Source organism: Dendrobates tinctorius, unplaced genomic scaffold, assembly GCF_039654945.1.
Source record: "Dendrobates tinctorius isolate UK_male_01 unplaced genomic scaffold, ASM3965494v1 ptg000030l, whole genome shotgun sequence".
In the NCBI taxonomy this organism is placed as follows: Eukaryota; Metazoa; Chordata; class Amphibia; order Anura; family Dendrobatidae; genus Dendrobates; species Dendrobates tinctorius.
Genome location: NW_027361698.1, coordinates 21,127,804 through 21,416,161, shown reverse-complemented (window position 1 = coordinate 21,416,161; position 288,358 = coordinate 21,127,804). Strand labels below are relative to the sequence as shown.

Sequence of the window (288,358 nt, the reverse complement as noted above, 5' to 3'; positions counted from 1 at the left end):
ACAGACCACATCTCAGTACCAATGCTTTCTGACTGATGTTTTGGTCACTTTTGTATGTTGGTTGTGCATTCACACTCGTGGTAGCATGAGACGGACTCTACAACCCACACAAGTGGCTCAGGTAGTGCAGCTCATCGTAGTGCAGCTCATCCAGGATGGCACATCCACGTGAGCTGGCAAGAAGGTTTGCTGTGTCTGTCAGCGTAGTGTCCAGAGGCTGGAGGCGCTACCAGGAGACAGGCCAGTACACCAGGAGACATGGAGGGGGCCGTAGGAGGGCAACAACCCAGCAGCAGGACCGCTACCTCCATGTTTGTGCACGGAGGAACAGGAGGAGCACTGCCTGAGCCCTGCAAAATGACCTCCAGCAGGCCACAAGTGTGCATGTGAAATTGATTGTCAATCAGTGTTGCCTCCAAAGTGGACAATTTGATTTCACAGAAGTCTGATTTCCTTGGAGTTAAATTCTGTTGTTTAAGTGTTCCCTTTATTTTTTGAGCAGCGTGTATATATATATATATATATATATATATACAAACTCTCAACTCAGCCAAGCATGCATGTGTTCTGAATGGCTCATTTACACAGCAAAGGTTGGACTGCCTTCTTCATTAGTCCCTGCCCTGTATGTCATTAGTGCCTACAACTGACTGGCCGTGCTGTGTGCAGATGTCAGGTGCACCGGCGGCTGAGCACAACTCCTAGACTAGGCGCAAACTCCCCTCATCCAGCTGAGAACACGGTGCCAGCCATTTCCACATCATCCTATAAATCCCAGAAATAACATCGCTGGGCTGCTCTGTGCACACAGGACCTGTGAAGAGGTTACAGGAGGGGAGGAGTCAGGGGTCACATGATCAAGGGCCTCGGTGTATGCAGAACTCTGCTGTGCTGGTTGCCATGGTGCTTAATGAAGGAGAGTTTATGTGTGGGGTCAGGAGGGGTTTACAGGGTGGATGCAGCAGAGCAGTGTGTGTATGAGGTGTACGGAGCGGAGCCATGTGTGTACGATGTGTACGGAGCGGAGCCGTGTGTGTACGAGGTGTACGGAGTAGAGCCGTGTGTGTACGAGGTGTACGGAGCAGAGCCACATGTGTATTGGATGTACGGAACGGAGCAATGTGTGTACAGGGTGTGTGGAGCGGAGCCACGTGTGTACAAGGTGTATGGAGCAGAGCCGTGTGTGTACTTGGTGTATGGAGTGGAGCTGTGTGTGTACGAGGTGTACGGAGCGGAGCCGTGTGTGTACGAGGTGTACCAAGTGGAGCCGTGTGTGTACGAGGTATACCAAGTTGAGCCATGTGTGTACGAAGTGTACAGAGCGGAGCCATTTCTGTACGAAGTGTACGGAGCAGAGCGTGTGTGTACAAGGTGTACAGAGTGGAGCCCTGTGTGCATGAAGTGTTTGGAGCTGTGTGTGAACGGGGTTGTACGGAGTGGAGCCGCGTGTCTACAGGGTGTATGAAACAGAGCCACATGTGTACAAGGTGTACGGAGTGGAGCCGTGTGTGTACAAGGTGTACAGAGCAGAGCCGTGTGTGTACTTGGTGTATGTAGCAGAGCCATGTGTGTACTTGGTGTACGGAGCGGAGCCATGTGTGTACGATGTGTACGGAATGGAGCCCTGTGTGTATGAAGTGAACGGAGCCATGTGTGTACGGGGTGTATGGAGCGGAGCCGCGTGTGTAGGGGGTGTGCGAAACAGAAACCTGTGTGTACGAAGTGTATGGAGCTGAGACATGTTTGTACAGAGTGGAGCAGAGCCATGTGTGTATGAGGTTTAAGGAGTAGAGCCATGTGTGTACTGAGTGGAGCCGTGTGTGTGGGAGGAGTACGGAGCGGAGCCATGTGTGTACGAGGCATACAAAGCGGAACTGTGTGTATGAGGTATACGGAGCCATGTACAAGGTGTATGGTGGGGAGCATTCATACTTCCCAACCATCCCACATCCTGGGGGACAGTCCCGAATTTGAGAGTCTGCCCCGCTGTCCCGGCCGGGAGCTTACTTTTTCCATGGACACAGGAGTACACGGCGGAGCCCTGAGGAGCACTTTAAAACTTGCACTTGACGTTCCACCGGAAGTGATGTGCTGGAAGCTGACCGAAAATGAGGTAATTTCGGGAGGAGATTGGGACGGAACCACGGAGTCACTTCAGGGAATGCTTCAGATCCATCCCCGTGTCCTCCTCCAACAGCGCGGACAGCGGGATCACCTTGGAATCAGGGATGCTGGCCATGTGAGCGTATTATGATATGTCCAGCACTGGGAGGCTCAGGTGGGCACTACAATGGGAGCCGGGCTGCTATAGTATCTTTATAGAATCTTTCTTTCTTTGTTTCTTTCTCTCTCTGTTCTTTCTTTCCCTCTCTAATCTTTCTCTCTCTGTTCTTTCTTTCCCTCTTTAATCGTTCTTTCTCTGTTCTTTCTTTCTCTCTCTCTGTTCTTTCTCTCCCTCTCCAATCTTTCTTTATTTCTATCTCTCTGTTCTTTCTTTCACTCTATAATCTTTCTTTCTTTCTTTCTCTGCTTCTTTCTTTCTCTGTTCTTTCTTTCTCTCTCTAATCTTTCTTTTTTTTCCTTCTCTCTGTTCTTTCTTTCTCTCTGTTCTTTCTTTCTCTCTGTTCTTTCTTTCTCTCTCTCTGTTCTTTCTTTCTATCTATCTGTTATTTCTGTTTCTCTCTGTTCTTTCTTTCCCTTCTTTCTCTCTCTGTTCTCTTTCCTTCCCCTCTTTCTGTCCCTTCTTTCTTTCTCTCTGTTCTTTCTTTACCCTCTTTCTTTCTCTCTCTCTCTGTTCTTTCTTTCTTTCTTTCCCTTTTCTTTCACTCTCTTTGTTCTTCTTTTCTCTCTCTCTAATCTTTATTTATTTATTTCTCTCTCTGTTCTTTCTTTCTCTGTGTTCTTTCTTTCTCTCTCTCTGTTCTTTCTTTCCCCTCTTTCTTTTTCTCTCTCTGTTCTTCATTTCTCTCTCTGCTCTTTCTTTCTTTCTTTCTCTAATCTTTCTTTCTCTCTCTGTTCTTCTTTCTTACTTTCTCTCTCTGTTCTTTCTTTCTCTCTCTGTTCTTTCTTTTCCCTCTTTCTTTCTCTTTCTGTTCTTTCTTTCCCCTCTTTCTTTCTTTCTTTCTTTCTCTATCTCTGTTATTTCTTTCTCTCTCTCTGTGTTCTTTCTTTCTCTCTTTCTTTCTTTCTGTGTTCTTTCTTTCTCTCTCTGTTCTTTCTTTCTTTCTTTCTCTCTCCTTTCTTTCTTTCTTTCTTTCTTTAGCTCTCTGTTTTCTTTTTTCTCTCTCTCTGTTCTTTCTTTTTTTTTCTTTCTTTTGCCCACAGTACCAGCCACTGTGCCCATAATTCCAGCCACTGTGCCCTTAGTACCAGTATGTGTGATCACCAGTGCTAAATGGGTGCGGTTGGGCGTGGACATTAGTGTGACTAGTTGTAAAATGGGTGTGGTTGGGGTGGAGCCTAGAATTTGCCACAGTGCGCCTCAGCCTTTGTCCCTCTTTCCCTTCTTCAAAAGTTGGGAGGTATGATGGTGGGTCCCATGAATGATTTTTCTCTGGTGGGCCCAAGGTACTCCAGTCCGACGCTGTACACAACCATGTTTTCAGTCCGAGTGCTGTGCATGAAAAAAAAACATACTACATTCGGACCAATGTTATTCAATGGGGCATTGAAGATGGGCAATTTTTTTCCCCAAATTTGTGTGTGAAAAAGTCTCAGCATGCACTAGTTTCTTCCGTTTGTCAGATTAGACTCGCTCATTCAAGTCTTTCAGTGCCTTCCCAAATATTGGATACCATTTGGAGCCACAGTATAGCATTTGATTTTTATGGGTACACTAGCTGAAGAGCCTGGCTCTGCCCGGGCATAGTAACTAACTGTGGTTAGTTATAGCAAATTATAATTATCCTCCACCCCATAGTCCCGTGCCCATATACCCATCATACATATCCACGATCCCACAGGCCCGTGCCCATATACCCATCATACATATCCTCCATCCCATAGTCGAGTGCCCATATACCCATCACACATCCTCCATCCCATAGTCCCATGCCCATATACCCATCACACATCCTCCATCCCATAGTCCCATGCCCATATACCCATCATACATATTCGCCATCTCATAGTCGAGTGCCCATATACCCATCACACATCCTTCATCTCATAGTCCCATGCCCATATACCCATCACACATCCTCCATCACATAGTCGCATGCCCATATACCCATCACACATCCTCCATCCCATAGTCCCATGCGCATATACCCATCATACATATTCGCCATCTCATAGTCGAGTGCCCATATACCCATCACACATCCTTCATCTCATAGTCCCATGCCCATATACCCGTCATACATATCCTCCATCCCATAGTCCAGTGCCCATATACCCATCACACATTCTCCATCCCATAGTCCCGTGCCCATATACCCATCACACATATCCACCATCCCATAGTCAACCATTATGACATCATAATGAGCGGCGGGGCTTGATGACATCAGCGTCGCCATGGTAACCATTGTGACATCATAATGAGGGGCGGGGCTTGATACGCACACACTGTTTCCCCATTATGTAGATGAGGGAAATTATGACATCATAATGAGGGGCGGGGCTTGATGCGCACACACTTTTTCCCCAGTATGTAGATAGGGGCAAAATTGTTTGGTGAATTGGAACGCGCGGGGTTAAAATTTCGCCTCACAACATAGCTTAGGACGCTCTCGGGGTCCAGATGTGTGACTGTGCCAAATTTTTTGGCTGTAGCTGCGACGGTGCGGATGCCTATCCCGGACATACACACACACACACGTGTACACACACACACATACACAAATACATACATACACACTTTGAGCTTTATATATTAGATTGCAGTTCAGTAACATAGGAAACTGTAAATGGTCTTGTTAATTAATAGCTTCTGCTGTAAAAATGGATTGCATACTGATGAAAAGTAAGAAAAAAATCATCTGAGTTTTATGAATATAAATCTGATAAATATGAATATAAATCTGACTTTTTATATGCTCGTGTGAACCTGGTCTAAGGGTACCGTCACACTTGGCGACGCACCAGCGATCCCGACAATGATGCGACCTGGTAGGGATCACTGGTGCGTCGCTATGAGGTCACTGGTGAGATGTCAAACAGTCAGCTCTCAACAGCAATGCAGCAATGATACAGAACGATACGACGGATGTTGGACCCTGTCTCTCAGACCAGTAGTATTGTGGTCGTTTGTCGTTGTCCCTGTCAAACACAGCGATGCATGCTGGCCAGCGCGACACCAGCGATCAAAAAATGGCCCAGGACATTCGAGCACAATCAGCGACTTTGTAGCAGGGGCCTGATCGCCGCTGTGTCACAGGTAGCAAGATCGCAGGCGAGATTGCTGTTGCGTCACAAAATCGGTGATGCAATAGCGATCTCACTAGCGATCTCGCTATGTGAGACGGGGGCTTAATAGTGTGAGAAGGTGTAAGACACTGCCCGATACCTATCAGGGGAAAATAAAATGATTAGTGGTGCTGAATGGAGATAGTATGAACACCTCCATACACATTAGATCGGTGTCCAATTTTGCAGACTCTGTATTGTCACCTTTACTGAACAAGTGATTTCTAAAATAAAAAAATTAAAAAAAACTAATACTATTGTTCTTACTGTTTTTATTATGTGAACATTTCTGTGGATACAAAATAAGTTTATTGTCTGTAATTTTAATATAGGGATATTTTGTTAAGATGGAAGAGTAACAAATTCTTGTCCATATTGGATCAGATGCCAGATAAATAACATGTGGTGTTAAATTATATGTGCTAGATGTCTAAGCGGCAGTTACTGTACTGGTTAGGAGCCATGGTTTTCAGTCCTTTTGCTATCTCCCTCTCATCTTCTTGACCATGTCCAAAAACGTAAAGGAGCTGAGAATTGCTGTAATCAGTGACAAATCCACACCATAAAACAAAACATGGTGAACAAACAGAGAAAAAATGGGGGAAGTACAATACAGGAAACCAAGAAACATATCCAAATGGGAAAGTACAATATAACCATGCACAACTGTATATGATTTCAAGTACTTTTGGTTCAGCTGATGCAGTTGTCCATTTGCTTTGCTAGCTGTAAGTTGTCCTACCAGCTCAGCAGTGCGGCCTCGGCTCTGTATTGACAATAAGCTTAGCGCTTACATTGGAAATAGATTTGTATTTTTTCATATTGCCTAGAAGGTCTGCAAGGAAACCCACCATGTTTGTTATGATGCAATGGCAAGGGTCAGTCCCTTTTAAATTAAAATTCAAATATATCTGGGAGACTGCTGTATTCTATCAGGCATACATCTTCTGTGCTGTATTTTGTGCGTCACTCTCAAATAACATAGTTCATGACCCAGGCTTAAGAAAAAACATATAATAGTAGAATACCAGATGACTAGGATCTCTGCTCAGCAAATGACTATATGCAATAAATGCGCATACTACTATTTATCAACCGTAGTTAAACTCTGGTTGTTCCTAGCCTTCATTGCTATCAACCTTATTATAGAGCAATTTGCAAACAGCTATAAAGTATTACAGGAATCCAGAACTGGCGTCATAAAAGGTTAAAGCAAATTACCTCCCAGCCATTAGATGGCCCAGAATTAGCCCAGATGCATAAATCTAATTTTTTTTTCCCATACACAAAAGACATACTGATCTTCAGAAGTATTCTGGATTAGAGATGAGCGAATTTGTTCTGATTTTGTCCCCGAATCTGATTTTGACATATTCGTGCCATATTTGAACACTATTCGGAAATTTCTACTCCCATTGACTCTAATGACGTTCGGCCGTGTTCGTCAAGTATTGCAAAAACAAAATTCGATTCCGATCATATTCAGAACCAAATCCGAACAAATTCGCTCATCTCTATTCTGGATCTAATTTTCATCTGTTTTTTGGCCATTTGTCCGTTTTTACTATCAGTGTGTCATCTGTTTTTGTTATATGCAAAAAAAATTGGAGGATTTTCAAGTTTCTCCTAGAAATCAGCTAGTGAAGAACAGACTGGACCTTCAAATTCGATGGCATCTTCATGTTGTTCACTTTTTTGCAGACCCATCGGCTTAGGCAAGTTTGGTCCATATTTTGGGCCAAAGTGGGACAAGTCTCTGCTTTTTCATGTGGATCATCACTAACCAAAATTAAACTTTCATGTGAATAGCCTAATAGGATACGATGTATCAGTTTGCTATTAATGAACAGCACTGACTGCAGGCACACAACAAAAATGGATGTAAAAATGAAGCCTTACCTGAAAGTAAGCAATCCCCGTGACACCATTTTTGTTTGATCCCCTTCCATATTTCACTTAAAATATTCCCAACTATGTAGTTCACCAACAATGAATAACCCAACCCCCCCAAAAAAGTCCATGGACTACCCACTGTGTCCCAGAAACAGGTTACCCCCTACAACTGAGTAACAGGCACATATGCAGTGTAGGCAAACCACCCAGACGAATAAGACAATAATAATAATGTAATAATTAATGCACGTACTGTACCAAGACTTTTCATGCTAAATGCAATCCAGAGATGGAAGGTGATCCAACACTTCAGTGGCTTTTATTTGAAACGTTACAACATATCTGACAGGGCAAGATCATGGACATGGAAACACGAGGAGCAATGGAATGAAACTGAAAGGGAGAGGATACAGATTAGATATTAGAAAAATCTTTTTGACCGTGAGGGTGAGCAATGAGTGGAACAGGCTGCCACGAGAGGTGGTGAGTAGTGATGATCGAGTATACTGGTTAATCGAGATTTCCCGAGCATGCTCGGGTGATCTCCGAGTATTTGGATGTGCTCGGAGATTTAGTTTCTATCGCCGTAGCTGCATGATTTGTGGCTGCTAGCCAGCCTGAATACATGTGGGGATTTCCTAACAAGTAGGCAATCCTGACATGTATTCAGGCTGGCTAGCTGCCACAAATCATGCAGCTACAGCAACAGAAACTTAATCTCCGAGCACATCCAAATACTCAGAGATCACCTGAGCATGCTCCTTCAATGGAAGTCTTCAAACAGAGGCTGGACAGACTTCTGTCTGAGATGGTTTTGTGAATCCTACATTGAGCATGGGGTTAGACACAATGACCCTGGAGGTCCCTTCCAACTTTAAAAAAAAAAAAAGATCAGAGACAGAGGAAAAATGCCCCACAGTTATGACTAAGAAGTATTACTTTGAAACGCATCAACCAAAACAGTCTTTTGTGGAACGTTTTTCCTCTGTTTCTGATCTTGCCATGTCAGATATGTTTTAACATTGCAAATAAAAGTTGGTTTTTGATGTCGGTCCTTCGTAGCCGAAGATTACCATGGCTTCAGGGTTAGAAGAGGATTAATAGTTATGGGTCCGGATTTGGCTGATGAGGCCAAACCGGGCCCTGAAGGTTCACCCACATATTTCACATAAGGAAGTAGATGTGGTCTGTACACCAGATTCTGCTTGTGCCTTGAGAAAGCATGCTTTCTTTTTGCGTCCAAGATTTTCCTATCTTCAGCTGCACGTGCTCCTGAGGTGATCCTGCCCCGCCAGCCTGGATGATCCAGGGCAAGATCTTCCCATTCATTTATGTTGACTTACAGGTTTTTGAGAGACGCCTTAAGGCAGTCTTTATAGCGCTTTTTCTGCCCCCCAACTGCTCGCTTCCTTGGCACAGTTATCCGTACAGCAGTTGTTTCGGTAGTCGGCTGTCAGGCATTCTGACCTCATGTCCAGCCCACCTGGCTTGGACTTTCAGCAGGAGAGTGTAAGCGCTGCAGTGCCCAGTTTGATCAAGAATTGCCTTGTCCGGGACATTGTCTTGCCACCTGATGTGGAGGAATCTGCGGAGGTAACTCATGCAAAAATGATTAAGCTGTTTAGCACGGGCTGTAGACTGTCCAGGTCTCACTAGCATAGAGAAGTGTGGTGAGGACCACAGCGCAATTAACCTTCAGCTTGGTGGTAAGGATGAGTCTCCTCGCAGACATTTTTACGCAGTCTCCCAAAGGCGGCACTGGCTTTGGAATTCTGTTATTAACCTCAGCGTCTATGGTTATTTCACGAGAAAGTGTGCTGACTCAGTAGGTGAAGTTATCGACTGCTTTGATTTTTTGCTCCTTCACCGTGATACGTGGCTCCTTGTATAGTTTCCCTGGAACAGATTGATACATGACTTTGGTTTTTCTAGTGTTGATCTCGAGACCAAAATTGTTGCAATCTTGAGAAAAAACAGTCCATTTCATGCTGCATCTGCTGTTCCGTGCCAGCGTTAAGTGCACAGTCATCAGCAAATAATAATTCATGGATAACAGTCTCCCGTACCTTCGTAACCGCCTTCAGGCGTTTTGGGTTGAATAGCTTGCCATCAGTCCTGTACCTAACCTGGATTCCATCTTCACAGTTGTTAAAGGCATCAATTAACATTGCAGATAATAGCATACTGAACAGGGTTGGAGCAAGCACACAGCCTTGTTTAACGCCATTTGTTACTGGGAAAGCCTGAGATTCGCCTCTGTCATTCAGAGCCTTCACCATCATGCCATCATGGAACTGCCGGATGATTGAGATGAACTTGCTCGGGCAGCCGAATTTTGCCATGATCTTCCACAGGCCCTCTCTACTGTCTGTGTCGAAAGCCTTGGTCAAATCAAAAAAAGTCACATAAAGGTCACTGTATTGCTCCTGGCACTTTTCCTGGAGTTGACGTGGTGCAAAGACCATATCTACTGTTCCACGTTTAGCAGGGAAACCACACTGGCTTTCGGGTAATAGGCCTTGCTCAAGGTGATGTAGAAGGCGGTTGAGCAAGAGACGAGCCAATATCTTTCCTGCAGTGGACAGAAGAGAAATGCCGCGATGAGTTCTTGTAAAACATCCCATGTCTGCTTGACGTTTGCAGTGAAACTTCAGCCATTTAGATAGAGTATTGATTTTCTTCCTCAATCATCAGTTCACTGGGCTCCTAAACAGAGCAAATATTATGTTAATCACATTATTAATTGTAAGATAATCAGAGTCCAAAAATGTCTTACAAAGTGATCCTCTATCCATGTACAGTGTCATACACCACACAAGGCATGTGCTGAGGGTTGTAACAGTAAATCTCTCTGAGTTTGCATCACAGCTGCTTGAAGTTTCTGTATTTACCTTGCAATCTAATCCATGACGTCCACTGCACAAGACCTACCACGTCTGCGTGCTTTACGTTCCTTTTAAAACAGCTGTAATCTAAATAAACAAGTAGAATTTAATGAAAGCAAAGAAGAAAGAGACTGCATAAAACTCGCAGTACATCTGCCTGTGAGCCTTTCATGACTCCATTAACTCAAAGTTGTTTGGCAGAGAATGCAATATTGTGCCAACTTCTTTATATGTTATCATATTCTAATTTTTGGGGGAAATATTAGCATGTTGGCGGGTCCGAACTTATGAGTGGCTCTTTGACTGCTGAGGAAGCTTCAGTCAGAAGCAATATCTATGGTCATTATGTAGTAGTATGCCCTCCCCCAGCTCTTTTCCCGCTTTTGTCAGCACTCAGATTGCACTAGATAAAAACGAGATCTTGCATGAAAAATCTATTTAGTAATTACACAGTAGTAAGTAACCCAATGTTTAAGTTAATGTCAGAACTGAGGCATTAAGTCTCACTACCTCTTAATTTGCTCTACACTGCCCATTGTCAGGAGAAGTCCATCTGTAGGAGAAATAACACCAAGACAGACTGCAGGAAGCGTATGTAGTACTTCCAGAAGCTCTGGCGCTGTTTGAGCTCATGGCTCTTGCACTCTGTCAAATTCTATAGTACAATAACTGACAGGAGGGTTTTTCCCGTTCCCTACAACAGCACCATAGAAGCGAGAAGCGAGGCTGGAGCAGTGCATGACTGAGAGTCGGCAGCAAATGACGTCAGATAGCGTCCAACGTCACTTCTGGTGGTGCAGTGCATCCCTGGGAGCTGGTAGATGGGCATTCCGTTCTGCGGGCACGCCTGGCATGGCACAGTATGTCTCCGGAATTAGGTCGGGCATCTTCAGGGGGCACAAAAGCAAGGAGGGGGGTCCACTCCTGACCCTATCTAGGAGTGGACCGAGAAAATGGTAGAGGATAAAATCCTCCCTCTACCTCAAGACCATGCTGCAAGAAAGCGTTCCAGATGGAGGACAACAGCCAGCCTGGAGAGCCTATATTTCTACATCCTAGGCTGAGAGGGCTGAGGCATCTCTAGAACAAATCTGTAGGGCAGCCACTTGATCTTCATCCTCCACTTTCTTCAAGCACTATAGTTTGAATTTGGGTGTTGGTGATCTCACTTTGGGAGGAAAGTCTTACAAGCTGTGGTCCCTCCTTAGGGATTGATGCTGTGGCCAGTCACGATGACATAGCTATGTTCAAGACCAGGGCCGGACTGGGACTAAAATTCAGCCCTGGCATTTGAAGTTACACAGGCCCACTAGTCACATGGTGACTATATAATATCTTTGTACAGTTGTAGTTTACAAGAAGTGAGAGGAGATTAACACGACTATATAACATGTAGTCACAGCTGTGCCCAGTATTTCAGCTCAGTCCTATTTATTGCTTTTAGGTACAGTACTCCTCCCAAATCTCTGTCCCCTTTTGTATGCATGATTACAGAATTCCTGGCAGAACTGCTCTCTATTGGACAACCAGACCCCCTGGTCATAGCCGCCCCTATCATACCTCCCAACTTTTGAAGAAGGGAAAGACGCAAATTTTGGCCACGCCCAACCACACCCATTTCACAACTAGTCACACCCATGTCCACACCTAATCGCACCCATTTAGCACTGCTGATCACACTGACTGGTACTGAGGGCACAGTGGCTGGCATTATGGGCACACTGACTGGCACTAAGGAAGAGAGAAAACAGAGAGAGAGAGAAAAAAGAAAACAGAGAGAGCGAGAAAGAAAGGGGAAAGAAAGAAAGAACAGTGAGAGACAAAGAAAGAACAGTGAGAGACAGAGAAAGAACAGAGAGAGAAAGAAAGAGGGGAAAGAAAGAAAGAACAGAGAGAGACAGAGAAAGAACAGAGAGAGAAAGAAAGAAGTAAAGAAAAGAAAGAAAGAACAGAGAGAAAGAGAGGAAAGAAAAAGAAAGAAAGAGGGGAAGAAAGAACAGAGAGAGAAAAAAGAAAGATTAGAGAGAGAAAGAAAGAACAGAGAGAGAATGAAAGAACAGAGAAAGAAAGAAAAAGAGAGAAAGAAATAAAGAAAGATTCTACAAAGATACTATAGCAGCCCGGCTCCCATTGTAGTGCCCACCTGAGCCTCCCGATGCAGGACCTATCATGATCCGCTCACATGGCCAGCATCCCCGATTCCAAGGCGATCCTGCTGTCTGCGCTGTCGGAGGAGGACACGGTGATGGATCTGAAGCATTCCTGGTTCCGTCACAATCTCCTCAAGAAATTATCTCATTTCCGGTCAGCTTCCAGCACATCACTTCAGGTGGAACGTCATGTGTGTGTTTTAAAATGCTCCTCTGGGCTCCGCCGTGTACTCCTGTGTCCGTGGGAAAAGCCCGCTTTGTATGCTTTGTACACACTTGGCTTCGCTCCGTACATCCCGTACACATATGGTTCCACTCCATACACACACGGTTCCACTCCGTCCACCTTGTACACGCATGGCTCCTCTCCGTACACCTCGTACACGCGCGGCTCCTCTCCGTACACCTCGTACACGCGCGGCTCCGCTCCGTCCACCTCGTACACACGGCTCCTCTCCGTACACCTCATACACACGCGGCTCCACCTCGTACACACACACGGCTCCGCTCCGTACACACACACGGCTCCGCTCCGTACACCTCGTACACACGCGGCTCCTCTCCGTACACCTCGTACACACACGGCTCCGCTCCGTACACCTCGTGCACACACGGCTCCGCTCCGTACACCTCGTACACACGGCTCCTCGTGCACACACGGCTCCGCTCCGTACACCTCGTACACACGGCTCCGCTCCGTACACCTCGTACACACGGTTCCGCTCCGTACACCTCGTACACGCGCGGCTCCGCTCCGTACACCTCGTACACGCGCGGCTCCTCTCCGTACACCTCGTACACGCGCGGCTCCTCTCCGTACACCTCGTACATGCGCGGCTCCTCTCCGTACACCTCGTACACGCGTGGCTCCTCTCCGTACACCTCGTACACACACGGCTCTGCTCCGTACACCTCGTACACGCGTGGCTCCGCTCCATACACCTCGTACACACACGGCTCCTCTCCGTACACCTCGTGCACACGGCTCCGCTCCGTACACCTCGTACACACACGGCTCCTCTCCGTACACACGGCTCCGCTCCGTACACCTCGTACACACGGCTCCGCTCCGTACACCTCGTACACACGGCTCCGCTCCGTACACGCATGGCTCCACTCCGTACACCTCATACACACGGCTCCGCTCCGTACACACACGGCTCCTCTCCGTACACCTCACACGGCTCCGCTCCGTACACCTCGTACACACACGGCTCCTCTCCGTACACCTCGTACACACGGCTCCGCTCCGTACACCTCGTACACACGCGGCTCCTCTCCGTACACCTCGTACACGCGCGGCTCCTCTCCGTACACCTCGTACACACACGGCTCCGCTCCGTACACCTCGTACACACGGCTCCGCTCCGTACACCTCGCACACACGGCTCCGCTCCGTACACCTCGTACACACGGCTCCGCTCCGTACACCTCGTACACACGGCTCCACTCCATACACCTCGTACACACGGCTCCGCTCCGTACACCTCGTACACACGGCTCCGCTCCGTACACCTCGTACACACACGGCTCCGCTCCGTACACCTCGTATACACACGGCTCCGCTCCGTACACCTCGTACACACACGGCTCCGCTCCGTACACTTCGTACACACGGCTCTGCTCCGTACATCTCATACACACACAGCTCTGCTACATCCACACTGTAAATCCTGACCCCACACTTACTTACCTCAACCAGCACCATGACAACAGCAAAGCAGAGTCTTGCAGACGGTAGAGGCAAGGCTGAGCGCACAGGACCTGTGATGAGGTCACAGGAGGGGCGGAGTCAGGGGTGATATGATCGGGGGTCTGGACAAAGGCTCCTGATCATGTGACCCCCTGACTCCTCCCCTCCTGTGACCTCATCACAGGTCCTGCGAACAGAGCGAGCAGGCAAGCGAGTGCGACGCTGTGAGTGGCTGCGGGGGTGAGGGGGTCTCATGCTACGGCGAGGATGGGGTGCGTGGGGGGGCGTGGCGGCTTATCTCCCTGCAGTGCGGGAGGAACTTGAATCTATCACCGCCGTGCTGCAGAGGGCCGGCGGCAGGAGCAACAGTGGCCGCAGCAGCTGGCAAGCGGCCCAGCGGGAAAATGCCCGGTTGGTTATATTGCCAATCCGGGCCTGTTCAAGACTAAAGTTGAGCGAAACGGGTCGGTCATATTCAAAAGTCGCCGACTTTCACTGAAGTCGGGTTTCGTGAAACGAAACCCGACCATAGCGTGAAGTCGGCCACGAGGTCGGCGACCAGATCACCAAAGTAGCGTTTCAAAAGATGCTTCCAGCGCCCTTTTTCAGCCACTGATGGAGGACGCACACTGTGGGCAACGTGATGACATAGGCATCGGTCACCACCATCTTTGAGAAGGGCATGTGGGTCGCCTAAAGGTCTTTGTGCACTTCTTACAGATAACTTTTGCCTGATCATTAGGATTTTGTTCAAAAAAGTGCCACACTGCACTCTTCCAACTATGGAAGACATTTTGAGACCTTGCACGCTGTGCTAATTTGACCGTCTGGCCAAGCTGTCCTGCAACTCTTTTGGTTTTAGTAATGTGGCGCCCCTGAGGGTTCAGTCGCCACAGAGGTACTGCACCTCCTCCTGAGGTGTGGTACCCCACCATCCAGGTAAGGTGGGGACACCTGACCACACTCCAACACCTGCATCCCACACAACACAGTAGTGTAGCAAAGCACCCTTTGGTGGCTCCCTGCTTGGAACATGAAGCGTGCTGGGAGGCGGGTGGAGTTTAGTTTGCATCAAAAGAGCGGGAAGAGTTTAGGATTTAGTCAGTCTGACAGAGTCAGAGGAGGAGTGATGATCCCCTGAGTGGGATGGATGAAGGAAGTGCTGCAGCCGACCTCAGTGACCTGGGTCCGCTGGCACAGGAGAGGAACATTGATAGAAAGCCTGACTCTCCATAAGAAGGAAAGGATTAGTACGGAACGTGAGGAGAAGAAGAGAACTAAGGATTAGGGTTAGAGGAGAACCCTTCCCAAGTTCTAAGCGCAAGGCCGGGGTCCGGTCCCTGAGGTTGTATGGATGCTAATGGTCCTGCAGCAGACACCGGAGGAATAGAAATTGTCACCACTTTATTCCCACACCAGCATCGTGAGTGAGCCGGGACTAGGTAGTAAGGAGTCCCCGAAGCAGGCTACAGCTGTCTGCCGTACAAGTAGATTACATAGGAATATCTGACAGGAGGAACTCCAGTGTAACTCAATACTGTGAGTACTTCACTAAAGGCGCTAAGAGGGAGACGTTCAGAAAGGGCAAAACTTGGATGGTGAATGACAAGGTGGAGGGTGTCTATAGGATTGGTGAGAATTTGAATCTCACTATAGATTTGAGGACGCAGAACTATTGTCTCTGGCCCAGTAGAGATTACACCTCAATGTAACAGGCTGAAATTGGATGGTGAATGACAAGGTGGAGAGTGTCTATAGGATTGGTGAGAATTTGGATCTCACTAGAGATTTGAGGACGCTGACAATGATGCTCTCAGTCCAAGTATGGATGCAGGCAGCCTAATAAGCAGGACTGCTGCACCGTGCACACACAAAAGTTTGGAAAAATGAATGCTTGGTAACTGTGCAGAAAAGAGGAAGAAAACTATTTTTGCTTTTAAAAAAGCAGTTTGCACAGCAGTGTGCAAACAGCAATGCAGCTATCAGGGAGCCTTATAAGGCAGCCTAATAACCAACAGAGCTGATGCGCAAAAATAGAGCCTTCCCTGTCACTGCACACAAAGTGTTGTGTTGTAAGTGGAAATCGCTAACAGCAGAAGCAGTTTTTTTGGTTCTTCTTCCCTGCCTAACGCTCTCCCTACAGAATCAGCAGCAGCAGCAGCTCTCCCTATGCTAAGATCGGCATAAGTAAGATGGCGATCGGCATTCACGCCCTTTTATAGCCCCTGTGATGCCGCACAAAGCCAGCCAATCACTTGCATGTGTGGCGCCCCTGAGGCTTCTGTCGCCACAGAGGTACTGCACCTTCTCCTCCTGCACACGGCTGGTAAGCGCAGACGATGCCATCATAAGCATGAGCATCCCACTTATGCGTCTGCTCATGCAAACTTTGACGCACATTAAGGAGCAGGCGTCTGCAGCTGAGGAGGAAGAGGAGGAGGGAAGCCTTGATGACAGTCAGCCATTGTCTGCTCAGGGAAGTCTCTTGGACGAGGTGGAGGAAGAAGAGGAAGAGGAGGAGGATGATGGGGATGATTATTTTGGGGAGGAGGATGCTTCTCAGGGGGCAAGAAAAAATGTTGGCGTGGCAAGGTCAGGTACAGGGTTTGTGCGTGACTGGAGGGATGTGGATTTGCCAGAAAGTGCTCCTCCACCCAGGACTCACAGTGCATCATTGACACCTGGAGCATTGGCCCACATGTCTGATTATGCCTTGCAGATCCTAAAAAGTGACCCCCCGCATTGACAAAATGATGAACGATGACGACTACTGGTTGGCCAGCATCCTGGATCCACACTAGAAAGGCAAATTCCAAAACATCATGCCACAGGAGAACCTAGAGCTAATATTGGCTAACAAACAAGGAACTCTGGTAAACCGTTTGTTTGAGGCATTACCAACACACAGCGGCGGTGATGTTTTTCAAACGAGCCGTAGGGGGCAACATGGAAGAGGTGTTTGTGGTGCACACAGCTGAAGTGGAGTTGGACACAGGGGTTTCATGACCATGTTGAGTACTGATTTCTCAAGTACCGCTCACACGACTGGTAATACTGGATTGATCGAAAGTGACAGGAGACAGCAGTTGTCAACTATGGAAACAAACTACTTCTCCTCCTATATCGATGTTCTCCCTCATCGGTCATTCCCCTTCGACTATTGGGCCAGTAAACTTGACACCTGGCCTGAATTGGCACAATATGCCTTACAGGAGCTCGCTTGCCCTGCTGCTAGTGTGTTATCTGAACGAGTCTTCAGTGCTGCTGGATCAATCCTGACAGAAAAAAGGATCCGTCTGTCGACCCAAAATGTTGATAATCTAACCTTCATTAAAATGAACCATGCATGGGTTTCAAAGGATTTTGTCCCACCCTCCCCTGCTGACACATAGGTTGCCAGAAAAATGGCTTGCTTTTGTCCTCCTCTTCCGCGGACTTCTCCAATTACTCCATTTGCAGCTGCTGAATGCCAAACATCAATGTATGCCAATTTTTCCACCTCCCTAACTGGGCTGCCTCCCCCCACAGGGCCGGGGTCACCACCTGGCGCACGCACCCATGCGAGTGCCGTTGCCCTGGACAGGTGGGTGGGCACACTCTTTGGCAACGGCACTGGCACAAGGTCCCTCATAGTAGAATCAAGTGTCTCTGACGGTGGGGGTGCACACCCACCATCAGACACACCGGCGTACTATGAGGGGCCCTGTGCCAATGCCGTCGCCAATGAGTGGGCCCCCCCTGCTTGCTCAGGATCACAGCACTTGCAAAGTTGAAATACTTACCTCTCCCTGCTCCACCGCCGTGACGTCTTCCGCGCTTCCTGACAGTGACATTTTGGTCAGAGAGCGCGATGACATCACGTCTGTACGCCCTCTGCCTAAACAGTCCAAGTGCAGTGAGATGGAAGATGGGGACAACAAGGAGTCCAGACTAGTACAGGGATTCCCTAGCGAGGAGACTTATTTAATTGTTTTCAATGTTGGGACAGCTATTTTTGGGGAGCACTATACTCTGGAGAATGATATATGAGGCCCACCATACACTGGAGCATTCCAAAGGTGGACATCAAACACTGGAGCAGCATTTACAGGGCCCATTATGCACTGGAGCATTAGAAATGGGGCCCATTATATATGGAGCATTATTTGGGCCCATAACACAGTGGAGCTTCATCCATGGGGACCAACATAAACTGTAGCATTATGTGGAGCTCATCATATACTGTTTCAAACATTATATGGGACCAATGATTCTGTATGGAGAAATATATGGGCCTCATTACTCTATAGCGCACTATGCGGTGGCCATAATACTGTATGGAGTAATATACTGTCCGTTTTTGGAGCTATTGGAGAATTTAAAATGGATATCAGTCATGAGATGTAAGAAGTGAAGTATTTTTCATTGTACTATACCGCTATTTCTCTGCCGTATCAGAGGATCATGAATCGTGGCATGTGTTAAAGGAGCCCATTGACACTCTTTGGCCCAGGGCCCACGAAAATCTGGAGCCAGCCCTACCCCCCACAACTTTAGCCAAATAACCCCCAGTTTTTAATGCCTAACTATTATTATAAAGTAAATTAAGGTTGACAAGCTTAAGTAATAAGAATTGATGTTTTGGGCATTAAAATGGGCACTGTAGGTGTGTTTCCTGTCCTTCACTCCCTGCCGACCTTGGTTCCCCATTGACTTGCATTGGGTTTCGTGTTTCAGTCGGCCTTCGACTTTTCACGATAATCGTCCGATTTCGTTTGACCCGACTTTTGAGAAAGTCGGGTTTCATGAAACCCGACTCGACCCAAAAAAAGGCAAAGTCGCTCATCTCTATTCAAGACTATACCATGTCACTTTAAAACTAATTATTATTTTGACAGCTCACTACTGAGAGTAAGAGGGATAGACCAAATCAATTTAGGTATTCGCAGGGTTAAATGAGCTAGACATTGGCACAACGCGAAACCAGATGGATATGGACCCTACATACATTGCACCCTAAGGATCTCAATGAAAATATTAGCTATGTCCCATTCCTATAAAATTTCACTGTGGTACATTCATGTATGTTTTCCTTCAATTGGTTTTATTAACAGTTTTTATTTTCACTATGGCCTCCACTCTGTTATATGAACAGATGTAATGAATTACCTTACAACAGACGGTGACCATGATGTTAGGAAGATACCATGTGTATTGTGCTGAATTTAGCATGTAATGTTCCATATGGTTATGTGTTTTATTCACATATAGTAAGTTGCTCCCTTGCCCTGGCTATGCAACCTTTGTAATTTTTTTAAATTTTGAATGGACTTAAAATACAGAAAGAACTATTTTACCAGACGCAGGAACAACTTTTTTTCTATGTGTATTATTGTTTTTATGTCTATTGGCCACGCCACTAGTGGTTTAGTCATTAAAGACTATGGTTATTACTTTTAGAGATGAGATTTACCATATCACAGAATCATAGAATCATAGAATCGTAGCGGGGGATGGGACCTCCTGGGCCATCTGGTCCAACCCCCTGCTCAAAGCAGGATTCGCTAAATCATCCCAGACAGATGTCTGTCCAGCCTCTGTTTGAAGACTTCTATTGAAGGAGAACTCATCACCTCTCATGGCAGCCTGTTCCACTCATTGATCACTCTGTCAAAAAGTTTTTTCTAATATCTAATCTGTGTCTCCTCCCATTCAGTTTCATCCCATTGCTTCTAGTCTTTCCTTGTGCAAATGAGAATAAAGATGATCCTTCTACAATGTGACAGCCCTTGAGATATTTGTAGACAGCTATTAAGTCTCCTCTCAGTCTTCTCTTCTGCAAGCTAAACATTCCCAAATCCTGCAACCTTTCCTCATAAGACATGGTTTGCAGACCGGTCACCATTATGGTCGCTCTTTTCTGTACTTGCTCCAATTTGATGTCTTTTTTAAAATGTGGCGCCCAAAACTGGACACAGTATTTCAGATGAGGTCTGACTAAAGAGGAGTAGAGGGCAATAATGACTTCACATGATCTAGACTGTATGCTTCTGTTAATACATCCTAGAATTGCATTTGCCTTTTTTGCTGCTGTATCACACTGTTGACTCATATTCAGTCTGTGATCTATTAGTATACCCAAGTCTTTTTCACATGTGCTGTTGCTTAGCCCTATTCCTCCCATTCTGTATATGATTTTTTCATTTTTATTGCCCAGATGTATTACTTTGCATTTTTCCCTGTTAAAAACCATTCTGTTAGTTGCTGCCCACTGCTCCAGTTTATTTATATCTTTTTGAATCCTCTCTCTCTTCTCTAGTATTAGCTATCCCTCCTAGCTTTGTGTCATCAGCAAATTTAATCAGTTTACCCTCAATTCCTTCATCTAAATCGTTGATAAAGATGTTGTACAATACAGGGCCCAGGACAAAACCCTGTGGTACCCCACTTGAGACATTCTTCCAACTGGATGTGCAGCCATTTGCGACCACTCTTTGGGTCCCATCACTAAACCAGTTATGAATCCACCTAACAGTTGCCTTGTCCATTCCATTCCATTTTTTCAATAAGGATTGTGTGAGATACTTTGTCAAATGCTTTGCTGAAGTCAACATATACTATATCTACAGCATTTCCCTGATCCACCCAATCAGTGATTCTGTCATAGAAGGAAATTAAGTTAATCTGACATGACTTATTAGTTACAAACCCATGCTGACTCTGTTTAATCACTTCATTCTTATCCAGGTACTGACATACATGTTGTTTAATAATTTGTTCAAAGATCTTTCCTGGTATAGAAGTCAGACTCACCGGCCTATAGTTGCCTGGGTCCACCTTCTTCCCCTTTTTGAAGATAGGAGCAACATTTGCTCTTCTCCAGTCTTCTGGGACTTCTGTTCTCCAAGAATTTTCAAAGATTATAAAGAGGGGTTCAAAAATTTCTTCTGCTATCTCCTTCAGCACTCTGGAGTGTAATTCATCTGGACCTGGAGACTAGAATTAATTTAGGTTAGCTAAGTGATTCCTCACTATCTTTCTGTTTATAGATATCCTGGATTCTTCTATTCCCTTAATAGGACAGTGAAGAACAGTTGATGTTACATTTCCTTTCTGAGAGAAAACAGATGCAAAATAGGAATTTAAAAGTTAGGCCTTCTCAGCATCCTGTCTTACCATTTCATCATTTTCATTCTGTAAAAATCCTATAGCACCTTTGACTTTTCTTTTACTCTTGACATATCCCCAAAATATGTGACATCGACTATAATTAATGTAATTGTAGGAGGAGGAGTCCCCGTTGTGTAGCCGGGCCATAACCAAGGGGACTGTCACCAAGGTTCCTAGGGGGACTGTTTCCGGGGGATGCAATTAGAGGACAGATCAGAGAGAGTTCTAGAAGGGATGGGGCGGAGCAAGCATAAAAGGGGCTGGGGACACCAGCAGGGGGCACACGACCAAGCAGGAGAGAAGGAGCATTAAGGCTAGAGGGCACCAGAGAGCCAGAGTGAGAGCCAGAGCTAGAAGAAGAGAGCAGCAACTGGAGGGACGGGAGAGAGACCCACCGCAGATAGGAGAGAGACGGCACCGAGCTGTCCAGGAGAGAGACACCGTCCACTCGACCGCACTCCTCGCTGCCACCACCGCCTGACTCCAGCCCGCGGCTGCGGCCTGCCTGCTGCCACCCACAGCCGCCGCTGCTCTACTTCATCCCGCGGTCTGCCCGCTGCCTCCCATGGCCGTCGCAGCTCCACTCCAGCCGGTGGCTGCGGTCTGCCCACTGCCGCCCGCAGCTGCCGCAGCTTCACTCCAGCCCGCGGCAGCAGCCTCCCGCTGCCGCTTGCGGCTGCCACAGCCTGACTCCAGCCCACGGCTGCAGCCTGCCCGCCGCCACCCACGGCCACCGCAGCTCAACTCCAGTCCACGGCTGCGGGTTGTCCGCCTCCACCCGCAGCCGCCGCTGCCCGCCCCCAGCTTGTGGCTGTGGCCTATACACCCCTGTCCCCAGGCAAAGCCGTCCCACCTCTATCGGGAGGCGCAATGCAGAGGAACGCATCAGGGGCCTGCTGTGCCCCGGCTTCGCCTGAGCGTAGGAGCGCCCGAAGTCTAAATCAAATCCTCATCGGCTTGGCCCAGCGGCTGAAACGCCGAAGCAGCACCGATCACCACTCTGCCGGACGTCAGAGAGGATAAGTGACACGTTGTAGTTAATACTCTGGACCCGTAGTCGGCCATACTGCAGCCCTATAGTGACCAGTTTTGACAGGAAAGTCGTGTTCGTGTTACCAGTGTATTCTTGTTTTAATCCCTGCGAGGATAACTGTTGTTAGCTTGTTGGTCACTCAAGATAGCCCCTATAGGTATAAACATATATCTAAAAATTTACATCTTAAGTTCATCCAGTCTCCCGTCTCATCACTGCATCCTGCGTACCTGCAATTACTAAATTTGGCGTAGTCGGCAGGAAGCAGTCTCCGAGCGCGAGCGGAGATGCCACAGACCAAGGAGGGGCCATGGACTTGGGGGGCAACGGTGGCCCCGGGTCCAGTATATCCTTGGGGGTTATGCTGAGGAACCTGCCTAGGTTCACTGGCACCAATACCATGCTGTGGAGCTAGACAGAACGAATGCGAGGGCTGTTTAGAATGCATCCGATGACCCCCGACTTAGAAGCAAAGGTAGCCCTTATGGCATTGGATGGGGAAGCCCGGGATTCCATAATGTTGAGACCCCTTGGACAGCGCAACACCTTTGTCAGGGTCTTACAGATATTGGAGGAGACTCATGGGGACCTGAGGAATCTGGGGGAGTTGAGAACCCGGTTGCTCAGTCGTATGCAAGGGGAAGGGGAGAAGGTCACCCAGTATATGAACGTCCTTCAGGAATTATACACGGCCATTGAGCGGAAGGACGCCCTAGGTGTGGGACCCATCGACATCACCCTACACGACCTTTTAGTGACCTGACTAAGCAGGCATTGCGGGAGCAAGTCCGGGTAAACCCGGGTATGGCTTTCTCTGAGGTGGGGAGTCAGGCACACGTGGGAGCAGGAACAGGGGCTGACAGTCCCAGTGGGGAAGGTCTGAAGCACTGAAGTCTCCATGAATGCCATTGGAGAGCCCCAATGGGTGGAAGAAATGAAACGTGAGCTGAAGAACATCAGGGGCGAACTGGCCGAGGTGAAGAAAAGGGCCAAGGCCACAAGTGAACGGCCTAATGCAGACCCGGGGCCCTGGGGTCCTCGCAATCCCAGGGGCGGTCGGTCTCCTTGGCCTTGAGAATGTTATGAATATGGAGAACCTGGCCACCTCACCCGAGAGTGCCCAGGGCGTGTGAGATACCCACCCCAGCGGCCATTAAACTAGAGGGCTCTGAGCTGGGGGGACGCCGCTCAGAGCCAGAAACCACTACATGGGGTGGTGGAAGTTGGCTGAAATGCCAAAGCAGCACCGATCACCACTCTGCTGGATGTCAGAGAGGATAAGTGACACGTTGTAGTTAATACCCTGGACCCGTAGTCAGCCATACCGCGGCCCTATAGTGACCAGTTTTGACCGGGTAGTCATCTTTGTATTACCAGTGTATTCTTGATTTGATCCATGCGAGGATAGCTTGTTGGTAACTCAAGATAGTCCCTATAGGTATATATATATATATATATATACATATATATACAGTGGGGCAAAAAAGTATTTAGTCAGTCAGCAATAGTGCAAGTTCCACCACTTAAAAAGATGAGAGGCGTCTGTAATTTACATCATAGGTAGACCTCAACTATGGGAGACAAACTGAGAAAAAAAAATCCAGAAAATCACATTGTCTGTTTTTTTTTCATTTTATTTGCATATTATGGTGGAAAATAAGTATTTGGTCAGAAACAAGCAATCAAGATTTCTGGCTCTCACAGACCTGTAACTTCTTCTTTAAGAGTCTCCTCTTTCCTCCACTCATTACCTGTAGTAATGGCACCTGTTTAAACTTGTTAATTGTTATCAGTATAAAAAGACACCTGTGCACACCCTCAAACAGTCTGACTCCAAACTCCACTATGGTGAAGACCAAAGAGCTCTCAAAGGACACCAGAAACAAAATTGTAGCCCTGCACCAGGCTGGGAAGACTGAATCTGCAATAGCCAACCAGCTTGGAGTGAAGAAATCAACTGTGGGAGCAATAATTAGAAAATGGAAGACATACAAGACCACTGATAATCTCCCTCGATCTGGTGCTCCACGCAAAATCCCACCCCGTGGGGTCAGAATGATCACAAGAACGGTGAGCAAAAATCCCAGAACCACGTGGGGGGACCTAGTGAATGAACTGCAGAGAGCTGGGACCAATGTAACAAGGCCTACCATAAGTAACACACTACGCCACCATGGACTCAGATCCTGCAGTGCCAGACGTGTCCCACTGCTTAAGCCTGTACATGTCCGGGCCCGTCTGAAGTTTGCTAGAGAGCATTTGGATGATCCAGAGGAGTTTTGGGAGAATGTCCAATGGTCTGATGAAACCAAACTGGAACTGTTTGGTAGAAACACAACTTGTCGTGTTTGGAGGAAAAAGAATACTGAGTTGCATCCATCAAACACCATTCCTACTGTAAAGCATGGTGGTGTAAACATCATGCTTTGGGGCTGTTTCTCTGCAAAGGGGCCAGGACGACTGATCCGGGTACATGAAAGAATGAATGGGACCATGTATCGTGAGATTTTGAGTGCAAACCTCCTTCCATCAGCAAGGGCATTGAAGATGAAACGTGGCTGGGTCTTTCAACATGACAATGATCCAAAGCACACCGCCAGGGCAACGAAGGAGTGGCTTCGTAAGAAGCATTTCAAGGTCCTGGAGTGGCCTAGCCAGTCGCCAGATCTCAACCCTATAGAAAACCTTTGGAGGGAGTTGAAAGTCCGTGTTGCCAAGCGAAAAGCCAAAAACATCACTGCTCTAGAGAAGATCTGCATGGAGGAATGGGCCAACATACCAACAACAGTGTGTGGCAACCTTGTGAAGACTTACAGAAAACGTTTGACCTCTGTCATTGCCAACAAAGGATATATCACAAAGTATTGAGATGAAATTTTGTTTCTGACCAAATACTTATTTTCCACCATAATATGCAAATAAAATGAAAAAAACCAGACAATGTGATTTTCTGGATTTTTTTTTCTCAGTTTGTCTCCCATAGTTGAGGTCTACCTATGATGTAAATTACAGACGCCTCTCATCTTTTTAAGTGGTGGAACTTGCACTATTGCTGACTGACTAAATACTTTTTTGCCCCACTGTATATATATATAAAAAGTTACATCTTAAGTTCATCCAGTCTCCCGTCTCGTCACTGCATCCTGCGTACCTGCGATTACTACATAATCAGTATTCAGTTCCTCTTTTTCTGGATGACCTCTTTTGAGGTTTTATGCACATGCCCTCTTGCTATATATATATATATATATATATATATATATAGATAGATAGATATATAAAATTTATTGTTGTGTAGTGTATAATTTTACAGTCACATAGGGTATTTACATATAATGTATACCGTATTTTGCGGTTTATAAGACGAACCGGGTTAGAAGACGCATCCAAAATTTTGATGACAAAAATAAAAAAACAACTTTTTTTTAAAATAAAATGGTGGTGCTTCTTACAATCCATGCGTCTTAATGCTTACCGGGGGTGGTGGCTGCGGTGAAGTGGGGTCCCAGGGTCGCTGCTGGCGGAGGCAGGTTTGGGGCAATTCTGCAAACCCCAGATTGGGAGAAAGGGGTGTTCGTTTGTGCGACACTGCAGGTGTTCGGTGATATGCGGGCTCTGCTGACATTTTATGAAAGTCTGGAGCCCCTGTACTTCCATGGTCTACTTTGCGGTGGACTCTGGGAAAATGACCGTTGGGGGTGGTGCATGCGCAGATGGAGATCTTGGCGTTGAGATCTCATCTCCCAAGATCTTGGTGCCGAGATCTCCATTTGTGCATGCGCTGCCCCCAGCAGCCATTTTCCTGGAGTCCACCACGATGTAAACCATGGAAATTCGGGGGTCCCGGCCTTTCGCAAAATGTCAGCGGAGCCCCCTCACCACCAGACACCCGCAGTGTCGCACCTCCAAACACTACCTAATCCCAGCCTGCAGCTTTTGCCTCCTCCAGCAGCGACCCTGGGACCGTGCTCCACCGTGGCCGGTAAGGTATATTTAAATTAAAATATGCACCCCCATTTTCCCCCCAAATTTTGGGGGAAAAAGAGTGCATCTTATAATCTGAAGCATACAGTATATACTTTATCAAATACCTTGAACCATTCTTATACTATCAAGGGGGAATGTGTTTATATTTGTATACATATATATAAAATTCTAATCTCTTTTCCTTGTGATAGTAATTTTGCATCCACACTTGCCAATATGGATATGATATGTGTGATCTCATTTCTACACGGTGTATATGTGAGGGAGTGCCAGAGCTGTAGTCGTGGCTGAGAATAACGCGTCTTGCATGCCCTGATCTCCCGTCTTTGATATTGTACCTCTATGTGAGGTATTCTCATTTCTTTCATCATGACATACACGTAGTAATAGACAAGTAAATTCTCTTATCTGTGAGCGGTGACACTTGGAACGTAAGTGCACCATGATCCTTGTACTTCCGCCATATGCATCACCAATAGTGGAGACCGCACTATGATTGATGGGAGGCACTTTTTTAATCTCTTCACTTCTCCCTACACACTTGAAAAAGGCTTCCTGGCTGAAACGCGCATCGGAGAGGGCGCACTGCCATTCATCCAAGGCCACTTTTGTGTACCAGGTAAATGATTGAACACTTAAAATATAATGTCTAGCTGGACAGGTCTGCGCAATTTTTGCTATTGATTCCGGTAGGCCACATGGGATAGTGCAATAATTATTGAAAATACTTTTAACTTATTTATAGTATTACTAGCTGAAGAGCCCGGCGCTGCCCGGGCATAGTAACTAACTGTGGTTAGTTATAGCAAATTATAATTATCCTCCATCCCATAGTCCCGTGCCCATATACCCATCATACATATCCTCCATCCCATAGTCCCATGCCCATATACCCATCATACATATTCTCCATCCCATAGTCCCATGCCCATATACCCATCATACATATTCTCCATCCCATAGTCCCATGCCCATATACCTGTCACGGGGGCTTAGTTCAACTAAGGCTGAAATACCCGGGGCCCCTGTGGTGTCCCTTTACTAGGGGAAACCCTGTCTGACCCTCAACCCACGGTTTTTGCTGAAGGTGCAAATGCCTGAGCCTCCGACCTTTCCTTATCTCCTGCTCAGCCCTGCACTTAACCCTCCACCCTCCACCCAGTGAGAAGTCACCACCAAAGCTCCCACACAAATAATGACAGACAGGGAGAACTTAAACTGCACTGCGCCGCACACACACAGGAATAAACAGTAATGTGAACAGGGCACAACTAAACACAAATATTGGAAGGAGAAAGGATAACGACGGATCATACGACACCAGATATGAATCTCTCTCTCTTGAACACCTCCACTCCAGACCGGAACCACTTGGTATGAAACACAAGCTATAATCGGCGACGCCCATAGGCCAGCATGACTATTTAAAGACCGTGGGCGTGACTAACCATCCAACCTGGTCTCCAGCAGGATTAACCCCCGAGAGCCTGAAGATCAGGCCGGCGCCACTGAGGCTATAGTGGCTGGAGGTGGAACTACCTCTGCCTGCCGGATGCTGTGGTGTGAACAGCGTCCGACATGACAGTACCCCGTCTTCTACGAGGGACCCCAGGGCCCTCAAGACTCATAGGACCCGGCTTGTCCGGATGACGACGGTGAAAAGAACTGACCAGCCGATCCGCATGTATGTCTGAGGCTGGAACCCAAGACCTCTCCTCTGGACCATACCCTCGCCAGTGTACCAAATACTGAAGAGTACGGCGTACTACTCGAGAGTCCACTACCTTGGCGACCTCGAACTCTAACTCGCCATCCACCATGACTGGAGGTGGCATCGGCGTCGTGTCCACCAAGCCTACCACCTTTTTCAATAAAGCCCTGTGAAACACGTTGTGTATCTTGTACACCGCGGGAAGTTCCAACCGATAAGCTACTGGGTTAATGATGGCAGAAATCCTAAAAGGCCCAATAAACCTTGGACCCAGTTTTAAAGAAGGGATTTTGAGTTTTATGTTCTTCGTAGCTAACCACACCCATTCACCCACACACAGGTCCGGACCTGGCACGCGTCTACTGTCAGCCACCCGTTTGTACCTGGCACTCATGCTCAACAAACGCTGTTTCACCCGCCTCCAGACTGATGACAATTGGGCTCCTAGCTGATCCTCCTCCGGGACACCCCCGGAGTCACCCTGACGTAAGGTACAAAACTGAGGATGTTGACCGTACACACAAAAGAATGGAGACTCTCCTGATGACTCTTGGCGGTGATTATTTAATGCGAATTCGGCCAGAGGAAGGAAAGTAGACCACTCCTCCTGGTTGTCGGACACAAAGCATCGTAAATACTGTTCTAGATTTTGGTTCATGCGCTCAGTTTGTCCATTAGACTGTGGATGAAACGCCGATGAATGTGACAACTTGATCCCCAACCTTGAGCAAAAAGCTTTCCAAAACCTCGCCACAAATTGCATACCCCTATCAGATACTATGTCAGACGGTACTCCGTGGAGTCTGACCACCTCCTTCACAAATACCTGAGCCAACGTCTTAGCATTGGGCAAAGAGGACAACGCCACAAAATGCGCCATCTTTGAAAAACGGTCAACCACCACCAGGATGACCGTGTTCCCTGCTGAGGCTGGCAAGTCAGTGATAAAATCCATGGAGATTTCTGTCCATGGCCTATTGGGTACCCCCAGAGGCTGTAGCGTGCCAGCAGGACGGGTTCGGGGTGACTTAGCCCTAGCGCACGTGATGCAAGCTGCCACGTACGAGACCACGTCCTGCCGGATTTTGGGCCACCAGAAACGACGCGATACCAGCTCTAAGGTGCCCTTCACCCCTGGGTGACCAGCCAGTACCGAATCGTGGTGTTCCTTCAACACCTTAGGCCGAAGATGCAGGGGTACAAATGATTTGTTGGCGGGAAGTCCTGGTGGTACCTCCTCTTGGGCCTCGGCAATCTCCGCCTCTACCTCAGTCGTGAGAGCCGAGACCACTACCCCTTTCTGGAGGATGGGTACCGGCTCTTCCCGAGGTTCTCCCCCCGGAAAACACCTAGACAAAGCATCCGCCTTGGTGTTTTTAGCCCCGGGACGGTACGTCACAAGAAAATTGAAACGAGTAAAAAACAATGCCCAGCGAGCCTGCCTAGGAGACAGACGCTTGGCCGACTCCAGGTAGAGCAGATTCTTATGGTCGGTGATAACTGTAACCTGGTGAGCCGCCCCCTCCAAGAAGTGTCGCCATTCCTCAAAAGCCAGTTTGATGGCCAACAACTCCCTGTTGCCGATATCATAATTCCGTTCGGCCGGCGACAACTTCTTGGAGAAGTAGGCGCATGGATGCATCTCGCTCAAGGACGAGCCTTGAGACAGTACTGCCCCCACTCCCACCTCCGACGCATCAACCTCTACCACAAAAGGTTTAGACACGTCTGGTTGCACCAGAATGGGGGCTGAAGCAAAACTATTCTTCAGACGCTCAAATGCACGTATAGCCACCTCAGGCCAGTTCGCCAGATCGGCACCCTTTTTTGTCATGTCTGTGAGCGGTTTGGCGACAGTCGAAAAGTGTTTTATAAATTTCCTATAATAATTCGCAAACCCAAGGAACCGCTGGAGTGCTTTCAGACTCTCCGGCCTCTCCCATTGCAACACCGCTTGCACCTTAGCGGTGTCCATTTTAAAACCAGCTGCGGACACAATATATCCCAAAAAGGGCAACTCCTGGACAAAAAATAAACATTTTTCAAGCTTAGCATAGAGCTGGTTCTCCCGGAGCAACTGTAACACCTGCCTAACATGCTGCAAATGAGTGTCCCGATCGCTAGAATAAATGAGGATATCATCCAGGTATACAATCACAAATCTCCCCAGGACATGAGCAAAGACATCATTAATAAAATGTTGGAAAACGGCAGGCGCGGTGGTCAACCCAAACGGCATAACCAGACTCTCAAAATGACCCTCAGGAGTGTTAAACGCCGTCTTCCACTCATCCCCCTGACGGACCCTTATGAGGTTATACGCCCCCCTGAGGTCCAGCTTGGAAAACCATTTTGCCCCCGCTAACTGGTTGAACAAATCCGGGATCAACGGCATTGGGTAGGGATCACGGATAGTAATCTGGTTTAACTCTCGGAAATCCAGACACGGGCGTAACCCCCCATCTTTCTTCTTAATGAAGAAAAACCCCGCGGCTACAGGCGAGGACGAAGGCCGGATGTGACCTTTGCTCAGACTCTCCGCGATGTAGTCTTTCAGAGCTTGTCTCTCAGGACCAGAAATATTAAACATCCTGGCCTTAGGTAATTTGGCCCCGGGTTTTAACCTAATAGCACAGTCATAGGCTCTATGTGGAGGCAGTTCTGAGCAACCCTTCTCAGAGAAAACATCCGCGAAATCCTGCAAAGCCTCCGGCAGGCTGGGCGTCACGGCGGACACACATGTGGCCAAGCAATTGTCTTGGCAGAAACCACTCCATTGTACTATGTCCTGAGTTTTCCAATCAATTACCGGGTTGTGCCTGGACAGCCATGGAAAACCCAGGACCATTTGAGCTGGGAGATAACGGAGGACCCTACATTGTAACCGACTCAGAATGTAGGACCCCAATGTGGAGTTTCACCTCTGCCACAAACTCAGTAATCTCCCCTTGAGGGAGGGGAACAGCATTAATGGTCACCACCTGTATGGGGTGAGGAAGTTTTTCAATCTTAAACCCGGCGGTGTGTGCAAACTCCTCATCTATGAGATTGGTGGCGGAACCGCTATCCACAAACACTGATATAGGTAGCTCTCTGCCGGCGACAATAACCTTGGCAGGGAGCATACATTGAGATACCATCATGGAGGATATGCATACGCTCAGTTGGGTCTCCTCCATACCCTCTGAGCTTAACAGTTTTCCGCCGGTGTGACCCTCTTAGGTAGTACCGGGCAAACGTTAACATAATGACCTCCTTTACCACAGTAGAAACATGCTCCGGACTTCCGGACTCCCGGAGCGCGAGGCTGAACCTGTGCCACGCCAGCAATCTGCATAGGTTCAGGGGACTCATCTACTTCAACCACACCTGCACCTCTGTTTTCCCCCAGAGGTAGCGTCTCCTGTGCCCCCTGACGAAAACGGCGATCAATACGTATCACCAAACTCATGGCAGACTCCAATGATGCCGGAGTCTCATACATCAGGAGGGCTTGTTTCACCCTCCCTGATACCCCATGAATAAACTGGCTCCGCAGTGCTGGGTCATTCCACTGTGTGTCTACAGCCCAGCGGCGAAATTCCGAACAATAGTCTTCTGCCAAGCGCTCCCCCTGGCGGAGGGCGCGGATTTTAGATTCCGCTAGAGCCAGTCGGTCAGGGTCATCGTAAATGAGCCCGAGGGCAGAAAAAACATTATCGACCGAATGAAATGTAGCAGAGTCAGGTGGTAAGGAAAATGCCCATGCTTGGGGGTCACCACTCAGTAATGACAACACCAGCCCTACTCGCTGGGCCTCATTACCTGAGGATATTGGCCGCATGCGGAAGTATAATTTGCAGGCCTCCCGAAATACGACAAATTTGCTGCGATCGCCTGAAAATCGTTCTGGCAGCGGAAACTTCGGCTCTGCACCGATACCTGCAGATGCCGTTTGCACCTTTGCTACTACCAGGCCCTGCTGCTGAACTGCCCCATTCAACTCGGAGACCTGTATGGACAGCGCCGCCAACTGGCGGGTTATGGAATCTAATGGATCCATGGACTCCTGAAAAAATGTGGGCCGATTATAATGTCACGGGGGCTTAGTTCAACTAAGGCTGAAATACCCGGGGCCCCTGTGGTGTCCCTTTACTAGGGGAAACCCTGTCTGACCCTCAACCCACGGTTTTTGCTGAAGGTGCAAATGCCTGAGCCTCCGACCTTTCCTTATCTCCTGCTCAGCCCTGCACTTAACCCTCCACCCTCCACCCAGTGAGAAGTCACCACCAAAGCTCCCACACAAATAATGACAGACAGGGAGAACTTAAACTGCACTGCGCCGCACACACAGAGGAATAAACAGTAATGTGAACAGGGCACAACTAAACACAAATATGGGAAGGAGAAAGGATAACGACGGATCATACGACACCAGATATGAATCTCTCTCTCTTGAACACCTCCACTCCAGACCGGAACCACTTGGTATGAAACACAAGCTATAATCGGCGACGCCCATAGGCCAGCATGACTATTTAAAGACCGTGGGCGTGACTAACCATCCAACCTGGTCTCCAGCAGGATTAACCCCCGAGAGCCTGAAGATCAGGCCGGCGCCACTGAGGCTATAGTGGCTGGAGGTGGAACTACCTCTGCCTGCCGGATGCTGTGGTGTGAACAGCGTCCGACATGACAATACCAATCATACATATTCTCCATCCCATAGTCCCATGCCCATATACCCATCATACATATTCACCATCCCATAGTCGAGTGCCCATATACCCATCACACATCCTTCATCTCATAGTCCCATGCCCATATACCCATCATACATATCCTCCATCCAATAGTCCCATGCCCATATACCCATCATACATATCTGCCATCCCATAGTCCCGTGCCCATATACCCATCATACATATCCTCCATCCCATAGTCCAGTGCCCATATACCCATCACACATCCTCCATCCCATAGTCCCATGCCCATATACATATCCGCCATCCCATAGTCCAGTGCCCATATACCCATCACACATCCTCCATCCCATAGTCAACCATTATGACATCATAATGAGCGGCGGGGCTTGCAATCTATGATGACATCAGCGTCGCCATGGCAACCATTATGACATCATAATGAGGGGCGGGGCTTGATACACACACACTGTTTCCCCATTATGCAAATAGGGGCATTATGACATCATAATGAGGGGCGGGGCTTGACACACACACACTTTTTCCCCCAGTATGTAGATAGGGGCAAAATTGTTTGGTGAATTGGAACACGCAGGGTTAAAATTTCACCTCACAACATAGCTTAGGACGCTCTCGGGGTCCAGACGTGTGACTGTGCCAAATTTTGTGGCTGTAGCTGCGACAGTGCGGATGCCTATCCCGGACATACACACATACACACATACATACACACATACATACATACATACACACTTTGAGCTTTATATATATCAGATATCCAGATATATACTTAGATTATTGTGCCAATGCCTCCTATTTTTCTCATATGCATGTTTCATCCTTTCCCACTTGTCTCCTTGTACTTTGGTTATGTTCAATAAAATTTTGTACTTCATTCATATGGGATATTTGATCGTTTTTGTTTGGGTCTTCATTTGTGCTTTTAAAACTGTAGGGTAACCTGTCCTTGGGGAGGATCCCCTCTCTTTTTCTCCTGGAAATCCAATTACCGATAAGTAGAGTTGAACGACTTTGTTCGGATCGGGTTTCATGAAACAAAATTTGTTTCAGATGAAACTGGTCCAACTAGGGCAAAAAAAGTCGGAGTTTCGTCCGAAACCCGACCCCACTGCAAGTCAATGGGGAATAAAAGTCGGCATTGAGTGGATGAATGTCATTTTCAAATTTTTGTTTTCATTTTTTGTGAGAAGGTACACGAGTGTTCTAACTTACTAACTTATGTTCTTACTATTATATGATCCACAAATTATGAATAATTTAGAAATTTACAAACGGTTTTTAAACTGCCACAATTTCACAGTGTTCGGGTGCTTTCACATTTGTCGTTTTCATTGCAGTTCTTGGAACGAAAATTACAGAGAAGCATAATCTTTCCAAGTTAATCCTACTCCTTGTACTGTGCACTCCTTGCTTTGATGCTTAAAACTGCTTAAAATTTTAAAGAGTCATTCCCAAAATCACAATTTATCACCTATCCATAGGATAGGGAATAGCTTGCTGATCGCTGGGGTCTGAACGCTTCCTCCAGAGATCTCAAGATCAGGACTCGTAACCTCTGAGAATGGGGCTCTGTGGTCTCATCTTGAATGGAGCAGAGATGCTCATGCTTAACCTCCATTCCATTCATTATCTGTGAGACTAATGGACAAAGCTACATACCAACAAGTCACTTTGCCTGGGAAGGGTGAGGACAACCCATTGGTCCTTTTGTAACAAGAGAAAGGAAGCCTAACTAGCACTACAGCTCTCCAGTGGAGTAAATCACTACTAGGCTCCCTCTGTATATATATATATATATATATATATATATATATATATAAAGTGTTCCAAAACGTATATATGTTTTTACTGTATACTTTTGCATGGAATAAAGTTGTTTTCCTCAAACTGCAAAAAAATGTGTACAAATGTATTTTGTTGCGAGAGGACAAAAGGATCTTTTCTTGGTTTCCACTTGGTGAATGTAGCACTTTGTATATGATTCGCTTATAAGCAGTACCTTTCTTGTCATATATTGTACAGTGCTCCAACTGTAGGCCCTTAACATACCAGGTTTAAATACATTAGACAGGACTGCTCCGAGAAGGGTATACCGTGATGTGGTGGAGTGGCTTTGTATACATTTTTTGCAAAAAACGTATCAACTAAATACCCTGTTTTTGTTATCATCTTTTACCAGCACTTGCTGCTTATTGTTACATATATTTTACAACAGAGTATTCATGCATGTTTGTCATACTGTGTGTTTTTTCTGTGTCTCAGTCTTTGGGTATTGTGAACATTGTCTTACTGACCTGTTCATTCTTGTGCATGTCCCATGTGTTTTTAATTTATTAATTTCTTGCTCATGCAAGCTTTGGGAGATCCCCGCCTCTCTCTTGTGGGACTTGCACATTAAGAGCCATTTTGCCCAGCGTTCCCATACCGGGCAGCGCCTTTCTGAATCCTGCTCATGTAGGTATTGTTCACATGATCAGGTTTAAATACATTAGATAGGACTGCTCCGAGAAGGGTATACCGTGACGTGGTGGAGTGGCTTCGTATACATTTTTTGCAAAAAACTTATCAACTAAATACCCTGTTTTTGTTATCATCTTTTACCAGCACTTGCTGCTTATTGTTACATATATTTTACAACAGAGTATTCATGCACGTTTGTCATACTGTGTGTTTTTTCTGTGTCTTAACATATCGCATAGAAAAGAAAATCAGAACAAAACTAAGTTTTAGATTGACAGCAGATCCAGCGAAGGCTCATTTAATAGTGGTTCAATATTGAGCACCAGAGATTTCTGTCAGGAAGACATTGTGATGGAAATCTCATATGTTTATGTTAAATCCAACTAACCATAAAAGATAGGGAGAAAAAAGGGGGACAGGTGTCACGCACAATCTAAAGGGCCTGTCACACTAAGCGATATCGCTAGCAATATCGCTATAACTTGTTCCGTTATAGCGATATTGCTAGCGATATCACTATGTGTGATACTTACCTACGACCCGCTCCCCCGCTGGTTATCGCTGATCGCGCGAGAACGTCCAGCACCGTTTCTCGTCGTCAGCTTCCTGCGGCGCTTCCTGTGGTGAGACGAGCGACGAGCGTGGAGCCGGGCGGGAGGACGTCAGGATCGCCTAGTGTGACAGGTAAGTAGCGACCCCCGTCCCCAGCGATGTCGCTGGTGAGATCTGCCTGTGTGGCAGCTCACTAGTGACCACTTAGCGATGCACCAGCGATCCTGGCTGCGTCATATCGCTGGTCGGGATCGCTGGTGCATCGCTAAGTGTGACAGTACCTTTAGTGTAGTAAAAACTGTTTCTAAATTGCACGTTATAATAGTTGCACTCACCAGAAACAGGCGAATTGAGGCATGGATAGGATCCCGCAGGAGGATTGCAGCTCGACCAGCTGGGCTCATGGCATTTGACGCTGAGCCATGCTGACGTCACACAGGTTTTGCCAGCGGAAGCGACATTACCCGACCGCTGTGATCAGCACAACAGGCGTGCTATAAATAGATCTTTTGAAGAGCATTCAGACACGCACAATCCCTTGAGATAAAGCCTTACCGTGAAACACGCGTCAGGGGGCCTCGGCCATCCAGGTACAGTATCTGCCTAGCAGCAGCGGCTCTTCACTCTTTCCTCTCCCTTTATCCTCTTTGGTCCACCTTATACTGGGTATAAGCAGCTCTTGGGCTTGCATGACTGCATTATACCGTTTTCCTTAGCCTTAGTTTGCTTACTATATTACACTTAAGATCGAGCACTTGTATTTATTAGGGATTGAGGACTTACCCCATTGCTGTTTGCCATTATGTATGTAGGCATTTCAAATATAAATTTTTTTTTTTGACACATTTCATTTATCTTTTGATTAGTGTATACATATTGTTGCCACTTTATGATTATGGCTTTTGCGGGCTTTATATGTAAAGAACTTTCGATATAGTCTTTTGTCACCTGCATATTTTGGGAATTATTGTCCTTGGAAGCCCTTTTTTTAAAAAAAGCTCCATATATGGACTATTGGTTTACTATTTATGCATATATTTTCTCATGAAGTTCTTTGTACCTGGTTTATAGGCCATTGTTCTTTTGCATTAACTGCTCCTATAAATATTGCTTTGTACTTCAATGCTTTTTAATCGATTTGTAATAAAACCTCATTGTTTTTATGGCACATGGTTTCCGCTTTTTTCCTTTTGTATGATTTAAAACAACCGTGGTGAAAGCAATCAATACACAACGAAACACCCAAATAGTTGTCGGCGCTTCCGTCACAAGATTCTCGTGGACATCAAATATAATTATTTATTTGGGAGTTACAGGATAAAACAACGCATTTCGACTCCTACATCCCGGAGTCTTCTTCAGGTTCTAAAAAATATAATGTATAAAAAAGTATACCACATTCGCTTTTTATATATCCTGCTTCCCAAGAAACCAATGGAGGAGAATATTGGGGGAGCTTTTATGGAGGATTAGCCTCCTTTTTTGCTATAAAGCTCCCCCAACATTCGGCTCCATGAAGTAAGATATATATAAAGCGAATGTAGTATACATTTTTATACATGATATTTCTTAGAACCTGAAGAAGACTCCGGGATGTTCAAGTCGAAATGTGTTGTTTTATCATGTAACTCCCAAATAAATAATTATATTTGATGTCCACAAGAATCTTGTGACCGAAGCGCCGACAACTATCTGGGTGTTTTGTTATCTATTGATATGTTTATGTTAAACTGCAGCCACTAAGCCACACGTAGGCACCCTTGTGCTGTTCCTTGCAAAAAAAATATGCCAACCTAGACGCAAACCAGCGAAAAAGATGCCAAATGGACACACTTTTCAACTGCTTTGCAGTGTGCATCTTACTGCAATGGACACCTGGGATGTAAAGTCCTGGTCAAAAGTTTGGACACACCTGTTTATGCAATGGTTTTCTTTGTTTTATTGGAATGTGCACACTGTAGATTCAGATTGAAGGCAGCAAAACCACAAAGGTACACATATGGAAGCCATGACCAAAGGGAGATGTGTGATATAAACCAGAATATGTGTTAAACCATAGATTGCTGAAAGTGCACCATTTTTACTCTGATGACAGCATTACACACCCATGACATTTTATCAACCAGCTTCATCAAGTAGTCACCCGGAATGACTTTCCAGCAGTCTAGAAGGAGATCACAGAAATGTAAAGAACATGTTGGCTGCTGTTAGCACAGTGCTGGCGCTCCTGCATTTGTCCCCTTCCTCCTCGCTCCAGGGACACCAGAATATTCACTTAACCATACGTGCTCACTCGACATGCAGGTCTCCTGGAAGTGTAAATATGATGCGCATGCTCCTGGCTTCTTATCATGCCAGCGCACATGCTTCTAAAATGTCCCCAGCCAGTGGCTGGGAGACATCTGATATTTACAGCACCCTCACCTATTGGGAGGTGCCTTAGCAACTTCAGTTATCATTCTATATCCTGTTACCTAGTTGTAAGGTCCCGTACCTGTGATCTCTGTATCTGATCCTGCTATCCTGCTTATCTGATCCTGTCTGCCCTGACTGCACCTGATTCTGCCCGTCCTGCTGCCTATACTTACTAACCACTTACAATTCAAGACTAGAAAAGCTACCACACTAGGTAGGATTCATTCACCATGTCTATATTTGAGTCTGAATAATAAACCTAAAAATACTTGACTCCACACCTCAGGTATTTTTAAGTGTGGCCATAATATTTGCACATGCTGCAAACATATAGTCAATTCTACCCAGTTTACATCTACAAGTACGAATGCAACATATAAAATCAATAATTTTATAAATTCAACCTACACAGTATATCTTCTCTCCTGTCTGATTTGTAACATCCAATATGTCGGCTGCACCACTGGTCCCCTGAAAATAAAATCAGATGACATCTATCAGATATAGTTAATAAATTATTTTTTAAGTATTCAGCAGCATCTAAACATTTACCCTTATGCCATAATATAGTTACTACTGAATGTTGGGTTACAGGTATAGAACAAGAAAATAAGCTGCACAGGGGTGGGGATCACCATAGGAAACTCCTTCGGTCCTGGTGGATCTATTTATTACAGACCAGGATGCCATGAGGCATGAATGTTAAACATGATCTCATTTATCATTACAAATAATGATCCCACATTGTCTTTCTTTGCCTTATCTTTGCCTTAATTTTCATTTTGATTGTCATGTCTCTTATTATTCATTGCATTATTTCAGATATTTTTTATCATGCATTATGTGTTTTTAAACTTTTTGTATATAGTTTACCAGGATTGGTTCGGACACATCATGTGTCTTTGACAGGAAGTAGTTTATAATGCCGACATTATGGTCATTACACGATACAATGACTAAGGACCTTGAGGTCTGAAATGTGTCTGCTAGACAATTTCCCCCCTTCCATGGGGTAGTGAAATTTATTCTATTTATCCTTATGTTTAATATTTTGACAAATAAATTTCAGTCTTTACGGGATCCTTGAAGACGGATCTTTTCCTGCATTTGACTTATACCCGAACCCGTCTGCCTGTGCCTAGTCCTGTTACTGATCCGTCTGAACCGGCTCCTGTGTACCCGCACCTGTGATCCTGTACCTGTGGTCGTCCCGCGTTCCTATACCAGTCCTACTTGTGCCTGATACTGGTTCTGTCAACCAGCTGCATACATCCTACTAACCAGTTCCTGGATAGTCCTGCTTCCCTGTCTGTTTGGGTGTCAGCTGTCGCGGCTCCAAGGTCTGTCGTGAAGTGGCACCAGGCGTCCACCTGGGTTCAAGTTTTACTACACCTTCAGGGGCTTTAGTGAAGAACCAGGTGTTTGCTTAGTTACACCCCTTGAGGCTCTCCCTGGACAGCAGCACAGTGGTTCCACTACTATGTGCGTAACAGTTTGATAAGCCCATGGGATCCACTGTCTCTCATACCCTACAAGTCTCTGACCTATACTATGAGATGACCCGTCTGAGAGATCAGCAAAACAAGATCCTATCTCACCAGACTGTTAATGCCCACCTGGATGCTTTGACGACAGCCGCCGCATCCACTCCGGTTCAATATGCAGCAACTTGGGCAGTGACCATTCAGTCCACAAGTCATACTTCAAGTCCTAGACCCCATCTATCTGCACCACCATGCGATAATCTCAGATCTACAGACCTTTCTGCAGGCGTTCTGCAAGGTATTTGACAAACCACGCCGAGTCACTTCTGTTGCCTCATCCCTATTCAGACTACACCGTTCAGGTTTGTCTGTATGCAATAATACACAGTCTATTTCCGCACCCTGGCTTTTGAACTTGGCTGAACAACGAGGCACTGGTAGCTCCCTTCTGGGAGGGATTGTTCAGAAGCATTAAGGATGAACTAGCAGGCTGATATATTTCTACAACACTTGACGATTTAGATTCCCTGACCATCCAAATCGACTTCCGGTTCAAGGAACGCTCCCAAGAGATGGTGCAAGAAAGAAAACTGCTTAGTCTGGCACTTCCAAAGGCCACTCCCTCTTCAGCCTACCGCGCCCGCAGCATCTATTGAACCTATGCAAGATGACAATGTGGAGCTGACTGAGCAATGTCAGGAGATCCATTAAGCCAAGGGCTTGTGCTTCTATTGTGGAGAAACCAAACCAAACTGAATCTGCAAGGAGCATACAATCTAATTCGAATACGAAGAGGAGATGAATGAAAGATGGCTTTCAATGCCAGGAACGGTCATTATGAATACTGTGTTATGCCGTTCGGGCTCAGCGATGCCCCAGCTGTCTTTCCAGAATTTGTGAATGACATCTTTTGAGACCTCCTCTGTACTTGTGTGATGGTTTACCTGGACAATATCTTCTCTTCAGTTCTGCCCTTTCATAAACGGAATGTTCGCCAAGTCCTGCAGAAACTCAGAGAGAATTGCCTGTACACTAAATTTGAGAAATGTGTGTTTGAAAAATCTTCTCTGCCTAGGTTATATCATCTTGAACGCAGGCCTGGAGATGGATCTAGAGAAGGTGTATTCTATTTTCAAGAGACTGCATCGTGATGGCGTTAAAGCTATCCAGAATTTCCTGAGATTCACCAACTACTACTGGCAATTCATTCTGCATTTTTTGTCTTTAATTGCTCTCATCACTGCCATGATTCATAAGGGAGCCTGTTGTGAATTCTCTTTCTGGGCTCCCTCTGATGGTTACTGAAGGTAGTGGAGCTGGTCAGATTGACAGAGGTGTTGCGAGTTCTCTTTCTGGACTCCCTCTGGTGGTTACTGGAGGTAGAGGAGCTGGTCAGATTGACAGAGGCTTGCCACCTGATAATGATGATGACGATTGGAGATCTGGGGTTTCTGACTGGTGTATTTAAGACAGCTGACTTCCTTCAATCTGTGCTGGTGATTTTCTTCCTGTGCCTTCTGAGGTCTTATGTCTCCTGCTCTGTTCCTGCATGGTTCAGCTAAGTGGTGCATTTGCTAATCTTTTTGCATTTTGATCTAGTTTTGTCTATCTCTGCTTTGTGCGGGTCAGCTTGCTCCTGCTGGGGCTGTGCTGGATCACCGCCCATATGTTACTACTTGTGTCAGTTTGTTCTGTCCCCTGTTATATTGGTCTCTTTTTGCTTTGCTATCAGTATATACTAGAGTGCTGATATAGTGGGGGCGAAATCGTGTGACTTCAGTGTTTTTTGTGCATCAGACGTGTTAGATTTTTCAGGGTTTTTGCGTGATTGCAGACAGTGTCTTTCCTTTCCTGTCCTGTCTAGTCAGTTTGGGCCCCATCATTTGCTCAGTCTATTTTTCTGCCTGCGTTTGTGTTTCATTTTGTCTCACCGACAATATATGTTTGGGAGCTGTCTATTCCTTTGGGGTCTGCTCCGGGGCAGCATAGATTTCACCTTTCTTGCTTTAGGCTGAGTTAGTTCTCCGGCTGTGCCGAGGCGTCTAGGGCATCGTAGGTACGCTCCATGGCTACTGCTAGTTGTGTGGATAGGATCAGGGGTCTGCAATCCGCTTAGTTACCAACCTCTCTGGTTTTCTGGTGGCTTAGCCTATCCTCCTCAGTGACCCATTCATAACAAAATCACCAGCCTTACTGTAGATTCTAGGGTACTCTAAAGATGGAAATAATTTTTAAAAAAAAGTGTCAGAATTTTTTTTTGCATATTTTTTCCTCTTTTTTTTCTGGGGCCATAGGAGGATATTTTTTTGTCAAAATGGAGACTAAGTAATTGTCTGATCATGTTAAGCAGCTCGCTGCTGAAGTGTGGGGAATTTCTGCCTGTCTCGCTCAATCATCTGCTGTTGAACCAAAAATCCCTTCTCCTGATGTGTTTTCTGGGGATCGGTCTAAATTTTTGAATTTTAAGAATAATTGTAAACTATTTTTTGCTTTGAAACCTAACTCATCGGGGAGCTCTGTGCAGCAGGTTAGAATTGTCATCTCCCTGCTGAGCGGTGATCCCCAGGATTGGGCCTTTTCTTTGACACCCGGAGATTCTGTTCTGGCTAATGTGGACACGTTTTTTCAAGCCCTGGGGTTGTTGTATGATGAACCTAATGCTATTGATCAAGCTGAAAAAAACCTTATTGGCATTGAACCAGGGTCAGGATTCTGCAGAGTTATATTGTCAAAGATTCCAAAAGTGGGAGGTCCTTACTAAATGGAATGACGATGCCCTAGCAGCTTTCTTTCGGAAGGGTTTGGCAGAAACCGTAAAAGATGTTATGGTGGGATTTCCTGTCCCCTCTGGTCTTGAGGACTCTATGTCATTGGCCATTCAAATTGATCGGCGTTTACGTGAACGTAAAACTACACGAGAGGCATTGCCGTCTTTCAAACGAACTTCAGAACCCATGCAATGCGATAGGGTTTTGTCTAGAGCTCAACGTCAGGAGTTTAGAAACCGTAATAAGTTGTGTTTTTTCTGTGGGGACGCCTTTCATACTATTTGTCTGCCCTAAACGAGAAAAGCGTTTTGCTCACGCATTTGCATTGGGCAGTATACAGCCTAAGTTCCTTTTGGCGATTACCTTGATGTGCTCCTTGTCTACATTTTCCGCTAAGGCTTTTGTTGATTCAGGAGCAGCTTTCAATCTGATGGATTTGCCAAACGTTGTGGTTTTCCCATGATACCCCTGCGGACTCCTATCCCTTTGAGGGGTATTTGTGCTACTCCTTTGGTGGAGAATAAACCCCAGTTTTGGACCCAGGTGATAATGTGGGTCGCTCCGGACCACGAAGAGAATTGTAAATTTTTGGTGTTGCACAATTTGCATGATACTATTGTGGCGCCCCCAGGAGTATGGCCGCCACAGTGGCTTTGCCTTCCTCCAGGGAGGCTAATGCCAGGCTAGGAGGCAATGAAGGGTCTCTCTCACAGTTAACCCATACATGCAACACAGTTCCACTCCAGGCCAGCAGGGGGGACTCTGAACCGGAATTAAGGGGAGGAGTGCTCTCAGAGGGCCAAGAGGAAGGAGTGGTCAGTTAGTCTGAGGAGGGTGAAGTGTGGGAGAAGCACGAAGATCGAGCAGAGAGGAAAGGATCATCTCCAATGAGAGCGAATGAACTGGAGCCTGGTCTCCACGGTTGTATGGATACTAATGATCCTGCAACAGACACCAGAGGAGTAGGAGGCTGTAAATGCACTACCCCATCTAAGACTCGGAGGCACAACAGCACGGAGTGAGCCAAGAGAGGAATAGCGGCTACAGCTGTCTGTCATACGAGGAGTGAGAGTAGAAGAGAATTGAGAGGAACTTCAGTGTAACTCAGTACTAGGAGTACTTCACTCAAATTAGCGCTAGGAAGGAGACTGCACAGCCCATCTGCTGAGAGAGAATCCCTGAGTTGCTTCCAGGCTAGCCTGCTCCAGTACCATCTGTAATCAGGACCCTGGACTGCATTTATCAAGTAAAGGTACAGAAATTGTACCCCGCTGTGTCTTTGTCTGCTTCCTACCCTTCCGGCACCGCTACATCCCAGTGCCAACCACATCTACACTGCCCTGGGACTACAGCTTCACCTGTGGGGAGCTTTTACATCTTTGCTGCTCCATACCATCAGTCTTAGCGGATCTGCATGCAGCGTCGGCTTAACACCTCCCTTGTCGAACACCACAGGTGGCGTCACAAACTATTCATTTAACCACATTCAAACCATTACATTCTCCCATTACTTGGGAGCCCAGGGCCACAGACCGGGTCCCTGCTGCTGTGACATATCCCGCTGATACCGGCCCGGTACCGAGTACCCCACAGCCCTGGGAGGGTGACCCAATTTGGCGTCTCGAACAGGATTACGGAGCTCGGTATCCCCGGGTCCTGTGTGCCATAGACTGTGTTTGTGTAAAAGACTGTGTGAAATTGGCGCCATTGCCGTCATTATCTCGCTGATTGGCGCGCGCGGGAAGAAAAGGAGCAGGCCTTCATGGGAGGAGCCTGCCGGAGAGTGCAAAGCAGTGAAATCCCGCGCGGGAAGAGGAAAAAGCACACAAGAGGTGGGAGGAGCTGAGGCCTACAGTCCGGAGCATCAGGCCTGCAGAGCGGCCGCCAGTAAGCTCACACAACCCCCGGCCCTGGCTAACGTTAACTAGGGGGGGAGAGAATGTCCACACCACACAGCAATGCAGCGGCAGACGCCGCCGTCAACCCCTCCGCGCCGCAAGGAGTAGCGCCCACCGCAGCGGTCCCCATAATGCCGCTGTCTATGCCCTACCTTCCGGGAGCAGCATGGCTACCACAGTATTCAGGGGAGTCACATACCCTGAGTGAATTCAAAGAGAGACTGTGCAGTTTGTTTGAAGTATACCCCCTGTCTGAAAGCCATTGAAAAGTGGTGCCTGTAGTGTGGTCAATGTAACCTGCGCAGAAAGGATCGAGACAGCCAGAGAGCTCCTCTACAGCCAATAGTAACCAAACAGCCACTCGAGTTGGTAGCCCTGGACCATGTGAAGCTGGTTCCAAGCCGGTCAGACTACATCTATGCTCTTACCATTGTGGACCACTACTCAAGATTCCTAGTAGTTGTGCCTGTAAAAGATCAAACAGCCAGGACAGCAGCCCGAGCATTCCAACAGCACTTTTGCAGACCACATGGTTACCCTGAAAGAGTGCTTACAGATCAAGGTCCAGCTTTCGAAGCAGAAGTGTTCCAGGAATTCTGTAACTTGTATGCTTGCAAGAAGATCCGGACAACCCCTTATCATCCACTGACCAATGGCATGTGTGAGAAGATGAACCAGGTAGTGATTGACCTACTGAAGACATTGCCTTTGGAGGAGAGAAATCTGTGGCCTGAAAAGTTGCCAGATCTGGTAGACCTCTACAACCATATTCCAGTGAACTCCGCCAACTGTACCCCAGCCTACCTAATGAGAGCAAGGCCTGGCAAGTTGCCTATTGATTTGGACATGGGAGTCCTTACGCCTGAAGTAACATCACCAGATGCTGACTGGGATACAGAAAGACAACAATGGTACAGAAGAGTACAAGAGTGTGTGGAGAAGAGTCTAGCTCAGGCAAGACAAAAGCAAGAAAGGCACTACAATCAGCATGCACCTGCAGTTCCCTTGTCACCAGGAGAGCAAGTCTTAAAAAGGAAAAGAAGATTGCATAAATTGGATGACCAATGGGAAGCTGAACCTTACACTATTGTACCCTCAAACTTTGACAATACCAAGGTGTGCCTTATTAGCAAAGATGGAGGAGAAACCTGAGCAGCCGTATCAAGAGATCATTTGAAATTATGCCCTCACCAGTTAAGAGAAAGAATGGAAGAACAAGATAACATCCAACCCCTAGAAGAAGAAAAGGTCAGCACTATACTTGGAGAATTCCCTGCAAGTTGGACTAAAGTAAATGATGCTATAGTGGTGCCAGTGTTGACATTTCCCCAATTGGTAGCACAGGAAGACGTGATTCAAGAAAATCCTGAAGATCAGGAAAATCAGGCAGCAGATGCTACACCAGCAGTGGAGTCAGAGAACCCTCGCCCTGCCAGTAGTGAATCTGACATGCCCACAGTGACTCTAAGATCTAGTAGACGTATGCTACCCAGTTCACACACAACACCAGTAGTTAGAACCAGACAACCAGTCCAGTCCATAACAGCACCAGTGTTATGCAGGTCTACCCGTACTACACAAGGTATACCACCCATTAGATTCCGCATATAAAGTAATATGACTGCTAAAATGTATGTATATATGTAACTGTTCTCAAGTTTTGTGCCTACAGGTAATCTGTAAGAGTTTCCTTTGAATTTTTTTCCAATTTCTTACCTTGTTTCATCGACACTGAACCACAGGACTGTGTGTGGTCAAAAACTTTCTTTGCAAATAGTTTACCATTTGCCCAGGAATGGACCATGGATATTGATGCTGAACTTATCATCTTAGGACTATTTTTGGAGCTCTTGGTTTTTGTACATTTTTCCTTTTTCAAATCCTGTACAATTATAATTGTTCACCTTGTTTAACTGTTTATGTTTTTCATGTCTTGTTCAGCCCAGGAGTGCTGACTTGCACTAGGGGGGAATGTGGCGCCCCCAGAAGTATGGCCGCCACAGTGGCTTTGCCTTCCTCCAGGGAGGGTAATGCCAGGCTAGGAGGCAATGAAGGGTCTCTCTCGCAGTTAACCCATACATGCAACACAGTTCCACTCCAGGCCAGCAGGGGGGACTCTGAACCGGAATTAAGGGGAGGAGTGCTCTCTGAGGGCCAAGAGGAAGGAGTGGTCAGTTAGTCTCAGTAGGGTGAATTGTGCAGACATGTGGGAGAAGCATGGAGATTGAGCAGAGAGGAAAGGCTCATCTCCAGTGTGAGCGCATGACCTGGAGCCTGGTCTCCACAGTTGTATGGATACTAATGACCCTGCAACAGACACCAGAGGAGTTGGAGGCTGTAAATGCACTACCCCCATCTAAGACTCGGAGGCACAACAGCACGGAGTGAGCCAAGAGAGGAATAGCGGCTACAGCTGTCTGTCATACGAGGAGTGAGAGTAGAAGAGAATTGAGAGGAACTTCAGTGTAACTCAGTACTAGGAGTATTTCACTCAAATAAGCGCTAGGAAGGAGACTGCACAGCCCATCTGCTGAAAGAGAATCCCTGAGCTGCTTCCAGGCTAGCCTGCTCCGGTACCATCTGTAATCAGGACCCTGGACTGAATTTATCAAGTAAAGGTACAGAAATTGTACCCCGCTGTGTCTTTGTCTGCTTCCTACCCTTCTGGCATCGCTACATCCCCGTGCCAACCACATCTACACTGCCCTGGGACTACAGCTTCACCTGTGGGGAACTTTTACATCTTTGCTGGACCATAACATCAGTCCCAGCGGATCTGCATGCAGCGTCGGCTTAACACCTCCTTTGTCGAACACAACAGGTGGCGTCACAAACTATTAATTTAACCACATTCAAACCATTACATTCCCCCATTACTTGGGCGCCCAGGGCCATGGACCGGGTCCCCGCTGCTGTGACACATCCCCTGGGAGGGCGACCCACTATTGTTCTGGGTTTTCCTTGGTTGCAAACTCATAATTCTGTTTTGGACTGGAAATCTGTGTCTGTGGTGTGTTGGGGTTGTCAATGTGTTCTTAGTGACACTCCTGTTTTCTCCACCTCTCCCCAGTCTCATGATATTCCTGAGTATTTGGCTGATTTTTCTGATGTATTTAGTGAGAGTAAGTCTGCATCTTTGCCTCCTCATAGAAGTTATGACTTTGCAATTGAGTTAATGCCCGGGTGTAAATTTCCTAAGGGTCGGCTTTTCAACTTATCGGTACCCGAACATGATGCTATGCGATCTTATATCAAGGAGTCGTTGGAGAAGGGTCATATTAGACCATCCTCTTCACCTTTAGGTGCTGGTTTTTTTGTGGCCAAGAAAGATGGTTCATTAAGGCCATGTATTGACTATCGTTCCCTTAACAAAATCACTGTTAAATATCAGTACCCGTTAACCCTGATTTCTGATTTATTTTCCAGAGTTAAAAGTGAATGTTGGTTTACCAAACTTGACCTCAGGGGGGGCGTATAATCTTATTAGCATCAAGCACGGGGATGAATGGAAGACGGCGTTTAATACCCCGGATGGACATTTTGAGTACCTGGTGATGCCTTTTGGGCTCACTAATGCCCCTTCCGTCTTCCAATCTTTTATGAACGATATATTCCGGGACTTTGTGGATAAGTTTTTGATCATTTATCTGGATGATATTTTGATCTTTTCCAGTGATTGGGATTCTCATGTGGAACATGTCCGGACTGTGTTCCGGATTTTGAGGGAAAATTCTTTGTATGTTAAGAGATCGAAGTGTCTCTTTGGTGCACAGAGGATTTCATTTTTGAGATTCATTTTGTCCCCGTCTACTATTGAAATGGACCCGGACAAGGTACAGGCTATTTATGATTGGGTTCAGCCCACTTCTTTGAAGGCTCTCCAGAAGTTTTTGGGTTTTGCTAATTTCTACCGTAAATGTATAAGTAATTTTTCTGTTATTGTTAAACCACTGACTGATTTGACCAAAAAGGGCGCTGATGTGGTGAATTGGTCTCCAGAGGCAGCCTCGGCATTTCAGGAGCTTAAGCGGAGATTCACTTCTGCTCCAGTTCTACGGCAACCTGATGTCTCACTCCCATTTCAGGTGGAGGTAGATGCTTCTGAGATTAGTGCAGGAGCCGTTTTGTCCCAAAGAGATCCGGTGACTTCTAAGATGAATCCCTGTGCCTTCTTTTCTCGAAAATTTTCCCCATCTGAACGTAACTATGACGTGGGGAATCGGGAATTGTTGGCCATGAAATGGGCATTTGAAGAGTGGAGACATTGGTTGGAGGGAGCTAGACATCAAGTTGTGGTCCTCACCGACCACATGAATTTGATTTATCTTGAATCCTAGACAGGCTAGGTGGGCCTTGTTTTTCACGAGTTTAATTTTGTGGTCTCTTTTCTTCCGGGCACTAAGAATGTTAAGGCAGACTCCCTTTCTAGGAGTTTCTTTGCGGATTCTCTTGATGTGACCGAGCCTACTATCATTTTAGTTACCAACCTCTCTGTTTTTCTGGTGGCTTAGCCTGGTCCTGCTATCCTCCTCGGTACCCATTCATAACAGCAGACAATCCGAAGGTATGGACTCCAGAGGCTGAGAATGCTTTTCTTTCCCTGAAACAGGCCTTTTCCTCTGCTCCAGAATTACATCGACTAGAAGTGAATAAACAATTATTTCTGCAGGTAGACGCTTCATCTTCGGGGGCAGGAGCAGTTCTTATCCAGGAGGCCTTTTCTGCTCCAGAGCGCAACTACTCGAATGGTGACTGAGAGTGGTCATCCATCAAGATGGCTATAGAGGAGTGGCGGTAATTTCCCGAGGGATCAGTCCATCCAGTCATCATTTATACTGACCACAAGAACCTAGCCTATCTGCAGTCCGCGCAAAAAATGACGTGCCAGGCAAGGTTGTCATTATTTTTTGTCCAGTTTGATTTTGCTCTGCTTTTCCAGGTAGCTGACAAAAGCATCAAGGCTAATGCACTTTCCTGTTCCTTCCTGCTGTACCTATACCTGAACCAATTATGCCTGTGATCCCTTACCTGTGGTAATCCTATGTTCTTGTACCAGTCTTGGTTGTGCCTGATCCCGCTTCGGTCTACCAGACATCCTGCTAACCAGTTCTTGGCTGGTCCTGCTTCCTTGTCCCCTTGGGGGTCCGCTGCCGCAGCTCAGGGGTCCACCCTTGTGCAGCACTTGGCATCCACCTGGGTTCAAGTCTAACCACAACATTAGGGGCTCTACTGAAGAAAAAGGTGTTTGCTTAGTTACAGCCCTCCAGGCTCTCCCTGGATCGCAGCACAGTGGTTCCACTGCCACATGTGTAACAGCTGCTTTGCTTTCAGTCTCTGGCCCAACTTATTACATTAGATTGATGTTTGGTGATTATTGAGGTCATGTCATCTGGTGCCACACTGCGTCCCTCACATAGACCTTACATAGCCTGTAGGTGTGTACTTTGCCATTTCTCTGTTGTAACATAAATGGTGAAACTAAATGCAAATCAGATGGGGTAGCATGTCACTATTTGAAATGTGTGTGTTATTTATGAGGTCTGTGATCTGAGGTGCTTTCAATACGGATTTTCTATGGCTGGTAACATACCTGATGAACTTATCCTCTGCAGCAGAGGTATTTCTAGGCCTTTCTTTCCTAGAACAGTCCTCATGAGAGCAAGTTGCATCATAGTTATTGATACCAGCATTTGAGGATACCTATAAAGTGCTCACAAATCTCCAGCTTGACTGACCTTCATGTCTGAAAGTAATGATGGACTGTCATTTTTCTTTACTTAGTTTAGTGGTTCATGTCACATTTTGGCTTAGAACAGCTGTGGTATAGGGCTCAGCACTATAATGAACTTTGTACCTATACTGCCTATGCATGACAGTCAAAAATACTGTCTGAAGGCCGGTGATTCCACAAATGCACTTTAGAAGATGCATGCCTGGTCATTGGATGGAAATTCAGGTGATCAAATAAAGCTGCTTGACAGAATTCCAAAGGGTGTGTTAAACTGTCATTCAAGAAAAAGGGGACACTTTATGGTGAAGAATCTGAGATTTAACAAATATTCTTGTTTTTTCAGCTTGTTTCTTTACTGCTAATTTCAATATGTACTCGTTCATGGGTTTGCTGCCTTCAATCTGATTATACAAAAAGCACATTACAATAATAACAAAGAAAACCACTGCATGAACAGGTGTGTCCAAACTTTTAGCTGGGACTTGTACATGATAAACTGTAGCCACTTAGTCACACACAAGTTCCCTTGCACTATTTCATACAGCAAATAAAAGCTTTGATATACACTGGATAAATAGACACACTTTTGAACTCTGTTCTGTAGTGTTGAGGTTTTTCTCAGGGGGACAGTGCAATGGAATCTTCGGATGTATATGTCTAACTGCAACCACCGAGTCACCCATAGGCTTCCTTGTACTATTTCATACAGCAAAAAAAAAGCAAAAACGCCAACCTAGATTTATACCGGATGAATAGAGGCTAAATGAACACTTTTGATGAATTATGGCCTGTGCTTTCTAGCAAACAAATCAGTAAAATACAGTGTGAAAATTGCCTAAATCAATAACATTGATCATTAATTACGATAATTATTAAGTTTGACAGTGCTTTGGTGCATCATTATATGGTATTTTGTATTGTTTTAATTTAGTAGAGATTTAGTTTATGATACAGAAATGTCAAAAATTTCGACTACAGGTGTAATTTGAAATATTTTTATTTAATAGATAAATTTACTGAAGCATTTTCTCTCTAAATTAAAGGGGCAAGTCTATCCATAAACATACTGTACAATACAACAAACACTATTAGCTTCTGTTATCACCTATTTCAAGCCCAGAGAGGTTGATTGTGCTGTTATTCAATTGGATTAGTGCTAGAAAAAATGTCTACCCGCATGACCACTAGTAGGTAATATGAATCCAGTTCTAAGCAACTCTCGGAAAATTTTCCTTGCATATTGTGAATTGAGAACAATATCATGAGCTTAGTAATTTAGGTTAAATATCTTATGATCAATGTAATTTTATATCTATAGTTGTAGACTATGTTAACAGAAGCTCTAGAGATAGTAGAGATGATTTATGGGATTCACCATGGACATGTATATTGCATTTGATACTGTGCCTTAGATCAGCAGTAATAGACAATATGTACATTAATGAAAATATGAACATCTAGTTTCACTAGTACTGTGTCATACATAACCCTTAGTCATGTTTCAGGGGATGTTATCTCTAAGGCCTCATTCACATGTCCGAGTTAAGCACGTACGTGAAAAAAATTATTCCAGTGTCATCAGTGTTTTGCATCAGTGTGTCGTCAGTGTCTGTTTTTACAAAGAAGGTGTGGTCCACGTGTCTGTTTTTATCATCAGTGTGTGGTCCATGTGTCCAACTTTAATGTTTTTCACGGATGGATATAGAAATAAATTATAAAGCTTCTCCTATACTTTGCAATGTACGAGTTTTTCACCGACATATAGACTTGTATTGGTCCGTGTCATCCGAGCTTCCTGAAAATAAACCAGACATGTTTCTGTGTTTTGCATGGACAGACCGTCTGTCAAAAAACACAGGCATGTGAAAATCACTATAGATTATAATGGGTACGTACTTTGCCTGTAAAATAATGGATACAACAAATGCTTGCAACACAGATGTGTGAATGAGGCCTAAAACAAATATGAAAAACTTTTGCCATGTTTATAATTTGCAGGGATAATACATCACAATAATAATCCCCCTGAGGAAGCCCACGCGAAACGTGCGTTGGGGCTGCAGTGCGTTTGGTATACTGGGACTTATATGGGTAAGATCTCCCCCTTTTTGATAGCACTATGGCACTTTATTGATTTGGAGTGATTTACGCTGTTTATATATGGTAAATTTGCCAATGGTGATTTCAGTTTAATGTGATATACTCAACTTATGAATTGCTCCTTATTACAAGTTTCCATAGTTATATTGGGACATTTTTGTGCAATACTTATCTATTTTTGGTTTTCCATTGGGGTTTGAAATACCCAGTTCATATATAAAATTGTGTGTGCTATCCACTTTATACTGTTCGTGTCTTTCAGTTTTGAACAATTTTGGTCCATATCAATTTTAAAATTATGTGTATGATGAATGAATTTAAATTTTGCATGATACTTTAAACAGGCTTTTGTACTCTTTTCTCTGTGGTATGCTATATCACAATAATCCAGGTGGAGGAAATTTTACAAACCAGCACTTTAAGCAATATACAGTCTTCATCCACACATCCCAAATATTCCAAGTGTGATTATCTATACATTATCTTCCAGTTCACAAAAGAATGAAGAAGAGATGATTTTTTTTTCCAATCTGGATTGTGGAATTCTATGTGATTTATTCACAATCACATTTACAAAAAAAATGGATTTTTGTCCAGATTCGGGCAATGAGTACTTCGGACAAGCTCCATAGACCAATAGCATTCATTCTCCAGTTTGTTATCCTCACTGGACCCTGCACAAAAGAAAGAATGCTGATAAGTCAACAGCACGTACATAGAATATTTGCAGAACTCCAGTTATGCAGAAGCATTTTTGCAGGCATTATTAGGGGGATGAAGTGAACATGACATGACAGAATGTGATTATAAGTGATAAGGACATGTCATTAAGTTATGGAAAATAATATATTTCATATTAGGGAAAAAATGTAATACATTCAGTAAAACTGGAATTATGTACTATAAGATTCATTTAGTTCATTCCCTTTTCTTATATGGTAAGGACATATTCTGCAGCACTGTGCAGAGACTGCCACTAATTACTTCAGTACTGTCCGAAATCAGACTCACAATCTACTTTTCCCTATTTTAAACACACGTTAGGGTTAATTTCATAGGAAAACAATTATTCTCTAAAGAACAGGAAGGGAAAAAATGACAATCTGAAGGCGCTGTTTCACAGGATATAGTATAAAATTCTCTTTTTATTAATAAAACTAGATGTTTCTGGAGTGGAGCGCTCTCTTCATTAGTTACAAATAAAGATAAAAACATACATACTGAGTGAATTGCAATCTTATATAGAGCAGGTGTAGGTATTTCGATTCATTAATGATATAACCCTTACCATGTAATTAGGTATAAATATAAACATATACCCCCAGATACTAAACAGAGCGATTAGCAATAGCAAACAGATATCCATGTATCCCTATTCAGCCTGTATGGTCTATACATTCAGTCCTTCAGAAACTAATGTGGACAATTTACAAATCCAGAAACGATCCCTATTCACCTATCTTTCTCTATTATAATAAGTTATAAATTGGCGGGGGGGTTTCACGCACGTAAAAAAAAATGAGTCAACAAACTATGATTCATAATACCATTTTCTATATTAGACCCGTGTTTATTCATCCTGAGATGTATTGGCATGGCGCTCCGTCCCAAGCATTGCACTTTACATTGACACTGCAATACATAAATGACATGCGAACTGTTAAAATTTAAAAAAAAATTTACCAAAAAAATTTCCCATGTAGCAACTGATGTAAATAGCTTTCTACCGGAATGTATCCATTTACAGTTCTTACATTTCTGGTTACCTCATTTGGAAGTTCCACTGGTTTTCAGAATAGTAGGCTCATGTTTTATGTATTGCAGTGTCAATGTAAATTGCAATACGTGGGACGGAGCACTATGCCGATACATCTCATATTTGTATCTGATGAAGAGAGTCCACTCTAGAAACGCGTTGTTTTATTAATAAAAACAGAGTTTTCTACTGTATCCTGCGAGACATCGCCTTCAGATCGTCATTATTTTACTTCCTGTTCTTTGGATTTTTTTTTCCCTACTGGGATTGAATACGAGTGCTGCTGTCTGCCTTTGTCAGATTTGTGCCTGTGATTGTGCAACTCATCCAGGTGAGCCTGTCCATCATTTGGCTCCACTTGGTCAGTCTCAGCATGCTTACACATGGGAACACCCCTGTTTCTTTTCTCGCAAAAATAACCTCTGGTATATTTTTGAAGTGTGGGAGAAAACCAGAGTAGCCGGAGGAAATCACGTAGCCAGAGGAAATCATGCAAATGTTGTCAGATTCTAAATAAGATGCTGCGGGACAAGAATGCAAACCACTCAACCACACCCATGCTGCCCCGCATTGGGGTGTTTTATCTCTAGCAGATTTATAGCATACAGGAGTGACATATAATGAAAGATTTTCTTATAAATTATTTATTTCCTGTAGTTTCTATAGTATCAACATATTCTATATAGAAATAGGAACTAATTACAACAATCTCTGTCCCCGATGGAACTTTTTGTCTCAATCCTTATTTAAGTCTCAATATCGCTCTATGTGATACTTACCTCCGACCGGCTCCCCCGCTGATTATCGCTGGTCGCGCGAGAACATCCTGGACCAATTCTCATCGGGCACTTCCTGCTGAGCTTCCTGTGGCGCCGACGAGCGACGCGTGGACGCGGACGGGAGGATGTCAGGATCGCCGAGTCTGACAGGTAAGTAGCAACCCCCGACCGCTGCTATGTCACTGGTGAGATCTGCCTGTGTGGCAGCTCAGTAGCGACCACTTAGCGATGCACCAGCGATCCATATCGTTGTCGGGATCGCTGGTGCATCGCTAAGTAACCTTACAAATATGCGCTAGAGATAATTTAAAAAAAAAGTCAATTAACTAATTATTATTGCTTGAAGTGAGAAAGGATCATCCACATCAACACAATGAGAACATCAAGCACTCATCATGTAAATGACAATTAAATGGATGCCCAGTAAGTTTAATATAAAGATATTTTTATTTCTTTTTCACTTTTTATTATAATTATTTGAAAAGATTAATGCTTAATTTACATGTAGTGTTATAGATCAATTACCGTATACAATGTCATAAAAAAATAGCCCTCCTCCGGAAAAAAAAAACTCAATTTCAACCAAAGTCTTAGCCTAAGGACAATGTGTTTCACACATTCTCAGAATTAGTAGACTGCTCAAAAAAATAAAGGGAACACTTAAACAACAGAATATAACTCTAAGTAAATCAAACTTCTTTGAAATCAAACTGTCCACTTAGGAAGCAACACTGATTGACAATCAATTTCACATGCTGTTGTGCAAATGGAATAGACAACAGATGGAAATTATTGGCAATTCTCAAGACACCCTCAATAAAGGAGTGGTTCTGCAGGTGGGGACCACAGAGCACATCTCAGTGCCAATGCTTTCTGGCTGATGTTTGCTCACTTTTGAATGTTGGTTGTGCTTTCACACTCGTGGTAGCATAAGATGTACTCTACAACCCACACAAGCGGCTCATGTAGTGCAGCTCATCCAGGATGGCACATCAATGTGAGCTGTGGCAAGAAGGTTTGCTGTGTCTGTCAGCGTAGTGTCCAGAGGCTGGAGGTGCTACCAGGAGACAGGCCAGGTACACAAAAAAACTGAGTGTAAATCCCAAAAAATATGTTTCGATAAAAAATCAATATTTTATTCAAGTGGACTATACATCAGACAAAATTGATATTAATATAAATACAGACACAAAATAAGGTTCAAATCAGGGAAGGAACAAACAAACAAATATGTAACCCGGGCCTTAGAGAAACATCAAGAGGTTTGAAGATGGTTAAAGTAGAATACCTATTGTAGATACAATATCCATACAGCCTAAAGTGCAAGTGCCTCAATGTAAACAATGAATATTGGCCCTACAAATTAGCCATATCATACAAAGGATCTCCCAACAGATCCCTCATATCTGCCTACACCAATCAATGTATTAAAGAACATGTCAACAAAAGTAACAATAGCCACTCTTACCCATAGTCCCTCACTAAGAGTTCCAGAGCACTTTAGGCTGTATGGATGGATATTGTATCTACAATAGATATGTTACTTTAACCACTTTCCTACCTCCTGATGTTTCTCTAAGGCCCGAGTTACATATTTGTTTGCTTGTTCCTTCTCTGATTTGAACCTTATTTTGTGTCTGTATTTATATTAATATCAATTTTGTGTGATGTATTGTCCACTTGAATAAAATATTGATTTTTTATCAAAACATACTTTTTGGGATTTACAATCAGTTTTTTGTGTACTATGTCTGAGCGAGTGCACCAGTTGGGACATTCCCCTGGTCCTTGTATGATTTAAAATTGAGGATCACCTGCTATGTATTTACAATATATTCTGTTCTAATTTGTATATATGCAGGAGACAGGCCAGTACACCAGGAGATATGGAGGGGGCCATAGGAGGGCGACAACTCAGCAGCAAAACCGCTACCTCAGCCTTTGTGCAAGGAGGAACAGGAGGAGCACTGCCAGAGCCCTGCAAAATGACCTCCAGCAGGCCACAAATGTGCATGTGTCTGCACAAACAGTTAGAAACCGACTCCATAAGGATGGTCTGAGTGCCCGACGTCCAGAGATGGGGGTTGTGCTTACAGCCCAACACCGTGCAGGATGCTTGGCATTTGCCACAGAGGACCAGGATTGGCAAATTTGCCACTGGCGCCCTGTGCTCTTTACAGATGAAAGCAGGTTCACACTGAGCACATGTGACAGACGTGACAGAGTCTGGAGACGCCGTGGAGAGCGATCTTCTGCCTGCAACATCCTTCAGCATGACCAGTTTGGCAGTGGGTCAATATTGGTGTGGGGTGGCATTTCTTTGGAGGACCGCACAGCCCTCCATGTGCTCACCAGAGGTAGCACTAGGTACCGAGATGAGATCCTCAGACCCCTTGTGAGACCATATGCTGGTGCGGTTGGCCCTGGGCTCCTCCTAATGCAGGACAATGCCAGACTTCATGTGGCTGGAGTGTGTCAGCAGTTCCTGCAAGATGAAGGCATTGAAGTTATGGATTGGCTCGCCCGTTCCTCAGACATGAATCTGATTGAGCACATCTGGGACATCATGTCTCGCTCCATCCACAAACGTCACGTTGCACCACAGACTGTCCAGGAGTTGTCGGATGCTTTAGTCCAGGTCTGGGAGGAGATCCCTTATGACAACATCCACCGACTCATCAGGAGCATGCCCAGGTGTCATAGGGAGGTCAAACAAGCACATGGAGGCCGCACACACTACTGAGCATGATTTCTTTGTCTTGAGGCATTTCCACTGAAGTTGGATCATCCTGTAATTTGATTTTCCACTTTGATTTTGAGTATCCTTCCAAATCCAGACCTCCATGGGATATTAATTTTGATATACATTGATCATTTTTGTGTTTTCTTGTTCTCAACGCATGCCACTATGTAATGAATAAATATTTGCAGCTGCGATATTTCATTCAGTGATATCTGCGATGTGGTATCTTAGTGTTCCCTTTATTTTTTTGAGCAGTGTATATAGTAAGAATATACTGTACACTGAATAGTCCTAACAATTAAACACTGCGCCTAATATTGAAGAGATGCCGGTTTTGCCACCAAAACAACTCTGACCTGTCGAACTCCAGCAAACCTCTGAAGGTGTCCTAGTTGCCAGACAGGTCAGCATTTATTCTAAGTGTTCATCAATGAGTCTTAGCCATACATGAATGTGTTATTGATTCTCCTTCCGTGGACCATTTTTGGTGGGAAATAACCACTGCAAATTGGTAATACCCCATAAACATCATGTGTTGTTGATTATTTGGCCCTTGTCAAAGTTGCTCAGATTCAGAATACATCAACATCAAGAACTGACTCTTTACTTGTTGCCTCAAATATCGCACCCCTTGACAGGTAACATTGCCACAAGAAAATCAATGTTTTTCACTTCACCTCTTGTGGTGGTTTCAATGTTATGGCTCAACTACTTATAAATATTTTTTTTCTTTTTATGACTTTGTACCATTTTATACTGCCTCAATGTACAAGAGGAAGTGAGCGAAAGACTCGGACTGCAGAAAAGGAACATAACACTTGTGGCAGGGCTAAGGGTCGTGTAATTGATGGGAGATATGTGTCTCATAAATGGCTTATCTCCATAATGTAAGGCAGAAGTAAAGCATACCAGATATTGTTATTGTTTTTGTTTGAAGGACCTGTGGTGAGGTCACAGTCATGTGACCAGTCAGCTGCTGGGAACGTGGGTGTGGCTACAGCCTTATAATGTGACCTGCTCCTGAACCAGGGAGTTGTGTGTGGGGAGGACTAAACCTCCCATGTGTGCTGAGACTCCTGCTCTGAGTCTACAACTACGGACATTTTGTGTTATTTTGCCTGAGCTAAAAGGCTATTTGTTTGGTGTTACGTTGCCTTGTGCGTTTATGCCGTGAATAAACCGCAAGCACTGTGGAAGAACCTGTCTCACATTTGTCTCCCGCTGCACCTAAGCGAGCCACATCCCCACTATTGGTGGTACACGTGCGGGCAGCGGTCCCAGCAGAGACTTGAGACAGTTGCTGCATGTCCTGGGTGAAGTTTGCAGCGGGGCAACAAGCATTGCCTGGAATCATGGAGGACCTCATGAAACACCTGGTCCAGTCCCAGGCACTGCAGCAGGAAACCAACAAGCTGTTGTTACAGCAGATCCAGCAAGGCCAACAGGAGCAGCGGCAGCAGTTCCAGCAGAGCCAGCAGGAACAACGGCAGCAGATGCAGCTTCTGGCAACCGCCATCCAGGAGGGCAGGACGAGCGCCCCAACCCCAGGTCGGGCTGATGCCACCGACGTCGAGAAGGCGGTAAGACGCGCATTACAAAAAATGACCCCTGAGGATGATGTGGAGGCCTTCCTGACGGTGTTTGAGAGGGTGGCTGAGAGGGAAAAACTTCAGCCAGAGCGGTGGGCGGAGGTACTGGCCCCTTACCTAACGGGGGAGCCCCAGAAGGCGTACTTTGACCTGACGGTACAAGATGCCAGAGAGTATCCCAAATTAAAAGCGGAAATTCTCGCCCGCTTGGGGGTAACAATGACTACCAGGGCACAGAGAGTGCATCGTTGGGCCTATCCACCGGGACAAACCCCCGCGCTCCCAAATGTTTGACCTGTTGCACCTGGTCCAGAAATGGCTGCAGCCAGAGTCGGCTTCCCCTGCACAGATGGTAGAGCGAGTTGTGATGGATCGGTTTGTGCATTCTCTGCCGAGACCTCTACAGACTTGGGTTGCCCAGGGTGATCCCCAAAATGCTGATGAACTGGTTGGGCTGGTCGAGAGATACCAGGGGATGGAAGGTTCCTTGGGGAAGCAGCCCATGCCATATTGGGGGTCCCAGCAGGGGGCGGAGTCACAAAAAGGGGTGGTGCGTCCAAGGTCAAAAGGGGCAGGGGAGGCGGTGCCCAAGGTCCCCTCGGGTGTTATTTGCTGGAAGTGTCATGGGCCAGGACATATAGCGGCCCGTTGTCCCCAGACCACCGAGCAGATGGACTGCAGCATGGGACGCCATAGTTCATACTACGCATATCCAGCTTGCAGTGTGAACTCGCTACCTAACAAGGGGCCACAAGCGTGTCCCGTGAAGGTGAACGGTCGAGCAGTAATGGCGCTTCTGGACTCTGGGAGCTTGGTGACCCTTGTGAGGGCCAGTTTTCCTCTAAACATACTCCCGGGTAAAAAGATTGGTGTTCGGTGCATACATGGCGATGCAAAGGACTACCCTATGGCTAGGGTGAAGATTGAAATGGCGCATGGCACCGAGTCGCATGAAGTTGGCGTTGTTCGAGACTTGTTGCATCCCATAATTATTGGCCGGGATTTCTGTCTGTTTTGGGATCTGTGGGGGATGGGTTCTGAGTGTGCTAGCAAGAGCAGGGAACCAATCCACCCCACTGAGGTATCGCCACCACCAGAGGCAGACGAGTTCCCTTTATGTGTCCTTGTTTGGGATGAAGAGGAAGGGTCCCCTGTACCTGACATCCCGGAGTTAGGGGTGGCCGGGGAGAATTTTGGGACTGCCCAACATAGGGACCCCACACTAAGGGAAGCCTTTAACAATGTCACCGTCATTAATGGGGTTGCACAAGAGCCGGGAGCAGACACAAGGTTTCCCCATTTTATGTTGAGTGGGGAATTGTTGTACCGGGTCACGAAAATAAGGGAGGAGGTGGCAGAGCAGTTAATAGTACCAGGCCCCTATAGACGAAAAGTGTTGGACATGGCCCATTCACACATCTTGGGGGGACACCTGGGGGTGGAAAAAACCCAGGAACGGATTGTATAGAGGTTCTATAGGCCTGGGTGTCACCGGGAAATAGTAAACTATTGCAGGTCCTGCCCGACATGTCAGTTAACTGCCCCCACATCTCATTTTCGGAACCCTCTTGTGCCACTGCCCATTATTGAGGTGCCATTTGAGAGAATTGCCATGGACTTGGTCGGTCCCTTAGTTAAATCAGCTCGGGGCCATCAGTATATATTAGTCATCCTGGACTATGCCACACGCTATCCTGAGGCCATTCCCCTGAGAAACTCCTCTGCGAAGAGTACAGCCCGTGAGCTGGTCCATGTGTTTTCCCGGACGGGTTTGCCGAAGGAGATCCTGACCGACCAGGGGACACCTTTTATGAGCAAGGTGATGAGAGAATTGTGCAGAGTCTTGCAAATTTCCCAGCTGAGGACTTCAGTGTACCATCCACAGTCAGATGGCCTTGTTGAGAGGTTTAACAAGACCCTGAAGAGCATGCTGAGAAAAGTCATAGAGGAAGATGGTAGAGACTGGGATTGTCTCTTACCGTATTTACTGTTTTCTATCCGTGAAGTTCCCCAGGCCTCCACGGGGTTCTCCCCCTTCGAGCTTCTGTACGGCCGGTATCCGCGAGGTCTCCTAGATATAGCCAAGGAAACCTGGGAAGCCGAAGTCACGCCCCACAGAAGCGTCATTGAGCATGTGGCACTGATGCAGCAGAGGGTTGCGAAGGTGATGCCCATTGTTAAAGAACATCTCCGCCAGGCACAAGAGGCTCAGGCCAGGGTCTACAACCGGTCAGCCAGAGTGAGGCAGTTCAAACCGGGAGACCGAGTTCTCGTGCTAATCCCGACGGTGGAAAGTAAGTTCTTGGCCAAGTGGCAAGGGCCATATGAGGTGGTGGAGAAACTTGGAGACGTAAACTACAAGATCCACCAACCCGGAAGACGGAAGCCATACCAGGTTTACCATGTTAACCTTATCAAGCCGTGGCAAGATAGAGAGCCAGCGGTAACTCCGTGCTTGCTGGGCAACCTAGAAGGGGAGGTTGGAGCCGTTACCATAGCGGAGACTCTATCGAAGGCCCAGAAGCAGCAGTGCCGGGAGTTACTCCAGAAAAACCGCGACCTGTTCTCAGAGTTGCCGGGGTGCACGAAGGTGGTGGAGCACGAAATTCTGACCGAGCCACATGTGCGGGTGAACGTGAAACCATATCGTATTCCTGAGGCCCGGCGAGAGGTAATCTCCAAGGAGGTGCAGCGTATGTTGAAGCTCGGGGTCATTGAGGAATCCAAGAGCGGCTGGTCGAGCCCGATTGTCCTGGTCCCAAAACCTGATGGTGAATGGAGGTTCTGCAACGATTACCGGAAGCTGAATGAGGTCTCCAAGTTCGACGCTTATCCCATGCCACGCATTGATGAGCTCATCGAGAGACTTGGACCTGCCAGGTACATAACCACTTTGGATCTGACCAAGGGATATTGGCAGATCCCCATGGCACAGGAAGCCAAGGAGAAGACGGCATTCTCCACACCAGACGGGTGCTTCCAGTATGTCCGGATGCCGTTTGGCCTACAGGGAGCTCCAGCAACCTTCCAGAGGGCGATGGATAGAATCCTTGCACCTCATAAGCTATACGCTGCCGCATACCTGGATGATATCGTCATCTTTACCCCGGACTGGGAGACTCACCTGGAAAAGGTCCAAGCAGTGTTTGATGCTCTAAGAGAGGCGGGGTTTACAATAAACCCGAAGAAGTGTGCCTTGGGGAGAGAAGAAGCCAAGTACCTCGGATATGTAGTGGGGCGTGGCGAGATCAAACCCCAAATCAATAAAGTGGAGGCAATTCAAACATGGCCGAGACCTCTGTCAAAGAAGCAAGTTAAAGCCTTCCTGGGGATTGTGGGATATTACAGGAGGTTTATCCCAAACTTCGCCACAATGGCTGCACCTCTAACTGATCTGCTTAAAGGGACAAAGTCAGTGATGGTCAGCTGGTCCGAAGAAGCAGAGTCAGCCTTCCAAGAAATGAAGGGAGCTCTTTGTAAGCAGCCCGTTTTGGTGGCCCCAGACTTTAAGCGTGAATTTGTCCTCCAGACAGATGCCTCAGATGTCGGGGTAGGAGCTGTCCTTTCCCAAGAGATACGTGGGGAGGAGCATCCTGTTCTCTACTTGAGTAGGAAGTTGACTTCTTGTGAGAGAAATTACTCAGTTGTAGAGAAGGAGTGTTTGGCCATAAAATGGGCAGTGGACACATTACGGTACTACCTGGTGGGACGGAAGTTTAGGTTAATATCCGACCATGCCCCACTCAGGTGGATGAGGGAAACCAAGGGCAAGAATGCTAGGGTCACCCGCTGGTTCTTAGCCCTACAAGACTTCAGCTTCCATGTAGAGCATAGGGCCGGGAAGCTACATGGGAATGCCGATGCCCTCTCCAGAATCCCTTGCCTGGTAGGTGAAAGTGCCAAGCCCCACGGCTTTAGGCAGAGGGGGGAGGTATGTGGCAGGGCTAAGGGTCGTGTAATTGATGGGAGATATGTGTCTCATAAATGGCTTATCTCCATAATGTAAGGCAGAAGTAAAGCATACCAGATATTGTTATTGTTTTTGTTTGAAGGACCTGTGGTGAGGTCACAGTCATGTGACCAGTCAGCTGCTGGGAACGTGGGTGTGGCTACAGCCTTATAATGTGACCTGCTCCTGAACCAGAGAGTTGTGTGTGGGGAGGACTAAACCTCCCATGTGTGCTGAGACTCCTGCTCTGAGTCTACAACTACGGACATTTTGTGTTATTTTGCCTGAGCTAAAAGGCTATTTGTTTGGTGTTACGTTGCCTTGTGCGTTTATGCCGTGAATAAACCGCAAGCACTGTGGAAGAACCTGTCTCACATTTGTCTCCCGCTGCACCTAAGCGAGCCACATCCCCACACACTGAAAACTTCAGCTGACACACAGCTCACTAGCATAGCTTTAGAAGCAATAAGAAAACTGACCTGAGATACAAAAAGACATTTCATTGCTCTTACTCAGTAAATGTCACTATGATTCATATGCCTTTTGTGTACAATTTTTATTAATGGTAAGAAAACATACATGCAACAATAAATCCCCAGGAGGAAAATACAAATTATCGAGGTATGGTAAATAAACTTAATATGCAGACCTGCATCCTGGAACAGATATAAGTGGTTACGCAGTGAATATACACTGGTCTACTGTTCTTTGCATCTAGGCCTTATGTTCACCTACCGACATTTATATTCCTGTAACCTACAGCTTATGTGCAGAAATTATTCAGTGATATGTGTGTATATTGTGATGGCTGTGTGACAGCACAGTTATATATAAGTTTGTGTTATTAATATATACATCATGAAATAAATTATATAAGTAAATAGAATAACAATGATATTGCGTGGTGGATTTTTATTAGCTTTGTGTTTGGTCTAAAAAAAAAAGGCTGAAAATTCCATCACTTGTACAAAGCTTCAAATCAAGCAACAGAGATGAGCAAATCAATTCACAGGACCCTGATCCAGTGGCCAGGTCAGAATGTCATGGCCTCTGGACTAGATTCTTGTAAACTGCCTCCTACCTACCAGCATCCTCGGCTTTTCTATTGAGTAGAAGGCCTGGCACATCATCATTGTTGTAACCTGACCTGTGTGCTAGACCAGGGTCTTGCAACTCCATTTGCTTATCTCTAGTACTAAAGTAAGAAGAAGCTGCTCACACTGCTGTCCACCCTATATTTCCTATATTTCTAAATGCTGAGAAACTGTTGTAACATGATGGTGAAAGCTTTTCTTCATATTATTTAATTTGAATTCATACACAGAGATATTGATTACATAACATTGTACTCTTTTTACACTGCTCAAAAAAATAAAGGGAACACTTAAACAACACAATGTCAATCACACCTCTGTGAAATCAACCTGTCCAGTTATGAAGCAACACCAAATCAATTTCTCCTGATATTGTGCAAATGGAACAGAAAGGTAGAAATCATAAGCAATTAGCAAGACCTGTTGTTCTGGTCACTTTGAATTTTGTTATTGATCTCCCCCATAGAGGTACAGTAGCATGAGGCGGTGTCTATGTGGTGCCCCTGAGGGTTCAGTCACCACAGGAGTACTGCATCTCACCCAGAGGTGTGGTACCCCACTCGCAGGTAAGGAGGGAGCACCATCCTGGACTCTAACACCTGCACCCAACACAGAGTGACATGTACATAAATGAGCTGTCTTGCACCACGAGCCCATACTAGGAGGCGCCTGTCTGTATCCTGTCCATTTAGACACTGTTCACATGTTCAGGTTTTGAATACATTAGATAGGGACTGCTCCGTGAAGGGTTACCGTGACGAGGTGGAGCAGCTTGGTGTACATTTTTTGCAAAAAACGTATCGACTAAATACCCTGTATTTGTTATCCAGCACTTGCTGATTACTGTCAAATTTTTACTGCAGAGTATTTTTGCAAATTTGTCATTTTGTGTTTTCTTGTTGTGTTTCAGTCAGTGGGTGGTGTGAACACTGTCTGACAGACTTGTTCACATTTGTGCATGTCACATATGTTTTTAATCCATTTTTTCCTTGCTTAGCATGGTTTGGGAGACCCCACCCCTCTCTTGTGTGACATGCACATAAATGAGTTGTCTTGCACCACGAGCCCATACTAGGCGGTGTCTGTCTGTATCCTGTCCTTTTAGACACTGTTCACATGTTCAGGTTTTGAATACATTAGATAGGGCCTGCTCCGTGAAGGGTTACTGTGACAAGGTGAAGCAGCTTGGTGTACATTTTTTGCAAAAAACCTATCGACTAAATACCCTGTATTTGTTATCCAGCACTTGCTGATTACTGTCAAATTTTTACTGCAGAGTATTTTTGCAAATTTGTCATTTTATGTTTTCTTGTTGTGTTTCAGTCAGTGGGTGGTGTGAACACTGTCTGACAGACTTGTTCACATTTGTGCATGTCACATATGTATTTAATCCATTTTTTCCTTGCTTAGCATGGTTTGGGAGACCCCACCCCTCTCTTGTGTGACATGCATATAAATGAGCTGTCTTGCACCACGAGCCCATACTAGGAGGCGCCTGTCTGTATCCTGTCCATTTAGACACTGTTCACATGTTCAGGTTTTGAATACATTAGATAGGGACTGCTCCGTGAAGGGTTACTGTGACGAGGTGGAGCAGCTTGGTGTACAAACGTGCTGTGAGGCAGCTCCCTGTCAGAAGGAGCTGCAGAGAGAAAGCTGAAAGGGAAAGAACAATTCAGAGAGTGGAAGGAAAGTGGAGAGACGTGTTGTGAAGCAGCTCCCTGTCAGGAGAAGCTGGAGAAAGGAACAGATTGAAGGAAGCTCCAGGAAGGAGAAGGGATCCTTGGGGCAAGGGTAGTGAGAAGTCCACCCGTGAAAGCCAGCACAGTGAGACGGCCAGGAGAGGCATATACAGAAAGGAGTCCTGAAAAGGTGTATCCTGATCTACCTGGGAGTTTGCTGGACACCTCACCTGGAGAACACATCGCCAAGCAGGTATCTGTGTGCACCAGAACTCTGAGTAAAGCTTTGGAAACTGCACCCAGCTGTGTCCTCTAATCATTCCTGTGTCACCTGCCCTGCACCACACTCATCATCAACCTCACCTTTAACATCTACATCCAAGCTGCCCTGGGATACAGCTCTACCTGTGAAGAGCTCAACCATCTCTGCTGCCCTGTCACCATCCCAGAGGAACTGCATAGCAGTGTTGGTCCCCTGACCGAATACCACAGGTGGCATCACGAACATGTTATTATAAACTCTACAAATTTTATTATCCCTTGTAAATATCCCTTTAATTGGACGCCCAGGGCAATGGACAGGGTCACCGTAGTGCTGCTCACCCAGGATGGCACAACAATGCGAGCTGTGGAAAGAAGGGTAGATGTGTCTGTCAGCACAGTGCCCAGAGCATGGAGCAGATACCAGGAGAGAGGTCAGTACACCAGGAGATGTGGAGAGGGCCGTAGGAGAGCAACAAACCAGCAGCAGGACCATTACCTCCTCTTTTGTGCAAGAAGGAACAGGATGACCAGTGACAGACTCCATGAGGGTGATATGAGCACCCAACATCCAAAAGTGGGTGTTGGGCACAAAACCATGCAGGCTGTAATAACAGCAAGAGAACAGAGAACACCAAAATTGGCAGATTTGACACTGGTGCCCTGTGCTCTTCACGAATGAGCAGATTCACATTGAGCACATGTGACAGACGTGACAGAGTTTGGAGATGCCGAGGAGAATGTTCTGCTGCCTGCAATATCCTCCAGCATGACCGGTTTGGCAGTGGGTCAGTAATGGTGAGAGGAAGCATTTCTTTGGGGGGCTGCACAGGCCTCCATGTGCTAGCCAGAGGTACTCATTAGGGTACTGAGATAAGTTCCTCAGACACATTGTGATACCATATGCAGGTGCTGTGGGCCCTGGGTTTCTTCTCCAAACTCATAGGTCTTCAAAGACCTAATGGGGGGCATAGTGTGTGAAATAAAGGAAAAAAATAAATAGAACAAATAAAAATAGAAAACTAAACTAACAAAAAAGAGACCTCACCAGCCTCAATTGCTGTTCTAGAATCAATGAAAAAAAAACATGTCCAATATATAAACAAAATTTAAACGGAAAGAGGAACCCAATTTATTTTTTTCCCTTTGTGGTCATAAAAAAAATAAACAAAGTGAGAACTATACACATATTTTCTATTTTTCTTTACTTTTCCCTCAAATTCAGCAAAATAATATAAAATTGGTAAAAAAAATTAAGCCCTATGTGCTGCAAAAAACAGAGGAGAACGTTTTATGAATGAGAATTTTTTTTTCTACAATTTATTGACAGAGGAATAAAACACTTCAGAGATATGAGAAAACATCTTCAGAATTGTGTCTGCATGGAGAATTCAAGTACTGTATTTACTAAAACCAAAAGACATATCAGGAGAGCAGATAGGTTCTCTTTAAAGAAGTAGCTCCAATTCCTTCTTTTATGATGTGCCAATTGAAGAAGCCAGCCAATGTATGTAAGAGTCAGACCACTAAAATTAGGAGATTTATTAGAAGCCGTATTGGATAACTCCTATTTCCAGCTCTGGCCAAAATTAAGAGACTACTGCAAAATTTTCAGTTTGTCTGATTTTTTTATTTATAGGTATATTTTTTAGTAAAATTTAAATTGCTCTTTTTTTTTCTATAAACTACTGACATGTCTTCGAATTTCCAAGCACTACATTTTGTATTTATTTTCAGGAAATGAGAAATAGTCAAAATAACACAAAAATGCAGAGCTTGCAGACCTCAAATAATGATAAGAAAACAAGTTCACGATCATTTAGAAACAACAATACTAATGTTTTATCTCAGGAAGAGTTCAGAAATCAATATTTGTTGAATAATCACAGCTTTCATGCGTCTTGGCATGCTTTCCACCAGTCTTTCACACTGCTTTTGGGTGACCTTATGCCACTCCTGGTACAAACATTTAAGCAGTTCTTTGTTTGATGGCTTGTGACTATCCATCTTCCTCTTGAATACATTCCAGAGGTTTTCAATGGGGTTCAGGTCTAGAGATTGGGCTAGCCATGACAGGGATTTGATGTGGTGGTCCTTCATCCACACTTTGATTGACATTGCTGGGTGGCATGGCGCATTGTCCTGCTGGAAAAAACAGTCCTCAGAGTTGGGGAACATTGCCTGAGCAGAACGAATCAAATGTTTTTCCAGGATAACCTTGTATGCGGCTTGATTCATACTTCTTTTGCAAAGATTAACCTGCCCAATTTCAGCCTTGCTGAAGCACCCCCAGATCATCACCAATCCTCCACCAAATTTCACAGTGGGTGCAAAATAATGTGGCTTGAACGCCTCTTCAGGTCTCCGTCTAACCATTTGATGACCAGGTGTTGGGCAAAGCATTACCTTACTCCAGTCCTCTATGGTTCAATCCTTATGGTCTTTGGCAACTTCAGCCAGGCTCTCCTTTGCTTCTCATTGATGAAAAGCTTTTTTCTAGCTTTACATGACTTGAGCCCTGCCTCTAGGAGCCTGTTACGAACTGTTCTTGCAGTGCACTTCACCACAGTTACCATTTGCCATTTCTTTTGGAGGTCACTTGATGTCATCCTGTGGTTGCTGAGTGACATTCGAATAAGATGACGGTCACCCCGGTCAGTGGAGAGTCGTTTTCACCCTCTGCCGGTCTGTAGCACTGTTGTCCCCAATGTCTGCTGCTTGACCTTGCTGTAATGGACTGCTGTCTTAGAAATTTTAAGGACGGAGGCAACATGATGCTCACTGTATCCCTCTGCTAGTAAAGCCAGAATTGAGCCCTTCTTTTCCTCACTCAAGACTTTTCAACTCCTTTGGCATGGTTATTTTTTCATTCCTATTACTTTTGGGACATTACTAACACTTGTTTTGCCATCCAGCTTGTCCTATTGTAAGAGGATTGTGAAGACCACAGCAGGGTTTTTTTTATATTTTCCTTCATTAAATAAGATTTGGTTCAGGTGATAACATAATCAGAAGCACATTAAGTAGAATGAGTTGTCCTCTGGTTGGAATTCAACTGACACTGGAATGGAATGGCTGTCAGACATGTAGAGAAGCTGATTTTTATAAAACTGTGCAGTGCTCTCTTAATTTTTGCCAGAGCTGTATATTAACCAATGGCACAAGTTTCAGTATCATCGTTGATGGTCACCAACACCAAACAATTTTATTAATTTTCTCAACATGACTTAACCTGTAGATTACTGTCAACTGAACTTTTTCATGTGTTCTCATCTGTAAACAATTCTAACCCAAAATATATGTAATATATTATCTTCCCAAACATATCCCAAAAGATGGCAAATTAGATCAAGCACAATTAGGAATTTCTCATTTCCTTTGGCATCTTTGCCAGCAGAAGACCAACATTTTATTTATTGGCAGTTTATAATCTACCTCTTAGACAGTTTAGACTTGTAAAAAAAAGTGTGCAAATTACTCTTGTTACTCATGACTTCAAATAATCTATCTATCTACAGTGCTGTGCAAATTAATTGGGACAAAGCATTTTTTTAAGTAAAATTGTAAGTTGGTTACCAGTCAGTGATTCAAACCAGTTTTAACTGCTTTGAACAGGTGTGAGTGCTTGTTCAAAGCAGTTAAAACTGGTTTGAATCACTGACTGGTGACCAACTTACGATTTTACTTAAAAAAATGCTTTGTTCCAATTAATTTGCACAGCACTGTATCTACAGTGAGAAAAATACATTTTTGGTACACTGTTGATTTTGCAAGTTTTCCCACCTACAAAGCATGGAGATGTCTGTAGTTTTTATCATAGGTACACTTCAACTGTGAGAGACAGAATCTTTTTAAAAAAATCCAGAAAATCACATTGAATAAATTTTACATAGTTCATTAGCATTTTATTGCATGAAATAAGTATTTGATACAATAGAAAAACAGAACTTAATATTTGGTACAGAAGCCTTTGTTTGTAATTACAAAGGGCAGACATTTCCTGTAGTTCTTGACCAAGCTTGCACATACTGCAGCAGGGATTTTGGCCCACTCCTCCATACAGATCTTCTCCAGATCATTCAGGTTTCAGGGCTGTCGCTGAACATCATTGAATTTCAGCTCCGTCCAAACATTTTCTATTGGGCTCAGGTCTGGAAACTGACTAGGCCACTCCAGGACCTTGAAATGCTTCTTATGAAGTCCTTAGTTGCCCTGGCTGTGTGTTTTGGGTCATTGTCATGCTGGAAGACTCAGCTATGACCATATTCGATGGTCTTACTGAGGAAAGGAGGTTGTTGGCCAAAATCTTGCAATACATGACTCCATTCATCTTCGCTTCAATAGCACCCCCAAAGTATGATGCTTCACGGTTGAGATGGTGTTCTAGGGGCTGTACTTATCCTTCTTCATCCAAACACGGCGACTCGAGTTGATACCAAAAAGTTCTATTTTGATCTCATTTCACTACATGACCATCTCCCATGTCTCCTCTGGTTCATCCAGATAGTCATTGGTGTACTTTAAATGGGCCTGGACATTTGCTGGCGTGAGCAGGAGGACCTTGCATGCCGTGCAGGATTTTAATCCATGACTGTGTAGTGTGTTACTAATACTAATGTTTGTGAGTGGCCCTGCCTGACTCAACCCGATGATCGGTCGGTCACCAAACAGCAAAAAAACAAGGGAACATCGGGAACACAATTACAACGGTGGGACCTGCTATAGGGAACAGGGAAAGGGACACCTCATGCACTCTCCTAATATAACACCAAGGAAAGATAACAGACAAGGTAAGACAAACAACACTTAGCTTTCTCTGCTGCAATGCACTGAGCAGCAGAGTAAGGCACCAGATCAGCATACAGCAGAAGCACCACTGCTCCAGAAAGCTCCTGTCTTGACCACGGTTGGTATCCAAAAGGAAGTGTATCACCAACACCAGTTGATGCCTCAGGTGACCTTATATAGGAAGGTGGGAGTGGTCACCACCAGCATACTAACTAAACATGTAGTAACATCAGCGGCCACCGGGGGGGTAAAAACTGACATTAACCCCCGATGGCCAGCAATGAAAAAAGTTTAAATGTGAGCAGCCCAAACTGACACAGATCCAAAAATGGATTGTGACAGTTTGAGACTGTGATCCCAGCTCTCTTCAGGTAATTGACCAGGTTCTGCTGTGTAGTTCTTGGTTGATTCCTGACCTTTCTCAGAGTCATCCTTACCCCATGAGGCGAGATTTCACATGGAGCCCAGACCGAGGAAGTTTGACAGTCATCTTCTGGTTTTTCCATTTTATATTAATTTTGCCAACAGTTGTCTTCTCACCAAGCTGCTTGCCTATTATCCTGTAGCCCATCCCAGCCTTGTAACAGGTCTACAATTTTGTTCAAGGTGTCTTTAAAAGCTGCTTGCCTATTATCCTGTAGCCCATCCCAGCCTTGTAACAGGTCTACAATTTTGTTCAAGGTGTCTTTAAACAGCTCTTTGATCTTGACCATGGTGGAGAGGTTGGAGTGTGATTGATTAAGTGTGCAGACAGGTGATTTTTATAGGTAACAAGTTCAAACAGGTGCAATTAATACATGTAATTAGTTCAGAGTAGGAGGGCTTCTTAATGAAAAACTAACAGGTCTGTGAGAGGCAGAATTCTTGATGGTTGGTAGGTGATCAAATACTTATTTCATGCAATAAAATGCAATGTAATTATTTAAAAATCATACAATGTGATTTTCTTTTTTTATTTTTAGATTCTGTCTCTCACAATTGAATTGTATCTATGATACAAATTATAGACGTCTCCATTCTCTGTAGGTGGAAAAACTTGCTAAATCGTAATCTATCTATCTATCTCTCTTCTAGCTAGCCTTCTATCCATGTGTGCACTGGACCACGAGCTGAAGGATCCTGACACACAAGGGTTGCCTCTAATTTGCTGGTGGCTCTTACAGATACGCCATGTCATCACTTTGTCATTTCCCTAATTTAGATTCTTCTCTCCAACTGTTCTCTGCCGGGGCTAACAATAACACTGGCTCATAGCTCCAGTATATCCAGGCAGCTGGGAACTTTGAGGGATAACAATGAAGTAAGATGAACTGAGGTTCAGGGCAAAGCACTGGATGAATCTGGCAGCTACTTAATGTATAGAAGATGTGAATTATTTCATGGATAATCTCAAGTGGATCCCATCTGCCCTTTGATCCTTCCCTGTGACTTATTATTAATAAAGAGTTACAGTACCGTAGGCTGCTTTACTTGCTGCTAATGCTGCTCGACGTGGTGCCTGCCAGTGTTTCTGCTTTGCTTGAGCTGATGCCTTGTAATAAAAACAAAAATAGATGGATGGACAAATCAGACTAGGCATGAAAGCTTTGGAAAAGTTCATTGCTAATAATGCTATACTGCACTGTATGGACTTCATTATCTTACACTTAACCAATCACTTAAAAAACATGGTAGGTAACAACAATATGACCTCTATAGCCTTCAGTATATGGGAAATAAGCTACAGGCTGATCTTTGGAATACAAAGAATGGATTAAAGTAGCTAATGTTGAATTCTTTTAGTCATGATGATACAAATAAGACTGTGCTCACACCACACTAAGAATCTTCCGCTATAGGATCACCCAATATATTACTCCAATACAATACTGCAATATACAGTATACCAATTTATAGCCATGAAATAGTGGAAAGTACATTGTAAAATTAAAAAATTGTATTTTCTTACTGTAACCCTTTATTTGGAATAATGTAGACAGCTCCATTATTTCATCAAAGCATATTGGCTTGGTTTCGCCAAATAGACACTGGGCATAAAAAGGAATAATCCATGCCCATGGAGTGTTCCTGGTGTCATGCTACTGCATTGCAGTATAGCGCAACCTCCACCAGGGGGTGGTGGTGAGGGAAGAGAGGCTGCATACAGCATAGCAACACTGAGCGGTAGCACAAGCGCCACCAGGTGGAAAAAGAGTGGTCAGACGGGCCGAGTCAGAAACAGTCAGGAGCAGAAGTATCAGACTTCACAGCAGTACACGTGGTCAGAAGCAAGCCAGGGGATCAGCAACGGTAGGAAGCGAATAAGACAAAGACAAAAGACAGAAGCAGGTCCGAATGCAAGCCAAGTCAAAACCAGGGAGTCAACAAACTTACAGGGAAACACTGAGTAAGGACAGACAGAGGGGATAAAGAGACACGGGGCAAGTCAGGGATCACAGCAGGACTAATCAGGGTATACCAGAGTCAGATACACACGCTGAAGGCAGAACTATAGCTGACATCGCCTGCAGGATGCAGCAGAGCTAAATAGCAAACCTGAGGCTGAGAAAAGTTAACCCTGAAATGACCAGACCGGGAACATGGAAAGACAGGACTCAAAACCTGGTCTGGATCATGACACCTGGCACAAACATTGAAATGAGAATTGAGTTGGGGTCATAGAGAGCATAGGGTCAAAACGAGATGAGTGAACAGCCCCTTATAGGTACTAGATTGCTGGAGATGGGTAATTTATGAGGGATTTACTATCAACTAACTTCTACATTATTGGAGTTTTTAAGGAAAAAGCAATGAAGATCATCAGTGTGGGTCAGATAAAGCTTCCCAAAGGCAAATATTGTATAAAGTTGATTGTTTTATATATTCTTCTATCATCCCCCTCTCTTTTTAATATGTCGTAACTCTAGGTTATTCAGTTTCTCTACATTGGACCTGATTTCATACACTGTTGGGGAAGATCCCCATTTAAGATGCAGTAAAGAGCAGACAGGAAGAATATGTCTTGCTCTAGAAGAGTATGGCGGTGCATTATAAGAGCAGCCAATGGACTTAATTGAATACTGACTGTGTAATCCTTTACTTTCCCTGAAGGGGCGCTGCAGGACAGCTGAATGCTTTCAGGCTCCACCTTCTGTAACTTTTCTTAGGAGTTTGTTTAAGAACAGGGCGTGTTCAAAGCAGATAACTCTTTCAAGCAAGCCCAATTTTTAGCTTAAAAAATTGGCCTATTTGCAAACTAAGTAAATATATAATGTGTATAAAAATGAATAAGATCATTCGAAGAGCACACAAAATTAGAGGCAATACATTAACGATAAATAAAAGCGCTCCTCTAACACTTTGGGGAATTGGGCATTTGTGTCAACCAATCATAATTTCTTCAGTTCTACATGTATCATTACACCTTTTAGTACCCAAGTAAAAGAGCCACAGAGAAGCATGATCATACTTCACTCAAGCAGCTTTCTGCTACAAAGCAGCATCTAGAAGATCAGTAGTACAGATATAACAGTTTCTTTCTCTCTGCACCACACATGGTTTCCTACATTGTTTCATTTGTTATGTCATCGAATTAACCCACATGTCAGCTATAAGATAGGTTTTCTGATACTGAAATGAGTGAGGATGCAGAGGTCTATATACAACATGTCTGCACAGCTGATAGAGATGTAATGTTTTCCGTAAGAACGCTTTGCAGCAAATACAGTCATCCAACTCAAGATAGTTAAGATAACTCTGACGTGATGATCAAATCAGGAACAGATGGAGGAAGCGAGGGATTATTAAGATGTTATATTGCTGAAATTCAATCAAAACATGCCAGTTCTCTGTAGGAATCTGTATCCATTTGCTATCAATTCGGGCTACTCATTTTTGTAGACTTCAGAGTTAGCATGTTCAAACTACAGGCCAAGATTTAAATATTTAAATGGTCCGATATATGTATCTATATATATATATATATATATATATATATATGTGTGTGTGTGTGTCTGGGACACAGTTATTGACAGCTCAGCCACCCAATTTTGTACAGGGGCAAGCTGAGCTTTCAGTGCTTTGATTGACAGCTTGGCCATCCAATCTGGTACAGGTGCATGCTGAGCTGGCAGTGTATTGAGTGACAGCTCAACTATCCATTCTGAGACTAGAAGGCGCTGGCTATCTCCACCTCTTCATTATTCCAGGTATTTGCCATGCTACATAACTGAGTTGTTTCTGCCAGACCTCTGCCAGATGTACATTCAGCTGAGTGTGGTTTGTTCTCTCTTTGCCTTGCGTTCTGTATGTTCATCTTTTGTTGCCTGACCTTGAACCTCATTCTGGCCATCTGACTGTTTAATCCCTTCTGCTCTGATCTGCTACCTTCCTGGAATTCTGACCTTGGAACATTATCTGACTACGCTTTTGTCTCTTCCTTTTGTTTATGACATACTCTCCTGGTTTCTGACCTCGAACTCCTTTAATACTTTTTTTTCCTTTACTACCCTGACTCACAGCTTGGCTGTGAGAAGTGTCTAGCATATTATAAGTGATTAATTGATTGTATTCTGACATTAATGCAATTTGTTAAATAAATGGGTTGCCCACTTCAGACGATCCCTGTTCCAATAGGGATCCTCAGTGATAACTATCACATGGCTTCCCAGCAATCTGTTATAATCTGTGGCAGAATCTAAAGCCCACCCATGCACAATAGATAGCTGTCAGACATAATATGTTTGGGCTTTTCGCTCCACCAACACCTTCAGTATCTCTAACAATTCCCCATACACAGGAACACTCAGCTTAGTATATAATTTATTGTCATGTCACGTCCTTTAAAGAGAGTAGTACCTATTGTAACACTTTGGTTAATAGATTAGGGTCTTAAATGGGGGACTGCTCTCTATAAACTCAGATTTTTTTATTTATTCATTTATTTTACAACCTTCAACTTGATCTAGAGCCATGGTGACTTGATGGATCAAAGATTTGTGGGAAGATCGATCTAATGCAAGCCTAGATAGGTCCACCAGGATCTTCTCCGCCGTTATCTTGATTGTATCAAGTCATCAGGGTACTGGTCTTCTTCTTCACCTTCTTCCTTCTGTTCTTCCGACCACAATGCCCTTCTATAGTGATTGCTCTCTTCGTATGATGACATAGCTTGGTGATCCTTGCTTTGAGCGACATGTCTGGCTTGATTTTTTCCAAAATTGATGTGTTTGTTCTTTTTGCCATCCATGGTATTGATTACATCTTTTTTTAAAGTGGATATAAAACCGCTCGTAGACTGATATGAATGTTATTGATCTGTTACATGGATCAAAAGCAGATATATCTCCATCATCTATTAACGCACACACAGTCCACAAAAAGCACGGCAATGTGAACAGTACCATAGAACCTACTGGATTTGTGATCAATCTATGAAAAATACATACAGAGCATGTACTCTAGATGGAAAATGGACGCCTGAATGAAGCATTTGTCATGGCAACTATGGGGACCAGCCGTGCAGGGTTCGACCTTGTGTCACAAATGAATGCCGTCGACAGAGGGAATGAGATGTAGACCAGTTTTCTGTTTGACAAGATTCCTCATTTATTAGAGGAAGTTAATACATATGTATTCAGTATCTTTTTGGGTGTAGCAAAGAGATAAGATACAAAAACTTAAGCATCTTATTGTTTTGTAGTAACATCTTACTACTGATTGGTTAAAAATTCAATCCTCTACGTAGTTGAATATTCATTTCTAACGAACGTGTTGTAGGCTACATTTCAAACTTCTAAATAACATAGTGTGGGCTGCCATGGGGGTGTCTCAAACCTTGTCTATGGGAGCTGAATATTACATTCTTTCCAAGTGGAAAGGTCTAAGGCCACAAATAAAAACTTGCATAATGTTCTCTCAAAGATTTGCACAGAAATGTATCTTTTTAGAAATACAACATAGAACCATAGAATGTTAGAGTTGGAAGGGACCTCCAGGGTCATCGTGTTCACTCCCCCCCCCCCCCCGCTCAATGCAGGATTCACTAAATCATCCCAGTCAGATGTCTGTCCAGCCTCTGTTTGAAGACTTCCATTGCAGGAGAACTCACAACCTCTCGTGGTAGCCTGTTTCACTCACATAGAACTATTGTGTGTCCAGAACACCTCACAGAAAAGGGATGCCGGTGCTATTATTCTAAAATGGATGCCACCGTTACACCTTATACGTATCTACAATGGATTTACATACTATTCAGCTAAGCAGAAGCTAAAATCACACTAGTGTATATTACTAGGAATTTTAATGCTGGCGAATGGTACAACCGCTGCACAATATTTCAGCGGATTTAAGTCAGGGTTCACAAAGGGCAGGCATGCCATTCCAGCATATAGAACATGGCATTTGGCACTTCGAATGGACTTCACAGCTAATTTAGCTTAGAAATAGCTTACGGGGGGGGGGGGGTCTGGTGACGAGTTTCCTACAGAATAAGAGTCTTAAAGAACATGTAATGTCATCCAGCTAGAAGGAATACAAAGTGTAGTCACCTGTAGTAGTATACCGCAGCAGAAACAAGTCCCAGAACAAGGAGGAGAACAACCAATGAAACACTAATGGTGACATTGCGGATCTTGGACTGCATGGTATGTCTCTCCCACCACTTCTGGTCATCAGTCTGACATCGCTCTCCAAAATATCCTGCAATACAACTGAAAGATAGGGCACAAATAATTATATATACACACAGATACCCGCCTGGTATGTCTGCAGGACGATATACAGTATGTGGATTTTTGCATCGGTCAAACTACAATTGTGCAATATTCCTTTTGTTTCAGTTTCACATAATTTTTTTTAGAATAATGATAAGAGATTATCAGCAAAGAAATAACATATATATATTTTTATATGGGATCTATGTGAAGTAATTCCTTGTGAAAAAGAACTAATTATAGTAACATATCCAAATCACTAGACTAGCAGCTTCATCAAACTTGGAGTATTTTGCTAAGTAAGCCAAGAGTGACACCTACTGGTCATATTGAGTATTCACAATAAAAAAAAGTTCACAAAATAAAATTTTACAAAAAGTTTTACATTTACAAAAACAAAATTCTAAATAGCTGTAGTGACATAAATGAAAAAAATGAGACTATCACTACAAATCAAGGCAGATTTGTCATTCAAGAATATGATTGGGGGCAGATTGGACACATGAATAAGGGATTTATTGATGTCTTGTATTCAATTTTTGTATTAAAAAAATGATTTTTCAGTTCAGAGAATTTGTATTTAATTTCAGTACGAATCATCATCATCCCCATCAAATATAACCATATACTAGCAATTTGCGGAACTTACACACAGCCATAGTCGTCCAGATCTGGGAAGTATCTGCACGTGCCATGGAAACAGAAGTGATCATGGGAACCAGGACATTCCTGTGTGTGACTCTTTCCAGATGTGTCATTTACTGTAATATTAACAGTGCTGGTAGTTGTAAATGAGTCTGCAAAAATATCCATATACATGTAGGTTATAGAACACAAGAAAACAATGTATTTATGCCCATAGTACAATACTTTCTATTATTTAGCTACATGAAATCATAACATAGTGATGTGTAAAGCTTGCCTTTTTATTGTTTGTGCATCATCATAGCTTGCAGTCCTATGTAACCCCTAGGCTAACATTACACTGTTCCATCAGATATTTTGTACCTTTTCAAATATGTTTCTTTCAGGTTTCAATTTTTTTTCTTGTACTATGACTTAAAATGATTCTCTGGGAATGCTAAAAAATACATTCTAAATAAATTCTTAAATGCCTTTAATTGTCAACTCACACTTGTTTTGTCTTGGGAGGTAATCAAAACAGTAAATTATAATTACAGCCGCCTTGTTACATTGACAGAAACCTGCACTGAAGTATTTAAAATCCCCATCAATCAGGTGTTGTCGGTGCCTGCAATGACTAACGGAGTTGTGTATTTCCGCTCCGCAACTGAGCACCATGCAGATAAAAAGAACCAGAAAAACATAGCATTTAAACTACACAGGAACACAGCCTCAGCAATATATTTGCATTATTTTTTTATGGGTTTAATGGAGAAAAAGAAAAAAACAATTATGCAATTTTTATTACAACATTAATAGATCACCATAAATAATCTGTTCACTGCATTGTTTGGATCTTTATGATTACAGGGATACCAAATATGTATGTGTTATTTGCTGATTAGTGATAGCTATTAAAAATGGAATTATTGTAATTGCTTTTCATTATTTCTGTTTAGTAATTATCTAGGCCAAAAAAAATCTGATTTATACTTTACCTCTATAATACAGACATAAAGAATTGCACTGGTAATATAGATGTACAGTAGCTCTATGTACCAGTACAATGTGCCTGTAATGAAGAATAACAGTCACAATCAAGAAGACATTGCAGCCTGTGGCTCATTGCCACAGCTGCAGACTGACATGCAAGAGGGATAACTACACTTCAAGAAAAGTGAAGAATGAGTTAATTAAATAAATGCAAGTAAGTTCAGAGCTCAGACAGATGCCATGAGTCAGAGGAGCAGGAACTATTAAGCAATGAATTCCTCATTGACACAAGCAGTGATCAGGCAAAGAAAGGAGACATTGCAGAGACAAAGTGAAAGTCAGGACATAGCCCCAAGCTTTCAGGACAACAGGATATCTCCCCCTAATCAGGATTGTCCACTAGATCCAAAATGGTTGAGGGCTACAGCTATACTATGTACTCCTGCTGTCAGTCTATGTCCAGATCACATCACATGCTTAACATCCAGAAAGACAGGATAGACGGCAATGTGTGTAGCTTCTTAATTCTTCTGAACCCCTGGTAACTCCAGTATTAGATCAGAAAGACATGGTGGACAGAAATGTGAGCAGCCTCTTCTTACCTCCTGGTATCTCCAGTATTTGATCAGATAAACAAGGTGGGCAGTTTTGTAAGCGGCCTTCTCTTACCTCAGCACCCCTTGTATCTCCAGTATTAGATCAGACAGGGTGGATACCAGTGTGAATAGCCTCTTATTACCTCATCTGCCTACACGTTAAGGTAGGAGGTTGAAGCTTCCTACTGCACATACTCACAAGCACCTGTCCTATTAACCTTTTATGACATATTTCTGTCAGTGCGAAAAGATGGTGGCCATTTTCATATCCTATAGTGATTATTTATCTAGATAAAATAAGTGTGATTTACCCAGTAAAGGCAGTCTGTGCAATCTAGACCTTGTATAGTCTCAACTTTAGAATAATTTAATCTTTAAAGAGCTATTCCCATCTTCAAGACTCTATCCCAATATGTTGTAGGTGTAATAAAAATAGTATTAGAAAATACCTCTAATTAGAAATGTAGAATAGCTCTCCTGATTAGCTATTTTGAGTATCCAATATGCAGGAATTGCAGTAGCTTAGGTATCCATGGTTATGATCACTCATATAATGACAATTCGTTGCTAGTGGTCATAAAAATGGATACCTAAGCTACTGCACTGCCCTGCACATGGGGTGAGTGACATAGTGAATCAGAAGTACAATACTACATTTCTAATTAGAGGTAATTGCCAACATTATTATTATTATTATTTAAAAGTTTGAGTTTTCACAGATTAATACAGTTCAGTGACATTCAGTTTTACAGACAAAAGCAGGAACCTCATCATCCCTGACAGAATCAAAAAAGGAGAGAAGGCTAAAGCAAGCTACACCGTAAATAGTGCAAACACAATCTTCTTCTTCCTGAAAATGTGTTAGTATTATGCAGCTCAATATACATAAAACATATACATAATTAATACCAATTAGAAAGCACTTAGTAAACACAAGACACAATCCAAGCTGAAGACAGAACTCTAGACAGAGCAGCGATTAGACTAAGTGCATGGAATTATTGAGAGGACATAAATAGAGAAAGCAAAGCCACAAAGTCAGAGAAAATAGTAGTATAATCATAAAACAGTACGAAGACTAATACTACACTTAATCAGAATAAAATAATAGCTGTGTACTAAATTAGATTATTTCTTTTTAAATGGAAGTCATGCATAGACAGACTATGGCAATCCATGTAATGCATGGCAGTCTAGAGCAGCTCTCCCTATTGCAAGTTTCTAATAGTAATGGTCTTTTCAAACGGTCCAAAGCGACTTTTTGGGTCACTAAGATTCCAGGGCCCAGGTGCGATTTCAACCCCTGGCATGTCGACGTTTGGGCACCTCTGGGAAGAATTACTGTTATTGTGCACAGTTAAGCAATTTGAAGATTATATGATCTCGAGAAGACCTAAAGTTAAGATGACACATTTCCTTGGTATTTTAGGCAAATATACACACATATATATATGTGATAAAAATTGTTGGTAGCTCTCGGGTAATGAAAGAAAAACCCACAATGGGGACAGAAGTAACTTGACACTGACAAAAGTAATAATAAATCAAAAATCTATGAAAATTAACAAATTAAACTCAGACACTTCTTTTCAACCATGCTTCCACAGAATTTTAAAATAAATAAAACTCATGAAATAGTCCTGGACAGAAATGATGGTACCCTTAACGTAATACTTTGTTGCACAACCTTTTGAGGCAATCACTGCAAACAAACGATTCCTTTAACTGTCAATGAGACGTCTGCATCTCTCGACAGGTATTTTGGCCCACTCCTCAAGAGCAATCTATCTGCTCCAGTTGTCACGTGTTTGAAGGTTGCCTTTTCCAGACGGCATGTTTCAGCCCTTTCCAAAGATGCTCAATAAGATTTAGGTCGGGGCGCATAGAATGCCACTTCAGAATAGTCCAATGTTTTCCTCTTAGCCATTCTTGGGTGTTTTTAGCTGTGTGTTTTGGGTTATTATCCTGTTGCAAGACCCATGACCTGCGGCTGAGACCAAGCACATTTCTCTCTAGAATCCCTTGATAGACTCTTGAGATTTCATTGTACCCTGCACAGATTCTAGACACCCTGTACCAGATGCAGCAAAGCAGCCCCAGAACATAACAGAGCCTCCTCCATGTTTCACAGTAGGGACAGTATTTTTCCTTGACATGCTTCATTTTTCCATCTGTGAACATAGAGCTGATGTGCCTTGCCAAAAAGTTCCATTTTTGTCTCATCTGTTCATAGGACATTCTCCCAGAAGCTTTGTAGCTTGTCATCAAGTAGTTTGGCAAATTCCAGTCTGGCTTTTTTATGATTTTTCTTTTTCAACAATTTCAACAATGGTGTCCTCCTTGGTCGTCTCCCATGAAGTCCACTTTGGCTCATACAACAATGGATAGTGCGATCTGACAATGATGTTCCTTTGAGCTTGAAGTTCACCTTTAATCTGTTTAGAAGTTTTTCTGGGTTCTTTTGTTACCATTCGTATTATCCATCTCTTTGATTTGTCACCAGTTTTCCTCCTGCGGCCACGTCCAGGGAAGTTGGCTACAGTCCCATGGAGCTTAAATTTCTGAATAATATATGCAACTGTAGTCACAGGAACATCAAGCTGCTTGGAGATGGTCTTATAACTTTTACCTTTAACATGTCTGTCTATAATTTTCTTTATAATCTCCTTAGACAACTCTTTTTTTCGCTTCCTCTGGTCCATGTTGAGTGTGATATACACCATGTCACCAAACAGCACAGTGAGTATCTGTAGCCCTCTACGCAGGCCCACTCACTGATTCTAAGACTATAGACACCTGTGATGCTAATTAGTGAAAAAAGAAGGTATCCAGCTCCGGAGATAAAATCCAAAGTCCTCTACTGAGGACTAAGAGCACTACACGTGTTCGAAACGCGTCCAGTTATCTAGGACATTCCTTCCTCCAGTACATACTGGTTAACAAGCAGCTTATTACCTTTTAATTTGTTTCAATAAAGATTTTGGATTTTATCTCCGGAGCTGGATACCTTCTTTTTTCACAAGTACCTGACGTCAAGCAGAGACGCTTCCTTGCTCGGATAGAACTACTCATGTGCGGTGTGGACATCACTATAAGGGTGAGCTGAATCAACTTTTTTCTATTTAGTTTTATGCTAATTAGTGGACATACCTTGACTTAACATGTCCCTTTTATCACATTATTTTCAGGGGTACCATCATTTCTGTCCTGGCCTATTTCATGAGTTTCATCTTTTTAAAAATTCAGCATGGTTGAAAAGCAATGTCTGACTTTCATTTGTTAATTTTCATAGATTTTTTATTTATTATTACTTTTGTCAGATTCAAGTTATTTCTGTGACCATTGTGGGTTTTTCTGTCATTAAATGAGGGGTGATAGAAAAATTTTGACCACATGTGTGTGTATATATATATATATATACACAGTATATGTATATATATATATAATAATCTATAATATAACGCTGTAAGCGGCACTCTGTCCGAAGCCTTTATAGACTGCACAAGTGCGACGCACCTGCGCAGTCTGGCTCCAGACAGAGTGAGGCAGCCAGCGGTGAGGAGTGTGTGTGGCGTCGGAGATGGCGGTACCGTACACACTGCATACCGCCATCTCCGACGCCATACTTACATACTTACCTGACCAGGAGGAGCGTTGCCGCGGCGCTTCTCTTCGACCGGAGACCGGGGCTGGAGTGCGGCCGGAATCACGCTGCACATGCGCGATCCGGCGCCATTTTACTGAAGACACACTTGCAGTGTGTCTTCAGCAGTATGGCGCTGGGCTGGAATCGCGCACGCGCATAGCGCGATCCGGCGCCATTTTACTGAAGACACACTTGCAGTGTGTCTTCAGCAATATGGCGCCGGACAGTACTATGGGCATACGCGATTCCGGCCGCACTCCTGCCCCGGCCTCCAGCAGAACAGCTCTGGAGCACAGGAAAGAAGGGTGAGTATAAATGTTTTGGTTTTTTTTGTACTTTTAATAGGAGTGAGGGGACCATGCAAACCACGATAGGGGGTGAGGGGGCCATGCATACCAGGACTGGGGGGTGAGGGGGCCATGCATGCCAGGATTGGGGGGGGTGAGGGGTACCATGCATACCAGGATAGGGGGGATGAGAGGACCATGCATACCAGGATTATGGGATGAGAGGGCCATGCATACCAGGATTGGAGGGAGAGAGGGCCATGCATACCAGGATAGGGGGGTGAGAGGACCATGCATACTAGGATTGGGGGATGGTGGGCCATGCATACCAGGATTGGGGGGTGAGGGGGCCATGCATAACAGAATTGGAGGATGAGGGGTACCATGCATACCAGGATAGGGGGGGTGAGGAGACCATGCATACCAGGATTGGAGGGTGAGGGGGCCATGCATACCAGGATTGGAGGGTGAGGGGTACCATGCATACCAAGATAGGGGGGTGAGGAGACCATGCTTACCAGGATAGGGGGGTGAGGGAACCATGCATACCTGGATTAGGGAGTGAGGGGGCCATGCATACCAGGACAGGGGGGTGAGAGGACCATGCAACCATGCATACCAGGTTTGGGGGATGGGGGGGCCATGCATACCAGGATAGGGGGGTGAGGGGACCATGCATACCAGGATTGGAGGGTGAGGGGGTGAGGGGTAGCATGCATAACAGGATAGGGGGTGAGGAGATCATGCATACCAGGATTGGGGGGTGATGGGTACCATGAATACCAGGTTAGCGGGGGTGAGGGGACCATGCATACCAGTATTAGGGGATGAGGGGTACCATGCATACCCGGATTGGGGGATGAGGGAGACCATGCATACCAGGATTGGGGGATGAGGGGTACCATGCATACCAGGATGGGGGGGTGAGAGGACCATGCATACAAGGATTGGGGGATGAGGGGTACCATGCATACCAGGATTGGGGGATGAGGGGTACCATGCATACCAGGATTGGGGGATGCGGGGTACCATGCATACCAGGATGGGGGGGGTGAGGGGACCATGCATCCCAGGATTGGGGGGTGAGAAAACCATGCATACCAGGATTGGGGGATGAGGGGTACCATGCATACCAGGATTGGGGGATGAGTGGTACCATGCATACCAGGATAGGGGGTGAGGGGACCATGCATACCAGGATAGGGATTCGGGAGTACCATGCATACCAGGATAGGGGGTGAGGGGACCATGCATACCAGGATAGGGGGGTGAGAGGACCATGCATACCAGGATTGGGGGATGAGGGGTACCATGCATACCAGGATTGGGGGATGAGGGGTACCATGAATACCAGGATAGGGGGTGAGGGGACCATGCATACCAGGATAGGGATGAGTGAGTACCATGCATACCAGGATTGGGGGTGAGGGGACCATGCATACCAGGATGAAGAATGGGGTGCCATGCATACCAGGATTGGGGGGGAGGGTACCATGCATACCAGGATAGGAATGAGGGGTGCCATGCATACCAGGATAGGAGGGTGGCAGCACATAGCAGGATAGGAGACCATATACCAATAAAAATGCTCACCACCCGGGCGTAGAACGGGTTCATAGCTAGTATATCATATGTCAAAAATACTCGAGTATAAGCCGACCAGAGAATAAGCTGAGGCACCTAATTTTGCCACAAAAAACTGGGAAAACTTATTGACTCGAGTATAAGCTGGGTATGCATTGTCCCCTCATTCTCATCTTGGTATACTTGGCTCCTCATCCCCATCTTTGTATGCATGGCCATCTCCTCCCCATCCTGATATGCATGGCACCTTCATCTCCATCCTTGTATGCACGGCCTCCTCATCAATATCCTGGTATGCATGGTTCCTCATCCCTATCCTTGTATGTATGGCCCCTATCAGAAAAGCATAAAGAAAATAAACCATCCTACTTACCGTCCCTGCTCTCGCTCACAGCATCTTGCTCCGGTGCCAGCAGCTGCTGGGCAATCATGTATCCCGCTACTTAAGAGAATGAATATTCATTGCGCTCCATACCTGCGCAATGAATATTCCTTTCTCTTTAGCAGTGAGCACAGGAGTTAGCCACAGCCATCGACTCCTTCCTCCTGTGACCCGCTGTTCCTCCGCTGCCCCTCCCCCTCCATCTTCTGGGACAATGGATGAGGTCCCATCCATAGTTGTGGATGAGGTTCTTTTGTGGTAGTTGTGGATGGCACTCTAAAAATGAAAATGGTGGAGGCCCAGAAAGAAAGAGAAGGCTATAAGAAGATAGCAAAGCGTTTTCAAGTTGCCCTTTCCTCAATTCGAAATGTAATTAAGAAATTAAAGTTAACAGGAACAGTAGAGGTCAAGATAAGGTGTGGAAGACTAAGTCAAATTTCAGTGAGAGCTGCTCGTAGGATCACTAGAGAGGCTAATCAGATCCACCGCTTGACTGCAAAAGACCTTCAACAAGATTTAGCAAACTCTGGAGTTTTGGTACATTGTTCTATTGTTCAAAGACACCTGCACAAATATGGCCTTCATGGAAGAGTCATCAGAAGATAACCTCTCTGGCATCCTCATAATAAAATTCGGTGTCAGAGGTATGTTAAGAACATCTAAAATAGGCTGATGCATTTTGGAAACAAGTCATGTCGACCAATGAGGTTAAAATAGAACTCTTTGATCAAAGGTATGTGTGGAGAAAAAAAAGGTACAGAATTTCAGGAAAAGAACATCTCACCACTCATTAAGCATAGGGGGCAGATCAATCATGCTTTGGGAATGTGTTGCAGCCAATGACACAGGGAACATTTCATGAGTAGAGGGAAGAATGGATTCAATGAAATTTCAACCAATTCTTCATGCAAACATAACAACATCTGTAAAAAACCTGAAGTTGAAAAGAGGATGGCTTCTACAAATGGATAATGATCCTAAACACATGTCAAAATCCACAGTACACTACCTCAAAAAGCTCAAGCTGAAGGTTGTACAATGGCCCTCACAGTCTCCTGATCTGAGCATCACTGAAAATATGTGACTAGACCTCAATATAGCAGTGCATGCTAGATGGCCCAGGAGTCTCACAGAACTGGAGGAATTTTCCCAGGAAGAATGGATAAAAATCCCTCAAACAATAATTGAAAAACTTTTGTCTGGCTGCAAAAAGCGTTTACAAACTATGTTACTTTCAAAAGGGGGTGCTAATTGGAACTTTTAAAATGTAAAAGATGAAGATGACAATATATTTATTTTACCTAAAATACAAAGGAAATGTGTCAACTTTAACTTTAGGCCTTTTAGAGATAATTTCATCATCGTCTTGCTCAACTGTAATTTTGAGCAGGGGTGCCCAAAATTTTACATGCCACTGTATGGGCATGTTTTATCTTTATTTTGATAGGTACTTTATTTTCATTTTGGAATAAATCTTAATTTTCTCAGATAAAGTCCCTAATAACTAATCCCCCTTGGTTGGATCAAAGTACCACATATCTATATACTTTTTGCAGACAATTCAAACGCAAAAAAAAGATACAGTGGGGAAAAAAAGGATTTTTTGCAATTGTGCAAGTTCTACCACAAAAAAAGATGAGAGAGGCCTGTAATTTACATCATAGGTAGACCACAACTATGAGAGTCAAAATGAGAAAACAAATCCAGAAAATCACCTTGTATGATTTGGCAAGATTTATTTTGCAAATTATGGTGGAAAATAAGTATTTGGTCACCTAAAAACATGCAAGATTTCTGGCTCTCACAGACCTGTAACTTTTTCTTTAAGAGCCTCCTCTGTCCTCCACTCATTACCTGTAGTAATGGCAGCTGTTTGAACTTGTTATCAGTATAAAAGACACCTATCCACAACCTTAAACAGTCACACACCAAACTCCACTATGGTGAAGACCAAAGAACTGTCAGAGGACACCAGAAACAAAATTGTAGCCCTGCACTAGGCTGGGAAGACTGAATCTGCAATAGGCAAGCAGCTTGTTGTGATTAAATCAACTGTGGGAGCAATAATAAGAAAACGGAAGATATACAAGACCACTGATAATCTCCCTCGATCTGGGGCTCCATGCAAGATCTCACCCTGTGGGGTCAAAATGATCACGAGAACGGTGAGCAAAAATCCCATAACCACACGGGGGACCTAGTGAATGGCCTGCATAGAGCTGGGACCACCGTAACAAAGGATACCATCAGTAACACACTACACCACCAGGTACCCAGATCCTGCAGTGCCAGACATGTCCCCCTGCTTAAACCATTACATGTCTGGGCCTGTCTGAAGTTTGCTAGAGAGCATTTGGATTATCCATAAGACTATTGGGAGAATGTCATATGGTCTGATGAAACCAAAGTGGAACTCTTTGGTAGAAACAAAACTCGCCGAGTATGGAGGAGACAGAATGCTGAGTTGCATCCAAAGAACACCACAATTATTGTGAAGCATTGGGGTGGCAACATCGTACTTTGGGGCTGCTTCTCTGCTGAGCGACTGATCCGTGTACATGAAAGAATGAATGGGGCCATGTATCGTGAGATTTTGAGTGCAAACCTCCTTTCATCAGCAAGGGCATGGAAGATTAAACGTGAATGGGTCTTTCAGCATCATAATGATCCCAAACACACTGCCAGGGCAACGAAGGAGTGGATTCGTAAAAAGCATATGAAGGTCTTGGAGTGGCCTAGCCAGTCTCCAGATCTGAACCCCCATAGAAAACCTTTGGAGGGATTTAAAAGTCTGTGTTGCCCAGCGACAGGCCCAAAACATCACTGCTCTAGAGGAGATCTGCATGGAGGAATGGGCCAACATACCATCAACAGTGTGTGCCAACCTAGTGAAGACTTACAAAAAACATTTGACCTCTGTCATTGCCAACAAGGGATATGCAACAAAATATGAGATGAAATTTTGTTAATGACCAAATACTTATTTTCCACCATAATTTGCAAAATAAATCTTGCCAAATCGGAGAAGGTGATTTTCTGGATTTGTTTTCTCATTTTGACTCTCATAGTTGTGGTCTACCTATGATGTCAATTACAGGCCTCTCTCATCTTTTTAAGTGGGAGAACTTGCACAATTGGTATCTGACTAAATGCTTTTTTTCCCACTGTACATGTTAAAAAGCACATTCATTTTTATGTCCTTTGGATCTAGCTGTAAAAATAACGGATAGGTACCACTCGTACTAAAAAAAATTGATGTGTCAAGCTGGTGTTAGACTTTGTAATCTCACACTAATCACTAACATAATCTAATCCCTGAATGTACTTTCTGCACATCTCTGTTAGTGTCTTTATACTGGTCGGTCTGGTGACAGTTCCACTTTAAATTCCCCAGTATGTGATTACACAGATGGAAACTAAGTGGAATATGATGAATGCAGTACGAGACATGTGAAAAGCTGATTAAATATGTAACAATACTTTGGCTCCAGAGTAAGATTTCTTTGGTTAACCAACATCTCTATCTGCACTTAGTGTTCCTCAGCGTCAGGCTTATCTGTAGCATCTCCGCCATTCAGTTAGCTGAAGTTCCTGGAAACACACCATTTTAAGGACAGGTGTGATTCTCTAGTGTGCTTGTGCCCTGAACTGGTGCGTATATTCATGATATCTGCCAGACGGTGACTTGCAGTTTACTCATGTGTCTATGACGGCAGCAGATAAAAAACCTCACGAAGTGGATGTACGGCATAATAAGCAGAGCAATCGTCCAAGCGGTATTATCATCTCTCCTAACCTGTCTGATTTAGAAATATTGTGTTTCGCCTACAAAAACATCTGGCGCATTTTTCCTTTGTTTTGCTCCTCTGTTTCTCCTATTGAAAATGTATGAATACATTAACAACTGGACTTTACCATTCTCCTTGTCAATAGTTTGTTCCTTCCAATCTAAAACTGCCAGTCCTGAATGGACAATATTGTGAGTGTTTAACAACACACTGCCTTTAAGGGATCAAGCGAGCATAAAACACGGCCAAGTATTATCCGGTGTTTTATCAAATAGTACTCGGCCCAATGTTATTCTGAGGGGCAGTGCCAAACAGCGCTTTATTTCTCATGCTGGTTTGGAGCATGCTGTGAGTGCATCCGATAATAATCAGATCACGTGCAACCATACAAGTCTATGGGTGCGTGTAAAACATCGGGCTGCATTTGGCTGTCATCTGAGTGCAGTCTGATTATCACAGACTCAGACAATGGAGAAGATGGAGCAATTAAGTTTTTCACAGTACAGTGACACTCGGACTGTGACAGAGTTTGATCCAACTGACATTAGCATAATTGGCCCGATTCTATCGCATGAACGAATCTCCGACTGTGTGACCCCGGCTTAAAGGTCATAAAGGAAATCTAAGTTATTGATTTATTTATTCATTTCCAGAAGTAATAACAGAGGTACTGAAGAATGCTGAGTTCTTAGTAAAGATCCTGCAGAATTGTCATTCAGGGAGGAATACAATAATATACAGACATGTCATTAGAGCTGACAATTTTTTTTTCAAGTAAGGATTAAAATCTTTTCAAATTTGCTGATTCAGTACAGAAAATACCTGATAAAAGCTTCGTTATGGTATGTGCACATGACTTTTTATAGACACCAGCATACTCGTATTGTTTTTTCCAGAAAAAGACACTTCTGGAAAATTCCTACCGTGCTTTTCCAGAAGCGTCTTTTCGGATGTCTCTTCCAAGCAAAGGCGCCACAAGAACGTACAGGTGACGCCTTTTAACCTCTTCATATCTTTGAAGACCTGAACGGTTAAAAGAAGCTCAGGTGGATGGAACATATGCACTGCAAGTTGTTTTTACATTGCGGTGCATATGTTCATTACATTTAGCATTTTTAAAGCATTTTTTTAAGTGTGTTCAAGGCGGAATAACCCTGAAAAAGACATTGTGTGCACATACTTTTAGGAACATTGCTGGTCTTGATTTATTAAGACATACAGCTGAAATGTGTCATCACGCACTGCCATCATTAGACACTATAATGGATGCTGGCCGCTTAACAGGAGACATTCTTTCAAGGCTTATTGGGATATTTTAGGCAGAAGTTCATGTTTACCCACTCTGCAGATATAGGGTTAATATCCTGTGTAACTGGCTTAATGGAGAAGCAGCTACAAGGGTTAAAGTAAGTTATATGCTGCTACATGTTACAGTCACCACCACACAGTGAGCAGCTGTAATCACTCCCTGGCAGTTTGATTGACATCTTGCTCTGTAGACACGCTGCACACACATGCTGACGTGCTGGCTGTCAATCAATGTTCAATGGAGTGGATACAGTATGCTCACTGTGTAGTGACCAGTGACTCTAGCTGCCCCCTGCCCCGCCACCATGACTGCAAGGGAAAAGCTGCAGGGAGAATATAACTTCATTTTCTTCCTATAGCCACTGCTCCAGTAATTTAAACACTATTTACCTGCAGATTACCACAAACTCTGCAGTTAGTGTTCCTGGACATGACAAGTTTAAGCAGCTATTTTTAAAAGACTGAAAATGCAAAGATTTAGACATCAAGGGACACTTAGGCATCACAGTATAACCTCAAGTCAGTTTAACTCCAGAGGTAAATGTCCAGTTAAGCTGGGTCTACACTTAGTGCATGACATGTATGTAGCAAACAACAAATGAGTGTCTACAGAGAAGTGTCTTCCTAAAAGGCACAGCAGCTTTCCACTTTATCAATATAAATTATTATAAATTAATTGTCAATGGATTGCCTATTGTCACTGGTCACACAGGTGGGCAGTAGGTCACATTAATGTAAGGAGATGGGCATGCTACCCACATTCCCCCTTGAAGAACATGTGTATTGCTGTATTGTATAATGTGAATTGTGATATGCTTTAATAGTGTTGGTGTTGTGCTTTGCTGGACATTAGGGAGCGTTAGACTTAACATTTTGGACTAGCCTAGAGTGAGAGGCGCTAAGGTGAAGGGATTGAGACATCAGATAGGGCCCAGTGTGCATGAGAAGCAGACCTAGGTCTTGACAGTAAGCAGTGCTGAATGACATGGGTGTCCCGAAGTGAGAGGAGACCAAGACAGTGGTTAGCGTAAACTGAAGCGAAGGAGGAAAACTGAAAGACCAGAGTGGTCAACCGGAGACAGATCGTGGGACAGGACGCCCAATAATACTGCCTCGAGTTTATAACTCAGAAAGGTAACGGGTCAGAGGAGGACAGTGAACGTGAGACAAAGAGAGTGCACTGAGCGGACGTGCAAAGGCATCAATAGCAGAGAAACTAAGCACTGATGATATTGGCAAACTAGTTCCCTGGAGGGGAAAGAAGACATGGACCGGCGGGTTGAAATAGAACTCTTGCTAACTAGACTGTAGTGCTTGAGCTGGGTTGTGGTGAAGGAAGGTAAAACAGTGGAGAAAGAGACCAAGTGAGTTGAACTGAGACTGTGTGTGAAAATACTCCATATTGTGAAGGAAAAGTCCATCAAGCTGTGTACCCGCTACCTGTTGTCCAAACTCCCTACCAAGTAATTGTTCAGAGAAAAAAAAAATTTTCACTGGTGGTCTCACTCAATGAAGTGTCCAACATCTGGTCCTGGCCAACCCAAGTCATTGGTAACATGTGGCCTGCAAGGGTGTAGCGCCCCCATAGCACAAGTCCACACACCCAGCCAGGGCCTTCATGTAATATGCTGGAGAATAAGAGACGAGTACCTCAGCCACGGCTACCGTCCAGCGCAATGTTACATTATCAGCTGCCATGATGAAATTAACATAAAGTGGATCCGCCTGTGATTTAAATTTTGCACTTTGCTTTTCAGAGTGACTTGGAATTCAACCCCTGGATGATAATTTTGGTTTGCATTGACTGTTGATTTGACTATTTCTTCTTAACAAATTGCATAATTTATTTTAGTAAAAATTTTCAACTGGAATCTTATTTTCATCAAGATCTGAGTACTCACTTAGGTTTTGGGGGCAGTATATGTATATACTGAATCGATTGTTCATTTTTACAGCTCCTCTATGGTCTGAAGTAATAAGCAGGGGGAGAGTGTCAGCTCTTAGCTATGCCAGAAAACTAAAATTGTGGATCATAACTCCACATATAAGTCTGATGTTAAAAGAATGTGTGTTTATACAGCAATAACACTTATTTATTGGTATGGTAGCTGGTATTATTTTATGCAGCAATTAATATAAAAAGAAGGTGACAAAACAATCTGGATAATACAAAATAAAATATTAGTAACACTATACAATTTTAATTATTGTCTTTTTGTATGTAGTCACTTTTAACTCCAGATTATATATAAAAGTCATATTACAGTTGTGGCCAAAAGTATTGACACCCCTGCAATTTTGTCAGATAATACTCAGTTTCTTCCTGAAAATGATTGCAAACACAAATTCTTTGGTATTATTATCTTCATTTAATTTGTCTTGAATGAAGCAAAAAGCAAAGCATTGATCATGTCACACAAAACTCCAAAAATGGGCCAGACAAAAGTATTGGCACCCTCAGCCTAATACTTGGTTGCACAACCTTTAGCCAAAATAACTGCGACCAACCGCTTCCGGTAACCATCAATGAGTTTCTTACAATGCTCTGCTGGAATTTTAGACCACCTTCTTTGGCAAACTGCTCCAGGTCCCTGATATTAGAAGGGTGCCTTCTACAAACTGCCATTTTTAGATGTCTCCACAGGTGTTCTATGGGATTCAGGTCTGGACTCATTGCTGGCCACCTTAGAAGTCTCCAGTGCTTTCTCTCAAACCATTTTCTAGTGCTTTTTGAAGTGTGTTTTGGGTCATTGTCCTGCTGGAAGACCCATGACCTCTGAGGGAGACCCAGCTTTCTCACACTGGGCCCTACATTATGCTGCAAAATTTGTTGGTAGTCTTCAGACTTCATAATGCCATGCACACGGTCAAGCAGTCCTGTGCCAGAGGCAGCAAAGCAACCCAAAAACATCAGGGAACCTCCGCCATGTTTGACTGTATGGACCGTGTTCTTTTCTTTGAATGCCTCTTTTTTTCTTCTGTAAACTCTATGTTGATGCCTTTGCCCAAAAAGCTCTACTTTTGTCTCATCTGACCAGAGAACATTCTTCCAAAACGTTTTAGGCTTTTTCAGGTAAGTTTTGGCAAACTCCAGCCTGGCATTTTTATGTCTCGGTGTAAGAAGTGGGGTCTTCCTGTGTCTCCTACCATACAGTCCCTTTTCATTCAGACGCCGACGGATATTACGGGTTGACACTGTTGTACCCTCGGACTGCAGGGCAGCTTGAACTTGTTTGGATGTTAAGGTACTGTCACACTTAGCGATGTACCAGCGATCCTGACCAGCGATATGATGCGGTCAGGATCGCTGGTACATCGCTAAGTGTTCGCTAGTGAGCTGCCACACAGGCAGATCTCACTAGCGACATCGCTGGGGACGGGGGTCGCTACTTACCTGTCACACCAGGCGATCCTGACGTCCTCCCGCCCGGCTCCACGCGTCACAGCAGGAAGCGCCGCAGGAAGCTGACGACGAGAAACTGTCCAGGACGTTCTCGCGCGATCAGCGATAACCAGCGGGGGAGCCGGTCGTAGGTAAGTATCAGACACAGCGATATCGCTAGCAATATCGCTATAACGTCACTAGTTATAGCGATATTGCTAGCTATATCTCTTAGTGTGACAGGCCCTTTAGTCGAGGTTCTTTATCCAACATCCGCACAATCTTGTGTTGAAATCTCTTGTCAATTTTTCTTTTCCGTCCACATCTAGGGAGGTTAGCCACAGTGCCATGGGCTTTAAACTTCTTGATGACACTGCACACGGTAGACACAGGAACATTCAGGTCTTTGGAGATGGACTTGTAGCCTTGAGATTGCTCATGCTTCCTCACAATTTGGTTTCTCAAGTCCTCAGACAGTTCTTTGGTCTTCTTTCTTTTCTCCATGCTCAATGCGGTACACACAAGGACACAGGACAGAGGTTGAGTCAACTTTAATCCATGTCAACTGGCTGCAAGTGTGATTTAGTTATTGCCAACACCTGTTAGGTGCCACAGGTAAGTTACAGTTGCTGTTAATTACACAAATTAGAGAAGCATCACATGATTTTTCGAACAGTGCCAATACTTTTGTCCACCCTCTTTTTTATGTTTGGTGTGGAATTATATCCAATTTGACTTTAGGACAATTCTTTTTGTGTTTTTTCATTTAAGACAAATTAAATGAAAATAATAATACCAAAGAATTTTGTGTTTGCAATCATTTTCAGGAAGAAACTGAGTATTATCTGACAAAATTGCAGGGGTGTCAATACTTTTGTCCACAACTGTAGATAAAACAAAAACCTTTTTTCACTTCTGAAGTTCTACATCTGTGTGACATCTTCATGACCCTCATGACTTTTCAACAGAACCAGCTATCTGATGAGTCTAACAACCAGGACACTGTTGATTTGAGCTCTATATTCCTAATAATGATTTCCAATAAATCTATGTACTTGTTCAATTCATGTCCTTTTTTTTGTACAGCTGGCATAGGAAACAGAGCGAAAAGAAGATGTAAGCATTGACGATTTGTGGCTTTAGCCATCGATCTGAGAGCAGGCCTAGCATTTATGATGCCCTAAGAAATGCATCTATTTTGTAAAGGCTGAAGATCCATTCAGACATTCAAATTAACAAACATATAGGGGAACTCAATTATTTAGACATTAGGCAAGGCCAAGGTAGAGTTATACAAATGGACCAATATGAAGATACACAAGTAACTGAACAGTTTTGTAGACCGGTGTTTCCTGCGCTGCTTCCCGTGGCTGCAGAGTGATGGTAAAAAGTTGCCTAGGTTTTGTGTCAGCAGGGATTAATTTAGTTGCTGTGTGTCCTCGCAGATTTTTTCCAATGTAGAAGGAAGGAGAGCCGTGTTTACCCGGATCCAGCCATCTGCTTTTTTTTTCCCCGGCAGTGTGCCAGTCAAGTGATTAAGGGAAAGTGATGTGAGAACGGATCCTATAGTTTGTTAATGACAACTGATGCCATGTTTTCATCAGTTGTGATCGGATGAGATATAAAAAAAACTGATCCGGATGGTAAGGAAATATGGAAACCCAGCTTTAGTCCTGTGTACTAAGAATTTAATACAGAAAGAAGCAAGAACACTCCAAACAACAAAGTAAGAATCACAACATATGCTAATTTTTAGCACAGTTTTACAGTGTGCAGATCTATTAATTTACATAAATACTTAAGTAACTTTGTATATATACTATATCATTTATAATGCATTTATCCTGATTTACAGCCCGTATAATATTCCGGAGCTGCATTCACAATTCTAAAGCCCTTAATGCTGAAGATTTCAGCAATTCTTGGCTTAAGTTGGCATAAAGCCTGCTCAGGTGACTTATATTCTGAAAAGTGTCATTCTCATGACATGTAGTTTACAGTAATGTAGAAAAAGATAATTATGGCATTATAAGAACCTTACTTAGTTCTAAGGCTTGGGCTATAGCTGGACTTCTTTCAAGAGATTTCCAAGAGATTTTCAATTTGCTATATGGAGACAAAAAACAGAACTACAACTTTTTAAAATTGCTTGGAAATTCCAGCAGGCAGCCATAAAAAAATTAACTGATGACTCAACTGACTAGATAATTCTTGAAGTTTGTTCTACTTCCAAACTGCCATATTGATTTCCATCATGTATGATGTAGTTTTTCTGTTTTTGCTTGTTTTATGTATTTTTATTATATTTTATGTTTCACAGACCTACCTAGAAAAATGCCACATACTGGCCGAAACGTTGGGCTTAATGTCTGTAATTCAAGTCTACATATAAAATTTAATTTGCTGCAATTTGGAGTACCGAAGTTTATGTTTTACTACTAATGTGACTACTCGTCATACTTTAGAGCCCTCACCTACACAGTTGAGTGATACCTATCATCTATACTAGATCATTTTTGAAGTTATTTTTAAGCTACTCAATGCAATTCTATGGGATATCTCAGCAGTGAAACCAAAAAGTCAAGATGTAACCCTAGGAATGTGTTTGACAACAAGTTTATTCTTTTCATTTTCACTCACAAGCTGCAGAAATGTGAAGGTAAACCAAGTAAACCAGGGTTATGATATAGAAGGTGACTGCAGAATAAGTAAAGCAACATTGATACACTGCTAGTGATATAGATTTTATATATAAAAGGCAGCACTAGCAAGCAGTATGTGAAAAATGGGTGCCAGACCTTCCAGGCATAGACCGATCCTCAAAATAGTACAAAAAAGATGAAGACAGCACTCTTTCTTAGAAAAAATATAGTGGTTTTATTAGCCCATATGGGTTCCTGCGACCTTTTGTCACAGAAATGGCTCAGAGCTTAGCGGAGGGAAGTACGCCTTATTAAAAAGGATAAAACACAGAAAGCTGTGCCTTCCAGGACTGACAAAATACAAAAACCCAAATTCTGTTTTTTATTAGCTCTCGGGTGTGCCTACATGCCTCCTTTAAGTGAGCTCATATGGGTCTCATAGTGGCTTGTGCTAGGTCTTTTAGAATGTTATGACATTCCCAATTTTCAGGATATCTTTGCTCCTGGAGGATCCGGTAGATATTGCCGTCATGTTTCCTATTACAATTTTACCTTTCTATAGAGATAAAACATGGCATGGATAGCATCGTCTATAAGATGGATATTAAGTTGTAGGGTTCAAATATCCTTACGATGATGTGAGTGAATGCGTTATATTTGTCCCTTTACTACGACGACAAAAATATATCTCCCATAAATATTGGATTGAGCAAAAACGTTCATCACTGACCACTGGTTTCTAATGTGTCTCACAAAGGCCCTTTGAACAGAAGAAGATCTTGCCTAAGAATGTACATTTCTGCATAAACGAATCCCAATGTAGGTGATTGGTTCCCAGATCATATCTTTGCGGTTGTAATTACATAGTCATTGCAAGAGGTCCCTACTTCAAAATATGTTGAACTGTCAGCTCTCTTTCACTTCACCAGGTATAATTAGTTTCTCACTTCCCCTGTTTAATGTGAGAGTGATAGTCCCTTCTCTGGAAATGTCTTTATGTACTTCCTCCATGACATGTTTCACATGTTCAAAGTTCAAAATGTTGCTGTACAATATTGGAAATCAGCAAATTCTATTAAAGCATGTCAACTAGTAGATTTTTGTAGTCACACCAAACCTTGTAAATGACTTGCTACTTACCAGAGCACTCAAGACCATTTCCCAGTAAACCTTCCGTGCATTTGCAGATATATCCACCTTCCATATTAATACATTTTGCTCGGGGTGAATCACAAGCAGCAATTTCTAAAAGGCATTCATCAATATCTGAAGGAAGGACAATAAATATTATTATATAAGCATTAGCATCATGTTCTATACCACCTTTTAAAAGGGACACAGAAAATACAGAATCATTTCCTCTATAATAAGAGCATGTCTTATAATATCTTTCTATAAGCAACTGAATTCAGGATGGGGTGTGGAATGTGATTTCAGCTTTTTCACCCTTTTGTTACTAGTAATTTTAGGGTTTTATGTGGCAGTTGTTTTTATCAGGATGGAATTCAAGAAAGGAGGTGTACTTAAAAATTCGCATTACATCGCAAAGTGCGTGCATGGAAATAACATTACTCATAGTTTACATTCCACACTCACAGTATGTTTTATTAACAGGAGATCCCTGCTGTATTTGAAAAGTAATGTCATGTCTGTATGTGTGATATCAAATTATACAATGTTTCTTGGCTTTCACAATATTTATCATACATTCTTCCCAAAAATGGTGTGACAAACTTTGTAATATGGGCATCCAATGGGAAGCCTCTCTTTTAAACCTTTCCCAACATGGCTATTTTCCTAATTTTTGCCTTTTCATTTTTCCCTCTCCCTCTTCCAAAAGCCATAACTTTTTCTTTTTCTGTTTTTCTGTCAACATTGCCATATGAGAGCTTTTTTTTTGCAGTATGAGTTGAAAGACACCATTAATTTTATAATGTGAAGTGCTGGAAAATAGGGGAAAATCCAAGTGCAGCAAAATTGCAACAATAAGTGGAATTCTGCAGTTGTTTTGGGGGTTTTCTATTAATGGTGCTCACTAGACAGTAAAAATTACTCAGCAACATGATTTGCCAGGTCAGTATGATTATGCAAATACCAAACATGCATAGTGTCATGGTCCAGTCCGGAGTTTATTTTTTGCTGTCTTCACTCCGAACTGGTCATGCGGGAGTTAATCTCCTCAGCCTCGTTCTGGAGCTAGCTGGGCTATTTCAGTCTCTCACAGCCTGCTGACCAGTGTTAGTGATAGCTCAAGCTTCCAGTTTAGAGCCTCTGACACTTGTACCTTGGTGTTCCTCCTGCCTTTGACTGATATTCACGTGTATGACCCGGACTGATTTCTGACCCCGTCTCTTGGTATTCGTCTCTGCTGTTACGTTCCCTCTATGGCATCTGACTCCCCGGCTTGTACCCCGACCACGTATTTCGTCTCACGTTTTGGACCCTGTGCTCATGTTCTGGCTTTCTGACTCTCGGCTTGGTATTTTGACTACGTGTATTGCTGCTCCTTCTGGTACGTCTGCTCCTGCTAGTTTGTGACTCGGTTCGTCTGACTATTCTCTCTCGTTACCTGTGGCACCTGTGCTGTTGCTCAGGGTTGCTGCTCTTAGTGTGTAACCTCTCTTCCCTCACCAGCTCCCCCTTGTGGAGGCTTCACTACACATAGCTTTTTTTTATTTACGCGGTAAAAAAATTTGGGGACATTTTTTGCATATGTCGCTATTTTCCAAGACCCTTAATGTTTTTAGTTTTCAGTCAATTGGGTTGTGTAGGGATTTGTTTTTTGCACTCTGTTTTGTTGATACCATTTTGAGGTAGATACAACATTTCTGATCGCCTTGAGAATGTCAGTTACATTATATACTACAGTACTGTAGTTTGAGGTACAGTATATAGTATAATCAAGAATCAATCACAGATTCAAGTGCTCCAAAAAGACTAAAAAATGTAGTAAACATTTTTAAAAATATATTGTAAAAAAACAGAAACAAATAGAACTAACATAAAGTTAAAATCTCCTCCATATTCCCCATTCAGAAAATGTAAAATAAAAAATAAATGGACATATTTGGTACCATTGTGCCTGTAAATGTTAAATCTCCAAAAATTGAAATTTCAGTATTTAAAAAGTTATGGTTTCCAGAAAGTGGTGACCTCTCTGCCCATTTTTTTCAACCAATTATCCAAGGACAAGGTGGGCTTGAGTTTACTTTATAAACATCCTATTGAATAGATGCCTACTAGTGATGAGCGAGTATACTCGTTACTCAAGATTTCCCAAGCATGCTTGGATGTGCTCGGAGATTTAGTTTGTGTCACCGTAGCTGCATGATTTGCGGCTGCTGGACAGGCTGAAAACATGTGTGGGTTGCCTGTTTGTTATGGAAATCCCCACATGTATTCAGGCTGCCTAGCAGCTGCAAATCATGCAGCTACGGTGACACAAACTAAATCTCCGACCACATCCAAATACTCGGAGATCATCCAAGCATGTTCAGGAACTCTTGAGTAACGAGTATACTCGCTCATCACTAATGCCTACGTTTCCATATTTCTGATGCCCCCACAAATGCTCAATCTTTAATTAAAGAGTTTATTGGTAGGTGTGCCTAGGCTCAGACTGGCCAATAAGAGAACAGGAGAATCCTCCGGTGGGCACCCATGCATTACTTGGAACAATATACTGAATTCAAGATATACAGACAAAGGCAACATCTTATTAATTTAACAATGAACCCAGCTTATTGGTATAGAAATTTGTGAATGAGAGTAAACCCATATTTGCATGTAGCTGAAAAGTGGGGCCCCGGAGTTGATCTTAGTGGTGGGCCCTTGGCATCCCAGTCTGACACTGAGTGTGCTGATAGTAGTAAGACGAGATTAAGATGGTCAGTGGTCATTAAGGTGCATTTATTTACACATGCCTAATTTGTCCATATAAGTGCCACCTGAGAGTGCACAAATTATCTGGCGATTGTTTACTGGCTTGTTTTTACAGGCTGATGAACCATGGAGAGAGAACAATTGTTAATACGAGTGTTCTGTCTCCATGCAGTAACATTCTATTTGAAGCACATCCCCTGTTTACAAGTGGTGATATACTGCCGTTGATAATTATATTTTTGCTGACATACATGGGTCCGATCAGCCATTGCACGTTTGATCGGTAATCTCTAAGAACGTTACTACGAACGCTTGTTCACTGATTATCTACTCTTGTCAATGCACCAATACCCTATATTACATATTTTTTTCCATTGTCATCCTCTATATCCCAGACCCTTTTCTTTTCCTCCTTGTTATCCTCATCACTTGTATGTTTGTTTGATTGTTAGAAAACTGTTTAAGAAATGTTAGATTTTCTTCAAGATAGCTTTTATTTCTAAAGAATGAGATATTATTTTTTATCTGCAAGATAGGAGACAAAGGATGATGTAGAGAATGTTCTACCATCATTATATCAAGTTTAATGTGTTTTACTTGCCGTACCATTTACAAAAATGTGATCACAAAAATACAGCAATCGCTCATTTCGAAAACAGTTTAAGCAAACTTGGCTCACATGAGCAAAAATCTTGAAAAGCTAAAGTTGGCTAAGATAACAAAAAGTATAAAATGTTTGGATGAAAGAAATGTTTTATATATCACATCCGTGTCAGCCTGTTCATTCCCACAGATTTCCAGAGCCGAGACACTTAATAATAATTTGGTGATGCGCCTGCATTTATGGTGGCAAGCTTATAGCTTGGCGCTGACAAAGCGCTCAACATACTTTTATGTCACCTACTATTAAAGAGACGGTCATAAAGAAGGATTTGACAAATGTCATTACCATTACAGGTCCTGCCATTCCCAGTATAGCCTTCCAAGCACTGGCATCTTGGTCCATCTTCTGATGGCACACAGCGTGCATTGATATCGCACTGACTCTGCACGCAGAAACGCTCATCTGTTCAGAGAACAAAGTTTACAGGCTTACAAATCTGCCAAAGAAAGAATTACACAAGGAACAGGTGCACTTACTATGTGACCTTTTAAAATCACTTTTTCAGGTCAATATGGAGTATTCCTAAAATACAATCATGGCAACTAGTTACTAGAGTATATAGCTGTCTATAGTTTCCAACAAGGGAAGATTTGGCTAGATTAACAGTGTGAATCCCTAGCTCAGGTCCACGCCGCAAACAAGATAACACAGATTCGCTACAGTTTCTACATGTGTAAATGAGCAACTCATCATTGTTATTAATAACTAAGAAAAATAAAATACAGGTTCACAAGAGAGTTTGTCAGGGACCGCTATGATCATTTAAAATATATATATATATATATATATATATATACATTGTCATTTAGATATATATATACATTTAAATGGCTGTAGCATATGTATATACATATGCAGTATATATATGCATATACATATATGTACATACATGTATATATATTATATATAAATATATATGTGTGTATGTATATATATATATGTGTGTGTGTATATGCATATATATATATATATAATATATATATATCCGAAGCTACATGAAGATATAAATTGTTTAATTTACATAGATACATTCTAATGTGTATGGATGTGACATATAATTACATTTGTATCTATTTTTCACAGGATAAATGGCGTTTTAATAATAAATAATAATAAAATAAATAAATAATTAAAAGTAATGTTCTCAATTAATCACAAATGTTTGACACTTTTTACAAAATCAGAATTATTACACTGCCAGCAAAGAGTGTAATGAGAACACCTGATTGTAAATGAATGTATTGGCTTATAAATGCGCATGTAACTAGCCACAGGAAAAATATGATGATAAAGTAGAGTTGCAATTAAATTGCTTTATCGTTAGTGTCATTATAACCATAAAATATATTTGGAGGGGCATTATATCCCTGCTGCTTATAAATGATTTCACAGAACGGCATACCAAATTCTCACCAAATAAAAGCAAAATGCCTGAAAATTATACTAAAACCGTGAAATATTAAATGGATAAAGATCCATTCTCATGTAATTAAATGTTTAATTAAATTACCTGAAATTATCAAAATATTGTAAGCCCACAAAACATAAAAGGGGTAATGAAGAAAACGTGTCTTTTGGATGTCTCCCTATTAGAAAAGTCAAACTCTGTATCAGAAGTATGCTGGACATGATACTAATTATGATAATGTATATTTGTAACCCTGGAAAAATGTGGAAATATGTAGATATTCACTTTATCTTTTCTGTATGTTTTAGTAATATAAGTTTTACGTCATGACATCTGCAACCTTCATAACTTCTTTCTTATACATGATCCTGACACAGAAACGTCATAAGTGAATACACAGATAAATAGATATATGGATACAGTATATATAATCTAAATAGATAAATGAAAAATAGATAGATAAATACTAGATACTGTATATAGAGAAAGAAAGAAAAAGAGAAAGAAGGAAAGAAAGAAATAGAGAGGAAAGAAAGAAAGAAAAGAAAGAAAAAGAAAGAAAGAAAGAAAGAAAGAAAGAAAGAAAAGAAAGAAAGAAAGAAAGAAAGAAAGAAAGAAAGAAAGAAAGAAAGAAAGAAAGAAAGAAAGGTTATTGGTCAATTGCACACATAGGGATAGATAGATAGATAGATAGATAGATAGATAGATAGATAGATAGATAGATAGATAGATAGATGTGTTTAAGATTAGAAGCTCTGGATTGAAACTTTATAGAAGAAAACATGATGAGAAGAATGGATTAGTTTCTGAATTGTTGAAAATAATCATAAATCCAATTTGCAACATGATAAGTAGATTGCTGCAGACAATAACATTACTAAATTAAAAAAAAAGTTCCAAAGGAAATCTTGAAAAGTGCAACCACATTCGTAGGAAAACACAGTTAGAAATAGGAGACTAACATGTATATGACTCTTGAGGAGGATAGATCTTACCTGACACCAGTATTTCAGCAACCAGATCATTACTGGAATGAAAATTATCAAGTGTTTCATAAAAGATGGTAGTTAGCGGGCCATGAAGAAAGGACTCGTCGTGCGCTGTCTCATTGCCTACATTGTCTTTTCTAACTTCGGGTATGTTGTCAGTAATGGCTGTAACACAGAAAAGCGTCAAACTTCATCTTAAACTAATTACACCTTCATTATATCACACAGCTTTCTTATTATTACTAGTATTATAAGGGGCATTATGAGTATAATAGGATCAGTAGATAAATATAGACAGCTAGAAGTAGAATTATGTTTTATTATAGCCAGGTGCCTGGTGGACTGTCCCATAATTTGGTGCATGTTTCGTTATAGGCAGAGACTAAACTGAGGGCTGAATAAAAGTGTTACACTTCTAACAAGCTAATGCATTTCACTTTGAACATGAGCCAGGGCTTAAGTCCTAGGCCTTTAAAGAAGATGAACGAGGACACTCCCTCCATCGCAGTGGGTGCCAAGCCAGGATATCTGGACACTTCACAAGTATTCTCAGATTAGATAGTCAGCACACTAAAGCTTCCATTATGCTACATCAAGGCATCTAAAGCAGTTCTCTTCCCCTTTTCCATTCTTTATGCGGCAGCCAGAAATACAATTCAATCCATGAAGGGTATCAAAACAAAGTGGATCGTCTAATTCCATCCTCCTAACACTATAAAAGATTATGACTGCAATGTAGTTATGAGCGTGTAGAAAAACAATGACTCACATGTGCTTTATTGTCTATTTAGGGAGAACGTGAGGAGGACCCACATGGTAATGCCATGATAAGCTCACAAAACAAAACTCCTATAAATGATCTACCTGAGTGCACCCTGTAAATAATCCCATATTTGGGAGGAGATTACCTTAATCCCTGGATACCTGCTGTTGTTTCAGGGCCATTAGCAGTTTTTCCATGGCTCCATTTGATGAAGTCTTTATTAAGCGGATGACGAGCCTGCAGTCTGCTGTCACACTTCAGCATTCTGACACCTTTTTATGAATGGAAAACTGTTCTTTCATAATGAGCTCATCGATGTCAGCTGGAAGGTCATAGTTTTCCAGGTAAATGTGTAAAGAAAACTCAGCACCCTCCAAATATGAATGCAGGTTTATTTAGGACATTTTAGTAATGCAAAAACAAGTTGTAAATGTCCGGTGCCCCCAATGGGATCTGTTAGGAGGATCAACCCTCATAAGTCACCTATATAGGCATGAAAATAAATACCACTGATACACACTCATTACTCATATGAATAGATAAATCTTCATTGAGGATATATAAGTAACTACGGAAACTCCACTATAATATAGATCCTAAAAAAACCATGGAGATACGAACCGCAAATATAGTAAAAAAGTCACTTTATTGTAACAAACGCTTTAGACAAAATGTGCAAAAATACAGACAACAAACAAGTTGCTCAAACAGGGCTCATATATGGTAACCGCTACTAACACCCTATATATAACAGAATGGGTAATATAAAGTGAAGCAAAGAGTCTCAAAGAGAGCCATTAATTTCATAGTGTACAGGCCCTCACTAAGAGAAAACAGAGCTATCACACTCCAAATAGAAAAATTCAAAGTGAATGGATAAATATCCATCCAAATTAGTAACAACACAGTCCAAGGAGTCAAGAAACATACCCATAAGTATCTGCAGGTGAACGCGGCACTAAAAAGAGCGGCCCCGACGCGCGTTTCGCGTGGGCTTCCTCGAAACGCGCGTCGGGGCCGCTCTTTTTAGTGCCACGTTCACCTGCAGATACTTATGGGTATGTTTCTTGACTCCTTGGACTGTGTTGTTACTAATTTGGATGGATATTTATCCATTCACTTTGAATTTTTCTATTTGGAGTGTGATAGCTCTGTTTTCTCTTAGTGAGGGCCTGTACACTATGAAATTAATGGCTCTCTTTGAGACTCTTTGCTTCACTTTATATTACCCATTCTGTTATATATAGGGTGTTAGTAGCGGTTACCATATATGAGCCCTGTTTGAGCAACTTGTTTGTTGTCTGTATTTTTGCACATTTTGTCTAAAGCGTTTGTTACAATAAAGTGACTTTTTTACTATATTTGCGGTTCGTACCTATATAGGCATGTAGGTAATAGAAAGTTGAATAAAATGGTACTTGTGATCCAATATCTTATTCCAGAGAAATCGATAATTATCGTGTAGATCAAGAGAGTAAACTGTCAGTCATTACATGTCTCACACTGATAACGCCCTCTTTCATTTAAAGTAATCTTTTGAGACAGATTAACATGCAGATCAATGTCCAGAACATAGATCTTAACAGCTCATTTGCACATTAAAGGGGAAGAGTCTTGAGGAGATCATTTGCATATTCCCAGTGCCTTCTGGGATAAGTGAAGAGTCTCCGTGAGCTCAACGATCACTGGGTTTTGGCCGTTGCAGCTGAAAAGAGGAAATCGGAAAACCAGGGGAAGAGTCTTGAGGAGATCATTTGCATATTCCCAGTGCCTTCTGGGATAAGTGAAGAGTCTCCGCGAGCTCAACGATCACTGGGTTTTGGCCGTTGCAGCTGAAAAGAGGAAATCGGAAAACCAGGGGAAGAGTCTTGAGGAGATCATTTGCATATTCCCAGTGCCTTCTGGGATAAGTGAAGAGTCTCCGCGAGCTCAACGATCACTGGGTTTTGGCCGTTGCAGCTGAAAAGAGGAAATCGGAAAACCAGGGGAAGAGTCTTGAGGGGATCATTTGCATATTCCCAGTGCCTTCTGGGATAAGTGAAGAGTCTCCGCGAGCTCAACGATCACTGGGTTTTGGCCGTTGCAGCTGAAAAGAGGAAATCGGAAAACCAGGGGAAGAGTCTTGAGGGGATCATTTGCATATTCCCAGTGCCTTCTGGGATAAGTGAAGAGTCTCCGCGAGCTCAACGATCACTGGGTTTTGGCCGTTGCAGCTGAAAAGAGGAAATCGGAAAACCAGGGGAAGAGTCTTGAGGAGATCATTTGCATATTCCCAGTGCCTTCTGGGATAAGTGAAGAATCATAGAATCATAGAATCATAGAATCGTAGAGTTGGAAGGGACCTCCTGGGCCATCTGGTCCAACCCCCTGCTCAAAGCAGGATTCGCTAAATCATCCCAGTCAGATGTCTGTCCAGCCTCTGTTTGAAGGCTTCCATTGAAGGAGAACTCACCACTTCTCGTGGCAGCTTGTTCCACTCATTGATCACTCTAACTGTCAAAAAGTTTTTTCTAATATCTAATCTGTGTCTCTTCCCATTCAGTTTCATCCCATTGCTTCTAGTCTTTCCTTGTGCAAATGAGAATAAAGTTGATCCTTCTACAATGTGACAGCCCTTTAGATATTTGTAGACAGCTATTAAGTCTCCTCTCAGTCTTCTCTTTTGCAAACTAAACATTCCCAAATCCTGCAACCTTTCCTCATAAGACAGGGTTTGCAGACCGGTCACCATTCTGGTCGCTCTTTTCTGAACTTGCTCCAGTTTGTTGATGTCTTTTTTAAAATGTGGTGCCCAAAACTGGACACAATATTCCAGATGAGGTCTGACCAAAGAGGAGTAGAGGGAAATAATGACTTCACGTGATCTAGACTGTATGCTTCTGTTAACACATCCTAGAATTGCATTTGCCTTTTTTGCTGCTGCATCACACTGTTGACTCATATTCAGTCTGTGATCTATTAGTATACCCAAGTCTTTTTCACATGTGCTGTCACTTAGCCCTATTCCTCCCATTCTATATATGCTTTTTTCATTTTTATTGCCCAGATGTAGTACTTTGCATTTCTCCCTGTTAAAAACCATTCTGTTAGTTGCTGCCCACTTCTCCAGTTTATTTAAATCTTTTTGAATCCTCTCTCTCTTCTCTAGTATTAGCTATCCCTCCTAGCTTTGTGTCATCAGCAAATTTAATCAGTTTACCCTCAATTCCTTCATCTAAATCGTTGATAAAGATGTTGAACAATACAGGGCCCAGGACAGAGCCCTGTGGTACCCCACTTGAGACATTCTTCCAACTGGATGTGCAGCCATTTACGACCACTCTTTGGGTCCGATCACTAAGCCAGTTATGAATCCACCTAACAGTTGCCTTGTCCATTCCATACTTAGTCATTTTTTCAATAAGGATTGTATGAGAGACTTTGTCAAATGCTTTGCTGAAGTCAAGATATACTATATCTACAGCATTTCCTTGATCCACCCAATCAGTGATACCGTCATAGAAGGAAATTAAGTTAGTCTGACATGACTTATTAGTTAGAAACCCATGCTGACTCTGTTTAATCACTTCATTCTTATCCAGGTATTGACATACATGTTGTTTAATAATTTGTTCAAAGATCTTTCCTGGTATAGAAGTCAGACTCACCGGCCTATAGTTGCCTGGGTCCACCTTCTTCCCCTTTTTGAAGATAGGAACAACATTTGCTCTTCTCCAGTCTTCTGGCACTTCTCCTGTTCTCCAAGAATTTTCAAAGATTATGGAGAGGGGTTCAAAAATTTCTTCTGCTATCTCCTTCAGTACTCTGGAGTGTAATTCATCTGGACCTGGAGACTTGAATTCATTTAGGTTAGCTAAGTGTTTCCTCACTATCTTTCTGTTTATAGATATCCTGGATTCTTCTATTCCCTTAATAGGACAGTGAATAACAGTTGATGTTGCATTTCCTTTCTGAGAGAAAACAGATGCAAAATAGGAATTTAAAAGTTCAGCCTTCTCAACATCCTGTCTTACCATTTCATCATTTTCATCCTGTAAAAATCCTATAGCATCTTTGACTTTTCTTTTACTTTTCACATATCCCCAAAATCCTTTATTATTGCTTTTGACATCTCTTGCAAGCCTCAGTTCATTTTCAGCTTTAGATAATCTGATTTGTGCCCTGCAGGTTCTGCAGACAGCATTATATTCTTCTTTAGATATGCCTCCCTCTTTCCATTTTATAAACATTTTTTTCTTCCTTTTTAGCATGTGCTTAAGTTCTGTGTTCATCCATCCTGGTTTCCTTAAATGCTTCCTATTCTTCCCTCTTTTCGGAATTGTTAACAACTGTGCTTTGAGAATTTCATTTTTCAAGATTTCCCATCCTTCCTGGACATTTTTGTCTTTAAGGATATCCAGCAAGGGATCCCTCCAATTCTCTTTCTGAATCCCTTAAAATCTGCCTTTCTGAAATCTAACCTTGACGTCTGAGTCTTCACAGGTCTTCCACCTCTAGTAATCCAAAATTCTAAAATAGCATGGTCGCTACCTCCTAGGGTCCCAGCCACTTTTACCTCCTCAACCATTTCCTCCCTGTTTATAAGGATTAGATCCAAGGTAGCAGTTCCCCTTGTTTTCTCCCTTACCTTTTGGAAGATAAAGTTGTCAGCAAGAGAGGATAAGAATTTCCTTGACCTGTTAGTTTTGCCTGAGAGAGATTCCCAACAAATGTCTGGATAGTTGAAATCTCCCATGACAACTATGTCATATTTTTTGGATAACTTGGCCATCTGATGCATAAAGAGTTCATCTATATATTCGGCTTGCACAGGCGGCCTGTAGTAAATGCCTACAATGGTGTCCTTTCCATTGTTCTGTCCTTGTATTCTTACCCAAACAGTTTCCACAGAACTCCCAGTCTCTGAAGCTTCAATCTCTGTGCAGATATACGCGTTTCGAACATACAATGCGACACCCCCTCCTCGTTTATCAAGTCTGTTTCTTGCAAATAAGTTGTATCCTTCTAGTCTTGTATTCCAATCATGTGTATTGTCCCACCAAGTTTCAGTGATTCCAATTACATCATATTTCTGTTCCTGTGTTAGTAGCTCCAATTCTCCTTGTTTTTTGCCCATGCTTTGTGCATTAGTATAGAAACATTTTAGTTTGTGATTGGTTTCTCTTTCTCCAATATTTTTATTAATTAGATTCTTTCGTCTTTGTTCTTCCTTTCCACTTCTAATAGCAGAGTTCTCAATAGCATTTGTCAGGTGTATGGCTTTTTCTGGTCTTTTGCTTCCCTTCCCATGTTGTTCTAGTTTAAAGCTCTCCTTACAAGTGTAGCAAGGCGACTTCCAAATACATGCTTTCCAGTCTTCGTAAGGTGCACCCCATCTCTAGCAAGTAGTCCATCGTATAAGTAGTTCACTCCGTGATCCAGAAATCCAAATCGTTGCTGACGGCACCATCGACGTAGCCAGTTGTTCACCTGCAGAATCTTATTCCACCTCCTTGTTCCATGGCCATCCACTGGGAGGATGGAAGAGAAGACCACCTGCGCTCCCAGTTCTTTCACTTTCTTGCCTAAGTCTTCAAAGTCTCTGCAGATGATTTCCAGGTCGTTTCTTGCGGTGTCATTTGTCCCCACATGTAGTAGCAGGAATGGGTAGTCATCTGTAGGTCTGAAGAGTCCTGATATCCTGTCAGACACATCTTTAATTTTTGCACCTGGAAGACAGCACATTTCTCTTGTAGTTATATCCGGTCTGCAGATAGCGGCCTCTGTTCCTCTCAGCAGGGAATCCCCCATGACCACCACTCTCCGTTTCTTCTTCACAACATTTTTCTTTCTCCATCCAGGAGGACTCTGAAGGCGTACAAGGTTGCTGTTTGTTGGCAAAGTCTTATCCTGATGTATTTCTTCATCGTTTTCCTGCGTGAGAGCCTGGTACTGGTTTCTGAGCAGTATGGGTGCTGACTGCCTCCTGATCCTCCTGCTTCTCTGGGTCACATGTCTCCATTCCTCTGTTTCTTCAGGTGCACTTCGAATTTCTTCTCTTTCTGTAACATGAAGAGATAATTCTGCTCTGTCCAAGAACTCTTCACCTTCCTTAATGATCTTCAACGTAGCTAACCTCTCTTCGAGATTTTGCAACTTTTCCTCCAACAGGGACACAAGCTTACATTTGTGGCATGTGAAGTTTGGCTTTTCCACTGGTAAATCTGTGAACATGTAGCAAGAAATGCAGCTCACCAAATGGCTCCTGGCCTCTTCCATCTTGAGATTTCTTAAAAACGATGAAAGATGAGCCAAATTTCCCAGTGATCGTTGAGCTCGCGGAGACTCTTCACTTATCCCAGAAGGCACTGGGAATATGCAAATGATCTCCTCAAGACTCTTCCCCTGGTTTTCCGATTTCCTCTTTTCAGCTGCAACCGCCAAAACCCAGTGATCGTTGAGCTCGCGGAGACTCTTCACTTATCCCAGAAGGCACTGGGAATATGCAAATGATCTCCTCAAGACTCTTCCCCTGGTTTTCCGATTTCCTCTTTTCAGCTGCAACCGCCAAAACCCAGTGATCGTTGAGCTCGCGGAGACTCTTCACTTATCCCAGAAGGCACTGGGAATATGCAAATGATCTCCTCAAGACTCTTCCCCTGGGTTTCCGATTTCCTCTTTTCAGCTGCAACCGCCAAAACCCAGTGATCGTTGAGCTCGCGGAGACTCTTCACTTATCCCAGAAGGCACTGGGAATATGCAAATGATCTCCTCAAGACTCTTCCCCTGGTTTGAGTCTCATCTTACATAGTTTTTAAGAAATCTCAAGATGGAAGAGGCCAGGAGCCATTTGGTGAGCTGCATTTCTTGCTACATGTTCACAGATTTACCAGTGGAAAAGCCAAACTTCACATGCCACAAATGCAAGCTCGTGTCCCTGTTGGAGGAAAAGTTGCAAAATCTCGAAGAGAGGTTAACTACGTTGAAGATCATTAAGGAAGGTGAAGAGTTCTTGGACAAAGCAGAATTATCTCTTCATGTTACAGAAAGAGAAGAAATTCGAAGTGCACCTGAAGAAACAGAGGAATGGAGACATGTGACCCAGAGAAGCAGGAGGATCAGGAGGCAGTCAGCGCCCATACTGCTCAGAAACCAGTACCAGGCTCTCACGCAGGAAAACGATGAAGATATACATCAGGATAAGACTTTGCCAACAAACAGCAACCTTGTACGCCTTCAGAGTCCTCCTGGATGGAGAAAGAAAAATGTTGTGAAGAAGAAACGGAGAGTGGTGGTCATGGGGGATTCCCTGTTGAGAGGAACAGAGGCCGCTATCTGCAGACCGGATATAACTTCAAGAGAAATGTGCTGTCTTCCAGGTGCAAAAATTAAAGATGTGTCTAACAGGATATCAGGACTCTTCAGACCTACAGATGACTACCCATTCCTGCTACTACATGTGGGGACAAATGACACCGCAAGAAACGACCTGGAAACCATCTGCAGAGACTTTGAAGACTTAGGCAAGAAAGTGAAAGAACTGGGAGCGCAGGTGGTCTTCTCTTCCATCCTCCCAGTGGATGGCCATGGAACAAGGAGGTGGAATAAGATTCTGCAGGTGAACAACTGGCTACATCGATGGTGCCGTCAGCAACGATTTGGATTTCTGGATCACGGAGTGAACTACTTATATGATGGACTACTTGCTAGAGATGGGGTGCACCTTACGAAGACTGGAAAGCATGTATTTGGAAGTCGCCTTGCTACACTTGTAAGGAGAGCTTTAAACTAGAACAACATGGGAAGGGAAGCAAAAGACCAGAAAAAGCCATACACCTGACAAATGCTATTGAGAACTCTGCTATTAGAAGTGGAAAGGAAGAACAAAGACGAAAGAATCTAATTAATAAAAATATTGGAGAAAGAGAAACCAATCACAAACTAAAATGTTTCTATACTAATGCACAAAGCATGGGCAACAAACAAGGAGAATTGGAACTACTAACACAGGAAAAGAAATATGATGTCATTGGAATCACTGAAACTTGGTGGGACAATACACATGATTGGAATACAAGGATAGAAGGATACAACTTATTTGCAAGAAACAGACTTGATAAACGAGGAGGGGGTGTCGCATTGTATGTTAGAAACGCGTATATCTGCACAGAGATTGAAGCTTCAGAGACTGGGAGTTCTGTGGAAACTGTTTGGGTAAGAATACAAGGACAGAACAATGGAAAGGACACCATTGTAGGCATTTACTACAGGCCGCCTGTGCAAGCTGAAGATATGGATGAACTCTTTATGCATCAAATGGCCAAGTTCTCCAAAAAATATGACATAGTTGTCATGGGAGATTTCAACTATCCAGACATTTGTTGGGAATCTCTCTCAGGCAAAACTAACAGGTCAAGGAAATTCTTGTCCTGACTTGCTGACAACTTTATCTTCCAAAAGGTAAGGGAGAAAACAAGGGGAACTGCTACCTTGGATCTAATCCTTATAAACAGGGAGGAAATGGTTGAGGAGGTAAAAGTGGCTGGGACCCTAGGAGGTAGCGACCATGCTATTTTAGAATTTTGGATAACTAGAGGCGGAAGACCTGTGAAGACTCAGACGTCAAGGTTAGATTTCAGAAAGGCAGATTTTAAGGGATTCAGAAAGAGAATTGGAGGGATCCCTTGCTGGATATCCTTAAAGACAAAAATGTCCAGGAAGGATGGGAAATCTTGAAAAATGAAATTCTCAAAGCACAGTTATCAATTCCGAAAAGAGGGAAGAATAGGAAGCATTTAAGGAAACCAGGATGGATGAACACAGAACTTAAGCACATGCTAAAAAGGAAGAAAAAAATGTTTATAAAATGGAAAGAGGGAGGCATATCTAAAGAAGAATATAATGCTGTCTGCAGAACCTGCAGGGCACAAATCAGATTAGCTAAAGCTGAAAACTAATTGAGGCTTGCAAGAGATGTCAAAAGCAATAATAAAGGATTTTGGGGATATGTCAAAAGTAAAAGAAAAGTCAAAGATGCTATAGGATTTTTACAGGATGAAAATGATGAAATGGTAAGACAGGATGTTGAGAAGGCTGAACTTTTAAATTCCTATTTTGCATCTGTTTTCTCTCAGAAAGGAAATGTAACATCAACTGTTATTCACTGTCCTATTAAGGGAATAGAAGAATCCAGGATATCTATAAACAGAAAGATAGTGAGGAAACACTTAGCTAACCTAAATGAATTCAAGTCTCCAGGTCCAGATGAATTACACCCCAGAATACTGAAGGAGATAGCAGAAGAAATTTTTGAACCCCTCTCCATAATCTTTGAAAATTCTTGGAGGACAGGAGAAGTGCCAGAAGACTGGAGAAGAGCAAATGTTGTTCCTATCTTCAAAAAGGGGAAGAAGGTGGACCCAGGCAACTATAGGCCGGTGAGTCTGACTTCTATACCATGGAAGATCTTTGAACAAATTATTAAACAACATGTATGTCAATACCTGGATAAGAATGAAGTGATTAAACAGAGTCAGCATGGGTTTGTAACTAATAAGTCATGTCAGACTAACTTAATTTCCTTCTATGACGGTATCACTGATTGGGTGGATCAAGGAAATGCTGTAGATATAGTATATCTTGACTTCAGCAAAGCATTTGACAAAGTCTCTCATACAATCCTTATTGAAAAAATGACTAAGTATGGAATGGACAAGGCAACTGTTAGGTGGATTCATAACTGGCTTAGTGATCGGACCCAAAGAGTGGTCGTAAATGGCTGCACATCCAGTTGGAAGAATGTCTCAAGTGGGGTACCACAGGGCTCTGTCCTGGGCCCTGTACTGTTCAACATCTTTATCAACGATTTAGATGAAGGAATTGAGGGTAAACTGATTAAATTTGCTGATGACACAAAGCTAGGAGGGATAGCTAATACTAGAGAAGAGAGAGAGAGGATTCAAAACGATTTAAATAAACTGAGGAAGTGGGCAGCAACTAACAGAATGGTTTTTAACAGGGAGAAATGCAAAGTACTACATCTGGGCAATAAAAATGAAAAAAGCAGATATAGAATGGGAGGAATAGGGCTATGTGACAGCACATGTGAAAAAGACTTGGGTATACTAATAGATCACAGACTGAATATGAGTCAACAGTGTGATGCAGCAGCAAAAAAGGCAAATGCAATTCTAGGATGTATTAACAGAAGCATACAGTCTAGATCACGTGAAGTCATTATTTCCCTCTACTCCTCTTTGGTCAGACCTCATCTGGAATATTGTGTCCAGTTTTGGGCACCACATTTTAAAAAAGACATCAACAAACTGGAGCAAGTTCAGAAAAGAGCGACCAGAATGGTGACCGGTCTGCAAACCCTGTCTTATGAGGAAAGGTTGCAGGATTTGGGAATGTTTAGTTTGCAAAAGAGAAGACTGAGAGGAGACTTAATAGCTGTCTACAAATATCTAAAGGGCTGTCACATTGTAGAAGGATCAACTTTATTCTCATTTGCACAAGGAAAGACTAGAAGCAATGGGATGAAACTGAATGGGAGGAGACACAGATTATATATTAGAAAAAACTTTTTGACAGTTAGAGTGATCAATGAGTGGAACAGGCTGCCACGAGAAGTGGTGAGTTCTCCTTCAATGGAAGTCTTCAAACAGAGGCTGGACAGACATCTGACTGGGATGATTTAGCGAATCCTGCTTTGAGCAGGGGGTTGGACCAGATGGCCCAGGAGGTCCCTTCCAACTCTACGATTCTATGATTCTATGATTCTATGATTCTTGTCCGGGCTTTTCACATAATCTCAGTACATATCTGGGCTGCAGAATGCTGACAATAAGTAATTTACCTTCTGTGGCCAGTTTGCAGGATTTCCAAGATATGATCTCTTGCTTCTAAGAAAAACGTCCAGGGGGGTGTGTTCTGGCATTGAAATGAGAACTGGTCGTTTCCTCCTACTCTACTAAAACCTGCCCTCTATAGCAACAACCCCACCCTCCATAGCAACAGGCCCTCCCCGACCACATGAACAAATCCTCCTCACACAGTAACAAATCCTCCCCCTCTAGCAGCCTCAGTGCAGAGAGCAGGACCACCCCGCTGCTCCTCCCCCAGACACACGCTGAACAGTGATCTATGGAAAGTGAAACTAGTGAGGAGGAAGCAACCAGTTCCCATTTCAATGCCAGAACACACCCCCCCGGATACTTTTCTTAGAAGCAAGAGATCATATCTTGGAAACGCTGCAAACTTTTCACAGAAGGTAAATTACTTATTGTCAGCATTCTGCAGCCCAGATATGCACTGAGATTATGTGACAAGCCCAGACAACCCCTCTAAGAAAAATATGGATTACTTTGGAATAAGCTATTGGATCGCAGATATCAAAGTATCATTTTATTCAGCTGTAATGGTTTTTCCCATTCATTAAATTAATGAAAAATTACACCACTCTAGTGGCTTGACCTACTCCGGAAATGTTCTTCAGTCCATCACGAGGGTACATCTCTGTCGGAATCACCTGACACTTGTAAGCTTTGCCTAATTAACTAAAGTGGTTTCCAGGACTTCATGTTGCTTGCTTAAAATATGTCATCAATATCAAATTAGTGGGGTTATCACACCCGGCATCCCCGACAATCAGCTGTTTTGGGTGCAGGACGTGGCTGGAAAAATCAGTTGCAGAGTGGAACTATACAACACCATAAAATGTATAGTGGCAGCGTCCGGGAACTACACATCAGCCCCTATTCCATTGAATTGGGTTAATTCTGCAACATCTTGTTGAGACCAATATACAGTTGGTTGATGGAACTATATAGTTCTGCTCTGCAGCTGATCAAGTCTGGCCGCCTCAAGCACCGAGAACATCTGAAGAGTGGGGGTACCGGGGTACCGGGTGACCACCTGCTTGCTCCATGAAACACTGGATTAGCCCACAGGTCACAAACAGCAGGAGGCAGACCAGAGCAGCAGCAAAAACAGATGAAAATGACAGAAGGTGAGCATCAGAAAAAGGGGCAGGGGACTTTTATTTTCAGCACTACTGCAGAGGTGAAATAAAAAAAATGCTTTGAAAACATTTATTGTCTAAAAACCCTACAGAGATGAAGGTCTTTGTTTCTTTTTCTCCTGTTTTACTGTAATTATGCAAAAAAATAAACAAATGTATTAAGTGTCCAAACCATCCATTAGATATAAGTGAATAAGTTCAGGATCCCTACCGGACAGTTAGTGCCCGGTGCTAAACGCCGAACATGGACTTCTCCCGGAACTCGATTGCAAAAAGAGAATATTTTCAGCCTCAAAAGTCCAGGGCCCCATTGTTATCAATGAGGTTCCGGTTCTGGTTCAAGTTTGGGTACAGTTCTTGTACCCGAATCAATCTTAAGAATAAAGTTTGGTACTGGTACCAGAACTCAAACTTCCACGGGTCCGCTCATCCCTACCCTCCATATATTAAAATTTAAAATAGTATAAAGAATATGTCAACTGGATAGGGGTCAGTGTTAAAACAGATCAGTTTTAGTGCCATTTTTTGGAGTTTTGCTACAAAGAGAATTGCACCTAATAAGAGATCAAGAGCCCTGATAAGCTTTGCTCACACGTTGCGTTCTTGCTGTATTTTTTTCTGGCAAAACCTGTTCTCTTGGCAGTAAAAATAAATCTGCTTATGAAGAGCAGGTTTTGTGTGTTTTTGCTAGTTGTTTAATTTTTTGCTGTGTTTATTAGTGCGGATATTCTATGTGTAAGGGTGGTTTCACAATAGCGCTTTTTAAGCGCACGCACAGCCGGGGGTAGCTCCGCCCCCGAGCCGGCTCTCTGCCCGGCGTGCCCGCCCCTTGCTTGTAGTGCCGCCTCCTAGCGCACAGCGGCGCCTGTGATCGGCGCACCCTATCTTTAGCATAGGGTGCGCAGATCGTGCGCAGGCCGTGCGCTAGTTGCGCTTTGACCTGCGCTGCGCACTTTTGACGGTGTGCCGTGCGCGCCAAAATCCGAAAAGTTTGATTTTGGTGCGCACGGCGCACCGTCAAAAGTGCGCAGCGCAGGTCAAAGCGCAACTAGCGCATGGCCTGCGCACGATCTGCGCACCCTATGCTAAAGATAGGGTGCGCCGATCGCAGGCGCCGCTGTGCGCTAGGAGGCGGCGCTACAAGCAAGGGGCGGGCACGCCGGGCAGAGAGCCGGCTCGGGGGTGGAGCTACCCCCGGCCGTGCGTGCGCTTAAAAAGCGCTAATGTGAAACCACCCTAACTTGTGTACAGTATATGTTTAATTAAGCTATTTTTATTGACCTAAAAAGCAGAAAAAACTCATGGTTGCATTTTTTGCAAACATTTTTGAACTTTCTCCTTGCTCTCCATGGAGAAAAAAGTTGCAAAAATGCTGAAAGAGGGTTACAGAGTATTATTAAATGCCTAGGGTATAGAGTATATATTTAGATCAAGTGCTTTTAACTATTGGCTGCACGGTGTTGGGCTGAGAGCACAGCCCCCATCTGTGGAGTCAGAAACTCAGACCATCCTCATGGAGTCGGTTTCTAACCGTTTGTGCAGACACATGCACATTTGTGGCCTGCTGGAGGTCATTTTGCAGGGCTCTGGCAGTGCTCCTTCTGTTCCTCCTTGCACAAAGGCTGAGGTAGCGGTTCTGCTCCTGGGTTGTTGCCCTCCTATGGCCCCCTCCACGTCTCCTGGTGTACTAGCCTGTCTCCTGGTAGCGCCTCCAGCCTCTGGACACTACGCTGACAGACACAGCAAACCTTCTTGCGACAGCTCGCATTGATGTGCCATCCTGGATGAGTTGCACTACCTGAGCCACTTGTGTGGGTTGTAGAGTCCGTCTCATGCTACCACGAGTGTGAAAGCTCAACCAACATTCAAAAGTGACCAAAACATCAACCAGAGAGCATTGGTACTGAGATGTGGTCTGTGGTCCTCACCTGCAGAACCACTCCTTTATTGAGCGTGTCCTGATAATTGCCAATAATTTCCATTTGTTGTCTATTCCATTCGCACAACAGCATGTGAAATTGGTTGTCAAACGGTGTTGCTTCCTAAGTGGACAGTTTGATTTCACAGAAGTTTGATTTACTTGGAGTTATATTCTGTTGTTTAAGTGCTCCCTTTATTTTTTTGAGCAGTGTGTAGATATATATATATATATATATATATATATATATATATATATATACCTATCATTCTTAAGGTTTACTACTCTTCTATAATATTTTCTAGAAATCCTTACTACACAAGATACTTTTAAGCCTGAACGCTGTGAATCTGATTGTATCATTTGTATAACGCCATCACTATCATTTCTTCACAGCTTGTGATATGCTGATAGAATATGGCTACTTTTCAAATTCAATATTTTGCTTTGGAAAAAAAAAGAAGAAAGCAGAGATATGCCAGCGGCATTGATTGGTCAGGTCATATTTCACAATGGCTCACAATAGCTTTGTACACCGTGCTCTGATACTGACACTATAATATGAAAATAGTCCTGGACCGTTGGGTGTATTTAGTAATACAGTACTCGGGTTTGTCAGTGTTGTCATATTTATGAGTAATGTAGTCCTCCCATTAGCTAACATGACTATTAAAGACAACATGGTGTCATGACATGACCCTCCTGGCATAATTGTGTTGTCATGTGTCATGTTTATGGGGTCAGCGTGTTTTCCAAATAGCCTCAAAAAGTTTGTGGCCAGTGGTAATAATGCCTTCTGTCTTTGTGATCACTCTTGCCTCTAGTTACTACTTAAATAGGGAACATGAATGACATGATGACAATAAGGATTACCGGGGCTTCTGCCATCCCATCCTTCCCCCCAGCTGTTGTGAGAGTCTGCGTGTAATTCCACTGTTAGTAATAGGACAACAGCCTAAAGTTGAGGACAGCAGTCTGGAATGTAGAAACCGGAGACTTCGTCACAGTTTTCTGTCCAGGCTGAGAAATCTACTAAAGAATACTGTCATTTGCTGGATTATTTGCATTCAGAAAGAACGATAATGTTCTCAGCAGGATGTGGTTCTGCAATTTAGCCTCGGGTTCCTTATAATGGATTATCCACTCAGTATACAGTGTCATGTAAAAGTTTGGGCACCCCTGGTAAAAAATTACTGTTGTTGTGAGCAGTTAAACAAGTTGAAGATGAAATGATCTTTAAAAGGGCTGAGGTTAAAGATGACACATTCCCTTTGTATTTAGGCAAAACCTCATTGAAACTATTACAGATTGTAGATTCTTGTTTGAGGGATTTTCATTCATTTATCTTTGGAAAATTCGTCCAGTTTTGTGAGATTCCTGAGTCGTCTTGCATGCATTACTATTTTGAAATCTAGCTGCAGATTTTCAATGATGTTCCGATCAGGGGACTGTGAGGGCTATTGCAAAACCTTCAGCTTGGATCTTTTGAGGCAATCTATTGTGAATTTTGACATGTGTTTAGGATCATTATCCAATTGTAGAAGTCATCCTCTTTTCAACTTCAACTTTTTGACAGATGGTGTTATGTTTGCATCAAGAATTTGTTAACACTTCATTGTATAAATTCTTCCCTCCACCCATGAAATATTCCTTTTGCAACATAACCCCAAAGCATGATTGATACACCACCATGCTTAATGGTTCGTGAGATGTTCTTTTGCTGAAATTCTGTGCCCTTTTTTCTCCACACATACCTTTGATCGTTGTAGCCAAAGTGGTTGATTTTACCTCATTAGTCCACAGGACTTGTTTCCAAAATGCATCAGGTTTGTTTAGATTTTTCTTGCATACTTCTGATGCTAAATCTTTCTGAAGGTCTTTTGAAGTCAAGCAGGGGTTCTGATGTGCTTCTCTAGCAATCCAGAAGCAGCTCTCGCTGAAATTTTGCTTGGTCTTCCAGATTGTATCTTGACCTCTACTGTTCCTGCTAACTGCCATTTCTTAATTACATTTTGAACTGAGGAAATGACAACTTGAAAATGCTTTGCTATCTTCCTATAGCCTTCTTTTGCTTTGTGGGTCTCCACCATTTTCATTTTTAGAGTGCTAGGCAGCTGATTTGAAGAACCCATTGCTCTTTTTTTTTCACAAGGTTAGAGGAGGTCGGATTTTTATAAAGTTGGGAAATTTTCATCACCTGGCCTTTCCTAACCTAGACAGTAACCAAGTCATAACCCTAACAGGCTAATTAAGGTCTGAAATCTTGGTCGAAGTTATCTGTGCACACAAATCTCCAAGGATGCTCAAATTTTTGCATTGGCCAGTTTTCCGTTTTGTAACTTTTAACCCCTCTCTGACAATAGACGTACTATTCCGTCTATGTGCCCTGGGACTTAATTCCCATGGACAGAATAGTATGTCATAGGCGATCAGTCACGCTCACAGGGGGAGCATGGCTGATCGCGGGCGGGTGTCAGCTGATTCTCACAGCTGACGCCTGGTACTAAGTGTCAGGAGCAGTCACGAACTGCTCCCGGCACTTTAACCCACAGAACACTGTGATCAAACATGATCGCAGCGTTCCGGAGCCAGCAGAGGGGCTGACAGTTCTTCGTGGTAATCGACTAGAGTGGGCATTTAATAGTGTCTGGCATGTTGGAGAGGTGTTCTCTTCACTAATGAATGGCAGTTTTCACTGTACAGGGCAGATGGCAGACTGTGTGTATGGTGTTGTGAGAATTTGCGATTCGCTGATGTCAACATTGAGAATCGAGTGGCCCACAGTGGCGGTGGGTTTATGGTATGGGCAGGTGTATAGGCAACTAACACCAGTGCATTTTATTGATGAATTTTGAATGCACAGAGAAACAGTGACGAGATCCTCAGGCCCATTTTTGAGCCATTCATTCACGACCATTACCTCATCTTGCAGCATGATAATGCACTGCCCCATGTTGCAGGGATCTGTACACAATTCCTGGAAGCAGTTCTTGCATGGCCAGCACATTCACCGGATATGTCACCCATCGAGCATGTTTGGGACACTCTGGATCAGCGTATTTGACAGCGTGTTCACGTTCCTGGTAATATCCAACAACTTTGCACAGCCGTTGAAGAGGAATGGACCAACATTACACAGGCCACAATCAATAATTTGATCAACACTATGCGGCGGAGTTGTGTTCCCCTGCATGATTCAAATACCAGATACTGACTGGTTTTCTGACACCCCCCAACCTCCCAATACTGTAAAACTGCACATTTTAGAGTGGCCTTTTATTGTGGACTGCCTATGGCACACCTGTTCAATACTCATGCTGTCTAATCAGCATCTTGACATGCCGCACCTTTGAGGTGGATTATCTCTGCAAAGGAGAAGGGATCAGCAACACAGATTTAGACAAATTTGTGAACAATAAACTGGGAGCAAAAATAAAAGTGTTGTATGTATATTTTTGTTCAATGTAGATAGATCTCAAATTATCTAATTAGTCCTTAGTAAGTTAACTGACATTAAGAATCATTTGTCTACATTTTCCGAACTACTTTGGGAGAACACATTCCAACGGTTTAAGTGTCCCTCGCTAACAAACTCTCGAGATTTGCCCTTTGATTGGCAGAAGAATGATATGCATGAACATATAGGCCCAGATTTTTCCACCGGTTTTGATTAGGGGGCATGGTGAAGACAGGTGCTCTTGATTCACTAAGAGACACACGTCTTTTAAAGAATCATAAGGGTCTAACCAGTAGTGTGCACCTCTGTGCGCCATAGCAGAAATCACCTTTATCACCTAGTCTGTAGATAATTGATAAGTTTTGATTCTGGAAAACCTTCTTTAAAGAAGCACTCCTATCAAAGTTTTTATCTTCTTCATATATTGCAATCATTACATTATATAGCACTGAGTACTTACAATTGCTCATTTTACCTTTCTACCCAGTAAATTCTTCTCTTTTCTCTGCTCTATGTCGAAACAGGAAGTCACTTGTCCCTGCATTTATCATTCACCTCTTCATATCCTAACCCAGCTGCTGCCTCCTTCCTCCTGCCAGGGACTTTTGCAGGGGCTTATGATTCATGCAGGGAAATTGACCTCCTGTTTCTACATAGAGCTTAGAAGGATTCAGCTAGTCTGTTTTTAATCACATGATGTCATAGACCTATTGGAAGATAGAATAATTAGCTGGGTAGAAAGGGAAAATGAGCCATTGTAAATACATACGGTAGTTCTATATAATATGATGATTGCAGTATATAAAGAGGATAAAAATGTTGATGGGAGGGCTTCTGTAAACAAAAGGAAGGTCTGATGTGAGAAAGAAAAAGGCAAAGTCCATATGTGATTCTTTATATTTATTTTTAGTATGCTCCAACATTTTTCAGGTGAATGTTGATTCATTTTGAGACATTAGTCAGTCATTATGTTAACAATGTGGAAATATTTAACCATGATGTCACTTTCTAGTTTCTGTTAAATTCTTCTGTGATAGAATAATCTCATAAATAGTCTGATGTGTCAAGTTGAGACGCTTTTGCAATTTATGTTTTTGGTCTTTTTTCTTTACAAAATGACATTGACAGATAGTGGTATTTATACACCGAATTCTTCTCTAAAATACATTATTAGAAGTGTACTTCTTTAAGTATGGATGGTAAAGGAATCTTAATGAAAGAAACACTTGGAATTCTGTATAGAATGCTGTTTTTCTAATGCTGTTAAATCTAGGAGAGGGCTCGGACCAGAAGCCGTATATCCTCAGAATACACACAGCTCAATTCTTTAGGCACATGCACCCATCAGAGCCATGGAGATTGTATGAAACTGTTATATGTCCTTATGCATGAACCCTTCAAATATGGGTTTAACTATACTTATTCGTTGAAGACCAAGAAACAAATAATGCGGGACCAAAGTATGTACAATTTTTAAAAAAAAAACTTTCATTAGATGTCAGTTAAAAACAACATATATACCGGACATATCAACACGAAGTCAAACTGATGGGAGAGCAAGAAAAAGTTTCTTTATAACGAAAATTCATTAAATTCATTAAACATCAGTCACAACAACTCAAGCGTCTGCTAAATCTTTCTAAAGGTCTTTATCAGTCAAGTTGGGATTCCAATTTGCCTCTCTAGCAATCCTATGAGAAGCTCTCACTGAAATATTGCTTGGTCTTCCAGACTTTATCTTGACCTCCACTGTATGTGTTTACTGCTATTTCTTAATTACATTTTAAATTGAGGAAAGGGCAATGTGAAAAGCTTTGCTATCTTCTTATAGCCTTCTCTTGCTTTGTGGGCCTCCACCATTATCACTTTCACAGTGCTAGGCAGCTGCTTAGAAGAACCCATGACTGCTGTTTTTTGGCACAAGGTTAGAGGCGGTTGTTTTTTTTATAAATCTGGGACATTTGCATCACTTTGCTTTTCCTAACTATGATGGTGAACAAGCCATAACCCTAACAGGCTTATTACGGTGTGAAATCTTGCTCAAAAGTTATCTGAGCGGATACATTTCCAAGGGTGTCCAAACTTTGGAATTGGCCCATTTTCCTTTTTGTAATTTCTAAAATGTAAAAAAAAGACAATATATATTTTGTGGGCCTAAAATACAAAGGAAATGTGTCATCTTTAACTTTAGGCCTTTTAGAGATCATTTCATCTTCAACTTGCTTAATTTCACACTAACAGTAATTTTGACCAGGGGTACCCAAACTTTTACATGCCACTGTATATTGTCTGAAGAGCAGGATGATACATTGTAAACAATTGGAAAGGTATCAATTAACACAGCTTAGAGAAGATCTCAACTGCTTCTGGTACATAAAGTCTATAGAACCCAAACAGTTTTATGTAAAATGGGTCTGAGAGTAAACGATAGCTGTTCTAGATAGGAGAAAGAAGGAGCTCACTTGATCCATATGTTTTGGCATGCCCTCTATTACTTGGACTATGGGAGAGTGCTGTTAGGCTAGTTTCACATTTGCGCTTTTGAGCGCAGCGACGGCCTGCGCACGGCCGCCGCTAAGCCCCGCCCCCTGCCGCGCCTCCGCCGGTAGCTCCGCCTACCGGCGCATGACGCTGCATGCGTCCTGCATCCCCTATTTTTATCACTGGGGCGCAGGCCGTGCGCAGTATGCGTTTGGCGGCGCATGCGTCCTTTTGTTGCAGTTTGGTTGCGCTCGGCGCACCGTGAAAAGGACGCATGCGCCGCCAAACGCATACTGCGCACGGCCTGCGCCCCCAGTGATAAAGATAGGGGACGCAGGACGCATGCAGCGTCATGCGCCGGTAGGCGGAGCTACCGGCTGAGGCGCGGCAGGGGGCGGTGCTTAGCTGCGGCAGTGCGCAGGCCGTCGCTGCGCTCAAAAGTGCAAATGTGAAACTAGCCTTAGATATATATAAATCCCTCTTCGTCTTAAATCTTGTGTTTTGAGTCTGATGGGGGATACCACTCCAGTGCATCTAGCCAGAGCTAAAATACTATACCAGACTAGCAAAAGTATAGGTAAAAATTGGTTGGTGAATATTACTCCCTCTATGGATGAGGATCAGTAGCGTAGCTACCAGGGGGGCTTAGGGTGCGGCTATCCTGGGGCCCATGTTAACTAGATTACCATGCACAGCGCGCCACTATAGTCATGCTCTCTGGTATTGTAGGGACACATGTCCTGCCTGCACTACCACTCTCCAACAGAACTGGCCAAGACACCGGCGCATGCACAGGACGCCAGAGTTCTGGCACGATGACATCATAGCGCCACACCGGGACACATGTTTGGATTGTGGATTATGTGAGTACATGATGTTTTTTATTTTGTTCAAAGCTTGTGTAACTGTGAGAGCATCATAGAATATGGGGCCCCCTTATACTTTGTAGGAACTACTGTGGAGGGTCCTTATGCATTGTGACAGCAATCATTCAGCATGGTAGCTAATGTTAGGACCATTGAACAGAGTGTGAGTAAATATGGGGGCCATTATACAGAGTTCAAACTACTGTGGGGCCATTATACAGTTTGTCAAGTAATGTGCTCATTATACAGTGTTGGAGCAAATTTGGAGCTAATATACAGAGTAGGAGCTAATGTGCTGCCAGTCTACAGAGGGGTAGCTTATATCGGGCCATAATAAAGAGTGGTAGTTAATGTGAGGCCATTATATCATGTGGGAGCTAATGTGGGGGCATTATACAGAGTGGGAGCTAATGTGGGCCGATTTACAAAGTGGAAGCTAATGTGGGGTCATTATACAGCATGGGAGCTAATGTGGGCCATTATGCAGTGTGGGAGTTAATGTGGGACCATTATACAGAGTGGGAACAAATGTGGGGGCATTATAATTATATAGAGTGGGAGCTAATGTGCAGCCATTATGCAGTGTGGGAGCTAATGCTGGAGCCGTGTTATGGGGTTTCCGCAACAGAGAGGAGTCAGAAGACTGCGGCATCTGATTGCTCTTACTCCTGTGCTAAAAAGCACTTGTTTCATTTTAATGGTGTTTACTCTTTTTTGGCAGAACAAGGGTTAATTGGCCATGTTGGAAAACCGTGAGCTCTCAGTTGAGCTCAGTTAACCACTCCTGTTCCCTTTATAATCTGGCTCCTGATTCAATTCACTGTCAGAGCTAGCATTTTCTGCATGGCTTAGGAGAGGAGTTCCTATGAGAAGGAGTTCTGCAGGAGTTATCTGTGACTGTTGTGTGGTTTGTAAGTGTGTTAATTCCCTTACCTCCTCTACTTTGGTTTATTCCCCTTCCTCCACCCCCAGGTGCATTATTCTGTTATATGTGAGTGAATATTTTGTATACGTGGTGCTTTCTGTTAACCCTTATTTGTGTTGCCTTGTTTGTCAGTTTGGTGTATTGCAGTGCACCGTAGTGCCCCTCTTCCCTGGGTGGGGGAAGAGAACATACGGAGGTCTATCTCAGGAGATTAGGCAAAGGTGGTGGCCCCGGCATCTTCACCATCAGAAGTATCCTGGGGAATAGGGCAAGCTAGGGAGATCCCTATTGTCAGGGACAGGGAAGGAGCCCCTAATCCTGGGTCACTCAACAGCTGTGCGGTGACAAGCTGTTTAAAACGTAGGAGCTAATGTGGTACTGTTATACAGTGTGGGAACAAATATGGGGCCATTATAAAGAGTGGGAGCTAATGTGGGGCCATTATACAGTGCAGGAAATAATATGGGGCCATTATGCAGCATGAGAACTAATGTTGGGCTATTATATAGCGTGTGAGCTGATAAGGGGCCATTATACAGTGTGGAAGCTAATGTGGGACAATTAGACAATGTGGGAGCTAATTATACAGTGTGGGGACTACTGTGGTGATCATTATATTGTGTTTTGATGGAGCAGTGAAGACATCATACTGTGTATAGTGGAGCTGTGGGGGCATCCTGTGCACGCTGCTAAAGATAAATGAATATTCACTGCACTGGCAATAAATATTCATTTCTCTTATAGCAGGCACAGTGTGAGCCGCAGCTGCTGGCTTTTAGCAGCTGTAAAACAAACCCCTCCTACTTACCTTCCCTGCATGCCCTCGCAGTAACTCATTCCGGCTTCAAGCAGCTCCTGCAGGTGAGTGATCATGTGTCCCTGCTGAGTGGAGAGAGGTGAACATTCATTACCTTAATGAGTGGTTACACATGATCAGCCATTCACAGGAGCTGCTGGAAGCCGGAACAAGATGCTGGCGCACAGGGAAGGTAAGTAGGAGGTTTTGTTTTTTTTATGCTTTTCTCATGGGGGCCATGCATACAAAGATAGGGATGAGGAGCCATGCATACAAGGATGGTGATAAGGAGCCATGCATACCAGGAGAGGGATGAGGAGCCATGCATACATGGACAGGGATGAGGAGACCATGTATACCAGGATGGGGATGCGGGGACAATGCATACCTGGCTTATACTTGAGTCAATACGTTGTCCCAGCTTTTTGTGGCAAAAATAGGTGCCTTGTCAACTTTTACATGAGTATATACAGTAAATGATTTATTTATAATGCTAGCTTATATACTCCGCCATACTCCACAACGCTACAGATATCATCATTGGGGGCTCACAATCTAAATTACCTCTCAGTCTTTGGAGTGTGAAAGGTAACTAAAGCTCCAGGATGAAACCCACACAAATTACTTGCAGATGTTGTCCTTGGTGAGATTTAAATCCAGGACTCCAGTACTGAACAACATTGCTAACCACTGAGCCAACATTCTGCGTGCTAGAGTATAAGGGGAAGCTGTCACCCGTTTTGCCATGCATTTGTGGTACTAGCAGGTACGCAGGATGCAGTGTCGAGATGCGAGACGGTTTTGTGTTTTTTGGTAACAACTTTTATAGGTTTATAGGTAACTATCCGCAGGGATAGTCTAAGCAACCGACCAAAATAACAGGAATTGTCCTCGCAGGGACTCAATACAAGTCAACACGGAAATCTAAGAACATGACTAAGTCCGGCAAAGCCGGTCACTATAGGGCCCCGGTATGGCCGACTACGGGTCCTTAACTATATAGTGTCACTGAACCGGCTCGACGTCCCTCGGCGTCCCGGACGATGGTTCTTCGGCGTAGCAGCTGCTGGGCCCAGCCGCTGAAGATCTTTCGTAGTCTTCGAGCGTTCCAACGCTCTGGTGAAGCAGGGGCACAACAGGCCCTGGAGGAGTCCTTGGACAGATAAGCTGCAGCCCCCGGATAGGGGCAAGCAGCGGCGATGCTGGCAGGCCACCTGCGCAGCCAGCGACTGCAACGGAGGACCCGCGGAGAGCAACGGCCCGGCCCTTGCCACGGACTGGAGCGGGACAGTGGTAGCCGCCGACTTCACAGAACTAGCCGCGGCCACGGGTAGAAGCGGGGCGGCTGCAGGCGGCGGGAGACAGGTCGCAGCCTCAGGCTGAAGTGAGGCGGCAGCGGCCGCTGGTGTCTGCGGGCAGGCCACAGCCGCTGGTGTCCACGGTCAGGCCGCAGCCACGGGCAGGAGCGAGGCGGCAACGGCCGCAAGTGACCGCGGGCAGGCCGCAGCCACGGGCTGGAGGAAGGCGGCAGCGGCCGCTGGTCGACGCAGGGCAGCGAGCGGTTCTCGGACGGTCGTCTCGGCACCATCCTACTGATGTCCAGGGGGAGCATCTCTCTGTGTCTCTGGCCTCCTTCCTGGCTTCGGTAAGTTGCTCTGGCTCTCAGTCGCTCCCACGGTCTCCTGCTCCTTCTGTCTCGTTCTGCTGACTCACTGTCACTCGCGTTCCCTGCCCCTTTTATATTGGCTCCTCCTCCATCCCACCTGTCAGTCTCCACGGTCCGTCCCTGAACTCTGTCCCCCAGAAACAGTTTCCCCCGGAACCCAGGTGACGGTCCCCTTGGTTCCGACCCGGACACTCGGCGGGGACCCTCTCTCCCACACTTGAACAAATACCACCACCTTCATCACCAGCCTTCAAAATACCTTTTGAATTGCTCCTGGACGGTCTGGTCTGATGGGCGTCATTGCTGCAGGGTCTGGACGGCGATTGACAGCGGAGAAGAGAGACGCTTCCGCAATGATGCCCATTGGACAAGGCTGTCCAAATTTGACTACAGTGGAGGAACAATTCAAAAGGCTTTTTAGGCAGTATACAGGGGAAGGCAGGGGATATATACAACTTTGTGGAATGCAGCACAGGCGCTGATGAAGGTGGTGTTTTTTGTTCAGACACGAAAAAACTGGTGACAGGTTCACTTTAATAAATACATTACATTCATCCTGATCTAACGACTGACCAGAAGATGTGACATTCCATCAGCAATGAAAGGCACATGTGCAAAAGGACTCCATCTAGTAATGTGTGACGTTATCCAATGTTGCAGTCATGTGACACAAACGTCAGAAAGAAGAAAGAAGATGATGTAATCAAAATCCATTGAATGAGCACGAGATTATATGATGATTTCCAAGGTAGTAAACTTAAAGGTACATAGATCATAGACTGGCCAACAAAATGGTGGGGATGAATGAAGGAACAATGATAAGAAAGTATGCAGTATGGACATGCAAGTGAAGCACAAAGGTGAGAGTTCAACAAAGGCACAGAAGAGATGAGATAGTTCAACAAAAGCACGGAAGTGAGGTGGAAAAGTGAACATCAGTTTATCTTTGTGTCTCTTGTTTTTGTATGTTTAAATTAGTTGTTTTTAACTGACAGCCAATAAAAGTGATTTTTAATTTTATACTAGAGATGATAGGAGATATCCACAGCTAATTGAATTCACGTCGAATTTCCTAAAATTTGCTGGTCCCCACAACTGTTTGCTGTTTGATTTGAGTAAATAAAAAAAATGCCCGTTGCATTTCTCACACTGCTGAAGAATGAAAGAGCAGGTTAATGACGGCAGGCAGGGCCGGACTTCCTCATAATGCACTGCAGCTATCATATCACATAGTCTAGATACTACTCTTTCTTCTCCTTCTCCTTACGACTATTCTCGGTCAGCTCGCTTCATCAGCCAGCAACCACTCCATGGACACAACCTAGGGGAAACTTTATAAGTCCAGATCCCTGTATAGTGTGTAAAGGGTAAAGGCTAAGGCTGACCTGGAAATACAAAATAGAATGGTTTGTGTAAAGCCTGCCTGTGGAAGCTTTGTTAAGAGCTGTCAACCTTGACCACATGTTGTGCCATTACACTTGGCAAATCTGTTGATTTGGGGTTTTTTTGTTTGTTCTTTTAAATGTGTGGCAAATTGGAAAAGGAGGAGGATAAACTGAGTACATCCCTTCTTATGGGTGTTATGTTTAGAGTTCTATCATCTGTTAGATAACACATAAATGATTAAACAGGTCAATCCAAGTATCTATACTTACATGTATTTAATTTTTTGAATTTTCTTTTGCTTACAATTTTAGGAATAAATATTTATTTAAACAAGAGAAAATTTTCTTATATATTGATAAAGAGTACCTAGCTTGGCCAAAGGGTGTACGACCACAAGTGCTGAAGGCCTTCTCATATCGCCCTGTACACGTATCCAGATGTTTGCTTTCTTCTTGTTCATTCTAATTATAGACGGCTGCAGCCAATCGGTCAACCATATATGATCTTCAAATACTGCTATACCGAAAGGATGGCCTGTAAAATATCTCTATTTACCATAATGTACAGATAACCTACAATGTACTGTGAACTTACAGAAGTTCAGTGAAATATTAATACAATAAACACAATATCATAACATCTGATATTAAAGGTTTTGTCTTATGATTATTCATTGGAGACCATATTATTGTCCACTAACTATAATGAGAAAACTATACAGATGGTATGACCAGCGTCGGACTGAAGCACCTTGGGCCCACCAGAGAAAATCATTTTTGGGGCCCACTATGTAGCTACATAGAAATAAATGCAAGACACCAATTGTGTGGTAACACACGCTAATTTCAGGGTATAATATAAGGTAGTACATGTCTTAATTATGTAGCAGGAGTTGGGGTAGAATCATAGAGGGGTAGCCCCCTCATAGAATATAATGTAGCCTCCCTCATAAAATATAATGCAGCCCACCTCATAGGGTATAATGCAGCACCCCACAAAATATAATGCAACCCCCTCATAAGGTATAACACAGTTCCCAGGCCACCATAGAATACAATGTAGCACCCTCATAGGGTATAACACAGCACCCCTCATATAGTATGATGTAGCCCGCCCACAATATAATATAGTCTCCGGAGAGAATAATGCAGCCTCACCACAGAATATAATGCAGCCCCCCATAGAGTATACTGTAGCCCCCTAATAGGGCATAATGCTGCCCCCTCATATACTATGATGTAGCCCCCCAGAATAATGCAGTCCCCCAAAGAATATTATATAGCCCCCTCAAAGTATAATGCAGCCCCTCTCCACCCCCATCATTGTCCTCATCACCACCTCCATCATTGCTTTCTTCCCCACCACCCCATCACTGCCCATTCCACCACCTCAATCATTGCCTCCTCCCCCACCACCATCATTGTCCATTTCATCACCTCCATCATTGCCAGTCACCTCCATAATTGCCTCCCCACCACCATCATTGCCTCTCCCCACCACCATCATTGTCCATCACCTCCACCATTGCCCATCACATCCATCATTGCCTCCCCCACCAATCATTGCCCATCACCTCCATCATTGCCCATCACATCCATCATTGCCTCCCCCTCCGCCATCATTACCCATCACATCCATTATTGCCTCCCCCTCCACCATTGCCCATCACCTCCATTATTGCCTCCCCCACCAATATCATTGCCCATCACCTCCATCATTGCCTCCCCCACCGCCATCATTACCCATCACATCCATTATTGCCTCCCCCTCCACCATTGCCCATCACCTCCATCATTGCCTCCCCCACCAATATCATTGCCCATTGCCTCCATCATTGCCCATCACCTCCATCATTACCCATCACCTCCATCATTGCCTCCCCCACCTCCATCATTGGCCATCACATCCTAATATTATTGCCTCCCCCACCACCATCATTGCCCATCACCTCCATCATTGTCTCCCCCACCGCCATCATTGTCCATCACCTCCATCATTGCCCATCACCTCCATCATTACCCAACACCTCCATCATTGCCCATCACCTCCATCATTGTCTCCCCCACCAATATCATTGTCCTTCCCCACCACCCCTCTCACACACACACACACACACACACACAGCACCGGTCCGCATCACTCACTCACAATCACACATCACCGCATCACTCTCACACACACAGCACTGAATCACTCTCACACACAGCACCGTATCACTCTCACACACATACAAACAGCACCGCCTCACTCTCTCACACATACACAGCACCGCATCACTCTCTCACACTCACACACACATCGCACCACATACACACGCAGACACACAGCACATCTCACCTCCCCGCAGCAGCACATCCCGGAAGCCTCTTTCTCTCCGGCAGCTTTCTCTCTGATACAGCACGCTGGATGATGACGTCATCCAGCTGGGCTGTCACAGACAGGAAACGCCCAGAAAGCAGGAAGCCGGGATGTGCTGCGGCTGCGGCAAGGTGAGATGTGCTGTGTGTCTGTGTGTGTATGTGGTGCGGTGTGTGTGAGTGTGAGAGAGTGATGCGGTGCTGTGTGTGTGGTGTGGTGGTGAGGATGGGCTGCCGGCTATTAAAGAGGAATGGTATATTCATTTAGCTTTAGCAACGGGGACAGGATCCTGCCTCCCGCTGCTTCTATGCTGGCACAGGGTGGGCCCCCTTGACTCAGGGGCCCCATAGCCACTGACTTGGGGGCCCCTCGAGCAGTGGGGGCCCTTGGAGCAGTGGGGGCCCTAGGCACCTGCTGGCCAGTATGCCAGCAGTTGTCAGTGCCTGGGCCCACCGTAGAATCCTCCGGTGGGCCATTCCGAGCCTGAGTGTGGCACTTTCCTAGGGAAGCTTCTGTAAAGTACGGGCAGGGCAGTAGTCGTGGCTGAGCTTATCGGGCTTTGCAAGCCCTGACCTCCCTTTACGTAAAAATCACGTTTCACTTTCAGCTTACTTGCCTCTCTGTTCTCTGTGCTGTCAGGGTTCTTCCTTTGCTCCCTAAGGTCACTTTTGGTCATGTGAAATAACAGAGACACAGTCCAGTTGTAACTCAAAATGCAAAACTTTACTCTCTTGTCTTCGCAGCACATCCAGGTTCAATACAGCATCTAACAGCCGGTTCCACATTATACATCACTCCAGCTTTCCCTTCACTTCTCTCCCTGTCACACGGCTCAAGATCGGGTTGTACCATATTGTATGCTTCCTCGGCATCCTCCCTGTTCAAACTCACTGCCACCAGGTGTTCCTTCAGCCGTTTCGCCCCAGATCTGAGGGCATCAGCCCATGCGATGACCTGCCACATGGTAAGCGATCCACCCGCCTGTCCTGCTGTGTCTTCTCCTGTAGCTCACACACTTGTAGCTTCTGCAGCTGTGACTATACTGTAACACATACTCTGGATGTCTGGGCTCTGGCTTGAACACAACGTTACATGGTATCTAAGTTGCCTGGGCTATTAGCCTGCCCGAGTCCTATGGGCATCCTCGCCCTTCTCCCTCTATTCAGGAAGCTCCCTTCCTCTACTTCCAGTGACCCCTCCTACAGTTAACTATTTACACTCTTATCAAGACTACATTATGCTCCCTATCTACATCTAGTGGCCTAACACTAATAGTACACTTTCCCTGAATGATACATATATTACAACACCTTTATACATAAACAATATTTATACTTCAAACTGGGGACATGCTCGGGAGTTTAAGACGGTTACTGTGACCCACTTACACCGCCACCTTTGCTAAAGCGATCAGAAGGTGTCAAACAAATTGTACCATCAGTGATCTGACCTTGATAGATTACCCTTGCTATAGGTCATCATTGCTTGCTCTGAGACAAACCATTTAAAATTCTATAAAGAATAATGCACTGGCGCTTGATTCTAACCGCCCAGCTTCCTAGCTTGTTGGCAACCACCACCTGTTGCCTAGGGATATAGGTTATAAGTTATTTAAAATATTTGAAATGGTGCTGTGGGAGGAAATAAGATGCACAAAGAGAATTACTACCAGACTAGCCTCATTTTATTTTTAGAAAAGCACAAAATATTGGAAATCTTGTATCCCCTACTATACATGGAGCAACACTAAAGAATGGGCTTATAATGTCTTACACGAAAATTAGGGGGTTCACACCACGCAAAAAAATTAAAATGTGTTGCACATTATCCCTCAGGAGAAGAAATTAATTTAAAAATGGAAATTACACATTTATCACCCAGGACTTTATTACTTGCTAGACCAAGGGTGTGATATATTGCATAGAATATCCCTGCAATAAAAAAAATACGTAGGACGCACTAAAAGACCACTCTCCAAAAGAATAGGGGAACGTATCAGACATATTCTAAACAAGTTTGATGGCCATCCTTTGTCCAAACATTATGCAGAAAAGCATGAGGGCATCATTTCAGAAACTCAAATACGGGGCATTCAAACAGTGAAAAAAGATTGGAGGAGCGGGAATTTTGTCAAAAAGATGCCCCATGTAAAGAAATAGAATGGATTTTTGGCCTCATCACTTTACGACCAAATGGCCTGAACAGTGAAGTCAAATTATTTGGATTCCAGAAATAAAATAAAAAAGTGAAAAATAATAAAATAACCAAATAAATAATACAATAATTAATTGGATGCCAATAAATAGCACTACATGCATGAAGTTATAAATGTCATACCAATCAATCCTCATTAGTTATTGAGATGGCCCTATACAACTAGTTGGCTTCTAGTATAAAACCTCGCTAAATTTATATCCATGCAAATGAAATACAATGAGACATTGTTTAAGAATTCAGTTTGCTACTATCTTAAATTATTAAGTGATTTATAAAACTACACTGAGCGCACAATAACCGGCTGGACTGTATCTAAACAGCGTGTGTACTGAAGCTGACAGGTATATAATAAATGGATGCAAATCACGTATCTGATCCTGCCGCTATATAAGCTTAGTTGATGCAGGCTGAGCCATCCTTGATGAAGAAAGCCACAGCTTTTGAAACGCGTTGGATTTTATTCTCTCGACTTGGTCTTTGACTGTAGTGACGTCACTCACCACTCACCATGAACAGCAAATCCCTTGTCGCTGAGGTTAACCGACAGTAATCTCTTCTCAGCACACGCTACCGGCAGGGGCTGCACTGCAGCACCAAGATCAATCTACACGTACTCGACAGCAAATGCACTCAGCCAAGTTACTCATCTCCACTTCTCCTGGAGGAATTCAAGACCTTTCGAAGACCACACAGAACCATGATGTTCATCTTTAGTAGGTAGAGGAACCTCTTTACTCCTGCTGATTACTCTCAGCAATATTTCTCATTTAATTTTGTGCAGTGCAGATTGACCATCTGGTGCATGGATTCCTTCGACAGTTATTGTTCTATTTATTTCCTATTTATTCTATAAAGTGACCTGGTGCCCAGGTTACCGTCCATCACAACTATATCTCTTCCTCTTTCCCCCATGCAGGACAGCAGCACACTCTGACATTAGTGTCAGTGGACATTCTTGCTATGCAATGATGCTTATTTGTCAATTTGATTTAGTTATTTGATCACTGGATTTCAGAAATTTTATCTAATTATATCCCCCTCTTTTGTTCCCTCCTGTTTGTGCACCTTATTTCCTCCACAGCGCCGTTTGAAATATTTTAAATAACATTTTTAAAAAAATTTAAGTAAAAATATTGTCTAACCTTTAGGGAACCTACATATAGGAGAGAATTGCATAAATAGCAATTGTCTAAATTTATAATTGAGCATTGCACAAAATATGGAACTTTGTTGCCATTGGCCTCAACACAGGTTCTCCATATTAAATTAGTTTTAGATTCTGTATCCAACATAAGATTCAGTGTAGATTCTCAAATCCAAATCCATGAGCCTACACTGAATGACCAGATAAAGGCAGAAACTTGCAACAAATATATACTATTAACCATCTGATCTGGAAATGAGGGTAAAGGAAAGTCATAACATTGTATAACGTAAACAATTTGATAATATCTAGAGGTAATTCATATTTATTCAATTTATCCTGTAATGTGGTATAGTGTCCATGTAGATGAATCAAAAGGTAAAGAATTTAATCACACAAAAGAATATTACCCCAAAAACCTCACCTACATCATTCTGGGAAAGGATGAGTCGGTTTGATCCATCCAAATCAGAAGATTCAACAACTGATCTCTTGGTATCGCACCAATACAGCTTATTTGTGAGGGTATCCACAGTAATTCCACTAGGCCATAGTAAATTGGTGTTGATCAAAACCATCTTTTCATGACCATCTAGACTGGAGCTTCCAATATGGGGATTGGGCCCAATATCTGTCCAAAATAATCTCCTTAAAAGAAAGAAATCATAAATCAGTGCAGTCATTTAAAGCAATTTGAGAAATCCCAGCATTAATGCTAAGAGATTACTTAACTCATGTAATAGTAATGAACTATGCAAACTCTATATGAAATCTGGGACATAGTATGGGCCCAAAAATTTCAAAACAGGGATCCATAATACAGCAGTGTGCATGAGCCATACAGTGGCTAAATTAGCCATAAGATGTATAAATACTAAGATAATCCTCCCACCACTGATGAGCACTGGGAAAGACACTTTAATTATTTTCTAATAAAATTTCTAGATTTATTTATTTATCTAGATTTAGGGGTTCAAAGTGTTCACCACACATCTAGATATGCTCCTTGGGGTCTAGTTTCCAAAATGGGGTCACTTGTGGGGGAGCTCCAATGTTTAGGCACACAGGGGCTCTCCAAACACGAAATGGTGTCCGCTAATGATTGGAGCTAATTTTCCTTTCAGAAAGTCAAATGGCACTCCTTCCCTTCCGGGCCCTGCCGTGTGCCGAAACAGTGATTTATGACCACATATGAGGTATCGGTGTACTCAGGAGTAATTGCCCAACAAATTTTAGGATCCATTTTATCCTGTTGCCCATGTGAAAATGAAAAAATTGGTGCTAAAAGAAAATTTTTGTTGGAAAAATTAAAATGTCCATTTTTTCCTTCCACGTTGCTTTAGTTCCTGTGAAGCATCTGAAGGGTTAATAATCTTAATGAATGTAGTTTTGAGTAGCTTGAGGAGTGCAGTTTTTAGAATGGTATCAATTGGGGTATTTTCAGCCATATAGACCCCTCAAAGTGAGGTGGTCCCTAAAAAAGTGGTTTTGTAAATTTTGTTGTAAAAATGAGAAATCACTGGTCAACTTTTAACCCTGATAACTTCCCAACAAAAAAATTTTGTTTCCAAAATTGTGCTGATGTAAAGTAGACATGTGGGAAATGTTATTTATTAACTATTTTGTGTCACATAACTCTCTGGTTTAACAGAATAAAAATTCAAAATTTGAAAATTGCAAAATTTTCAAAATTTTCGCAAAATTCCGTTATTTTTCACAAATAAACACAAAAATTATCGACCTAAATTTACCACTAACATGAAGCCCAATATGTCATGAAAAAACAATCTCAGAATCGCTAGCATGCATTGAAGTGTTCCTGAGTTATTATCTCATAAAGGGACACTGGTCAGAATTGCAAAAAATGGCCAGGTCATTAAGGTCAAAATAGGCTGGGTCATGAAGGGGTTAAACAAAAAAATTACCGATTATACTCTGCCTATATCTTCTACTCCATTCATGCTACTATTCTGTGATATCTCCTATCCACTTACTAGCGCCCTGTGGTTCAGTATTTGGTTAGTCCAGCAAGGGCTAGGCCAGGAGTAAAAATTCTGCTATATTTGGAACTCTTTGTGTACAGCCTGCTTGCACTCTTTCCCATACCCTTGTCCCCCTTTTTCTTTTTCTTTCTTGGCCTACCCCACCCCACTCCTTCACTCTCTTTGCCAAAAGTCTACTCTATCCATCAATTCTTCTTTTGGTTTTACTGGATTGTTTTACTTGTTTTGTTTTATTTGGATTACCGTACATCTCCAGCTGTGTGGTCTCGTGTTTGTTTAGGTTGCAAGACCTAAAAGCCAAAAAGTCTTGAATTTCTATTTGGATGTAATATACATAAGACAGATTAAGCACTAAGACAGAAAATGAACTTCAACTATTGAAATAGAAATTTTGGTTACATTCCCTGCTGCTTAAGCATACCGAGAATGAGAATTTTCTGCCCTCCACCATTACATATTTTTATTATCTGTGCAAATTGTGTAAGGAGGCTATTAACTTTTAAAGATATTTAATATAAAGCTCAGCTCTACAACTTAGTTCTGCTTGTGTCACCAGCTGAATGGGCGTTCATACTTTGCATTGTATTCATTAAACACCCCAAACAAATATGAAAACATGAAAAAAAAATTCTATTAAAGAGGTAATCTCAAGTTCTTTTCTGAGCAGCTCAAAGCCTTATTTTCTGGTGGCTAAGGTGGTGAGTCCTCCTATTTGACAATTCTTATCAGGGGCTCTGTCCTACTACAACATATTAATGTTCTGTCAGTGCTTTTTCTGAGTATTACAGAGATAACAAAGACTTTAACAGGACATTAAGATCCCTGATTAGAAGAACTGCGTGTCATGATCCAGACCGGGGTTCGAGTCCTATTTTTCCTTTTTCCCGGTCTGGACATGCAGGAGTTAACCTTTCTCAGCCTCAGTCTGGGTTCAGGGTTGTTATTTATCACCGTTGCTTCCTGCAGGCAATGTCAGTTATAGTTTTAGCCTAAGGCTGCTGTAGCTGACTCTGATTGCTCTGATTGGTCCTGCTTATGCTTCCGATCTGATCCCGTGTCTCTGTTTTCCCCTGTTCCCGTCCTGACTCAGTGTTTCCCTTTAGTGTGATGACTCCCTGGTTTTGACTTGGCTTGTATCCTGACCTGCTTCTCTCTTTTGTCTCTTGTCTTATCCGCTTCCTACCATTACTGATTCCCTAGCTTGTCTCTGACTGTGAGTTTGCTTATTCCTTTGGTACTGAGCTACAGTCTAGGATTTGACCTGGCTTGTTTGACTATTCTACTGCCACCTGTGGTAGTCTTGCTGCTGCACTGCTGGTCAGCTCTGTTTAGGTGCAGTTCCACTCTACTGCCATCTTGTGGAGCCTGCACTTACCTGCATTGCAGCGGCATGATCCTGCACTTGAAACTGACTATGCTAAGAATGGGGGGGATTGAAATTCTGCAAAACTGTTAAGACAATCTTGTGAGGGGTGTGAGCTGCTAACTGCTGTATAGTGATCATAGGGCTATGGAGAACTAATTAGGATGATTTTTTACTCACATATATATCGCCATTAATTCCACAGCACTTTACAGACATTATCATCACTGTCCCCATTGGGGCTCACAACCTACATTCCCTATGTCTTTGGAGTGTGGGAGGAAACCAGAGTAAAAGGAAACCCGCGCAAACACGGGGAGAATATACAAACTCCTTGCAGATGTTGTCTTTGGTGGGATTTGAACCCAGGACCCAGCGCTGCAAGGCTGCAGTGCTAACCACTGAACCACAGTGTTGCCCATATCAGGAGTTAACTCTTCTTCTCGAATGCAACCACTGCGCACACAAGACCAGATTCTGGTGGACAAGCACCTTTGAAACAAGCAGTATACTACAGTGGCTTGAAAAAGTATTCATCCTCCTTTGCCATTTTTCATGTTTGGTATCTCACCTACCTGGAACCTGGAATTTCACTGTTATTTTTTAGGGTTTGTATTAGTTCATGTAAGGAACATGCCTACAACTGTGAACATTTGGTTTAATTTAATTATTTATTTTACTCATTTATATAGCGCCATTAATTCCACAGCACTTTACAGACATTATTGGCACTGTCCCCGATGGGGCTCACAATCTAAATTCCCTATCAGTATGTTTTTGGAATGTGGCTGGAAACCAGAGTACCCGGAGGAAACCCACGCAAACACGGCGAGATCATACAAACTCATTGCAGATGTTGTCCTTGGTGGGATTTGACCCCAGGACCCCAGCACTTCAAGGCTGCAGTGCTAACCACTGAGCCACCGTGCCGCCAAAATCTTTTTATTGTGAAGAAAACAACAAATAGGACAAAATAACTGAGAACTTTAGTGTGCACAACTATTCACCCCCTAAAGTCAGTACTTTGTAGAGCCTCCTTTTGCAGCAATTACAGCTGCAAGTCGCTTTGGGTAAGTCTCTATGAGCTTTCCACATCTTGCCACTGGGATTTTGGCAAAACTCAAGACAAAACTGCTCCAGCTCCTTCAAGTTAGATGGTTTCCTCTAGTTAACAGCAATTTTCAGTTCTGACCACAAATTCTCAATTGGATTAAGGTCTGGGCTTTGACTAACTCCCTCCAAAATATTTACACGTTTCCCCTTAAACCACTCGAGTGTTGCTTTAGCAATATGCTTTAGGTCATTGTCTTGTTGGAAGGTGAACCTCCATCCCAGTCTCAAATCACTGACAAACTGAAACAGGTTTTGCTCAAGAATATCACTCTATTTTGTACCATCCTTTTCCTCTCAACTGGGACAGTTTTCTCTGTTCCTGCCACCAAAAAAACATCTCCACAGCATGATGCTGCCACCACCATGTTTCACTAAGGGGATGGTGTACTTGGGGTGATGAGTTTTGTTGGTTTGATGCCAGACATAGCATTTACATTGATGGGTAAAAGTCCAATTTTGGTCTCATCTGACCACAGCACCTTCCTTCATACATCACCCACATGTCTTTTGGCAAACTCAAAATGAGCCCTACAATATTTGTGCATAAGTAAAAGCTTTTTCTGCCCACTCTTGTGCTCATAAGGACAGATACTCCAGTCTCTACTTGGGAACTCTGCAGTTCCTTCAGGGTTACCTTTGATCTCTGTACTGCCTCTCTGAATAATATTCTCCTTGCCCAGGCTGAGAATCTTAGTGGGCGGCCTTGTCTTGGCAGGATTGTTTTGGTACCATGTTCTTTCCATTTCATGGTAATGGATTTGATGGTGCTGCGGGGAATTAACAGAGATTGGGATATTTTTTATAACTCAACCCTGACTTGTTTTTCTCAGCAAATTTGTCAATGACTTGTTTGGAGATCTCCTTGGTCTTCATGGTGTTGTTTGGTTAGTGGTGCTTCTTGCTTATTGGTGTTGCAGCCTCTGTAGCCTTTCAGAAAAGGAGTGTACCCACTCTATGGGTATGCTTCCATGGTCCGGATTCCCAGCGCTTTGGACGCAGCGGAAAGCCCGCTTCACCCAAAGCAATGCCCCCCTTTCTACGCGCCGTGGTGATTCCGCAAGTGTTCATTGAACACATGCGGAATCACCGCATCATATCCATAGACTGTATTATTTATCTTGCAGAGACGGAGCATCTCCGCAAGATAAACAGACATGCTGCGTTCTATAAAGACGCGCCACATGTCCAGATTCGTGGGTGTGTCACCCGCGTTTTAGTACGCATAGTGGAGACGGGATTTCTTAAAATCCCCTCCGCTATGTTGTAACATCTGGACGCTGTGGATTAAACGCTGCGGCTGTACGCAGCGTTCAATCCGCAGCTAATCCTGATGTAATCCGGACTGTGGAAACATACCCTAATAGACCATGAGACACTTAGTTTGCACACAGGTAGCCTTACTTTCACTAAGCATGTGACTTATGAATGCAATTGCTTACATCAGAATATTTTAGGGGCTTCATCGCAAAAGGGGTGAACACATATGCACATGACAATTTTTAGTTATTTGATCCCATAAATGTAATGTATGCCTATATTTTTCTCACTTCACTTTCCCAACTTAGACTATTTAATGCTGATGCATCACAGACAATATTTAAATGCAGGTTGTAATGTAGCAAGATAGGTAAAAAGTCAAGAGGGCAAATACTTTCACAAGCCACTGTATGTAAGATAAAAGAATGAAGAGAAATGATAGCAGACAGAAAAAGCAAGTCAATTGCAAACATGTTTATTTTCATGCTGTCTAACTAATTAACACAATTTAATAACATGATAATACCCCTTTAAATTAAAGATGTTTCTATTATTTTTCATTAAGTATAAACAACATTATTAATAAAAGTTTCTTACCCAACAGTTGGATGAACACAAATTCCTATTGGCTGTTGCACAATTTCCTCCACAATTATTTTCCTGTGCCTTCCAGTTAGATCACTGGTTTCTATGCAAGATTTTCTATTTGATAAAGTAAAAAAAAAATGCTAAAAACAAGTCATGAGTATGGAAACAGTCTTTTATAATGTATAGGAAATTACTATTCTTCTAATACAATACCATGGCAAAGGAAAGTTAAAGAGTAACTCCACCAAAAAGGAGATTTATTCCAAAGTTAAAAGAGTCACCAAAGGACAAATCAGGCCTCATTTAGAGGAACAAATTTTGTACATAGTTTCATTTTCTAAGATTCAAAAAAGATAGAAGTCCATCAAGTGCGACCTATGACCGATCATGTTGATCCAGAGGAAGGCAAAAACCCCATGAGGCAGATGCTAATTGCTCTATATTATGAAGAAAATTCCTTCCCGACTCCATACGGGAATCAGACTAGGTCCTTGGATCAATGTCCCATCAGTGAATGTAGTACCTATAACCTGTAATATTATTTTAATCTAGAATGGCGTCTAGGCATCCTTGAACCTGTTTAGTGAATCAGACATTAAAACATTTTATGGCAAAGAGTTCCATAGTCTCACTGCATGCATAATAGAGAATCTCTGTCTGTAATGAGGATTAAACCTTCTTTCCTCTAGATGTAGCAGATGTCCATCATTGCAGGTCATGGAGAAAAAAGATCATTACAATTACCTCTGCACTAACCATTTATATATTTGTGCATTGAGATAATTGCCTCAAAGTCTATGTTTCTCCAAACTGAATAAACCTAAGTTCAGAGCCTGTCTTGGTATTGCAGTCAACTCATTACCTTTATAGCCTTGGTTACTCTTCTCTGTGCCTGCTTCAGTTAAGCTATGTCCTTTATATACACTGGAACCTAAATTACACACAGTATTCTAAGTGTGGTTGCACTAGTGACTTGAATAGAGGCAATACTATACTTTTATCATGAGCATCTATGCCTGTTTTAATGCATCCCATAATTATATTTGCCTTTGGCAGCAGCTGCCTAGCACTGATAGTTTGATGTCCACCAGTGCACTTAAGTTTTTTTCAGTGGCTGTTTTACCCAGTGATTTTCTAGTTAGTACAGTATATAATTGTACATTTTGCTTCCTCAGTCCAATTACATGACCCTACATTTCTTTATGTTAAACTACAATTGCCATTTTTGAACCATGTCTCCAGTTTACCTAAATCCCTCTATAATATTAAATTATCCTCCACTGTGGTGATTACATCAAAGAGCTTAGTATTATTTGCAAATCTGAAATTTTACTGTGTAGGCCTTCTTCAAGGATACTAATAAGGATAGTAAAAAGATGAGGGCCCAATACTGACCCTTATGCTAACCCACTATTAACTGTGACACAATCAATGTGTGTTCCATTGAAGCGGATATCCGTGACTTAAAAATAAAAAGGCATGTAGTTGCTAAGAGAGCCAACGACCTGCCTGTTGTACCCGGTGCCAGTTATTGACCACTCCTGCCAGAGATTCAGCTACTCCCTGTCAAAAGAGCAGTTTATCTACCTATTGACATGGTAAAAGTACTGGTGTCATGCTGATTGACAGCTGGTTCCCCCAATTAGACAGCAGATGCTAGCTTTCAATCAGCATGACACCACTAGCCCCACCCTATCAACAGAAAGGGAAACTGCTGCTCTGTTGATAGGGAGTAGCTGAGTCTCTGTGAGGAGCGGTCAATGACCTGCACAGGATGCAACAGACAGGTAGTTGCCACTGTTAACAACTACATGCATTTTTTTCTAAAGTCCCAGAAATCCTTTTTAATAACTATTCTCTGTTTCCTATCACTGTAATTTATTTTCCTAATTACACACATTTTTCTCTATTTCCATTCTTCTCATTTTATATACCAACCTTTTATGTGGCACCCTATCAAGTGCCTTTGAAAAGTCAATATAGACCACATCCACGGCCTTATAATAGTCCAGTTTGGAAGTCACCTTCTCATAGGAGCTGATAAGATATGTTTAACAGGATCGATCTTTCATAAACCACTGTTGTTGCTGAGTTATGAGGTTATTACAGCATAGCATCTCTTAGAATTGCCTTAATGATTTTTCCATAACAAAACAAACTTATTGACCTATAGTGTCCAGTCTGAGTTTTTTTGAATACTGACACAATGCTTGCTATGTGCCAGTCCTCTGCAATAGATGATATGATCACAGAATCATTAAATATTGGAAATAAATCATCTTTTTATCATAGCACTTAATTCCTACAGGACTCAGGAGAGTATGCCATTCAGACCCAATATGTCTACTTTAGTTTAGATTTGGGGAGGCACCACATTTCTTACGTGGTTAAGGAGGTATCATTTAGTTACATCCTTAGCATATTAAGTATGAGAAAAAAATTGATAGAAGCTTGCCGAGTCTAGTTGCCACGCAACTGCAAGTATGAAAATTACATACATGTAATTATGTGACCACCAACTAGTGGGGAATACAAGGGAATTATTTTCCATGTGCACAACACACATAGAGTGATACAGAGTGACTGCAGACTTTTCATTTCATTCTTGACAACCCATTTAATAGAATACCTTATTGCATGCACCTGTTTGGCCTGCGCTCCTTTTCACCTCTTTAATGGAGAAGATACTCCCCTGGCTTTCAAAGGATATGTGCTGCTGCAGTATTGCTACTCCAGCCCTGATATTCCCCCCATCTGCCAACTTGGGAAACTTTTCACGGTATGACAGGTAAAAATTAGCCTCCCTGTCATTCTTCTTTCTACTTCTCCTTATAACTGTCACCCAGTTAGCTGCCTCTTTGACCTGCTACTCTGTAATTCCGCATCCCCCATGTAACCCAGAGAGTGCCCACTCAGTGATCGGCAAACTCCTTGCATATGTCTATGTTCCATCCATAATTGGAATGGGTAGTATATGGACAGTTCAAGGACCATTGCAAGTCAATGGAGTCGTTCACTTAAGAGTTTCTCCATATGGACCAATGGTCCGCATGTAGAATATTGCAGCGTGCACTAATCTCATCCATTTTTGAGATTATACTTGCACAATCAAAATGGATGAGTACAAAGGCAGATGTCATACGAACACCATCCATATGGCATCCATGTATTATGGATCAATTGCAATTATTAACATAGAAAACAATTTGGCCTTTTATTATTTTTTAAAATGATAGATGTCTAAAACAGGAAATGGAAGATGGAAAAGAAATGGAAACATGATAGTAATACATGTGATAAGGCTAAGCGGTAGGAAAAACCAAGATGATGTAAGCAGAAGAAGACTGGAGGACCATGGCTGGCGATGAAGAACTACATATAGCTAGATCTGGAAAAACAGCTGCACTTTACAGAGAATGATTTTACATACTTGCTACCGTATATTTGAGCTACTTTGGAGCGATGCGACAATTTTTGGGTGAAGGTACTCTTTAAATGATTAATGAATTCAGCTACTGGGGCACACTGTAGAAGAATACTCATGCAATGATAACTGCAATTACTAATCTTGACTGATAAAACATATTTACCCTCTGTCTGTCCAGTAAAGTTTTCTGTTGATGGCATCAATGGCAAGACCCTCGGGTGTGTCCACAGCATCGAAAATCACCAATTCGCGACCAGTGCCGTCCATCTTTGCACTTTCTATGCACTTCAGAGCTGTGTGTGCAAAGTAAATCTAAGAATAAAATTGTGCAGATACATAAGATGTATTCACTACATGCTGGAGATTCACATCTCACTGTATATATGGAATTACTAGAATTTTCCATATTACTATTTTAATATACAGGCATATATAATCATGGTCAAAAGTCTTTAGAATGACACAAATATAGTTTTTTACAAAGTTTGCTGCTTCATATTTTATATTGTCAATCTGCATTAACTCTATGTTGTTGTGAAGAATGATCAGATGATTTATGGAGATGAGTCATTCCTTGACATGAATATTAATGTAATCACAAAAAAAAACATTTTCCACTTATTTTGCTATTGGACAATTGAGGACTAAGGTAAATTGATTTTCTTTAATGAAATCCCCTTCAGACTATTTGGGACATCTGTAAGAATGATTGTCTGAAGAAGAAAAGGTTAGCATTATCAGGAGTCCTGTGTCAGGCCAACAGTAAAGTATCCTGAGTCCATTCATGTGTGGGGGGGTTTCTTTTCATCCAAGGGTGTTGGCTCACTCACAATTTTACAAAAGAACATCCTCCAAGAGCAACTTCTCCCAACAATCCAGAAGCGATTTGGAGATGATAAATTCTTTTTTCTGCATGTTGGAGACCATGTCACAAGGTAAAAGTGATCACTGGTCTAATCTCTAGAATATATCAGCAGATGTTGCAGTCTCCTGCCGATGGCCATACTTGGACAGCAAGGTTAAAATGAGAATCAGATGTGGGACAGATCACAGTAAAACAATGGAAAGAGGTATTGGAGCAGGTTCCCAGATAGTCCCCGTGTGAGTCTCAGTGACTCTCGCAGATATATCTCATACACAGTGTGTATAGAATACTGAGCTTCCTTTTTAAGATAGGGGTTCGTTCAGATGCATACTGTCCTAGACGTGGAGCAGAGGATGCACATTTAATGCACATGTTCTGGGAATGCAGTAAACTAGGCTCATATATGAAAAGCACGTTAGCTCTATGATAAAGGGCGTGTGGAGTACAACTTCAGGCAGATCCAAAGGTGTGTGTGCTGGGATATCTGGGAGAGTCAACGGACTTTGGATCTCCGCTGGCCATTGGGCTATCGTTACATTATACCAGGCTGTCAAACTAATTGATTCACCTTGGTTGGATGTCCATCCTCCATCGGTCAGTGTACTAATTAACAGGATAAATGATAACATTTGGATGGAAAAGGGGGTTTATAGAAAAAGAAAAGCCATAACAAAATTTGAAAATATAAGGGGACCATGGATAAATACGACGGGCCTACTGTCTTGAGCTCTGGTGAGAGATAAGATATGGTGGTTCCAGGGAATAGGGCTACAATATTCCTGGATTTTGGATATAGGGGTAGTGGACATAGTAAATAGAAGCAACTATTGTGTGTCAGTCAAGTTAGGGTATATTGGATGTAATGCACTATGAATATAGTTTGGTCTGGTGTTTTATTGGTGGAGGGAGAGGGGTGTTTGTTTTTGTTTTGATTTATAAATATAATCAATCAAACTGAGTTATGATGGATATATGGAAAGCTGTTGATACATTTAAATGTGTAACAGTAATATAAAGGCTTAATCTGTAATTATAAACAAGTTATTATTCAATGGTATATTGGTAACAATGTTATATATGCTGTCTTCTCAATAAAAATGATCCAATTAAAAAAAAGTGATAACTAACTACCTCGATGAAATATTGAAATGTTGGGTCCATGGCCAGATAATTCTTCAGATCTCAATCCAGTTGACAACTAATGGTCAATTCTTAAAAAGTGAGTGGACAAACAAAAACGCTGAAACTGGTAGAAACTCCAATCATTGATTAGGCAAGAATGGGTTGTCATTGGTCAGGATTTAACCAATAAGCTGATATCCAGCATAGCAAGGCGAATTGCAGAAATCTTAAAAATTGAGGTCAACACTGTAAATAGTGAGTTGTATTTGTCAATAAAAGTTTAAAAACTTCTGAAATGCTGATAACTGTACTTCAGTTACCATACAAACATCTGACAGAAAGATCTAGAATAAAATGAAGTTGCAGATTTTGTGAATACCAAAAACTGTGTTAGTCTTAAAACTTTTTGCCATGACAGTAGATGTATAACATTATATTTAGCACAGATGATACTTGCAACCATAAACAAAAAACTACACAGCACCCATCAAAAATTTGGAGACATTTATTCATGCAATGGTTTTCCTTGTTCTTATTGGAATGTGCACATTGTAGATTAAGCCTGAAGGGAGCAAAACAAGAAAAGAACACATGGAAATAAGGAGTAAAAAAAAATGTGATACAAACCAAAATATGTGTTAAACCTTAGAATCATCAAAGTACCCCTGTTTAACTCTGATTACAGATTTGCACACTGTTGGCATTCTCTCAAGCAGCTTCATCAGGTAGTCACCTGGAATGGTGTCCAATGAACAATCATGCATTGTCAATGAACATTTGCAGAATTTCTAACATTCAGAAACTGTTTGCAACCATCAGATGTGTTTTGCAGAGGAAGTGATGGTACACAGTTCCATATACAGTGCCTTGCGAAAGTATTCGGCCCCCTGGAACTTTTCAACCTTTTCCCACATATCATGCTTCAAACATAAAGATACTAAATGTAAATTTTTGGTGAAGAATCAACAACAAGTGGGACACAATTGTGAAGTTGAACAAAATTTATTGGTTATTTTAAATTTTTGCGGAAATTCAAAAACTGAAAAGTGGGGCGTGCAATATTGTTCTGCCCCTTTACTTTCAGAGGAGGAAACTCACTCCAGAAGTTCATTGTGGATATCTGAATGATCCATTGTTGTCCTAAATGACTAATGATGATATATATAATCCACCTGTATGTAATGAAGTCTCCGTATAAATGCACCTGCTCTGTGATAGTCTCAGGGTTCTGTTTGAAGCACAGAGAGCATCATGAAAACCAAGGAACACGACAGGCAGGTCCGTGATACTGTTGTGGAGAAGTTTAAAGCTGGATTTGGATGCAAAATGATTTCCAAAAATTTAAACATCCCAAGGAGCACTGTGCAAGCGATCATATTGAAATAGAAGGAGTATCCTACCACTGCAAATCTACCAAGACCCGGCCGTCCCTCTAAACTTTCATCTCAAACAAGGAGAAGACTGATCAGAGATGCAGCCAAGGGGCCCATGATCACTCTGGATGAACTGCAGAGATCTACAGCTGAGGTGGGACAGTCTGTCCATAGGACAACAATCAGTCGTACACTGCACAAATCTGGCCTTTATGGAAGAGTGGCAAGAAGAAAGCCTTTTCTCAAAGATATCCATAAAAAGTGTTGTTTAAAGTTTTCAACAAGCCACCTGGGAGACACACCAAACATGTGGAAGAAGATGCTCTGGTCAGATGAAACCAAAATCATACTTTTTGGCAAAAATGCCAATCGATATGTTTGGCGTAAAGTCAACACAGCTCATCACCCTGAACACACCATCCCCTCTGTCAAACATGGTGGTGGCAGCATCATGGTTTGGGCCTGCTTTTCCTCAGCAGGGACAGGGAAGATGGTTAAAATTGAAGGGAAGATGGATGGAGCCAAATACAGGACCATTCTTGAAGAAAACCTGATGGAGTCTGCAAAAGACCTGAGTCTGGGACTGAGATTTGTCTTCAAACAAGACAATGATCCCAAACATAAAGCAAAATCTACATTGGAATGGTTCACAAACAAACATATCCAGGTGTTAGAATGGCCAAGTCAAAGTCCAGACCCGAATCCAATTGAGAATCTATGGAAAGAGCTGAAAATTGCTGTTCACAAACTATCTCCATCAAACCTCACTGAGCTCGAGCTGTTTGTCAAGGAAGAATGGGCAAGAATTTCAGTCTCTCGATGTACAAAACTGATAGAGACATACCCCAAGGGACTTGCAGCTGTAATCACAGCAAAAGGTGGTGCAACAAAGTATTAAGTTAAAGGGGCAGAATAATATTGCATGCCCCACTTTTCAGTTTTTGAATTTCCACAAAACATTAAAATAATCAATAAATTTCGTTCAACTTCACAATTGTGTCCCACTTGTTGTTGATTCTTCACCATCAATCGCTGTGATGAAACTGACTGTCATGAGAACTGCCTCAGGAAAGACCAATAATTACTTTTGCTGCAGATGATAAGTTCTTTAGCGTTATCAGCCTCACAAAGTTCAAAATGACATCACCTCAGATAATAGATGACATAAATGATGCACAGCCTATAAGCAGTAGACACATCTCATCTCAACATCAACTGCCCAGAAAAGACTGTGAGAATCAGGTCTATACTGTAGAATTACTGCAATGAAACCACTACTGTGGAACACAGAGAAGAAGAGATTTGTTTGGCACAAGCAACATAAGATCAGTGTAAATCTGTACTGTGATCTGTTAAGTTTAAATTTGAAATTCTTGGTACCAGACATCATGTTTTTGTGAGATAGTTACAGAAGTTGTTAGTGGAGGGTTTCTACATGTGGATTGTCTACCGAGAAGCATGGAAGTGCTTTGTTGATGGCACTGTTGGTAGTTTATTCTAAACCCAAGGCACACTTACCCAGCATGACTATGACAGCATTCTGCTACTACATGCCATTCCATCTGCTTTGAACTTGGTGGGTCATCATTTGTGTTGCAACAGGACAATGACCCAAAACACACCTCAGGGTACGTAAGGGCTATATGACCAAGAAGGAGAGGGACAGAGTGCTGCATTAAATGACATGGACCCCACAATCACCTATCCCCAAACCAGTTGAGATGATTTAGAATGAGTTGGACTAGAGAGTGAAGGCAAAGCAGCCAACATAGGTCCAACACCACTAGGAACTCCTTCAAGCCATTCCAGGTGATGACCTGATGAAGCTGCTTGAGAGAATGCCAAGGTTAAGTAAGGCTATCAAAAGACTTAAAAGGGGGATACCTTGAGAAATCTAAGATCTAACACAAATTCTTGTGGATTTCACACGTGTTTCTTAACTCCTTGCTTCCAAATGTGTCCCTTTATGGTTTTGCTGCCTTCAGTCTGAATCTACAATAGGCATATTTCAATTAGAACATGGAAAACTATTGCATTAACAAGTGTGTCCAAACTTTTCACCAGTGCTGTATATATATCTTTTTCACAATAAATAAAGCTTATTACATTTATGTGCAGTATACTATGTATAGTTTATGATGTCAGGACTAAAGAAAAAAGATGATGTCAGATGTCGGCACTTCTGCATTTTTAATAGAAATGAAATAAATATAAAACAAAGCAATATGATACATTTTACAATAACTGTATTTCTAACAAAGTCAATGCAAATGTGAAAGGTTTGTCTTTAATCCTGTCTCTTCAGTTAGACCTCAAAATAAAGCAGTTAAAAAAATATTCCATGATAATGTGTGGGACACCATGATTAATTGACCTGTATAAAATATATAAATGTGACTATTACAAGAACTATATTATAAACTTTGTATAGACATCTTTTTCCACTTTTTATATTCCATTTATTATATATGTATATACAAGTGATGCTCACTAAATTAGAATATCATCAAAAAGATAATTTATGTCAGTTCTTCAATACAAAAAGTGAAACTCATATATTATATAGAGAGATATCAAACAGTGATCTATTTCACGTGTTTCTTTCTGTTTATGTTGATGATTGTGGCTTACAGCCAATGAAAACCCAAAAGTCATTATCTCAGTAAACTAGAATACTTAACAAAAAACACCTACAAAGGCTTCCTAAGCATTTAGAAAGATCCCTTAAGGTACTGTCACACTTAGCGATGTACCAGCGATCCCGACCAGCGATATGACGCGGTCAGGATCGCTGGTGCATCGCTAAGTGGTCGCTAGTGAGCTGCCACACAGGCAGATCTCACCAGCGACATCGCTGGGGACGGGGGTCGCTACTTACCTGTCACACCAGGCGATCCTGCGTCCTCCCGCCTGGCTCCACGCGTCGCTCATCGTCACAGCAGGAAGCGCCGCAGGAAGCTGACGACGAGAAACAGTCCTGGACGTTCTCGCGCGATCAGCGATAACCAGCGGGGGAGCGGGTTGTAGGTAAGTATCAGACACAGCGATGTCGCTAGCAATATCGCTATAACGTCACAAGTTATAGTGATATTGCTAGTGATATCGCTTAGTGTGACATGCCCTTAAGTCTGCTTCAGTAGGCTCCACAATCATGGTGAAGACTGCTGACTTGACAGATTCCAGAAGGCATTCATTGACACACTCCACAAGAAGGGTAAGCCACAAAAGGTCAATGCTAAAGAAGCTGGTTGTTCACAGAGTGCTGTGTCCAAGCATAATAGTGGAAAGATGAGTGGAAGGAAAAAGTGTGGTAGAAAAAGGTGCACAAGCAAGCGGGATAACCGCAGCCTTGAAAGGATTGTTAAGAAAAGACCATTCCAAAATGTAAAGAACATTCACATGGAGTGAACTGCTGCTGGAGTCATTGCTTCAAGAGCCAACACACACAGACATATCCAGGACATGGTCTACAAGTGTCTCAATCCTTGTGTCAAGCCACTCTGACCAATAGACAACGCCAGAAGCGTCTTACTTGGACCAAGGAGAAAAAGAACTGGACTGTTGCTCAGTGGTCCAAGGTGTTGTTTTCAGATGAAAGTACATTTTACATGTCATTTGGCAATCAAGGTCCCAGAGTCTGGAGGAAGAGTGGAGAGGCACACAATCCAAGCTGTTCGAGGTCTAGTGTGATGTTTCCACAATCAGTGATGGTTTGGGGAGCCATGTCATCTGCCAGTATAGGTCCACTGTGTTTTATCAAGACCAAAGTCAGTGCAGCCATCTACCAGGAAATTGTAGAGCACTACATGCTTCCCTCTGCCAACAAGCTTTTTGGAGATGGAAAGTTCATTCTGCAGCAGGACTTGGCACCTGTCCACACTGCCAAAAGTACCAATACCTGATTTACAAACAACAGTATCACTGTGCTTGATTGGCCAGCAAATTCGCCTGACCTTAACCGCATAGAGCATCTATGGGGTATTGTAAGAGGAAGATGAGAGACATCAGACCCCACAATGTAGATGAGCTGAAGGCTGCTATCAAAGCAACCTGGGTTTCCATAACACCTCAGCAGTGCTACAGGCTGATGGCCTCCATGCCACGCCGCATTGATGCAGTAATTGACGCCAAAGGAGCCCCGACCAAGTATTGAGTGCATTTACTGAACATACATTTCAGTAGGCCAACATTTCAGATTTTAAAATCATTTTCAAGCTGGTGTTATAAAGTATTCTAATTTACTGAGATAATGACTCTTGGGTTTTCATTGGCTGTAAGCCATAATCAACAACATTATCAGAAATAAACACTTGAAATAGATCACCCTGTTTGTAATGACTCTAAATAATATAGGAGTTTCACTCTTTGTATTGAAGAACTGAAATAAATTATCTTTTTGATGATATTTTAATTTATCATGAAGCACTTGTACATTAAGATATAAAGATTTGCATTATTAAAATGCAGCCTCAGAATGCTTACATACTGTTATAATTCCTTTAATCAAGGCTAAATTTATTTAATGATCTAACAAATAAATAGCTAATAGTTGAAACACTCACCCGACTTGGAATTAATCACTTGACAAATAGGTTAGCGCTTACTGTCCCTACTACGACTTAGACAACCAGATAACAGTGCCACCTTGTGGTGGACTTTCATATTACATACAGATAAACCAGAAAATCAGCTTGTAGATCAGAACATTTATAATTATTACAGTATCCACTGACAAGTCGACAGTTCAATACAGTAATATTAACGCACTGTCTGCATTTCCTGTCAACTTTAAATCTATGATATCTAAGCTCTTTTCATATAATATAATCCAGCGGAGTAAGGTATAAACCCCAATTTTACTGACACAGACCAAAAGGTAACCTTTCAGTTATATGGTGCATCCTCTCACTTTGAAGAATATACTAACTCTAAACCAAACTCTAAATTGCATACAGACAAACTAGATGCTACTGAGGACTTTACCTGTAGATATAGGGGTAATTTGCATGTAAATTCTGTTTGAAACATTATCTTTTTTCAAAATCAGGCCTGTCCAACATTCAGACTCTGGTTCTCATCTTCTTATATTGAAATGTATTTGCATCTTTGACACGTGAATATATTTGAATATATGAGGGCAGGGACAGGAGCAGAGGAGCACTCTTCAACCTTCGCCCTAACCTGCAGCAGTGTGATGAGGTCATTGCGCAGAGGTAGAGAGGACTCGATAGTGAACAATAAGAGATCCATGAAGGAGCTGAAGATTATGTAAGGAGGAAGACCGGGCTGCGGGTACTTGCACGATGCCAGGTCCGGAACTGTCAAGACTGCGCCCAGTGTTGCTGGGGGAAAAGAATGAGGGACTGGACAGGTCCAAGGACCCTGGAGGAAGGGGCGTGGCTAAGCCGGGCAGAGGGCAGGAAGCTTGGGAAAAAGCCCTCAGTTTCCTGCCAACAGCGAGGCCAGAGACAAGAGTGCAGCACGCTCCACAGGGTGAGAGACAGCGTGGGGTTTAGTTGCGGCAGAGCTTTAGTGTACGGGCCCTTCAGCCAGTGATGGAGCAGAGCGCCGAGCGCCCGGCTAAGCAAAGTACTGTGCTCGCCCGGAGGAGCAGGTGCCATGTGCAGGACCCTGAGTTGCGGTCCTCATTGATCACAGACGCACAGCAGCATCCGTGTTGGACAAAGACTCCTGCAGCGATTCCCACTTTAGCTGCACAGATTTATGGACTAGGGGCTCAGCTGGCAGAACCAGTGACCGCCCATTGCCGCCAGAAGTCGGACCGAGACCTGTTGAGACCCACCTAGAAGACTTCATATCGGCCGTGGCTGGTACTACCTCCTCCAGTGGACTGCCAGCGGCTGAGGCACCTACAGATACGATAAGTTTAAAAACTGGACTGTTGTTACATCGCAATTTCTGTTTACAATTTAACTGTTATCTCCCTGCGATGAGTTTCCTTATTGTTATAATTAAATTGTTCCACTGTTAACCCTTGCTTTGCCATCCCTGCGTCACTGCATCCCACAACCTGCTTACAATTACATGTCTTTCAATTACTGTAGATAGGAAAGGAGGGAAGCTGGTATGGGGCAAGTTGTTACTGTAAGGGCACAAGGGAGAAAATTGTGAAAGAGGGCACAGTATAGCAAGAGGTAGTGTGTGGAAGAATATTATGGAGAGAGCAGAGTGGGGGCATATTATGGAGAGGGGTAATGTGAGGGAATATTATGGAGAAGGGCAGTGGTGGGGAATATTATACAGAGAGGCATTGTGGGTGTATGTTATAGAAAGGGGCAGTGTGGGGGGTATTATGGAGAGGAGCAGTGTGGGTGAGATTTTTGATGCATACATCACATAGAGGAGCAATTGGATTTGCCTTTGACCATTCGTTTGACTAGCTTCTTTGTCTTGATCCGCTATCTTCTTGAAATTCTGACCCCAGACTGTGACCTGACTACACCTTTGCCTCACCCCTCTGTTTATGACGTACCCTCCTGGCATTTAAACTCAGACTTTCTGACTTCCCCACTTCATGGCATGTTCATAAGTAGTGAATAGAGTCACAAATATCAGCACAAGCATGGATAAGATTGCACAGCGGTAAAGAGCTGTCTGGATGTGACTCCAGCGCTGCTTGTCCTCTTCACTCCCATCTATAAAGAGTATAGTAGGCTAATTCACATGACACAACAGTGAGCTGGCAATTAGTCTTGTCTGAGCAAGACGGAGTTGAGCTATTTTTTTCATAGTGGATGAGGTAGAGGAAAAAAACGGATTAATTACCGGTAATACTCTTTTGTAGAGTCCACGACAGCACCCACTGAGAGAGGGGATCCGCCCCTAGCAACAGGAAACCTACAGAGAGATAAATGGGGCAGTCCCCCTCGCTCCCTCAGTTTGGATTACAGAGAACAACAGAGGAACCGCCATACATGTTTTAGTCAATTTGTTTAGACAATTCATCCATCCTTATATATACTTCTATGTTTGGTATAGTTATCTACATATTAATCCCCAATTGTAATATCCACCACCAGAGAGAACCACTTGTGAAATCTTATGGGAGGGAAGTGAGCGGGTGCTGTCGTGGACTCTACAAAAGAGTATTACCGGTAAGTAATCCGGTTTTTCCTCTTCGACACGACAGCACCCACTGAGAGATTTTCAGAGATAATCACCTGGGAGGGCACACTGTGTTAAGGACCGATCTACCAAAGGCCAAGTCCTCGGAAGAGGACAAATCTAGTCTATAGTGACTATAGAAGGTAGATGGAGAAGACCAGGTTGCAGCCTTACATATTTGTTCAATTGGGACGTTTGCCCTCTCGGCCCAGGAGGATGATATGGCTCGAGTAGAGTGCGCCTTAATGCCTTGTGGCGCTTCCTCTCCTTTTGCTGAATACGCCATCGTGATCGCATCTCTGATCCACCTGGACAGCGTGCTTCTAGTAACTCTGGCTCCCCTCTTGCTACCCTGGAAGGAGACAAAAAGAGACCTACTCTGCCTCCAGGGACTGGTTCTATCTAGGTAGGCTAGCACAGCTCTCTTCACGTCCAAGGTGTGATTTCTAACCTCCTCCGGTGTTACTGGGTTCTCATAGAAGGAGGGTAGGCAGATCTCCTGAGATCTATGAAAATTAGTAGCCCATTTGGGGAGATAAGACGGGTCCGTCCTCAACACTAGTCTATCCTGAGCTACCGTCAGGAATGGGGGATCTACCGATAGGGCCTGGAGATCACTAACTCATCTTGCCGAGACTAAGGCTACTAGCAGAGCAGTTTTTAATGAAAGGCATTTTATTGATGCCGAATGCATGGGCTCGAACGGAGCTTGAGTAAAGGCATCCAAGACGAGGCTAAGGTTCCATGTTGGCAACTGAGGTATGTGAACTGGATCTGATCGCTGACAAGCTGCAATGAACCGGGCCACCCACTTGTTATTTGCCACATTGTAGTTAAATAAGGCTCCTAGGGCCTACACATTGACCTTTAGAGTATTAACTGAGAGCCTCAATTCTGAAGGAATTCTAGAATGGCAGTAATGGGTATTTCACCGGAAAGTTTTGCTGGGTGGAAGGCCAAGAATTTTCTCCACACCTTAGCGTAAATCCTCATTGTGGATTCCTTCCTACTTTGTAGAAGGGTGTCAATCAAGTTTTTGAGAAGCCTCTCCGTTTCAATAGCTCCCTCTCAAATTCCAAGCCGCCAGGTGCAGAGCTTTGACCCGTGGATGGTAACAGGGGCCCTGCGAGAGAAGGTCCTGATGTAGTGGCAGAATACATGGGTCGGTTATTGACATGGCTCTCAGCCATGAGAACCACGGCCTCTTGGGCCAAAACGGGGCTATCAAGATGACCCTCATTCTCTCCTGTCTTATCTTTCTGACCACTGTTGGTAACAGTACCATTGCAGGGAAGGCGTAGGCTTGCCGGAATGACCAGGATGCTTGGAGAGCATCTAGCACGTCTGGATTGTCCGCTCTGTATAGAGAAGCGAACCTTTCTATGCCCCTGTTGACTCTGGTCGTGAACAGGTCTATTTCCGGTCTGCCCCATCTCGCCGCTATCATCTCGAAGCTGAGGACCCACTCACCCTAATATAAGGTTTGGCAGCTGAGGAAGTCTGCCCGAGAATTGTCAACTCCTCTGATGTGGAGTGCAGATAAGGAGTGGAGATGCACTTCGGCCATCTCTAAGATTTTTTCCGCGATAGACATCAACGGTCCTGATCGCGTGCCTCCTTGCCGGTTTATGTATGCCACTGCGGTGGTATTGCCTGATTGGATTTTCACATGGGTTCCTCTTAGCTGCGGGAAAAATTCAGGTATAGCATGATAAATTGCTGTTAGTTCCTTTATATTAGAGGAGCTTTCTGCTTCATGCCCCAACCATTGACGCTGCACCATCTCCTCCTCTAGGTGGCCCCCCACCCTGAGGGGCTAGCGTCCGTGATGACTACTCTAGAGGGAATAACCCACCATTGAACTCCCTTGGACAGATTGCTAAGGTCCAACCACCATTTCAAGGAGTTAATCACTCCTGGCGATAGGGACATTCTCCATTCCAAACGTCCCTGCAGCCTGTCTCTTGTAAAATGGCCCACTGCAATTTTCTGGAGTGGAATGGGCCCATTGCACTGCCGGAATGCATGATATTAGGGACCCCAACAAGGACATACCCTGTCTTAATGATATTGTGGGTTTCTCAGTAACCCTCCGTATTTTATTAACTATGGCCTGTGCCTTCGTTTCTGGTGGAAAGCATTTCTGACTTACGGAGTCTACTTGAAGGCCCAGGAACGTCTGACAGGTTACCGGTTGCAACCTGGACTTTCCCCAGTTGATCAGCCAGCCTAGTGTCTGTAGGAATGAGACAACATCAACTATTCTTTTTTCACACTGGGAAACAGAATTTCCTACTATGAGCAGGTCATCCAAGTAGGGGGCCACAAGGGTGTTATTCAGCCTCACATTTGACATCACCTCCAGCATTAACTTGGTAAATACGCGAGGAGTCATGGACAGTCCGAACGGCATCGCCGTAAATTGGAAATGTTGAATCCGGCCTCTGAACCAGACTGCTACCCGTAGGAATTTCTGGTGCTCTCTGCATATAGGGAGATGGTAATAGGCATCTCTTAGGTCCAAGACTGCCACATAGCACCTGGGGAACAAGAGTTTTATTGCTGAACGTATTGAATCCATCTTAAACGGCCTCAGCCTCAAGAACGTATTAAGCTTTTTCAAATTTATTATTGTCCTAAAGGAACCATCTGGCTTAGGGACTAAAAATAGGGGAGAATAGAACCCCCTCCCCCTTTCATCACCTGGAACCTCTACCAGAACGCTCTTAGTTAATAGCGCTGTAATCTCCATCTCCAGTGCTTTCTGCTGTGTCTGGGACTTCTTAGAAGTCAATAGGAAGGAGTTCGGTGGGTACCGAACAAATTCTAGTTCTAGGCCTGATGAAACGATATTACTTTAATGGCCCAGGGGTTGGATGTAATTTTTTCCCATTGGCAGCTGAATTTTAGTAGCCTGCCACCTACCGGTGAGCTGGTGCTATCGGAATCTGTCCCCTGGTCTGAAGGGACGTTTCCCAAATAGGCTGCCCCTCTGTTTGGGATCCTTACTGCCCCAGTGGTCCTGAGGTTTGAAATCCTTCTTTTTCCCCAAACGGAGGCTTCCTGAAGGCTCTCCTGTTGAAGGGAATATACGGGTTAGGGAAACCTTTCTTCCTCTCACCCGCTTTGGTTAGGATCTCATCCAGCTCCATGCCAAATAGGTACTTACCCGGGCAGGGTATAGCGCAAAGTCTGGTCTTTGTCTGCGTATCTCCTCTCCACCCTTTTAACCATAAGGCCCGCCGGCCCGCATTGGTTAGCCCTGCTGCTCTAGCAGATAATTGGAGAGAGTCAGCTGAGGTGTCGGATAGGAAGGCCACTGCCCCCTTAATCAGGGGAATAGAGGAAAGGAGCGTGTCTCTAGATGCTCCACTTTTAATTTTTCCTTCTAAGTCATCCAACCATATTAACACTGACCTCGCTGTGCATGTGGCTGCTATCGCTGGCTTAAAAGCTGCCATGCATGCCTCCCAAGATCGTTTAAGGAAGGTATCTGTCTTACGATCTAATGAATCAGCTAGCATCCCCGAATCTTCCACCGACAGGGAAGTTCTGAGAGAAGTGGAGGCCACTGCCGCATCTACTTTGGGGGCTCTCGACCAAGATGTCAATTCCTCGTCATCAAACGGATATTTACGTTTTGAAGTTAAGGGGAGGAAGGTTCTCTGACCCTGCTTCTCCCACTCCCTCCTCACCAGCTCCTTTATTGCTGGGACTACTGGGAAGGCCTGGATCTTTTTCCGGGAAATACCCACGAACATCATCTCTTGCGGAGTTTTGGGGTCCTTAGTCTCAGGTAACCCCATGGTATTTCGGACGGACTTAACCAAGTTATTAACACTGTCCATGGGGAAACATCTCCTCCTCATCTGAGGACAAGTATTCTTGGGATCTATCCGAGTCTAGCTCCCCAGTCTCTGACGGCAATCCAGACGTCGGTGAAGCTATTCCGCTGACAGAGGAGTGACCCCCCAGACTACTCTAGCTGCCTAAGGCCCGTAGCTCCTATCTAATTATTGCTCGGATATCCTCTTTCTTTCCCGAGGATTCCTCTTGTAGGGTGTGCTCGATACAAGACTGACACAGTCTCTTGGGGTGGCCGTCTGGGAGGGGCTGAGAACATAAGGCACACTCTCTATTTTTCACCTTCTCTGTTCTTTTGGCCTAAAGGGTATGGACAAGAGGAATGCCATCAGCTGTAAGTCTGACTAAAAACACTCACCCGTGAATCTCGTCAGCAAAATACCGGCTGCGGGGTTCGCGACTCAGGCTGAGGCGAGACGTGGGATGGTTTTTTCTCTTTCCGCTTCTTTTCCGTGGGCTTATTCTGCCTAGAGTGCCCACTGGAATCTCTCCTGGAGCTGCCACTTCTCCTGGTGCTGCCGCTCCTTCTCGTGCTACTGCTCTTTCTGCTGCCTTGTGGGGATTCCCCTGGCTGTCTCAAGTGGAGCGAAACCGGGTCGTTTGTGGATGACATAGCTGCGCACCGCTGTAGTATCACCGGTGTCTTTTAAGCAGCTTCCTGGTTTCGCTCCCTTCTCCATCTTTTTTTTTTTCTTTTTCCCCCTAGTGCGCATACGCGGCCGCCTGCTCCCACGATACCGCTCTCTTCTGCCTCACCTGACCCCGGAAGCTGTTCCTGAACTTCCGGGTCGCTATGCCTCAGCATGGGAGCGCCGGTTTCCTCCTTGCTCTGCCTCTCCCGATCGCTGCCCTCTGCCTCGCCGGGACATACACTGCAGCAGGTATGTCGTTCTCCCTTTCAGCGCCGCTGGCACCACCATATCTGTGTGAGCTCAGGGCCTCTGTTTCTCCCCGGCCTCACTCCGTCGGGGGGAAGTACCATCCCCGATGCCGCGCTCCTGTAATGCGTCTGTCCCGTGTCTCCAGGGGGGACTTTGCCCAATAAAAAAGTGAGCCTCGGCACTTATCACCGAGGCCTCACCTGCATTACCAGCCGCGGGGGGAGCCATATTCTGATCCGTCCGACGCTGCTTCCAGCCCTGGGGCCCCTGCTGCTCATATCATGCATGTGGGCGGCTACCAGGCCAGGCATCCTCTTCTGCGGGTTCCTTCTAGGAACAAGAAACCAAACTGAGGGAGCGAGGGGGACCGCCCCATTTATCTCTCTGTAGGTTTCCTGTTCCTAGGGGCGGATCCCCTCTCTCAGTGGGTGCTGTCGTGGCAAAGAGGAAAAGATTTCTCTGATAAGATATATTACAAATTTTTTTATGTTCGCCTGAACTATCGATTTGTGCAAACTTTATTGAAAGTGCAGATCACATTTACAGTGGGAAAAAAAGTATTTAGTCAGTCAGCAATAGTGCAAGTTCCACCACTTAAAAAGATGAGAGGCATCTGTAATTTACATCATAGGTAGACCTCAACTATGGGAGACAAACTGAGAAAAAAAAATCCAGAAAATCACATTGTCTGTTTTTTTTTCATTTTATTTGCATATTATGGTGGAAAATAAGTATTTGGTCAGAAACAAGCAATCAAGATTTCTGGCTCTCACAGACCTGTAACTTCTTCTTTAAGAGTCTCCTCTTTCCTCCACTCATTACCTGTAGTAATGGCACCTGTTTAAACTTGTTATCAGTATAAAAAGACACCTGTGCACACCCTCAAACAGTCTGACTCCAAACTCCACTATGGTGAAGACCAAAGAGCTGTCAAAGGACACCAGAAACAAAATTGTAGCCCTGCACCAGGCTGGGAAGACTGAATCTGCAATAGCCAACCAGCTTGGAGTGAAGAAATCAACTGTGGGAGCAATAATTAGAAAATGGAAGACATACAAGACCACTGATAATCTCCCTCGATCTGGTGCTCCACGCAAAATCCCACCCCGTGGGGTCAGAATGATCACAAGAACGGTGAGCAAAAATCCCAGAACCACGCGGGGGTACCTAGTGAATGAACTGCAGAGAGCTGGGACCAATGTAACAAGGCCTACCATAAGTAACACACTACGCCACCATGGACTCAGATCCTGCAGTGCCAGACGTGTCCCACTGCTTAAGCCTGTACATGTCCGGGCCCGTCTGAAGTTTGCTAGAGAGCATTTGGATGATCCAGAGGAGTTTTGGGAGAATGTCCTATGGTCTGATGAAACCAAACTGGAACTGTTTGGTAGAAACACAACTTGTCGTGTTTGGAGGAAAAAGAATACTGAGTTGCATCCATCAAACACCATACCTACTGTAAAGCATGGTGGTGGAAACATCATGCTTTGGGGCTGTTTCTCTGCAAAGGGGCCAGGACGACTGATCCAGGTACATGAAAGAATGAATGGGGCCATGTATCGTGAGATTTTGAGTGCAAACCTCCTTCCATCAGCAAGGGCATTGAAGATGAAACGTGGCTGGGTCTTTCAACATGACAATGATCCAAAGCACACCGCCAGGGCAACGAAGGAGTGGCTTCGTAAGAAGCATTTCAAGGTCCTGGAGTGGCCTAGCCAGTCTCCAGATCTCAACCCTATAGAAAACCTTTGGAGGGAGTTGAAAGTCCGTGTTGCCAAGCGAAAAGCCAAAAACATCACTGCTCTAGAGGAGATCTGCATGGAGGAATGGGCCAACATACCAACAACAGTGTGTGGCAACCTTGTGAAGACTTACAGAAAACGTTTGACCTCTGTCATTGCCAACAAAGGATATATCACAAAGTATTGAGATGAAATTTTGTTTCTGACCAAATACTTATTTTCCACCATAATATGCAAATAAAATGAAAAAAAAACAGACAATGTGATTTTCTGGATTTTTTTTTCTCAGTTTGTCTCCCATAGTTGAGGTCTACCTATGATGTAAATTACAGACGCCTCTCATCTTTTTAAGTGGTGGAACTTGCACTATTGCTGACTGACTAAATACTTTTTTTCCCCACTGTAAATCAACCAATGGAAAACAGCCTAATATTTTTTTTTTCCTGTAGCTGGCTCCCCCAGTGCTAGTCCATGCCAGGTTAGTTACTGTGGTAACCTAACACTTCTGACATCATAAGACGGTTACTTGAGGCCAGCTCAAGTAACCTTGTGCTATCTGAGTATTCAGGAAGCACAGCTTTCAGTGACCATATGTATTACAAAAAATTTTCTCATCATCCACTATACTCAGATGTCTTTTGATCTCTTTAGCAAATTCCTGCCTACTATTGGACAATTTGCAAATAATTATTAGCTCAGTCATATGAATCCTGGTCAGGGCCACCATCAGGGCATTACAGCCCTTACTACTGTATGGGGCCAGGTGAACAGCAGTACAGAAGGGGGCCCCGCAGGTCAGGGGCCCTGCTCCTGTGCTCCTAGTCATTGGGCCCCAAGTGCTGTGCGCTGCGGCTGAAGAGTTGAAGGACCTGTGGTGACGTCATCGTCATGTGATCAGGCGGTGGAGCTGATCACAGACCTTTACCACTGATCAGCTCCACCCCCTGATCACATGACAATGACATCACCACAGGTTCTTCAGCTGAGCTCATACAGCAGCTGCGTCTTCTCCGCAGGAACGTGGCCAGGTAAGAAGAAAGTTGTTTTTTTTTATTTAATTATTTAAAGCAGCCAATATGTTTCCCCAGCAGGTTAGAGACACGGGGGAGGCAAGATGGAGACGGGCAGAATTGGAGACGGGGGCAGGATTGAAGACATTGGGGTCAGGATGGAAACGGGGCAGGACTGGAGATGGGCAGGATTGGACACGGGGCAGGATGGTGACAGGACAGGATTGGAGACATTAGGGGCAGGATGGAGATAGGGGCAGGATGGAGACATTGGGGGCATGATGGAGACATTGGGGGCAGGATGGAGATGGGGCAGGATGGCGATAGGGGCAGGATGGAGATATTGGGGGTAGGATGAAGACATTGGGGGCATGATGGAGACATTGGGGGCAGGATGGAGACATGGGGGGCAGGATGCAGACATTGGGGGCAGGATGGAGACATTGGGGGCAGGATGGAGACATTAGGGAGAGGATGGAGACATTAGGGGCAGGATGAGACATTGGGGCAGGATGGAGACATTGGGGGCAGGATGGAGACATTGGGGGCAGGATGGAGATATTGGGGGCAGGATGGAGACAGGGGCAGGATTGGAGACATTGGGGGCAGGATGGAGATGGGGCAGGATGGAGACATTGGGGGCAGGATGGAGATGGGGCAGGATGGAGACATTGGGGACAGGATGGAGATGTGGCAGGATTGGATACGGGGGCAGGATGGAGACAGGGCAGGATTGGAGACATTGGGGCAGGATGGAGACAGGGCAGGATTGAAGACAATGGGGCCAGGATGGAGACAGGGCAGGATTGGAGACATTGGGGGCAGGATGGAGATGGGGCAGGATTGGAGACATTGGGGGAAGGATGGAGATGGTGCAGGATTGGAGATGGGGGCAGGATTGGAGACAGGGCAGGATTGGGGGCAGGATGGAGACATTGGGGGCAGGATGGAGATGGGGCAGGATTGCAGACGGGGGCAGGATGGAGACGAGGCAGGATTGGAGATGGGGGCAGGAAGGAGATGGGGCAGGATTGGAGACATTGGGGGCAGGATGGAGATGGGGCAGGGGCAGGATGGAGACATTGGGGGCAGGATTGGAGATGGGGGCAGGATTGGAAATGGGGGCAAGATTGGAGATGGGGGCAGGATTGGAGACATTGGGGGCAGGATGGAGACATTGGGGCAGGCTGGAGATGGGGAATGATTGGGTACAGGGACAGGATTGGAGACAATGGGGGCAGGATGAAAGACACAAGGGGCATGATTGGAGACACGGGAGGCAGGACTGGAGACACGGGGCAGGATGAAAGACACGGGGCAGGATTGCAGGTACAGGGGGCATGATTGAAGACAAAGGGGGCAGGATTAAAGACATGGGGGCAGGATTGCAGGTACAGGGGGCATTATTTCAGACACAGGGGGCATGATTGGAGACAAAGGGGGCAGTATGAAAGACACAATGGGCATGATTGGAGACATGGGGCAAAATGGAGACATGGGACAGGATTGGAGATACAGGGTATGATTGGAGACACAGGGGGCAGGATTGAAGACACAGGGGGCAGGATTGGAGACACAGGGGCAAGATTGGAGACAGATGGGGCAGGATCATGGGGCAGGATGCATAAGATGGAGAAAGATGGGGAGATCATATGGGGCACAATGGATACTCATGAAGGTGAGATGGGAGAACATATGGCTGAAGCCAGGAATGAGACACATGGGTGTCAGGATGGGGGATATTATTACCATAGGGGCTAATTAAGGGATATTATTACTGCAGTGATGTATTTATTTTATTTTTTGAGCATACTGTTTTAAATGGGGGGCAGTCCTGTTACTGTGTAGAGTGATACTATGTTGCCTTTTTTTTCTTCATGTGATGTAATGTAGAAGTTGGGGAAAAAAGTATTGTGCTCTGCAAGTGGAGCTCTAGATAACTGTGTTATTTCCTGCAGAGACGAGCCCTGGATGGAAGAAGTGATGGCGATCTGTGCTGGATGAAAGACGAAAAGCAAGGATGAAGGACTTCACCTAGAGACATCACTGGTGAGTTAGTGTGTTACCTATAAACTGACACTATACACTGTATACTATATACAGAGGTCTTGTGTATAATGTCACCAGTGATCACTGTATTACATGTACATTATATACAGAGCTCCTGTGTATAATGTCATTGATCACTGTATTACCTGTACACAGACACTGCATACTAAGTATACATCCCCTGTGTATAATGGCACTTATGGTGGTAGTATTGTTTTTTTCTTATTACTGATCAGTATTGTAGTATTCAGTCACTATGTGGTGGTAATATGTGGTCTGGACATGATGTTGCGGCATTTGTCCCTTGTATGTGCTATTATTTGGTCACTTTGAGGTGGTAATTTGTGGTCTGGTCATGGTGCGGTGGTATTTGTTCCTTGTATGTGATACTATTCGGTCACTGTGGTAGTAATATGTGGTCTGATTTTCTTGTGGCGGAATTTGTTCCTTGTATGTGGTATTAAAGGTCACTATGTGGTGGTAATTTTGTGTCTGGTCATGGTGCGGTGGTATTTGTCCCTTGTATGTGATATTATTGGTCATTTTAAAAATTGAAAAATAAATAAAAATATACCAAAATTGTATTGAATATTTTAACAAATATTTAATAGGTTACAGCAGAGTAGAGCTCGGCCAAAAGTGTCTACCGTGTTGTGATGGCGGCTTAAAAAATATTTTGTCCAAAAAAAAAAATCTGCCGGCTATATGTGTGATCTGGTGATAAGAACTGTTAATGTGTGATTGGTGAGAAGTGGAGTTTTCCAAGAGAGGGCGGTGGAACTGTGGACAGTTTGAGGGGAGAGGTGGGGTTGGGGTGGAGCCTGGGTGGAGTCTTAAGGGGACCCTGAAAATTTTGCCAGTATGGGGCCCCGAAATTCCTAGTGGCAGCCCTGATCCTGGTACTATTGCACTCTCAACTCTATTGCTAGTGATAACTCTGTCCATACTCATCTCAGCAAATACTGGTGTTGTTCTCACCAATGTCTTTGCAAGCAATGTATCTCATTACTATTTGTTTATACTATTCCTGTGTATAACCATATCTCTGCAAATCAGTAACCAATTTTCCTATTCATCACTGCTATCCTGTGATTAGTCATTTCCCATTTGTAGAGACAAAAATCATTGCAGCAATTGTGTACACAATGGGAGAAAGCCTAACTGCATGGAACCAGCTGTCAATTAGCATGATACCGGCAGTCAAGCTCCATCGACAGAGCAGCCCAGAAGAAAAGCTGCTCTTCTAGCGTGGAGCAGCTGAATCGTCAGCAGGAACGGTCGGTGACCGCTGTTAGATGGTGTCAGGCAGGTTGTTGCCGCTGTTAGCACCTTCCTGCCTGCTAATTTATAGGCGCATAGTAAAAAAAATAAAATAGTCCTGGACAACCTCTTTAATCTATTATTAGAAAAAAGTATCATAATGAAGATGTCCTACCCTATTATCCATTGGGTCATAATCCAGTGCCAAGACTCTTCCAATCTGGGAGGTCAAAAAGCTTTCATACTGCGACCCATCGAAGTTTATCCTGCGTATGTCATGCACATTAGCAAACAATAGGAATGGCCGAGGACCTGTACTTAAGGCATAAAAACATTTTCACAGTAGAATATTATACAAATGAACACAAGAATATAACTTTTTAATTTTTTTGCTCAGCTGCTTTCAGAGACTTAACGGTTTTACTTTTCCATCACCACAGCCATAAAAGGGTGTGTTTTTTGCAGAAAAAGTTGTATTATTCAATTTGGAGTACATGTATCTTATTTATCAACTTTTTCAATAATTCTTTCTTATGTTAGATGGAAACAAAATTAGTGATTTTGCAATTGGAAAAAAATGTTTTTTCATTATTACATTATTCCGCCTTAAGGAATAATTCCCATTTATGTAGCTATATACTAACTTGTTTTCCTTTAGAACTAATTTTTGTTTTACTTTTGCAAGGGTAACAGGAGAAAATGGAACATTCAATTTGTTGTTCGATTTCTCCTGAGCATGCCGATAACTCATATGTGGGGGAAATCTACTGTTTGGGCACACGGCAGGGCTCGGAAGGGAAGGAGCGCCATTTGACTTTTTGAATGTAAAATATGCTGGAATAATTAGGCTATGTGCGCACGTTGCAGAAATGCTGCGGAATTGTCTGCAGCATTTCCGCAACTCCCCACCACGGGTAAAACGTATGCGGAATTCGCATGCGTTTTCCCTCAAAACACAAGCGTTTTGCAAGCATTTTTAGCTTGCAGAATGCTTGCGCTTTTCCAAGCGATTTGAAGCATCGCTTGGAAAAGTGATTGACAGGTTGGTCACTGCAGACTCCCATAGGATTGCATGGGAATGCGTTTTTTAAGCGTCTAAGCATTTCCAAAAGTGGCAAAAACGTGGCGGAAACGCTTAAAAAAATGCAGCGTGGGCACACAGCCTCAGTGTATGCCATGTCACATTTGGAGAGCCCATGATGTGCCTAAACAGTGGAAACTCCCCACAAGTGACACCATTTTGGAAACTAGACCTTTTTGGGAACTTATCTAGATGTATATTGAACACCTTGAACCCCCCCAGGTGCTTCACAAAAGTTTATAACTTCAAGCCATGAAAATAAAAAAATCACATTTTTCCCGCAAAAATCTATTTTAGCTCCAAATTTTGTATTTTCACAAGGGTAACAGGAGAAAATGGACCCCAAAAATTGTTTTTCAATTTTTCCTGAGTTCACCAATACCCCTTATGTGGTCAAAAACTACTTCTGAGGCACAGTGCGAAGCTCAGAAGGGAAGTAGCGCCATATTACAGTGCAGATTTTGCTGCACTGGTTTCAGGGTGCCATGTCACATTGGCAGAGCCCCTGAGGTGCCAGAACAGCAGAACCCCCCATAAAAGAGCCCATTTTACAAACTAAACCTCTCAATGAATTTATCTAGGGGTGCAGTGATTATATTAACACCACAGGTGTGTCACAGACTTTAATACCATTGGACAGTGAAGAAAAAATAATTTAGATTTTTATCACTAAAATTGTGTTAGCCTACAAATTTTACTTTTTCTTACTGCGAAAACAGTAAAATTGGCACCAAAATGTGTCCCACAATTTCTGCTGAATGTAGAAATACTCCATTTGTGGCTGTACAGTACTGCTTAGGCATACGGAGAGACTCGGGAGGGACGAAGCGCTAGTTGCCTCCTGGAGCACACATTTTCCTAGAGTAGTTTGTGGATTCCATATAAAGAGCCCCCTAAGTGCTAGAAAAGCAGAATCCCCCTCAAGTGTCCTCATTTTGGAAATTATATCCCTTTGGGAATTTATCTACTGGTATAGTGACGATTTTGACTCCATGGGTGTTTTCCAGAAACAAGCAGTAGTGGATGTTGCTGAGTGAAAATTGCAAACTCTCGTGGTAGTGGCCAGTACATTATGCCCAGCTCATGTTTCTGGAGACATGCACCCATAGATTAGGCAGGCACTCATCACTACAGAAATGCCAGACATATGGGCGCTAAATGTGGTTTACGCACACTGGGGCTCAAAATGGAGGGGGGGCATTTGAGAGCGGAGAATTTGCTGAATTTCTTTTGCGGAGAGAGGAGCCATTTCACTTTGTGCTACCAGTAATGTGGAAGCCCCTATATTTCCGTTAACAGATGGCAAACCTGAGTGAGGACTTGCTTTTTTGTGGATTGAGTTGAACCTTTTATTGGCAACATTTTACATAACATTTATGATCACATTTATCTGGCACTCTCCAAGTGACGTGACAGATGAAACCCCCAATGGATCCATTCTCTATAATGAGGCAGGAGAGTTACTCTGGACTCCGTCAGGCCTTCGTTTAGCGATGCGCTTTTCAGAAGTGCCCAAAACTGTGGCCGACGGCACTTTTATGCAATCCTAAAAAGACAAACACTGCTGGATCACAGGTCCTATGGCATCCATAGTGCTTCCATCTGCCTCATTATAGGGAATCTTCCACCAGAGGTTCCATCTGAATCACGTATTTCAGAGATTTACAGGGAAATACTGGTGTAAGCGCACAGCTCAGAGCGAAGGATAAATGTGCACCTAGACTTACTATGATCTTTGGGAGGCAGAATGAAAAAATCAACAGCATGTGAAAAATTGGTTTTATTTATTTTTTACGCTGTTCCTCATGCAGTATAAGTGATTAGGCGACTTATGTTTGGCTTCTGTCACTCACTAAAAGATGCATTTTATTGCGAAAACTAGTTTTTGCATCACCACATTTTGAGAACTATAATTTTTCCATATTTGGGCAGACAGAGTTATGGCTTGTTTTTTGCAGGACAAGCTGACGTTTTTATTGGTACCATTTTTGGGCACATGACATTTTTTGATCACTTTTTATTCCGATTTTTGGGAGACAGAATGAACAAAAACCAGCAATTCAGGAATTTTCTTTTGGGGGGGGTTCTTTTAAACCGTTCCACATTTGGTAAAATTGGTAATGCAGCTTTTTTCTTTGGGTCAGTACGATTACAGTGATACCCACTTTAAATAGTTTTTTTATGTTTTACCGCTTTTACACAATAAAAACTATTTTATAGAAAAAATAATTATTTTTGCATCGCTTTATTCTGAGAGCTATAACTTTTTTATTTTTCTGCTGAAAGAGCTGTATGGCAGCTGTTTTTGGAGGGACAAGATGACGTTTTCAGTGGTACCATTTTTATTTACATTCGTGTTTCTGATCACATTTTATTGCACTTTTTGTTTGGCGGTATGTTGCTAAAGCATTGTTTTTTGCCTCGTTTTTTTATTTAGCTTTTTACGGTGTTCACTGAAGGGGTTAACTAGTTAGATAGGTTTAAAGAGCGAGTCGTTATGGACGCGGTGATACCAAATATGTGTACTTTTATTGTTTATTTTATAATTTACATAAATAAATGTATTTATTGGAAACATATTTTTCTTTTTTTTCTCTTTATTTCAGGATTATTAAAAAAAATTTTTTTACACTTTTTAATCATTTTTATTTTTACTTTTTTACAATGACCCATCCTGGGACATCACTGTATGGTGTCAGATCGCTGATCTGATACTCTGCACTGCGGAGTATCACATCAGCATCTGACAAGCAGGGTAGGAAGCATGCCGGCACCTACTCTTAGCAGGTGCTCACAAGCCGCCTTCCTTGCACGATCCTGAAGGACCCCACGGCCATCTTGCGGCTGGGGTTCTCCATGAAGACCATCAGGACTATGCAATCTTATCGCGTTTTCCTGATGGAAGCGCGCAGTGAACTCATTCCCTGCGCAATGATCATCTATGCTACTGACAGCGGCATCAGATGGGTTAAATGCCCACGATTGGTGCGGGGTGTCACCTCTCACACAAATCTGACACCCGCACCCGATCAGCGTGGCGTTCAGTGTAAGGCTGCGCAATCGTACTTGTACTGCTGTACATGTATGACGCATCTCGGGAAGGGGTTAAAGAATTGCAATGTGTTTGTAAAAATCTAATGCTATACTGTTGATCCATATGGGATATGAGTCTCTTTCTCACACATAGACTTGAATAGGCGAGTTGCATCTGAAATACAGATGAGACTATTACTATACTTGCTGTGATTTTTTTTCAGGTGGACATTTGGTCCAGGTAAAAAAAAAATGTCATATGAATATGTCCTCAGACCGTTCTCTTCTCCTCTTTCTGTCCTCCATGCTTAGTGTGGCAAACACAGACACACAATGCAAGATTGGGTTCATTTTTCCATTTTTATTTGGTTTCAGGTGTGATTTTCATATTGCCCACACCTGTTACCTGCCACTGGTCAGTTTGAACGAGCATCACATGCTTGAAACAGAGCTGTTTACCCACAATTTTGGAAAGGTGCCAACAATTTTGTCCAATCCATTTTCAGGGTTTTGTGTTTAATTATGTTCAATTTGCCTTTATCGTTTTTTTTTTTTGTGTTGTTCCAATGCACCCAAATGAAATAAAGGATATAAACGTGTGTAACAAAGCTTATATGATTGCAATAATTTTCTTAAAGAAATAATTTATTTTCTGTAACAGTTTCAAGGGTGCCAATACTTTCAACCATGACTGTAAGTGTATATTTTTATCAAAAGGCGACCATTTAAATACCTCAACATAACTAATAACAAATGGTTTCTCCAAATAGTACACTAAATTAAATGCAACTTTTAGTGACTACTGCAGTCTCAATTATTCAACCCCATCATGATGAGTATGTTTAATAATTACTAGCACCTTTGGCTGGTATAACCTGCTGAAAACATTATGCATAACCAGCTTTCTTGAAGAATCTTAGCCCTTCCCTCATGGCTGTTGCCATCCAGTTAAAGGGAATCTGTCACCCATTTTTAGTGATATCATGTAAAGATATCACCCTATTTTGTGTCCCATAAGGATTCTATTAGGACTTTTGATTTCCCCCAACCCCGCACCTTTGATGCATAAATACCTTTTTTATCTTGGTGGAGATGTATGGAAACCGTCGCGGTCCGGTCCGATTGGCGGGGCTTATTCGCCTTCTTCCCTCCTCGGCTTGCTGAATGTAATCTTCATCTGTGAATATCACAGATGCTGTAGTTTTCCATGCTTGCGCATTGAAAAGGCCTCCGGCCCTTGCACAGTATGCTTTGCCCAACTGTGGGCAAAGCATATAATCGATACTGCGCAGGGGCAGGTATTTTTCAGCGCGGTCTATGCCCCAGAAGTGTGTCCTGCATGTGAAGACTTCCAGGGCTTAGACCGCCCTGAAAAATACTGGCGCATGCGCAGTACCGATTATATGCTTTGCCCACAGTTGGGCAAAGCATACTGCGCAAGCGCCGGAGGCCTTTTCAATGCGCAAGCATGGAAAACTACGGCATCTGTGATATTCACAGATGAAGATTACATTCAACAAGCCGAGGAGGGGGGGGAGAAGGTGAATAAGCCACGCCCATTGGAACGGACCGCGGCGAATCCTTATGGGACACACAATTGGGTGATATCTTTACATGATATCACTAAAAATGGATGACAGATTCCCTTTGACTAATATTCTTGGGGTTTGAGAGCTTCAAATCCCAAGAAAGATTCTCTATGGGGTTCAAGTAAGGCACTCCACAGTCTCCTAGCATTTATTCAGAAATTGAATCCAAGTCTTGATGGACTTTGAGACATGTTTGAGATCATTGTCCTATTGGAAGGTCTAATGATATCCAAGCTTCAGCTTCCTCACATATTTTCTTCTAGAACTTCTTAATACTTAAGTGAATCCATCTTACTTCATAGGAAGCAAAGCAGCCATAGAGCATCATCACGTCACCACCAAGATTCACTTTAGGCAAGGTGTTTTCTGGAGCAAGTGCTTCATTCATGGTGGCTGAGTGGTCAGCACTGCAGCTCGCAGCACTGGGGTCTTGGGTTCAAGTTCAAACAAGAGCAACATATTCAAGCAGGTTGATGTTCTCCCCGAGTTTACATGGGGATACTCCGGTTTCCTCCCACACTCCAAAGACACACTGATAGGGAATTTAGATTGTGAACCCCAATGGGGACAGTGCCGATAATGTCTGTAAAGCGCTGTGGAAATAGTGGCGCTATATAAGAGAGTAAAACAAATAAATACATAAATGTTTTCTGCTTCCAACATACCGCTGATCCACAGGCCTGAAAAGTTCTAGTTTTGTTTCATCACTCCACAGAACACTAAACCAAATCATCTATAGCTTATTTATATGGTTTTCAGAAAATTGGAGATTTTTCTTGTAGTTTTAAGTCAGTAGCGGTGTACATATTGGAAACATTCAGTGTTTCATATGTATCTTACTGCATAAACTAAACCCTCAGTTCCTGCTGCCACCAAATCTTACTGCAGGTCTTTTACAGTTTTCAGGAATCTGGTGGTAGCCAGTGATAGCTTCCTCTTACTCCCACATACGGGCAGTCTACCAGTGCTATTTTAACTTTAAAGTTGTGCTCTTTACATCAAACTATATTTCTGGAAACATTCACAGACTTTGCTTTAATTTTGGCACCCCTCTTTGTTTATAAAATGCAATGATCTCATCTCCTAATGTTTTGGGTCACTCTTTTGACAAACCAAGAATATTAGTGAACTGGAGGCCATGCCCATTGAGGAATGGGCTAAGATTCCTCAGGACCACAGATAGAATCTGATGTCTGGCTAAGCATCAAGTTCACAGCAGGTCATAACAGCCAAAAGATGCCCTACTAAGTACTAAAGACACTTGTCATGAAGGAGTTGAATCATAAAGAGTTTAAACGTTTTTATATACAAGTCTCTTAAGTTTTACCGACCTGAAGCAAGACAACTTTTCTTGTCCGTCTGTAAAATATAACCTGGAAAACAGTCACATTCCCAGCTATCACCTCTGGATCTCCTGCATACCTGGCTACATCCTCCATTGTCTGGAGAGGAACAGCCTGAAGAAAAAAAAAAAACATTTTTCTATTGGAGCCTCAAATTCTACATCTGAGAAATAGTAAATCTACCTTAAAGATGCTATTGTGTTTAGAACAATTTCACTATTTAATGTGACATGCTTGCAAAATAATAATCCACTCACTGACAGCTTCTGTTGAGAGTTTACCACTGAATCCCACGTTTTGGGTATGTTGGTAGGATCTTTGAGCACCCCCAACCATTATTATCCTGTGGCACTGTTCAATGGCCCAGCTATTCAGTCCTTGCGTGCTGTATCATTTACAGTGGGTACAGAAAGTATTCTGACCCCTTTAAATGTTTCAGCCTTTATTTCATTGCAGCCATTTGGTAAATTCAAAAAATTCATTTTTTTTCTCATTAATGTACACTCTGCACCCCATCTTGACTGAAAAAAAACAGAAATGTAGACATTTTTGCAAATTTATTAAAAAAAAAAACTGAAATATCACATGGTCATAAGCATTCAGACCCTTTGCTCAGTATTGAGTAGAAGCACCATTTTGCGCTAGTACAGCTATGAGTCTTCTGGGGAATTATGCAATAAGTTTTTCACACCTGGATTTGGGGATCCTCTGTCATTCTTCCTTCCAGATCCTCTCCAGTTCCGTCAAGTTGGATGGTGAACGTTGGTGGATAGCCATTTTCAGGTCTCTCCAGGGATGCTCAATTGGGTTTAGGTCAGGGCTCTGGCTGGGCCAGTCAAGAATGGTCACAGAGTTGTTCTGAAGCCACTCATTTGTTATTTTAACTGTGTGCTTAGGGTCATTGTCTTGTTGGAAGGTGAACCTTCGGCCAAGTCTAAGGTCCAGAGCACTCTGGAAGAGGTTTTCATCCAGGATATCTCTGTACTTGGCCGCATTTATGTTTCCTTCAATTGCAACCAGTAGTCTTGTCCCTGCAGCTGAAAAACACTGCCAGGGCATGATGCTGCCACCACCATGTTTCACTGTTGGGATTGTATTGGGCAGGTGATGATCAGTGCCTGGTTTTCTCCAAACATACCGCTTAGAATTATCACCAAAAAGTTCTATGTTCGTCTCATCAGATCAGAGAATCTTATTTCTCATTATCGGGGAGTCATTCATGTGATTTTTAGCAAAGTTTATGCAGGCTTTCATATGTCTGGCACTGAGGAGAGGCTTCTTTCGGGCCACTCAGCCATAAAGGCCCGACTGGTGGAGGGCTGCAGTGATAGTTGACTTTTGGAACTTTCTTCTATCTCCCTACTGCATCTGTGGAGCTCAGCCACAGTGATCTTGGGGTTCTTCTTTACGTCTCTCACCAAGCCTCTTCTCCCATGGTTGCTCAGTTTGGCTGGACGGCCAGGTCTAGGAAGACTTCCTGTGGTCCCAAACTTCTTCCATTTAAGGATTATGGAGGCCACTGTGCTCTTAGGAACCTTGAGTGGTGCAAAAATTGTTTTGCAACCTTGGCCAGATCTGTGCTTTGCCACAATTCTGTCTCTGAGCTCCTTGGCCAGTTTCTTTGACCTCATGGTTCTCATTTGGTCTGACATGCACTGTGAGCTGTGAGGTCTTACATAGACAGGTGTGTGCCTTTGCAACTCAAGACTTATCAGTTTTATTAAACACAGCTGGCCTCTAATGAAGGAGCAGAACTATCTCAAGGAGGAGCACAAGGAAATGGACAGCATGTGACTTAAATATGAGTGTCTGAGCAAAGGGTCTGAATACTTATGACCACGTGATATTTCAGTTTTTCTTTTTTAATAAATTTGCAAAAATTTCTACATTTCTGTTTTTTCAATCAAGATAGAGTGCAGAGTGTACATTGATGAGAAAAAACAAACTTTTTTGAATTTACCAAATGGCTGCAATGAAATGAAGAATGAAAAATTTAAAGGGGTCTGAATACTTTCCATGCCCACTGTACTATGGAAATAAAATGTAGGGCCTCGCAGAAAAAATGTAGGACAATACAGAATATAATTTAGAGCTGTCTGAGAGGAAAGAAATCTTTTGATGTTAGCTGGCATCTACTTGATAGAAAGGGCAGTATGTCCATACATGCCAACTGTCCAATTTTTCAAACTTGTAAGGAGGGGGCGTTGTTCTGTTATGTGGACACGCTCTCTGACCCAGGACCGGAGGTGATGTATGCGATATACATACTCCCCGGAAGACCTCGTCTAGTGGTCGTGGCCTCGCTCCATACACTTATATAGACAGCTTTGCATCTGAAGCATCAAAGGAGCACAGATGCATTGAAACTGTCCAAATCCAGTGAAAAGAGCCCAATAGAAAAGGGCTTGTAAGCAAGCAGTGTGTTCCTTGCCAGGAGACCGACCACCACTGATAGACGATAACTAGAATGCAAGCAGCAAACAATAAAATGAAAATTCTTTAACAGGGAGGATTTTTAATGAAAATGAAGTTATTAGTGATGAGCGAGAATACTTGTTGCTCGGGTTTTCCCGAGCATGCTCCGATGATCTCTGAGTATTTTGGCGTGCTCGGAGATTTAGATTGTGTCGACCAGCTGCATGATTTGCGGCTGCTAGACAGGCTGAATACATGTGGGGGTTGCCTGTTTGTTAGGAATTCTACACATGTATTCAGGCTGGCTAGCAGCCATAAGTCATGCAGCTGCTTCGACAAACACTAAATCTCCAAGCACGCCAAAATACTCAGAGATCATCCGAGCACGCTCGAGAAAACCCGAGCAAGGAGTATACTCGCTCATCACTAGAAGTTATAAAGCCATATAGAACTCAGCAAATTTGCAGTGTTTTGGGCTGAAAAAAGATCGATTTTACACAAACCTTGTGCCTGAATGTGTTCATCCTTATGGGATTGGAGTGTTCTTGGGTGGAGTAGGAGGTGGGACTAAAGAATTCCTAAATTCTTATAATATGGCATACAGTTCTCCATATAATTTTGATGTGCATCATTCTGTATCTGCTCGGTAGATATAGACAGCAGCTCCACTCTTTCTCTGCAAAAGTGTTAATAAATGAGGTCTAATTCTTCTATGGTTCTACCAAGAGATTATGTGTCCTATGTACCTCTGTGCGTTCATCACATGTCCCTAACAACAAGTTCCACATTTTCTAGAATCTATCCTTTATGTCTCATATCTCATATCTATGTACCATTCTCTTCATACTATACCTCTGCATGTTTTTCGATCACTTGCAAGAACAGAGCCTTCAGGACAGAAACAGACAGGTCCTGTAGTTGTCTCAATGCAGCCATGACTGCAGATGTTGTCCTGTAAGCACGGTGTCTCATCTAATAGATTGAAACAGAGATCTGATGACTGTCTTGTACAAATGCTTGTAAATGTTTTGGTACTAAAAATTTCAGTCACAAGAAAAAAAAAATGAATAACACGCAGATTATTATACTTGCATCTTAACTCACAAGTCTTCAAGGATGCAGTTACGGAAACATTAGCAATGTCTGAGAGAGAAGAAATGTGGATTGGGATGATACCAGAACTGTTCATTGTAGGAAGCAGATCCACCAATCATACCCTGCTAAATACTCCCCATTAATAACAGTACTGTATTCATGACGGTTGCAGCAGTCGCAGTTGTGACCAAGATCTCAATCTGCGCCTGGGGAATCAATCTGGCTTCTGGGAAAACGGCCGCCAGAGGCGACGCATGCACAGCTTGAAATCTCATTGCCCAGATCTCAATCAGCGCATGCGCCACCTCCGGAGGCCACAGCATCGAGGCAATAGAAGTGTGGAGGCCCCGGGCTTTCAGAAAATGTCGCCGGAGCCCCCACACCACCAAGCACTGCAGAACCTGCTGCACCAGCCACACCATATATATATATATATATATTATGTATTGTCCTACATTTATTCTGCGAGGTCCTACATTTTATTTCCATAGTACAGTGAGTACGGAAAGTATTCAGACCCCTTTGAATTTTTCACACTTTGTTTCATTGCAGCCATTTGGTACATTCAAAAAAAGTTAATTTCTTTCTCATTAATGTACAGTCTGCACCCCATCTTGACTGAAAAAAAAAGTAAAAATGTAGACATTTTTGCAAATTTATTAGAAAAGAAAAACTGAAATATCACATGGTCATAAGTATTCAGACCCTTTGCTCAGTATTGAGTAGAAGCACCATTTTGCGCTAGTACAGTTATGAGTCTTCTGGGGAATGATGCAATAAGTTTTTCACACCTGGATTTGGGGATACTCTGCCATTCTTCCTTGTAGATCCTCTCCAGTTCAGGTTGGATGTGAACATTGGTGGACAGCCATTTTCAGTCCTCTCCAGAGATACTCAATTGGGTTTAGATCAGGGCTCTGGCTGGGCCAGTCAAGAATGGTCACAAAGTTGTTCTGAAGCCATTCCTTCATTATTTTAGCTGTGTGCTTAGGGTCATTGTCTTGTTGGAAGGTGAACCTTCGGCCAAGTTTGAGGTCCAGAGCACTCTGGAAGAGGTTTTCATCCAGGATATCTCTGTACTTGGCCGCATTCATGTTTCTTTCTATTACAACTGTAGCGCCCTGCATCTTTACCGCCACAAAAGGGTTAAATAAGTACTGTTTTGTATGTGTTTTGTGAGAAATGGGAGTTATGCTTTTTCTGCTAGAAACCACAACACACACACACACAATTTACCTCACTCCCTTACTTGTCTGAAGCTTAGAGCTTTGCAGACATGCCCTAACTGGGAGGGGGAGGAGTCAAGAGTTGTTGTTTCAGTGAAGAAGGAGGAAGAATGCTCCTGGAAGCCATGATGACATGTGGTCCCTCCAGGAGTAAAGCTAATAAGAAGCTTCAGGGAATCAGCCACTAGGCCATCCATGCTTTCAGAGCAGGGTGGTAAGCTGAGAGACTGTGTGACTTTATACAAACACCAGCAGAGTGTTTCCCCCCAAAAAGACTGCAGAAAACTAGGATCAGTGAAGGATTGTGCAAGAAGAGCTTCACGCAGGAACCAAGCTGCATGTTGCCCGAGGAGGAAAACACAGTGAGTAGAGACTATACTAGAAGTTCCAAACTCTGGGAAGCCTTGGTCACTGAAGGGATTAGAATAGCAGGAAGACTACACTGAGTCACAGCAGAGAGAAGGCTAACTCCCATTCTCCAGAGCAGACTGTAACCTGGTGAGAGTTGTAATATCTACTCTGAACTGCACATGAACTACAGTAAATGATAAAGTGACTTTCCTTGCCTTCTGCCTTATTACTCCGTGCCTTCTACTTCAATCACAATCTCTGGGAGCCAGCCCTGGTTGGAGAGGGTTAAGCATCTGCACTGCCATCACCATCTACTCCCCCAGGGATCATCTGCAGTGCCGGCTATACTACAGTCGAACACTCCAACTGGCGTCACGAATCACTACATAAACATTATCTCTATTCAATACTCCCCTTTTACATGACCGCCTGGGGCCACAGACCGGGTCACTGCCACTATGACACATCCCTTTAAGACGGCCGGCCCGGTACAGAGTATCCCACGGCCTCTGGGGCGTGTCACAACCAGTCATCCTGTCCCTGCAGCTGAAAAACACCCTCATAGCATGATGCTGCCACCACCATGTCTTACTGTTGGGATTGTATTGGGCAGGTGATGAGTAGTGCCTGGTTTTCTCCACACATACCGCTTAGAATTATCACCAAAAGGTCTATATTCATCTTACCAGACCACAGAATCTTATTTCTCATAGTCTGAGAGTCCTTTGTGTGTTTTTTAGCTAACTCTATATGGGCTTTCATATGTCTTACACTGAGGAGAGGCTTCTGTCGAGCCACTCTGCCATAAAGGCCCGACTAGTGGAGGGTTGCAGTGATAGTTGACTTTGTGGAACTTTCTCCCATCTCCCAACTGCATCTCTGGAGCTCGGCTACAGTGTTCTTGGGGTTCTTCTTTACCTCTCTCACCAAGGTTCTTCTCCCACGATTGCTCAGTTTGGCTGGATGGCCAGGTCTAGGAAGACTTCTGGTGGTCCCAAATTTCTTCCATTTAAGGATTATGGAGGCCACTGTGCTCTTAGGAACCTTGATTATGGCAGAAATTCTTTTGTAACCTTGGCCAGATCTGTGCCTTGCCACAATTCTGTCTCTGTGTCTCAGAGCTCCTTGGCCAGTTCCTTTGACCTCATGATTCTCATTTGGTCTGACATGCACTGTAAGCTGTGAGGCTCAGTTGAATTAAACACAGCTGGACTTCAATGAAGGAATAGAACCATCTCAAGGAGGTTCACAAGAAAATGGACAGCATGTGACTTAAATATGAGTGTCTGAGCAAAGGGTCTGAATACTTATGACCATATGATATGTCAGTTTTTCTTTTTTATTAAATTTGCAAAAATGTCTAAATTTCTGTTTTATTTCAGTCAAAATGATGCGCAGAGTGTACATTAATGAGAAAAAAATGAACTTTTTTGAATTTACCAAATGGATGCAATGAAACAAAGAGTGAAAAACGTAAAGGGATCCAAATACTTTCCGTACCCACTGTTCATATGTACCTATTCATTTAACAGTTTGTGGTAGCACGGTCATTTTACCTACACAGCATTTAAGGAGAAGCTAAGTCTTTTGCACATCTCTGCTTATTATTGCTGACGAATGCAGCTTCCACTTTTTTTTACAGCTCTTGTGATAAAATGTATAAAGCTTTATAAACTGCTGTTATTCTAATACAGAAGCAGCTCCCCTAGTTAGGAATCTTTTGTCTTCGAATTATTGATGCCAAGCCATAATAGCAGCATAGCCTGTGTTATAATAATGAATAGTTAAATGTGTGTTTATGAGCTAATACCATTGTATATGTTTCCGGCAATTTAGAATTCTCATTTATTTGACATATTACTGTCCCCTGAATATGCCTGTAATTTAAATGCAACAAAAGTAACTCATATTAAAGAGCAATTCATTTGTCTGTAGAATATTTAGCTAACAATAAAAGAAGCATTTACTGGAAATCTGTAATCTCACATAGGAACTTCTATTTTACTAATGCATGTTAGGAAGCGAAGAACAAGAAGCCAATATAATGCCACTCATAAATGTGTAATATGCTATTCTTTTTATTGCTCGTAGTTACTTTGCTGCAGTAAGAATTCTGATAATCTAACATAACTGACAGTTTCCGATGAGGCAGCTAATAACATAGAACTATTCCATTAATGACTGCAATAATTGCAGGCTATAACTATAGCCATGGGAAAAACAGATTCTCGCTAATTATAACTTAATTTTATACACTGTGATTTATACAGATAATCTGCTGTCATTGGGGCAATTATTGGGCTAAGCATGCTAAATAAATTGTAAAATTCACATTTGTACACTCCAGTTTTTGTGAAAATTGACCTTAAAATATGTCTGTCATTTATATCTATATATGTGCATCCTAATATTTATAGGTTAAAGCTGGTTTGCTTCTTTTAATTTGACTTATTTTTGTTAGTGTTTTTTTTTGCTATTTTTATATCACATATTACTTAAATGGGTTGTCCACTACTTTAAATTAACCCCCCAATGTATACCCCGGGGCCCCAAATGAATTTTGTAAATACCTTATGTTGCCTATGCTGCCTGTGAACGGCGCTATCCATAGCCGCTCACAGACAGCACGTGACCCAGCAGTGACATCACGACAAGTGAGGCGTGACTGTGGGCGGGGTTATCAGCTATAGCGCCGCTCACAGGCAGTATAGGCAACATGAGGTATTAACAAAATTCATTTGGGGCCCAGGGGGATACATTGGGGGGTTAATTTAAAGTAGTGGACAACCCCTTTAATAGCTTTTACGCTTTTTTGATCAAAATTTTGTTAACTAAGCACCTTATGTTATTTTCAAGTATTATTGCTATTTATTTATTAATTAGGGTACTTGCTCATTTTGTCTTTATCTTAAGTAAGATGGCCGCCGGATGAGTCTTTGAGAGGAGATATGTGTCATTGTGGTTATTAACTGCGGTGATGTGAGCTCAGAAGTATGCTCCAGCATGTATAGTGCTGACAGAGTCATTTGGCCATTCCAGGGCCGGGTTTTATGAGCGGTCATAAGAGATGAGTGGGATTGACCGCTCACATATCCCAACCCCAGGGGCGTGGTTTGGCTAATAAAATGGAGGCCAGATGTCTCATTCAGAGTCTGTGACGGGAGGTGTGGAAGCCTCCAGTGTGTGTTGCTAAAGACACTGACCTGAGCGGGTGGACCCGCAGTGCTATATGGACTGTTTATTTTCAGTTTGTTTCCACTTTGTGCTGAAAAAGGCAGTTCATTTGTTTTGCTATCCTGAGGAGTTTATGCAGTTTCAATAAACTTGCTTGGACATTTCAGCAATACCGCCTCTTGTGCCTGCCGCAACCGCAGCCGAGTGAGTACAGATCCCTACAGTTGGTGGAGAATGCAGGTACGAATCCCAAGAGTGTGACTGCCACACAGATATCGCATGTCCTGGGTGAAAGTGCCTGCAGGAGGGAAAACTGACAACATGGAGGACCTGCTGAAACACCTGGTCCAGGCGTAGCAGCAACAGCAAGAGACCAACAGGCTGTTGTTACAGCAGATCCAGCAGATGCAGCAGGAGCAGCGGTAGCAGATCCAGTAGAGCCAGCAGGAGCAGTAGCAGCAGACCCTGTAGAGCCAGCAGGAGCAATGTCAGCAGATGCAGCTTTTGGCAAATGCTATCCAGGGCACATCAACCCAAAGTCCAGCTGATGACTCTTACGTGAGGAAAATGGTAAGAAGAGCGTTGCAAAAGATTACCCAGGGGGATGACATCGAGGCATTCCTGGTGGTGTTTGAAAGAGTGGTGGAGTGTGAGAAATTGCCTCCGGAGCAGTGGGCTGAGGTTCTGGCACCATATTTGACAGGTGAACCGCAGAAGGCGTATTACAACTTGGCGTTGCAGGACACAAAAGAAAACGCCAAGTTAAAGGCTGAGATCTTGGCACATTTAGGAGTAACTTTGACTGTCAGGGCACAACGGGTGCAAGAGTGGGTGTAACCCAGTGACAAACCTCCCCGGCCACAAATGTTCAATCCCCTATACCTGGTCCAAAAATGGTTGCAACTTGAATCCTCCTCCCCAGCATAGATGGTGGAGAAGGTTGTCATAGACAGGATAATAAATTCCCTAGCAAGGTCGGTGTAATACAGGACTGTCCAGGGAGATCCCCGTAATGCCGATGCCCTAGTGAACTTGGTAGAGAGGTACCAGGCGGTTGAGAGGTCCTTGGGGGAAGCAAGGGGGCAGAGCATCTCCATACTGGGGTTCCCAAAGCAGGGCTGACACCCAATAGAGGGTAGCTAGAGCCACACCTGGGGGGCGGCCAAGAGCACCAGAGTTAGTGTGCAAGGTACCTTCACATAGTGTAGTTTGTTGGAGGTGTCATATCCCTCGCCACCTAGCCACCCGTTGTTCCATAACCACTGAGCAAATGGACTGTAGCACAGGACAGCGCTGCACCTACTTTGCATATCCGGCCTGCAGTGCCATTTCCCAAATGGGAGATGGGAGGCAGAAATTCCCCGTGTCAGTAAATGGGTGCAAGTGAGTGATCTGCTGGACTCAGAAAGTTTGGTAACCCTAGTGAGGGCCACACTTACCCATTGGATGATTTCTGGAAAGAGGGTGGACATCCACTGTATCCTTGGTAACGCGAAGGACTACTCTGTGGTCCAAGTGGTCATTAACACAAACTGTGACAGTGAGTCCCATGAGGCCGGCGTGGTCAAGGACCTATTGTACCCTATTATAATAGGGCGTGACTTTGTGTTATTTTGGGACTTGTGGGGAAATCAGAGGATGTCTGGTTGCCCAGATAACAGCCAGGTTGCTCCGGAAGAAACCTTGTCACAGGCTGCGGATGACAGGTTTCCATTTTGTATTCTTGTTGGCGATGAGGATGAGACAGCATCCACGGAGGCCAGCATCCCTGAGCTGGAGGTGACAGGGAGAAACGTTGAAACTGCCCAACTCAGGGACCTGACTCTTAAAGGGGCATTTGACAATGTAACTGTGTTAAATGATGTGCCTCAGGAGCCGGGGGTTGACAGTTGGTTCCTTCATTTTGCTGTGATTGGAGATCTGCTTTATAGGTTAACCAAGCCAGAAGGTGTGGTAATAGAGCAGCTATTGGTACCAGGGCCCTATAGACTCAGGGTGTCAGACATGGCTCATTCCCATGCAGGAGAAATTCTACTGGCTGGGGTGTTACAGAGAAGTTGAGAACTATTGTCGTTCTTGCCCCACATGCCAGCTGACCTCCCCAGTAGCCCACTTTTGCAGTCCTCTGGAGCCGTTGCCCATCATCGAGGTGCCATTCGAGCGAATAGTGATGGACCTAGTGGGAATCCTGTTAAATTCTGCAAGAGGATATCAATATATATTGGTGGTCCTGGATTATGCTACCCGGTACCCAGAGGCGGTACCCTTAAGAAATGCTTCTGCCAAGTGTATCTCCAAGGAGCTGATCTATATCTTCTTCCAAACCGGGCTACCGAAGGTGATACTGACGGACCAAGGGACCCCCTTCATGTCGAAGGTCATACAGGAGTTGTGCAAGTCCCTGCAAATTTCCTATATCAGAACCTCAGTGTACCATCCCCAGACTGATGGGTTGGTGCAGAGGTTTAACAAAACCTTGAAGGCTATGCTGAAGAAAGCAGTGGAGAAGGACGGCCGAGACTGGGACGGTCTACTTCATTACCTGTTGTTCTCCATCTGGGAAGTTCCCCAAGCTTCCAGTGACTTCTCCCAATTTGAACTGCTCTATGGACAACACCCTCGATGGCTCCTGGATGTGGCGAAGGACTTCTGGGAGGCTGAAACCGCACCCTATAGAAGCGTGGTAGAGCATGTCACCCGATTGCAAGAGAGGATTACCAACGTAATGCTTATTGTGAAGGAGCACCTCCTCAAGGCTCAGGAACCTCAATCCAGCGTGTATAATAGGTCCGCCAGGGTAAGACAGTTCAACTCATGGGATCGAGTACTTGTGCTGGTGCCTCCCATTGGAGACCAAATTCCTGGCCAAGTGGCAGGGTCCCTATGAGGTAATGGAAAAAGTTGGCAAGGTCAACTACAAAGTCCACCAACCAGGGAAGCGGAAACCCTACCAGGTGTACCACATGAACCTGATAAAACTGTGGCAGGACAGAGAACCCGTGGAAGCTCCTTGTTTGCTAGACAAGTCCGATGTCAGTGCAGAGGATGTTAAGGTGGCAGACACCATGTCTTGCTCACAGAAGCAGCAGTGACAAGAGCTGCTACAGCATAACAGAGGCTTGTTCTCAGAACTTCCAGGTTGTATGAAGGTCAAAGACCATGACATCCTGACAGAGTCTAAAATTCGGGTCAACTTGAAGCCCTATTGGATTCCCGAAGCAAGGAGGGGAAGTGGATGCTGAGCCTGGGAGTCATAAAGTAATCCAAGAGTGGCTGGTCCAGTCCAATAGTCCTAGTGCCGAAACAGATGCGGAAGCTAAACGAGGTTTCTAAGACCGATAACTACGTGATGCCCTGGGTCGATGAATTAATTGCGAGGCTAAGGCCGGCTTGGTGTATTACTACCCTTAACCTTACAAAAGGGTATTGTCAAATTCCCATGTCAAAAGAGCCAAAGAGAAGACTGCATTTCCAACATCAAATGGATGCTTCCAATATACAAGGATGCCATTTGGATTACAAGGAGCTCCAGCAACATTCCAGAGAGCCATGAACTGCATCCTAGCTCCCCACAAAAAGTAACACAGTGGCCTACCTGGACGGTATTGTGATCTTCAGCCAAGATTGGGGAAGCCATCTGAGCAAGGTCCAGGCAATCTTTGATGCTTTACAGAAGGCGGGGTTTTCCCTAAACCTGAAGAAATGTGCCATGGGTATGGAGGAAGTGAGATAATTGGGCTATGTTGTAGGCAGGCATGAAATAAAACCCAGATAAACAAAGTTGCGGCGATCCAGGACTGGCCACAACCCCTCTCAAAGAAGCAGGTGAGGGCGTTCCTGGGCATTGTGGGCTATTACTGACAGTTTATCCCAAACAACTTTGTCATGGTAGCTGCCTCTCTGACAGACCTCCTTAAAGGGACAAAGTCAGCTATGGCGAAGTGGTCTCCAGAAGCTGAGACGGCCTTCCAGGAACTAAAGCTGGCCCTGTGCAAACAGCCATTGCTGGCAGCACCCGATTTCTACAAGGACTTTGTGGTCCAGATGGATGATTCGGATGTCGGGCTGTGAGCGGTTTTATCTGAAGAGGTGAACGGGGAATAGCACCCAATAATGTATCTCAGCTGAAAGTTGTCATCCTGCAAAAAAAAATTGCTCCATAGTGGAGAAGGAATATTTAGCCATCAAGTGGGCGTTAGACACTCTATGATACTACCTCTTGGGCAGGAAGTTTAGATTGGTGTCAGACTATGCACCACTGAAGTGGATGAGGGAGAAAAAAGGGAACAATGCCCGAGTGACCAGGTGGTTCCTAGCACTCCAGGATTTTAACTTCCATGTGGAGCATAGGCCAAGGAAACTGCATGGCAATGCTGATGCTTTGTCGAGAGTCCACTGTTTGTTGGCTGAAGGTGACAAGCCCCCTGGCTTTGGGCAGAGGTGGAGGGTACGTAAGATGGCTGCCGGCCGAGTCCTTGATGGGAGATATGTGTCATTGCGGTTATTAGCTACGGTGATGTGAGCTCGGAAGTATGCTCCAGCACGTATAGTGCTGAGAGAGTTACAGTACTTGGCCATTCCAGGGCTGTGTGTTATGAGCAGTCATAAGAGATGGGTGGGAATAATCGCTCACATATCGCAATCCCAGGGGCGTGGTTTGGCTAATAAAATGGAGGCCAGATGTCTCATTCAGAGTCTGTGACGGGAGGTGTGGAAACCTCCAGTGTATGTTGCTAAAAACACTGACCTAAGCGGGTGGACCCGCAGTGCTATATGGACTGTTTATTTTCTGCTTGTTTTCACTTTGTGCCGAAAAAGGTGTTCATTTGTTTTGCTATCCCAAGGAGTTTATGCAGTTTCAATAAACTTGCTTGGACATTTCAGCAATTCTGCATCCTGTGCCTACCACAGCCGAGTGAGTATAGATCCCTACACTTAGGTTTTATCTGTTTAGTGGCCAGTGTGAACATGCACCTACATGTTGCATGCATACCAACTTATATTTCAATTCATCTATTTAGGTTTTAGTTTCAGATTTTTGCACTCTGTGTAAGTAGGGCAGTGGTCTTCCTTGTCTTTGAGCTGGACATTATGTTTATATAACGCTCCATGACTCGGTGTCCATTAGTTGCAGTCTCGGTCCAGCTTGGCCTTTATTCACAATAACGTCATTTGACATATGGTAAGGTTTTAATACTGGAGGTTAGAAACATCCCAAGTAAGGTCACCTTGATGCAGTGGTATGACTTTTAGGGTTTTTTTTATCAAATAGATGTTAACTAAGTGTCCTTTGTTATTTTCTTGTACTATTGCTATTTATTTATTTGCTCATTTTGTTTTTATCTTAGGTGTTGTATATTTATGTGCAGCCTAATATTTATAGGTTAAAGCTGGGTTGCTTATTTTAATTTGACTTATTTTACTTAGTGTTGTGTTTTTTGTTTTTGGGTTTTTGTTTGCTTTTTTTTATATTACAAATTAATTAATAGTAGAGTAGTGTAACATGTTTTCACTGTAGAAATTATGGGACTTCAGCACGATAGATAGATAGATAGATAGATAGATAGATAGATAGATAGATAGATAGATAGATAGAGTGGCTTGCAAAAGTATTCAGTGTTAATTTTTTGTGTTTTGCTATCTCACAACCTGGAATTTCATGGTTTTTTTCTTTAGGGTTTGCATCAGTTCATGTAAAGAACATGCCTACAACTGTGAATATTTAGTTTTCTTTCTATTGTGAACAAAACAACAAATGGGACAAAATAACTGAAAACTTCAATGTGCATTACTATCCCCCCCTTTAAAGTCAGTAGTTTGTATAGCCTCCTTTTCCAAAATTACAACTGCAAGTCACTTTCAATAAGTCTGTGAGCTTTCCACATCTTGCCACTGGTATTTTTGCCCATTCCTCAAGACAAAACTGCTCCTTCAAGTTAGAAGGTTTCCTCTGGTGAACAGCAATCTTCAAGTCTGACCACAGATTCTCAATTGGATTAAGGTCTGTGCTTTGACTAGGCAACTCCAAAACATTTACACGTTTCCCCTTAAACCATCTGAGTGTTGCTTTAGCAGTAAGCTTTAGGTCATTGTCTTGTTGAAAGGTGAACCTCCGTCCCAGTCTCAAATCACTGACATATTGAAACAGGTTATGCTCAAGAATTTCCCATAGGAAAATGGGTGAATACATATGCACATGTCAATTTTTAGTTATTTGATCCAATAAATTTAATTTATGCCTATATTTTTCTCACTTCACTAACTTAGACTATTTAGTGCTAATGCATCGCACCCAAATCGGCTATATTTAAACACGGGTTTTAAAGTAACAAAATAGATAAAATGCAAAGGGGTGAATGCTTTCACAAATCACTGTTGCTAGATATATTAGATTAGATTAGCAGATGTTAGCAACCTATTCAGATCCTTGGCTGGCACTGTACAGGAGCTTTTTGGAGGGCATTATGGCTTGCACTGTTATGGGTTGCACAGACTTTGCTTTTGTTCTACCTTTTTGTGTGCTCGAGGTTGCTCTATAATATTGCACTGTTATGGGGGTTACGTCTTGTTATTGACTAACATATTCTTTTAATGACATTGGAAGGACATGAAACTAGTATTGAAGTTTTGGAGTGGCTGGAGTCACACATAGCGACTCACCAGCGATCCTGACAACGATATCAATGTGTCAGGATCGCTGGTGAATCGCTATGTGATCGCTGGTGAGCTGTCAAACAGACAGCTTCACCAGCGATCAGCACAGCGACGCCCAGCACCCGGCGTCGCTGTGCACGTTAGTAACCAGCGCGCTGATGCAGGAAGCTGGTAACTAACGTACACATCGGGTATCCAAAGGACGTGCGTCCCTAGATACTCGATGTGTACGTTAGTTACCAGCTCCCTGCATCAGCGCGCTGGTAACTAACGTACACATCGGGTATCTAAGGGACGCACGTCCCTTGGATACCCGATGTGTACATTAGTTACCAGCAGACCGCTGGTCTCCCGCCTGTCACATGCAGCGATGAGTGGTGGCCAGCGGGAGACCAGCGACCAAACAAAAGTCCTGGCCTTTCCTGCAGCGATCAGCGATACCGGCAGGGGGGCCGGTCGCTGATCGCTGTCACACACAGCGATCTCGCTGGTGAGATCGCTGTTGTGTCACAAAAATTGTGACTCAGCAGTGATCTCGCTAACGAGATCGCTATGTGTGACGGGGCCTTAAGGATCCTACATAAAGATATCAGACCACAGATATCAGCTCCAAGCCCAGAACAAGTATGACTTATCTAGAGGACTCATAGTAGGTTCAGCTTAGGCTTTCTCGAAAACCTGTGTATAGATATTAACAACCACAGCCAAATACAAGCTAATATCATCTAATACATAGATCCAGCAAGCACATATTGAGGGTGTTATACTTACCATGGCATGACTTTTTATCTGGAAGGAGGACATAACCTCTGGGACAGCTACAATAATAGGAGCCTGGGATATTTTCACAGCCAAGAGTGCAGCCATGGCTCCATAAGGAACATTCATTAATATCTAATGACAGAGAAAATTAAACTTGAGCCTGTTTGATTACATACCTGTTCCTCAGTCTACAGCAGATAAAGATAACAATCTGTCTTGTCTGTTTTCATTCCATTTTAAATATGTTTAAGTTCACCTGAATGTGAAAGTCTACGAGACCACCTTTAACCTCCCCTAGTAAACATTTAGAACTGCACATCTGGGACTGTTCCCCTCTGTAGTAATATTACACATAACTAATCCGCTCTAGAAGGCTGGAAGTATAGGAAGTCCTAACATCCAGCAAACTACAGCAACCAATAAAGAGCCACATTTCCTAATTCCTATTCACTGAGCATTTCTGTGTGTTTCCGTCCTAATACTTTCCTGTTGACTTCTACCTTATTCCGTTTTATTACCAAGCAGTTGTAGTTAAACATAAAAGAACAGGAATTCTTACTATTGCTTATCCTCTCTACTACTCCTGCTTCACACAAAGACCCATTTCATTTGTCTTTAAGAAAACCTGTCATGTCCCCAAACATGATTAAACTCCAGGTATATGGTTAGTCTGCCGGTTAATAGCCATATAATACTGTCCGGCCACTTTGCTGCTACCGGGAGGAAGTGAACTTTATACCTCTGGGGAGCCACCAGCTTTTAGTCATAGAGGCGTACCAGAGCAGCTACAGAGCAGGGGCTCTAAGCACACCTTGGCACTTTCACTGACAGTTCGCTCTACTCAGATGCGCTAGGAAGCAAGTTATACTTTGCCACATCATAGTATAATGGCTGCAGAGCTGAATAAAACGTAATCTTCATTTTTCAATTTCTCCGCTACATTGCAGAGTTATTAGTTTGTAAAATTTTAGGTTTTAATTGATAAGTCCTACTGGGTGTTACCAGAGATTTCACTAGGGGCATGTACTGAATGATGCGAGATGCAAGCTGAAAGGTGTAAGTAATCACACTCAGCTTTCCTTTGCTCCGGGCACTTATCATCACACACAGTTCTGTAGTGAAATTAGTGAGGATAGGAGAAGTCATTACATGTCTCACACTAAGGAATCTGATTTAACCTATTGTGGGGGCGTGTTCTTTTAATCCCTGTATGTTGCTGCCTGCATATAATTGGTCAACCTCATGCAGGGGAAGAAGTATATGCCTCTGGAGAAGAATCTCTGGTAATGCCCTTTTGGACGTATCATATATTATAACCTAAACCTTATAAGCTGATATTTCCGCAATGGAAAAGAGAGATTTAAAAAACAATACATTTTATTTAACCATGCAAACACTATTCCATGATGTGGTCAATTTAATGTGCTCAAACTAGTGAAAGGTCCTATTTAACTCATTCTGAAACCAGCAATAGACAGTGTGACCCGGTGGTTACCCAAAGGTAAGTTTTCATGAAACCCAATTGCAAAAATTTTTTTGCTCCAATTACCTGAATTTAAGAAATAAAGTACAGTGCATTATCTAGCCTGTCAGTGTTTGTCTTACAGCACATCAGACCCTGCCGCTCGGGTAAAAAAAAAACTTATTAACAAGACTAGAAACTCATGTACTGGTGCGCCCAATGTTTTGTTCCCATATATGGAGCGGGCTCAGGAGTTGAACCTGCACCATACCCAGCAAATATTGCCTGTGTTAACAGCTAGCATCTGTCTCTAAGAGCAGTGAGTGGAGCTGAGCTCTGATCACTGTTGTTAAACCATTATATACTGATATAACTCTCTGACAGTGGTATTTAAAGCTTGATCCAGGGTAGAAGGGAGTTACTTCTTTTCACCTCCCCATCTCACACCTCCCACTAAGTGACATGATAACTTGGTGCCTATGAGTTGCCTCCAGCATGATGGAGCTCATGCCTGTGACTGGGCTTCATATGGGACCGTAATTTTCTGTATGTACTGCAATACTGTGGTATTGCAGTCTATAGAAAAAGCATTCAGACAATCACAGGTTAACGTCCCGAAGGAGACTAAAAATAATGTAAAAAACAAATGTTTTTCGAAATATAAAAGAAAATTATTGCAGTACTGGAATCTATCTGGGCATACTAACTATATACTGTTCATAACCTTGGAAGTTTTTTGATAGTCCTCCATTGAGCTAATCTGTTTTTTAACTACGGTAAATCCATTAGTGCCATTTTTCTTTTTCTTTTGGTTTATCTTGTGATATTTAGGTGCACCTCTCTTATTCATCCAGATACATTTGGTAAGGGCTCGCTCACACAAGCGTATAACATGGATCTAATTCTCTCGGGAGAGTGATTCATCTTTCGGGTGACCCTGGCCTTATGGGAACATTGGTCCTAGTAAAAAAAAAAACATGTAGTCCTGAAAGTAATGACAGGGCCCCAGAGATCCAAGGTTTCAACATCACTGAATCTGTCGTTAACCCCTTCACCCCGAAGCTTGTTTTCACCTTCCTGACAAGGCCAATTTTTATAATTCGGACCACTGTCACTTTCTAAGATCATAACTCTGGAATGCTAAGTAAGGCGGGGATCACACATGCGAGAAACTTAGACGAGTCTCGCACGTCAATACCCAGCACTGCCACCAGCACTCGGGACCGGAATGTGCGGCTGCATGTATTTCTTTGCAGCCGCATGCTCCGTTCCCAAGTGCCAGGGGCAGTGCCGGGTATTAAGATGCGACTCGTCCAAGTTTCTCGCACGTGTGATCCCGGCCTTATAAGGGTTAAAACTTGACCAGCGATTTCTCATTTTTACAACAAAATTTGCAAAACATTTTTTTTAGGGACCACCTCAAATTTTAAGTGAATTTGAAGGGCCTATATGAAAAAAATACCCTAAACTGACACCATTCAAAAAACTGCACTCCTCAAGGTACTTAAAACCACATTCAAGAAGTTGATTAACCCTTCAGGTGCTTCACAGGAATTTTTGGAGTGTGGAAGGAAAAAATAAACATTTACTTTTTTGTTATGAATAGGTCACCGAGGAGGATGGCAGGAATAGGCTAGGCCACTAGGAAACCAGAAAGGTTGGTAACTTAGCAGATTGCAGACCCCTAATCCTAACAACACAACTAGCAGTAGCCGTGGGACGTACCTACGAAGCCCTAGACGCCTCGGCACATCCGGAGAGAACTAACTAAGCTTAAAGCAAGAAAGGTGAAATCTAAACTGCCCCAGAACAGAACCCCAAAGAAATAGATAGCCCACAAACATATATTGTCGGTGAGACAAGATGAGGCACAAACACAGGCAGAAAATAGACTGAGCAAATGATGGGGCCCAAACTGTCTAGATAGGCTAAGAAAGGAAAGACACTGTCTGCAATCACACAAAAACCCTAAAAAATCCAACACGTCTGATGTACAAAAAACACTGAGGTCTCACGACCTCTCCCCCACTATATCAGCATTCTGGTGTGAACTGGCAGCAAAGCAAAAGAGACTAATATAACAGGGGACTGAACAAACTGACACAAGCTGTAACATATGGAGCGGGGTCCAGCACTGCCCCAGCAGGGAGCACGCTGAACCCTCACAGCAAAGAAGAAAGAGGCAAAACCAGATCAGATGCAAAGGATTAGCAAATGAACAACTTAACTGAAAAATGCAGGATCAGGCAGGAGACAGCAGACCTCAAAATGCACAGGAAGAAACCAATCACCAGCAGCAACTGAGGGAAGCCTGCTCACCTATATCCTCCCAGTCAGTAACCCCTGACTTCCGACCACTGTCATCAGGTGACAGACTTCTGTCAACCCGGCCGCTCCACTACCCGCAGTAACCACCAGAGGGATCCCTGACTCAGAAGTCAGATCAAGAGAATTCACAACGGTACCCCTCTTGAGGAGGGGTCACCGAACCCTCATCCACACCACCAGGCCGATCAGGATGGGCCCAGTAAAAAGCACGAACCAATCTCTCAGCATGAATGTCAGAAGAAGAGACCCAAGAATTATCCTCCTGGCCATAACCTTTCCACTTGACTAAGTACTGGAGTCTCCGTTTAGCCAGACGAGAATCCAATATCTTCTCTACCTCGTACTCCAAATTATCCTTAACCAATACAGGGTCATGAGGCTCCACCATGGGAACTAATGGCTCCACAAACCTTTTCAACAAAGATTTATGAAAAACGTTATGAATCTTACACGTAACTGGAAGAGCCAAACAGAAATAAATGGGGTTAAGGATTTCCAAAATCTTATAAGGTCCAATGAACCTTGGCTTGAATGATGGAGATGCAACCTTCATAGGAATATTTTTTGAGGACAACCAAACCATATCACCCACTTTAATCCGGGGACCAATGGTCCTATGCCAGTTGGAAAACCGTTGGACCTTTTCCTGAGAGTGTGACAACTTATCCCCTACTTGGTCCCAAATCTGCTGCATTCTATCCACCACAGAATCCACTCTTGGGCAGGCCGAAGCTTCCACCTGCCGTGAAGGAAATCGAGGATGAAACCCAAAGTTGCAGAAAAAAGGAGACATCAAAGTGGCAGAACTAGCCCTATTGTTTAGCGCGAATTCAGCCAAGGGCAAATATAAGACCCAGTCATCTTGATCAGCAGATATGAAACATCTCAAATAGGATTCCAAAATCTGGTTTGTTCTCTCAGTCTGCCCATTGGTCTGACTATGAAATGCAGAGGAGAAAGATAACTGAATTCCCAGTTTGGAACAAAAAGCTCTCCAAAATCTGGAAACAAACTGGACTCCTCTGTCTGACACAATGTTCTCAGGAATCCCGTGAAAACGAACCATCTGTTGTAAAAACAAGGGCACCAACTCAGAAGAAGATGGAAACGTTGGGAGTGATACAAGATGGACCATCTTAGAAAATCTATCACAGATCACCCAGATAACAGTCATTCTCTGAGAGACAGGGAGATCAGAATTAAAATCCATTGAGATATGGGTCCATGGCCTCCTGGGCACTGGCAGGGGCATCAACAATCCACTAGAACAAGAACAGGGTTTGGACCGAGTACAAGTCCCACAGGACTGCACAAAATTCCTGACATCATGAGATAAGGCAGGCCACCAAAAAGACCGACTCACCAAATCTCTGGTACCAAAAATACCTGGATGACCAGCTAACGCGGAGCAATGAATTTCAGACATTACTCTTCTCCTCCACTGGTCAGGGACATACAATTTTCCCATAGGGCATCGTTCAGGTTTGTTCTCCTGAAATTCCTCCAGGGCACGTCTCAAATCGGGTGACATGGTGGAAAGAACTACACCCACATTTAGAATGGTAGTAGGCTCGGTCACATCAAGAGAATCCGCAAAGAAACTCCTAGAAAGGGCCTCCACCTTAACATTCTTAGTGCCCGGAAGAAAGGAGACCACAAAATTAAAATGCGTGAAAAACAAGGCCCACCTAGCCTTCCTAGGATTCAAGAACTTGGCTGATTCAAGATAAATCAAATTCTTATGGTCGGTGAGGACCACAACTTGATGTCTAGCTACCTGCAACCAATGTGTCCACTCTTCAAATGCCCACTTCATGGCTAACAATTCCCGATTCCCCACATCATAATTACGTTCAGATGGGGAAAATTTTCGAGAAAAGAAGGCACAGGGATTCATCTTAGAGGTTACTGGATCTCTTTGAGACAAAACGGCTCCTGCACCAATCTCAGAAGCATCTATCTCCACCTGAAAAGGGAGTGAAACATCAGGTTGCCGTAAAACCGGAGCAGAAGTGAATCTCCGCTTAAGCTCCTGAAATGCCGAGACAGTCTTTGGAGACCAATTCACCACATCAGTGCCCTTTTTGGTCAAGTCCGTCAGTGGTTTAACAATACCAGAAAAATTACTTATACATTTACGGTAGAAATTAGCAAAACCCAAAAACTTCTGGAGAGCCTTCACAGAAGTGGGCTGAACCCATTCATAAATGGCCTGTACCTTGGCCGGGTCCATTTCAATAGCAGACTGTGACAAAATGAATCCCAAAAACGAAATCCTCTGTACACCAAAGAGACATTTTGATCCCTTAACATACAGAGTATTTTCCCTCAAAATCCGGAAAACAGTCCGGACATGTTCCACATGAGAATCCCAATCACTGGAAAAGATCAAAATATCATCCAGATAAATGATCAAAAACTTATCCACAAAATCCCAGAAAATATCGTTCATAAAAGATTGGAAGACGGAAGGGGCATTAGTGAGCCCAAAAGGCATCACCAGGTACTCAAAATGTCCCTCCTGAGTATTAAACGCTGTCTTCCATTCATCCCCGTGCTTGATGTGAATAAGATCATACGCCTCCCTGAGGTCAAGTTGGTAAACCAACAAGCACTTTTAACTCTGGAAAATACATCAGAAATCAGGGGTAACGGATACTCATATTTAACAGTGATTTTGTTAAGGGAACGATAGTCAATACATGGCCTTAATGAGCCTTCTTTCTTGGCCACAAAAAAACTAGCACCTAAATGTGAAGAGGATGGTCTGATATGACCCTTCTCCAATGACTCCTTGATATAAGATCGCATAGCATCATGTTCAGGTACCGATAAGTTGAAAAGCCGACCCTAGGGAAATTTACAACCGGGCATTAACTCAATTGCGCAGTCATAACTCCTATGAGGAGGCAAAGACGCGGACTTACTCTCACTAAATACATCAGAAAATCAGCCAAATAGGACCATCATGAGACTGGGGAGAGGTGGAGAAAACAGGAGTGTCAATAAGAACACATTGACAACCCCAACTCACCACAGACAGATTTCCAATCCAAAACAGGATTATGGGTTTGCAACCAAGGAAAACCCAGTACAATAATATCATGTAAATTGTGCAACACCAAAAACTTACAATTCTCTTGATGGTCTGGGGCGACCCGCATTATCACCTGGGTCCAAAACTGGGGTTTATTCTCTGCCAAAGGGGTAGCATCAATACCCCTCAAAGAATAGGGGTCCGCAGGGGCACCATGGGAAAACCACAACGTTTGGCAAAGTCAAAATCCATCAGATTCAAAGCTGCTCCTGAATCAACAAAAGCCTTAGCAGAAAATGTAGACAAGCAGCAGATCAAGGTAACCGCCAAAAGGAACTTAGGCTTTACACTGCCCACCGCAAATGAGTGAGCAAAACGTTTTTATCGTTTAGGGCAGACAGAAATAGTATGAGGCGTCCTCACAAAAGAAGCACAACTTATTACGCCTTCTAAACTCTTGATGTTGCGCTCTAGACAAAACCCTATCACATTGTATGGGTTCAGAAGTTTGTTCGAAAGGCAGCACCGCCTCTCGCGTAGTTTTACGCTCACGTAATCGTCGATCAATTTGAATGGCTAATGACGTAAAGTCGTTAAGACCAGAGGGGACAGGAAATCCCACCATAACATCTTTTAAGGTTTCTGCCAGACCTTTCCGAAAGAGAGCTGCTAGGGCATCATCATTCCATTTAGAAAGGACCTCCCACTTTTGGAATTTTTGACAATATAACTGCAGCATCTTGACCCTGGTTCAATGCCAATAAGGTTTTCTCAGCTTGATCAATAGCATTACGTGCATCAGACAACAACCCCAGGGCTTGAAAAAACGTATCCACATTAGCCAGAATAGGATCTCCAGGTGTCAGAGAAAAAGCTCAGTCCTGGGGATTGCCACGCAGCAAGGAGATGACAATTTTAACCTGCTGCACCGAGCTCCCCGATGAGTTAGGTTTCAAAGCAAAAAATAGTTTACAATTATTCTTAAAATTCAAAAATTTAGACCGATTCCCAGAAAACACATCAGGAGTAGGGATCTTTGGTTCTACAGCAGATGATTGAGCGAGATAAGCAGAAATTCCCCGCACTTCACCAGCGAGCTGCTCAACACGATCAGACAATTGCTTAGTCTCCATTAAAGAAAAAATCCTCCTACGGCCCCAGAGAATAAGAGGAAAAAATTTTTTAAAAAAATTCGGACACCTATTTTTTTTTTTTTTTTTTTTTTTTTTTACAATTCTTTCCTTCTTTAGAGTACCCTAGAGTCTACAGTTTTGGCTGGTGATTCTGTTATGAATAGGTCACCGAGGAGGATGGCAGGAATAGACTAGGCCACCAGGAAACCAGAAAGATTGGTAACTTACTTAGCGGGTTGCAGACCCCTAATTCTAACAACACAACTAGCAGTAGCCGTGGGACGTACCTACGATGCCCTAGACGCCTCGGCACAGCCGGAGAACTAACTAAGCTTAAAGCAAGAATGGTGAAATCTAAACTGCCCCGGAGTAGATCCCCCAAAGAAAGAAATAGCCCACAAACATATATTGACCAGCGATTTCTCATTTTTACAACAAAATTTGCAAAACATTTTTTTTAGGGACCACCTCAAATTTTAAGTGAATTTGAAGGGCCTATATGAAAAAAATACCCTAAACTGACACCATTCAAAAAACTGCACTCCTCAAGGTACTTAAAACCACATTCAAGAAGTTGATTAACCCTTCAGGTGCTTCACAGGAATTTTTGGAGTGTGGAAGGAAAAAATAAACATTTACTTTTTTGTTATGAATAGGTCACCGAGGAGGATGGCAGGAATAGGCTAGGCCACTAGGAAACCAGAAAGGTTGGTAACTTAGCAGATTGCAGACCCCTAATCCTAACAACACAACTAGCAGTAGCCGTGGGACGTACCTACGAAGCCCTAGACGCCTCGGCACATCCGGAGAGAACTAACTAAGCTTAAAGCAAGAAAGGTGAAATCTAAACTGCCCCAGAACAGAACCCCAAAGAAATAGATAGCCCACAAACATATATTGTCGGTGAGACACGATGTGGCACAAACACAGGCAGAAAATAGACTGAGCAAGTGATGGGGCCCAAACTGTCTAGATAGGATAGGAAAGGAAAGACACTGTCAGCAATCACGCAAAAACCATAAAAAATCCAACACGTCTGATGTACAAAAAACACTGAGGTCTCACGACCTCTCCCCCACTATATCTGCATTCTGGTGTGAACTGACAGCAAAGCAGAAGAGACTAATATAATAGGGGACTGAACAAACTGACATAAGCTGTAACATATGGAGCGGGGTCCAGCACTGCCCCAGCAGGGAGCATGCTGAACCCTCACAGCAAAGCAGAAAGAGGCAAAACCAGATCAGATGCAAAGAATTAGCAAATGAACAACTTAATTGAAAAATGCAGGATCATGTTGTGAGCTCATTTTCGGGTTTGCCGCTGGCTTCTGGTGAGGGTTATAGAGCTGGCTGTGCTGACAGAGGAGTAGTGAGTTCTCTATCTGGACTCCCTCTGTTGGTGAAGGGAGGTAATGAAGCTGATCTAAATGGCAGAGACCGGCCACCTGAGGAGGAGGACTGCGACTGGACATCAGGAGTTTCTGATTAGATTTAAGGCAGCCGACTCCCTAGTTTCTTGCTGGTGTTTTTCCTGACTGTGGCTCCTGGTTTCCAGTTTGGTTCCTGCCTTCCTAAAGCTAAGTTTTCTCTGCTATTCTTCATATGAGTTTTTGTCTGGTTTACTTAGTTTTTGTGTTCAGCCAGCCCTGGCTGGGACTGGGCTGAATCCAAATTTTGTGTTTGATCAGTTGATCTCTTTTGCTCTGTCTTCAGAATATACCTGAGTGCTGATATAGTGATTTGAAGTCTAGCGACTTCAGGGCCTTTTTCTATCAGACGTGTTGGACATTCTTTTTGGCAGGGTTTTTTGCGTGATTGCAGACAGCAGCTTTTCTTTCCTGTCCTTTCTAGTTAGCGAGGGCCCCATCATTTGCTCAGCCTATCTTTCTACCTGTGTCTGTGTTTTCATCTTGTTTCACCGACAATACATGTTGGGGGCTGTCTATTGCTTTGGGGTCTGCTCTGGGGCAGTTTAGATTTTCCCTTTCTTTCTTTAGGCTTATTTAGTTCTCCGGCCGTGACGAGGCATCTAGGACCACCGTAGGCACGCTTCACGGCTACTGCTAGTTGTTGTGGATAGGATCAGGGGTCTGCAATACGCTAGTTACCAACCTCTCCGGTTTTCTGGGCTTAGCTTGCTTTTTGTTTTTTCCTCCTCGGTGACTCATTCATAACAGAATCACCAGCCACACCGCAGATTCTAGGGTACTCAAAAGCAGGAGAGAATTGTTAAAAAAAAAAAAAGTGTCAGAATTTTTTTTGTTATATGTATATTTTCTCCTCTTTTTCTCTGGGGCCGTAGGAGGATTCTTTTCCTCTTTCTTCTTGATGGAGATTAAGCAATTGTCTGATCGTGTGGAGCAGCTCGCTGCTGAAGTGCGGGGAATTTCCGCCTATCTCACTCATTCACATGCTGTTGAACCAAGGATCCCTGCTCCTGATGTGTTTTCTGGGGATCGGTCTAAATTTTTGAATTTTAAGAATAATTGTAAATTATTTCTTGCCTTGAAGCCTAACTCATTGGGGAGCTCGGCGCAGCAGGTTAAAATTGTCATCTCCTTGCTGCGCGGCGATCCCCAGGATTGGGCGTTTTCTTTGACACCTGAAGATCCTGTTTTGACTAATGTGGATGCATTTTTTCAAGCCTTGGGGTTGTTATATGATGAACCTAATGCTATTGATCAAGCTGAGAGAGCCCTATTGGCATTGATCCAGGGTCAGGATCCTGCAGTTATACTGTCAGAAATTCCGAAAGTGGGCGGTCCTTACTACATGGAATGATAGTGCATTGGCAGCTCTCTTTCGGAAGGGTTTGTCTGAGACTTTAAAAGATACTATGGTGGGTTTTCCTGTTCCCTCTGGTCTTGACAATTCTATGTCATTAGCCATTCAAGTTGATCGGCGTTTACGTGAATGCAAGACTACACGGGAGGCGCTGACACATTTTGAACAAATGTCTGAACCTATGCAATGTGAAGGAGTTTTGTCTGGGGCGCAACGTCAGGAGTTTAGAAGGCGTAATAAGCTGTGTTTTTTCTGTGGAGATGCCTCTCATGTTATTTCTGTCTGCTCTAAACGAGAGAAACGTTTTGCACACACATTTGCTGTGGGTGGTGTACAACCTAAGTTTCTTTTGGCAATTACTCTGATCTGCTCCTTATCCACATTTTCCTCGAAGGCTTTTGTGGATTCAGGAGCGGCCTTGAATCTAATGGGCTTGGATTTAGCTAAACGTTGTGGTTTTCCTATGACACCTCTGCGAACGCCTATTCCTTTGAGGGGTATTGATGCTACTCCTTTGGCAAAGAATAAACCTCAGTTTTGGACCCAGGTGATAATGCGGGTCGCCCCAGACCACCAAGAAAATTGCAGATTTTTGGTGTTGCATAATTTACATGATACCATTGTTCTGGGTTTTCCCTGGTTGCAAATCCATAATCCGGTTTTGGATTGGAAATCTGTGTCTGTGGTGAGTTGGGGTTGTCGGTGTGCTCTTGGTGACACTCCTGTTTTCTCCACCTCTCCCCAGTCGCTTCTCCAAAGTTCAAGCCAAGATTTATTGGACCTTACAAGATTTTGGAGACTCTTAATCCGGTTTCTTTTCGATTGGCTCTTCCTGTTACGTTTAAGATCCATAACGTGTTTCATAAGTCACTGTTGAAGAGACATGTTGAGCCAGTAGTTCCTATGGCTGCACCTCCTGACCCTGTATTGGTTGAAGGTAATGTGGAATATGAGGTAGAGAAAATACTGGATTCTCGTCTGGCTAGACGGAGACTCCAGTATTTGGTTAAGTGGAAGGGTTATGGCCAGGAGGACAATTCTTGGGTCTCTGCCTCTGATATTCATGCCGATAGATTGGTTCGTGCTTTTCATCGGGCCCATCCTGATCGGCACGGTGACATGGATGAGGGTTCGGTGACCCCTCCTCAAGGGGGAGGTACTGTTGTGAGCTCATTTTCGGGTTTGCCTCTGGCTTCTGGTGAGGGTTATGGAGCTGGCTGTGCTGACAGAGGAGTAGTGAGTTCTCTATCTGGACTCCCTCTGTTGGTGAAGGGAGGTAATGAAGCTGATCTAAATGGCAGAGACCGGCCACCTGAGGAGGAGGACTGCGACTGGACATCAGGAGTTTCTGATTAGATTTAAGGCAGTCGACTCCCTAGTTTCTTGCTGGTGTTTTTTCCTGACTGTGGCTCCTGGTTTCCAGTTTGGTTCCTGCCTTCCTAAAGCTAAGTTTTCTCTGCTATTCTTCATATGAGTTTTTGTCTGGTTTACTTAGTTTTTGTGTTCAGCCAGCCCTGGCTGGGACTGGGCTGAATCCCCATTTTGTCTTTGATCAGTTGATCTCTTTTGCTCTGTCTTCAGAATATACCTGAGTGCTGATATAGTGATTTGAAGTCTAGCGACGTCAGGGCCTTTTTCTATCAGACGTGTTGGACATTCTTTTTGGCAGGGTTTTTTGCGTGATTGCAGACAGCAGCTTTTCTTTCCAATCCTTTCTAGTTAGCGAGGGCCCCATCGTTTGTTCAGCCTATCTTTCTACCTGTGTCTGTGTTTTCATCTTGTTTCACCGACAATACATGTTGGGGGCTGTCTATTGCTTTTGGTCTGCTCTGGGGCAGTTTAGATTTTCCCTTTCTTTCTTTAGGCTTATTTAGTTCTCCGGCCGTGACGAGGCATCTAGGACCACCGTAGGCACACTCCACGGCTACTGCTAGTTGTTGTGGATAGGATCAGGGGTCTGCAATACGCTAGTTACCAACCTCTCTGGTTTTCTGGGCTTAGCTTGCTTTTTGTTTTTTCCTCCTCGGTGACTCATTCATAACAGGATCAGGCAGGAGAAAGCAGACCTCAAAATGCACAGGAAGAAACCAATCACCTGCAGCAACTGAGGGAAGCCTGCTCACTTATATCCTCCCAGTCAGTTACCCCTGACTTCCAATCATCGTTGTCAGGTGGCAAACTTCACTACCTGCAGTAACCACCAGAGGGAGCCCAGACTCAGAAGTCAGATCAAGAGAATTCACAACACTTTTCTTTCACAAAAATTTTCCTTTAGACCTATTTTTTTTTACTTTCGCAAGGGTAACAGGAGATAATAGACCATATAATTTGTTGTGCAGTCTATCCTAAGAATGCCGATACCTCATATGTGAGGGTAATCTACTGTTTGGGCACACGGAAGAGCTCAGAAGGGAAGGCGCGCCATTTCACTTTTTGAATGTAAAATTTGCTGCCATAATTAGCGGACGCCAAGTCATGTTTGGACTGCCCCTGATGTGCCTAAAGAGTGGAAACCCCCCCCACAAGTGACACCATTTTGGAAACTAGACCCCTTACGGAACTTTTCTAGATGTGTATTGAGCACCTTGAACCCACAGGTGCTTCACAGAAGTTTATAACGTAGAGCCGTGAAAATGAAAAACCTCACATTTTTCCCAGATAAATCTTTTGTAGCTCCAAATTTAGCATTTTCATAAGGGTAACAGGAGAAATTGTTCTATACAATTTATTATGCAATTTCTCCTGAGTGCGCAGATACCCAACATGTGGAAGAAAACAACTGTTTGGGTGCATGGAAGAGCTCAGAAATGAAGGAGCGCAACTTGACTTTTTGAATGTACAATTTGCTGGAATAAATAGCAGATGCCATGTTGCGTTTGGAAAGTCCCTGATGTGTCTGAACAGTGGAAACCCCCAAAAAGTGATATGATTTTGGAAACTAGACCCCTTACGGAACTTATCTAGATGTGTTTTGAGAACCTTAAACCCACATGTGCTTCACAGACGTTTATAACGTTGAGCCGTGGAAATAAAAAAACCTCACATTTTTCCCAGATAAATCTTTTTTAGCTCAAAATTTTGCATTTTCATAAGGGTAACAGGAGAAATAGCTCCATAAAATTTGTTGTGCAATTGATCCTGAGGATGTCGATACCCAATATGTGGAGCACACAGCAGGGCTTGAAAGGGAAGGAGTGCCATTTGACTTTTTGAATGCAAAATTTGCTGGAATAATTAGCCAACGCCATGTCGAGTTTGGAGAGTCCCTGATGTGCCTAAACAGTGGACACCACCCACAGGTGACACCATTTTGGAAACTAGACCCCTTTGGGAACTTATCTAGATGTGTATTGAACACCTTGAATCCCCAGGTGCTTCACAGGAGTTTATAACGTTAAGCCGGGAAATTAAAAAAAAATCACATTTCTCCCACAAAAATCTTTTTAAGTTCCAAATTTTGTATTTTTACAAGAGTAACAGGAGAAAATTAACCCCAAAATTTGTTGTGCAACTTCTCCTGAGTTTACCCCATATGTTGTCGAAAACTGCTTAAGAGACAGTGCAAAGCTCAAAAGGGAAGAAACGACAAATTATAGTGCAGATCTTGCTGCACTTGTTTGAGGGTGCCATGTTATATTGGCAGAGCCCCTGAGGTGCCAACACAGCAGAACCTGCCTTAAGAGACCCCATTTTACAAACTAAACCTCTCAGTGAATTCATCTAGGGGTGGAGTGATTATATTGACACCACAGGTGTGTCACAGACTTTTATACCATTAGGCAGTGAAGATAAAGATTGTGTGTTTTCCATTTGCATACTGGAAATGGGTAAAAATGTCACCAAAATTTGTCTCACAATTTCTACGCTATTTGCCTCCTGGAATGCAGATTTTCTTAGAATAGTTTGCGCATTCCATATAAAGAGCCCCTAAGGGATAGAAAAGCAGAATATCCCCTCAAGTGATCCTTTTTGGAAATTATAAACTTTTGGGAATTTATCTATAGATGTGGTTACAAATTTGACTCCATGGGTGTTTTCCAGCAACAAGCAGGAGTGCATGTTGCTGAGTGCAAATTGCAAACTGCCATTGTAGTGACCAGTACACTGTAGTGACAAGTAGGTTATGCCCAACCCGTGCTTCTGGAGACACGCACCTGTAAATTAGGGGGGCTCTCATCACTACAGAAATGCCAAACATGGGGGCACTAAATGTGGTTTAGGCACACTGGGGCTCAGAAGAGAGAGGGGCATTTGGATTTGGGAGTGGAGAATTTCCTGAATTTCTTTTGGGGTGCAAGGAGCCATTTTGCTTTTCCAGAGCCTTTGGGCTACTATAACATGGAAGCCCCTATATTTCCATTAACAGATGACGGACCTGAGAAAGGGCTTGCTTTTTTTGTGGATTGAGATTAAGTTTTCATTGGGAACATTTTTCATGACATTCATGATCACATTTATCCAGCGCTCTAGGCTGAGCACTTACATCAGGGTTTCCATCTAAGGCCACATGCACACATTGAGTATTTGGTGAGTTTTTTACCCCTTATTTGTAAGCCAAAATCAGAAGTGGGTGAAAAATGCAAAAGTGGTGCAAATGTTTCTATTATGCTTTTCCTCTGACCATTCCACTCCTGGTTTTGGCTTACAAATACTGGGGTAAAAAACTAACCAAATACTCAATGTGTGCACATGGCCTAAATCTCCGAGTGACATGACAGATAAAACCCCCGATAAATCCATTCACTAAAATGAGGCAGCAGAGTTACTATGGACTCCGTCTGGCTTATGTTCAGAGGTGTCTTTCTTTTCTGAAGTGCACAAAACTGTGGCCGACGGCACTTTTATGCAATCTTAAAAAGACAGACATTGCTGGATCACAGGTCCTATGGCATCCACTGAGGGTTCTGTCTGAATCACGTATTTCAGAAATTTACATGCCCCAGTGTAAGTGTTCAGCGTAAAGTGCTGGATAAATGTGTGCCGAACCTTACTGCGATCTTTGGGAGGCAGAATTAAAAAATCAACAGCATGTGAAAAATTGGTTTTATTTATTGTTTACGCTATTCCTTATGTGATGTAAGTGATTAGGTGACTTTATTCTTCAGGTCGGTGCGATTATAGCGATACTAGATTCATATCGGGTTTTTATGTTTGGCTGCTGTCACACACTAAGAGACGCTTTTAATGGTAATGCAAAAAGCAGTTTTTGCATTACCATATTTTGAGAGTTATAATTTTTCCATATTTCGTCTGACAGTCATTTTATGGCTTCTTTTTTGCGGGACGAACTGACGTTTTTATTGGTACCATTTTCGGGCACGTGACACTTTTTGATCGCTTTCTATTCTGATTTTTGGGAAACAGAATGAACAAAAACCAGCCATTCAGAAATTGTTTCTTTTTGTTTTTTTTTATACACCTTTCCGCGTGTGGTAAAATTGATAAGGCGGCTTTATTTTTTGGGTCAGTAAGATTACAGTGATACCCAATTTATAGAGTTTTTTTATGTTTTGGTACTTTTACACGATAAAAACTATTTTATAGAAAAAATAAGTTTTTTATATTTTGGCTGATGGAGCTGTATGGTGGCTTATTTTTTATGACGTTTTGATGACGTTTTCAGTGGTACCATTTTTATTTACATTTGTCTTTTTGATGATAAGGTATTGTTTTTTGCCTTGTCTTTTATTGATATTTTTTATTGATATTTTTTACACTGTTCACTGAAGGGGTTAACAAGTGGGACAGTTTGATAGAGCGGGTCGTTAGGGACGTGGCAATACCAAATATGTGTACTTTTATTGTTTATTTTTTTATTTACAGAAATAAATGTATTAATTGGAAAAATACTTCTTCTTTATTTGTGGATTTTTAAAAAAATATTTCTACACTATTTAATTTTTTACTTTTTTTACATTGTCTCATCCTGGGACGTCACTGTATGGTGTCAGATGGCTAATCTGATTGCTACTCTGCACTGCAGAGTATCACATCAGCATCTGACAGGCAGGGAAGGAAGCATATCTGCGCGTGCTCTCAGCAGGTGCTCACCAGCCACCTTCCCCTCAGGACTGCCATCTTGCGCCTGGGGGTCTACATGGAGACTATCAGGATAACGCAATTGCATCGCATTGTCCTGATGGAAGCGCGCAGGGAATGAGTTCCCTGCGCTATGCTCCTCTCTGTCTGTGTCACTAATGACAGCGGCATCAGAGGGTTTAAGGGTATGTGCACACATAGTTTTTTGTCTCTGCGGATTTTGTAGAGAAAACCGCAGGAAATCCGCAGGACAAAGTGCTGCGGTTTTTCTGCGGTTTATCTGCGGATTATCTGCGTTTTTTCTGCGGTTTTGCCCTGCGGTTTTACACCTCATAATGGATGAGGTGTAAAACCGCAGCGTTTCTGCACCAAACAATTGACATGCTGCGGATTGTAAACCGCAGCAAAACCGCGCGGAAAAAAACGCAGCATGTGCACAGCTTTTTTTGATTTCCATAGGAAATAAAGGTACTGTACAACGCAGCAAAATCTGCTGCGTTTCTGCAGAGCCAAAAACGCTGCGGAAACGCAGCAGAAACCGCAAAGTGTGCACATACCCTAAATGCCCGCGATCGGTGCAGGGTATCAGCTCTCACACATGTATATATACAGCTCACATGCAGTGTCTGAATAGTGTGTGTACCTTTTTTCACTAATTGATCTTCTGTTAGTTCTATTTTCTAGCCTTCTAATGTGATTAATTATAATGTAGCATTTCTTCTGTATTTTGATATAAATGTAGGTACATCTCACCTTCACATTGTGTGCCATCATAAGAAAGTTGAAAACCCTCCTTACATCTGCAATGCTGGCTTAATCCGTTGATTTGGCAGATTCCTGAGCAGCTGTCATTCACTAATGTGCACGCCTCTGATCCTGCAACCAAAGAAAAAATAGTTCAGTGTGCACGCTTCTGCCTCTGGAAAATTGTAATGGTTATGAGTCCTTCAATATGCTTTCCCCAGATCCCTAAAGTTAATCTCTGTCTTTTATCAGTATGTTGTTTTTAGCTTGATCATTCTGTGCTCATTAGTTTCTTAAAATATCTTTACAGTAGCTAAACATGGCTTCAAACTCCCTGGAAAGATGTAGATTTAAAAGATAACACCCCACCGCCACTAGGGGGAGCTTAGGTTCTAGCTGCAATTATTGAGCTCAATGTACAACATTGTCTAATAATTCAAATGACCAGGAAAGAAGGATTTTCATTAAAGTGAACATCAACACTCCTGAAACGTCTGCTGCAGCAAATACTTGATTTCATCATAAACATAATAACAAAAAAACTTTTAAAAATATTAAAAAAAAAGTTAAAGTCAAATATTTGGTATCGCTGTTTGTAAAAGTCCAATCTATCAAAATATAAAATGAATTAATCCAATCGGTAAACAGCATAGCAAGAAAAGTATCGAAAGGCCAGAATTACGTTTTATTGGCTGTCACAACATAGAGATAACAAGCAATGAGAGGCGATCAAAACATCCGCTCTACCTCAAAATACTATCAGTGAAAACTTCCGCTCAGGGCACTAAAAAAATAAAACATCAAACAGCTCCACATCCTGAAAAAGCGTTGAAAAAAATATATATATACAGTATATATGTTTTGTATCTGCATAATTGTACTGATCTAGGGAATCATATTGCCAGGTCAGATTTACCATATAGCGAACAAGATAAAAAAAAAAAAAACAATTGTGGAATTGCACTTTTTTGCCATTTCAACACATTTGGAATATTTTCCACACTTTCCAGTACATCCTCTTATGGTTATGTGGACGGAAAAATAAGAAAGTTACGGCTCTTTTAAGCAGGGGTGGAGAACACACACACACAAAAGAAATGGGAAACTGCCTGGTTATGAAGAGGTTAAAAAGTTACAATTGATTAATTAATAATAATAATCTTTATTTATATAGCGACAACATATTCCGCAGCGCTTTACAATTTAAGGGCTCATACTCACTTGCGAGAGATTCGCACTATTCTCGTGCGAGTCTCTCGCATGAAAACCTGGCAGTGCCGCTGACACTGGGACCAGAGTGTGTGGCTGCATAGAAATACATGTAGCCGCACGCTGCGGTCCGATTGCCGGCAGCAGTGCCAGGTTTTCATGCGAGAGACTCGCACGAGAATCATGCGAGTCTCTCGCAAGTGAGTATGAACCCTAACAGTTTCAAACACAACAGTCAAAGGTAACAACTTTAACAATAATGCAATGATTAAAGCAAAATAACACGACCCTGCTCGTGAGAGCTTACAACCTACAATGAGGTGGAGGAGAAACAAAGTACAGGTGTGTATTTACAATGATGGTCCAGCGATCTTGAGGGAGTAGGGGATAGATATAGTGAATGAGCTACTCACGCACACTTACACATAAAATGACTGATTAGGGAACGTGATAGGCTGCTCTGAACAAATGTGTTTTGAGGGAACGCCTAAAACTGTGCAAGTTGTGGCTTGTCATAATTTCTTGGGGTAGAACATTCCAGAGGATTGGCGCAACGTGGGAGAAGTCTTGGAGTCAGGAGTGGGAGGTATGGATTAGGGCAGAGGTTAGTCGAAAGTTATTTGCAGAGTGCAGCGATCGGCTAGGCCGATAGACAGAAATGAGGGAGGAGATGTAATGAGGTGCCGCACTGTGGAGAGCTTTGTGGGTGAGAATAAGTACTTTGAATTTTATCCTATGATGAATGGGCAGCCAGTGTAACAACCGGCGAAGAGCAGACGTGTCCGAGTATCAATCAGCCAGATGGATGACACTGGCTGCTGCATTAAGGATGTACTGGAGAGGGGAAAGTCGATTGAGGGGGAGTCCAATTAATAGAGCATTACAGTAGTCCAGGTGGGAGTGGATCAGGGCGACAGTGAGGGTTTTTGTTGTTTCAATGGTGAGAAAAAGGCAGATTCTAAAGATGTTCTTTAGGTGTAAGCTGCAAAAACTGGCAAGAGATTGTATATGGGAGGTGAAGGAGAAATTGGTGTCAAACATAACACCCAGACAGCCTGCCTGCTGCCTGGGTGTTATTATGGTACCACCCACAGAGAGGGAAAAGTCAGATTTAGGGAGGTTGGTAGACAGCAGGAGTAGAAGAAGTTTAGTTTTGAAAAGGTTGAGTTTAAGATAGACAGCAGACATGATGTTGGAGACTGCGGACAGACAGTCACTGGCGTTCTGTAGTATAGCAGGGCTAAGGTCAGGGGATGACGTATATAGTTGTGTTTCATCAGCATAAAGATGGTACTGAAAGCCAAATTTGTGGATGGTCTGTCCAATTGGGGCTGTGTAGAGGGAGAAGAGAAGGGGGCCAAGGACTGAGCCCTGAGGTATCACAATAGTGAGAGGAAGAGGAGATGAAGTGGAGCCAGCGAACAAGACGCTGAAGGAGCGGTCAGAAAGACAGGAATAGAACCAGGAGAGCGCAGTGCCCTTAACGCCTAGTGACTGTAGAGAGTAGGAGATGGTGGTTAACATTGTCGAAGGCTGCAGAAAACTAATTAGCTAAAAGCATCTGAGAAACCAAATGACTACAATGAAAACAAAGGCAAAATATAAAAAAATAGTAAAAAATAGTAAATTTCCATTATTATATAAAATACATGTCTTACTCTCAATAGAAAAATCCCATTAAAAGTAAGGAAGCCAAAAGTCAAAAGATTTAACTTATAAACATAATATACAAATAGTCCAAAACGTTAATTATTAATTCAACTGAACAACCCTTGTTCAAAGTTAAAAACGTTTAGAACAAGTGGAAAGTGTTTCACCAGAAAAAATATACATGTTGTGGGGGAAGTCAAAAAGGTTCCGTCGTTAAAGCTGCAAGGCAAAACGCAGATTGAGCATAATATATATGCGGTGGACTTTGTACTATACACTTTGGATATTTTTATGTTGCCTGTGATATATTTATTCTATTATTCTATCTATTGTAATATTTTGCACATCATATGATTATTTTTGGGTCTTTTTTGCAGCACATTACTTAATATATACTACTACAATTGATGAAATTGTCATGATTATTATCTATATGTAATTGTGTCTACATAATTATACTTTTATATATACAGTGGGGAAAATAAGTATTTGATACACTGCAGATTTTGCAAGTTTTCCCACCTACAAAGAATGGAGAGGTCTGTAATTTTTATCATAGGTACACTTCAACTGTGAGAGACAGAATCTAAAAATAAAAACAAGAAAATCACATTGTATGAGTTTTTCATAATTAATTTTTGCAACTGGGTGAGCATATCACGCTAACAACTGGGAGACATGCTCTATGACGCTCCGATGTGGCCCGACCTCGGCTTCCCAGTTTTCCTTGGCGATGTCCAGGAGCCCTCACGAATGTCGACCGTACAAGAGCTAGAACGGCACTTGGATATTATAGGAGAAGGCATTTGGTGTGTTTATCTGTGACTGTTGCTAGGTTTTAAGTGTGTGGTAATTCCCTTTCTTCTCCTACTTTGGTTTAACCCCATCTTCCACTCCTCAGTGCATTCCTCTGTTGTATGTGTGAGTATATTTGTATGTTTGGAATTTTTTTGTTACCCGTATTCTTATTACCTTGTTAGTTTGATTGGTGTATTATGGTATACTACTACTCCCCTCTTCCCTGGGTGGGGGGAAGAGTACCGACAGAGTGAGGACTCAGGAGCAAAGGTAAGGTATGTGGCCCCGGCATCTTCACCATCAGAAGTAATCCGCGGAACAAGGTGAGCTAGGGCACCTCTAGCGTTAGGGACAGGAAGGAGCCCCTGGTTCCGGGACACCCGATAACAAAATCATGACAGTGACGAGGTGTGCCCCATGAACCCGGCTCTGACCTCTCCCGAGTCTTTGTGCACCCCTCAGACATGGATTTCGAACCCTTTTTCTGCGCATCCCTGACAGGGGGACTTAGACACCCTTGACTGCTCAAGGAGTTATCTGCAGCAAAGTATCTTTCCACCAAACTCAGTATGGCATGTGCATTCTGGGGATCTCCTTGGGCAACAAAGCTTTGCATGAATTTTGGTAGTAAATGGATAAATCGGTCGACTACGACCCTTTCCAACATCTGTGCTGGAGAGCAGGTCTCAAGTTTTTTGCGGCTTTGGTGAATATGCCCCCTGTGGTCCTTGCTAGGGAGGAGGACGCACAGGTGCAGGTGGACGAGCCCAGGCAGGTGGGAGGAGTTGGTTCCCCAGCGGTGTTGCCTGTGGTTCATCGTGGTGTGGGGGCATGTTTTAGCTGTGGGCAGACTGGTCATGTTTTCAGAGTCTGCCCAGTGCGCACCAAATCTTCTGTACCATCTAAGAAGCCGCGTTCCCCTGGTTGTGTGGAGGGAGGCGACGAGGGAGTGTATATTTCCTCCATTTTTCCCTCTCAGTGTACCATGTCAGTAGAAGTGGTCGTTGGCGGGGTACCTGAGGGCATACCGGTGCTTGTGGACAGTGGAGCAGGAGTCAGTCTGGTGGATGCTCACTTTGTCCAGACTCATGGCCTGAAGTGTAGGACGCTGGCCAAACCTCTAAGCATCCAGGCCATTGACTCTGTCCCACTGAGCCAGGGGAGGTTGACCCAAGTCGTAGAAAATGTACATCTGCGTATAGGAACTCATGTAGAGTCCCTGTCGTGCTATGTCTTGGGGGGAGTGTCATCACCTATCGTTTTAGGCCTTCCTTGGTTGGAGAAACACAACCCAGTCATAGATTGGCGGTCTAGGGAAGTAGTCAGCTGGGATCAGTCGTGTGAGGGCTGCTGCCTGGGGGCTACTGTCTCTGCCGTCTTTCTACAACCGTCCCTTTCTTCTCCAGTGGGGGCAGCAGAGGTGCTGCCAGGGAGTAGGGGAAAGTCTCAACCCTCGCCATTAGCCAACCCTGAGAGGCGGAGGCCTCGTAGGAGGAGGGGTCAGAGGAGGGTGTGGTTCCCTCTGTGAATTGCGGGGGTGTGAGTGTGGTGACACAGGGGGACACCTCTGTTGTCAGTCCCGTAAAGAGTTCACCGTCTTGTGGCAAACGTGTATGTGGCAATAAACATTCAGGTCCGAACCTGTGTGTGAACAAGTATGTATGAGTGGCCACCAAAAACATCCAGTGGAAGTGTGTTGCTGGGGTCTGGAGTTCTCGGGTGATCGGGCCGTATCGGGAGTCGGCCATCCTTGGCCCGGGGACTTACCAGCTGGAGTTACCCCCAATTATGCCCACACACAACTCGTTCCCCAGGTCGACACTCTGGAGATTTGTGATGCCTCAGGAGCATACATTGCCATTTCCATCTGCCCACGTTTTCCATAAACCTGAGAGTCAGGTAGTCGCTGAAGTGAATGGTAAATAGCAGCTGGGGTGAAGTGCAGGGCAAGAACTATTCGTATCAGGCTCCTAGAGGCAGGGCTCAAGTCATGTAAAGCTAGAAAAAAGCATTTCATCAAAGAGAAGCAAAGGAGAGGCAGGCTGAAGTTTGTCAGAGACCATAAGGTTGGGACCGTTGAGGACTGGAGTAAGGTAATCTTCTCTAAGTCTAAATTTCAGCTTTGCCCAACACCTGGTCGTCTAATTGTTTTCGGAGACCTGGAGAGGCATACAAGCCACAGTGTCTTGCACCCACTGTGAAATTTGGCTGGAATTGGGCAGGTTAATATTTGCGAAGGACGTATGTATCAAGCCACATACAAGGTTCTCCTGGAAAAACAGTTGATTCCTTCTGCTCAACTCTGAGGACTGGTTTTTCCAGCAGGACAATGCGTCATGTCACACAGCTAGGTCAATCAATGTGTGGATGAAGGACCACTACAACAAATCCCTGTCATGGCCAGCCCAATCTCCAGACCTGAACCCCATTGAAAACCTCTGTAATGTAATCAAGAGTAAGATGGATCATTACAAGCCATCAAACAAAGAAGAACTACTTAAATTTTTGTACCAGGAGTGACATAAGGTCACCCAAAAACAGTGTGAAAGACTGATGGAAAGCATGCCAAGACGCATGAAAGCTGTGATTAAAAAAATCATGGTTATTCCACAAAAAATTGATTTCTGAACTCTTCCTGAGTTAAAACATTAGTATTGTTGTTTCTAAATGATCATGAACTTGTTTTCTTAGCATTATATGAGGTCTGCAAGCACTGCATTTTTTGGTTATTTTGACCATTTTTCATTTTCTGAAAATAAATACAAAATTTAGTGCTTGGAAATTCGAAGACATGTGGTCAGTAGTTTATAGAATAAAAGAGCAATTTACATTTTAATCAAAAATATACCTATAAAGTGGTCTCTTAATTTTTGCCAGAGCTGTATATATATATATATATATATATATATACACACACACCCTGCTTTATTCCCTCTATTATACACATATATTCATACATCTTTCTCTCCACATCCATCCGTCCTGCTGCAGTAAAACTTGATTGGTCAGTGAAAAGGAGTAAGTGATAATCTTTAATTCCAGGGTTGGTGTTCTGGTGCTTTGTATTACTTCTATGCACTGTGACTTTCTGCAGCATTTTCCTGGACACGATGATATGCTGAAGCTGTAAGGCTGCATGTGAAGCTGGAGGATGAATGGAAGAGGTTTAGGTAGAATTACAGGTCTGTGCTCACTGCTGGCTTGCAGTCCTACACAAGGAATTATGGGAAATGTAATGCTAAAGAAGTAAATGATTCTGAAATGCAAGTGATGACTGTGACAGCAAAGTTGAAGTGAGGGTAAGAGAAGTGAAACAGAAAGGTATAAAACAACATGAATATTGGCAGAAAAGGTATACAGGGCTCTTTAAGGGCATTATCTTTAGGCACTTATAGCAAAACCAGTAGCTGGATCGGAATAGTAAGTAATCTCTCTAACTTACCAGACCTGGAATGATAGCTTGATGTCAGGTGAGGGACTATTTTTATATCTGTGATGTCTGCCATGGAGGGCTTCAAAGTGATTATTACACTTTCTTTTCCTGTGTATTTATTTAGAGTTCGGATCGAGGAAGATTTTTTCTCTGTATAGTAGATCTGTTCTGAGAAAACTGACAGCCCCCAACTGCTTTGTCTCGAAGAACTATAGAGTAAAAGGAAAAATAATTATTGCATACATCATTCCCAAATTAAAGGTGACCTGTTGCCAGATCAAAAGTTGTCCACTTTTGACCAAATGTCAGGTCCTCACTAAATTATCATAGTTTACATTGGGAGGAGAAAATAAAGTGGTTTTCCAGAATCGATATACTTTTATCACCCAGCATACTGATATCTGACACAAAACAGCATAGGTATCCTGTGCAAGAAAAGTATTAGGACTTGAGGAGTTCATCAAAGAATGAATCGATTATCTAGCCAGTCATTCCTCATTGTGAAAATGTGTGTGGTTTTCAGTTCACCTTTAGTCACAAATCAAATTTGAGTCGAAAATTTTAAAATTTGCAAGTCCCAGGAAATTCAAACAATTTGTGATTGTGATTCTTGCTAATCACCAAAAATATGCTTACATTGCATGTTGCCAAACATTGCATTGGTCACATTATGCTTTGGTATAGCAATGCCAATCAGGAGGGACTATATAATTCTGTAGAAAGGCTAAGGCAAGAAATATGGTTTAATTAGAGAAGTTGAACAAAAATATCCTGTGAAACATTTGGCAATTGCAACCATTTTTCTCCAAAGCCTCCTCATTTCAGGGGCTCAAAAGTAATTGGACACCTTAACTTTATCATAGATAAAATGTTATTTTTTTAATACCAATTTAAATCCCAGCTCACCTGCAGCAGAATGTGGCATGCAGAAGCACAGAAACTCATGTAGTCTCACATGCAGGTAATCAAGAAAATAGGAATTGTTCCAGGTTCTGATAAAGTCCAAATTTATTTAAATAGAAAAAAGCTCATGGCAGGAAATAGAGTGTGCGGCAACGTGTTTCAAACACTCAAAGTTGTCCTTTCACAAAGCTTTTTTACCGCTGGTCTCAGCTGCTGGACTGGCTCACACGCTGTCATCTGTTTTACTGCGTGGGAACCACAGCTCTGTGACCAGTGGGGAGCAACGTGTAATGTTACCGCAGGTCAAAGACACTGTTCCCCACGCTGTTACACAGATGTCAGAGTGGGAGACGCCAGATGTTCAGGTCCAATATTTATTTGAATGAGGTCTGGGTCCGGTTTCGGGTTTGGGTACCATTCTAGTAGCCAAACCAAATTTTTTAAAAAGTTCGGCAGAACCAACCGAACCCCAACATCCAGGGGTTCACCCATCACTAATTCCTAACTCTGCTTGAGTTAAAGAGATGGAAAGGGGTTGAATACAGTCTCCGGAGACATCAGAGTGTTACCAATATCTTTTCAAGGCAGTTGGAAGCTTTGCAGGATTGTGATTCACGACAAATTAATGTGTTGTGAATCAATTTTTTAGAAAGCTTTGTAAAATTTTAATTTCAAAACATTAGATCATCTGTATTTATAAACCATATATATTATGAAAGGTGTTGTACATCCAGAGAAAAACTTCTTTAAAGGTTAGTAAAATTCTAATTTATTTTACTTACGGTACTTATATATAGTTTTATAATAATATCTGCCCTAATTCCCAATTTCAGAGCCAGTCCAGCTGTACGTTTGCGTTCATTTCAACAAAAAAGGATGCTTCCCCTCTCTTTATATCAATGAAGTGTAGGAAGGGGGCTGGCTGTTCAACTTAATGCACTTGTACTAAAGTCAAACAGCCTGTAAAGGTGGAGAAGATGCCTAACACCCCCTCTGAAGACCCCTGTTTCATTACAAAATTGTATTTTTTTTGCAGGTTTATCCTTCTGGAAGCTACAGTTACTATTAGTTAGGGGTGGCAGGGTTAACTGTAGAGCCGGCCCATAGTTGGACAGAAGTAAAGGTGACTGATTTGTGAGTTAGTTGGAGTTGAGAGAGAGAGATGGAAAGAAGGAAAGATACACACAGAGGAGAATTAGCATGAGTGTGTGTGTGCTTGTGAAAGCAACAGATCAGCAAGGGAGCAAGTTTTTCAGCAAGCAATCCTGGAGTGCTGGCAGTTTCTTCATAGCAGACAAGTTGGGGCACCTAATCTGAAAGGGATAAAGTAGATCGTAGTGTTAGTCAGACCTGGAGATCAGCACGAAAGAATACAGGGTCACCAACGCTGCTGCTTGTCTGTAAGGTGGTAGCCAGTGAGAGAGTTCTAATGTCAGTAAACAAGACTTTTCGCAAAGCCGTCTGATTTCTTCATCAGGAAGTTAAAGGGTTCCGATGCCACACCAATCGTGGCAGAATAAAATCTAAAGGTGTCCGTAGCAGAAACACAACTGCATGTACACACACAGGGACCCCTATGTAAGTTGTTTACGAACAAGGAATTAGTTGTCTGACAAATTCCCCCCTTACAAGCCAGCTCTCTTCAAGCATGTCATGAGAGAGAGTGAAACTCTCAGAGAAAACCCAAAAGTAGAGCCTGACCACCAGTAAAATCGGAATACTGGCTGATTTCATAGAAAGAGTATATTGGTATAGCTACCAACATTGGTGTTGGTAGAATAGAGACATTTAGAGTGCAGCCCCCAGTCTTCTCCAGAGACGCCCCTGAGCCCCATTGGTACAAGTAAAATGCTCTATTAGTTAAATGATGATAATACATACTTATTGTACGCACAGCATATTTACGCGCATAACTTACTGGACTATTTCCTTGATTACTGTTACAAAATCCCCTTGGTAAGTGCAAGCACCTATGCTTGATTTTCCACCTTCTAGATTAGATAAGATCCAATATATTTTCTTAGCAGCTGTGTCCAGTGCGAGAGCTTGAATATCCCCTCTCATTTCAGTTATAGATGCTATGGCAGTCGCATTCAGATGAGATTTTTGAATCACTGAAAACACACTACCAGATGTCCAGACGAGCAACCTGCAAATCAGAAACATATTATACTTAGGTGTATTTATCTAACAGATATAAATGAAAACCAACAGTAAGAACGTTTTGCAACATTTTCTCATTTGTTGCAATATGCATTATGGCCACTAGTTGGCAGTAGAGATCTAACTAATGGACACATTTTACACTTGTTTTCTAAAGAAAACAAAAGTGTGTTAATTAAATTTTAACATTTCATTAACATTAAACAGTTAATAGAATTTTTACGTGTCATAAAAATTAATCATATATTTTTATTTAGGCAATATATTTATGAAGTTACACATACAGGTTAATATAGGTTACTATTTTTCTCATGTTTAATATTCTATCTGAAATTGTAAGTTTAATATAAGAAAAAATGGAAGAGCTCATGAATAACACATTTCACAACACAAGTATACACCCCATATAATGGTAACATTACTTGTGGAATAGTTTCCATTTCAGCCTACAGGTTTTTTCCCACCCTATACATTAATAACCTGACAACAAGATAGGTGATAAAGGTTTCATCACTACTGATAAACAATAGAACAAAGGGATCCAAGTCCATTGTTTTTCCTCACCAGCTCACCTATGTAGGAGCTAAAAGGGCATTGCCTCTCCATCCAAACTCTACATGACTGACACAAGATGATTGTCATTTGGAATTAATATGTGAATACTCTTTAATATTTAATACAAAATCATTAAAGTTAAATTCTAAAGTTGCATATACCCCTCCACTGGATCAACAGAAATGAAGGTGGGTTGAACTAAACCTCTCAAAAGGGTTCTAGCTTTCTTTCCACTCATGTCGGTCCACTCTATCGTTCCTTTGTGCTGGTTGGACCAAAAAATATTCTTGTTTTTCCAATCCACTGTGAATCGTGTTGCCCCTTGTATTACAGCACGCATTCTCTGAAACACGAAAACATCAGTGTTACCGGGAAGTAAAATATTAGTAATAAAACATCTAATATTAAGTCATAAAACAGGTTATTTAACACTTCAACAACAAGAAAGGTTTTCTATATGCACTTTAATTTGTAGTTATAAATACTATTTTTCCTGACATTGTCAGTTACTGAGAACTGGGTGGCACCTTTTGGGTAATTGATGGCATTATGGTTGTGAGTAGTGTTGAGCATTCCGATACCGCAAGTATCGGGTATCGGCCGATACTTGCTGTATCGGAATTCCGATACCGACTTCCGATATTTTTTCAATATCGGAAGCCGGCATCGGAATCGGAAGTTCAAAGTTGATTGACAGCCGAAATTACATCATCATGATGCGCGGTGTGTGCGCATCATGATGCGCCGTCATTTCGGGCCTTCCGGGGGTCTCTGCCGGCCTGCCAGGGGGCTGTGTGGACTGCCTGGGGTCTGTACCGGCCTGCCGGGGGGCTGTGCCGGCCTGCCGGTGGTCTGTGCACCCTGTGGGGGTCTGTACCGGCCTGCCGGGGGGCTGTGCCGGCCTGCCGGGGGGCTGTGCTGATGTCCGGGGGTCTGTGCAAGCATCGTCCGATGGGACTACAAGTCCCATCTGGCGATGCCTGCTACCATGACAGTGATTGACACATTAGCCAATGATGGGACAGTAGTAGTCCCATCATCCGGCTAATGTGTTAAATGTTAAAAAAAAAATATATATATATATATACTACATACATACTACATGCATGCTACATACATACCACATATATACTACATGCATGCTACATACATACTACATGCTACATACATACTACATATATACTACATGCATGCTACATACATACTACATGCTACATACATACTACATATATACTACATGCATGCTACATACATACATACTACATGCTACATACATACTACATATATACTACATGCATGCTACATACATACTACATACTACATATATACTACATGCATGCTACATACATACTGCATGCTACATACATACTACATACATACTACATGCTACATACATACCACATATATACTACATACATACTACATGCATGCTACATGCTACATACATACCACATACATACTACATACATACTACATGCTACATACATACCACATATATACTACATGCATGCTACATACATGCTACATGCTACATACATATATACTACATACATACTACATGCATGCAACATACATACTACATGCTACATACATACCACATATATACTACATACATACTACATGCATGCTACATACAATATATACATAGACATACAGTACATATAACATAGAGTAACATACTTACCAATACTTGTCACATTGTTCCCCCTGAAGCCATTGTCTTTTACGGAATAAATATTAACATAACAAACCACAAAAATACTCACCCATGATCCGAAGCAGTCCACGAGTGTGTCCCACGACGATCTTGGGTAGAGAACGGCAGCATCAGCTGATGCTGCCATTCTCTACGGGCTGCAGGAATCCAATGACGGAAGGTAGGTATCCTTCCGCACTGTATTCCTCCACCACTTAAAAAAAAAAAGTCCCTAGTCTCACTTTATGCCATTGCTGCGTGGGAAATTCCCACACAGCAATGGCATAAAGTGAGACTAGGAACTTTTTTTTTTAAGTGGCGGAGGAATACAGTGCGGAAGGATACCTACCTTCCGTCATTGGATTCCTGCAGCCCGTAGAGAACGGCAGCATCAGCTAATGCTGCCGTTCTCTACCCAAGATCGTCGTGGGACACACTCGTGGACTGCTTCGGATCATGGGTGAGTATTTTTGTGGTTTGTTATGTTAATATTTATTCCGTAAAAGACAATGGCTTCGGGGAACAATGTGACAAGAATTGGTAAGTATGTTACTCTATGTTATATGTACTGTATGTCTATGTATGTATTGTATGAATGTATTGTATGTAGCATGCATGTAGTATGTATGTAGTATGTATGTAGTATGTATGTAGCATGTAGTATGTATGTAGCATGCATGTAGTATGTATGTAGCATGCATGTAGTATGTATGTAGTATATATGTAGCATGTAGTATGTATGTAGCATGCATGTAGTATGTATGTAGTATGTATGTAGCATGTAGTATGCATGTAGTATATATGTAGTATGTATGTAGCATGCATGTAGTATGTATGTAGCATGCATGTAGTATGTATGTAGCATGCATGTAGTATGTATGTAGTATATATGTAGCATGTAGTATGTATGTAGCATGCATGTAGTATGTATGTAGCATGTAGTATGTATGTAGCATGCATGTAGTATATATGTAGTATGTATGTAGCATGTAGTATGTATGTAGCATGCATGTAGTATGTATGTAGCATGCATGTAGTATGTATGTAGCATGCATGTAGTATGTATGTAGTATGTATGTAGCATGCATGTAGTATGTATGTAGCATGCATGTAGTATGTAGCATGTATGTAGTATGCATGTAGTATATATGTAGTATGTATGTTACATGTAGTATATATGTAGTATGCATGTTGCATGCATGTAGTATATATGTTGTATGTATGTTGCATGTAGTATATATGTAGTATGAATGTAGCATGTATGTAGTATGTAGTATGAATGTAGCATGTATGTAGTATGCATGTTGCACGTAGTATATATTTAGTATGCATGTTGTATGTATGTAGCATGTAGTATATATGTAGTATGTATATAGTATGTATGTAGTATGTATATATGTAGTATGTATGTAGCATGTAATTTTTTTTTTATTTTTTTTTACATTCAACACATTAGCCGAATGATGGGACTACTACAGTCCCATCATTGGCTAATGTGTCAATCACTGTCATGGTAGCAGGCATCGCCCAATGGGACTTGTAGTCCCAATCGGACGATGCCTGCACAGACCCCCGAAGCCTGCACAGCCCCCCGGCAGGCTGGCACAGCCCCCCGGAGCCTGCACAGACCACCGGCAGGCCGGCACAGCCCCCCGGCAGGCCGGCACAGCCCCCCGGGGCCTGCACAGACCACCGGCAGGCTGGCACAGCCCCCCGGCAGGCCGGCACAGCCCACCGGAGCCTGCACAGACCACCGGCAGGCCGGCACAGCCCCCCGGCAGGCCGGCACAGACCACCGGAGCCTGCACAGACCCCCTGGCAGGCCGGCACAGCCCCCCGAAAGGCCCGTACAGACCCCAGAGAGGCTGTACAAGGCAAAAACAGGGTTTTTCTTATTCCGATACCGGAAGTCCCATAGACTTGAATGGGACTTCCGGTATCGGAATCGGCGATACCGATACTTTTTTTTAAGATCGGCCGATCCATTCCGATCCGATACTTTGAAGTATCGGACGGTATCGCTCAACTCTAGTTGTGAGCATTATACTGTGTTTTTTTGTAATATATTCACTTCATCCCTGTCTGATGGGAAAGAAATAATCTTGAAATGCAATTAACCAAGGGTAAATAACTGACGTGCTGTGGGCACATGGATGATGTCACCCCAATTGTGGGAAAGTCTGCAATTATGTGGCTAAAATTATTTTCATATAAAAAACCACATACAGATGGAAAGGAAGCAACTATGGGAACAGGCAAACTGGAAACAGGATGGTAGAGAGAATAGAACAGTAGAAGTGGAAGGAGGTAACCAGTAGAAAAGGACAGAAAGATGGCAAGTATCAGCACTGGCTCATTTTGTGGCTGCTGATAGTTTATACTAATTTACTTATCATTTATATGTTAACACAATGGGCTAGTCCCTTGCGCTACATTTGCACCAGGTACCTTTTTGCATCACTCCTCCCATTTATTTAGATCAGGGTTCCCCAACTCCAGTCCTCATGGCTCCCAACAAATCATGTTTTCAGGATTTCCTTAGTATTGCACAAGTGATGGAATTATTATTATTAACCCCTTCACTACCAAGGGTGGTTTGCACGTTAACTACCTGGCCAATTTTTATAATTCTGACAACTGTCCCTTTATGAGGTCATAACTCTGAAACGCTTCCGTGGATCCCGGTGATTCTGACATTGTTTTCTCGTGACATATTGTACTTCATGTTAGTGGAAAAATTTCATTCATATAACTTGCGTTTATTTATGAGAAAAACGGAAATTTGGCGAAAATTTTGAAAATTCCGCAATTTTCCAACTTTGAATTTTTATGCCCTTAAATCACAGAGATATGGCACACAAAAAAGTTAATAAGTAACATTTGCCACATGTTTACTTTACATCAGCACAATTTTGGAACCAAAATTTTTATTTGTTAGCAAGATATAAGGGTTAAAAGTTGACCAGCGATCTCTCATTTTTGCAACACCATTTTATTTTTACGGACCACATCACATTTGAAGCCACTTTGAGGGGTCTATATGATAGAAAATACCCAAAAGTGACACCATTCTAAAAGCTGCACCCCTTAAGGTGCTTAAAACCACATTCAAGGAGTTTATTAACCCTTCAGGTGCGTCACAGGAATTTTTTGAATATTTAAAAAAAATTAACATTTAACTTTTTTTCACAAAAAAAATTACTTCAGGTTCAATTTTTTTATTTTACCAAGTGTAACAGGAGAAATTGGACTGCAAAAATTATTGTGCAATTTGTCCTGAGCACGCTGATACCTGATATGTGGGGGGGAACCACTGTTTCGGCGCATGGCAGAGCTCAGAAGGGAAGGAGCGCCGTTTGACTTTTTCAATGCAAAATTGGCTGGAATTCTGATCGGACGCCATGTCGCGTTTGGAGAGCCCCTGATGTACCTAAACAGTGGAAACCCCCCACAAGTGACCCCATTTTTGAAACTAGACCCCCTAAGGAACTTATCTAGATATGTGGTGAGAACTTTGAACCCACAAGGGCTTCACAGAAGTTTATAATGCACAGCGGTACAATTAAAAAATCATATTTTTTCCACAAAATGATCTTTTCACCCCCAATTTTTATTTTCCCAAGGGTAACAGGACCCTAAAAGTTATTGTGCAATTTGTCCTGAGTACACTGATACCCCATATGTGGGTGTAAATGACTATTTGGGCACATGGCAGAGCTTGGAAGGCAAGCAGCGCCATTTGACTTTTTTGGCTGGAATTGAGATCAGACACCATGTCGCGTTTGGAAAGCCCCTGATGTACCAAAACAGTGGAAACCCCCCACAAATGACCCCATTTTGGAAACTAGACCCCCCAAGGAACTTATCTAGATGTGTGGTGAGAACTTTGAACCCCCAAGTGCTTCACAGAAGTTTATAACGCCCAGGCGTGAAAATACCCAAAAAAAATTTTTCCACAAAAATGATATTTTTGCCCCAAAATTTTTATTTTCCTAAGGGCAACAGGAGAAATAGGACCCCAAAAGTTGTTTTGCAAATTGTCCTGATTAGGCTGATACCCCATATGAGGGGGTAAAACACTGTTTGGGTGCATGGCAGGGCTTGGAAGGGAAGGAGCACCATTTGACTTTTTCAACGCAGAATTGGCTGGAATTGAGATCAGATGCCATGTTGCGTTTGGAGAGCACCTGATGTGCGCAAATAGTGGAAACCCCCAATTCTAGCCCTAGCCCTAACCCTAACCCTAACCCTAGCCCTAGCCCTAACCCTAACCCTAACCCTAGCCCTAGCCCTAGCCCTAACCCTAGCCCTAACCCTAGCCCTAACCCTAATGGGAAAATGGAAATAAATACATTTTTTTAATGTTATTATTTTTCCCTAACTAAGGGGGTGATAACGGGGGGTTTGATTTACTATTTATGGCGGTTTTTATGTTTGACAGCTGTCGCACGCTAAAAGACGCTTTTTATTGTAAAAATAGTTTTTGCATCACCACATATTGAGAGCTATAATTTTTCCATATTTTGACCCACCGAGTCATGTGAGGTCTTATTTTTTGCGGGACGAGTTGACGCTTTTATTGGTATCATGTTCGGGCATGTGACATTTTTTGATCGCTTTTTATTTCGTTTTTTGGTGGGACGCAGAATTTACAAGAACCAGCGTTTCATGAATTTCTTTTGGGTGGTGCGTTTACGCCGTTCCGGGTGCGGTAAAATTTATAAGGCGGTTTTATTCTTCGGGTAGGTACGGTTACAGCGATACCTCATTTAGGTCGTTTTTTTATGTTTTGCGCTTTTATGCAATGAAAACAATTTTATATAAAAAATAATTATTTTTGCATCACTTTATTCTGCGAGCTATAACTTTTTTATTTTTTCGCTGATGATGCTGTATGGTGGCTCATTTTTTGCGGGACAAGATGACGTTTTCAGCGGTACCATGGATATTTATATGCGTCTTTTTGATCGCGCGTTATTGCACTTTTTGTTCGGCGGTATGATAATGAATCATTATTTTTTGCTTCGTTTTTTATTTTTATTTTTTAAGGGGTTCACTTAAGGGGTTAACTATTGGGACAGTTTTATAGGGCGGGTCGTTACGGACGCGGCAATACCAAATATGTGTACTTTTATTGTTTTTTTTTTTTTTATTTCCAAAAAATTAATTTATTGGGGAATATTTTTTTTTTTTTTTTAATTTATTTGGCGATTTTTTTTTAATTATTTTTACACTTTTTTTATTTTTTTTTTACTTTATTACAATGTCCCATGGGGGACATCACTGTCCTGTGACAGATCGCTGATCTGTCACATCACAGATCACTGTGACAGATCAGCGATCTGTCACAGGCACTGCACAGGCTTCCTCATGCCTGCGTTTTGCAGGCACTGAGGAAGCCAGCTTCCTGCAGGCCCCCGGAGGTCCCCGTCGCCATATTGGATCCGGGGACCTGCAGGAAAGGAGCCCCCACAGCAGCGCTGCACATTGCGCTGCCGTGGGGGGCTCAGGGAAGCACGGAGGGAGCCCCCTCCCTGCCGATGCTTCCCTTTAACCCCCGGTACACCACAATCGTGTTTGATCGCGGTGTGCAAGGGGTTAACGTGTCGGGGGCGGTCCGTGACCGCCCCTGACACATTGTGCCGGGTGTCAGCTATGATAATTAGCTGACACTCGGCTGCGATCTGCGGCGCTCACCACGTGGGCACCGCTGATCGCGATGACGTAATATTCCGTCCATGGTAATTAGGTCCATGGTCACATGGACGGAATATTACGTCAATTGTAGGTAAGGGGTTAAGGCATCAGAAATTGCCGCAGGTTCTCTCACCTGTGAAATACTAAGGAAATCCTTAAAACATGATCTGTTACTAAGGAAATTCTGAAAACATGATCTGTTAGGGGCCATGAGGACGGGAGTTTGGGAAACATTGACTTAGATTGTAAACTCTTATGAGAATGCTATCGTCTTTCGCCTCAATGTTTTTGGGGAAGTGGGGTTCACCTCATTGCTTTTAATTACTTGCTATTTAATTTATTATTTTTCCAATTGTAAAGGAATGTGGAATAAGTTTGTGTGTTATTAAAAAAAAGATGATGATTATTATTATTAGTGGTAGTAGATGCACATTCAGTGACAAAGAAGAAACATTTTGCAGAGTACTGAAGCGTTAACTATAAATACTTAAAAAGTTGATAAAAACTAAATACTTTTGTTATTGTCTCATTGAAAAAGTAGTAGGCATACCCTGCATTACCAGGTGGCACAGAAGACATTTTTTTTCAAAATATCAGTGGAATCAAGCTAAAGAACAAAAATAAAAGTTCCAGTCTTAGGAGAATTAAGGAATTTGGAACTCCCCCCAACCTCTGCACTTCATTTGCCCATATAGACTTCACAGTCAGACATCAGTGAACCAACACAATGCTTCATGTAGTCAACTAACTGCACAGCAGAAGTTAGGTAAGTTATCCTGTGAACTTCGAGGACAATGGGCTGGGGCACCAACCCCACATCAGATGGGCATAGGGCAATAAACTGGAACAAAATGCTACAAACAAGGTGTAGGGGCTTAAAACCACTGGACATGTGGAGCTGTCTTATTTTTTCTTCCGTTCTCACTCACTTCTATCCTCTTCTTTTATTTTGTTGTTTGGTGACTTCCTATACTCTGACTAGGGTAAAAAGTGTAAGGTGTAGGAGGTACTCATATTAAGTAAGCAATTTTTGGGTTGTGGAGTTATTGGTCTTGCCCCAATCATATGTTATAGTTAAGTCTTCAGATTTCGACACAACAAAGTTGCACTTCAGGGTCAAGGACTTATTTACTTTCTGTTATACTATTATGATGATCTGATGTGTGTATGTATGTTTTCTATGTGTGTGTAGCTATGTATGTTATTTTTTTTGTCCGCATTCATTGTCTAATTTGTTATTGTTTATTATGTCTTGAGGCCTTACGCCCTCAATTTATTTGCTTTCCTACATTGCACTGTATAATAGTCCAATAAACACTTTTGAAATATTAAAGATCAATTCTCCCGATAAACGAGCATTTTGCTTGTTCATCGGGTAATCGGCAGCTTGTTTACACTGAAAGATTATCGTGAACGAGTGTTCTTTCAGTTTAAATGCAACTTTAGACTTTAAGCCACTGGAAGAGAAACTAATCGAAGCTATTAGTAAGAAGAGAATAAAATGGAATAAACCACTTCATGTTGCGAACTAGGATTTGAAATATATGGCATATGGGTTGGAGACATCTGCATAGGTCTGCCATAAGCAACTTGCCTATGACTTGATATACAGTTGTGCTCAAAAGTTTACATACCCCGGCAGAGTATTTGCTTTCTTGGCCTTTTTTTCAGAGAGTATGAATGATAACACCAACATTTTTTCTCCACTCATGGTTAGTGGTTGGGTGAAGCCATTTATTGTCAAACTACTGTCTTTTCTCTTTTTAAATCATAATGAGAACTGTACATGTTATTGATTAATTGTTTTATATTTATATAATCTTATTTTAGGACTGATATTCTATGCAACATTCACAATCATCTCTATTCCATTCTCGCTATTGCTAACAGTTTTAAACGAAGGATAATGATATTACAAAAAGACATGATAGTGACCAGTCATGTACAGAAATAAGATTCTTGAAGTCCTTTATGAAAACTATACAGCCGTCATTATCTAGCACAAAAGGCAAATGCAACATTCTCACATACATGCCAAAAGGGGTTGGGAAGAATGTTCTCTTATGTAACCCATGGAGGAGAAGCAGTCACTGCAGTCCACATGCCTAAAAAACACTGATCAAAATGACATGTGTGTGCATGCGCAAGAGCAGGAATTCAATGAACGCCTAGCTAGGGATATTTTTAATTGATCAGTGAAAAAAATGTTGAAGCAAGCGACCATACTAGCCTTGTTGATGATTTTCCTGTCTGAATGGCTAAAAATGATGGTAAATACCTCCAAATATATGCTGTGTTATATTTTAGCACTAAATAAGCAAGCATGATAAACATAATCATATTTTTGTTCTGACACTTTACCTCACGTTTAGTTTTATTTAGAAATATTCTCTGTATAAAACCTCTGTTAGGATCAAGCCAGTAAAGTCTTTGTTCTTGATAGTCAAAATCCAGCAATACTGCCGATCCTGCGCTTCCCACTATTGTCTTGAGATTAGTACCATCAGTGTCGACACTGAGAATATCGTTTCCACGACTGATCAACAGGAAAGGTGTTGGACCTGAAAAATAGAGATAGACAAGAAATTATACATTTTTGCAAAATTTGTGCTTAAAGCTGTTTAACTGATTTAATAATGAAATATGGCATAGTCCATTAGTAGCTAGACATATTCAAAGAGTGTCTTGGGTGCATGGAGGGTTAAACTACCAGTAATGACCAATTTCCACAGATCAAATACTGCAGCTGCTGGTGGAGGTATTATCTAATTTGTTACTGTGCTGAAGATTATTTACACTGAACAGTGCAGTGTGAGAATATGCTAAAAATGTACACATTGCTTACGTAAATTGCAAATATATGATGAACCTGTCTATTCTACCTGAGAGATCAGATCTGGGACGACATAACTTCACTGCTGACACTTAATGCCAAGATAGATGGTAAAGGCCCCTTTACTTTTAGTGATGCACCAGCGATCCCGACCATGATACAACCCGGTCAGGATCGCTGGTGCATCTCTAAATGGTCGCTAGTGATCTGCCACACAGGCAGATCTCACAGCGATGCAGCAGCGATACAGCGGTCGTTACTTACCTTTCAGATATGGCGATCCTGACGTCCTCCCGTCCGCGTCCATGCGTCGCTCATCGGCACCAGCAGGAAGCGCCCGACGAGAAATGGAGCTGTGCGATCTCGCGCGATCAGCGACAGACAGCGGGGGAGCCGGTCGGAGGTAAGTATCACACATAGCGATATCGCTAGCGATATCGCTAGCGACATCGCTGCTGCGTCACCAAATCAGTGATGCTTTAGCGATATTGCTAGCGATATCGCTATGTGTAAAACCCCCTTAACTTACATGAGCCGGATAGACGCATTGTACCTTGAGGCACCTGCAAGTGTCATTCTCATATCCTTATTCTCTTTGTACTTATTTATTGGTGGCTCTATAATAGTGAATTTCCCTGACTGGAGTAAGATTTGTGGCGAGGTACCTCTTAATTAGTCAGGCACATCTCACTTCAACATGCCCCAAAATAAAGACCAAACAACAAATAGGAGGGCTCAGCATGGAAATATGTATCCCAAGCCTAAAAACTTGACATTTATTTAGAAAAACTTTAACCCCTTCATGACATATGATGTACAGCCATATGTTAAAGTTTGGCCACCCCTATTAATGTTAAGCTTTTTTCTTTATAACAATTTTGGTTTTTGCAACAGCTATTTCAGTTTCATATATCTAATAACTGATGGACTCAGTTATTTTTCTGGATTCAAATGAGGTTTATTGTACTAACAGAAAATGTGCAATCTGCATTTAAACAAAATTTGACCGGTGCAAGAGTATGGGCACCCTTATCATTTTCTTGATTTGAAGACTCCTAACTACTTTTTACTGACTTCCTGAAGCACTAAATTGGTTTTGTAACCTCATTGAGCTTTGAACTTCATAGCCAGGTTATCAAATCAATTAGAAAAGGTATATAAGGTGGCCACTTGCAAGTAGTTCTCCTATTTGATTCTCCTATGAAGAGTGGCATCATGGGCTCCTCAAAACAACTCTCAAATCATCTGAAAACAAAGATTATTCAACATAGCTTTTCAGGGGAAGGATACAAAAAGTTGTCTCAGAGATTTAACCTGTCAGTTTCCACTGTGAGGAACATAGTAAGGAAATGGAAGAACACAGGTACAGTTCTTGTTAAGCCCAGAAGTGGCAGGCCAAGAAAAATATCAGAAAGGCAGAGAAGAATGGTGAGAACAGTCAAGGACAATCCACAGACCACCTCCAAAGACCTGCAGCATCATCTTGCTGCAGATGGTGTCACTGTGCATCGGTCAACAATACAGCGCACTTTGCACAAGGAGAAGCTGCATGGGAGAGTGATGAGAAAGAAGCCGTTTCTGCAAGCACGCCACAAACAGAGTCGCCTGAGGTATGCAAAAGCACATTTGGACAAGCCAGTTACATTTTGGAAGAAGGTCCTGTGGACTGATGAAACAAAGATTGAGTTGTTTGGTCATACAAAAAGGCGTTATGCATGGAGGCTAAAAAACACAGCATTCCAAGAAAAACACTTGCTACCCACAGTAAAATTTGGTGTAGGTTCCATCATGCTTCGGGGCTGTGTGGCCAATGCCGGCACCGGGAATCTTGTTAAAGTTGAGGGTCGCATGGATTCAACTCAGTATCCGCAGATTCTTGACAATAATGTGCAAGAATCAGTGACGAAGTTGAAGTTACGCAGGGGATGGATATTAAAGCAAGACAATGATCCAAAACACCGCTCCAAATCTACTCAGGCATTCATACAGAGGAACAATTACAATGTTCTGGAATGGCCATCCCAGTCCCCAGACCTGAATATCATTGAACATCTGTGGGATGATTTGAAGCGGGCTGTCCATGCTCGGCGACAATCAAACTTAACTGAACTGGAATTGTTTTGTAAACAGGAATGGTCACAAATACCTTTATCCAGGATCCAGTAACTCATTAATAGCTACAGGAAGCGACTAGAGGCTGTTATTTTTGCAAATGGAGGATCTACGAAATATTAATGTCACTTTTATGTTGAGGTGCCCATACTTTTGCACCGGTCAAATTTTGTTAAAATGCAGATTGCACATTTTCTGTTAGTACAATAAACCTCATTTGAATCCAGAAATATATCTGAGTCCTTCAGTTATTAGATATATGAAGCTGAAATAGCCGTTGCAAAAACCAAAATTGTTATAAAGAAAAAAGTTTAACATTAATAGGGGTGCCCAAACTTTAACATATGACTGTATATATACGACATATGTCATGTCTCCCCCTTTAAAGCGGGCTCCGGCGCTGAGCCCATATCTTTTCCGGCACATGACAGCTGATTTGCTGAAGCCCTGCTATGTGTAGCACAAACGATCAGAAGATCGCAGCTTCAAGTCTCCTAGGGAGACTACTGAAGCACGTAAAAAGTGTAAAAAAATGGTTTTAAAAATATTTAAAAAATGAAAAAATATAAAAGTTCAAATCACCCCCCTTTTTGTCCCATTCAAAATAAAACAAAAAATATCAAAAATACACGTATTTGGTATTGATTTCAGAAACGCCCGATCTATCAAAATATAAAAATAATTAATCTGATCGATAAACAGCATAACGAGAAAAAAATTTAAAATGCCAAAATTACGGTTTTTGGTCGCCGCAACATTGCAATAAAACACAATAACGGGTGATCAAAATATGGTATCTGCCCCAATATGATTTCAATAAAAACATCAGCTCGGTGCCCAAAAAATAAGCCCTCACCCAGCCCCAGTTCTTGTTAAATGGAAATGCTAAGCGTTATTTATTTTTTTGTCTTTGGATTTTTTTTTCACCACTTAAATAAAGGAGAACCTACCGTGTATACTCGTGTATAAGCCGACCTGTGTATAAGCCGACCCCCTAATTTTGCCACAAAAAACTGGGAAAACTTATTGACTCATGTATAAGCCTAGGGTGGAAAATGCAGCAGCTACTGGTAAATTTCAAAAATAAAAATAGATACCAATAAAAGTAAAATTAATTGAGACATCAGTAGGTTAAATGTTTTTGAATATCCATATTGAATCAGGAGCCCCATATAATGCTCCATACAAAATACACCCCAAATAATGCTGCACAAAGGTTAATAATGGCCCCATAAGATGCTTCATAGAATACTATGCCCCATATAATGCTCCATAAAGGTTATGGCCCCATAAGATGCTCCATAGATTATGCCCCCATAAGATGCTCCATAGATTATGCCCCCATAAAATGCTCCATAGATTATGCCCCCATAATATGCTCCAAAGATTATGCCCCAATAAAATGCTCCATAGATTATGCCCCCATAAAATGCCCCCTAGATTTTGCCCCATAAAATGCCCCATAGAATATGCCCCTATATGCTGCTCCATAGAATATGCCCCCATATGCTGCTCCATAGATTATGCCCCCATATGCTGCCCCATAGAATATCCCCCATATGCTGCTCCATAGACTATGCCCCCATATACTGCCCCATAGAATATGCCCCCATATGCTGCCCCATAGAATATGCCCCTATATGCTGCTCCATGGAATATGCCCCCATATGCTGCTCCATGGAATATGCCCCCATATGCTGCTCCATAGACTATGCCCCCATATGCTGCCCCATAGAATATGCCCCTATATGCTGCCCCATAGAATATGCCCCTATATGCTGCTCCATGGAATATGCCCCCATATGCTGCTACACAGAATATGCCCCCATATGCTGCTCCATAGAATATGTCCCCATATGCTGCTCCATAGATTATGCCCCCATATGCTGCTCCATAGATTATGCCCCCATATGCTGCTCCATAGAATATGCCCCATATGCTGCCCCATATATTATGCCCCCATATGCTGCTACAAAAAAAAATGCCATACTCACCTCTCCTGCTCAGGACCCGGCACCTGTGATATTCACCTGTCCAGGGTCCATCGCTGCTCACCACTGTCTGCGCTTCCTCTCAGTGACTGTTCAGCCTGCAGAGGGCACGGCGCGCACTAACCACGTCACTGCGTCCCCTGCTGGCTAAATATCACGGACACAGGAAGCAGCAGACGGCGGTGAGCAGCGTGGGAACGAGGACAAGTGAATATCGCTACACTCACCCATCCTGGAACATCTCTGCAGCCTCGCTTCTCCACTGTCTCCCTTCCTGCCTTCAGCGGTCACGTGATAGCACTCATTACCACTCATGAATATGCGCATATTCATGAGTTTAATGAGCGGTACCACATGACCACTGAAGGCAGGAAGGGAGACAGTGGAGAAGCGAGGGGGCTGCAGAGAGTGCCAGGACGAGTGAGTATGATCTGTGACACCCCCACCCCCCCTCCCCCGCTGACCCCCAGGTATATGACTCGTGTATAAGCCGAGAGAGGGACTTTCAGCCCAAAAAAATGGGCTGAAAATCTCGGCTTATACACGAGTATATACGGTATATGTGTTTGATATCTGCAAACTCATAATGACCTGGAGAATCATAATGGCAGGTCAGTTTTAGCATTTAGTAAATGTGGTTAAAAAAAATTGTGAAATTGCACATTTTTTGCAATTTCACCACACTTGGAATCTTTTTCACATTTTTCAGTACATTATATAGTAATAATAATATCAATGTTGTTTTTCAAAAGTACAACTTGTCCCACAAAAAACAAGCCCTCACATGGTCATATTGACAGAAAAATAAAAAAAGTATAGCCTTGGGAAGAAGAGCAAAAAACGAAAACAAAAGAAACAGAAAATGGCCCGGAGGTGAAAGGATTAAAGTTATGTGCACACGTTGCAGATTTCGATGCGGATCCTCAGCGTTTTTGGACGCGCGGAATCCACAGTGTAATGCACAACCAAAGTTAATCAATGGGAAATCCAGAATTGGTGTGCACATGCTGCGGAAAAATCTGCTCGAATTTGTCAATTCTTTTTGTGGATCTGTAGCGTTTCTGCACCAATTGACTTCCATTGAGTCAGTCAAATATGCAGCAAAACCGCAGGTGTAAAAAGATTTGAGGTTTTGCTGCAGCGTTGCATGAGAAAAACTCTGCAGATATGGAGGAGGAAGAGTGTGTGGACGGAGACTATGTGTGTGGGCGGAGACTATGTGTGTGTGAAGAAGTTGTGCGTGTCTGTCTGCGGGTGTCTGTGTGTATCTGTGTGTGTACGTTTGTCTGCGTGTGTCTGCGGGGCTGTATGTGTGTGTGTGTGTGTGCGGGTCTGTGTGTGAGCAGGCATCATGCAGCGGTAGTGCCGTAAAGTGAGAGCATGAACTCCGATGAACTACACTGCAGAAGCATTATCTCCGGTCGGTGTTTCATCGGAGGCCCTGTAGAGTGGTCACATCTCCCGATGTGACAGCTCTAGATGGGAGATCATTGTGGGACACTCATTATTAAATTGACTACATCGGAACAGGGAGTATTTGTGTTGGTTTATTTTTATTTATTTTTTTGCAGGTGATTGAGGGCATTGCAGGAATTAGTCGTATAATAAATATCGGAAACTGTTGTGTTTTATTTAATTAAAATACTTTATTCTTGCTGATTCATTATTTAACAGGTAATAACTATAGGGTTAGTAATGGATAGGTGTCTTATTGACACTTCTCCATTAATAAGCCATGGGCTTGATGTCACCTTACAATACAAAGGTGACATCAACCCCACAACTATTACCCCACTTGCCACCGCTACAGGGCAAGTGGGAAGAGGGAAGCTAAGTGCTGGAATTGGCGCATCTGAGAGATGCGCCATTTCTGGGGCGGCTGAGAGCTGGACTTTGTAGCCAGGGCGGCAATATCCATGGCCCCTTCCTAGGCTAGTAATATCGGCCCGCAGCTGTCTGCATAGCCTTTTCTGGTTATTAATTATAGGGGGACCCCACATCATTTTTTGGGGGGGCTCCCCTATTTTAATAGCCAGTAATAATAATAATAATCTTTGCTTATATAGCGCCAACATATTCCACAGCGCTTTACAGTTTAACAGTTTCAAAACACAAGCCATAAGTAGCAACGTTAACAATACAATAATTAAAGCAAAATAAGACGACCCTGCTCGTGAGAGCTTACAATTTAAAATGAGGTGGGGGAGATACAGAGTATAGGTGTGTATGTACAATGATGTATTTACAATGATGGTCCAGCCATCTTGATTGAGGGATAGATGGAGACAGTGAATGGACTACACATGCACACTTACACATAAAATGACTTTGATTTGTGAACGTGATAGGCCGCTCTGAACAAATGCGTTTTGAGGGAGCGCCTAAAACTGTGCAAATTGTGGATAGTCCTAATTTCTTAGGATAGAGCATTCTAGAGGCTTTGCGCAGCGCGGGAGAAGTCTTGGAGTCGGGAGTGGGAGTTGCCAATTAGGGCAGAGGTTAGTCGACAGTCGTTTGCAGAGCGCACCGGTCGGTTAGGCCTATAGACAGAAATGAGGGAGGAGATGTAGGGGGGTGCTGCACTGTGGAGAGCTTTGTGAGTGAGAACAAGTACTTTGAATTGGATCCTATAATGAATTGGCAGCCAATGTAAGGACTGGCGAAGAGCGGACGCGTCTGCGTACCGATTAGCCAGATGGATGACCCTGGCTGCTGCATTAAGTATGGACTGGAGAGGGGAAAGTCGAGTAACGAAGAGGCCAATTAATAGAGCATTGAAGTAGTCCAGGCGGGAGTGGATCAATGCGACAGTCAGGGTTTTTGTTGTTTCCATGGTGAGAAAAGGGCGGATTCTAGAGATGTTCTTTAGGTGTAAGTGGCAAGAGCGGACAAGAGATTGTATATGGGATGTGAAGGAGAGATTGGTGTCAAACATAACACCCAGACAGCGCGCCTGCTACCAGGGGGGTTTAAAGGCTAAACATACAGCTGAGAACTGATATTAATAGCCTGGGAAGATCTATGGGTATTACCCCCTTCCCAGGCTATAAACATCTGCCCCCAGTCACTGGCTTTCCCTGTTCTGGTTTTGAAAATTGTGCAGGAACCCACGCAATTTTTTTTCACTTTTTTAAAAATTAAACAGATATTGTGTGGCTCCCCCAGGGGTATGGTTGCCACAATGACATTGCCTTCCTCCTAGGGAGTGTGACGTCATGCTTGGAAGCAATAAAGGATCTCTCTGGCAGTTAAATACAACACACAACACAGCTCCCACTCCAGGTCAGCAGAGGGAGCTCTGAACCTAAAACAGGGGGAAGAGCTGCTCTCTGGGGGCCGGGAAGGGGAAAGGGGAAATTAAGAGTTCGTGTGATGAGTGTAACGTGTGTGGACGTGAAGAGAATAGCTGGGGGATTGAGCAGAGAGTTCAGGCTCATTCCCAGCTATAGCGCATGATCTGGAGCCCGGTATCCAAGGCTGTATGGACACTGATGGTCCTGCACCAGAAACCGGAGGAATAGGAAGCTGTAAATGCTCTATTCCCACATAAGACTCGGAGGCACAACAGCGACGTGTGAGCCAGAAGAGAAAGGATACAGCTGTCTGCCATACGAGGGAGTTCTAAAGAGGATAAGCAAGTGGAACTTCAGTGTAACACAGTACTGCAAGTACCGAAAACTAAGCGCTAGGAAGGAGACTACACAACCCATCTGCCTAGAGAGATTCCTAAGTTGTTTCCAGGCTAGCCAGCACCTGTGCCATCTGTAATCTGGACCCTGGACTGCATTTGCCAAGCAAAGTAAAGGTAAAGAAACTGCACCCTGTTGTGTCCTTGCCTTCTTCCTGCAACCCCGTCAGCACTGCTTCATCCCTGTGCCAGGCACTGCACCCTCTTCCTCAACACCTATCCTCACTGCCCTGGGATTACTGCCCTACCTGTGGAGGGCCACAACATCATAGCTGCACCACACCATCTGTCCCAGGGGATCTGTCCGCAGCGTCGGCTTAACATCTTCATTGCCGAACACCACAGGTGGTGTCACGAATCATTCACTCATAAACTTTATTCCATCACTTAATCCCTTTTACATGGGCGCCCAGGGCCATGGATCGGGTCAATGCTGCTGTGAAATTCCCCTCTGAGAGATCGGCCCGGAACCGAGTACCCCACAGCCCTGGGAGGGCGACCCATTTTGGTTACAAACAAGATTTACAGAGCCCGGTACCCCCGGGTCCTGTGTGCAATAGACTGTGTTTTGTGCTGTAGAATATCTGTGCAAATGCCACCATTACCCCGCCAATTGGCACGCGCGGGAGGCAAAAGGGGCGAGCCGTCATGGGCGGAGCCAGCCGGAGAGCACGAAAAGTGAAGTGCCGCGCGGGAAGAGGCCAGCGTGAGAGAGGTGAGAAGCTGAGGCCTGCTGTCCCGGCGTCCCCCGATCATCCAGCCGGTAAGCCAGCGCAACACAGGGCTTGGCCAAACGTTAACTAGGGGGGAAGAGAATGTCTGAAGCAAGAGCAGACACAGCGGCGGATGCCACCGCAAACCCCACAGTGCCACAAGCTGCAGGGCCCAGCGCAGCTACGGCTTCCATAGCGCCACTGCCTCCAGCGGCCAGCGCTGCCTCCACAGCACCGCAAGAATCAGCACCCACCGCAGAGGTCCCCATAATGCCGTTGTCCATGCCCTATATACCGGGAGCAGCCTGGCTACCGCAGTACTCAGGGGAGTCACATACCCTGAGTGAATTTAAAGAGAGACTGTGCAGTTTGTTTGAGGTGTATCCTCTGTCTGAAAGCCAGAAAGTGAACATCCTTATTGGGCAGCTAACTGGTGCAGCGCAAAGGGAAGTAAAAGCCTGGCAGGACACTGATAAAGAGACTGTTAAAAAGATCCTGGCTAAGCTAAGAAGCACCTTTGACACCAGTACTGCAGCCGAAATAAAGATGAGATTCTTTGGGTGTAAGCAGAGAGTGCAGGACAGTATACGGGACTATGCTCTTAACCTGCAGGAGGCGCTGCGAGCCATCAAGCAGATTGATCCAGACAGTGTGAAAGATGGAGACAGACTGTTAAAGGAGCAATTTATTGAGGGCCTCCAATCCAGTACCCACAGAGCACAGCTGCGCATCATAGCCCTACAAAGCCCTGACCTAGACTTTTCAGACTTCAAGGACAGGGCTATTCGAGTGCTGCATGAACCAAATGTCAGCCGTCCAGCGCCCCCTAGGCGCCCTGCGATCACATACCATCAAGAAGCAGCATCTTTCCCTCTCAGCCAGGTGGAGGCTGATGCACAGACTCTGGACAAAGACCCTTCTGCCGAACTGCGTCTTCAGGTCCAGGAGCTGACCAAAAATATGGCTGCACTTGCCAAAACTGTGCAGTCCCTGCAGGTGTCATCAAAGGAGAAGATCCAGCTGGCCTCCAGTCCAGAGGATGTCCCATGGCTACGGAAGAAGAGGATCCTACCACGCCGAGGGAGAGACAAGGATCGCTATGACCTGGACAGACGTCCCATCTGTCATCACTGCCACAAGGCAGGCTACATTGCATGGTTCTGTTATTTAAACGAGCAACCCCTGGGGCAGAGGGCCAACCCCCATGAGTAGGACCACAAGGCCCAAGGAACTGGCGAGCCAAGTATGTTGGAGGGCGACCGGTCCTCCAAGTGGTGATTGACGGCATCCCCATGAACGCTTTGCTGGACAATGGCTCTCAGGTGACAATTATGCCATATATCCTTTACAAGCGGTATTGGGCTGACTCTGAACTTACCCGTGGCCCAAGTGATGAACTCACAGTAGTTACCAGCAATGGTCAGTCTTTTCCGCAAGTAGGATTTAAAGAGATTACTATTAAAGTGGGACGAGCAGAGTTAAAATCTCAAGGTCTGATAGTTGTAGACATTGATCGACGAGAATGTAACCCAATGATGACCCTTGGTACTAATGTAATTGAAAATTGTCTTGCTGAGGTTATTGTTTTGTTGCAATAGGTAGCCGAGACTGCTGGTTCCAGTGAACAACGAGTCCTGCAGATGGAGATCAAGGCCCTGATGCAAAGACAGCAGGTAGAACTGTCTGGCGGAGAAATTGGCAGCGTCAGAGTGAGTGATCCTTTCCCCATTGCGATACCCCCCAGATGTGAAATGTTAATTTGGTGTTGGGCAGCCATAGGCCTCAGAGGAAAAGATTACCAAGCCTTGGTAGAGCCAGTGTACTCTGACAGCAGGTCCACTGTCCTAACAGCCAGAGGAGTAGTTGATGTTCGCAAAGGGAGAGTACCTGTACGCCTCTTGAATTGTGGGGAGGAGGAGGCCACAATACCTCGGTATGCCACAGTTGCTAAGCTGCTTACTGTCAGTAACAATGCAATACGGGCAGCAGAGCCCTTGGTCTCATCCGACCAGGTGGAGGACAATGGCTCTGTAAAGCAGCTGGAGGAGTGGTGTCAGCAGCTGCAGGTGGGAACTGACTCCACCCCTTCACGCCAAAAGAGTGGGGTTCACCGAGTGACTCAGGAGTATGAGCGGGTATTCAGTAAACACCCCCTAGACTTTGGGAAGGCAAAATGGGCTCAACACCATATCCCCTCTGGAGATCATCCACCCATTAAAGAAAGATACCGGCCTATACCCCCAACACAATATCAATGTGCCAAAAGTATGTTGCGGGAAATGAAGGAGGCTGGGGTGATCAGAGACAGTTGTAGCCCCTGGGCAGCCCCAATAGTCATTGTGAAAAAGAAGGATGGTACCATGAGAATGTGTGTTGATTGCAGAAAAATTAACAGCATTACACATAAGGATGCCTACCCATTACCCAGAATTGAGGAGTCATTAGCTGCACTTAAAACTGCTAACTATTTTTCCACCTTAGATCTCACTAGTGGGTATTGGCAGGTTCCCGTGGCAGAGGCAGACAAGGAGAAAACAGCGTTTACCACACCAATGGGTCTCTGTGAGTTCAACTTCATGCCGTTCGGGCTCTGCACCGCCCCAGGGACATTTCAACGGCTAATGGAGTCCTGTCTTGGACACAAGAGCTTCGAGACAGTCCTGCTGTACCTTGATGATGTCATTGTTTTCTCCAAGACTTATGAAGACCATCTGAAGCACCTGGCTGAGGTGTTTGAAGCCTTATCCAACTTTGGCCTGAAAGTGAAGCCTTCCAAATGCCACCTCCTGAAGCCCAAGGTACAGTACCTCGGTCATGTATTGAGTGCAGAAGGTGTGGCACTGGATCCTGACAAAGTCACTGTCATCCAAAACTGGCGGAAGCCCAGCAACCTCCATGAAGTACGTCAATTCCTCGGGTTGGTAGGCTACTACCGAAGGTTCATCAAAGGCTTCACTGAGATAGCCACACCTATGCAAAATCTTCTGGTGGACCAGTCCAAGAAAGTCAGAAAGAAGAGTCCTACATTTGAATGGAATGAGGAACTGGAGAGGTCCTTCACTCGACTGAAAATGGCTCTCACAGGAGATCTAGTTCTGGCCTACCCAGATTATGACCAACCATTTGTTCTGTATACTGATACTAGCAACGTGGGACTGGGAGCAGTACTGTCACAGGTACAGAATGGCAAAGAAAGAGTGATCTCCTACGCCAGCAGGAAGCTCCGTCCCACTGAAAGGAACCCTGACAACTGCAGTTCCTTCAAACTGGAGTTCCTCGCCATAGTCTGGGCTGTGACTGAACGATTCAAGCATTACCTAGCTTCAGCCAAGTTTACAATCTTCACGGACAACAACCCGTTGACTCACTTGGAAACTGCAAAACTAGGTGCACTGGAGCAGCGATGGATGGCCCGGCTGTCTAACTATGAATTTACTATCAAGTACTGAGTGGGGCACAAGAATGCCAATGCTGATGCGCTGTCCAGAATGCCTAATCTGCCAGATGCAGGAGAAGACCCTGAGGCACTCGAAGAAATAGAGTTACCTGCCTTCCACCGGCCAATGGTGGCCCAACGTTCCCAAGGAGTGAGAGACAGACGGTCTGTTGTGAAAGAGGCCACCCTAAATCCATTGCCTCATCATGACTGGGCAGAAACCCATGATAGCGACCCCGCAGTCCACCTGGAAAAGGAGCTACTGTCACAAGCTGACTCACGCCCAGATCCAGATTCTCCTGAAAAAACCCAGCAGTTGTGGAAGGAAACAGCCCAGCTGTTCATCTATGACGGAAAGCGGTGCCAGAGGAGTATCAATGCTCGCACTCATGAGTTGGTCTGGCAAGTGGTAGTCCCAAAGAGGGAGGCATCAATGGTCTTGAAAGCATACCACAATGGAGCTGGACACTTCGGATGGAAGAAGTTGGAGGCCTTGCTCCGGGAGAGATTCTAGTGGGCTGGTATGAGGAAGGCCATTGAAAATTGGTGCCGGGAGTGTGGACAATGCAACCTGCGCAGAAAGGACCGTAACAGCCAGCGAGCTCCTTTGCAGCCAATAATTACCAAACAACCACTTGAGTTGGTCGCCCTTGACCATGTGAAGCTGGTTCCAAGCCGTTCAGGCTACATTTATGCTCTTACCGTCATTGACCACTACTCAAGATTCGTGGTAGTCTTGCCTGTCAAGGATCAAACAGCCAGGACAGCAGCCAGAGCATTCCAACAGCACTTTTGTCGACCACACGGATATCCTGAGCGAGTGCTTACAGATCAAGGTCCAGCCTTTGAGGCAGAAGTGTTCCAGGAATTCTGTAACTTGGTTGCAAGAAGATCAGGACAACACCGTACCATCCACAGACCAATGGCATGTGTGAAAAGACGAATTAAGTGGTGATCGATCTCCTGAAGACCTTGCCTTTGGAAGAGAGGAATCTGTGGCCAGAGAAGTTGCCAGATCTGGTCGACCTCTACAATCACATTCCTGTGAATTCCACTCATTGCACTCCAGCCTACCTAATGAGAGCGAGGCCTGGCAAGCTGCCTATGGATTTGGATATGGGAGTCCTTACACCTGAGGTGACATCACCTGATGCTGACTGGGATACAGAGCGGCAGCAGCAGTACTGTAGAGTACAAGAGTGTGTAGAAAAGAGTCTAGCTCAGGCGAGACAAAAACAAGAAAAGAACTACAATCAACATGCACCTGCAGTTCCCTTGTCACCAGGAGAACAAGTCCTAAAGAGGAAAAGAAGGATGCATAAATTGGATGATCAATGGGAAGCTGAACCCTACACCATCTTACCATCAAACTCCGACAACACCAATGTGTGCTTTATCAGTAAGGATGGAGGAGAAACCTCATCAGCAGTATCGAGAGATCATCTGAAACTGTGCCCTGACCAGTTAAAGGAAAGGATGGAAGAACAAAACAACCTTCAACCCATAGAAGAAGATGAAAAGCTCAGCACTGTACTTGGAGAATTTCCTGCAAACTGGACAAGAATGGATCAAGCCATCATAGTTCCTGTCCTAATCTTTCCCCAGCCCACTGCAACTGAAGTAGCAGAGACTCAAGAGAACTCTGAAAATCAGGAAGTTCAGGCAGCGGATGTTACACCAGCAATGGAGCCAGAGAACCTTTGCCATGCCAGTGGTGAATATGTCATGCCCATGGTGAGTCTAAGAGTTCACAGACAGTTACTACCCAGTTTACCTACATCTTGGTCTCATCCGACCAGGTGGAGGACAATGGCTCTGTAAAGCAGCTGGAGGAGTGGTGTCAGCAGCTGCAGGTGGGAACTGAATCCACCCCTTCACACCAAAAGAGTGGGGTTTACCAAGTGACTCAGGAGCAGCGTCGGACTGGAACACCTTGGGCCCACCAGAGAAAATCATTCTTGGGGCCCACTATGTAGCTGCATAGAGTTAAATACCAGACCACCAATTATGCGGTAAAACACGCTAATATCCGGGTATAAGGTTGTACATGTCTTAATTATGTAGCAGGAGTTGGGGTAGCCCCCTCATAGAATATAAAGCAGCCCCCTCACATAGTATAATGCAGCCATCTCATAGAATATAAGGCAGCCATCTCATAGAATATAATACTGCCCCCCTCATAGGGTATAATACTGCCCCCCTCATAGGGAATAATGCACCCCCTCATAGGGTATAATGCACCCCCTCATAGGGTATAATGCACCCCCTCATAGGGTATAATACTGCCCCCCTCATAGGGTATAATACTGCCCCCCTCATAGGGTATAATACTGCACCCCCTCATAGGGAATAATGCACCCCCTCATAGGGAATAATGCACCCCCTCATAGGGTATAATGCTGCCCCCTCATAGGGTATAATGCTGCCCCCTCATAGGGTATAATACTGCCCCCCTCATAGGGAATAATGCACCCCCTCATAGGGTATAATACTGCCCCCTCATAGGGTATAATACTGCCCCCCTCATAGGGTATAATACTGCCCCCCTCATAGGGTATAATACTGCCCCCCTCATAGGGAATAATGCACCCCCTCATAGGGTATAATGCTGCCCTCCTCATAGGGTATAATGCTGCCTCCTCATAGGGTATAATACTGCCCCCTCATAGGGTATAATAATGCCCCCCTCATAGGGTATAATAATGCCCCCCTCATAGGGAATAATGCTGCCTCCTCATAGGGTATAATACTGCCCCCCTCATAGGGAATAATGCTGCCCCCTCATAGGGTATAATGCTGCCCCCTCATAGGGTATAATGCTATATAGATATATATAGAGTTAGATAGATATAGATAGAAAGATAGATGTAGAAATAGATAGATATAGAGATAGAAAGTAGATAATGGATAGATATAGATAGAAAGATTCATAGAGATAGATAGAGATAGATAGAGATAGATATAAAGATAGATATAGAAAGAAATATAGATAGATCGATAGGTAGATAGATATAGAGATAGATAGAAAATAGATAATGGATAGATAGATAGATATAGAGATAGATGGCTATAGATAGAAAGATATAGGGATAGATAGATATATAGATAGATAATAGATAGAGATATACAGATATAATAATAATAATAATAATAATAATAATAATATAGACATATATAGATAGATATAGAGATAAATATATATAGATAGATGGCTATAAATAAAAATAGATATAGAGATATATAGATAGATAGATATAGAGATAATAGATATAGAGATAGATAGATAGATATAGAGATAGATATAGAGACAGATAGATATAGAGATAATAGCTAGATATAGAGATATGTATAGAGATAGATAGATATAGAGTTAGAAAGATAGATATAGAGATAGATAGAGATAGATAGATGGATAGATAGATATAGATAATAGAGATAATAGATAGATATAATAGATAGATATAGAGATAGATGGATAGATCAATAGATAGATGGATAAAGAGCGAGAGATAGAGATTGATAGATAATGAGATATAGAGATAGATATAGAGATATAGTGTTAGATAGAAAGATAGATATGGATATAGAGAACAGATATAGAGATAGATAGATAGATAGATAGATAGATAGATAGATATAGAGATAGATAGATATAGAGATAATATATAGATAGCTATAGAGAGAGAGATATAGAGATAGATATAGAGAGAAACAGATATATATATATATAGAGATAGATATAGAGATAGATAGGTAGATAGATATAGAGATAATAGATATAGAGATAGATAGAGATAGAGAGAGCGGTAGATAGAGAGAGAGATAGATATAGAGAGAGATAGATACAGAGATCGATAAATAGATAGAGAGATAGATATAGATAATAGATAGAGATAGATAGATAAAGATAGATAATAAATATAGAGATAACAGATAGATATAGAGATAGAGTAAGATAGAAAGATATAGAGATAGGTAGATATAGATAATAGAGATAGCTAGATAGATAGACATAATAGATAGATATAGATATAGATAGATATAGATAGAAAGATAGATATAGAGATAGATGTAGAGATAGAAAGATAGATATAGAGATAGATAGAGATAGATATAGATAATAGATAGAGATAAATAGATAGATAGAGAAAGATAGATAGATATAGAGATAGATATAGAGATAGAAAGATAGATAGATATACAGAGAGATAGATATAGAGATAGAGATAAATAGATAGATATAGAGAGAGATATAGAGAGAAATAGATATAGATATAGAGATAATAGATATAGAGATAGATAGGTATAGATATAGAGAGAGAGAGATACAGAGAAAAGATATAGAGATAAATAGATAAAGATAGATAGATATATAGATATAGAGATAGAAAGACAGATAAAGAGATAGAGCGATAGATATACAGAGAGATAGATATAGAGATAGATAGAGATATATAGATAGATAGCTATAGAGATATAGAGATAGATATAGAGAGAAATAGAGATAGATATAGAGATAGATAGAGATAGATTTATAGATATAGATATAAAGATAGATATAGAGATAGATATAGATATAGAGATAGAGCGATAGATAGCGAGAGATATAGATATAGAGATAGATAGATACAGAGAAAAGATATAGAGATAGATAACGGATAGATAAATAGATAGGTATAGAGATAGATAGATATAGATATTAGATAGAGATATATATAGATAAAGATAGATAGATATAGATGGTAGCTAGATAGATAATAAATATAGAGATAATAGATATAGAGATAGATAGATATAGAGATGAGATAGATATAGAGATGAGATATATATAGATAGATATAGAGATAGATAGATATAGAGATAGATAGATATAGAGATAGAAAGATAGATATAAAGATAGAGTGATAGAGATAGATATAGATATAGATATAGATAATAGATAGAGATAGATATAGAAATAGATATAGATAATAGATAGAGATAGATATAGAGATAGATAGATATAGATAATAGATAGAGATAGAAAGATAGATATAAGAGAGATAGAGAGAGAGATATATAGAGAAATAGAGATAGATAGAGACAGAGAGAGAGCGAGAGATATAAAAAAAAACAAACAAAACACAATACTCACCTCTCCTCCTCGCTCCCACGCTGATCCCGGCTTCAGTGTCAGGAGCTCCCCCTCTGCCAGACACACAGCGGGTGCGTGATGTAGTGACGTCATTGCGCACTGGCTGTGAGCCAGGAGCAGAGAGGACTGAGGGCGGCGCCGGCCCTGATTTACAGCTGTAGTCTGCAGAGCGGCTTACTGGGCTGGGGGCGGGGCCTCTGGGGGGTGGAGACCTGAAATGATATTCACTGCTTCGCAGTGAATATTCATTTCTCTTTAGCAGCGGGGACAGGGGCTCCTGCCTCCTGACACCCGCTGCTGCTCTGCTGGCAGGGGCCCCCATAGCAGCTGCATGGTGTGCGACACACCACTGGCTGGGGGCCCCTGGAGCAGCGGGGGCCCTAGGCAACTGCTGGCCCTGTATGCCAGCAGGTGCCAGGGCCCACCAGATGCCAGGGCCCACCGGAGAATCCACCGGTTCCCCGGTGGGCCAGTCCGACGCTGCTCAGGAGTATGAGTGGATATTCAGTAAACACCCCCTAGACGTTGGGAAGGCAAAAGGGGTTCAACACCATATCCCCACTGGAGATCATCCACCCATTAAAGAAAGGTACCGGCCTATACCTCCAACACAATATCAATGTGCCAAAAGTATGTTGCGAGAAATGAAGGAGGCTGGGGTGATCAGCGACAGTTGTAGCCCCTGGGCAGCCCCAATAGTCATTGTGAAAAAGAAGGATGGTACCATGAGAATGTGTGTTGATTGCAGAAAAATTAACAGCATTACACATAAGGATGCCTACCCATTACCCAGAATTGAGGAGTCATTAGCTGCACTTAAAACTGCTAACTATTTTTCCACCTTAGATCTCACTAGTGGGTATTGGCAGGTTCCCGTGGCAGAGGCAGACAAGGAGAAAACAGCGTTTACCACACCAATGGGTCTCTGTGAGTTCAACTACATGCCGTTCGGGCTCTGCACCGCCCCAGGGACATTTCAACGGCTAATGGAGTCCTGTCTTGGACACAAGAACTTCGAGACAGTCCTGCTGTACCTTGATGATGTCATTGTTTTCTCCAAGACTTATGAAGACCATCTGAAGCACCTGGCTGAGGTGTTTGAAGCCTTATCCAACTTTGGCCTGAAAGTGAAGCCTTCCAAATGCCACCTCCTGAAGCCCAAGGTACAGTACCTCGGTCATGTAATGAGTTCAGAAGGTGTGGCACCGGATCTTGACAAAGTCACTGTCATCCGAGACTGGTGAAAGCCCAGCAACCTCCATGAAGTATGTCAATTCCTCGGGTTGGTAGGCTACTACCGAAGGTTCATCAAAGGCTTCACTGAGATAGCCACACCTATGCAAAATCTTCTGGTGGGCAAGTCCAAGAAAGCCAGAAAGAAGAGTCCTACATTTGAATGGAATGAGGAACTGGAGAGGTCCTTCACTCGACTGAAAATGGCTCTCACAGGAGATGAAGTTCTGGCCTACCCAGATTATGACCAACCATTTGTTCTGTATACTGATACTAGCAACATGGGACTGGGAGCAGTACTGTCACAGGTACAGAATGGCAAAGAAAGAGTGATCTCCTACGCCAGCAGGAAGCTTCGTCCCACTGAAAGGAACCCTGACAACTGCAGTTCCTTCAAACTGGAGTTCCTCGCCATAGTCTGGGCTGTGACTGAACGATTCAAGCATTACCTAGCTTCAGCCAAGTTCACCATCTTCACGGACAACAACCCGTTGACTCACTTGGAAACTGCAAAACTAGGTGCACTGGAGCAGCGATGGATGGCCCGGCTGTCTAACTATGAATTTACCATCAAGTACCGAGCGGGGCACAAGAATGTCAATGCTGATGCGCTGTCCAGAATGCCTAATCTGCCAGATGCAGGAGAAGACCCTGAGGCACTCGAAGAAATAGAGTTACCTGCCTTCCACCGGCCAAAGCCGGCCCAACGTTCCCAAGGAGTGAGAAACAGACGGTCTGTCGTGAAAGAGGCCACCCTAAATCCATTGCCTCATCATGACTGGGCAGAAACCCATGATAGCGACCCCGCAGTCCGCCTGGAAAAGGAGCTACTGTCACAAGCTGACTCACGCCCAGATCCAGATGCTCCTGAAGAAACCCAGCAGTTGTGGAAGGAAACAGGCCAGCTGTTCATCTATGAGGGAAAGCTGTGCCAGAGGAGTATCAATGCTCGCATTCATGAGTTGGTCTGGCAAGTGGTAGTCCCAAAGAGGGAGGCATCAATGGTCTTGAAAGCATACCACAATGGAGCTGGACACTTCGGATGGAAGAAGTTGGAGGCCTTGCTCCGGGAGAGATTCTAGTGGGCTGGTATGAGGAAGGCCATTGAAAATTGGTGCCGGGAGTGTGGACAATGCAACCTGCGCAGAAAGGACCGTAACAGCCAGCGAGTTCCTTTGCAGCCAACAGGGCCGGCCCGAGAGATTACGGCGCCCTAGGCGAAACTATTTTGTTGCGCCCCTACTATTCTTGCCAGTAGATGAAAACTTGGGATATAAATTTAGGAGCAAAATAAACCATAACAACTATGATTAATTAACTCTCTCCTAACTCTTTAATCTTCTGAGAAGTTGTATAGGACAAATATATACAAAGTAATCAATAACACAAAACAAAAATGACCATAGGTAATTAAAATTTTTGTTTACTTGCCTTTTTTTTGAAAAGGATGACACTAAGTCACCGAGATTAATTTGTTTAGCAACTTCAGATTCTATCGAAATTGTTGCCAACCCAACCAACCTCTCTTGCTTCATATTTGCCCTTAAATATGTACAATTTTCTTTCCATCCCTAAAACTTTTTGCCTTTTGAAAAGATTTTTTATAATTTTTTCTATTTTTTCTCTGGCGCCCCCTTTGGGTCGGCGCCCTAGGCGGCCGCCTAGTTCGCCTATACGTTCGGGCAGGCCCTGGCAGCCAATAATAACCAAACAACCACTTGAGTTGGTCGCCCTCGACCATGTGAAGCTGGTTCCAAGCCGTTCAGGCTACATTTATGCTCTTACCATCATTGACCACTACTCGAGATTCCTGGTAGTCGTGCCTGTCAAGGATCAAACAGCCAGGACAGCAGCCAGAGCATTCCAACAGCACTTTTGTCGACCACACGGATATCCTGAGCGAGTGCTTACAGATCAAGGTCCAGCCTTTGAGGCAGAAGTGTTCCAGGAATTCTGTAACTTGGTTGCAAGAAGATCAGGACAACACCGTACCATCCACAGACCAATGGCATGTGTGAAAAGACGAATTAAGTGGTGATCGATCTCCTGAAGACCTTGCCTTTGGAAGAGAGGAATCTGTGGCCAGAGAAGTTGCCAGATCTGGTCGACCTCTACAATCACATTCCTGTGAATTCCACTCACTGCAGTCCAGCCTACCTAATGAGAGCGAGGCCTGGCAAGCTGCCTATTGATTTGGATATGGGAGTCCTTACACCTGAGGTGACATCACCCGATGCTGACTGGGATACAGAGCGGCAGCAGCAGTACCGTAGAGTATAAGAGTGTGTAGAAAAGAGTCTAGCTCAGGCGAGACAAAAACAAGAAAAGAACTACAATCAACATGCACCTGCAGTTCCCTTGTCACCAGGAGAACAAGTCCTAAAGAGGAAAAGAAGGATGCATAAATTGGATGATCAATGGGAAGCTGAACCCTACACCATCTTACCATCAAACTTCGACAACACCAAAGTGTGCCTTATCAGTAAGGATGGAGGAGAAACCTCATCAGCAGTATCGAGAGATCATCTGAAACTGTGCCCTGACCAGTTAAAGGAAAGGATGGAAGAACAAAACAACCTTCAACCCATAGAAGAAGATGAAAAGCTCAGCACTGTACTTGGAGAATTTCCTGCAAACTGGACAAGGATGGATCATGCCATCGTAGTTCCTGGCCTAATCTTTCCCCAGCCTATTGCAACTGAAGAAGCAGAGACTCAAGAGAACTCTGAAAATCAGGAAGTTCAGGCAGCGGATATTACACCAGCAGTGGAGCCAGAGAACCTTTGCCCTGCCAGTGGTGAATCTGTCATGCCCATGGTGAGTCTAAGAGTTCACAGACAGTTACTACCCAGTTTACCCACACCAGTGCTACATAGGTCTTTCCGTAGTACCCAAGGTATTCCACCCCTAAGGTTCCGCATATAGATAAGTTTTGTAAATGTTAATCTGTAAATATGCAACATTTCAAGTTTTGTGCCTACAGAGACTCTGTAAGACTTTTTGGATATTTTCTTTTGTTTCAATGGACAGTTGGACCACAGGACTATGTGTGGTCAAAACTCTACTTGTAAATAGCTTACCAACTTGCTCAGGAATTGGACCATGGACATTGACGCATGGACTAATCGTCATCAGGACTATTTTTGAGCTTTGGTTTTTGTAATTTTTCATTTTTTGAAATCTTGTTATTTACAATTGTTTAATTGTTTATAAGTTTTACATGTTTTTTCTTCAGTCCGTGAGTACTGAATTGCACTAGGGGGGATGTGGCGCCCCCAGGAGTATGGCCACCACAATGGCATTGCCTTCCTCCTAGGGAGTGTGATGTCATGCTTGGAAGCAATAAAGGATCTCTCTGGCAGTTAAATACAACACACAACACAGCTCCCACTCCAGGCCAGCAGAAGGAGCTCTGAACCCAAAACTGGGGGAAGAGCTGCTCTCTTGGGGCCAGGAAGGGGAAATTAAGAGTTCGTGTGAGGAGCGCAACGTGTGTGGACGTGAAGAGAATAGCTGGGGGATTGAGCAGAGAGTTCAGGCTCATTCCCAGCTATAGCGCATTTTCTGGAGCCCGGTATCCAAGACTATATGGACACTGATGGCCCTGCAACAGAAACCGGAGGAATAGGAAGCTGTAAATGCTCTATTCCCATATAATACTCGGAGGCACAACAGCGACGTGTGTGCCAGAAGAGAAAGGCTACAGCTGTCTGCCATACGAGGGCGTTCTAAAGAGGATAAGCAAGTGGAACTTCAGTGTAACACAGTACTGCAAGTACCGAAAACTAAGCGCTAGGAAGGAGACTACACAACCCATCTGCCTAGAGAGATTCCCAAGTTGTTTCCAGGCTAGCCAGCTCCTGTGCCATCTGTAATCTGGACCCTGGACTGCATTTGCCAAGCAAAGTAAAGGTAAAGAAACTGCACCCTGTTGTGTCCTTGCCTTCTTCCTGCAACCCCGTCAGCACTGCTTCATCCCTGTGCCAGGCACTGCACCCTCTTCCTCAACACCTATCCTCACTGCCCTAGGATTACTGCCCTACCTGTGGAGGGCCACAACATCATAGCTGCACCACACCATCTGTCCCAGGGGATCTGTCCGCAGCGTCGGCTTAACATCTTCATTGCTGAACACCACAGTGGCGTCACGAATCATTCACTCATAAACTTTATTCCATCACTTAATCCCTTTTACATGGGCGCCCAGGGCCACGGACTGGGTCACCGCTGCTGTGACATTCCCCTCTGAGAGACCGGCCCGGTACCGAGTACCCCACAGCCCTGGGAGGGCAACCCAATTGCGTTTAAGGCCGGGGTCACTCGGGACTGGAGTGTGCGGCTGCATGTATTACTATACAGCTGAAAGCTCCGATCCGAAGTACCGTCGGCAGTGTCGGGTACTAAGGTGAGAGACTCGTGCAAGTTTCTCGCAAGTGTCACCCTGGCCGAACGCAGATTTTGTGTGTGTGTGTGTGTGTCTTTATTTAACTCTTTATGTATCATTTTATTATGTTCATTACTAAAGATCAGGCTTGGTATTATCTATCTATAGATATATCTATCAGTCTATAGATCTATCTATCTATATGTCTATCTATAGATCTATCTATCGATATTCACTTATATTTGTTTTGTGTGTGTAAACATATTTGAACATGGTATGTGACAATATTATGGTATTCAATGAAGTATGTAAAAGAAGATGTTGGGCAAAGAAATTACATCACAATTCTTGTTTTTTTGTTAAATAATAGATTTTATTTAGCCTACAAAAACGCATACAAATCCGCATGAAAATCCGTATCAAATCAGCGCGGATTTTCTACTGCGTTTTCTGCCAAGAGAGGAAGAATCGGTGTAGAAAATTTCACAGGCAAAGCCGCAACATGTGCACATACCCTAAAAACTCCAATCTTAGAGTACTGGACACAGAAGCTGATTACACATTTCAGCATATAGCCTTAAATATAGTGTGTTACCATGATTAATGCTATAAGTCAAAATGTGTAGTACTTTACTGTGTCTAGTACTCTAAGAATAGAGTTTTTAAAGCACTGCTCCAGTGCTTTCTTATTGCTGCGTTGGAGTGGTGTCATTAATGTAAGTTACCAGCCCTTACTCTCATACTTACCAGCAGCTGTCTTCACCTTTCATCCACGCCACTCTGGTCAGTTTACAGCAGTTTGTGACCTGCCGGATCATATATCGATGCAATAGAGCTTTTGACCAACGTCTGCTATACATATGCAGTGGATGTCTGAGAAAGTTTCATACAATGGTCTCAGGAGCTGAGCTCGCCCCATATGCAGCAGGAGCTGACTGGTATCCAAAGTGTGACCCCAGCAGTAATTAAAGGAGAGACAAAAGGTTAACCCAGGTGAGTATAAGAAACTTCTAATTTATTGCAATACGTTCCGGAGCAGCGGCAATACCTGTGGTCCACCGCACTCTTCTTTACTTTACTTGTAATGTCCTCTGTCCTTTTACCTTGAGTACAGCGCCCTTAGCAGCAGCCATGATTGGATTTTTACATCACTCTTTACGGAGTGGTGCCACCTGATCAGGTGAGCGACCAGCACTCCGACTCCTTTCACCTGATGCCCATGGTATTACACAGGAAGCGCCTCTTCTTTTTTATTACTCCAGCAACAATGTCCAAAATATCTCTACTACGTCTGAGTGTCCACCTTCAGTAGGCATATAGGCCTAAAAATGATGCACCTCAGAGCTCACATATGGTCTGTCGGCACCTTTATAGTCTATGGCACGTCAGACGGTTCCACTCAAGGGGTGCCAAAACACAATGTGAAAGCACCCTAGGGGATCATAACCATTTAGCCTATTAGATGCTACAGTCAATAGCCCATCCCCCAAATAATTGTCTTGACAGCCTAGTACACGCTCCTATGTCTGCAATCTTTATACTCCAGTGAAACTCAAAGTAATGACATATTGAAGTTTATCTCACAAGAAATCAAATGTTCAAATGGTCAAGCATCTTAGTTAAACAGTAAAATATGTTAAAAAGAAATAATTAAACAGATTTATTTGATTTTAAATTGAAACAGGTTCAGTTACAATAGAGGGTCCCATAGGGGCATGTCCAGTATATTTGTCAGCAGAAATCAACATATCATGTAGTGATCAAGTATCATACCACGTCCTCAGAGAATGCAACATCGGTGCACGTGTACCTAGCTAAACCTCGGATTATACCATCCACATTTGTATTCTTGTTTTTGTAATAATAAATCATTTGTATGACATATAAATCTGGATAATGGCTACTTCAGTCACAATAATCAAAAATCTCCATAAACTCAGCATAGTTTTCAATTAAGCATGACGCACCATGACATTTTAGTGCCCCTGGTTTCCCAGCAACTGTGGTATTATGGAGGCCGTGTCCTGAAGAAAAAGTAGCTTAACACAATACAAAGGCACTGTGCAGCTTCGCGCCAGGCCGATGTGAATTGAAGAATGAACTGCCCGGACGAGAAATGAAAAGCCCCTTTATGTTACCTTAACACATAATGCGTTAGAGGAACAAGTGAGAATAATGAACAATCCCAAATCCTTGGCAGCCCTCAATGGTGCTGTAGACAAGCACACATTTTACACTTATCTGAAGGCATGAGAAAGACCCTGAAGAGGCAGAGCATGGCATTAGTATGCCATGCAGGAAGAGACCGGGGACATGAATGTTAAGCCGCAGCTTCAGGACAGATACTAATGCTGAAAATATGTCAGCACACAAACAATTATTCCACCACAACTGATACCACTATCATACTCAGTATACCAATTATTCCACTCAGTACTGTCCTAAAACGTAAAACTTGTAGAAAATAACATTGCGGACCTTTAATGCCAACAGAATATTAAACTGATAAAATAACAGATCGGTAATGTAGCTATTGCCAGATGAGGGTGATTATTTTCACATTAATTGCTAGTGTTATCGAAAAAATTATATTCAAAATGTATTAATAACAAGTTAAAAGTAGTTTTTACCATTAATTTCCAATGACAAGGAGTTTCTCAGCAGATCACATGCAATGAGACAGACAAAAGATAGCAAGAAAAACTATAGACCCTAGTATACACTTGAGTGCTTGCCTGCACATTCCCTGTGCTGGGCACTTTTCTCAAGTTACACTCTAAAACTGAAGTGGAAGAGAGCGCATGTGGAGTTATTCTTATGGTGTCAATATATTCACATACTGTAGTTTTGTTAAAGCCTTTCATCTGAATTTTGCTAGGTTAAGATACACAGGGCAGATTTGTAGACATTACTGTTCAAAAGTTTTAGGCAGATGTGGGAAAAATGCCACAAAGTAAGCATTCTTTCAATAATTAAAGCATTAATTGTTTATTTTTTTTATCACTTAATAAAAAGCAAAGTGCATGACTAAAAGAGAAATCTAAATCAAATGAATATTTGGTGTGACTATCCTTTGTTCGTCAAAACAGCAATAAAGCATAAATCCTAGGTATTCTTCCACCCAGTTTATGAAGAAACGCTGCAAGGAGGTTGCTCCAAACATCTCGGAGAACTAACCACAGATCTTCTGTAAATGTAGGCTTGTGAAAATCCTTTTTTCTTTTCATGTAATTCCTGAAAGACTTAATGATTGAGATCATGGCTCTGTGGGGTCCATATCATCACTTCCAGGACTTCTTGTTCTTCTTTACACTGAAGATAGTTCTTTATGACATTGCCTATATCTTTGGGTCATTGTCCAGCAGCAGAATACACTTGGAGTCAGTCAGACGTTTCTGTGGTGGTAACACATGATGTACAATTATCTGATTGCATTTCTGAGCATTTAGGACACCAAGAAATTTGCAAAAATGAGAGGACCAACAGTGGTCAGCCAAGGAAACTGAATGCAGCAGATCAAAGACACATCATATTTCCCTTCAAAATTGGTAGATGTTCAGTAGTGCCATGAGCTCAAAACTAGTAATCACTAGTGGGACCCAGCTACACCTATCTACTGTTTGGAGAAATCTGGTCAGAATTGTTCTTCATGGAAGAACTGTGGTGAAATAGCCATACCTTTGAAATAGACACAACATCAAGTGAATAAAATTTGGATGAAAACCTATTAACTGGGGTTCAGAAAAATGTCAGCAGGTTCTCTAGACTATTGTGTTGAAATGTTAAATATTTGGCTGTAACAGAAGGTAGTTTGTATGTCACTTGGCTGTGAAGAGGTACAGGAATAACTCAGCAGGCAACAGTGAAGCATGGTGGAGGTTCCTTGCAAGTTTTGGAGCTGCAAATGGAGATGGAGGATTTGAGATAGATTACTGGTGTCTGCAATGCTGAATTACATAGGCAGTTACTTATCCATCAAACAATACCATTAGGGAGGCGCTTGATTGGCTGCACCTCGGCTTCCATGTCCCTTTAACGTGCTGAATATACAACTCGGTGCCAGGGCTTCATTTGTTGACGTGATATCCTGTCATATTGTGCAAGAAACCTCCTGAAAGTAGAGCTTTTCAATAGGTTTTTCAACTCTTCCGAGAAACCAAGATATCTTTACTTCTTCAATGTTCCCTGTCAATTCAATATCTATGTGATTTGCGAAAAACAGCCGATAACAGGACTAAGCTGATTTTGCTGGCCCCATAGAAATAAATGTAGCACCACTCATTCCAACCTCTTACGGTGTTCATTCCGTGAGAAGGAATGTGGGACTTGGGACTCCCATTCAAGTGATAGGTGCTGGTCCCCATTGTGTGCATCTATGGTTTATACCTTTATTACCTGTTTTACATGTTATTCATGGGATAAGAATAAACCATTAATTAGCATCTACTATAGGACTACAAGACATACTATATTTCCTACTTAAAAAGGCATAAATTGAAATTCCAGTTGAAAACTAGAAACCTAACCCCAAAAGAGACATAAATTTAATTATCAAAATTTGTGGAAAATACCAACATGTTTTGAATATTTGAGCTTTGTATTGAACATTATATGTCCAAAAGTATGTGGATATAATTTCAGTGACACTGATTATAGACAAAGTACATAAAATCAAGCACATAGTCATGTAAACTCCACAGCCAGACAATACGTTTCAAACACTCAATGATGTTGAACACTGCATTCTAATAGGATGCCACCTTTGTTAGTTTATACAATTTCTGACCAAAAGCTAAAAAAATTGAGCCAGAGCATATGTTGGTTTAAGTAGAATGTATAGGTGTGCATTTACACTGAGGCCATTTAACAAGGAGAAAAAAAAACTACATTAGGTACCCATCCCGATTGGCGTACACCTTGTCGTGGTGGAATGTTTTTTACATTTTTTATTCAAAACTATGTTAACTAAGTAGTCTATGTTATATGCATTTATTATTACTATTTACTTACTGCATGGTACTTGCTCAACATTTCTGACCCCTAAATCTGCAATCCTATCTGTAATTGTTTTTGTTATAAAGAGGAAGTATCTAGGAACAAGAACATTTCTACTAAAGAGCAATAGGCCACAAACATGTTGTGTTCTGCTGCCAAAGAGAAGAAAGAGAGTGGCAGTGCAAGAGGGACGTGTCGGCCGGTAGGGACATCACCTGGGAGTGTGCTGATGCTCAGACCGTGTGCTGCAACAGAAGAAAATTGAAGCCACTGCATAAAAAGCTTAAAGGCTTTGTCCAATTCTTGGACAACCCCTTCTTGATCTAAATGTTTCGCACCAATAAAATAAAAAAGCTTCTATTTAACTCCTATGCCAGCGCTGTTCCCGCGGTGTCAGCATTCACCGTCCCGGGGCTCCCGTGCTGCAGCTGATATCAGACTTCCTCTTCATGTTCAATTTGACAGGGGGCAGGGACAGTGACGCCAGCGCTGATTGGGTGCAGGCATCATGTGTCACAACAACAACAGTATTTGGAGGGTTAGTGCAGGCAATTGTACAGTGTGGGGCTATAATACTGTATTTAGGCCCATTATGCTACATGGAGGTCTGTGTGGGGGTCACAGTTAAGAGATCATACTGTGCTAGGGTCACCATACTTTTCCTTGGAAGCTGAGGTGGGGTACAGTATGGTCAGTATACTGTGCACGTAGAGACAAATGTGGAGGACTTCACCATGGGGGTATCATACTGTGTTTGGGAGGCACTTTTGTTGGCATCATACTTTATGGGTGTAATGAAAAATGAAAGATGAATCTAGGACTTCACCAAGAGGAAAATTACTATGCAAAGGCTGTAAAGTTGTGAGATATGTTCTCCTGTGACCACCAACAACTATTTATTTATTTACTAGATGGTGGCCCGATTCTATCGCATCGGGTATTCTAGAGTCTTTGTTAAAATAAAAAATAGTGATATACTCACCTTCCGACGGCCTCCGTACTCTTTCTCTCCTCTCCACGCTCCCGTCATCTTCCAGTTCCAGTAATGCTTTGCGCGAAACACCGCTGATGACGTTGCGCTCTCGCGAGAATGACGACATCTCCGGCCCTTCTCGCTAATCATTACTGGGACCGGAAGATGCCGGGAGCGTGGTGAGAGGAGGGAAAGAGTCCGGGGGTCGTCGGAAGGTGAGTATATCACTATTTTTTATTTTAACAGAGACTCTAAAATACCCAATGCGATAGAATCGGGCCACCATCAAGTGTATTATACTCCTGTTAAACCCGGAGCTGCTGTCACTGTTCTGCTGTTACCTAATGTATTGTACTCCAGTTACAGCCAGCGCTGCAGTCACTGCTCTGCTGTTACCTAATGTAGTGTACTCCATTTACACCCAGAGCTGCAGTCACTGTTCTGCTGTTATCTAATGTATTGTAGTCCAGTTACACCCAGAGCTGCAGTCACCGTTCTGCTCTTACCTAATGTATTATACTCCTGTTACAGCCAGAGCTGCAGTCACTGTTCAGATCTTACCTAATGTATTGTACTCCAGTTACACCCAGAGCTGCAGTCACTTTTCTGCTCTTACCTAATGTATTGTATGCAAGTTACACCCACAGCTGCAGTCACTGTTCTGCTGTTACCTAACGTATTGTACTCCAGTTACACCCAGATCTGCAGTCACTATTCTGCTGTTGCCTAATGTATTGTACTCCAGTTACTCCCAGAGCTGCAGTCACTGTTCTGCTTTTACTTAATGTATTGTAGTCCAGTTACACCCAGAGCTGAGTCACCGTTCTGCTCTTACCTAATGTATTATACTCCTGTTACAGCTAGAGCTGCAGTCACTGTTCAGATCTTACCTAATGTATTGTACTCCAGTTACACCCAGAGCTGGAGTCACTGTTCCACTGTTACCTAATGTATTGTACTCCAGTTACACCCAGATCTGCAGTCACTGTTCTGCTGTTACCTAATGTACTCCTGTTACACCCAGAGCTGCAGTCACTGTTCTGCTCTTACCTAATGTATTGTACTCCAGAATATGTACAGGACTGTGCCTGTGTAATGAGTGACGCAGCAGTGATGCCTTTAATGGCTGTAATGTGCCTGTACAATAAGCGATGCCGCCATGTTGCCGCGACGACTAAGCGACTGTCGCTGATTGGTCACGGCCTAACTGCCGCGACCAATCAGCGATGCAGGATTTCGATTACAGACAGACATGATAAGACAATTATATATATAGATTCATTGAGGGGGCAATTAGAACTTCTGCTATGGGGCTCCATGATTCCTATGTATGCCCCTGCTCTCAAGGTACTAACCACATGTCATGCCCAGCTCTCATGCACGAAATCTGGCTTGGGATTTGATCTATGCCACTACTGGTTTTCAACATGCTTTCTGAAACTTTCTCTTTCCACACCAAAAACAGTACTATTATATTTTGGTTAATTTTTCAGAGTAATAGCTGGCATGTTCCTCACAACCAACATTTGGCCTAGCTTGAACCTGGGGCCTAAGTCTTCTGTGTACTGTTTATCTTTTGAACATGATATGCTTGTTACTTTAATTTCTAGAGCGATGCTTGTGATAGTCTAACCATAGACAACTCCACAAAGCAATACCTGGCACGAAAATAAGCCCCCTGGTGAAGTAACCATTTCAGTTTAGGAGTCAAAGGCATGTGTCATGTCTCACAGCCTTTCAAGAATGCGATCTCTTCCTTCTAAATATGGTGTGTTTGCTATAAGGGAAAATTTTCTAAGTAGCAAACATTTATTTATTATCTTTTACAAACAAAGTGATTAATTTCCAAAGTAAGGGATGATACTTCTAGTATTTGATGACTGATCCTTAATAAACAAGCATTGAAATAAAGTCCCAAATACAGTCATGGCCAAAAGTTTAGAGAATGACACAAATATTAATTTTTACAAAGTCTACTGCTTCATTTTTTCTAATGGCAATTTGCATATACTCCAGAATGTTATAAAGAGTGATCAGCTTAACAGCAATTACTTGCAAAGTCAATATTTGCCTAGAAAATTAACTTTATCCCCCAAAACACATTTCAAGATCATTGCAGCCCTGCCTTAAAAGGACCAGCTAACATCGTTTCAGTGATTGCTCCATTAACACAGGTGTGGGTGTTGATGAGGACAGGGCTGGAGATCAATCTGTCATGATTAAGTAAGAATGACACCACTGGACACTTTAAAAGGAGGCTGGTGCTTGGCATCATTGTTTTCTCTTCTGTTAACCATGGTTATCTCTAAAGAAACACGTGCAGTCATCATTGCACTGCACAAAAATGGACTAACGGAAGAGTATCGCAGCTAGAAAGATTGCACCTCAGTCAACAATCTATCGCATCATCAAGAGCTTCAAGGAGAGAGGTTCCCTTGTTGCCAAAAAGGCTCCAGGGCGCCCAAGAAAGACCAGCAAGCGCCAGGACCGTCTCTTAAAAGTGTTTCAGCTGTGGGATCGGGCTACCAGCAGTGCAGAGCTTGCTCAGGAATAGAAGCAGGCAGGTGTGAGTGCATCTGCACGCACTGTGAAGCGGAGACTCTTGGAGCAAGGCCTGGTCTCAAGGAGGGCAGCAAAGAAGCCACTTCTCTCCAGAAAAAACATCATGGACAGACTGATATTCTGCAAGAGGTACAGGGAGTGGACTGCTGAGGACTGGGGTAAAGTCATTTTCTCTGATGAATCCCCTTTTCGATTGTTTGGGACATCTGGAAAACGGCTTATTCGGAGAAGACCAGGTGAGCGCTACCACCAGTCTTGTCTCATGCCAACTGTCAAGCATCCTGAAACCATTCATGTGTGGGGTTGCTTCTCAGCCAAGGGAATGGGCTCTCTCTCAGTCTTGCCTAAAAACACAGCCATGAATAAAGAATGGTACCAGAATGTCCTCCAAGAGCAACTTCTCCCAACCATCCAAGAGCAGTTTGGCGATCAACAATGCCTTTTTCAACATGATGGAGCACCTTGCCATAAAGCAAAGGTGATAACTAAATGGCTCAGGGAACAAAACATAGAGATTTTGGGACCATGGCCTGAAAACTCCCCAGATCTCAATCCCATTGAGAAGTTGTGGTCAATCATCAAGAGACGGGTGGACAAACAAAAACCTTCAAATTCAGACAAAATAAAAGCATTTATTTTGCAAGAATGGACTGCTATCAGTCAGGATTTGATCCAGAAGTTGATTGAGAGCATGCCAGGGAGAATTGCTTAGGTCCTGAAGAAGAAGGGTCAACACTGCAAATATTGACTTGCTGCATTAACTCATTCTAACTGTCAATATAACCTTTTGCTACTCATAATATGATTGCAATTATATTTCTGTATGTGATAAAAACATCTGACAAACACACATAAAAACCAGAGGCCAGCAGATCATGTGAAAATATAATATTTGTGTCATTCTCTAAACTTTTGGCCATGACTGTACACTTTAGATAAGTGTCGGCTGAAAAACAATTCAGCCCATCGATTCTGGCTGACCGCTAACTCGCCCAATTCTCCCATACACGGGAGCACTCATTGCATCAAGCTCTCCTGTGTTCTAAGTGAGAACTGCTTGTTACACCGCTCCGCCATTCTCACCAAGCCTCCGCTCCCACGCCGCAGTTGGCCTCCGCTCCCACGCCGCAGCCTCTCTCCACCCGATGGCCGCGGCGGTCACCTGAGACGGGCTCACGACCGATGCCCTCCCTGCATGCTATGCGCATGCGCCATAGGCCGCGGCCGCGCCTCCTTCCTGCTTCTTATGCTCCGGCTGTGCCCTGACCCGGAAGCACCTTTTGACCAATGGCTGATTTAGACTGGGCCATATCAGGCCGCTTCCCCCTGAGGGAGGCGCCTGATCATTGTGTTTCCTATCACTCTGGCCTCGCTTCATTGTGTGCTCTCTGCTCCTGCAGTTCCGTTCTCGGCTGATCTCTGCAGCAGCCTCTCAGTCCTGCTACCCATGTTCATGGTTATCTTCTGCAGTTCTGCCTCCTGTGTTCCTGTCGTCCTGCTCCAGTCCTGTCTCCAGTGTTCCTGCCGTCCTACTCCAGTCCTGTCTCCAGTGTTCCTGCCGTCCTACTCCAGTCCTGCCTTCAGCGTTCCTGCCGTCCTACTCCAGTCCTGTCTCCAGTGTTCCTGCCGTCCTACTCCAGTCCTGTCTCCAGTGTTCCTACTCCTGTCATTCCTTCTCGCTCCAGTCTTCTCTCACTTCTTTCCGGCCTCCTGGTTCCAGTCTTGTTCTGTCATTCTTTACTCCAGTCTCACAGTTTTACTCCGGTCCATCCTGAGCCGCCCCACTCGGTACCGGCTACCGTGATACTCGAACCCCTGGGCCTGCTCCTAACGGTCCATGTATAGGGATCGGTTCCACCTGGCAGCTCGCCCGGGGCCCCTCGGTGCCAAGGTTCAGAGGGTCCACTCCTGGGGTTTCCTGCTCCAGACCACCCACTCTAACACTGCTGCCAGACATTTCAAGAGTGACTTATTTCTCAGAGAACCAATGGATTGGTAGTCCTAAATCAGAAATGATGTTGAGAGAAAGTCAGGGACCAGCATATACATTAGACTCTTGGCCAATCTTGTCAATATCGGTGGACTTGGCCAACATTAAACTATTTTGTATGGGGGCCTTAAGGGTCTATTCACTCTTCTGTTACATACACTCAGGGCCCGAGTCAGCATTTATTTTTTTAAGTAACTTTTTTTTTGTTTCAAGGTATTTGCTGACATTTTTGACACCAAATTAATCAAAATGGTGCTCAGATTTCATAAATTTTGCGCAAAGTCAATCAATTTTTTTCTGTCTTGAAAAGGGTTGTCCATCTTTGAGGACAATTTTTTCTTACTTAAATGAATGAAATTGTGGCTAAAAATAATTTTTGCAATTGAGTTTCATTCAAAATGTAGCACCGTTTGCCTCCTATAGCCTCAATTACACTTTCTATTGCTGGCTACAAAATAAGTTAGCGGTATTTGCCACATTATCTTTAATTTAACAGATGGGTTGAGGAAGTGATTTTGTGGCATTTACTATTATATAGGTATGACTGGTTCTCCTCCTGTGCCTGTTAGTGCAGCTTTCCTCACAGACTGCACAGCTCTACAGTCCATACAATGGCCGGTGGAGGAGAACGTGACCAGACATGTCCATCAGTCTCCTCCAATAGGAAAACAGATTTCTCATGTGAGGTTTTCTATTGGAAGAGACAGATGGACAGACTGGTCACATGCTCCTCCATCAGCAGCCATTGTAAAAGTTCACCTAGTTCATTGTACCAGTTCATCTGAAGAGTTACCATTTTTCACACCTTTACAAGGACAATGGTAACTACACCTGAAAAGTCCCGTAGAGTATACTAGGTACGAATTGTATTCTTTCAAACCACAGATATAAGTTGTATGAGAAAATTGGAATGAGCCCTTAGACAAATTGCCTTTGCTGCATCAAGAAACTTTTTCAATATACTATCCATAAATTTGTGCTATACTCTCATATCACTGCTTCCCTTCTAGTCTCTGTATAGACTAGGAAACGGCGACACTTTTCTAAGCTAATAATGTCAGTGATAGGACAATTCAGCCATGATGTACTATAACTAAGGCATAATGCACACACTGTCCCTAAATGTACCAGAAGGAAGCCACCAACATTTTTTGCAGCCTAATGTATACACAGGCCTGGCAGGGACAATAAGGAGCAGTAACATGGGGCTGGACACGACTTTGATGAGTATGTCACACATGTTTTCATGTTACATTTTTTTTAAGTTGATGCTACAGAGCAGTGTTTCCCAAACTCCAGTCTTCATGGTCTCCAACTCATCATGTTTTCAGGATATCTTTAGTATTGCACAGGTGATGGAATTATTATGAAGGTATAAGAAATTGCAACAGGTTCTCTCACCTTGACAATACAAAGGAAATCCTGAAAACATGATGTGTTGGGAGCCGTAATGGCAATGTTTGGGAAACACTGCTATAGAGGAATTTATCCATTCAACTCATTTAAATTGCAGGTTCACTATACACCAGTCAGACAAAACATAAACCCTTTCGTTCTGCAGCATACTATAACATTGTGGCAACGATGCATTTAATGTGCCCTGAAATAATAGTAAGTTGCAGTAATAGGTCTGGCACAAGCGCTTACTGAATTACATAGGAAAAATCCCGTTGTAATAGGCAGGATTTGAGCTAAAGTTGCATAGTTAATACGGATACAAGTTGCTTGCCTATTGTCCTGTAGCCCATCCCAGCCTTGTGCAGGTCTACAATTTCATCCCTAGTGTCCTTAGAAAGCTTTTTGGTCTTGGCCATGGTGGAGAAGTTGAAGTGTGATTGATTGAGTGTGTAGACAGGTGTCTTTTATACAGGTAACAAGTTCAAACAGGTGAAATTAATACAGGTAATGAGTGCAGATGTGAGCAGGTAGCAAGATGCAGTAACGGGTCGGAGGCAGAGCAAGGGTTAACATGGGGTTTAATTTAACAGGTATACTCCTCGCAGGGAGAAAACAGGGAAAACAATATAAAGGAACACAGGGTACGTAACTCAGGGAAAACGGGTGTGAAGAATAGGGCAGGAAGTTCAAGAATAGCAAACTTTTGAGTCAGATGACTTCAGAATGCAGTTTGTTCAGGATGTGGACGTTGGCGCCAAAGCTGTGGCACGTAAGGGGTCCAGCATGGTCCTGGAAAAGATGATGTCTTAGCCCCTGGCGGCGACGGTGATTCCTCGTGGTCCGGTCGGTGATCAGTCTGTCAGGAAACGACGAGCCGGGCAGAGCACAGTCTATCCCCCTGTCAGCGTACAGGGCAACGAGCGACTCAATTCAGGTACAAAAGGAAACCCCTCACAGCAGGTGTCCCAATTCTCCCGTCGGCGCGTGCGCGCGCTTATGTCCAGACTGGGCATCTTGCCACTCACGGTTGGCGGGGACCAGGTACATCGTTTTCGGCAGTCTCTGATAGCAGCTTTTAGCCTCTGCTGGTTTAGGCCTGCTGTGGCAGTTGACTTTCCCGCAGGAGCCCTGACACTGCCCTCCTGCGCGCTGCACCTTCCCGTGGCGACTAAATGATTTCCCACGTGCTGTGGCCCTTTTTATCTTAGTCACGCCCCCTACTCCTAGGTGTAGAGGTCGGTCCAGGGCCTTAAGCTTTCCCCTGTGAAACCTGGGTGACAGCCCCAGCAATTCTGGATCCATCACGGAGTAGGTAGGCCTGGTCTTCTCCTTACACAGAGGAGGGCTTCTTAAAGAAAAACCAACAGGTCTGTGAGAGCCATAATTCTTGCTAGTTGGTAGTTGATCACATACTTATTTCATGCAATAAAATGCAATTTAATTATTTAAAAATCATACAATGCGATTTTCTGTCTTTTTTGTTTTTAGATTCTGTCTCTCACGGTTGAAGTCTACCTACGATAATAATTACAGATTTCTCCATTTTTAGTAGGTTGGAAAACTTGCAAAATCGGCAGTGTATCAACTACTTATTTTCCCCACTTCATAACCGGAGACCATTCAGAGTAGCAAGTCATTCACCACAACTTTCTAGGTGTGATTTTAGAGCAAGTGATTGATCTAATTACAAACCTTACCTTCTAAGCCTATAGACCTTTATTTATCCATTAGTCATCTGTGTGGGACAGTGTCAAATGCCTTTGCAACGTCCAGAAATACTATATCCACAGCTACTCATCTATTAATCTTTTACAACTTTTGGTCCCTTGTAAAACCATGTCGTCTATCACTTATAAGATCATTTTCCACTACACTCTACATAGACTGTTACAAACCTCTCCAACATTTTCCCAACAGTGGATATTAAAGGGAACCTGCTACTAACTAGCAGATACAGTATATGGTTAATCCACTGGTTCATAGCATTAGAAAGGCGGGCAGCCACTGTACTCAAAGTGTGGCTCCTAGGAGAACATTAACTTTATTCCTCCTGCGAGTCATTCATGCTTGCCGTCGTGGCTACAGTCACGGCTCACAGCATAGTGATCAGCAGATGTAAGCATGCCCCAACACTTTGACTGACAGCCGTTGCACTTATGCATTGCAGAGCTGTCTGTCAGTCAAACTGTCGGGCATGCTTATAGCCGCTGTTCACAGTATGCTGAATGGTGAAGGTAGCCACGCCGGCAGTATGACTGATAGATGGCTGCTCCCAGGAGGAATAAAGTCCAATTTCTCCCGAGAGCCACAATATCAGCACAGTTGGCCTGGCACCTTTCTAGCACTATTTACAGGCAGAATAACCCTATATGTGCAGGTTGATTACAGTTTCCAACATGAGAGGCTCCCTTTAAGCTTATTGGTCTATAATTACCTGTGGAAGACCTGAAGCCCAACTGAAAATGGAAACAGGTGCGAGAATGCAGCGGCACAGAAAGTGCAGGCTCAGTGGTGACAGTAAAACAAGGTTGCTATTTATTAACGATCTACAATTAACCCCTTAGCGACAGAGCCAGTTTGAAGCTTAATGACCAGGCCAATTTTTACAATTCTGACCACTGTCCCTTTATGAGGTTATAACTCTGGAACGCTTTAATGGATCCTGCTGATTCTAAGACTGTTTTTTCATGACATATTGTACTTCATACTAGTGGTAAAATTTCTTCGATAAGTCTTGTGTTTATTTATGAAAAACATGGAAATATGGCGAAAATTTTGAAAATTTTGCAATTTTAAAACTTTAAATTTTTATGCCCTCAAATCAGAGAGATGTGTCACACAAATTTCTTAATAAATAACATTTCCCACATGTCTACTTTACATCAGCACAATTTTGGAAGCAAAATTTTTTTTGTTAGGAAGTTATAAGGGTTAAAAGTTGACCAGCGATTTCTCATTTTTACAACAAAATTTACAAAACCATTTTTTTTAGGGACCACATCATATTTAAAGTCATTTTGAGGGGTGTACATGACAGAAAATACCCAAAAGTGGCACCATTCTAAACACTAGACCCCTCAAGGTGCTCAAAACCACATTCAAGAAGTTTATTAACCCTTTAAGTGCTTCACAGGAACTAAAGCAATGTGGAAGGAAAAAATTAATATTTAACTTTTTTTTGCAAAAAATTTACTTCAGAACCAATTTTTTTTATTTTCACAAGTGTTAAAAGAGAAAATCAACCACAAAATTTGTTGTACAATTTCTCCTGAATACGCCGATACCCTATATGTGGGGGTAAACCACTATTTCAGCACACGGCAAAGCTCGCAAGGGATGGAGCGCCGTTTGACTTTTTCAACGCAGAATTGGCTGGAATTGAGATCGGATGCCATGTTGCGTTCGGAGAGCCCTTAATGTGCCTAAACAGTGGAAACCTCCAACAAGTGACCCCATTTTGGAAACTAGACCCATTAAGGAACTTATCTAGATGTGTGGTGAGCACTTTGAACCCCCAAGGGCTTCACAGAAGTTTATAACGCAGAGCCGTGAAAATAAGAAATCTATTTTTTTCCACAAAGATGATCTTTTCGCCCCCAAATTTTTATTTTTTACAAGGGTAACAGGAGAAATCATACCCGCACAGTTGTTATGCGATTTGTCCTGAGTACGCCGATACCCCATATGTGGGGGGGAACCACTGTTTGGGCGCATGGGAGAGCTCGGAAGGGAAGGAGTGCCATTTTGGAATGCAGACTTTGATGGAATGGTCTGCGGACATCATGTTGCGCTTGCAGAGCCCCTGATGGGCCTAAACAGTGGAAACCCCCCACAAGTGACCCCATTTTGGAAACTAGACCCATTAAGGAACTTATCTAGATGTGTGGTGAGCACTTTGAACCTTCAAGTGCTTCACAGAAGTTTATAACGTAGAGCCGTGAAAATAAAAAATCCATTTTTTTTCCACAAAAATGATCTTTTCGCCCCCAAATTTTTATTTTTACAAGGGTAACAGGAGAAATCATACCCGCACAGTTGTTATGCGATTTGTCCTGAGTACGCCGATACCCCATATGTGGGGGGGAACCACTGTTTGGGCGCATGGGAGAGCTCGGAAGGGAAGGAGTGCCATTTTGGAATGCAGACTTTGATGGAATGGTCTGCGGGCATCATGTTGCGCTTGCAGAGCCCCTGATGGGCCTAAACAGTGGAAACCCCCCACAAGTGACCCCATTTTGGAAACTAGACCCATTAAGGAACTTATCTAGATGTGTGGTGAGCACTTTGAACCTTCAAGTGCTTCACAGAAGTTTATAACGTAGAGCCGTGAAAATAAAAAGTCCATTTTTTTTCCACAAAAATGATCTTTTCGCCCCCAAATTTTTATTTTTACAAGGGTAACAGGAGAAATCATACCCGCACAGTTGTTATGCGATTTGTCCTGAGTACGCCGATACCCCATATGTGGGGGGAACCACTGTTTGGGCGCATGGGAGAGCTCGGAAGGGAAGGAGTGCCATTTTGGAATGCAGACTTTGATGGAATGGTCTGCGGACATCATGTTGCGCTTGCAGAGCCCCTGATGGGCCTAAACAGTGGAAACCCCCCACAAGTGACCCCATTTTGGAAACTAGACCCATTAAGGAACTTATCTAGATGTGTGGTGAGCACTTTGAACCTTCAAGTGCTTCACAGAAGTTTATAACGTAGAGCCGTGAAAATAAAAAATCCATTTTTTTTCCACAAAAATGATCTTTTCGCCCCCAAATTTTTATTTTTACAAGGGTAACAGGAGAAATCATACCCGCACAGTTGTTATGCGATTTGTCCTGAGTACGCCGATACCCCATATGTGGGGGGGAACCACTGTTTGGGCGCATGGGAGAGCTCGGAAGGGAAGGAGTGCCATTTTGGAATGCAGACTTTGATGGAATGGTCTGCGGGCATCATGTTGCGCTTGCAGAGCCCCTGATGGGCCTAAACAGTGGAAACCCCCCACAAGTGACCCCATTTTGGAAATTAGACCCCCTAATGAACTTATCTAGATGTGTGGTGAGCACTTTGAACCCCCAAGTGCTTCACAAAAGTTTATAAACGCAGAGCCGTGAAAATAAAAAGTCTTTTTTTATTTCCACAAAAGTGATTTTTTAGACCCCAATTTTTAGACCCCCAAAGTTGGCAAATAGTGGAAACCCCTCAATTCTTGCTCCAACCCTAACCCCAACACACCCCTAACCCTAATCCCAACCCTAACCCTAATCCCAACCCTAATCCCTAATCCTAATTCTAACCCTAATTCTAGTTATGTGTATGTGTATGTGCCTGCTGCCCACATGATTGTGAAGTTCTTTACCATTATCTAGGCCTCCTGGCCTTCAGGTCACCAGATCAAAGCTTATCCCTTTAATTAGGCTTCCTGGCCTGTAGCTCACCTGAGCAATATTCCATCTCTTTAAATAGGCCCCCTGGCCTGATGCTCACCTTAGTGATGTTCTGTCGTTTTAATTAGGCCTCATGGCCTGCTGCTCTCCTGAGCCATCTTCAGCCCTGTATGTGAGTCCGAATATAGTAATAAGTCATTAGTCACAATGTTGTAGGATTTGGCTGTAAGCCAGTTCAGAGGACACTGCACATGCGACTTGATACAAGTCTGGGTGATGACTCGCCCTCTGCCTTGGCCTCAGGGGATTTTATATTTTCTTGCTATGTCTCAGATCACATGTCTCAGTCCATCTAGCCTTTTCCTTCTTTCCTTCCTTCCTTCCTTCCTTCCATGCAACCAGCCATTTTTCTTTTGGTTTCTAAGTTGATGCTTTTAGTTGCCGTCACTATAGTCTCTGGTCTGGATGGCAGCATTTGTTCATACAAGCTTCACTGTGCATTTCTACTGGTTTAGCCAGTCCCTTACAATCTCACTGCAGAGCTGTGTGTGATTATAACTGACACATCTGCAGATTCCTCTCAGCTTCAGCTTCCAGCTCACAGGCAGTGTTGCAATATTGTTACAATACAGCAGAGCTTGAGAGCTGCAAAAAATGTGTTTGTAAGAAGACAAATCTCATTTTCCTGTCTGCGTTAGTTACATGTCTCACACTGGTAGCTCCCACTTTTATTAATAAATAATTTCCTGCAGATCAGTGTCCTGCCCATTGCACTAAACAGCTCATTTACAGTTGTCAGATAATACTCAGTTTCTTCCTGAAAATGATTGCAAACACAAATTCTTTGGTATTATTATCTTCATTTAATTTGTCTTAAATGAAAAAACACAAAAGAGAATGAAGCAAAAAGCAAAACATTGATCATTTCACACAAAACTCCAAAAATGGGCCAGACAAAAGTATTGGCACCCTCAGCCTAATACTTGGTTGCACAACCTTTAGCCAAAATAACTGCGACCAACCACTTCCGGTAACCATCAATGAGTTTCTTACAATGCTTTGCTGGAATTTTAGACCATTCTTTGGCAAACTGCTCCAGGTCCCTGATATTAGAAGGGTGCCTTCTCCAAACTGCCATTTTTAGATCTCTCCACAGGTGTTCTATGGGATTCAGGTCTGGACTCATTGCTGGCCACCTTAGAAGTCTCCAGTGCATTCTCTCAAACCATTTTCTAGTGCTTTTTAAAGTGAGTTTTGGGTCATTGTCCTGCTGGAAGACCCATGACCTCTGAGGGAGACCCAGCTTTCTCACACTGGGCCCTACATTATGCTGCAAAATTTGTTGGTAGTCTTCTGACTTCATAATGCCATGCACACGGTCAAGCAGTCCACTGCCAGAGGCAGCAAAGCAACCCCAAAACATCAGGGAACCTCCGCCATGTTTGACTGTAGGGACCATGTTTTTTTCTTTGAATGCCTCTTTTTTTCTCCTGTAAACTCTATGTTGATGCCTTTTCCCAAAAAGCTCTACTTTTGTCTCATCTGACCGGAGAACATTCTTCCAAAACGTTGTAGGCTTTTTCAGGTAAGTTTTGTCAAACTCCAGCCTGGCTTTTTTATGTCTTGGGGTAAGAAGTGGAGTCTTCCTGGGTCTCCTACCATACAGTCCCTTTTCATTCAGACGCCGACAGATAGTACGGGTTGACACTGTTGTACCCTAGGACTGCAGGGCAGCTTGAACTTGTTTGGATGTTAGTCAAGGTTCTTTATCCAACATCTGCACAATCTTGCGTTGAAATCTCTTGTCAAATTTTCTTTTCCGTCCACATCTAGGGAGGTTAGCCACAGTGCCATGGGCTTTAAACTTCTTGATGACACTGCGCACGGTAGACACAGGAACATTCAGGTCTTTGGAGATGGACTTGTAGCCTTGAGATTGCTCATGCTTCCTCACAATTTGGTTTCTCAAGTCCTCAGACAGTTCTTTGGTCTTCTTTCTTTTCCCCATGCTCAATGCGGTACACACAAGGACACAGGACAGACGTTGAGTCAACTTTAATCCATGTTAACTGGCTGCAAGTGTGACTTAGTTATTGCCAACACCTGTTGAAAAACTGCATCCGCTGCCCCCGTTGTGCAAATCTTTCACAACATGCGTCGGTACGTCGGCCCAACGCATTGCGAAGGGCCCGTACCGACGCAAGTGTGAAAGTAGCCTAATGCAAGTCTATGGAGAAAAAATGCATCCTGCGGGCAACTTTGCAGGATGCGTTTTTTCTCCAAAACTGCGCATTGCAACGTACGTCACACGACGCTAATGTGAAAGTAGCCTTAGGATGGTTGATCCTACTGACAGATTCCTTTTATGTTACTTGTCTCTGTTAGGGCTCATGCATGTGTAAATTGGATGTGTGCTATCCAATTTTTAATCAGATAGCATACGGACAGCACACTGACCCATGTTATTCAGTAGTCCTGTTCAGATGAATGCTTTTTTTTCTTGATCCGTCTGTCCATGAGAAAAGAATCACATCATGCACTACTTTTCCCAAGTCTCAGATAAGACTTAAACATTCAAGTCTATGGGTGTATAAAAAGAAATGGATGACACATGGAATATTCAAGTGGTATCCAATTTTTTACAGACACATTTCTATTATAAAGCTAGCAAACTGTATCTGATCATGTACATTTTTTAGTGTAGATATTTGTATCAAAGCAAATCTCACACGGACGGCACATGGACATCAAACAGATGTAAAAAAACGGACACACGGATGAAAATTAATTGAAAATCATCTGAGTTTTCTGAATGAGACTGAGACGATTTTTCATACGCTCGTCTGCAGCCGGCCTTAGGCTCGGTTCACATATTGCCACAGCTGCGTCATTTCCAACTAGTATTTAACAAAAAGAAAAGATGGAGGAACTGGTCCTATTGCTTACAACTAGAGTTGAGCGACTTTGGTCGGATCGGGTTTCGTGAAACCCGACATTCATCCACTCAATGCCGACTTTTATTCCCCATTGACTTGCATTGCGGTCGGGTTTCGGACGAAACTCCGACTTTTTTTGCCCTAGTCGGACCAGTTTCATCCGACTCAAATTTTGTTTCAGTTGGGTTTCACGAAACCCGATCCAACCAAAGTCGCTCAACTCTACTTACAAGCTATCAGTTGTTGTGCAGATGCCAGTCCGGTGGCATGACCTCATTTCAAGTGATAATGGGACCAGTGCTTGGTAGTAAATGGTAAAAAAAAGCCAATGGCAACTGATGCATTTTTGCATTAGTTTTGTCATTGCGTCTAATTCTTTGGGTTTCATCAGACACAAAAAACTGAGACTTAAATAATGGAAATATGTGAGAACAGTTATAGCAATGACAATGCAGTTTTGCACATTGCGACTGATTCCTTAGTGGACAAGAATTTGTAAAAATTGTGTATGACTGACACACTGCTTTTTTTATTACCATAGCTGCCCTATTGCCTTCAGTTTTATTTCTGATTCTAAATTGCAAGCGCCATATCTTAAAATTAATGAGTTATAAAAATATGTGGTGGATCAATGGTTAGCACTGGAGTCCTGGGTTCAAATCCCATCAAGGACAACATCTGCAAGGAACTTGTATGTTCTCCTCCTGTTTGTGTGAGTTTACTTCCTTCACTCCAAAGACATACTGATAGGGAATTTAGATCGTGAGCCCCAATGGGGACAGTAATGACAATATATGCAAAGTGCTACGGAATATGATAGCACTATGATAAGCAAAGCATCATAAATAAAATAATACATGTACAGTTTGGTTTCTCAGTTTTTGACTTTGTGCCTCTTTTTTTTTTCCATTTTCTTGCACCTGTATACAAGCTCAGCAATGTGTGATCTTACTGAAGTATCATATAATTACTAGGTTGCATCAGAAGTATCATCTCATTATTAACACTAGTGCATGCTAACAAAACACTCTTCCATATTCATTTCCACTCCTATGCATTCGCTACAGTTTGGTCTGTACTTACCATTACAAGCAGTCCGGTTGGCACCTACGTGGTGATAAATTTCTTGGCAGTCCCATTTCTCTATTCCTTTGGCGCGACGTAGGCCGCTAAATACAAGTAGTGTCCAGAAAACAGTTAATATAAGGCACATAATCTCTTCTTGTGCTTTCTGTCCATAGGCTACATGTCACTTGTCCTTCATCCTGCGCAGTTGTGTGTCGGACGGGCACTCTGTCTCCTGGACACTGCTTTTCAGATCCAACATCATTTTTTGTAGCAATCCCAGATCTTTGTTTTCCTCCTTTTTGCCTTGCTCCAACAATACCGGGACCTCTCTCAGTATACAACTATTCTAATTAGTTATGTGTCCTGATTTTTTTTCTTTTTGGAAGCAAAGTATGAAATGCCAGGCACCCTAGTGACAAATGTAGCACTTCAGCAAATGCTTCTGGGGAGATTTTCTTCCACAGGGTCAGAACAAATTGCTTGGTGATAACCTTCTGTTGGTGGTGAACACTATGCCAGGGTCTGTCTTTCACAAATACTGCCTCCTTTAAAATGCTTCCTTGCCACACCTCCCAGCTCCTTAGTGCCAGCGGACTGGAGCCTGCCCTAGGTCTTTCCCAAGCTAGAAATGAGAGAATGCAGACTGAGAACAAACACACGACCACTTGTAATTCTTTTCATACATTGCGTACGGTGTGTACAGACAGTGGTATGTGTTTCTTTTACCACTCAGTGAGTCTGATATTAGATATGAAGTACATTTTTGGTTAGTACTTGAAATCCACTTAAGTCTTCCTTTATATGAACCTTGAAAGAGACAGGTGACCTGAAAATCAAAGCTGTCTGACTTGTCCTGTTCTGGAACAATTTAGAGGATAGATTACGCAGTGGAGACGTCTGAATTTTCCGATGAGTATTGACTGAGAGTTATAGTGACACAGCTCATCTAGGATTATTATTATGACCAAAACCAAATTAGACTAATGAAGATAGTTTATAAGTAGTGATGGACAAGCATTAAAATGCTCAGGTGCTAGTTGCTCGGGTCGAGCAAATTTGAATGCTTGGGTGCTCAACCCGAGCAACGAGCCCAATGTAAGTCTATGGGAAACTCAAGCATTTTTCCAGCAGTCTTTAGAGGGTCTAGAAATTGCTGAAACTGATGTGAACAATGCTCAAATGACATGGGAACAGCATGGGGAAGACCCCTGGAAGCATTTCTGACTCCCAGGTCACTGCTGTGAACAATGTTGCGTTTTTGAACTTTAGGGGAGAATGTGTTTGTGTGTGCGGCTGTCTGCGTTTGTGTGTGGGTGTCTGCGTGTGGGTGTCTGCATGTGTGTGTGCGGGTGTCTGCGTGTGTGTGTGGTTGTCTGCGGCTATGTGCAGTAAAGCTACCCCCGATACTGTCAGTCACAGCACTGCTGAAGCATGCTGGCAGATGTCAGCGTGATTCCGCAGCTGACTGTGACCTGCAGTGGTGACCTGCGGTACAAAAGCAGGCTTAGCCCAATGAGACTACTGCTCCCATCTGGCTATGTCTGGTGTCAATGATAACAGTGACAGCAGGTGCCGCTGATGGGAGAGTAGCATCATCTGCTGACGCCTGTCCTCACAGTTAAAAAAAAGTAAAATTACATACAGTTGTGGCCAAAAGTATTGACACCCCTGCAATTCTGGCAGATAATACTCAGTTTCTTCCTGAAAATGATTGCAAACACAAATTCTTTGGTATTATTATCTTCATTTAATTTGTCTTAAATGAAAAAACACAAAAGAGAATGAAGCAAAAAGCAAAACATTGATCATTTCACACAAAACTCCAAAAATGGGCCAGACAAAAGTATTGGCACAACCTTTAGCCAAAATAACTGCGACCAACCGCTTCCGGTAACCATCAATGAGTTTCTTACAAGGCTCTGCTGGAATTTTAGACCATTCTTCTTTGGCCACAACTGTACCTATTCACATGAAAATAAAAACCCATTATACTCACCTCACACCAAATCCCCGACGCCCTGGTCTCCTAGAAATAACATAAAACAATAAACCAACATACTGTATACTCCCTGTCTGCCTGTAGTCCAGGTAATCCAAATTGACCCATGGCGATCTCACGTGTAGAACAGTCACATCTGCCTCCAGCGATACACTGACAGGAGCTAATCGCTCCTGCAGTGTATCAGCTGATCAGCTCCATGCTGTCACTTACAGCACCGCTGCTTGGGAAAGTTGTCACACAACGGTAGTGCTGTAAGTGACAGTACTGGAGTAATGAACTCCGGTGAACTCTCACGGCAGTGCAGTGATACACTGCAGGAGATATTACCTCCTGTCAGTGTATCACCGGAGGCGGGTAGAGCAGTCACATCTCCCGATGTGACTGTTCTACATGTGAGATCGTCGTGGGACACTTGGTAAATGGACTATGTCAGACAGGATAGTATTATATGTTGGTTTATTATTTTATTTTTGTTGCAGGAGACGAGGGAGTCAGGGAGTAGGCGTTTAGTAAGTATGGTTAATTAAGATTCAATAAAGGAGTCTGTGTGATTATTTCAAATAAAGGACTTTATTCTGGCTATGTCTTTATTTAACATATAACTATAGGATTAGTAATGGATAGGTGCCTTATAGATACTTCTGCATTACTAATCCGTGGACTTGATGTCACCGGACAATACAAAGGTGACATCAATATATATATATATACAGTATATATATATGTAATACCAAGCATGAGGTTTAGTAATTTAGTAATGAACAGTTGTCAACCAGATACCCTCATTAATAAAATGGTACATAAAGAGTTAAATAAAGACACACACACATAAAATCTGCATGAAACGCAATATCTGTTTATTTTTTTAAAAATTGCATGGGCTTCCGCATAATTTTCATAACCAACAGAGGGAAAGCTGACAGCTGAGAGCTGATATTAATATTCTGGGAAGGAGCCAATAGCCTTAAAGGTTCCCAGGCTATTAATATCAGCTCACAGATGTTTGATTAGCCTTTACTAGCTATTTTACAGGGGAACTCCAGAAAAAAATTGACATGGGATCCCCCTATAAAATCGAACCAGCAAAGGCTAGGTAGACAGCTGTGGGCTGATATTAATAGCCTGGGAAGGGGCCATGGATATTGGCACCCCCAGGCAAAAAACATCAGCTCTCAGCTGCCCCAGAAATGGCACATCTTAAAGATGCGCCAGTTCTGGCACTTAGCCTCGATCTTCCCACTTGCCCTGTAGTTGGGGCAAGTGGGGTAATATTTGTGGGGTTGATGTCATCTTTGTATTGTCCAGTGACATCAAGCCCGCTGATTAGTAATGGAGAAGTGTCTATAAGACACCTATCCATTACTAATCCTATAGTTATATGGTAAATAAAGACACAGCCATAAATAAAGTCCTTTATTTTAAATAATCACACCGACTCCTTTAATAATCTTCATTAAACCATACTTACTGATTACCTAATTCACAACTCCCTCATCTCCTGCAACAAAAATAAAATAATAAACCAACATATAATACTCCCTGTTTGACGTAGTCCATTTATTGAGTGTCCCACGATGATCTCACATGTAGAACAGTCACATAGGGAGATGTGACTCCTCTACCCAGCCTCCGGTGATTACTGACAGGAAGTAATCCCTCCCGTAGTGTATAACTGCACTGCCGTGAGAGTTCACCAGAGTTCATTACTCCAGTGCTCTCATGGCACTACCGCTGTGTGAGAACTTTCTCACGCTGCGGTGCTGTAAACAGCAGCGAAGATGATCAGCTGATACACTGCAGGAGAGAATAGCTCCTGTCAGTGTATCGCCAGGGGCCGGGTAGAGCGGTCACATCTCCCGATATGACTGTTCTACATGTGAGATCGCCATGGGACAATCTGGATTACCTGGTCTACGGCGGACAGGGAGTATATGTTGGTTTATTATTTTATGTTATTTCTAGGAGACGAGGGTGTCGGGGATTCGGTGTGTGGTGAGTATAGTGGATTTTTATTTTTATGTGACTATGTATGTAATTTTACTTTTTTTTAAAAGTGAGCACAGGCACTGGCAGATGATACTACTCTCACATCAGCACCACCAATTGTCATTGTTGTCAGTGACACCAGATATAGCCGGATGGGAGCAGTAGTCTCATCGGGCCAAGCCTGATTTTTCATTGTAGGTCACCGCTGTGGGTCACAGTCAGCTGTGGAATCACGCTGACATCTGCCAGCATGATCCTGCAGCACTGTAACTGACAGTACCGGCGGTAGCGTTACCGCACACAACGGCACACACAGACACCCGCACACATAAGCAGACATCCATAGACACAGCATGTGAAGAGCATGGCGGCACTAGGTCTGATATAGACCTGATGACGCTGTGTGGCCAGCCAATAAACTGTAATGCCACACAATAATAAACTTCCTTTTATTTCAATTTTGCCCACATTCAGCTTTTTCTTTCATCAGGCTCTCCCTCATAACATGCTCCTTTATGCAAGGCGCATGCGCACTGCGTTCTGCGCTCCAAGCCTCCTTTCAATAATGGTAGTTTCCTCATACTGCACACGAGCTGCTCCACCTGGACCTCAAGCCTCGTTCTGGCACACCGAGAGTCACTTCTGGCATTCGGTTAATGGAAGTGGGGTTCTCGACACCTATTTAGTCTGACCCACTGCCACCAATGTCTCCACACCACCACAGCGATAGCGTATTGCTGCTCGGCTATTTTTGGATCCCTGGGCACCATACCATTAAGGTCAGTATTGATCCTGGAGAACTTGTTTCATGTACCCACAAGTATGGGCTCCTTTATTAATGCCCTTTATCAGTGCCTTGCCTTGCCCTAATCAGTGCCTTGTTTTATTTCACATAGCATAATCCTTTGTATTCCAGCAAAAAAAAACCTTGACACCTCAGCCCTATGTCGCTGCATAACAGAGCACAAGGCCACCATGAGATAACTCAGGTCAGTTTTCTGATACATTTTTGAAGCCCTATACTATATTATCTACATACACCTTTGCAAGAAAAAGCAAAAATTGAGCTTGGTTTGAGTTGGTATACAGTGGGGAAAAAAAGTATTTAGTCAGTCAGCAATAGTGCAAGTTCCACCACTTAAAAAGATGAGAGGCGTCTGTAATTTACATCATAGGTAGACCTCAACTATGGGAGACAAACTGAGAAAAAAAAATCCAGAAAATCTCATTGTCTGTTTTTTTTTCATTTTATTTGCATATTATGGTGGAAAATAAGTATTTGGTCAGAAACAAGCAATCAAGATTTCTGGCTCTCACAGACCTGTAACTTCTTCTTTAAGAGTCTCCTCTTTCCTCCACTCATTACCTGTAGTAATGGCACCTGTTTAAACTTGTTATCAGTATAAAAAGACACCTGTGCACACCCTCAAACAGTCTGACTCCAAAGAGCTGTCAAAGGACACCAGAAACAAAATTGTAGCCCTGCACCAGGCTGGGAAGACTGAATCTGCAATAGCCAACCAGCTTGGAGTGAAGAAATCAACTGTGGGAGCAATAATTAGAAAATGGAAGACATACAAGACCACTGATAATCTCCCTCGATCTGGTGCTCCACGCAAAATCCCACCCCGTGGGGTCAGAATGATCACAAGAACGGTGAGCAAAAATCCCAGAACCACGCGGGGGGACCTAGTAAATGAACTGCAGAGAGCTGGGACCAATGTAACAAGGCTTACCATAAGTAACACATTACGCCACCATGGACTCAGATCCTGCAGTGCCAGACGTGTCCCACTGCTTAAGCCTGTACATGTCCGGGCCCGTCTGAAGTTTGCTAGAGAGCATTTGGATGATCCAGAGGAGTTTTGGGAGAATGTCCTATGGTCTGATGAAACCAAACTGGAACTGTTTGGTAGAAACACAACTTGTCGTGTTTGGAGGAAAAAGAATACTGAGTTGCATCCATCAAACACCATACCTACTGTAAAGCATGGTGGTGGAAACATCATGCTTTGGGGCTATTTCACTGCAAAGGGGCCAGGACGACTGATCCGGGTACATGAAAGAATGAATGGGGCCATGTATCGTGAGATTTTGAGTGCAAACCTCCTTCCATCAGCAAGGGCATTGAAGATGAAATGTGGCTGGGTCTTTCAACATGACAATGATCCAAAGCACACCGCCAGGGCAGCGAAGGAGTGGCTTCGTAAGAAGCATTTCAAGGTCCTGGAGTGGCCTAGCCAGTCTCCAGATCTCAACCCTATAGAAAACCTTTGGAGGGAGATGAAAGTCCGTGTTGCCAAGCGAAAAGCCAAAAACATCACTGCTCTAGAGGAGATCTGCATGGAGGAATGGGCCAACATACCAACAACAGTGTGTGGCAACCTTGTGAAGACTTACAGAAAACGCTTGACCTCTGTCATTGCCAACAAAGGATATATCACAAAGTATTGAGATGAAATTTTGTTTCTGACCAAATACTTATTTTCCACCATAATATGCAAATAAAATGAAAAAAAAACAGACAATGTGATTTTCTGGATTTTTTTTTCTCAGTTTGTCTCCCATAGTTGAGGTCTACCTATGATGTAAATTACAGACGCCTCTCGTCTTTTTAAGTGGTGGAACTTGCACTATTGCTGACTGACTAAATACTTTTTTTCCCCACTGTACATGCAGCATATATACGCATGTTCTTTTGTAGGTTTTGTATACTTTATGGCCAATGTGAACATGCGTTTATATGCTGCATGTATACCAACTCAAACCAAGCTAAATTTTTGTGTTTTTTTCTTTGTATTTGTGCATTCTGTGCAAGCTGGGGTGTGGCCTCCCACTCCTGAGCTGGAAATTGTATTTAAAGGCTTCCCCTGACTGGTGTTCACAGTGTACTAACGGCCCTGACCACAGAGTCACCTTGTTGACGGTGGGACGGCTTTTATGCTATATTTGATCAATTACAGTATTACTAAGAACTTTGTACTACTTAAATGCACTTTTGCTTTTTATTTATTTAATTACAGCAGGGTTTTTCTCATTTTGTCTTTTGTAGGTTTTTTATACACCTTTGCAAGCTCTTATTCTTTGCTCTTTTTCCCTTCCCCCCCTCCCCCCGATCTTTTTTCTGAATTGTAGCTGCATAGATTTGTAATGACCAGGCCGAACGTTCCCTACTATCCTCCCCCACACGGTGTCCACAGCCAAAGGAATTATGACACACACCGGTCTCAGGGATAACAGTTGCTTTTACTTCAGCAGGAACGGGAATTATAACTTGGAACAAATAAGGAACAGTCTCTCATGGGTAGTCCATGGCCATTACAGTTCACACTTAGATGCTAAGATGTGATTGGGGTCTGGAGCTTTAAGAGCACTGGACAATGTATTTTGGTATTTTACAGAGGGAGGTAGATGCAGCAATTAGAAGTTACAGACCTGTACTTGGGGTTAGCTCCAGTGTGTCATGGCACGTGCACAAGTACTTATAGGTGAATGTAGTGATGAATCAGAAACACTTTAGATGTGGTGAATCCTGTCAGCAATACTTTAGATGTGGTGAATCCTGTCAGAAATAGAATGATGTCTGTACAGGTTAGAGGGAACTCAGGCTTTTACGCCTGTAGGAGATCTTGAGGTAAAAACCTCCTCCACATGTGTTCTGCTCTCCCTGAAGGCTAAAGAACATTCTAGACTTGCCTGGAAAACAGCGCCTCCTATTGACCATGTGACTAGGAGCTGGCCAATAGGAGACTGAATTCACATCTCAGATCCTTACAAAACAATAATTCAGTCAGTGCACACTTTCACCATTACAGACAGAACACAACAAACGAGAAATGCATTGCATCTAAAATAAAGGTGACTAGAAATGGAGAATTACTGCTCAAAAATAATGTAGAGAGCCAGTTAGAGAGTGAGCAGTAGTGTACAAAAGCTACTCGCAAATGGCCGAGTTCTCCAAAAATATGACATAGTTGTCATGGGAGATTTCAACTATCCAGACATTTGTTGGGAATCTCTCTCAGGCAAAATTAACAGGTCAAGGAAATACTTATCCTGTCTTGCTGACAACTTTATCTTTCAAAAGGTAGTGGAGAAAACAAGGGGAACTGCTACCTTGGATCTAATCCTTATAAACAGGGAGGAAATGGTTGAGGAGGTAAAAGTGGCTGGGACCCTAGGAGGTAGCGACTATGCTATTTTAGAATTTTGGATAACTAGAGGAGGAAGACCTGTGAAGACTCAGACGTCAAGGCTAGATTTCAGAAAGGCAGATTTTAAGGGATTCAGAAAGAGAATTGGAGGGATACAATGGCTGGATATCCCTAAGGACAAAAATGTCCTAGAAGGATGGGAAATCTTGAAAAATGAAATTCTCAAAGCACTATTGTTAACAATTCCGAAAAGAGGGAAGAATAGGAAGCGTTTAAGGAAACCAGGATGGATGAACACAGAACTTAAGCACATGCTAAAAAGGAAGAAAGAAATGTTTATAAAATGGAATGAGGGAGGCATATCTAAAGAAGAATATAATGCTGTCTGCAGAACCTGCAGGGCTTGAATCAGATTATCTAAAGTTGACAATGAATTGAAGCTTGCAAGAGACTTCAAAAGCAATAATAAAGGATTTTGGGGATATGTCAAAAAGTAAAAGAAAAGTCAAAGATGCTATAGGATTTTTACAGGATGAAAATGATAAGACAGGATGTTGAGAAGACCGAACTTTTAAATTCCTATTTTGCATCTGTTTTCTCTCAGAAAGGAAATTTAACATCAACTATTCTTCACTGTCCTATTAAGGGAATAGAAGAATCCAGGATATCTATAAACAGAAATATAGTGAGGAAACACTTAGCTACCCTAAATGAATTCAAGTCTCCAGGTCCAGATGAATTACACCCCAGAGTACTGAAGGAGATAGCAGAAGAAATTTTTGAACCGCTCTCCATAATCTTTGAAAATTCGTGGAGAGCAGGAGAAGTCCCAGAAGACTGGAAAAGAGCAAATGTTGTTCCTATCTTCAAAAAGGGGAAGAAGGTGGACCCAGGCAACTATAGGCCAGTGAGTCTGACTTCTATACCAGGAAAGGTCTTTGAACAAATTATAAAACAACATGTATGTAAGTAACTGGATAAGAATGAAGTGATTAATCAGAGCGGTCGTAAATGGCTGCACATCCAGTTGGAAGAATGTCTCAAGTGGGGTACCACAGGGCTCTGTCCTGGGCCCTGTATTGTTCAACATCTTTATTAACAATTTAAATGAAGGAATTGAGGGTAAACTGATTAAATTTGCTGATGACACAAAGCTAGGAGGGATAGCTAGTACTAGAGAAGAGAGAGAGAAGATTCAAAAAGATATAAATAAACTGGAGCAGTGGGTAGCAACTAACAGAATGGTTTTTAACAGGGAAAAATGCAAAGTACTACATCTGGGCAATAAAAATGAAAAAAGCATATACAGAATGGGAGGAATAGGGCCAAGCAACAGCACATGTGAAAAAGACTTGGGTATACTAATAGATCACAGACTGAATATGAGTCAACAGTGTGATGCAGCAGCAAAAAAGGCAAATGCAATTCTTGGATGTATTAACAGAAGCATACAGTCTAGATCAGTGGTCCCCAACCTTTTTTGCACCAGGGACCGGCTTCAAGCAAGACCATTCTTCCATGGCCCGGCAGGGCGGGGATGGAGGTGTGATGGGGTGGGGCTTTTGTCATAAGGGGGCGGGGCTATGGACACGGTTGTAGTTTAGCAGTGCATACTTATCATTTAATTATAACATTTATAATGTGACTCAACTCACCATAGGTTTTGAATGAGTGGGAGCACCTGGCTTGTTTCTCTGTTTCAGTGGGAGCAGCGGGCTACTTCTACTGATGACCATCACTGCTAATCATGATTGGAACCTACAAGGAAATGGAGCATTGAGCACTTAAGAAAAATTGTACTCTAGTACTGTACATGCTGATTATTTTCTAATCATCAGAAAATGTATGTGTGGTTCTCCCCGTCCTGTCCAGCTCTGTGTGGCTCCCCCTGTTGTATGCATGGCTCCCCTGTCCCATCCTTGTATACATGGCTCTGCTCCCATCCTCCCATCCTTGCATACATGGCTTTGTTCCCACTCTCCCATCCTGCATACATGGCTCCCCTGTCCCATCCTGTATACATGGCTCCCCTCCCACTCTCCCTCCCTTGTATATATGGCTCTGCTCCCACTCTCCCTCCCTTGTATATATGGCTCTACTCCCACTCTCCCTCCCTTGTATATATGGTTCCGCTCCCACTCTCCTTCCCTTGTATATATGGCTCTGCTCCCACTCTCCCTCCCTTGTATATATGGCTCCGTTCCCACTCTCCCTCCCTTGTATATATGGCTCCACTCCCACTCTCCCTCTCCTGTATATATGGCTCTGCTCCGACTCTCCCTCCCTTGTATATATGGCTCCGCTCCCACTCTCCCTCCCTTGTATATATGGCTCCGCTCCCACTTTCCCTCCCCTGTATATATGGCTCCGCTCCCACTCTCCCTCCCTTGTAAATATGGCTCCGCTTTCACTCTCCCTCCCTTATATATATGGCTCCGCTCCCACTCTCCCTCCCTTGTATATATGGCTCAGCTTCCACTCTCCCTCCCCTGTATATATGGCTCCGCTCCCACTCTCCCTCCCTTGTATGCATGGCTCCGCTCCCACTCTCCCTCCCTTGTATATATGGCTCTGCTCCCACTCTCCCTCCCTTGTATATATGGCTCCGCTCCCACTCTCCCTCCCCTGTATATATGGCTCCGCTCCCACTCTCCCTCCCCTGTATATATGGCTCCATTCCCACTCTCCCTCCCTTGTATTTATGGCTCCGCTCCCACTCTCCCTCCTTTGTATATATGGCTCCGCTCCCACTCTTCCTCCCTTGCATATATGGCTCCGCTCCCACTCTCCCTCCCTTATATATATATGGCTCCGCTCCCACTCTCCCTCCCTTCTATATATGGCTCCGTTCCCACTCTCCCTCCCTTGTATCTATGGCTCCGCCCCCACTCTCCCTCCCTTGTATATGGCTTCGCTCCTACTCTCCCTCCCTTATATATATGGCTCTGCTCCCACTCTCCCTCCCTTGTAAATATGGCTCCGCTCCCACTCTCCCTCCCTTGTATGCATGGCTCCGCTCCCACTCTCCCTCCCTTGCATATATGGCTCTGCTCCCACTCTCCCTCCCTTGTATATATGGCTCCATTCCCACTCTCCCTCCCTTGTATATATGGCTCCGCTCCCACTCTCCCTCCCTTATTTATATGGCTTCACTCCCACTCTCCCTCCCTTATATATATGGCTCCGTTCCCACTCTCCCTCCCTTGTATATATGGCTCCGCTCGGCTCCCCCGTCCTCCCCCATCATACTTACCCTCACATCGCTGACCTTCCTTCCCTGCATCTCGCGGCGCTTCAGCCCCTGTGCGGAGCGGTCACGTGCTACCGCTCATTAAGGTCTATGAATATGGATGCCATACCTATGGGAGATGAGTGGCGTCCATATTCATGACCTTAAATGAGCGGTACACTTGACCGCTCAGCGCTGTATGAAGCCGCCGACAGGGACCGGTGAGTATCAGCTGCTGCACCGCCGCCGTGGACCGGTGGTTGGGGACCCCTGGTCTAGATCACGTGAAGTCATTATTGCCCTCTACTCCTCTTTGGTCAGACCTCATCTGGAATACTGGGTCCAGTTTTGGGTGCCACATTTTAAAAAAGACATCAACAAACTGGAGCAAGTTCAGAAAAGAGCGACCAGAATGGTGACCGGTCTGCAAACCCTGTCTTATGAGGAAAGGTTGCAGGATTTGGGAATGTTTAGCTTGCAAAAGAGAAGACTGAGAGGAGACTTAATAACTGTCTACAAATACCTCATGGGCTGTCACATTGCAGAAGTATCATCTTTATTCTCATTTGCACAAGAAAAGACTAGAAGCAACGGGATGAAACTGAATGGGAGGAGACACAGATTAGATATTAGAAAAAACTTTTTGACAGTTAGAGTAATCAATGAGTGGAACAGGCTGCCATGAGAGGTGGTGAGTTCTCCTCCAGTAGAAGTCTTCAAACAGAGACTGGACAGATATCTGTCTGGGATGATTTAGCGAATCCTGCTTTGAGCAGGGTGTTGGACCAGATGGCTCAAGAGGTCCCTTTCAACTCTACGATTCTATGATTCAATTCAGTATTACTTAAAGGGACAGACACACACTGGACTGGGTCACTACAGTACATACTTCCCCTCTGAAGATAAGCCGTCCTCGGCGACTGCACGAGTGGTGGACTACTAAAGAAGAAAATATACAGGTAATGTAAAGCAACACCATGGCAAGTATGCTCAGATATATGGGAGAACATTATGCAGTAAACATCTGCAAAACATGAAAGTGGAAGTGCCAGTGTGAAATAGAGTCTCTTTCCGCAATATACTATTGTCCATATGAAAGGCTCTGGAAAGGCAATTTAGTGGCAACCACCAGTCTATAAGGCTGAGTTCACACGTGGCGTTTTTTTCGCATTTCCGCGGCAGTTTTAACCGCGCGATTTTGCCGCGAAAAATAAGCATCCCATGCATTCCTATGGGATTCCGCAATGCTGTGCTAATGCTGCGGTTTTTACCGCGGCGGAATCGCTTCGCGGTAAAAACCGCAGCATGCTCATTAATTTGCGGAATCGCGGCGATCCCGCACCCATAGGAATGCATTGTTCCGCTTATTTCCCGCATGTGGCTGTGCACACCATGCGGAAAGTAAGCAGAACAATTGCGGATGGTACCCACGGTCCGGAGGAGAGGAGACTGTCCTCCGGGCTTTGGGTACCATATCCCTGTAAAAAATAGAATTTAAAATAAAAAATATTGTTATTCTCACCCTCCCACCGCGGATGGTACCCACGGTCCGGAGGAGAGGAGACTGTCCTCCGGGCTTTGGGTACCATATCCCTGTAAAAAATAGAATTTAAAATAAAAAATATTGTTATTCTCACCCTCCGACGTCCCGCGCAGCCTTCCCGCTTCTCTTCACGCTCCCGTTCCCAGTAGTCCTTTGCGAAAATGCCCGCGATGGCGTCCGATCTCGCGGGATCGCGAAGTCTCGCGGTAATTCGGAAGGTAAGAATAACACTATTTTTTATTTTTTTTTTACATTCTATCTTTTACTACTGATGCCGCATAGGCAGCCTCAGTAGTAGAAAGTTGGTCACACTCGTCAAACACTATGTTTGACGAGTGTGACCAACCTGTCAATCAGTTCTCCAAGCGATGCTACAGATCGCTTGGAGAACGCTAGCATTTTGCAAGCTAAATACGCTTGCAAAATGCTAGTTTTTCCGCGGGAAAATCGCGGGAATTTAAAATACGATTTTCCCGCGGACTGGAATTCCGGAATTCTCGCGGTAATTTCCGCGAGAGTTCCGGTACGTGTGCACTTAGCCTAATAGGTCCACGGCTGCGTAGGAAAATAATGCAAACAATAAGCAAAGTGCATGGTATTATCTAGGTGCAGAGGCGTAAACGTTACTAAACTGACTAGCTAACTAAATATACATATGAAGCAAGATATTATTTTTTTTTTAAGTCTCTGTAGAGGGCTGGAAGTGTTCCCTTTGTGCTTCGCTCTGAATGCCTCAACATTTCATCTTCCTCTAGAGCAGGAATGAAAGAGTCTGCTGGTTCAGGTGGGATTGGCAAAGGAGCAACAACTGGAGCATGAATCGAGACGGGGACATATTGATAGCACGGGAGGATAAATTGATAATTGAAAGGAGACTCTTCATCCGTGGGTTGACTGGGTGGTGGCTCCAAGGTAGGAATTGGTGTGTAGACCGGCATGACTTGTGGAGGAGGTGAGGACATCACCAGTGGATCCTATTTGGTACATAACTTTATGCGGTTTCTGTGAACTGTCTGTGGGGCCATTCCGAGTTTCTTCACTTCATATACATCGGACTCTGGATACATGATAGCTGTAATTGTGTAGGGCTGTTTCCCAGAGTGAGTCGAGTTTCCCTGTACGGTGGTATTTCTTTAGCAACACTTTGTCTCCAAGGTGAAGTGGGGAAGCATTAGCTCTTTGATTGTAGCTCTCTTCCTGTTGACGGTGAGTTTTGCCCATGCAGTGATCAACGATCTGCTGGGCTTCATGAATTCTTCGCTGATGCTCTGAGACCCAATCAGTTTTATGCAGGGGATTGATCACATCAGGAACCTGGCTTCCCAAAGCACAATCTTTTGGGAGTTGACCTTGTCTTCCAAACATCAAGTAATATGGCGAGTAGCCGGTAGAACAATGGACAGTATTGTTGTAGGCTTCCACTAACTCATCAAGTAGTTGAGGCCATTCAGCTTGTTTAGTAACAGATGTTGTTCGCAGCATATTGATGAAGGTCTAGTTGACTTTCTCACAAAGGCCATTCCCTTGTGGATGATAGGCAGTGGTTCTTCTTCTTGCGCCCATGGAATTGGCAGAGTTCTTGAAATAGTTGGGACTCAAAGGCAGGTCCACGGTCTGTGAGGACTGCTTCAGGGCAACCGTAATGTCTTACATATTCGTGGTAGAAGGTAATAGCTGTAGTCTGAGCTGTAAGGTCTTTCACCGGTATAACAGCAACCCACTTAGTATAGTGGTCCACCATGGTAAGGGCATACATGTAGCACGAATGAATTGGAGCTAGCTTCACGTGATCAAGAGCAACTAGTTTGTTCGGTTTCTGAGAATGGATTGGATGAAGAGGAGCTCTGGCATCTTTCTTACCAGCTTTAGTCAGATTGCAAGCTAAACAAGCACTACCCCAATTCTCTATATCTGAACGCATCCTAATCCAATAGAAGCTTTGACAAATGGTAGCTTCAGATTTGTGTACACCGAAGTGCCCAGACTGGTCATGGTAGGCATTGAGAACAATTCTGGCATCTTGCCGTGGGATTAGAATCTGATGTAATCTTTCACCTGAAACAGGGTCCAGGGAATTGCGCAAGATCAAGCCCTTTTGAATAAAAAGTCTTTTGCGCTGTCTCCATAGAATATTAAGCTCAACATCAGGACATTGTCTGTGTCGTCGGGCAGGTATTCTCCCAGTAGTCAGGTATTCATAGATCTCTCCTAGGACACGAGACTCCTTTTGAAGGGTTTGCCATCTCAACAGATCTTGGGACAAATCCGGTTTCGATGGAGAGACTTCATCAGTTTATGTAGCAGCAGTGGCATTCTGTGTAGCAAATCTTTGAAAGAAGGGAGGCATCTCGACATCTTCCCACAGATCTTCCTCAGGAGGCTCTTCTCCTATGGGCAAACGAGATAACACATCTGCATTGATGTTGATCTTGTCACTGCAATACTTAATGTCAAAGCAGAAACTCGCCAATCTTGAAGCCCATCTCTGCTCCAGAGCACCTAGCTGTGCAGTATTAAGGTGAGCGAGAGGATTATTGTCCATGTAAACGGTGAAGGGGGTAGCCGCAAGGTAATCTTTGAACCTCTTGGTGACGGCCCACACAAGACGTAGCAACTCTAACTTGAATGAGCTGTAATTGTTATCGTTCCTCTCAGCGCTTCTCAAGCTTTGGCTGGCATAGACAATGACTCTCTCTTTGCCATTCTGGACTTGTGATAGTACTGCCCCAAGGCCTTGATAGCTGGCATCCGTGTAGAGACGGAAAGGGTGGAAGTAGTCAGGATACACCAGAATTTGAGGGGAAGTTAGTAAGCTTTTCAGCATCTGTAAGGCAGTTTCTTGTCGTTCAGACCAATCAATTGGAAGTCTTCTGCTATAGTGTTCTTTAGGGCAACCTCGTAGCAGTTCTGTAAGGGGTTCTACTATTTGCGCAAAATGAGGGATGAAGCGGCGGTAGTAGCCTGCAAACCCTAGGAAACTCTTGACTTCTTTCACAGTTCTTGGAGTATCCCAGTCATTCACAGCTGATATTTTGTCAGGATCAGGCTGGATACCTTCGGCACTTACAACATGACCCAGGTATTTGATTTTCGGCTTGAGCAGATGGCACTTTGATGGTTTTAGTTTCAGGCCATGTTCAATGAGTACCTGGAATACTTCTGCAAGATGGCGTAAGTGTTCTTCATAAGTACGGGAATACACGATCACATCATCGAGATATAACAGAACACTTTAGAAGTTGAGGTGACCAAGACATCTCTCCATGAGTCGCTGAAATGTAGCAATGGCAGTGCATAACCCATATGGCATACCGTGGAACTCGTAGAGTCTCATCGGGGTGGTGAAGGTTGTCTTCTCTCTATCTTCAAGAGCCATGGGTACCTGCCAATAGCCACTGGTCAAGTCAAGAGTGGAGAAATATGCAGCTGAGCCAAGAGCCCTGATGGATTCTTCAATCCGAGGAAGAGGATAGGCGTCTTTGTGCATAACGCTGTTTAGCTTTCTGTAGTCGACACAAAACCTGATATTACCATCCTTCTTCACCAGGACGATTGGTGCAGCCCATGGGCTTTGACTTTCTAGAATGACTTCATCTCCTTTAACAGAATCTTTACTTGCTGATAGTTAGCAGGATGTACTTGACAGTGTCTTTCCTTGATAGGAGGATGATCACCTGTTTGGATTCTGTGTTGTATCAGGGATTTCCTG

The 288,358-nt window shown here is 43.3% G+C and overlaps 1 protein-coding gene across 3 annotated transcripts; it reads right to left on the bottom strand.

Moving 5' to 3' along the window:
• Positions 1-50,902: 50,902 nt before the first annotated feature.
• EGF (epidermal growth factor) lies at positions 50,903-272,289 on the bottom strand. 3 transcript variants are annotated; one of them, XM_073571963.1, is made up of 21 exons: positions 271,751-272,289; positions 227,270-227,469; positions 217,677-217,858; positions 216,716-216,946; positions 213,904-214,103; positions 206,814-206,936; positions 189,285-189,407; positions 176,866-176,985; positions 173,587-173,712; positions 166,728-166,864; positions 145,422-145,570; positions 141,841-141,945; positions 135,932-136,155; positions 130,155-130,322; positions 103,536-103,694; positions 101,418-101,534; positions 97,727-97,852; positions 78,004-78,151; positions 77,190-77,351; positions 72,118-72,193; positions 50,903-52,695 (listed from the first exon to the last, which is right to left on the bottom strand). In XM_073571963.1, the coding sequence occupies exons 1-20, from the start codon at positions 271,878-271,880 to the stop codon at positions 72,139-72,141; spliced, it is 2,985 nt and encodes a 994-aa protein (XP_073428064.1). In that variant the 5' UTR covers positions 271,881-272,289; the 3' UTR covers positions 50,903-52,695; positions 72,118-72,138. The 3 variants fall into 3 exon arrangements, with proteins under 3 accessions (XP_073428064.1, XP_073428065.1, XP_073428066.1); XM_073571964.1 differs by lacking the exon at positions 72,118-72,193; XM_073571965.1 differs by lacking the exon at positions 166,728-166,864 and having other exon boundaries at positions 145,422-145,551.
• Between the last annotated feature and the right edge of the window lie 16,069 nt (positions 272,290-288,358).

Coding starts and splice junctions, on each gene's coding strand:
- EGF (XM_073571963.1), bottom strand. CDS start 271,880: ATGTGCCTTATATTAACTGTTTTCTGGACACTACTTGTATTTAGCGGC. Junction 189,408..206,813: donor TGATGGCACACAATGTGAAG/GTGAGATGTACC, acceptor CTCTGTCATTAG/ATATTAATGAATGTTCCTTA. Junction 173,713..176,865: donor TGATCGAAAAACATGCAGAG/GTATAGTATGAA, acceptor TTTTTTCTTCAG/GCTGTTCCTCTCCAGACAAT.